At 41.7% G+C, this 288,358-nt stretch overlaps 1 protein-coding gene and 1 long non-coding RNA gene across 8 annotated transcripts; both read left to right on the top strand.

The window, feature by feature from the left end:
• The first annotated feature begins 83,814 nt into the window (after nucleotides 1-83,814).
• On the top strand, nucleotides 83,815-234,495 carry LOC138755356 (hepatocyte nuclear factor 4-gamma-like). 7 transcript variants are annotated; one of them, XM_069921173.1, is made up of 11 exons: nucleotides 84,042-84,296; nucleotides 132,766-132,885; nucleotides 195,781-195,952; nucleotides 205,587-205,681; nucleotides 213,101-213,207; nucleotides 216,077-216,235; nucleotides 222,938-223,025; nucleotides 223,166-223,318; nucleotides 227,574-227,810; nucleotides 230,849-230,971; nucleotides 233,240-234,495. In XM_069921173.1, the coding sequence occupies exons 3-11, from the start codon at nucleotides 195,807-195,809 to the stop codon at nucleotides 233,362-233,364; spliced, it is 1,233 nt and encodes a 410-aa protein (XP_069777274.1). In that variant the 5' UTR covers nucleotides 84,042-84,296; nucleotides 132,766-132,885; nucleotides 195,781-195,806; the 3' UTR covers nucleotides 233,365-234,495. The 7 variants fall into 7 exon arrangements, with proteins under 7 accessions (XP_069777279.1, XP_069777278.1, XP_069777275.1 ...); XM_069921178.1 differs by lacking the exons at nucleotides 84,042-84,296; nucleotides 132,766-132,885 and adding an exon at nucleotides 83,815-84,029 and having other exon boundaries at nucleotides 216,080-216,235; XM_069921177.1 differs by lacking the exons at nucleotides 84,042-84,296; nucleotides 132,766-132,885 and adding an exon at nucleotides 83,815-84,029.
• A 10,091-nt stretch (nucleotides 234,496-244,586) lies between these two features.
• LOC138752711 (uncharacterized) lies at nucleotides 244,587-264,623 on the top strand. Its single transcript, XR_011350864.1, has 4 exons — nucleotides 244,587-244,667; nucleotides 245,191-245,268; nucleotides 261,289-261,481; nucleotides 264,407-264,623. It is a non-coding gene; the product is annotated as an uncharacterized lncRNA (long non-coding RNA).
• The last annotated feature ends 23,735 nt before the right edge of the window (nucleotides 264,624-288,358 follow it).

The following is a 288,358-nucleotide window of genomic DNA, read 5'->3' as shown; positions in this document are numbered from 1 at the left end:
CCAAAGGGCATGTTTCTGTGCTGTTGTATACAAATTCTCCTCCATCTCCTAACCAACTATAGCTGCTGGTGAGCCTTCTTCATGATTGCTTTAATGTGGAGGCCCCAATATAGGTCTTCAGAGATGTTCACCCCCAGGAATTGGGGGTGAAAACTGCTGACCTATTGATGAGGACTGTTTTTCAGTAGTTCTCAACTGTGTTTTCCCACTCACATACCACCTTAAGTAATCACAGAGCATCTATAGAATAGCGATTATTTAAGATGATATGTGAGTAGAAAGAAAAAAATTGAAAACCACTGATTTAGAGAGATACAGTGGTGGAAAAAAATTATTGGATCAATTAGAAAGGACATATATTATGAAAGCCACAAATTAACCAGAATTAGGCAGCATATAATTATTTTCTACAAAAGATCAATTCTGAATAGGAGTAGTTGACAGGAGATGGTTGCTCGAGCTGGAAGGCACAATAGTGGGATGCCTGCTAGAAGGGCTGCTTCATAAATCTACTGATCCTGGCTCAATCCTTTCCTTTGGGTGAAACCAGTCCTCTGGTCTCCTTCTATCTCCCAAGGATGATGATGATAGTTGGTAGATTAATTGGCTGTGGTAACTTGTCCTAATGTATGGGTGAGTGGTAGACTCCGGGGAAGTAGATGGGAAGGTGGAGACAATTGAACACAGTTAGTGTAATGGGTGCTTGATGGTCAGGTTGGAAGCACCTGTCACCTACCTGCCTCTCACCTACACCCCTCCCTCTCCCTCCCTCAACTAGCTCCAACTGGTCATCGTCCTTTACCCCTCCTCAGACCACCTATCACCTGTTGGCTCTTGTTCAGCCCCGCATCCACTGCTCTTTATACTGGCTGCCTTTCATTTCTACTCTCAGTCCTGATGAGTTTAAACATCGATGATTCCTTTCCTATGACAGATGCTGCTCTACCCTATGAGATCCTCCCACAGTTTGTTATTTGTAGCTGTCTACATCCGTTCCCCCATTGACTTGAACCTTCAGTCAGTGCTGCTCCATGCTCCAATCCATCACCTGGTTCTGTTCTGCATGAAGGTCAATGGATGTTGTTGCGTAAAAAAGCACACCACACCAGCTATTCTGGCCTGAATGGTCCAGTAACTTTCCCCAACAACTGGAGATGAGGGACTTTATCGATGAACCAATTTAATTTTAGAGAGAGGGAATTGAATGCCGAGTGGATCAAGGTGGAGGTAGGGAGAGGTAGGTGTATGATGATGGAGTAGAGATAAAAATGTCAAAGAAATAATAAAACATTTATTCTAAGAAGATCTCAACAATAGTTACTACTGCATTGAAATTCCCAGTGCATTATCTCTGCCAGTGGTAGCAATGACATTCCTGTGAATCCTAAATTTGAGGAATGTGGTAGGCCACTTATGTAAGAGACACTGAGTGTAATCTCTGAGTATAATTTGGAATGGACTATTTCTCCTCTACAATGGACATTTTGAAGTCTTCTTCAACCAAAGCAAAAGGTTTAGTATACTTTTTTCAATACCAAAGGAAATTAGGATATGTTTTAATAATCAGTTCCTTCCCAGAGGAATTATTTCCATCTTTGGTACTTTTTGGACTTTTACTAGAGCTGTTTACTGAAATTTAGGTTAGGTTGAGAATCTAGGGAAGGTTGAGAACCACTGCTCTAGACCCAAATGTTACCAAAATATTTTGTTTGAGAAAAATTGCCATTGGCCTGTTTCCTCTTGAGTTATGAAACCGTGCACATACGAATCAATTAGGCATGATTAAAACAGTGGTCTTCAAACATACCACCTTAAGCAATCCCTTACTAATCACAGAGCATTTATGGCATAGGGATAGCTTAAGGTGGAATGTGCATTTAGGGGGGCAGTTTGAAAACCACTGATCTAGACAGAAGAACTTTTCTCCCTTTACAGTGGAAACTAACTGGAATAAATACTGTTTGAACTAAATTCTGACCCCTGGGTAAACAATCTACTGGCTGTACATTACCCATAGCAGGATAACAGAGCCTTGGGATTGTAATTTGAATTTCTGATTTATCTCAGGAACATCTGCACATTTTGATGTCTATATCCTGCACATACACAGGAAGGGATTCAAAGCAAATGAAGAGATCCAAGCCACACATCTTTCTCTGCCTCCGCAGCTTTTGAGCTGAATGCAACGCAGTGTTTAATTTTCTTGACAGGGAACATACGTGAACAGGAAGTGTCACTTGTTGAAGTAGGACTGGGATGGAAGGGATCATTATTTTCTGAATTCTCCTTTGCTAAGAGAGCAGAGATAAAACAATTTTCAGGCAGATTTTGGCTATATAATTTACATTTTATTTTCTCTTTGACATTTTTATTTTCATATTCTATATGAATAAATTGGGGTGCATTGGGTGTCTAGGGAGGGGTAGCACCTCTGATGGGGGGGGGGCTTATCATGCCTTTTTCAGGCAGCTTGTCCACCTTTGGTCCGCCCTAACATTCAGCTCTCAACTGTGGCTCCAAGTAGCTGTAGCACACGTAGCAGCCACACCTCGATAAACCATCTCGGGAGACAGGCTGAACCAGGTGAGGGTAGCCAACGGGTCTTTGAACTGCGGTGAGGTAAAGGATCTGTCTCCCCCAGTGTGTGGTCTGGCCCTGGCAGATTGAGCGGAAGAGACGGATTAATGGTTCAATGGTCAAGAAGGCAGGCTCAGGAGGCGTTGTGGAGCGGTAAGAGCATGACAAGACACTTAGACATCTTGGCCATCCACTGCAACAAGAGAGGTCTCCATCAGTAACGGTTGTTTGTACCACTGGATCAACGTCTCTTCTGCTGAGAGAGGCCCTGTGCAATGGCTATTCCACTTAAAACTCCAATAAAATTCAATTGTAAGCTTATCCATTTTATTTCTTTTTTATTTTATGGTTACAGGTCATGAAATTTTATACTAAAAAAGAGGCCATTCAGTCCATTTTACCAGTGTAAGCTCTTTGAATATCCTTCCCTTTTATATGAACTTTCAACCTTTCAAATATTTATTCAGATATCTTAAAACTTTTTATAGCTTATGCTTTTATCGATATCTCATAATTCATTTTATAACTGAACAATTATTGATGAAAATCAGCATGCAAATATAATTTATAAAGTGTATAAAAAAACCTGATGATGCTTCAAATAAAAAAATTGGAAATAAAAAAATGCTGGAAAAACTCATCAGAAGAGAAAGCAGCTGTAGAAAGAGGCACATTTTAAGTTTGAGGAAACTCAGCTTCATTCGGGACATTTAGCAGCCTGAAGGAGTCAATGTTGAATTCTCCATAGAACTGGTTCTTTCTGTTTGTGTGAGAACTGTCCATCTTTGCCTAACATGCTGTTTTGTTTTTGTTTCATCAAACTGAACCATCATACAACCTCTGCAGCACGAGCAACACATTGTGCTTAAGATGCTTAATCTTACCTTTAACTTTGAAGAAGTTCTCTCTTTGGTGGGAGCCCCTCCCTCATTGTTTTCCCACTGCTGTTTGACATTCCCAGCTTGACTTAGGTAGACATACACCCTTCTGTTTGTCTGCCTGCCACCAGATTCCATCCTCCCTGGTCTACTTTGCCTCCATATTCATCTTAACTCCTGTTTCTCAAACTGGATTCTGGACTTCACAGTCAATCTGTGGTTACTTTTGAATATTTTATTTAAAATTTTCTCCATACATGCAGTAATCAGAATTAATAATACAGTTTGCAAAAGAAACAAATCAAAAGTTACATACATGATGGTATTCACCCTCCCAAAAATCTCCTCCCTCCCAACCCCCCTCCCTCAAAATAATTAATATAAATGATATAGCTATATAAATGTATAAAGAAAGAAAAGAAAAAAGAAAATGTTCAGGATTGCACAGAGAGATGTGGCCTAACATGTATATAAAAATTCGACAACTCGGAGGAGAATCTCGCAGGTCAAGAGGAATAGAAATCATTATTACAAATTTAAGCCTAATATTTGGGTATACGGGTGCAAAATTTGCAAAAACATAGCATATTTATTTCTCAAGCTCTATGTATTTTTTTTCCAAAGGAATACAACTTTGAATTTCTGCATGCCATTTTGGCATTCCTAAAAATGTATCTGATGTTCAAGTAACTGCAATACATTTCCTTGCCACTGCTAACACTACTTTAACAAATTCCATTTGATGCATCAATCTGGGTTGGTAGCAAAATCTCAAGTCCCATTATGGTGAGCACTGGCGCACACTACTGCTGCATGACGGCACTGCCAGATGCAGTTCAAGAGAGTCATCATATTTGTGGATGATACAATAGTAGCTGGCTTCATTGCCATAAAAGGGCTGTACTGATGCAAGTTCTTTCATCTCAATATTGGACTTCAGGAGGACGAAGGTCGGCCATTCTCCATAATGTATCATAGTGAAAATGGAAAGCACCAATTTCCATGGCGTACACATAAAGGATGACCTAACTGGACCCCCAGCACCTCATCATTAGTCAAGAAGGTGCTGCAAAGCCTAAAGTTTCTAAAGAGATCGAGGAGGGCAAGGCTACCAGCACCCATATTGACATCTTTTTAAAGGAGCACAATTAAGAGTGTCCTGTCTGACTAGGTCATTACATGTAATGGTAGCTGCAAAGCATCAGATTGAAGTCAATACAGAGGATCATCAAACAGTCAAGATTACTTGTGTTCTCCCTTTCCTCAATTGAAATTTACTGGGAGCATTGCTTAAATAGTGTGCAGAGAATTATGTAAGACTCTTTCCATCCATCACAGGGTATCTTAAACGGGCTATCAAGAAGGTGGTACAGGTGGTTGGGTAATAGCTTCTTCTGCAGGCTATGAGACTGATGAACAGTGTCCAAAAACCGGGTGAATCATCCCAAAATAGGTTTATTTTAAATTATATATTTGTGATTATTATGCGTGTGTGTGTGTGTGTGTGTGTGTGTGTGTGTGTGTGTGTGTGTGTGTGTGTGTGTGTGTGTGTGTGTGTGTGTGTGTGTGTACTGTGATCTGAAGAAATTATGTTTCATCAGATGATAACCATATAACCATTTACAGCATAGAACAGGCCAGTTCGGCCTTACTAGTCCATGCCGTAACAAATCCCCACTCTCCTAGTCCCACTGACCAGCACCCGGTCCATACCCCTCCAGTCCTCTCCTATCCATGTATCTATCCAGTCTTTCCTTAAATGATAATAAATGAATTTTATTTCACACCATCAGAAGAATTCTGTTTGTTCTATTTGCCCTCCCTCACCTTCTCTGTCACCTGGGCTAATTTGTTTCTCTCTTTCTCATTTCTGATGAATGGTAGCAGATCTGAAACATTAACTGCTCCTCTGTCCACAGATTTTGCCTAATCTGCTGAGTTTTTCCATTCAAAAATTATTCTCCTCCTTTAATTTGATGTCTTTTCACTGATCAAAATATTTATTTGACTTATCAACAAATCAACTTCTGAACATAAATATTCTTACATTTTAGACCTCTCATTATTTGCAATTGTTTCAGCATTTGATTTTGGACTGGAATCTATAACCAATTCCTTCCTCCTACTTGGCATCTTAATCAATTTATTTTGTACTTTTTTCATCTATGTTATTTTTTTAAGTTGATGTATCTGGTGCTGTTTCTCTTTGAAAAGATTTCAGAAACTTGGGGCATATAAACAACAGGGGAGAATTTCAGTGGACAATTTCAGGGACTACATTGCAATTACATCTTTCATGTCTATCTGCAAAGAGCAAAATTTTAACACTTTATCTGAAAAATGGCATATCTGACTTTAGGGATAATTTCAAGGAGACTGTTAGCAGGATAAATGTTGGAGGATTAAATCTTCTGTGCAACTCTACATTGCAATTACATCTTTCGTGTCTACCTGCAAGAGCAATATTTTAACACTTTATCTGAAAAATGGCATTTCTGACTTTAGGGATAATTTCAGTGTCTGAAATTGGCCACTGACGATGTGCACCTGGACTTGGAAACCCCACCTTCATGTAAATATTCTGGCAAGGTGCCAGGTAAGGTGAGCTGTTGGGTTGTGGGGCTGGGTGCAATCTTGATCAATCGATGTTCCATGGCGCATCTCGCTGAAGGCAAATGTAAACAAGGAGTTATGCCTGGTGGTCACCAATTTCAAGGTCAAATTCTTATCAAGTGAAGCTGAAGAAAGCAGGCACATGCCATCCACTATTTCCTCACTCACTGACGTATTTGATAAATTATCTTGCCCAATTTCTGATAGAATATCTTCCTGCCACAATGGGATGCAGGACTGAATTTGGCCTTGATTCCAGCCATAGCTTCTTTTATGATTCCACGAGATATACATTCTCCTTATCACATTGTCTGACCAATAGTGTTGAGTAACTACTAATAATGCTGCCTGTAATTATTGAAAGAAACACATAAAGAATGCTGAGTTAATAGTGAGCTCTTCACATTATTGGACTATTTACCAAGAACATCAAATATTTATTGAGTACTTTAGAAAGCCCTGCTTTCTAGTCTTGATTATTTTGGTAAATTTATTTAATACCACAGGTTATGCAGTCAACCCTGCTCAGTGCCCAGCTCAGTTCCCTGCCTCCAGAGTTGTCAATATTGGGCAATTCCTAAGCATAAGAGATTCATCTGCGGCCCCGGCTTGTGCCAAAAAAAGCAGCTTGGTTAAAAGTGACAAGTTGTGACTGCACATATGTTATAAACTTTGAACTGTTCATAGTTTGCTGCCCTTTTACCAGTGAAGATGCCATAACAGTTCACTATTTTTGTACGCTTATTATTAGAGTGGCATGGTTATATTTCCAGTTGAGATGAAAGAACTTACATCTATACAGCCCTTTCGTGACCTTGGGAATTCCCAAAGCTTTTACAACTACTGAAGTATTTTTTTAAGTGTAGCCTCCATTGCCATGGTGGAAAACACAACAGCTAGGTCCCACAAACAGTAATACAATATCAGCCCATCTGTTTTCAAGGAGACTGTTGGCAGGATAAATGTTGGAGGATTAAATCTTCTATGCAACTCTACATTGCAATTACATCTTTTGTGTCTACCTGCAAAGAGCAATATTTTAACCCTTTATCTGAAAAATGGCATTTCTGACTTTAGCAGCTCTCGAAACATCAGATTGTTTTATCAGTTCTCTGGAGTAACTAGAATAGCCATTCCTTAAAGATAGAAGGAAGTGTTCACCCCAACTCCAAACTTCAGAAAAAAATTGTGAAATTCAATAACAATTCCTGAAAGATAACTCAAAAGGAACTCAGGGCTTAAAGTCGTACATTAAAGTGTGTTGCCAGTGGTCCCTGTCAGGGCCACTATGAAGATCTCACAGAGTTGCAACATTAACATTCTGGCAGTTGGGTAGCCACAATGTCGCTGCAGCCATGGCTGCAATGGAGTCAAGGGAAGCCACAACTGGGGGAGAACATGATGCTCTCCAGTGTGTCTTCATGCAATCAGGGGACTTGATTACCTCCTGTGGCATAAGTGGTCCCAAGTCACTGCTAGTGTGGACTGCTGATTGATCCAGAATGCAATTGGCCGCTGACTGGATTCAATCAGCTCCGGAGACGATATGTGCCGTTATACTGGAAATTGAAGAAAGATTTCACCAGAAAATCTGAGTTATTTCATTGCTCTCCAACCAAACCTAAGGGGAATTAATTTGTCCTTTGATCAAATGGCAACCTTAACAATTAATTCAGAATGGAAGAGACCAAAAAGCAAAATCTTGCAGATGGCTAGAAACCTGAAGTAAGGAAAGCAGTTTTGCTGGAATTGTGCAGCAGACCAGGCGGCATCAATATAGAGGGATGTAACACAGTTGAAAATAGTCAATATACTGTAATATGTTGTAACACAGGGCCTGTGCTCTGATGCTAACTGGCTTAGTGAGCATTTCTAAGATGAAGGTAAATTGCAACAAGAACAATCTCGAGAAAAGTGGGAGGTTAAGTTGTAAAAATTGATTAGACTAGATCGTAGTTTGATCAGTTTGTTGCCCTTTCACCATTTGATCTGAAATTCCAACTTGGTTTCTCCTTGGATGCATAACTTTCTTAGTATTTCCATGATGAAACTGAATTATTTTTCCTAAATCATCAATAGTTGGTAGAGTGAAGAGAAAAAAAAACTCCACATTCTCTACATATTAAAATGCTCAAGTGGAAGTCAAATTCCACTTGAGCATTTTAATCCAGTGTGATGTTATTGATAATTTTGAATTTTTCATTACAGAGAGCAAATTTTATCTTTAACAACGGGTAATGGTAAGACAACTGGAAAATCACATGCACCTGCTTCTATGTTCAATGGCTCCACCTTCCCAATGATGAGTTCAGGCTTTCTGTGGACTCTAGTTCACAGTCCATTAGAGTCCTCTGGATAAATACCCAGCCACAGGGTTATTTGCATGACAGGAACAGACCACACCTGCAACAAGTGCATCTATTGGCTTACACAGCTGTCAAAATCAAATTTAGATGTTATGTTCCAACATAATGTGTTGGGAAAGACTGGCAGACTCACACGTTAAAATTGCACTCACATGGCTCAGAGTAGCTTCAAATCTGTGCCTTGTAGGAACTCGTAGAAAATGCAGCAATTAAGTTACATTCTACAAAGTTCTACATTTCTAAATATTGCCTGACTCCTGGAAAAACAAGTTTCTCCAATGGATTTATTAATGACAAAGCTTCCAAATGTTGTCTTGCTTAATATGGAAGCACCTTTTTTGCATCAACCCTTTCAAAACCTTCTATTTTATGTATGTCATTTTCCACACATGCATTTTTGACATAGCATTCCCATCAGTCACATTCACCCCCTCCCATCCCTTCCCCCCCACCACACACATTTCTCTTCAACCAGTTCTCTTTCACATTCCCATCAGATGTGCCCTGATCCTTCTATATTGGGTCAATCTTCAGTAGGTAATTAATCCAGCTTTAATCATCTACAATAAACATATTTTACCTCATGTGAGGAAACTGAATCCATGTATTCACAGGGAGAGCACGAAAAATCCATACAGAGTACCAGTGGTTGGGACTCAACCAGGTTACTGCTACTTCTGCACCGTGGAGCAGTCATGTTTTTTCTTGGGTAAGAGTCCCCAACCTGTCCAGACATATGACAATTTACTGTTTGCTTCAAAATTTCAGAACAGCTTTTCCAGAATAGTGAGGAATCCTGTAAAATGTGGCTTTTGCATTCACACACAGGAGTGCTAAGGTGCAGAACAGGTTTCACAAACATTCATATATTTGTAGAGAGCACTTGTGCCCTTATAGACATCTCCCTGGCAACTCCCTGCCATAACTCCAACCTCTTTTGATTGATGTCTTTCTCCAGTTGTCCTGATGCAAAGTTTCTGTCAGGACATTGAGAACTGAGATGAGAAGAAATTCCTTTACTCCCAGGGCAATGAAGTTGTGGAATTCCTGACCATAGAAGACAGTGAGGCTGAGCTGTTGAACCTATTTATGAAGGATAGATGGATTCCTGGGCACAAGTGGGACCTTGTGGAAATGGGCAGAGTGGGAATAGGGCACTGAAGTTGATGTTCAACCATGATCATATCGAATGGGAAATCAGCTTTGAATGGCCTACTCATGCCTTTTTTTAAAATGTTCTGCTTTTAATTTTGTTTTGTGCAATGAAAAAGAGTGATTAGTTGAGAGGACCAAAATATAATGCATATAACAAACTGTTGGTTTTAAACAAAATGAATTCTGCTTAGGACATGGAAAAAGCATCATGATACACCATATTCATAATTTTTGTATTTTGACCAACTTAAGGGTGACTTTACAACAAAATGCCTGACTGTCATGCAGCTGAAATAGATTCCATCCAAATTGCGGCTCGTCTAGAAAATTATTTCCATATGTTTATAAAGGCCAGAAATCAATCTTGCACTCATCCAAGCAAAGGCAAAAATGAGATTGGGCAAAGAGTAAGTGGTATACTTCAGGGCTCAATTTAGTTTTTTTTAAATGGTTTAATTGGGGTGAAGCAATGAGCAAGCTAATCTGTTCAACTAAGATGAACTTTTCCTTGGAAGATGTGCAACAATGCACTTGTTAAAATGATTGAAGTTGCACAGCTGTGGAATGATGGAATGGCATGTTAGTTTCCATCACATTTGTATAGATGTAGAGCAGATTTCCTTATAACTTGTATGGGTATGAGTGTAGTCTATTAATAGTTTCAGTGCTTTAGATGTAAATAGAACACAGCACAGTACAGGCCCTTCACCCCACGATGCTGTTCTGAACTGTATAAACTACTCAACAATTAGAGCTGGTTCAACCTTTATGGCGATGTTGGCTCACAGATCAGTTCCATGCCCCAATAATTTTTGCTGTAACCTATTTCCCCTGCATTCCCATCAACTCCTCCAAATTCTCCCACTCTTAACTGTAGTCAGTTGAACTCCCATGCTGTATATCTCTAGGATGTGGGGCGAAACTAAGGCACCTGGGAGAAAACCCACACGCTGAGCATGCGTGGCTGAAGATGTGAGCCAGCAGCTCCACTTAATTATGGACACTGGCCCACTGTAGTCATTCTGGGCACATGAAGCCCCCCCAAGCAGCACCGTGCTTCGATGCTGCAATTTTATGTGGTAAGTACATGCAACAAGGTTCTACCTCAGTGACCTTACATGAAGAAGTAATTGTTAACATCCATTTATTCCTCTAGATACTATTCATACTTTAATTCCCGCAACATATTTATTATGATTTCAATATCAATATTGGTTTTGCAGTTAAAGAAACAAGGAGACCAGTGATGCTCAATATAATTTGGGTTAAAACAGTAGAATATCTTTGGGCAAGAAGCAGATAAACAGTTAACCTCAACTATCCAAAACTTGCTATCTGGATTGTGCATTCCATTATGAATTTTGAATAAACTGTGTTTTCTGTGTCATTCTTGTTGGAATGTGTTATATGGGGTTGGATGCTGTATTTCTGCACAATTGAAATGAAGCAAGGAGTCTGCTTTAAAGCTGGACAAACTCTAAATGTTTAATTAAACCTGTACTGAAACAAAGTAGCCTTTCAGCTCTGGAAGGTAATCAACTTGAAACTTTAATGTTCTTCTTTCCTCCATAGGTGTTGCCTGACCTGTTAAGTACATCCATTTTTTTGATGCAGATTTTCACTATCAGGAACGCTCTGTTAGTAAATTTACAATTCATAATGCGAATGCACAATCCAGATAGCAAATTTTGGATAGTTGAGGTTATCTGCCTCTTGCACAAAGATATTCTACTGCTTGAACACAAATTATGTTGAGCATCACTGGTCTCATTTTTACATTAACTGCAAAACCAATATTGATAAAAAAAAATATGAATAGTATAGAGGAATAAAAGGATGTGAACAATTACTTCATTCAGATTCTTGATGGTCTTCTGCAGAACTGTATCCTTTTCTGTTTCAGCTGCGATCAGCTTGGATTTCTTGTCAGACGTGGGAAGGGATTCAGTGATCAAGTTCACATGGAGATTCATATCTGTTTCTGTGGAACTCTCATTGTGTGCTTCACTCTGTGTAATTTCCCTGGATAATGCAGGTTTCCCAGGTGTGTAAACCCTCTTGACTAAGCTTAAGTTTTTACATGCTTTGTCATCAAGCAGTGATTCATGTCCATCTGGAGCTATTGCGAACCTGAGGTGGTGCTCTTTATATATAACTTTCACCTTGAGTTTTGTGTCAATGCTCTGTCCATTGTAGGCTTTGAGCTGTACATGATTTACATGGATGTATGGGTTTATCTTCATTGCCTTGATGTTGTGCTCACAGATCAAATTGACTTTTTACCCACGTTCAGCTTGAAAGGAATATTTGTTTCATTTGTATGCAATGACACAACCCACTTGTCCTGTTCGACTCTGTTAAAGCTTGGCTGTTCAGTGTCAGTTGGTTTAGAATCTTTCTGCACAATTATGCCCACGAGAAGTGTGTCACTAAGAGCAGTTTCTTCTATGGTGTGCACAGTGTCTTCTATAGTGTGGACACTTTTATTTCTGTTTTGTTTCCCTTTGGAAAATTGCTTTGTGTAATGATTCTGCCCTTTGCATTTTCCATAAATGGGGCATTGTGTTGGTGCCTGCTGAGTACCACATCATTTGCAATTGAATGTCTTTCCATCTTTTTGTTGTTTCCTATCTCTCATTTTTTGTTTATGTGTGTGGATACACACTATGGCTATAGCTATGCCTTCATTTCCACTAGCTTTTGCAATTTCACTAAACTTTTTCACATGCTGCAGAGCTAATTCACTGGCTTGGCATATCTTCATAGCTCTGTCATGCACAGCAACCACTCTCTCACTTTCTTATCAATAATCTTGAACACAATTTGATTACAGATCATTGAATCTTGCAGTAATCCAAAATTGCATACATTTGCTTTTAATTTAAAGTCCATTAAAAAAGTATCAAAGCTCTCTCCCTGCAGCCATGTGTGCAAGCAAAACACATACTTCTTGAATGTTTCATTTTGCTTTGGTGAACAGTGTTCATCAAACAGTTTGATAATCTTGTCGAACTTGTCATGTTCCTCTGCCTCACCAAAAACAAATGTGTTGAAAACCTCTAGTGCTTGTGTTCCCACCATGGTAAGTAATAGTGCAATCTTCCATGTATCAGGTTTGCTATGAAGTCCAATGGCTTGCAGGTACAGCATGAATCTTTGTTTGAACAACCTCCATGTATGATTAACATTTCCAATCCAACTTACAGCATTAGAACTCTTTACACTTCCCATTTCTCTGCTGCTATCGACGGATTCTCACTCTGCACACTCCTGGTACCATGTACACTTTTCATACCATGGACACTCCTGGTACCATGTGATGCTTCTTTGATTGAAATTAAGAAACATTTGCTTCTTATAAAACAGCTATACTTTATTAGCTAAAGAACTCATGACCGTGTTGTGGAACAGTGATACCGTGCAGGGGGCAATCTCTGTATCTGCAGGAAGACCACTGGAGGACAGACCACACCTGGCTAGCCATCAATCAGCCATCTAACTCCACCCAGCCAGGATATAATCCTGAGCTGGCCCCTCCCGAGCCTGTCACTCAGAAGTCACCAGTACAGCTACCACTGTAGCAGACTTTTAACTGAATAAAGCCTGTGGTACAGTCTTTCTCGAGTTTTGTGTCTGCTTACTGCTACAGCAGCGCATCACAATTTATTCAGTTAAAAATTTAGACCTGCTATGGAAAAGCTCCTAACCATTGGGAGCCTAGAGACCGACCCTTACCACCCGGAAGCCCAAGCACACTTCCTCGCAGTGATAGACGAATACTCCCATTTTCCCTTTGCCATCCCGTGCCCAGACACCTCCACAGCCACCGTCATCAGGGCACTGACACAGATCTTCACTCTGTTCGTCTACCCCGTTGTTCATCCACAGCGACCAGGGGTCCAGCTTCATTAGTGAGGAGCTGTGCCAGTAACTGACAGCAAGGGGCATCGCAACTGGTCGCACGATTAGTTACAACCCGAGGGGCAATGGGTAGGTGGAGTGTGAAAATGGGGTGATCTGGAAGGCAGTCCTCCGGACCCTTAAGTCAAAAGGCTGGTTCGTGGCCTACTGGCAGGATGCCCTCCCTGAGGTGCTCCAAACCATCAGGTCGCTCCTGTGAACGGCTACCAACGAGAACCCCCTCCCCCATGAATGCCTGTTTTCATTCCCCAGAAAATTGGCAACTGGAATCTCTCTCCCAGTGTGGCTCACATCTCCGGGACTGGTGCTCCTGAGTAAACACGCATGGGCCCACAAAGCCGATGCCGTGGTCGAGCAGGTGTTCCTCCTAAACGCCAATCACAACTACGCCCACGTCTGGTACACCAATGGTCTATGTGAATCCAAATGGTTAGTTCAAGTTTCAAAAATTTTACAAATAAATAAATGTAATCATTACTTTAAAAATGTTTATGGTAACTCCACCTTCTGAATCTCTTGTTCATATCTCACTTCACAGTTTACTCTCTGAAATGTTAAGAAGTTCTGCTTTCTTCCTTGATTTGATGAGTTTGAGAAGTTTTTGTGACTGGATACTTGGCTACTTTGATAGGATTGTTGTTTCAGAATGCTGGAGTTCCCTCTAATTAATGCTCAACAGCACAATTGTCTAGGTTGCTTGATCTCTGTGGACAGATTTCTTTGTGATCAGTAGCAAACACCATTGTTTGCCTGAAAACCAAAGGCTAACATTTTGAGGCAACTTCTTTCCTCCATGTAAGAAGAATGATTTCCATTTCACAACCATTTCATTAAAAGTTAAGCTCTGGACAGAGTGGTAATGGGACAATCTGTTTTATAGTTACTGACATGGTGCTGTGGAACTCTTCCACTGGAGAACTGGTTGGCCAAAGTCAGGGCACTCTGACAAAGGCTCACCAATAAATTCATTGCACATGTCAAAAGAATAATCTCATTCACATCAACTAAACGCAACAACAACGGATTCAGAAACACCATGATAGTATTCTGATGGTTGATGCCAGATGGCCTGGAAATTACTAGGTTCTAAATTCGTGGTACGTTGTGGACCAATAGGTGCTTTTCCTAAGGGACTTTGAAGTTCCACAGTGCACAAGGTATAAGATATACTTGCATAAATATGCTGAAAGACCTATTCCTATTAAGAATGCAAAAAGAAAATAGACTTGATTCAGTTTCAGGACTCATGGAATGCTGGGTTTGAGAAGAGGATGCCTGGTAGGAGGGGATGATGGAGCCTGATCTGAGGGTGGATTGGGCCAGGTCGAGGCATCAGGGAGATCAGGTGTATTCATGGTTGGATTGAAACTGGATTAGGAAGGCTGCTTGTGTTCAGGGTGGGAATGGGGGATAGTATTCAATGGTCTGATGGAGATCTTTTGTGACAACTAACTTTTTGATTAAGAGGATGGAAAGAAAATGTGCCCCAGTGGGTTCTCAGCCACTAACATGATCCATTGTAGTCCAAAATATTTGGGAGCTCTGTGTGGGGAGATTTCACTGAAAGAGATTCCCAAACTGCCTCGCTGGCTATCCATAATCATTCAAACAACCAAAGGTTCAGTTCCATCATACATACCTTAAAATAACAATAATTTAAAATCATTACTACCACTCTGGGAGGTTCCTCTGATCTGACAGCAAAGTTCTGCTTTTGTCAGTCAATCCAGACCTCAACTAAGCTGCAAAAGTTAGTTCCGGATTAAATGTCCTGTGTTGTCCACAGGCCAGTGATGATGATGGAAACATGTTTGTGTGCCCAGGCATTCACTAAATGCAGTGAACACCATACACAAACAAATGGTCCAGGAAGGTGCGTGCGTGCGTGCGTGCGTGCGTGCGTGCGTGCGTGCGTGCGTGCGTGCGTGCGTGCGTGCGTGCGTGCGTGCGTTTGCTTTTTATTGACCATTGTCTCCTTCTTACAAGTGCTCTCTAGATGTTTTCTTCCAATGGCTGATGCAAAGGAGCCAACAAGACTGTTCTGATTCACATAAGAGTCAGTGCTACACTAAATTCTTTGATAAAAGCAGAGTAGACTGGAGCTCATCACTCAGACAGTTTCTGTGAAGGAAGGAAACGTTGATATTTTAATGATAATGTATCCGTGATAGCTTTCTTGAACAGTATGTTACTGATCCTACAAGAGATCTGGTCTTGTGCAATGGGACAGGTAAAATTTGCATTCTTGTAGTAAGGGATCCTCTTGTAAAGAGTAATCACAGTATAATTGAGTTTCATATACAAATGGTCTAAAACCAGTATATTACGCATAAACAAGGGAAAACTACAAGGGGATGAGGGAGGAGTTGGACAGAATAGAATGTGAAAGTAGGCTATATGGAATTCACTGCCCATTGAAGCAGTGGAGGCAACCTCAGTGAATATATTTAAGACAAGGTTTTACTAAGTAAGGGAATTAAGGGATATGGAGATGAGCCCATGAGCAGATCAGCAATGATCTAACTGAATGGCAGAGAAAGCCTGGTCTTGCTCTTATTTCTTATATTTTTATGTTTTTATGACCAGAACTGAAGATTATATTTTCTTTAAAATGCTGGACCACTAAAGTCTGCATCTATAAATGTTGGCACTGCACCACATGAATGAGCAAACAAGAGCAGTTTCTCATGCTGTGTAAGTTCAACTTTTGCAGAAACGGAAGCTGAATCAATTTATGAATTGTTGAATGAAAGCTAATCTTGCACCACCCAATTTACTCCAAAACAATGGCAGCAGAACATTAAATGTTATGCTATTCGTCTCTTTCATTGAATGAGTAAGAAACAATTTTTAAAAAACATTAAAAGCTCCTTATGAGGAGTTTCTCATGGAAAATAGGATGTACAATCATCAAGTGAGGCAGTTAATCCTAGATAATTTAATCTTCTAGTAAGAAAATCAAAGCTCTATGAAAGGATCAGATACAGAAACAATACTGACTGGGAAGTGAATCCACCCAGCATAGATGATAATTAGTTTATTCAGTGTTAGACTCTGTTATCAGTGTGCATTTGTATGGCCATATCAAGATTTGGAACATAAAAACCGAAAATATAATTAATTTCACCAATCTGGATCCAGAGGACTGCAAAGCAGATTAATTTTGGGAGCCTTGAGTATTTAAACTGTATTTGACAGAAACAGAGAATCATTGTAAAGGGAAATGAGAGAACTCAGGAAGGAACATTAAAAAACAGTCTAATGTGTGGCCTTTTTTTTAAATTGAAATGAGAAAGGGTGTTCAAGAACATTGTGGAGTGCCACAATTTAATGGAAACAATTCAAACAAAATCCTTTTGCAGTGTATTTGTTCCAAGTTAAACCCAAAGCACATTTCTGGTGCCAAGATCAGAAAACTCTTCAAGTTTTTCTCTCATCCTCCAGGGGGGAGGGGGATGGTGGTGGGAGGAGATGGGGAAAGGGGTAGTGGGTAATTGGTTGTGCTATTGCAGCCCTTTTAGCTTATTGTTATTCTTGTCAAGTACCAGCGACAGATTCAAATAATTCAATGTTTTTAGCCTCAGAGTGCCAGGTTATTTAATTGGTTTCGTCTGAATATTGCACTATGTCCCTATACTCAGTTCTGGGAGGTATTTCTCTGCTTCTGCTCATGCTTTGTGGAATCCAGCAGTTCCATCTGCAGGATGTGGATCAGGCAGTTGTGCTCTGTTCAGATTACTTCTCTGGTATTTGCATTGAAGGTTGCTACTATTTTCCATGTGTATATAAATTATTTAAATCGATTGTGGGCCATTTTAATGTGCAATTTTCAGGTAACTCTGTTGATGGCTCTTTCCATAGCACTAAAATGAATAGGAAGAGATGAAGTGACAATTTACCAAAATGAATGGTCTTTTTTTTATGGGCAGGTCATTCTTGATATATTTTCCAAAGTCTTTGGCAGCTGCACATGAAAACTAAGAATCAGTAGACTTCTATAAATATCTCCCATTTTCTCTTATGATATGACTGGAATAGATTCCCCCCATAGTTTGATAAGACCCTAGGATAACAAAAAAGTTTATTCCCTGGTTATTAATATCAGAAATTTACACCTTCAGTAATTACAGATACAATGTAAGAGTTGCAATTCCTTATCACTGTAGATTGTCAGCCCTTGTTTCAATCAACCAAGCGCTTTCTCATTTAGAGCTCAATTGGTATAATGAGCATATTTAGGCCACTCAGCTCATCAAGTCAACTCTATCAAATGAATCCTGACTAAAGTGCTTTTCCTCTCCAGCTGGAGTGTCAACCGTTTTGCTGTCTATGGAGATATCAGGTCAACTTTTTTCTCCTTTTTCATTCACTGATTACAATAGAGGAATAAAACGATCTGATCTTACTTGAACATTAGATTTCTTGAGTTTTCGTGCATGACTTACCTCAGCTATATTGACCATCCTTTCTCTACCCATCACTCAGTAGCTCACCTGAAAAATATTCAACACCATTAATCCCCATAACCTTTGACACCTTTTCTAATCAAGAACCTATCAACCTTCCTTTAAATAGACCCAATATTTGTGGACTTAAAGGACGGACTCTGCACAGCCAATTTCTAGCACAATGCTTGTACTGTGTTTTTAGATGACTCTTTTAACTCAATTTGTAAGTCTCTGGGTTTATGTTTAAGGTTAAAACCATTTCTAAATGGAAAAATCATTTTCTTTTGTGGAAACAGACACAATATCTAATAGATTAATTAGCACGAAAGCTTATCTGTTGGCATGATGATGCAGCAATAGCTTCACGTTATTAAAGTGATATAATATTTCCTGGACCAATAGTCTTTGAAATGCCATTCTTTAAGAAATGGCAGACTAAACAAGAGAACCCATAGCCACCATCACAGACATCCTAGCCCACATGTTGTTGACAAAGCAACCACCTGAACCGTTCTGTCCACATATACAGTCCAAGTTTTTCCAACTTTTTTTGTTTTTATTGCAGATCACAGAGTCCTATTTTCTTCAACATGTGAAATAAAGTCCAAGAACTGTTGGGGGTGAACACCACCTATTGCACAAATGCCAGGGCACAGCTCCACAATCTTTCTTCATTTAATACCATGTTGATATCTGAGATCTTTTTAAAGCTGAAAAGTCTATCCTAGTCATGAACAAGGTATAGAAAAGAAGGACTGTTCTGTGCCCTATGCTACATGGCAGAATGCCACAACCATCCATGAATTTGTGAAGTAAACTAGATTTTAAATCCAGACATAAAATATTTATACTTGCACTCTTTAGAGAGCTTTATCTCTGCACAGAGTATATCAGAGAGAGATAGAACATGGTTCTTTTATGCCTTTCTCAAATGTTAGCAAATATAGCCACATAAATCTGTCATTGGAGATCTTTTAATTTCTATGGTAATGGCCATCAATTAACATGCTGTGTTTCCTGTACTGTTAACAATTACAAATCACATTTTAAACACTCCACATACTGAAGCTGACTGTCACCTGAAATATTCCAAACCTTGGTAGTGGTATTTCTTTTTTCTCCCCCTGATGACTATGTTGCAATGATCTTTACCAATAGGACTGCAGTTTTTTCTTTTGTCTACAAGATTTGATTAGCCTTTGGCCAAAATTCCCTGGTCTTATCAGAAAAATGGATTGCTACTACAAATCACGTCATTGTCCTTCATTAGATTCTTCAGAACCCAGTGTTATTCGTATAGAGAATATTTGATGCTCTTTGACAAAATGAAGGACCCCACTGACACCTGGAAATTTCTAACAACTAAAAATGAAGAAGGATCATTTGGACTGATGTTGAAAATCTGAGACTATCCAATGAGAGCACACAGAAAATCAATTTAAGAAATGGAAAGAGCAGATCACTTCATAAAACATTTGTAGAAGAGCTGGTTGTTCTCATATTAGTTTCATTAGAACCACAAAATAGGGATGGAAGCAAGTAATTTTCAATTTCAAAGGCTTACCTAGGAGGAGAAGAATAGTTTAAATTGGTGTATTTCAGTCATGATGTTATGGGCAATAATCACTAGGGATGTGAAGCAATGCTTGAAGCTGACATTATTTCAACTATGTTTTAATGATTTACTTTCACTGATACAGCAGAGAATTATGAAATATCAAGTGTAAGATAATGGGTGAGGAAAGGAATGTAGAAAAGCATAACCTTAACATTGCTTGAGGCCTTATTGGGACCAAGGAACATCCAATTGTATGCCTCAAGATAAGAAATGTGGTGAATATTTTGGCTTATTAGAAATTGTTCTGAGTTACCAAGACTTCATGACCTGCTATGGTTATCCAGTGCAAATTTGTTTGTTGATGACCTTCTTCATCTCTTCTTCTCCATCTATATGAAAGCACATATATAAAATACATTATTCTGGACTTTCTTGTCAGAAAGTTTACTACAGGGGGGAATACCTCTGGTGCTTTTCTAACACTCGGAGTACAGGAGCTTTGGAAATAATTGTCAGTTATTTGTAAGCTATTAGTAATCTACTAACAATTAAATATTTAGAATGGGGGATAAGATGCCTGGCAGTAACTGAGAAACACAAACGCCATAATATGGATTACAAGGAGGCAATGATGGTGCTGTACAGCTCTAAACTAAACTCCATGGGACAACATTAAATTCAGATCCCCAAGTGATCACGTTCCCCATGTTGCTGGTTCCTTTCAAGATACTGTAGGGAACACTGTCAGCTGGAGTGTCAACCATTTTGCTGTCTATATCAAGAGTTTGCTGTTTCTCGTTCACTGTTTACAATAGAGGAATAGGACTATCTGCTCTGGCACGAAAATTAGATTTTTCAAATTGTCATACGTGACTTAGCTCAACTACATTGATCGTCCTTTCTCTACCCATCACTCAGTCACATGACAAATATCTAACACCATTAATATGCAGATTTTGCTTCTCCTGCAGTGCTTTTGTCTGAAGCAATCATTTGTAAAAAGTAATTCTGAAAGTTTTAACCTAAGCCAGTGGCAACATTCTCAGATATTTTACAGAAGGTTTTCAGTTATTGGCTCCCTGGCAGTGCAGTGCTGCTGTTGTGAGCCTCATTGTGGGTGGTGTTGATTTTTGGCCAACGTACAGCAGTGAGGCTGTAATACCGAGCTCTTCTGCAATCCAGTAGAGTGGAGTCCTGCCACAAAATGAAGAAAAAGAGTTTTGACAACTTGAGGTGTTAAGTACGTAAAACACCCTTGCAAATTGGTTAGTACATCTTAGCATGTTGGGTGAACTGTTTACGGGGTGTGTGTTAAAAATTAGAAGCCAGATGATCAGATCTTAGTCTAGACTTCGCTGGGAGAGATGTCTGAGGTCGGCTGGATCACCTCTCTCTTCTTACGAGAGTTGAGAGGTTAGAATGCTCAAATATTACAGAAGATGGAAGAGATTCCTCCAACCATTCTCTCCCGTCTTATACTCAACCCTCAGTCCCACACATTATTTCCCATAATGGTTTCTTTCTTAATATTTTATTTAAAATTTGAAAACCATGATATATATATAATCAAAAAAGACAAACATTACAAAGAATAATAAAAATACATGGTATATATACATCCCTCCCTACCCACCCTAACCGCTTTCTCACAATGGTTGGTACCTTCTCCTTGCTGCCTGTATCTGAAAGCTATTATGGGGATAAACCAATAATATCAGCAAGGGTATCAGTTTTACCCTGTCCAATATTACTAACCTTTATTTTCAGATCAACTACATTAAAAGTACTTTCTTTGGTAATTATACAAGTTTTCTGAAGTTTTGATGGAGGAAATAAAATTGAGGCAAATGATTTCAACTCATTGCTTATTCAAGGACGCCAAGTCTGATCAACTTTTCTAGATCTGAAGACAAAGATTGTTAAAAATTCTCCCTCAAACAAATTTTTCAAGAAGCCTTGGGTTTGGGTGTTTGCTAAGTCCACTACTTTGGAAGGTGAATGCATGTCAGTGTCAAGGGAGGGGCCAAGGATAAACTTGAAGAGTTTTTGCTTCTATCTGCTCAAAAATTCTCATGCCTCATTCAAAGATAAATTATTGAAATCAGGTAAAGACTTTTATCCCTGGAAACACATTCATAAATATTTTAAGCTTCTTGTTTTTAGGCCAAGCACAGACAACAACCTAGCTATCTGTTCCTCAGCACATACTATTACCTTGCAAGAATTTCCTGTATTAAGCCTTAAAAAGATTATGGGAGAGCCATAGTTTTAACAAGGCCTAATTAACCATTCTTAGAAATATTCTAAACAGCAAGCACTCTTTACAATGTTTATATCCTCTGCAATTAAATCCACAGATATGTTCTACAAACCATAAGACATAGGAATGGAATTAGGCTATTCATATAACCACACAACAGTTTATGGCATGGAAACAGGCCATCTCAGCCCTACAAGTCCACGCCGGTTCACTCCAACAACTCCACAAGCTCTCCCCACCTATTCTCCACCCATAACCCTCCAACCCCCTTTTATCCATGTATATATCCAGCCTGCTCTTAAATGAAAGAATTGACCCTGCCTCAACTATTTCCTCCAGAAGATTATTCCATTCAGCCACCGCTCTCTGAGTGAAGAAGTCTTCTCTAATGTTTCTACTGAAATTTTGCTCCCTTACCCTCAACTTGTGTCCTCTTGTTTCAACCTCCCCTACTCTCAGGGGGAAGAGTCTACTTGCATCTAATCTATCTATTCCCTTCATAATTTTAAACACCTCTATCAAATCCCCTCTCAACCGTCTACATTCCAATGAATAAAGTCCTAGCCTCTTCAATCTTTCTCCGTACTCTAGGTATTTTAAGCCAGGCAACATCCCTTGTAAATCTTCTCTGCACCCTCTCCACTTATCTATATCCTTCCTATAATTTGGAGACTAGAACTGAACACAATACTCCAAACCTGGCCTCACCAACAGTTTAAACAGTCGCAGCATCACTTCCCAGCTCCTATACTCTATGCTATGATTTATGAAGGCTAACACACCATATGCCTTCTTAACCACCCTGTCAACATAGGAATCCACCTTCAAGGAATGCTGCACCATAACTCCATGATCTCTTTGTTCTTATGCATTCCCCAATGTCCTCCCCTTTACTACATATGTCCTATTTTGATTATTTTTACTGAAATGAAGCACCTCACACTTCTCAACGTTAAATTCCATCTGCCATCTTTCAGCCCAAATCTCCAGACAAACCAAATCCCTCTGTAATCCCTGGAAACCTTCCTCACTATCCACCTCTCCTCCTATTTTCATATTGTCTGTGTATTTACTTACCCAGTTAACCACCCCATCATCCAAATCATTAATATAAATTATGAACAACAGGGGACCTAATACCGATCCTTGAGGTACTCTGCTTCCATCACAGGCTTCCATCCTGACAGACAGTTGTTCACCATGACCCTCTGCAGTCTCTCCTCCAGCCACCACTGAACTCATCTTACTATTTCTCTATTAATCCCTAGTGACTGAAACTTCCTTTCTAACTTTCATGTGGAACCTTATCAAAAGCTTTGCTAAAATCCAGATAGACTACATCAACTGCCCTACCTTCGTCCACCTTTCTTGTCACTTCTTCAAAAAACTCAACAAGGTTCGTCAAAATGACTTCCCATTCACAAACCCATACTGGGTGCTCCTGATCAATCCCTGCTTATCTAGATATTTATACACACCATCTCTAAGAATACCCTCCATAACTTTCCCTACCACCGAAGTCAAGCTTACAGGCTTATAATTACTTGGGCGACACCTCGTGCCTTTTTTAAACAATGGAACGACATTAGCAACCCTCCAATCCCACGGCACCACACCCTCCTCCAATGGTCGTTGAAAAATCACTGACAGTGCCTCCGCTATTTGCTCCCTGATCTCCCTTAATATCCTGGGGAAAATCCCATCAGGACCTGGAGACTTATCCACTTTTACTGACCCTAGAAGCTCCAAAACCATCTCCTTACTAATCCCTATCTTTTCTTAAGGATTGCCTCACATAGTCCAATGTCCTTTTCCTTCGTGAACACAGATGAGAAAAAAATTGTTTAATATCTCTCCCATCTGATATGGTTCCTCGCACAGTTCACAGCTCTCATTGTCCAGTGGTCCTATTCTATCCTTAACCCTTCTTTTAGTATTCACATAACTGTAAAAACCCTTAGGATTCACTTTTGCCTGACCAGCTATTGACACCTCGTACTTTCTTTTTGCCTTTCTAATTTCCTTCTTCAGTTTTTTTCTGCAATCTATGTAATAATCATACATCTTATCCATTTTTTGCTTCTTAAATTTAGTAAATGCCCCCCCTCTTATCCCAAACCAACTTCCTTATTTTTCCAGAAAACCCCTGTTCCCTTAGGCTTTTGGCCTTGCCTTTTGATCTGACTGGCACATAAAGATCCTGTACTCTCAATATTTTTTCTCTAAATATCCTCCAAATCTCCTCTACATCCTTTCCAGAAAAAAAGATCAGCCCATATAATTTTTTGCAAATCCCTTCTCATTTCTTCAAATCTAGCCTTCCCCCACTCAGAGACCTTCAACCTCGGACTTGACCTATCCCTTTCCATATTTAAGATGAAGCTAATGGACCCAAGGTCACTGGATCCAAAATTCTCACCAATGCACACTTCCGTCACCTGCCCTATTCCATTCCCTAACAATAGATCTAACACTGCCTCCCCTCTAGTAGGCACTTCAACATACTGCTGTAAAAAGCAACCCTGAACACAATGTACAAAGAATAAGCCATCCTGTCCTCTCACTGATTGTGTTTCCCAAACAATGTTAGGAATATTGAAATCCCCAACTATTACAACCCTATTTCTACTACACATCTCAGCTATTTCCCTGCACATTTGCTCTTCCAGTTCCCTATTCTCTTCTGGTGGCCTATAATATACCCCTATATTTGTAGCCACAACTTTCTTATTTTTTAGTTCAACCCACAGAGCCTCGTGTGATGAGTCCTCCAGTCTATCTTGCCTCAGCACTGCTGTAATATCTTCCCTGACAAGCCACGCCACACCTCCCCCTCGTACCCCACCAATTCTGTCACGTCTAAAGCAGCAAAATCCTGGAATATTCAACTGCCAGTCACAACCTTTCTTCAACCATGTCTCACAAATTGCTATCACATCATAACGCCACGTGTCAATCCACACCATTAGTTCATCTACCTTGTTTTAAACCACACTCCTTGCATTGAAATAAATGCATCTCAGAGATCTTCCACATTTAACTTTCTGCCTCTCACCCTCTCTACAATTGTTACTATGGCCACTATTTATTACCTGCCACTGTTCCACCTCCAGATTATGTGAAAAAGCCTTTTTTCTTTGTCTAAAGACTCTGTTCTTGTTATCCTCCTTGACATGAACCCTTGTCCCCAACCTTACTAGTTTAAAGCCCTAGCAAAAGCCCCTGCCAGGAGACTGGTACCTCTGGAGTTTAGATGTAACCATCCTTACAGTATAGGTCCCATCTCCCCCAGAAACGGTCCCAGTGGTCCAAGAACTTAAAACCCTGTCTTTTACTCCACCCCTTCAGCCACACATTCAGTCTCCACCTGACTCAATTTTTGCCCTCACTATCGTGTGGCACAGGAAGTAATCCAGAGATTACACCCTTAGTGGCCCTTCTTCTGAGGTCCCTGCCTAACTCCCTATATTCATTTTGCAGGTCAACTTCTTCCGTCCTACCAATGTCATTGGTACCGATGTGAACCACGACTTCAGGCTCTTTCCCTACCCACTTCAGGATGTTCTGGACTCGTGTAGTTACATTCCAGACCCTGGCACCAGGGAGGCAAACCATCATCTAGTTTTCTTTATCTCGTCCACAAAATCCTCTGTTCGTCTGCCTCACCAGCGAGTCCCTTATAACTATCGCCCTATTCTTCCTATTAGTTCCTTTCTGGGCTAATTACTTCCTTTCGGCCCATCAAGTCTGCCCACCATTCTATCATGCTGGTTTATCATCCTTTACAACCCCACTCTCCTGCCTTCTTCCTGTAACCCTTGATTCCCTTCCTGATCAAGAATGTATCTATCTCTGCTTTAAATATCCACAAAGACGTAGTCTCCACAGCTATCTATGGCAAAGAATTACACAAATTCACCCCCTCTGGGTAAAGAAATTCCTCCTCGTATCTGTTCTAAAGGGATGTTTTTGTATTCTGAGGCATAATCTCCACATCCAGTCCATCCAGGTTTCAATAAGATCCTCCTTCATTCTCCTATACTCTAGTGTGTACAATCAAGAGGCATCAAATGCTATCATATGAAAATGCTTTTACTCCATGGATCATCCTTGCAAACCTTCTCTGGACCAACGTAAACACATCCTTCCTTTGACGTGGAGCCGAAAACTGCTCACAGTGTTCCAAGTGTGCTCTGACCAGTGCCTTATGAAGCTTCAACATCACTGCTTTTATATTCTATCCCTGTCAAAATGAATGCTAGCAATCCATTTGTTTTCCTTACCAATGATGCTATATGTAAGTTGACCTTGAAGGAGTCTAAACACATTAACTCCCACAATTACCTTGATACACATCCTGTCCCCACTAAGGATTCTGTTCCTTTCTCACAATTTCTCTGCCTCCATCACATCTGCTCCCAGGATGAGGTCATCCATTCCAGAATAATGGAAATGTCCTCTTTCTTCAAAAAAAAACTGGCTTCCCCTCTACTGCCATAAACTCAGCCCATATCCTCTATTTCCTCAGCATCCTCCCTGCCACCCCCCCGCCCTGACACTGAACAAGCACAAGATTCACCTTTACCTCACCTACCACCAGCCCCTGCATCCAATATATTATCCTCCACAATGTCTACCATTTACAATATGAAAATCCAGCCCCCTCAAGCAATGTTTATATCATGACAGATAAATTAAAGATATATTTTATAAAGTTCCAATATAAAGATTAAAATGGTATATTCTTTAGATGTTCTTTATGAAATGAGTATTTGATATCCCTAATGTATGTTTACTCTCCCTGTATTTTCAATGGTTTCAAAGCTAAAGAGACACTAAAGGAATTTTCATTCAGAATCAAACAGCAAAGGAAAAAGGAATGAACACAAACCATTGATTTGTCAAAGTTCATGAAGTTAAGGTGGTGAAGCTGCTCAGCTGTTGCACTGCAGTGGCCAAGGGTGAAGAATAGATGAGCCCAGTGCTGATGCCCTGCTTTTTGGAATGGAATGGATATATCACACCCACCCAGAGTAGGCCAGGATTGATAAGTGAAATGTTTACATGAAGAAAGGAGATATGGCATAAAAAGGGAGGGGTGAAAGGAAAGAGGCAAAGGTGCACACAGAAACTACTGAAGAAAGGTGGGTGGGGATGATCCTGGTTTTGGAGCATCGTTTCTGCCATGCATTCCATATTTTGAACTATCTTCAAGCAGAGCCAGTCACCAAAGTTTAGTTTAGTTTATTTATAAAGCACATTTAAAACAACTCACGTTGACCAAAGTGCTGCACAGATCATAAATTACATCTTAACTTAAGCAGCTACTTGAAGCACAGTATAAAACAGGTCCCCGAGGTTTAGAATTATACATACAACATGGTAACAATGAACAATCACTTCAAAATGCTTGTGAGTAACAATACAACTCAGTCTGGATTTAAAAGAGCTAAAAGAAGGGGCTGATTTGATGGATAGAGGAATATTATTCCACAGTTTGGGGGCTGCTATTGCGAAGGCACGATCTCCCCTGAGTTCGTGAAGAACCAAGCACCCTATATTGGCTGATCTGAAGGGTCATGAGGTGATAGTTTGGTGATGTAGGAGGGGGCTAATCCATTAATGGCTTTGTAAACAAACTGAGAACGTTACTATCTGTCCTGAGCTCTACTGGCAACCAGTGAAGGGAGGAAAGAATAGGGGTGATATGGTCCCTTTTCTTGGCTCCTGCCAGGAGCCTTGCTGCCGCATTCTGAGCCAGTTGCAGACGGGATTATGATGACTGACTAATTCCTATGTAAAGAGAGTTTGAGTAGTCAAAATGGGAGTAAATGAAGCTGTGGATAACTTTTTTTAGAGGTCTTTCAGTGACAGGAATGATTTGACTCCCCTCCAATGGGTATCAGTGTGGATGTATCCTATTGGGATGAGCAAATATTCCCATGTTCGTTCAGCTCTTCAAAGTTAAAAAGTTCAAAGTTCAGATTTATTGTCAAGAGTACATGACATCACATACAACCCTGAGATTCTTTTTCCTGCGGGCGAGGCAGAATGACTACTTTATTCAAGGTACGTATATATATAATATATATATATATATATATATATATATATACAAACTGACTTTGCAATACAGAGAGAAAAACAAAGTGCCAAAGTAAGAGTCCTTAAATGAGTCCGTGATTGAGTTTGATGTTGAGGAGTTTGATGGAGGACGGATAGTAGCTGTTCCTCAACCTGGTGATGCATGTCTTGAGGCACTTGTACCACTTTCCTGATGGCAGCAGCGAGAACAGAGCGTGTGCTGGATGGTGTGAATTCTTAATGATCACTACTGCTCTTTGATGGTAATGTTCCTGGAAGTTGTTCTCGATGGTGGGGACGGTTTCGCCTGTGATGTTCTGGGCTGTGTATAGGAGTCTGCAGGAGGCCAGTTTTCAGGGAGGGGAAACTTCTGAGAAGATGGAAATTGCTGACAAGTTTTTGGTGCTAATGGCAAGATGGCCCATTAGTTAGTGCAATATAATTTGGTAGCTGCAGTTCTGCTGACATATGGAGCATCTGAGAAGCATAAGGACTGCATGCTCCATCAACAGCATCAAGCGATAGGCACTGGGGACTGCCTCAGGCAATGCAAAATAGTGAAGCCTGTAGCAGATTGCTGAAGAGGGAAAAAAACACAAGATTTGCAGAAGCTAAGAGTCCTGTTTTGTAAACTGCCATATCTCCTTTTTGCCATAAAGTGGAGAAGTAATCGAGCTGAAATATGACCCTCACTATATTTGCCACTAGTTGCCCTTGTATTATATGGGATGTGCAAAGCAAAAATGGCCTAGGTGCCTTAATTATTCTTTGCATATCCTCTACTAGAGCCCCCAACCCACCCAAGCTTCTGATCCTTTTTGCATTCCCTTTTAGTCATTTCATTATGCTTCCTTTTAAAATTTCCCTCTTCATTTCTCTTTTACAGTAAACTAAATTTGATGCATATCTTGCACAAATTACTGAAAATTTTGAAAGTTTACTTTGTTTAAGATCAAGTTGTAAACAATATTATTAGATGTTTCTTCATGTAAGTTTGTCTTCATATTTCTCAACAGAATTTAACTTCGCACTAAATATGTATGTTGAATAAATGGAGAAACATTTTTTGTGTAATTCAAGGCTTTCGGTCAACATTTGAAATCATGAATTTTTTCAAATGATACACATTTAAGGGATCTATGTTTGTATCTTAACGACCTCTGCTGGGAGAACCAGTCAAGGGATACAAGCAAATCTTTACAAGTAGTGCTTTGTAAGTCTTACTTCTGTCAATAATCCACACACATTCCTTGTCTTCTGTTCCCAATGGCTTTGGATCTGCTCCATGCTCGAACATTCAGAAGTCATACTAAGTTATGCATGCCAATCCTTTGCTATTATATCTGCAATTTAACTTCCATCTCAGACCTGACCAAGAATATGAATGGTGTATTAGTTCCATGATATTTCTGATGAATAGGGGCTCCTGGTTCCACCTCTCCCACTTCAGTCCTGTAGGAGGTGAGCATGGATTTACCTGTCTACTGTGTATATAGTCATGCAAAGGAAAAACCTGTGAGGCTCTGGGTTAAGAGCATGGAAGAGTGATTAATTGGAAAGTATTTTGAAGGAGTTAAGAGGCAGAATTAACCAGATGATTTCCTTCAATTCTCTTGTGGATATGGAATGAGTTGAAACTCTTTTCATGTCAATTGTGCCTTTCATGTCATGTAATTTCACTTTCAGTATCCTTGGGAAGTTATTGATTCAGTAGAAATTTAATCCCGCCAGCCTCTCACCCGCTGCAGATTCCACAAATTAATGAACTCTGCACCTGCATTCACTTCCCAGAGTAACAGGCAGGAATGGAGTAGGTTTACTCACCTAATGAGTACAGACCTTCCTTCACAGTCCTTTGATGACATAGCACTGGTCCCTCTGGGATCTATGGCAGAAGTAGAGGGCAAGCACACCTTCACTTCCACAGCTGAGATTCCATTGTACCTAGATTTCAAGTATGTCATCTAGGGCAAAAGGCTACGACAGGTGGTAGCATCTGTGTGAACTATTGGAATTGCCCAACCAATAACATTTATATCTCCTTCAACCTCATTTTTTGCCTGCATTGTATTGGGTCAATTGGGTTCTTGTAGGTTACAATATGTTTCAATTGTTGGATCTTTTCTTGGATTCCTTCCCATTCTTCAATTCCAATAATAAAGCAAAACAGATTCTTGTAAATTAGTGTTAAATAGCCTTTTAGATTACATTACCAGTCATGCATTCTGGCCCAGCCACACGGAGATGATTTCTCCTGGTGTCAGATGCGAGCACCTGAAATCCGAAGTATTTCATAGAAACTACTCAGTTGAGGCCATATCTTTTTGTAAGCATGTGCCTGAGTCCAGAAGAAAAATGCCATGATCTTTTAGACTGATTAATTGATTTGCAGTCTGTTAATATGAAGTCTGATGGCAAATAACAGAACATTAAGCCTCAGATAGCCAAACTAACTAAACACTGAAGATTTTAACAGACAAATACATAGCGCAACAGTGACACATAGTGACAGAAAGCAGATCCTACAATTTCTTAATTAAAAAATTATTTAGAGATACAGCACGGTAACAGGTTCTTCTAGCCTAAGATCTTGTGCCACCAAATAACATCAATTATCCTACAAACCCCATAGATTTTTTTGGAGAGTGAGTGGAAACCAGAGCACTCAGAGAAAGCTCATGAAGGTCACAGGGAGAACATACAAATTCCTAACAGACAGTGACAGACTTGAACCACAGTCGCTGGCACTGTAACAGAGCAGTACTAAGTGCCATGCTAACCCATGCCATCTTATCCAACACTATTGAAGTTTATTTGTCACAAAATACCTAATACCAAGTGAGAAATGTTCTTCTGCAAATGGACCAGCAGGATATCTCTAGCATTACATAGAGCAATATAATGAACAAAATTTACAGAGAATCAAAGAGTCATACAGCATGGAAACAGGCCCTTCAGTCCAACTTGCTCATTCTGACCAAAATATCCCACCCACACTAGTCGCACATGCCTGTTTTTGGCCCATATCCCTCTAAAGCTATCTTATTCATGTATCCATCCAGTTTTTTTCTTAAATGTTGCCATAATATCTACCTCAAGAATCTCGTCCAGGAGTCTGATCAATACATTCACAAACCTTTGTATAAAAATGTTACATCTCAGGTTCTTTTTTTTATTTATAAATAAATTGACTCATTTCTTTTTCAGCAATTTGATCCAATTCAACTTTAGCCCAAACAGGTGGTTGCTGAACATCAAACAACCTATTAATAAATTTTAACTGTGCCACCTCATAATAATTTTTAAAATGTGGTAGTTGAAATCCTCCCCATTCATATCGCCATGTTAATTTATGCATAGAAACCTTAGATAATTTACCCTTCCATCAAAATAACTGAATTACCTTATTCAATTAAAAAAAAATTTCGGCATCACACATGGAATAGATTGAAAAAGATATTGTACACGAGGATAAATATTCATTTTTATACAGTTTACCCTCCCAATTAAAGTTAATAGCAAATCCTTCCATTTCAGTAAATCCATTTTAATCTTATTCAACAAAGATATATAATTCAAAATATATAAATCCTGATATTCTCTATTAACTATAACTCCCATATATTTAATCTTATTAGACCATTTAAATTTAGTAATCTGTCTACAATCTGAATAGTCCTCATCTGATATTGGTAATATTTCACTCTTCTCCTAATTAACTTTATAACCCGACAGTGTACCATACTGATTTAATAAATTTTGCAACACCCTCAAAGATTCTTTAGGATGTCTTAGATATATTAAAACATCATCAGCAAACAAATTAATCTTATATTCTTGTTCACCTACTTTAATACCCTTAATATCCAAATTCTGCCTAATAGCTTGAGCTAAAGGTTCTATTCCCAAGGCAAACAATGCTGGTTGATTGAGATCATGAAAAAGCTGATGAAATCAAACCATTCATCATTATTTGTGCCATAGGATCAGTATATAAAGCTTTAACCCAAGTAGTGAAAAATGGTCCAAATTGAAATTTTTCTCAAATCTTAAATAAAAATTTCCACTCAATTCTATCAAAAGACTTTTCCGCATACAACACCACTATCATAGGTTGGTTAACTTGTTGTCTAGCAGCATTAATTATAGAAATCAATTTAGAAATATTATCAACTGAGTAACGACCTTTTATAAATCAAGTCTGGTCAATACATACTAATTTTGGCAAATAATTAGCTAATCTATTCGCTAATACTTTGCAACAATCTTATAACCTACATTTAACAATGATATTGGTCAATAAGGAGTCACTTTTAATGGATCTCTATCTTTCTTTAGAATAACAGTAATCAATGCCCTCGGAAACGATTCTGGAAATGAACCCAACTCCGTTACCTGTTTCAATACTTCCATATAGACCGGAAACAACAAATCATTGAATTCTTTATAAAATTCTACTGTAAACCCATCTTCACCTGGGCATTTTCCTCCTGGCATTGATTGTAATGCTTCTTTTAGTTCTAATTCAGTAAAAGGACTATCTAAATCATGAATATCTTTCCCAGACAATAATTGCAAGTTCAGATTACCTAAAAACAAATCAATTTGCTCAGTATTTTGTATACTTTCAGATGTATAAAGTTCATTATAAAACCTACAAAATTCCCCATTAATTTCTTGAGGTTTATAAGTAATCCAAAAATCTTTCCTAATTGCATTAATCGTTCTTGACGCTTGTTCCGTTTTTAATTGTCAAGCCAAAACCTTATGTGCTCTTTCACCTAACTCATAATAATGCTGTTGTGATCTTTGAATTATTTTTTTCATATTATACGATTGCAAAACATTATACCATAATTTTAACCTGGATAAATATATCTCATTACCTTCAGTAGAATTCTTCTGAAATTCTTTTTCTAACCTTTCAATTTCTTTTTCTAAATTCTGACTTTCAGTCAAATATTGTTTTTTAATTCTTGCTGTGTAACTAATAATCTGACCTCTCAAATATGCTTTTAAAGCATCCCATAAAATAAATTTACTCTGAACTGTTTCTTGATTCATTTGTAAATAAAAAGTAATTTGTTCTCTAATATATTTAATAAACTCAGGTCTTTTCAAAAGCATCCAACGATAAGCATTTCCTACCTTCTCGGTACCTAAACAAGAGACCAACAACAATGAATGATCAGATAATGTTTTACTTTTATATTCAGCTTGTGTAAATCTACCTTGCAATTGAGCTGAAGCTAAAAATAAGTCAATTCTAGAAAATAAATTAAGCCATGAAGAATAAAAAGAATAATCTTTTTCAGTAGGATTCAATTTTCTCCATATTTCTACCAAATTTAATTCTTTCATTACCTCAATAATTCTCTTTGCCATTTTAGTTCTCTTTAAATTCTTTGGAGATTTATCCAACAAAGGATCTAAGCAACAATTAAAGTCCCCTCCTACTAAAATATTTCCATTCGATTGATTCAAATTTTTAAAAGTATCTGTAATAAATGCTTCATCATCCTCATTTGGTGCATAAACATTCATCAAAGTCCAAGCCTCCGAGAAAATTTTACAATTCACCACCAAAATCCTACCAGCATTTACAAAAAAAGAACCCAAAATAAACGGTACTTTCTTGTTTACCAAAATAGCTACTCCCCTAGCCTTAGAATTAAAAGATGAAGTGATCACATGTCCTACCCAATACGTCTCAGGTTCCTGTTAAATTTCCCCCTCCTCACACTAAACCCATCTCCTCTGGTTATCGATTCCCCTGTTGTGTGCTCACCTGATCTATTCCTCTCACGATTTTGTATATCTCTGTGAGACAACACCTGTGTTCCAAGGAATAAAGTCATCTCCTGCTCATCCTCTCTCAACAGGTCAGGCCCCAAGTTCTAACAGCTTACCTGTAAATCTTCCCTGCATTCCTTCCACTTCAACAACATCTTTCCTGTAGCATGGTGACCAAAACTGGACACAATACTCTAAATGGAGCCTCTCTAACATCCTTCAACATGACCTCCCAACATCTATACTCAGTATTCCGACAGAATGTGCTGTTTTTTTTTGACCATCCTATCAACCTGTGGTGCCACTTTCAAGGTACTATGTTTGTATACTCTGTGATCCCTCTGCTCTATAACACTCCCCTGATCCTATATATATCCTACTCATTTAAGAATTCCTAAAATTTAACAACCTCACATTTTAAGACCATAAGATAAAGGAGCAGAAATAGGCTATTCACCCCATCAAAAATAAAACCCGGAAGTATGCAGACACTGTAGATGAAGTAAAAACACAATGCTGGAGAAACTCAGCAGGTCAAACCATATATAGTAAAGATAAAGATAAATAAATGATGCTTCAGACTTGGGCCCTTTGTCAAGGTATGCAAAATGTCAGCAGGTGCCTGAACATAAGGAGGTGGTGGGGGGGGGGGGGGGGGGGAGGGGGCACACCATGAGTCAGAAGCCTCCAGTCTGAAAAAGAATCTTCCAGCAGTTCTGCTTTTTTCTATGAAGTCAACGTTCTATGAAATCTGTCACTGCTCCCTGGATCCCATGTGATCGAACCTTCCAGAGCAGCTTACTGTGCAAAACCTGATCTTGCTGAAATCCATAAATGCAACATCCACAGCCCTGACCTCGCTCACATCAACAAAAACTCAATCAGATTTGTGAGATGTAACCTCCCACTTACAAAATCCTGCTGACTGTCTCTAATATAGTTATACTTGTCCTGCATATTTATTGTTTGTCTGTAGGTGTGTTACATCTGGTTGGGCTTCTGCATGTTTTGCACTGAGAATGTTGTTTCGTTGGGTTGCACTTGTACAATCAGATGACAATAAACTTGACTAATCAGCCCTTGTCCATCCAAATGTATGACATCTTTTTCCTCAGAATACTCTCTAATAATTTACCAACCACAAATATTGGGCACACTGGCCTGTAGTTCTCTAGTTTTTCACTGCAGCCCTTCTTGAATAGAGGCTCAACATTTGCCAACCTCCAATTTTCTGGCACCTCGCCTGTATGTAATGATGACTCAAAAATTTCAGTCCTGGGTATGTGCAATTTCCTCTCTAGCTTCCCACAGTGTCTGTGGATATATCTGATCAGGCCTAGGAGATTTGCCTACCTTCATTCACAAGAGGACCTTCAGCACCTTATTAACCATCATACTTACTGTTCTCAAGACTCTATTGTTGACTTCTCTAAGTCCCCCATTCCTCATTTTGTTCTCCACAGTAACAACAGAGAAGTACTCATTGAGGACCTTGCCCATCTCCTATGGCTCCACATAGAAGTGATCGCATTGATTTCTGAGGAGTTCCATTTTTTTATCTGGTTACCCTTTTTCCCTTTGTATACTCATATAAAATCTCAGATTATCATCGATATAATTTGCTAGTGGTATCCTCTGTTCCCTTTTCTCCCTCCCCCAATTTCCTTTTGTAGCTTGTTCCTCAGTTCCTGAAACTCTTCCAGTAAACACTTGATCCCAGCTGCTTATACCTGCCCTATGTCTCCTTCTTCCTCTTGACTCGAGCCTGAATTTCACTTGTCATCCGACCTCCCTATGCTTGCAAATCTGACTTTTCTAACTGGAATGTGCATGTCCTGAACTCTTTTCAAAACACTTTTTTAAAAATTTCCATTTTTGGGGATCAAGTGATGCAATGAAGCTAAGTAAACGCTGGCCCAGAGGCTCTCCAAACAAATTCATTTTAAACCCTTTAAAAACAACGAAGCCCTCTTTTAATTTGGTCAGGCGGCTGCAATATGAACCAGAGGTGAAAGATCAAGTAATTAAATTCAGCTAGTGAGCAAATTCTGGCATCTGCAGAGGAAACTATTCCCAGGGCTCACATAATGGAGCCAGAACAGGAACATTTAGGCGGAGAAGACTCACTTACTCTTCAAGAGATAAGAAAAGGTAATCAAGCCCTTTCTTGTAAACTTGACTATAAAAATGCAGAAATTAATCAGTCTATCCCCGGGCCGAAAACTATGCTGGATATGTTGATCTCCTGCATAGCCAAGGCAGAGGAGCGTGTTGGTGCGGTGGAGGACCGGTTTGTATAGCTGGGCTCATGTGTTTTCGAGTTGAGGAAGAAAAATAACTTTTTAATGGACAAAGTCGACCAACTGGAAAACTACAGCTGATGCAACAACATACGTGTTGTTAATCTTCGGGATGTTTTTCACAGCATATCTGCCATTTTGGAAGCCAGTTCACTTGCTGGTAAGTGGGTCACCCCAATGTCCAATTTAATATTTAAAGCAATCATAGCAATTGGTCTTGTAAAAGGTTGGATAGTAGGTAATGCTTGATCAAAGTTTGAAAAGTGTGATTATAAATGGAATAGTTGCAAATAACTTAAATTACTTTAAGAATCTTTTGGAAAACTTTCTATTTCCTAAATATAGATGAAAGCCTTTAGCTTTTCCTTTCTGGGTTTAGTTTATAATTACAATGATACATTTACTTAATTGAAATGTTCTGGTACTTTCATGGGAATAAAATAGAAAATTGTCTGGGTACATCCTTCCTGCAAAAAGCAGGATGAATGCAGTAAGTCAATGATCTTTGTTCTCAGTCATCAACATTCTGAATGTAGTTGGACAAAAGAAAGAGAAACTCAACTGGGACTTTTAAGTCCCTTGAGCCAGCTCTATCATTTGACTGATACTGATATTGCAGAAGTTGCTGTGTCATTATTTTGCATTTCAGATTCTTTAAGGGATCCACCGTCTTGGAATCAGGTCTTCATCCAATTTTCAGTTTTCTCCACATAGTATCAAGAAATAGCTGAGAGCATAGTATACATCCTGGACAATGGTACAGAAAACACCATGGCTGTTACTAGAACCGTAGCTCACTACAGCACAGAATCAGGCCCTTCAGCCCTTCTAGTTTTTGACAAACTATAATTCTGCCTAGTCCTTCTGATCTGCACTCAGACCACATCTCTCCAGATGTAATGATGGTAATTGTGGTTGCAAGGCAACTGGCAATGCTTTACTGTTTGATTATACTTGGCTACCACCAGAGGCTAACACAGAGCAGGACACACACAGTATGCTGGATCTGTTTTGGAGACTTGAAGCCTCATAGTGCTGTTATATCAATTTTAAAGTAAAGAACCTTTTCCTTCATCTATGTGCTGTCTTAATAACTCTCACAAATAGAGATGAAATGCCATATACCTCCCATCCATATACCTGTCCAAATTTTTCTTTAGTGCCAAAACTGAGCCTACATTTTACAAATTCACCCTCCCACAACTCACCACATTGTTTTCTGGGCAAAATTTTTGAACACTACTTGAGTTAACAACTATTACATGTGAAGTAAATAACTTTTTAAAAGAAAGGAACGGTGAACAAATGGGCAATCGCTGAATGTCCCACTCAACCTTACTCTTCAGTGCATCTTATTATATACATATTCTTGTTTGCAAGCAACTAAGTGCCATGAGCAGCTATTGAATCTCATCAACAATCTTGGTAGTTAAGGATATTTATGTGCCATTACATCCTGTGGTCCATTGGGAGGTGGAGACAGAAGGGACGAGACTAACCTTAGTGAAAGGAGAGGCAAAAAAATGCTGAAAGAATGAGAGACCAACTCCAATTTGTTTGCTGTGTCTAACTTTAAAAGATGTGATCAGTTACCTGATAGTGTAGACCACAGAGGCCTTAACAACATTTGCTGCAATTTTCTTTCAGTACCACTCTGCTCACCCAGTAACAAAGGTGGATAACGTTGCCCAGCCGAACTCTAACAAGGCTATTTGTGCTGTGGTTAAAGACCTTGCATAGTAGAGCTTCATTTAAAACTTGAAACAATGGCATAACTAGCAGTTAAACAGCATTCTGAATGTAGTTGGACAAAAGGAAGGAAAACTCAAGTGGGACGAGTCCCTTGAGCCTCATTCACCCTCTTACTCACTCCCCATGTCCTCTAATTTCCTTGGTGTTCAATTAATTATCACTCAACCCTGATGTGGAGGATTCTAAATGTTTCCAATCTCAATCAAAAAAAATTGTACTAAATACCCTGAGACTGAATATTTATCCTGAGACCACCCACTCTGTTCCGGACTCTAATTAGAGAAAATATAGAAAAGCCTCTGAATCTTTGCAAATTGAAAGGCTATGTCTTCATTTGTACCTCCTCTCATTCTTCTAAACTCTTCTGCATTTAGAAAAATCTTCTTACCTTTCTCTATTTTACAACCAGTTAAGTTGTACTGAAGTAAATACATGTAAAGGATGGAGGGTGGCGCATGTGGTTCTGCTGTTTAAGAAAGGGTCCAAATGTAAACCTGGGAATTATAGGCCCGCGAGTCTGACGTCTGTTGTGGGTAAGTTGATGGAAAGTGTTCTGAGGGATGGTATTTACAAATATTTGGAGGTACAGGGATTGATAGGGAGTAATCAGCATGGTTTTGTCAGGGGTAGATCATGCTTGACAAACCTGATTGAGTTTTTTGAGGGGGTTACAAAAAAGGTTGATGAAGGGAAAGCTGTGGATGTTGTCTATTTAGACTTTAGTAAAGCTTTTGACAAAGTTCCCCACAGGAGGTTAGGAAAAAAGTGGAGGCATTAGGTATAAATAAAGAGGTAGTGCAATGGATTCAGCAATGGTTAGACGGGAGGTGTCAGAGAGTTGTGATGGAAAATTGTTTGTCCAATTGGAGGCCGGTGACTAGTGGAGTTCCTCAGGGATCGGTCCTGGGTCCACTATTGTTTGTTATGTATATATTAACAATCTGGAAGTAGGGGTGGAGAATTGGCTAAGCAAGTTTGCGGATGATACAAAGATTGGTGGTGTTGAGGACAGTGAGGAAGATTACTGTAGATTAAAAGGTGATTTAGGAAGGCTGGAGGTGTGGGCTGAGAAATGGCTGATGGAATTTAATACAGATAAGTGTGAGGTGTTACATTTTGGAAAGGCAAATCTAAATAGGTCATATGCATTAAATGGTAGGCTATTGAGATGTGCAGAACAGCAAAGGGATTTAGGAGTGATGGTAAATAGTACCCTCAAGGCTGATACTCAGGTAGATGGTGTGGTGAAGAAGGCATTTGGAATGTTGGCCTTCATAAATCGGAGTATTGAATTCAAGAGTAGTGAGGTTATGATGAAATTGTACAAGGCATTGGTGAGGCCAAATTTGGAGTACTGTGTACAGTTTTGGTCACCAAATTATAGGAAAGATATAAACAAAATAGAGAGAGTGCAGAGAAGGTTCACAAGAATGTTGACAGGATTTCAAAGTTTGAGTTACAGGGAAAGGTTGTGCAGACTAGGGCTTTTTTCTCTGGAGCGTAGAAGATTGAGGGGGGACTTGATAGAGGTGTTTAAGATTTTAAAAGGGACAGACAGAGTAAATGTGGATAGGCTTTTTCAATTAAGAGTGGAGGAGATTCAAACTAGAGGGCATGGTTTAAGATTGAAGGGGGAAAATTATAAGGGGAACATGAGGGGAAATTTCTTTTCACAAAGGGTGGTAGGGATGTGGAATGAGCTTCCAGCAGACGTGGTTGAGGCGGGATCATTGGTTACATTTAAGGAAAGACTGGAGAGGAGAGGACTGGAGGGGTATGGACCAGGTGCTGGTCAGTGGGACTAGGAGGGTGGGGATTTGTTACGGAATGGACTAGTAGGGCTGAACTGGCCTGTTCTGTGCTGTAAGTGGTTATATGGTTATATGGTAAGTGTTGGAGAAACTCAACAAGACCCACAACATCCATTGGAGACAATGATACAGTGTTTCAGGCCAGAGCCCTTTGACAAGATATGAGCAAAAAGTAGGCATCTTCCTAATTAATAAGCTGGTTGGAGGAGGGAAGAAAGAGCAGGGGGGAACCAATGCAGACCAAATGCCAAGAGGCCATAATTGGACTGATAGCAGGGCAGCTGAGAATTGATTGAGGAGGGAGAGGTCTGTGAAAGCAGAGAAAGAGGAAAGGAAACAGAGATAGGAAAAAAAGGAGAGAAAAAGTAATAGAGCTCTCACAAACTAGCTGCACCTTACCAAGTCGCCTCAGTTCAGTTACAGCTCTAGCACATAAATGATAAAATGGACAATGTTTACAAAAAAGAAGACAAATCTGTAGGAGCCAGAATTCACCTGATCACGTTGTTTGTTGTTGATGATGGTGGTCATGGGTGTCGGCAGTGTCCCGGGGTCTGGAGGCTGCACGCGTATTGTTTCTACTGATGCACATGCGCTATTCTCTTTGTTTGTTGGTGCATGCATAGGGTTTTCATGGGGTTGGATACTTAGCCCGCATTGACTGGTATGGTGGGATGGATGTGGGTGAGTAGGAGTCCAATATTTTCTGTTAACTGTTACCATGGTTTCATGCTTGTTAGACGTTAGTCACACTGGCAAGATCATTATCATTACCAAGTTCAAGGATGTTACCACATTATAATGATTGTTACCACATTGAGTCCTTTTGTGTTCACTAATAAAGTTTAAAACGCATGTGGACTTTGATATGTATTTGTTCTAATGCGTCACAATAAAGAACGTACTTCGCCTCCGAGTTGCTTTTTATGGATAACAGCTGCCATAAAATCCATAGAGCTAATTTGTCACTACTCTCTTCTCTACAAAGTGATGGTAGGTGTCAGTGACAATGTTATTCCGTGGCAGTTACTCCCAAATACCCTGCCACCTGTTGCTCAGCTTGGCTTTTGTCCAAACAATTTTGTTCCAGACATTCCAGTCTTCGTCCAATAGTGGAGCCAAGAGCTGAGTTCTAGAGGAGACGTAGAGTGAAAGAATTTGATTGAGCCCATCTTGTGAACCCTGGCAAAACATTTTGGGTTTAAACCCTTTTTTCAGACTAAGATTAAAAAAGGTGAAATTATAAATGTATAAAGGGGGAAAGAAGCTTGGGGAAGGGCCCCAGAGTTGATGGGGTATAGGATTGAGGTGTGTGAAAGATGGAGGGACAGGTAAACATTGACTGACCATTTCAACATATGGATGCTGACTGACCTGCAAGTCTTTGTCTGCTTAAGATTCCAGCATTTGCAGCTTTTATATTTCTCTGTTTGTCAGACCATTTTTGAAATATTGTGTGAAGTTCTGGTCACCTTGTTAGAGGATGTTATTAAACTGGAAATGCTGCAAAAAAAAAATTCTTGAGGCTATTACTTAGATTGCAGGGTTTGAGTTATAAGGAAAGTTTGGGTAGGCTGAGATTTTCTTCCCTGAAGAGTGGGAGGATGAGAGCTGCCTTATTGAGGTGTACAAAATCATGAATGCAAAGTGGAATAGTTACAATCTTTTCCCCAGAGAATGAGAGTCAAAAACTAGACATCATAGTTTTAAGATGGTGAGTGGGTTGTAGGAAATGGGAAAATTTAAAAAGCAACTGATGGGCAACTTTTTTTTACACAATGAGCTGCCAGAGGAAGTGGTGGGGGGTGGGGGGGGGACATTAATTGTAACATTTAAAGGATCCATTCTCAACTGGGGCCCCTAAGCCATCCTCCCCCTCCCCAGGGGGCCACAACATATTCAAATAAAAGTGTTTTCAGCTCACATAACATAACTATTTTAAATGTTTTAATGTAGTCGGAAGGGGAGAAATAGGGAATAAATCCAAACTTGACTGCTTCTCTGGAAAGTGAGCCCACAAATTTTGAACAGAGTCGCAAGGGGGCATAGCCTAAAGAGGTCGAGAATGGCTGATTTAAAGGACATTTCAATAGGAACATGGATGGGAAAGGGTCAGAGAATATGGCCCAAACACCAACAAATGGGACTAGCTCAGATGGGCATCTTGATCAACAGTGATGAGTTGGCCAAAGGGCTGGTTTCCATTCTGTATTAACTCTAACTCAAAAATAAGTGGCCGACATTCCTGTTGAACCACCAATACTGTCTTTTTAGAAGCAATATTTTAATTACAGAAACCATTCAGTAATCTTCAGTATGCGAATTAGCCTTGCCCTTGTTATGGTTGATCCTTAATAGAGTGTATTCACTAAGGATGTGTTGGCAAGGATGAAGGGTGTACAGGTTTTCTCCATGTTACAGCACCTGCCTTAAAGATAAGAGGTGAGTTGCAGATCTGATAAAATGACCTATTTAGAAAACCTGCCCAGAATATTGATGTTACCAGGATATTTTGAGATGGGCTCAAGGTTGCAAGTTGAAAATCATATTAGGCAAGTGAGTCATGTTCAGTAATGTGAAACAGGCAGGCCCCTGGTACGCTAGTGCATTGCACAGTTAGGCTAATACATTGTATCTAAAGGGACAGCTATCACTGGAGGTTAGCTTTCTGCTCACAGATGTACCTGCAGCCAGAAAGAGAATTCTGCTGATCAACTTTGTAACTTTAGTACTGTGAAACTTCTGGATATGCCTGGGGCCAATCAGATTTGAAACTAGCTGTTGTGGCCTAACATCTTTGGATTTTAGTCAACGGGGCCTGATCCTATTGGTAACTTTGAGGTCTTCAGTCATTTTAAATAACTTTTGCTCTATTTTGTGTAGAGGTAAATTTGATCTCAATTTCTCATTACACTTATTACATGATGTTTGATGAGAGAAAATGAAAATCAGTGGAATCTACAATGAGCAGCTAACCTCATATTGACCTGTTCACATTATAGTCCAAAAATTAAATTGATCTCTTCCTGTGTGGGTTTCTGAACTGAAAGCACAGTGAATGGATTTTGTTTGTATCAAGTATCAAGCTGCCCATGAAAGAATGTAGTGATTACCAAGCCAGAGTGCCTGTTCTTAGGTGCCTCTAGCTTCAAATGATTTCATAAATGTTTAGTGCTCAAACAACTCACAAAACCACTCCATTGTTCATTGTGCATGGTCCTTGGAGATCAACAATGATCATCTGTTCACATTTTGGTTTCAGCAGGCGTCAAGAGTTTGTGTGATTTTTACTACATGTGGAGGTGACAAGGGCAGAACAGTGTAGTGTTCATAGAAAATTTCACTGGGTAACAACTTCAATTTTTTTTCTTAATTATCTGCAGTGAAATGCAACTTTCCAGTTCAGAAAATGTGTACTGATGAGATGCTGTGGCAATGTGCTTTAATAAGTATTCAATAAAATCAATGTGCTGCAGGGGACATTGATTCTTTAAGCTGGTTGCTTTTAATGGCTGCAAGCTGAAAACCTCTTCTTCCTCTCACCCTGGCATTTACTCAACCAAATCCTTGCAAACAAGTAAGATCAGGCACTCTGTGTCTGCATGTTAATCTAATCAACAAAAGATACTCTTTCTTTGCAGTGCAAGGTAAAATCAAAGCCATTTGATGCCAAAGCCAATGTTTTACTAATTCTCAAGGTCATGACATATTTTCAGATGAATTCCATATTGTGTAAAGGAAAGATAAACTCAGCAGAATGTAAATTGTACAGCCTGGAGATCATTTTATATTTTAATATTCTTTGAAAAATAAACAGGAATGAGTTCATGACAGTTCAAAGTTTCTGTCAGAATTGCTTAAAATTTTGGCACAAAATTATTGAGATTGAGCTGTTATGCTTAACTGATATGAACAAAGTGGAAAGGTAATACATTTTGTTTAAAAACATTGGATTCAAATCTTGAGTATGTTTCTCTTCTACAACTAGGGGACCTAGCCTCAAGGTTCAGGGTAGTTGATTTAAAACATAGATGAGGAGGAACTGCTTTTTATTTCCAGAGAGGGTGAATCTGTGGTATTTGCTGCCCATTGAAGCACTGGAGGCTACCTCAGTAAATGTATTTAAGACAATGATTGGATAGATTTTTGCACAGTAGGAGAATTAGGGGATAAAGGGAAAAGGCAGGTTGGTGGAGATGAGCCTATCATCAGATCTTCCATGATCTCATTGAATCGTGGAGCAGGCTTGCTGGATTGGATGGTCTACTCCTCCTCCTATTTCTTTATGTTCAGATCTTCTGAATCTATGCAGGATGATCAGTTTAACCGGCAGGCTCAATGGAATCAGAAATGACTTTCTGAGAAATGAATTGCTTTGATCAACTAACCCAACAGCAAGAAAAACACTGAAAATAACTTTATCCGATCTGGTTGATATTATTTAAGCACGGAATTGTATTCACAATGAGCCCTTGAAATATCATTGTGGAAATATGAATGACTTCAGGGAGCTTTCAACCTTTGATAAGTGACCTCTCACCAGAACACATTCTGTTTTACTCTCATCCTGCACAAAGGCTATGATCACAAACTGATATGGTAAAGATAGGAAGAGACCAAGGAAAAGGGAATTAAAGAAAAACAACAAACCTAGGAGAATTACCAGGAATATCACTTATTTTTACATTGCATTATTAACAAATTTAGCAGAGTACGAGCCCCCTTGTTCAGTTTGTACACTGTTGGGGGCCAATGCAAGAGCTCAAGCTCCTATCCAAATTGAGCACAGGACGCAAATTGGGTAAATATCTGATGCCTCCTTTTCATGAAATCAGTGCAATCAAGTCAGAGCTTTTACTCTCAAACAAGAGCTATACCCTCACATTAATGGGATTGGGTTGTGCTGACCCACATATGAACCTCTGTTGTTTGCTTTCTCCCTTCCCTGGTCCTCAAATTGAGCTTCTATTGCAGTATCAATGTAGCCAAGCCATGACAAAATTAGAAAAATAGAAACACTACATAGGCAGGGTGAATGAGAAAACATGGCTAGATGCGGAGATCTGTGCATTTACTCAGAACTTGGGAGACTGCTTTCAGGTCAGGTGATAAGATGGCATCAAGAATAGGAAGGGCCAACCTCTCCCAGGCAATCAGGAAGGCAAAGCATGTGAATGCACAGAATATTCACAGACACTGATGATGTGAGGTGCATGTAACAAAGGTATTAAAACTATAGCGAACCACAGGTCAATCCTGCAGGTCAGTGATAATGATGCCTCCCTTCCTGATAGCTAAATAACACTTTTTTTTTCCCCACAATTCAATGTGGAAAAATAACACACACCTGAGGAACAGCCACCCCTGCATAGCTGCAGCTGAAGTGAGGAGGATACTATCCAAGGTGAATCCATACAAGCCAGCAGCACCAGATAACATACTTGGTCGGGTGCTGAGGGACCATTTGGACAACTTCAATACCTCACTCCAGCAGTCCATTGTCCCTGCAGCTTTCAAGGCAACCACCATCCTGCTGGTGCCCAAGAGAGTGATGGTAGATGGACTAAATGACTACCATCCAGTGACAGTGATCTCCACGATCATGAAGTGCTTTGAGTGTCTGGAGCAGATTAAAATGGATCCACTAGTGACAATAGACCCATTCTAGTTTGCCAGTAGGCCAAACTGATCCATGGTCCTGACCCTCCATCCCATCCTAACCCACCTAGAGAATGATGTCTCAAAGACCAGTGTTCAACAGAATCATACCTCAGAAGTTGGTGGATATACTGTCCTTGTTGGAACTCAATCCCCCTCTTCAATTGGATCCTGGGCTTCTTGACTGAAAGACCACTGTCTGTCCAGATTATCAGCAAAACCTCAAACCCTATCACACTGAGCACTGGTGCACCTTGGATGTATGCTCAGCCCGCTACTGTTCACGCTACTAAATCATGACTGTACTGCTCAGTTCAGCTCTAACACAATCATCAACTTTGTGGAGAACACAATGATAGATGGTCTCATCAGCAACAATGATGAGTCAGCTTACAGAGATGAGGTTGAAAGGCTTGTACACTCATGCAAGCACAACAACTGGAATCTCCATCATAGAGAGAGAGGGGAGCACAAATTTCCTTGGTGTCCATTTAATGAATGACCTAACCTGGATCCACAACACCTCCTCATTAGTCAGAAAGGCACAACAGCATCAGGAGGTGGAGGAGGGAAAGGCTACCGATCACCATCCTAACAATGTTCTACAGGAGCCAAATAAAGAGTGCCCTGTCTGGCTGCATCATAGTGTGGTATGGTAGCTGCAAAGTATCAGATCGGAGGTTAGTACAAAGGGTGATTAAAACTGCTAAGAGGATCATTGGGGATTCCCTTCCCTACATTGAGTAGTGATTAAAGAAGGCTCAAAGAATCATTTGAGAACCTTACCACCCAGCCCATAGTATCTTTAAGGCATTACCTTTAAGGAAAAGGTACTGGTCCATAAAAACCAGGATTGCCAGGATGAAACAGCTTATTCCCATGAGCAGCGAGGCAGTTGAACAATCCTAGAAATCAGCAAATTATTTTTTTGATTATATACACATGATCCAAAATAAATACAGGTACATGATCCTTTATCCGGAACCCTTGGGGGACAGTGTGTTCCGAAATTCAAATCTTTCCAGATTTCGGAAAGCTCACCCTAATTGTTCTGCTGTATCCACCCCCACCCCCTTCCAGTCACCCTGCTGTCACACCCTGCCGCCTATCCATGGCTGCCCGGCTGCCTCCCCCAACCGCAGTCCCTTGGCCGTCTCCCCCGGCCGCCTGGCCATCTCCCCCAACTGTTGGTCCCTCAGCCGCCCAGCAGTTTCCCTCGGCCGCCTCCCCCATCTGCCAGTCTCCACTTACAGGATTTTGGAGCTTTCCAGATTTTAGATGTTCGGATAAAGGATCGTGTGTGTGTGTGTGTGTGTGTGTGTGTGTGTGTGTGTGTGTGTGTGTGTGTGTGTGTGTGTGTGTGTGTGTGTGTGTGTGTGTGTGTGTGTGTGTGTGTGTATTTGGAATGACTGCATCACCAACATCGAAGTTCTCGAGCTGGCAGAGTCTGCAAGTGTCGAATCCATGCTGCTGAAGACCCGACTGTGCTGGGTGGGTCACATCTCCAGAATGGAGGACCATCGCCTTCCCAAAATCGTGTTATATGGCGAGCGCTCCACTGGCCAAAGAAGAGGTACAAGGACTGCTTAAAGAAATCTCTTGGTGCCTGCCACATTGACCACCGCCAGTGGATTGATATCGCCTCCAACCGTGCATCTTGGCGCCTCACAGTTAGGCGGGCTGCAACCTCCTTTGAAGAAGACCACAGAGCCCACCTCACTGACAAAAGACAGAGGAAAAACCCAACACCCAACCCCAACCAACCAATTTTCCCCTGCCTGTCCCGCATCGGACTTGTCAGTCACCAACGAGCCTGCAGCAGATGTGGACATACCCCTCCATAAATATTCGTCTGCGAAGCCAAGCCAAAGAAAAGAGAAAAAAAGTATATATATATATTTATAGATATCTATATATATATATATATATATATATATATATATAATATATATATGTATATATATATATATACATATATATATATATATATATATATATAAAATGTGTGTGTCTTTGTATGTAGGGTGTGGGCAATGCCACCCAGAGATATGCCGTTCATCAGGTTGTATGTGTTTATGTTCAATCAGAAGACAATAAACAAACTTGAAGCTTGCTTGACAGCAATGTTGACCATGCTGATAACTTTGTCCTAAAATTCAGACACTGTTGCAGTTATATGTTGTTAGAATAACATTCTGATCTTTCAGTCAAAAGGATATGGGGATCTGACTTTCTCGGAAATTCATCACCTTCTTTACCACAATTTGTGGCTCTTGAGCCCCTCCCATTATATTTACTTTACCAATGGTCACACTGCTAAGAAATAAATCACTGGAGGTGCCTCCATGATGAACCATTGCACATTTTCATCCCTCTTTCTGACTATCCATGGAGGCTCTGACACCCACCATCATAAAGCATTTTGAAAGGCTAGTCATAGCTTCCGGTCTGGTGAGTTGCATGGTGTAGAAGGCAGTAGTTAGGTGCTCTAACCAATTTTAAACATTTCCCACTTAATCATCTTTAATCTTTAACTAAAGTGGCTTAAACTTGGTCCCTTCAATCCTTTTGAAAATGATAGTAACCAGAGGAACTAAAACTGCTAAAAATGGTAATGAGAAGATAGCACCTCTGACTTCAGACTTTGTTTCAGACCTGTTGAAAAAGCAAGCACAGGAGATAACACAAGAAATAAATGCAACAGTGAAAGAAAGCCAATGAGAAATTGATTCTAAGCTTAGTCCTACAATAAGCTTCAGCAATTGATGATAATTTGGAAACTGCAGAGGTCTGTTAACGACAGTGTAGATAAGCTAGAAACTCGATTGCCTGCCAACAACTCCAAGTTAACCTCGAAGGTGGTTGATTTGGAGAGCAGGAGCTGATGATAAAATATTCAGATCTTGGGCTGAAAGGAAGATACTGAGAAAGGCAAGTTAACTGATTACTTTGCAAATTTACTCATGGAAGTGTTTGGAAGAGGGTTTTTTGCTACCAAGTCCGAGCTTGACAGAATACACCAGTCTCTGGTTCCCAAGCCAACCTCGGAAAATCATTCAAGTTTGATAATTCTTTGTTTTCATTGCTGTCAAGAGGATTGTGTTATTCATGAAGCTTGTCAGAATAGAAATTTGAACTATCAGGATCAGCAAATTAGAATTGTCGAAGATTACTGATTTGAAGTTACGGAGATGCAGAAAGAATATGGAGCTGTTATGACTGAGTTATATAAGAAAGAATTTAGACCTGCTTTGTTGTATCCAGCCAATCACCTTGGAAGATGGCCATAAGAAAGTTTTCAATTTGTTGAATGAAGGTCACCAAGTTTTGAGTGACTCCGTCTCAACTTCAAGTGAGATATGAACTAATAGTCTGTGTCTGTACTTGTTCTCATCTTGAAAGGGTTTATTTTTTGGTTGGGAGAAGTCTGATTGCTCTTTTCTGGAGTTAATTGAAGGGTTAATTCACTTAATTATGAGGTTTTTTATTATAATTTATTTTATTTTGTTTTTCTTTTATATTAAATGTTTATATATCATTATCAATGTTGACAGTATTTGCCTATTTTGATTTATTAATTACCACAAAAGATATATAATGTATGTAGTTAATTATTTGACTGTGAGAAAGTAGGTTTATGGGGTTAGTTTATTATATAACCATGGGAAAATCTGGTCAGCATTTAAAAAATGTATACATGCTTAATCTATTTTAGGTTTGGAAAATTTTATACCTGTAATAATCAAATACAAGTTTGTGTTCATGTTACTGAGCTTGGAAAGTTAAATGTGGATTTTCATAGTTTAAGGAACTTTTTTTAATTACCAATGATTTGGTATTATTCTAAAGGTTTAAGTTTTGATATTAACACATTTGCATATTTTTTATTTTCATTTTAGCTGATAATGAGGATGGGACATGTTTCTACTGCACATGTGCATATATTGTCTATCTTTCTTGCTAATTTTGTATTTTTCAATTTGGTTAAAGTTCTTTACTATAGAATTCTTGTTTGGGATTTGGATGGAAGATGGTATGCATACTAATCATTCTAAAATAAATTATTTTTTTAAGATATTAAGATTTACAGTAGAAGTGTAAGGGTTAAAAAGTATTTTTTGAGCTGGTTGTAAATTTGTCTTGCAACCTTCAGAGTTGGGAGGCTTAGGTGGGGGAAGTTTCTGTTTTTTTTTATTGGCTTTGCAAGGTTATATTTGCTTAATTGTTTACATATTTCACATTAGAGCATGGTTTCAAGATGACACCTCTTGGAATGGTGACAGACACAGTTGGATCATTTTCATAGCATTAATTACTATTAATTAAGCCTCATGATAAACTTAATTAGATTGTATCATGGAATATTAAGGGTATGAATGGTCTAATTAAACACTAAGATATTTGCTTATGTTAAGTATCTAAAGGCTGATATTCTTTTTCTTCAAGAAACCCATATCAGGAATTCTGATAAGGATAGGCTCTTTTCTAAATGTTTCCATTTTAATTAATCAAAACATTCTATTTGTACTTCATAACACTTTCAGACAATCAAGATCATTATATTATTCTTACAGGTAAATTATAATACAATGATTGTTTTTGCTAATGTATATGCCCATAACAATGGGGGGAGTGAACCTTAATTGTTGGTTAAATACTGTTCTAGATCATTCTTTTCTAAACCTACTGTTCTGTTAATCTGCAGCTGTAATTCACTCTTTTATTAACATATTTTGGTATTTCAGATATTTAGCATTTTTTGTATCCTAACAGCAGAGAATATCCTGTTTTTCAAATGTGTATCGTAAATATACTCAGATTGATTATTTTTTAATAATCAATTGATTTCACTGAACAAATCATGTGAATATAAGGAATAATGATATCTGATCATGCTTCTGTTATCTTGTCTTGAACTTTCCCGGCATTCCTTTTACAAAGAGGCATTGGCGTTTTAATTCTAACTTTCTCTCAGAGAAAGATTTTTTGAACTTTATGGAAGAGCAGATTCAGTTTTTCTTCGCTACAAATTCTAACCTGATTATTTAGGATATTATAAGAATGTATCTGAGAGGGCAAATTATTTCTTATACAGTTAATATAAAGAAGACTAGTAAGGAAAGATTAGATTTAATCAATCAGATTAAACACATTGTCTTGTAGTATATAGAAGTTAAAAATCCTGATTTATGTAAAAGGAAAGTTGAACTTAAAACTAATTTGATTTTCTTTCTACTTATCCCATTGAACAGCAACTTTTGAGAAGAGTCAGTTCATGGTGAAAAATCTGGTAAACCTTTGGCTAGCTAATTGAAAGGAATGGCTGCTAAGAGACAAATAATAAGATTCGGATGGAAGATGGTATGCATAATAATCATTCTAACATAAATTATATATTTAGAGAATTCTATTCCAGATTGTATATTTCTGAATCTAATATGATAGTACTTCAATGTTGGATTTTCTGGACCATCTTAATTTGCCTTTGCTTTCTCAGGATAAACATATGAGTCTGGAGGCACCTATTTCTCAATTTCTTCCTTACAATTTGGTCAACTTCCACGATCTGATGGGTACCCCTTGGAATTTTATAAATCTTTTTCCAAATTACTTGTGCCCCAAATAAATTCTGTACTCATTTAAACAAGGGAATCTTCCATCATCTTTCAATGAAGCTTGTATTTCTCTTATTTTGAAAAAAGTAAGGATGTATTTCAAATATGCATTTTATAGACCTATATCTTAATGTAGATACAAAGATTTTGTCTAAAATATTGGCCCATAGATTGGAGAATATTTTACCATTAATAATTTCTAAACATCAAACCAGTTTTATTAAAAACCATTATTCTTATTTTAATATACACTGTTTATTGAATGTTTTATATTTACCTCCCACTCCTGACCCTGAATGTGTTCTCTCTTTGGATGTAGAGAAGGATTTTGATCAGGTGGAATGGGGTCATCAATTTGGCATTTTGTAAAAAAAAATATGGAACATGTTTTATTAAATGGATTAAATTATTATATTTATGTCCTACTGCCTCAATTCTTACTAATTCACAGCAATCAAAACCTTTTAATCTTCAACAGGGTTGCCCTTTACTTCTTGACTTGATATTAGAATCTTAATATCAAGCAGTTTAAATCTTCATGAAAGTCGAGATTTTATAGGGATCCATAGAAACGGCATTGAACACAAAGTTTCCTTATACGCAGATGACCTTTTGCTATTTGTACCTAATCCAGATGTTTTTGTACCAAGCATATTAACTTTGCTTTCTTATATTAGTTAGTTGAATCTGCAAAAAAATAGAACTTTTACCTTTAAATGGTTCTGTATCAAGATATTTTAATTTTCCTTTTAAAAATGTGAAAGAATCAATTTACCCATCTCAGTATCACAATTACTAGCAGTTATAAACATCTTTTTAAGGAAAAATTTTCTTCTCCATTTAATCTGGTCAAATTATTGCTATTGAGATGGTCACCTTTATCTATTTCCATGATTGGTTGTATCAGTTCTATTAAAATGAACATTTTACCTAAATTTCTGTATCTTTTCCAATCTATACCAATTTTCATTCCCAAATCCTTTTTTGACTCATTGGATTCACTTGTATCTTCCTACATATGGCAAGGAAAATGGCACTGTTTAAATAAAGTTAATCTTCAAAAAGCTATAAGAAATGATGGATTGGCATTTCCTAATTTTAAATTTTTGGGCAGTCAATATATGTAATTTGCTTCTTTTGTTACATATCAATAATCTACTTGACTGGCCTCATGGGTAGAAACATAACTGAATTTTACTAAAAATATTTCTATGTTGTCAATTTTAGGGTTTTTTTAATCTTCTTCTTTATATAAATTAACTGATAATCCAATAATGAGACACAGCTTGAGAATAGAGGCACAATTTAGAACGTGTTTTGGATTTCAGAGTTTTTATCTTGCCAGCCTTATTGTATCTAATCATCTTTTTTCAACCTTCTTTGCAAGATACTGTCTTTAATGATTGGCACAAATTAGGTATTAAATGGTTTAAATATCTTTTTATTTGAAACAATTTTGCTTCCTTTGGACAATTAATGGTAAAATTTAACTTACCATATTCTCAAGTTAGACATTTTTTCAATCTCAAATTCCTGATTTCCACCGAATTCCTGAGGCAAACATTCTTAATACTCCTTTTGATTTATTTCTCATAAAGGTTTAATATCTATTTATAATAATTTACTTGATTTAAGGATAGCCTCATTAGTTAAAATCAAGTATGACTGGGAGCAGGATTTGAATCTTTCATTCTCTAATGAGGTGTGGGTCTCCATTTGTAATTTGATTAAGACGATCTCCCTTTGTGCACTGAACTGTTTGTTGCAATTTAAAGTGGTGATTAGGGTACACGTCTAAAGTTAAATTGTCTTGTTTTTATTCAGATATAAATCCTCTATGTGACAAATGTAAAATTGGTGATGCCTCTTTGGTTCACCTGTTCTGAATTTGCCTGAGTTTAGAAAGCTATCTTTCAAACATTATTGGTGATTCTTAAATTCAAATTAGAATCTTGTCCTTTAATTGCTTTATTTGGATCATTTCAAGATGCTTTACTCCAACTCAAAACTGAATTTTATCTTTTATTCCTTGTTAGCCAGACATGCAATTTTGATTAAATGGAAAGACAATACTCCACCTACACATACACAGACAATGATTAAGTTATGTTAGGTCTTGTTTAAGTTCAGAAAAAATAGATATACTATTACAGTCAAATGTTATCTTTCAAAAGACACAAGGCCCATTTATGGGCTATTATCATAACCTAAAGAATTAGGGTTGCTCTGAAGCTTTGGAGCTGTGCTGTTCATCTCCAAGTTGTTGTCACTTGATTCCTACGTGTTAGTGTTTAACCTTAGTGGCAGGGGTTCTAGATTATAAGGTTTTTAATTTTTTAAATTTTTCTTATCTTTTGAATTGTACATTTCAATATATAACTGTACTGTTCAATTTTGCATTATGTAAGCATCAATAAAACTATTTTTAAAAAAAGAAAGAAAAGAAGCTGGACATGACTCACTTCAACTCCAGCCTTCACAGTTGCTGCCTGACCGGTTGATCACTTCCAGGAGCTCAATTTATCCTTTTACAAGAAATTGTTTTTAGTTTAAAGTGAAAGAATTAAACACAGCAACAAAAAAAAAGACTTTGAACCTGCTGGGGGCTCTTTTTGGAGTTAAATGACCTGATAAGGATGTTGTAAGTCCAGGATTATGTACAGGCATGTGAAAGAAATCAAGCTCAACCTTTCCATTTCCCATGGTGAGAAATTGCTGACCAGTACCAAGCACATGCTCAGAGGAGCTGTGCATTGACCTTCCAGGCATTGCTTAATATGACATAAATATGTCAAGACTTCTTAAAAATATCAAACTATTAAAAAGTAAGAGCATGTATTAAAAATCTTAAAAGACAAGAACGTGAACAATCAGAGAAGCATAGAACATTACAGCACAGAAATGGGTCCTTCAGCACTTCTAGCCTGTACTAAAGTATTTTTCTACCTAGTTCCATTGACCTGCACCCTGTCCATAGCCCTCCATACCTCTCCAGTTATCTGTGATGAACTGCCTTAATGAAGGATCCCCATCACTCTGGTCATAATTTCTTCTTCACTGCTCCCAAAGGTACTGAAGCCTGAAGACCAACACTTTTAGGTTCAAGAATAGTTTTCATCTCAAAGTACCCCACACTACTCTAACCTTAACTATGAGCCTAAACCCAACCCTGACCATAAATTAGCCCAAGCCTACCAAAAGATCTGTTCCATAATTAAAAAATAACTTTGTTTTGCACTAACTGCCACTGTGAATATTTGTAATCTATTTATTATCTCTTTTTCTCTCTCCTGGCATACTGTGGCAAATTAATATATAATATTGTAGTTGGTGCATCTTACTTGCTTGTTTGGTTGTAGCCGTATGAATTTAGGTGGATCTGTACATTGTAATTAAAGTATATATTTGACAATAAACTGATCTTACTCATTACCCACTACTGCAGAGCACAGTTGAAGAGTTACCAACAAATCTGGGACTTCAATGTTCATATAAATTGCAAGAAAATTCCAAATTTGCTGGCATTTGCGTAAACGTGCTGCCGTTTGCCCAGAAAATCAGACATTAAAAGGGTTTGGTGAATGAGGGAGATATGGTAAACTGCTCCATCTGCTGGTGTAATGCAGAACGGACAAATTCTTCATTTGCAAAAAGAATAGTAAAGGTGATCTGCAACTTCCATCACAGATTAAGATTAATGCCAATTTATTCTGCCCTTCTGAAATGACATATCATAATATGCATTTCTGATGATTGAACAAAATGGTTTGGGATGATTTAATGCATTGTTCATATCTGAGAATTGGAAATTTGAAATAATCAGTTCAAATATGAAGTGAATGTGGTGGGAACTTCATACAAACCAAAATATCCATTGTGATCAAGGACTATTTGAATAGACACGATCTAGTGATCACCAATTCAAATTCTGCTACAAGATCCCAAGTAAGACATCAATAATTTTTGCTTCAACTTGAAAAATCACCAGTTTTAAGAAAAATCTACAACTACAGATTTTTTAAAAATTTACAGCAAGGTAGAAGCTGATTACAGCCACTTAAACCCATGCCACCCAATTACACCCAAATTAACCTACAACCCTGCACATTTTGGAAGGTGGGAGGAAACCGGAGCACCCAGGGAAAACCCACACAGACAGGGAGAATGTACAAACTCCTTACAGACTGCTCAATCCATTCAGTTACCAATTTAGCTGATCTTCTTCTGGCTATCTATCCATAGGATGTTGATGGTTCCTTTCAGTCAGTTTGTGGGGTTTGATATGAGGATGCCCCAGTCTCAGAAAGGAACAGCATGTGCATGAATGGACTTAGGTGAGCAGGGGTTGCACAGGCTCAAACCCACCCTCTCGACATCCCCTCCCAGATCCAATGGTGAGGTCCAAGATGGTTGGGGGGGGGGGGGGAGTTCTGTTGCAGTGAATGGCCAGACTAAGCTTTGATGCAAGGGATGCCTTTTCTGCGCTTCATAGGATGTTTGCTAGCTTCCTGTTGACCCTAGAAGAGGGTTCACCTGCCCTTTGGCAGGTCTTGTTTTTCAGCCTGAAGGGTATCTAGCCATCCTCTGCACCAGGCAAGCCTGGTGGGGGAGCCGATTTAGTCGCTGACCACCCAACCATGTGACAGGTAGTACTGGATTACATGGCACCAGTAGCACTCAGACAAGTGACCTGACACTAGCTGATAAACACTGCATAAAGCTGATTTTATGTGATTGTTTAAAGTGACCCCAGTAGAATTGGCCATATATTATAAACTCTCACAATTTTAAGCTCTCTTGAAGACATGAAAATAAATTGAGGAAAATTCTATATACCTTGCATTTGATTCAAAATTATCCAAATTTTCCAATATTTTTCAAAGTTAAAATTCCCCCTTTAGAATTTTCCCTCATAGCCATTTTTTTGCTTGAGTGAGACTTGATTGGACCAGAGACCCATGGTACAAAAACAAAGGAATGCAAGGTGTGTTTGTCTTTTCATTTTACACAACTTCACTGACATTGAATGGAATCATCCATATTAAAATGAGGCCTGAGCATGGGCTGTTAAGTGGAATGTGTATTATTTTCTTAATTTTAACTCCAGCAAAATGCAATTATCCTCCTTGCCATCAATGACATAATTTCAATTATAAGCTTCAATTCATTTGTGTAGGTACTTATTGTTCGTTTTTTTGAAATTCACTAATTGCTTCCCATAAACTGGATGGATTGGCACCAGTGTTTGCCTGTTAAAAGAAGTGGATGGCCAATAATGTTAGGAATCATTTAATCAAGACCTTGTCTTGGACCTTGTTTATATCCTTGGGTATGTAGTGTAGCAGAGAAGATCATATTTCAGAATGTCAACAGCAAAATATATTTCATAAGGCAAGGCAAGGTAGTGAAATTACATTACTAGAATGTTACAGTATCTGACTGTGTATGGGAGACTGAAACAACAAAAAGATAAGGGAAGTCATTAAAAGCTAAAGATATTGGGCAGAAGCTAAAGTTTGCCCTAATTCTCCCCATAACTTCTGCAAAGGATTTTCAGAACTTTTTCTAAACAGGAAAGAGTCATTATCGTCTAGCTGCATTGTTACTTTTAGGAACTTTGCAGTCTGATAGTAAAGTGATATGAAAAAGAAAGTGAGAAACAAGGTGCCACTGTGCGCTTGGGTCAAAGTACTTGTTGCTGGAAATATACAAAGTGTTTTGTTGCTTAACTCTTTGAATATTCAAGAATTGATTTGGTAACATGTAAAAAAAATTGACAAAAATTAAATTAATCAGACACCATAAACTCAATTGTTTTTTTTTCATTTAGTCTAGTGGTTTTCAAACTTTTACTTTCCACTCACATACCACCTTAAGTAATCCTTATGCGGTGCTCTGGGACTAGTAAGGGATTGTTTAAGCTGGTATGTGAGTAGAAAGAAAAAGTTTGAAAACCACCATTTTAATCGTACTTCATTGACACGTTATGCGCACAGCTTTAATAACTCCAAAGATGATGGGCCAATTACAATTTTTCTCAACCAAAATATTTTAGTAATAATTGGATCTAGAGCAGTGGTTCTCAACCTTTCCACCCATGTACCACCCTAAGCAAACCCTTACTAATCACAGAGTATGGCATAAGGATTATTTAAGGTGGTATGCGAGTAGAAAGAAAAAGTTTGAAAACCACTGATCTAGATTTTAAAAAATGATTGAGATTGTGGTGTCTGATTATTTTACCATGGTATATTTAAACAAATATTTAATTTTTGTCAATTTTCCAAATTCTGTCAGAATATTTGCAGAGTATCACCATTAGTTTCAGACATCTGAAAATATGTATGTTTAAAAAAGAAAATGCAAGGAATGTCAGGCTGGGTATTCCTCTGTGGAGGAAGCAATAGCACTAATGTTCCATTTCAATGTACCATCTTCATATGCATGGTCTTTCAAAGCAGAGAACTTTATTTGCTCTGTCTGTTTTGTGGTCAGGTGGTCTTCCCACTAGCCAGTGTTCCCTCTAAGCTGTGGACTGTGTGTGCACTCATTGAGTTCCTTGGTGTGCATGCACACGGACAGTTTATGCATGCACATAGCTTAGAGAGAACACTTCCAATGGCCCAAGTCATCATTGCCTAAGGTGTCATTAGTAAAATACCTCTAGGTCACCCAGGAGTTTTTGTTATCTTCGGGTGCTTTTATATGCCAATGTGCAGCCACAGACATTATTTATCCAGTTGCTTGCAAGATTCCTAAACAACTGCAAAAAACTCATCATCTTGCAGCAAACCTGCACCTAGATGTCCATTTACCTGCAAGTGATTCATTGTGTGGTTACTTTCAGACTGGGTGATGAGATCTCTGAAAAACCAAAAGTATCAAGAAGGGTGCAGTGAATGTCAGATGTTGTATAGCCACAATTTGGATTATGGAATGAATGGCTTTGTGGCCCAGTTTGGAGATGATATGAAGATAGGTGGAGGAACAGGTAGTATTGAGGAAAAAGGGAGGCTGCAGAAGGACTTGGACAGATAAGGAGAATAGGCAAATAAATGGCAAAGTAAATATAATATTGGACAGTGTTTTGTCATGCCCATGATAGAAGAAATAAGCTGGCAGACTATTTTCTAAATGTGAAGAAAATTGAAAATTCCCAGATGCAAAGGGACATGAAAGTCCTCATGAATGATACAGGCGTTACCTGTGTTGCTGTGATGGCCACGCTGCCATTGGTGCACACTCGGGAGAGCAGGGAGGCAAAGCACAGTGCTGGTTGGTGCCAAGAGAGGCATCAGCAGGCCTTGCCTCTCCAAGCAAGGTGCTGTGCCCCCATATGATCACAGCTATCACTCGCCATCAGACCTGCCCCTGCCCACATCACTAGTGTGCATCAGGCAACTCTTGACACCATGAAAACAGTGCTCTCAGCCCCTACATTAGAGGGGCATATGATGGTAACAGCACCCCCTCCCTCCACTGAACAAGTTTGAGCTTTGTACCATGCCCCCCCCCAACACACTAATGCCCTCCTTTAACATTCATTCTGGTGCCTTAGAGTTCTACTGCTTGGTCTTCATGCATATGGCTTGGTACAGATTTTAAATGGCCTGTTAAAGAAGTTTTTTTTTTAAAAACCCTGCAACCCTTGAGGTCTGTGCCCAAGTGGTGGTACCTGTGCTGGGCATTGTACAATGAGGAGATGAAGGTTCCAGGAGAGTAGAAGGACTGGCCCAGAAATGGGGAGAACATCCCCCATCCCCTCGCAATTGAGAAGCATAGGAAACGACCCGACAAGACGAGGACCATGTGGTGGACCAGTGAGGGGCTCAGCAGCTGAAGGATTCACAGAAGCTGCAAGCTTTTGGTGACTTGCTGTAAAAAGGGTCTCACATGGCTGCAGGCAATTTGCAGTCCAAGTATTCACACAGGCTGTGGGCTGTTGGAGACTGTCTCATGGGAACCAGGTATCAGAACTGGGATACAAGGGGGTGCTGAGGGCAAGAAGGGTTCCAGAAGAGCCTCGGGCACCAAAGGCTTCCAGGAAGGGTTGGATCCAGAGCTCAGGTTGCTGATGGTTTGGACTGGATTCTTTGCAGCTGCTTAAGTGCTGGAGGAGAATTCACAGACACTCAGTCACTCTGAAGGGAGTGTGTTTTGCTTCTCTATCTCCTATTGTTGAAGCGACGGGCAATGCTCAAGGAGGCACTTTAGTTTCCTTACAACAGACAAAAGTTGAAGTATATCATGTGTATTATATTTTTAATGTGTCATTACAAAACAAAACCTTTGAATTGTTAATGTCTAACCTTTGACACGCTGAGCTTCAGATACCAGAATCTGCAGTCTCCTCTGTCTGTGGTATTGGACCAATCTAATGTAAGTATTTATTATTAAATAAACCTTTAAATCATTCTTCAACTTGAATTGCTAGATATGCAACAGACTAAGGCTTGTGAACTTCTGTCTGCCTTGCTGACCAAATAAATCATCAAAAAGTGATAAGGGGAATTTGTCAGCATTATGTTCTCTTTTGTTTGTTTCTTGTAATCTCCACAGATTCCAACGGTACTATTTGTCTTCGCTGCAAGAAAGACCAATCAGAAAATCGGGAGTACTAAGTACAGCTGTGTCTCCTTACTTGAGGAAGGATGTACTGACTGTGGAAGTGATCCAGAGGGGGTTCACCAGGTTGATTCCTGAGAAGAGGGGGTTGGTCATTGAGGAGAGATCAAGTTGTCTGGGACTGTACTCGCCAGAATTTAGAAGAATGAGGGGGACTTATAGAAACATCTCAAATTATGAAAAGCATAGATAAAATAGAGGTAAGCAAGTTGTTTCCATTGGTGGGGCAGACTGGAACTTGGAGATGTAGACTCAGGATAGTAGATTTAGAATGGAGATGAGGAGGAACTGCTTTTCCCAGCAGAGGGTGGTGAATCAATGGAATTTGCTGCCCATTGAAGCAGTGGAGGCTATCTCAGTAACTATATTTAAGACAAGATTGGATAGATTTTTACATAGTAGATGAATTAAGGGATATGGAAAAAAGGCAGGTAAATGAAGATGAGCCTATCATCAGATCAGCCATAATCTCATTGAGTGGTGAAGTAGGCTTGACGGGCCAGATGGCCTACTCCTGCTCTACCTTTTTTTCCATCATTTTTTCTTTAATGTGACTCTTGCAAGAGAAATGAGCAAGAGGCAGTGGTGATGATGGACATCATTGGAAGATAGGCACTCTAAATCTGTCTAACCAGGTGCAGACTCTCCACCATTAACAATGAAGATTCTCCTGCAACCATTGTGCAAGGTGCTGGCTGGCATTCATATCTCATAGAGTGAATACAGGCTGCTATTCAACCAAGGCAAGAACTTCACCCAAATACATTCAATAACATTCATAGGTACCCTTTCAAACAGGTGATGGTGCCACGTAACTAAGCGGATGAAAACAAGGCATAGCTTCAGCTCCTCACCCCCATTAAGGAAATGATACATACCATCTTTGGAGTAGCAATTACAGAATATGTGTTTGGAGGCAAGACTGAAATCTATCTACAGGTTATCTGGAGGCAGGACCTGTATATGAGATTGTATCAGGTAGAAGTGGGCTGAAGCAAGGTTACTCCAGATACCAGCGTCAGATAAATCTGCTGCGGCATGTCTCAATGGAGAACCTGACAGAAGAAGGTCAATGAGGATGTACCATAACATTCAGGTAATGTCAAGGAGTTGGAGGAGCCCAGCTCAACTTGCACACACTTTGTGTAGAGAATATGCTCAACTGCCTTGGGATGTTGGTACTACAAGGTGAAAGCAATATCTCAGCTTTTATTAGCACAGTGGAAGAAATACAATGATTGGATTTTTGCAGTGGAAGTTTGGAATTTATCTAACAGCTCTTGCCACCATCTGAACTCAAGAGCTGCCTTTCATTCTATTTGAAAGAGCTTGAAAGGGATCATAGAAGTTAACAAGTTGCTCACTGGGATTTTTCTTGCACCATTTTAAGTTCAAGTTTATTATAATCAGGTTGAATCTTATGCTCTGTGTGTGTGTGTGTGTGTGTGTGTGTGTGTGTGTGTGTGTGTGTGTGTGTGTGTGTGTGTGTGTGTGTGTGTATAGCATTCTCAGTGCCTGGTGGTTCTGGCTCTGATACTCCTGTATCTCTTTCCTGACGGGAGTAGCTAGAAGATGCTGTGTGCAGGGTGATAGGGGTCATTATCAATTTTGTGAGCATTCATCAGACAACATCCCTGGTAGATCATGTTGATGGTGGGTGAGGGGGTGTGTGGGGAAGGAGGCTCCAGTGATCCTCTCTCATGACCTTTTATGGAATGACCCCTGATCCAATGCTTCACAGCAACTGTACCACACTGTGATGCAGCCAGCCAGGACACTCTTGATAAAGCTCCTCTGGAAAGGATAGTGACTGGCAGCCCTGCCTGCCTCAGTCTTCTCAAGAAATGAAGTTGGTGTTGTAACTTCCTGACAAATGAGATGCTGCATGACCAGGATAGGTCACTTTTTAACGTGGACTCCGACAAACCTGATGCTCTCTATTCTCTCCACTACTGAGTTATTAATGTGTAGTGGAGGGTCATCGTCTCTCATTCTCCTGCAGTTCACAATCACCTCCTTTGTCTTACTTGCATTGAGACTCAGGTTGTTATTCTCATGCCATCCCACTATATTTTCTACCTGTTCTGTAGTGTGACTTACTGTTGCTGTTGGTCAATTATTGTTGTGCCATCTGCAAACTTGATGACTATGTTGGAGCTGGATCTGCAGTCGTGGGCCAGTAGCAAGAACAGGAGGTGCCTAAACACAGAATCCTGAGATGCTTCAATGTTCAGTGAGATGATGCTCGACATTCTGCTGCAGTCCTGAACAAATTGGGCCTTTCCATTAGAAAGTCCACAATCCAGTTATAGAAAGGAGTGCGGCGTCCCAGAGAGGACAACTTCTCCTTCAGCCTCTGGGGATGATCGTATTAAATGCCAAGCTGAAGTCGATGAACAGCAGCCTGATGTACAAGGTGTTGTTCTCTAGAAGGGTCAGATTGGAGTGGAGGGACAAGGGTATAGCATCATTAGTGGAAAGGTTCCATCTGTAGGTGAATTGTAATGTGTCCAGTGTCTCTGGGAGGTGCACCTTGATGTGTTCCATTAACAAACACTTGAAGTATTTCCTATGGTTGGAGATCCATACCACTGGGTGGTACTGTTGCCCTCTTTGATTCTGGGATGATGGTGGCTATCTTGAAACCCACAGTATAATAGAGTGCTATAGTGATGTGTTGAAGATGTTCATGAGGACCTTCATCAGTTGGTCTGCACAGTCCTTCAGTACCCGACCAGGTATGTTGCCTGATCTGCTGCCTTGTGTGGATTCAACTTGGATTGGGTTCTCCTCACCTCAGCTGAGGCTATACACGGAGCCCATTCATTAGGGAGACAAAGCTTTCTCTACCATCAGCCTGTTCTTCTCATTGAACTGTTATATAAGATGTTCAGTCCATCAAGAAGGGAGGCCTCCCTCATTGTCTTGGGCTTGCAAGGTTGACTCATGGTCTGTTATAATTTTGATATCTTGCCACATGCACCTCCTGTTGCTGGTATCACACAGCTGCCTATGGACCTTCTGTGTGTACCCACGCTGTGCCTTCCAGATTGCATTAGGGAATTCTGCCCTGGGTGATCTTAATGCCATCTTGTCTCCTGTTCTGAAGGCAGCATCATGAGCTTTGAAATGTGCCTAGAACTCTGAATCCAAACATGGCTTTTGGTTAGTTCTGGTTGTGAAGCATTTAATCTCCATGACATCCTCAATGTACTTTCTGATGTAGGCAACGTTGTAGGTGGCCTGCTCCATGAAACAGCTCCAGTCTGTGGTCTCAAAGCAGTCCTGTGGCAGTTCTTTGATGGACCCCCTCCCTGGCCATGTCCTGTTTTCTCTGAGAACTAGCTTAGTTTGTTTTGCCAGCAGTCTTTATGCCAGGTTTAGCAGGATCTGAGTATCTAAGGTGGGGGCAAGGGGCAGACTGGTACTCACCAGAGATTTTAGTGTTCACCCAATCCAGGGTGTTCTCTCTTCTGGTGGTGAATTTGACATGCTGTTGAAACTGTGGTAGAACTGCTTTTAGGTTGGCATGGTTGAAGTCACCTGCTACAATCATAACATAGCCAGGATGGAATGTCTGGGTTTCTCAGATGTCACCTTCATTCGCTGAAAGTAGAAGATAAACGGTAGTAATCAGCATGTCCATGAGTTCCCTGGGCAGGTAGAAGGGTCTGCATTTCACCATCAGGTTTTTTATCTCTGTTGAGAAAAAGGTCTTGACAACAGAGACATTTGTGCACCCATTCTCATTACTGTAAATGCACAATCCCTCTCCTGAGTCTTACCAGAAACAGCAACATCTCTGGATCACTGAATTTGGAATGAAGTCCTGGAACCAAATTTCTGTAATCACCAGAGCTTAACAGCCCTGAAATTCTTCATGGTTCATATGCAGTCTCAGGTAATCCATTTTCTTCTCTAATATCTTACATATGCAAGTAAGATCATTGGGTCTGTGGGTCTGAATGAGTTAATTCTTAGTCTAACTCCTATGCCAATCCACTTGCCATACTTCTGCCTTCTGCAACAATGCTTCTGATAGCTTCCTTCACATCTCCAACTGCCCCCCAAGTGTCTCCAGTGATCCACTCTGCAGTCTACTGCAGACTGGCTCTTGCTTCTACAAGTTAAAACTGTTCAATATCTTATCAGTTCAATCCTCTACATGGAATTTCCATGTTGTGTTTCTAATTTCCTTAAGTTTTTGAAGATCATAAACAAAATGTGAAGGGCAGGGAATTTGGTCGCTGCAGCCTTATTTTTTAAAAATTCATTGGGATAGTTAGTAGCACACCCTCTGCAGTTCTCCTCTCACCTTCCAGCATCCTGTCAGGCAACCATCTCACACTACTGCCACTGGTAACTTGAAGCCAGAGCTGACAGTTGCAGAACTGTATTGTCCTCTGGCAGCATCTGCAGTCACTGCAGGTCAAAAGGCTTCCACCAGCCATGGTTTACCGACTAGAGAAAGCTCTGTTTCGGAGCACAGGATGATAGAAGTACAAGGGTGATTAGTTGACAGTTTTATAGTATTTGGCATGGATTGATTTGTTTTGTTGGGTTTTGATTTGATATTGTACTCAAGCAAAAGTCAAGGTGGCTGATTTTAAAAAGAAAAGGTAAGGTATGATGTAAATGGAAAACAGAATTTGTACTTAATGTTTTTGCATTTCAATATGTTCATCATTGGTTTGTAGATAACCAAAATGACCCTTTTCCTCCTCCTTTCTCTTCCCCCTTCTCCTGAGTTTTTTTATTGCTGGTGACATGAGAAGAGATGATTAGAAGGTTGTTCAAAAGAAGGTATATCAGTTCTGAGTTCATCCAGCGGGGTTCAATCAGCGCAGCGCATCTACTCTTTACACTTTGCCTGACATCATGGCATTTGCTCTGTCTGCGTGTCTGTTGTGTACCAGAAAAAGAGCCATGTGTTCAACAGAGAGCCCTAGCTCATAGATCCTTTGGTTTGTTATTGTTGCTGAAGAATAGATTACACAGTGTACTGTCCAGAATAAACATACCTGAACTGCTGCCAGACTTGAATCCTGCTGCATGTTGTGGCTACACACCTTCCAGACAGGGAGGGAGTGGAATGCTGTTCACATTTCTGGGTTGAAGTGATTGCACATCAAAAAGAGTGTTGTTGATGACACATTGCCCTATGGGTGACCTTCAAGCCTCATTAGGGCTCTGATAGTGATCCCTAGCTGAGGTGCTGAACTGTCCATTTTTTCCAGATGCCGATGAACCTTTGATGCATTTCCATGGTTTTCTGCATCTAGTTTTCATCCATTTCGTCAGTTGGCAACCAACATTATCTGTCAGAAGTATCTTCTTGGCGAGGCAGATAGGTAACCTCCACAATGTCCTCATTTGCATTTCATTCAAATAATGATATCAATAATGTTAATAGTGTAAGAACGTAACTTCTTCACATAACAATGTAGTGCATCATCTAAAATACAAATTATGTTGGAAATGGCCATTGCTATTATCATGAAACAGTATTTCCTATTGCAAATGTGGATCAACAAATCCATGATCACCTCATTTCTAGGTTCAGCAACAGTGTCATAAATAATCAATACCTAAAAAAAAGTTACATTTCAATAATAAAATCCCCATCCAGCACTTATGCATAAAGAAAGCTGTGTGACCTGCTGAATTTTTGCTCCAGGACAGCGCCTACAGCGGTGTTGGAAACTTCCGCTGTGAGGGCCGTTGGTTCATCCATACGTGGAGTACTAGCTCTGTTCCTCAGCAGTGCCTAATATTCCATCTGGGCACTCTCCAACCAGACAACATTAACACTGACTTCTCTGGTTCTGCTAGGTCTCACCCCTTTCACTCTCTCTTTCTCCATTGCCCTCTCCTTTCCTGCAGCTCCCCACCCACTTCCCTCTCCATTCAGAGAACTATCTGCTCCCCCATCCCATCACCTCAGCTTTTTTCTCTCCTGCCCTCCCACCTGTATCTACCTATGTCCTCTTGCCTATGTGCCTGTGCTCCTCCTTCTGTCCTTCCCCACTCTGCTTTATTTTTTGCTCATACCTTGATGAAGGGCTCAGGCCTGAAATGTTTTGTCATAAAGAATGATGCGTGACCTGTTGAGTATCACCAGCACTTTTGTGCACTAAACCCATCATTGAACTATTACGATTGCTCAAAAGGAAGCATTTTGGATAAAATTGCTTCAGTAGTATTTTATTTCTGCTGATAGTCAAAAATAGTTACGCCTGTAGCATGCTGAGTGAGTGCAGTACAGAGACTGAAGCAGCAGGCTGTGTGCTCAGGTATCAACTAACTAATTTAATTCGAATCTCATGCGCAGCCTTGAAGCATGACTCCGTTTTGCCCCTTGCACACCGGTGCTCGTGTTACAATTATGTGAGCGTGTATGCGCCCTTCCAGTCTACAGGAAGAGATGGTCCTGTTTGGAACAAGCAGGGCCAGTTTGCCATTGCAATTATGTGCATCGCCACACAAACCACCCCCCAGAACTGGCACTGATGTTCTTGCGATGTGTCACAGGTGAGGTGTGCTGCTTTGGTGGCCAGCCTGTGCACACTGGTGGTGGGACCTGTATCAGTTGGGACAAGTCCAAGTGGGCCAGGTTCAATCGGTCCATTGTGAACAGCTCCTCTTTGCCCCCAATGTCTAGAGCAAACATGGATGCATTCCAGTGCAGAAATTTGTGTGGTCCCTTATAATGCCGCTGAAGGGGAGTCCTGTGCAGGACTCTACGCATGAATATAGTCACAAGAGGCAAGTCTGCGGGTAGCTGCAGGTCGGCACCCAGGGTAGTTCATCCACCCAGTTGGGCCTTTCAAGGTGTGCCATTAATGCTTTCCTTGAGATGGTGATGGAACCTCTCGACTAGGCCATGGTACGATGAAGCTGGGTACCCAACAATTTTGAGAGCTCTTCCAGAGGGTGGAGGTGAATTGGGTGCCCCGGTATGTCATGATGTCAGCTGGTACACCAAAGTGGGAAATACAGGTGGAGAGGAAAGCCCCGGTGCACGTGTCTGGGATAGGTATGGCCAATGAGTGTACCTGTCCACCATCGTGAGCAGGTAGCGTGATCCTCGGGAGACTGGCAAGGACTCAGCAATGTTGATGTGTTTGTGCTGGAACCTGTGGGAAGGATTATCAAAGTCTTGTAGCTGGTGTCGGGTGTGTCGTTGGACCTTGGCTGCCTGGCAGACTGTGCAGGTCTTTGCCCATTTTGTGACCTGCTTACGCAGACCATGTCAAATGAATTTTGGTGACACCAGTTGCACTGTTGTGTGGATTGAGGGGTGCGACAACCCATGGATCATGTCAAAAACTGTCCTCCACTGGGTGAGGATGAGGGGGCGGAGCTGGCCAGTGGAAGCGTTGCAGAGGAGCATTGCACCATTGGCATCCAGAGGGAGGTCTTGGAGCTGCAAACCCGTGATTGCCATTCTGTAGCTGAGTGTCTCTGTGCGTGGGCCCGACCACAGTAGTCTATGCCCTGTGACAGAGCATTGACCGCATGTCTGGAGAGTGAGTCTGCAACCACGTTATGTCTTCCCAACAAGTGTCGGATAGCAGTGGTGAATTCAGAGAAGTAGGATCAATGTCTTTGTTGTCAAGCAGACTACGGGACAGGACTTTGAGAAGGCAAAAGTTAGTGGCTTGTGATCGGTGTAGATAGTGAATGAATGCCCTTCCATTAATTCCAGGAAGTAATGGAAGTGGCAGATGGCCGGATATAGGGTGAGCAGCTCCCTATTGAATGTGTTGTACTTCAACTCAGGTGGCTACAGGTGTCTACTGAAGAAAGTGAGAGGTTGCCATGAGTTATTCACCATCTGCTCCAGGACAGCGCCCACAGCGGTGTTGGAAACTTCCACTGTGAGGGCTGTCGGTACATTCATACGTGGAGTACCAGCATCGTCATGTAGGCTGGGGCCTCCTTAGTCTACTCGAACATGCTATGAGCCTCCTCTGTCTATTCAAGCTCCCTCGATGAGCCCGACATCAACGTGAAAAGCAGGCGCATGATTTTGGCAGCTGAAAGGATGAATCTGTTGTAGAAATTCACCATGCCCACGAATTCCTGAAGTCTCGTTAGTGTTGTCGGTCTGGCGAACTGTTGGATGGCCTCAACTTTGGCTGGCTAAGGGGTTGGTCCTGCTGGAGTAATTCTGTGGCCCAGAAAGTCTATCTCCATGAGGCCGAGTCGGCAGTTCTTCGGGTTGTCAGTGAGGCAGAACTGTGCAAGGAGAGTGAAAAGCTGGTGGAGATGCTTCATGCACTCGTCAGTCATGCTGCTGGCTACCACGATATACTCTAGGTATGTGAAGAGGAAAGCAAGTCTCTTCTGACCATGTCCATGAGGCGCTGAAAGGTCAGCGCTGCTTTTTTTTTTAACCCAAACAACATGCGTAGGAACTCAAAGACCAAAAGGGATGATGATCATGGTCTGCTGTACATCATCTGGGTACACGGGGATCTGATGGTATCCATGGATCAGGTCGAGCTTGGAGGAAGGTTTTGTGCCGTGGAGATTTGTTGCAAAATCTTGGATATGTGGAATTGAGAAGCGGTCAGGTGTTGTTGCTTCGTTGAGATGCTTGTAATCACCACAGGGACTCCAGCTGGCACTGGACTTGGGCACTAATTGGGGGGTGAGGTCCATGGGCTATCAGAATGATGGACGATGCTCAGTTAGTGAGGATAAGTTTGTCTGGTGCCAGGCATCGGGCATGTGAATGCAATGGTGGGCCAGTGACACCATGTTTGGACATGGCTGCCGTGAACTGCAGCACAGAATGGAGGGATAGTCCACCAGGAGATGGCTGTACTAGCTATGTTTCATCTCCATGGAAGCGAGCTGGGGAGATGATTCTTTGGACTTTCAGAGGGGCAAAGTGTGGAAAGTCTCTGCGTGGACTAGACACCTGCCTTGGAGGTCAACGAGCAGAGAGTGCTCCCATAGGAAATTTGTGCCAAGCAGGGGTTTGTCCACCAAAGCTAGTGTGAAGGACCATTTGAAAGTGTTGTTGCAGAAACGTACAGGAATCTGCCTTTTGCCGAAGGTTCGAATGGCGGTGTTGGCGGCTCAAAGTGCAGGTCCCTGGGGTTTTGTGCATGTTTCGAGTGCCGTAGGGGAAATGATGCTAATCTCTGGCCCTGTGTCCACTAGGAATCTGCGGCCTGAAATGCTGTACAAAACATGGAGAAGGCTGTTTTTCTGACCAGCTGCCGCAGCCACTAAATGTGGCTGGCCACGTTGTTTTCTGGGAATGAACATGGCTGGCAGCACTTATAGGCAGACATCCCCAATGTTGGTGATAGAAACACCATTTGGGATCGGACCTCTCTGCTTTCTGGCAGGGTGAAGCCTGCTCACGTGGTGGACGAGACTTGGGCATTGTCCTCGGTGGTGGCCATGAGTCACGGTTGATGGAGTCTACTGCCTCATGTTTCGAACAGTTGAAGCCATCTGCATGCACCACAACCTTGTGCGGGTCGCTGAAGTCCCCATTGGCCAACAGGAGCCTGATGTCCTCTGGCATCTGCTCGAGAAACGCTTGCTTGAACATGAGGCAGGGCTTGTGCCTGTCTGCCAGCATGAGCATTTTTTCCATGAGGGCTGAGGGTGTCCTGTTGCTCAGGCCATCCAAGTGCTTGAGCCTGGCTGCTTGCTTGTGCCATGAGAAGCCGTATGTGTTAACGAGGAAGTTTTTCAAAGCCATATATTTACATATCTGGTGGTGCTTGAATAAGGTAATTGTGAGGTGGTTTCCTGGTCAAGCAAGCTGACGACGTAGAATTATCTCATCGAATCAGAGGTTATCATTTTGATCTGGAACTTGATCTCTGGTTGGCTGAACCAAATGTGGGGTCTGTTCATTCAGAAAGTAAGCAGCTTCAGTGCAATGGGCACCTACAGCTGCTTGTTCCCATTATGTCGTGCCTTCAGGATGTGGAGACTTGTCGGGATCACCAAATATAGCATGTTGTGAGTGACTGCAGCGAAGAGGCTGAAGCAGCAGGCTGTGTGCTCAGGTATCACAACTAACTAATTTGAATCTCATGCACAGCCTTTAAACACGACTCAGTTCCATCCCTTATGCACCGGTGCTCGCATCCTGTCTGGGAAAAGACAGATCCACAACACCATCCTTGCCGCGGCTGCTCCACCACCCAAGCGGGTTCGCTGCTGTAATTATGTGTGTTGTCACAAACCTGTAATTATACAATCTTCCATCGTAGGGTGCTTCTTGCATGGTTTTTGATCTCTCTACTCACAGCTCTTTATGTTAAAATTCAACTAATAAATACAAAAATAAGTAAATAGGACAGAGATTAAAAGCATAACAGTGTCAGGAATGATGACATCTTATGCATGCTTGAATTGTGTGCTTCTGTTGGACCACGGTCTAATGGAAGTTACTTTTCTGCAAGTTAACATTCTAAATTATTTGGAGTATTCTTTGATTAAATGTAAAGATTAATGGAATGTAGAGAGTGGGAGGCGGCGGCCCCAGTCCAGGCACAGGGTGAGCTGCGGCGGCCTCGGCCCCGGTCCGGGCAGTATGGACCGACCTAGGAGGGGAGGCAGGCCCCTCCAGCCCGGGTAAGAAACCTGCATAGGAGAAGGCCACTCCGATATAAAACCTACGACCCAAGGACCTCGCTGCCACGTCCCAGCTTGCTCGGCCACGGCACATGAACCATGGGTGTAAAGGGTGGGGCCAGTACTGCGCGCACTGCACTCCACCTAAAAGCTCCTTTGCGCAGGCCCGAGGACAAGTCCACGTCCTCCCCCTCCACGTCCTCCCCCTCAAAAGATGCTCACAAACTCAAGCTAGCATGCTGGAACATCAGAACCATGCTAGACAAGGCTGACAGCCATCGACCTGAACGTCGGTCTGCCCTCATTGCACATGAACTCCTCAGACTTGACATCGACATAGCCGCTCTCAGTGAAGTCCGCCTGGCAGATGTAGGCAGCCTCCAAGAACGCGGCGCGGGCTACACACTCTACTGGTCTGGCAAGCCTTCGGATGAACGACGCCTATCTGGTGTAGGCTTCATGGTCAAGAGCTTCATTGCCTCCAAACTCGAAAACCTTCCGACAGGCCTCTCGGACCGAATCATGTCCATGCGACTCCCCCTTCAAAACAAGCGTCACATCACCCTCATCAGTGTCTATGCTCCAACCCTCCAGGCGGAACCAGCAGAAAAGGACAAGTTCTACACCGACCTGCGCAACCTCATCCAACGCACCCCTACAGCCGACAAGGTTGTCATCCTGGGCGACTTCAACGCTCGTGTCGGCAAAGACTCAGAAACCTGGCCAGGAATCCTGGGCAAGCATGGCGTCGGCAAGTGCACGACAATGGGCGCCTCCTGTTGGAGCTCTGCGCAGAACAGCGGCTCGTCATTACAAACACCCTTTTTCAGCAGAGGGACAGCCTTAAGACCACCTGGACGCATCCCCGATCCAAACACTGGCACCTCCTGGACTACATCCTGGTGCAAGAAAGTGACAACGAGATGTGCTCCACACCAGGGTCATGCCTAGCGCGGAATGCCACACTGACCACCGGCTGGTTCGCTGCAAGCCAAAGCCCAGGAACAATAAAGCCCCCAGAAAGAGGTTCAATGTTGGAAACCTGCAGTCAGACGAAGCGATAGGAAACTTCCAGGCAAACCTCAAAGCAAAGCTCGACGATGCAACCCGCCTCACGGACCCGTCCCCTGAAACCCTCTGGGATCAGTTGAAGACTACCATACTGCAATCCACTGAAGAGGTACTGGGCTTCTCCTCCAGGAAAAACAAGGACTGGTTTGACGAAAACAGCCAGGAAATCCAGGAGCTGCTGGCAAAGAAGCGAGCTGCCCACCAGGCTCACCTTACAAAGCCGTTCTGTCCAGAGAAGAAACAAGCCTTCCGTCGCGCATGCAGCCATCTTCAGCGCAAACTCCGGGAGATCCAAAATGAGTGGTGGACTAGCCTCGCCAAACGAACCCAGCTCAGCGCGGACATTGGCGACATCAGGGGTTTTTACGAGGCTCTAAAGGCTGTGTACGACCCCTCACCCCAAGTCCAAAGCCCGCTGTGCAGATCAGACGCCAAAGTCCTCCACAGCAACAAGATCTCCATCCTCAACCGATGGTCAGAACATTTCCAATATCTTTTCAGTGCCAACCGCTCAGTCCAAGAATCCGCCCTGCTCCAGCTCCCTCAACAGCCCTTAAGGCTAGAGATGGATGAGGTCCTCACCCAGGAAGAGACATATAAGGCAATCGAACAACTGAAAAGTGGCAAAGCAGCAGGTATGGATGGAATCCCCCCAGAGGTCTGGAAGGCTGGCGGCAAAACTCTGCATGCCAAACTGCATGAGTTTTTCAAGCTTTGTTGGGACCAAGGAAAACTGCCTCAGGATCTTCGTGATGCCACCATCATCACCCTGTACAAAAACAAAGGCGAGAAATCAGACTGCTCAAACTACAGGGGAATCACATTGCTTTCCACTGCAGGCAAAATCTTCGCTAGGATTCTACTAAATAGAATAATACCTAGTGTCGCCGAGAATATTCTCCCAGAATCACAGTGCGGCTTTCGCGTAAACAGAGGAACTACTGACATGGTCTTTGCCCTCAGACAGCTCCAAGAAAAGTGCAGAGAACAAAACAAAGGACTCTACATCACCTTTGTTGACCTCACCAAAGCCTTCGACACCGTGAGCAGGAAAGGGCTTTGGCAAATACTAGAGCGCATCGGATGTCCCCCAAAGTTCCTCAACATGATTATCCAACTGCACGAAAACCAACAAGGTCGGGTCAGATACAGCAATGAGCTCCCTGAACCCTTCTCCATTAACAATGGCGTGAAGCAAGGCTGTGTTCTCGCACCAACCCTCTTTTCAATCTTCTTCAGCATGATGCTGAACCAAGCCATGAAAGACCCCAACAATGAAGACGCTGTTTACATCCGGTACCGCACGGATGGTAGTCTCTTCAATCTGAGGCGCCTGCAAGCTCACACCAAGACACAAGAGAAACTTGTCCGTGAACTACTCTTTGCAGACGATGCCGCTTTAGTTGCCCATTCAGAGCCAGCTCTTCAGCGCTTGACGTCCTGCTTTGCGGAAACTGCCAAAATGTTTGGCCTGGAAGTCAGCCTGAAGAAAACTGAGGTCCTCCATCAGTCAGCTCCCCACCATGACTACAAGCCCCCCCACATCTCCATCGGGCACACAAAACTCAAAACGGTCAACCAGTTTACCTATCTCGGCTGCACCATTTCATCAGATGCAAGGATCGACAATGAGATAGACAACAGACTCGCCAAGGCAAATAGCGCCTTTGGAAGACTACACAAAAGAGTCTGGAAAAACAACCAACTGAAAAACCTCACAAAGATAAGCGTATACAGAGCCGTTGTCGTACCCACACTCCTGTTCGGCTCCGAATCATGGGTCCTCTACCGGCACCACCTATGGCTCCTAGAACGCTTCCACCAGCGTTGTCTCCGCTCCATCCTCAACATCCATTGGAGCACTTTCATCCCTAACGTCGAAGTACTCGAGATGGCAGAGGTCGACAGCATCGAGTCCACGCTGCTGAAGATCCAGCTACGCTGGATAGGTCACGTCTCCAGAATGGAGGACCATCGCCTTCCCAAGATCGTGTTATATGGCGAGCTCTCCACTGGCCACCGTGACAGAGGTGCACCAAAGAAAAGGTACAAGGACTGCCTAAAGAAATCTCTTGGTGCCTGCCACATTGACCAGCGCCAGTGGGCTGATAACGCCTCAAACCGTGCATCTTGGCGCCTCACAGTTTGACGGGCAGCAACCTCCTTTGAAGAAGACCGCAGAGCCCACCTCACTGACAAAAGGCAAAGGAGGAAAAACCCAACACCCAACCCCAACCAACCAATTTTCCCCTGCAACCGCTGCAACCGTGTCTGCCTGTCCCGCATCGGACTTGTCAGCCACAAACGAGCCTGCAGCTGACGTGGACTTTTTACCCCCTCCATAAATCTTCGTCCGCGAAGCCAAGCCAAAGAATGGAATGTAATGAATATTCTCATTGAAATAGTGTGATTTACTTCTCTTTCAATTTGAAAGAGGCTTTCTGAAGGAACAATAATTTTAATAAATGGAAATTACATCAACTAGATTCCAAAGTTAAAGGATAACAACACCGATTTTAATCAACAAGGATGACTTTGATTTCTGTCTCCATCCTTCTCCCATTGATAATAATGATGATGAGTTTATTTGCATACACCTAAATACAACGTATACATGCACTAAAATTCTTAGTTGTTGCAGCCAAACAGGTACATAAAGATACACCGACTACTATAGTATACATTACCCAGTATGGAAAGAGGTAATAGATATAAAGAATAGGTAGATAAATATTCAGTTATGGTTAGAGCAAGAAAATAAGAGAGCTTTTCCACAGTCCAGACAGGTCTTTGTGGTCACAGAAAGAGAATCAAGATCAAGATTGGGCAGGAAAATGGCAGTGAGTGCTAGGTCAGCTGGACATTGTGGGAAAGCAGAGCAGAATCAAGGGGCTGAATGGCCAACTTCTCATCCTGTTTGCAATGCTCTTAAGTCATGTTAATAAACAATCTCTTCACCTGAAAACAATGGAGATTTTAATAGCAGCTTTAATAAAATTTGCTTGCCTTTGTCCACTTCTCTCCAACTTGTTCACTTGCCTACAAAGGTTACAATGCAGAAGCAGATATGATATTTCACCACAAGGTGTTCCTGTCATGGAGGACATCACTTGATGCAGCGAGAAAAATGGGGAATACAGACCACCAGATATTACCTCAATGTGCAAGAGCAATTAAATTATCCGATTGATAATTCTTATCTCTGGATCAGCATTCAAGGGACCTGAATTGTAATTTAAATTCAGTCAATCATCTGGTCCTTTCTTAAAATATAACAAAGATAACTTCTAAACCCATCAAGCTCATTCATGTGCCTTGGTAAAATTGGAATGGAAAAAGTGGGTGAGTGCAAATCTATATTGTTTACAGAATGGCTGACTTAAACAAAAAAAATCTGAAATAGATGGTCAAGCAACTTTGTTGAAGTATAATTGGGCAGAACAAAGAAAACTGGTCTGTTTAGTGATCTCATCAAATTATTTGTGGCAGATTTACGTTCTCCTTGACAATTAATTTTGAATATCATCTCCTACATCTGTACTTCGAGCATTATGCTCCCCATAAATGCTTTTCTACCTCTCAGTGAAGTGTCCCATTGGTGCATTGTGGGGGTATTCAGCTCTACATTGCTGGGCTGAAGGATCACATGCCTGAATAAAACTTTGCTGTAGTTCAGTTTGCTCGAGGATGGTTGGTTCCTGCTTTCCCATCTCTCACGACAGGTTGGGGCTCTGTCTTCTGCAATCTCTCAGCTGGGTACAGTATTATTATATTTGATTCTGGATCTGTGACGCTAGTGATAATAGCACAGCAGTTTAATGACAGCTATCAGAACTCAAAAACATTGCAACACAATCTTCCCCATGGCCTGGCTGACAGCACTTCTTGCATTCCATTCTGTCTCATCCTGTTTCTGGAGTTGTAATCTGACCCTACCATTGAAGCAAAGGCAAAGATTGGAATCTACTACCTCATGGCTGGGCAAGCAGTTCTGCAGTAGTTATGGTACTAGACAAGCAGCTCAGATGCTTTGTCCATTAGTTTAGATAAAATCAAATGAAAACCAAACCCTGTTTTTTTTTTCTTTTAAAATGTGGATACTTTTGAAAGTCACAATAGAGTTATCAGAAATGCAACTGGTGTCCACACACCAAAATCTGCTCCAGCTTGGAAAATATATCCTATGAGGACCAAGCAGTAATGTTATTTGAATAAACTCTTTTATTCATCGCCTGTTTGTCCTAGTTTTCCCCAGGAAGTGGTGTATTTTTAGAAGGCTCAATAATGTCGACAGGCATCTCGGCTCCCATTTTATGCCAATATCTATGCTGAAGGGCATTAAAATGAGCAGATACAGGTCTCCACAAAAGTCAGATTGTATTTGTAAATGTGTAGCAGAACTGTACTAAGAAATTTACACTCCTTAAGTTTGTTTCAGATTAGTCAAACTGGGAATATCAAACCCTTGCACAATGATCCAAGAAAAGGTTTGGTTGAACATGGTAACTTGTTTGTTAGCTTGATAATCTTAATTGGAAGGAATCCAAACTGAACAAATATATTTCATTTGAACTAGATCTGAACTTCATAAAAAGTAAACAAAGCTCCTACTTTGAGTTTGCTATTGACTTTTGATTTAGTTCTATGCTTAAGAATTAGACACATGTTTTCCTTTCATTGGAGAGAATATTAAGGTGACTAAAACTCCAAATTGTAAAAATCAGACCTTGGCAGAACTTGAGCAGCTGGGAACTTTCTCACAACACACACATCCATCCCAAGTGTATTCTGGTGTCAGTGAATTAACCTGTCAATGGCGAGAATTGAAGATCTGCCAAACACTGGCTGGGAGAAGGGTTTAAAATCCTAAAATGGGAAAGAAACAGTTCAGGATTCAATGCACATTGCTAAGTTGACATTGCTGTCTTCTTCAATTTCAATTTATCAGTTTCACTAGCGGTAAACTATTTATAAATAAATATATTGGAAATTATAGAATTTACTTAATAAATAGATTTAAAATAATATTGAAACAATAAATTTTAAACATTAAGGATAGTCTATATTTTACTGCATCCAACTGTTCCAACTTCTGACGGTGTTAGTTCATATTCTCTTGCAGTCTCAATGACCTCCATGTGGTCAATTGGGCTAGACCTAAAATGGTCTATGAGAATTCCCATTAGTCCCATTCCCTCACTTATCTTGCAACTTGCTCCCTCTCGTGCTGATTCTCCTATTACCTGTGAACACCAGGGTCAATTTATTGACAATTTACCAACTTTCTACCACGTCGTTGGGAAGTGAGAGGAAACCAGAAGCTCCAGGGAGATCTCACACAGTCAGAGGGTGAATGTGCCAACTCTGCAAAGAGACCATATCAGGTTAATTTGCTGCTCCTAATTGTTCATCTTATTGAAAGAAGATATTGTAAAAAAATATATATTTTATTTATTTTGCTGAACTATATTTCTAGTATGTTGAAAGTGGGTAGGGTCTTTGATGCCAACAAATTTACCTGTTGTTTGGTGGTGTTATTTTGTAGATAAGATGTTGTAAATTTTCATGTTTGATCCATAAAGTAAGTAGTGGGTTAAGAGAATCCATATGGAAACAACAAATATCCATGTGGTTATTTTAATAAACATAGGGTCAGAAATTCCTTGGCATTTGAAGAAGAAATCCAGGATAATGATTGTGGTATTTTTCAGCCAATCAATAACTGGATCATTGCACAAACCTACGTTCTGCCTCACGGTAGAGAAAAGTTTTAAAATGTTACATTTTAAATGTAGTATTACGTGATAATAATGGAACCTTTACCTATACCAATATTAATCTCAGATCAACTCAAACAATTCATGATGAGAATTAGATCAGTAATTAAGTATTTTAAAGGTTACCAGGCTCTATTTCAAGGACAGAGAAGAGAAACTGGTAAGATGCAATCAGTTGTTTTCTATTGTAGTAAAGAAAAAAAAAGAATCCCATTTAAATGAGAGGCCTGTATTTGAGGGTGTGGGGGTGGGGTTGTCTCCTCATCATCTATTTAATCTCTGCATAAAGCAGTTCAAGGAACGATCAGATTAGGTTTGAGATTGCTTATATTTTTGCTTTAATGGTTCCCCACCACATGAAGTGAGCTTGTAGTAAACCCCTGAAATAACAGGAAGCAGCAAACAGTTACATGTTACTGTAACAGAAGGGAGAGAAAGAGGTTATCAGGAATTGGAGACCCATATCATTGCTAAACTTTGACTACAAAATCTTGTCCAAAACCATTGCTAATTGAATCAAGTCTGCCCTGGCGAGGGTGATCCACTCTGACCAAATCTGCACATTTCCGGGCAGAAAAATCTCTGACAGCCTTGCACTGTTCAGACACCTTTGTCTACGTGCAGGATGGAAATAGACTACTATGTGACCATCTTAGACTGGGAGAAGAATTTCAAACAGATATCACACATACATGATGAATGTGCTCTCTAAAATGGGCTTTATGGAGGGAATTTGGAGGTGGATTAAACAGCTCTACATGCATATCTGTAACACAGTCCATTTTTCAAAAATGGTTCTGTGGGCATAGCCCTCCCTCTCAATTACAGGGAAGAAGGTGTGGTCTATACCCTGCACATCTGCCCTCGCAAGCACCAGAGCTGTTTTCTGGTTCATAGGGTGAACCAAAATAAAAAGGTTCAGGTCACCATGTTCAAGTCACTCAACAATGGGGGCAAAGGCATACCCAATGTGGCCCTCATCCTAATGACCACCTTTGTATGTGGCTACATCAGGCTGTGTGTGGAACCAAAGAATGAGGGCACCAAGTGCTGCCATGTACTGATGTTCTACCTGTCCCAGGTATTGTGAAGGATGGACCTGGCCCTGATGTTGTGCAATGTCCCAGTTAGCTAGAATTTGCCACACCTACTCTTCAGGGAAAAGATTTTTGAGACAAACACCTTTGATTACAAGGCCATCAGGCAGTGGGCAGCATGGTATGTACTACAGATGCTGAGACATAAGGACTTGATGGTTCCCTGAGCACTGGTCATCTGGCAGAATGCCTCATTGCCAGTGTTTACAGACAAGCATCATTACTTGGCCTGGCTGGAGGTGAGAGGAGCGCTCTCAGTCAGATCCTTCCTGAACAAACGGATCATCACTCACAAGGCATGTTCTCCCCGAGATGACTGTGCTGGAGAACTGGTACACAAATGTCTTTGTTGTGAAGTCCTCCTGCTCATCAGAGATAGAGTACCTGCTGGTGAAATGTAGACCCTTTATCCTGCCCAGGGAATTCTCAGCCACACTGATTGCCACAGTCTATGTTCCACCTTTGGCTAATAAAGGTGAAGCAATGAAGGAACTTTATGGTACCATCCGCAAAGCCCAGATGTCCCACTGTGACGGTGTCGTGATTGTTGCTGGCAACTTCAACCACACCAACCTGAAAAATGTCTTACTATGGTTTCAACAGCATGTGAACTTCACCACCAGAGGAGAGTACACCTTGGATCAGGTGTACACCAACAACCCTGGTGCATTGACAGCTGGTAAAGTAAACCAGGTCAGTTCACTGGGAGATCAGGACATGGCCGGGGGTGGGGAGAAGAGGGTACACAGCAGTGCTACAAGACTGCTTTGAGACCACAGACAGGAGCTGTTTCAGGGAGGCGGCTACTTACAACAGGAATGTAAACATAAAGGAGTCCAAGAGCTCAGTGACTGGCTACAATTTGATGTCTCTGAGATCAAATGCCTCACAACCAGGACTAACGAGAAACCATGGTTGGAAGCAGAGGTCTGGGTCCCTTCTCAAAGATCATGATGCTGCCTTCAGGACAGGGGATATGATGACACTAAGAACAGCCAGAGCTGAACTCTCCCAGGCAATCTGGAAGGCAAAGCAAGGGTATGCACAAAATATCCACAGGCAGCTGTGTGACACCAGTGATACGAGGTGCACAAGGCAAGGGATCAAGAGTCTAATGAATCACATGCCAAATTTGTGAGTTAAGGAAAATGTTGCCTCCCTTCTGGACAGACTGTACATCTCTGTGCAGGGTTTGATGAGAAGAACAGAATAAAGCTGAAGAAATCTCAGTATCCCTCTGATGAACCCTAACCCCTGCATCACTGATGTCAGGAGAACCCTATCCAAGGTGAATCCCCACAAAGCAGCAGGACCAGACAACCTATCTGGCCATGTACTGAAGGACTGTGCAGATCAATTGACGGAAATCTTCATGGACATCTTTAACACCTTACTGCAGCAGACCATCGTTTCAGTAGGGTTTAAGACAGCCACCATCATCCTGCTACCCAAGAGAATGACAATAACAGGCCTTAATGACTACCATCCTGTGGCACTGACCTCCACCATTATGAAATGCTTTGAGCATCTGGTGATGAAAAACATCAGAGCACACCTACCAGAGACACTGCACCCCTTTCAATTTGCCTATAGAAGAAACCATTCCAAGGACAATGCTATAGCCTTGTCCCTTCACTCTGTCCTTACCTACCTGGAGAACGATACCTCATATGCCAGGTGGCTGTTCATTGACTTCAGATCGGCATTTAATATGATCATTCCCCAGAGGCTTGTGGAGAAGCTGTCCTCACTATGACTCAACACCCCTCTCTGTAACTGGATATTGGACTTGCTAACGGAAAGACTACAGTCTGTCAGGTCAATAGCAGGATGTTGAGCACCATTACACTGAGCACTAGTGCACTTCAGGGTTGTGTGTTCAGCCCGCTCCTGTTCACATGATTGGCCCATGACTGCATCGCCAGATCCAGCTCCAACAGTGTCATCAATTTGCAGATGACACAACTTTAGTTGGCCTCATCGGAAACAACGATGAGTCGCACTGCAGAGAAAAAGGTTGAAAATCTCATGCAATGGTGCAGGAGTAACAACCTGAATCTCAATTTGTATGAATTGAAAGAGATGATTGTGGACTTAAGGAGGACCAGAATCGACCACCCTCCACTACATATCAACAACTCTGTGGTTGAGAGAGTGGAGAGCACCAAGTTCCTAGGAGTTCATTTAACTTGTAACCTATCATCAACAAACAACATCTCGGAGCCAGCACCACCAGGTTAAGTAAGAACTTCTTCCCTACATATAAATACATACACATACACACTTGCATTTCTATTGTTTTTATGCATGTTATGTCTGGTTGTGTGTCTGCATGTTTTTCGTCAGGGACTGGATAACTTTCTTTCATTGGATTGCACTTGTTCAATCACATGACAATAAACCTGACTTAACTTAAGTTAGTTTCCCTCCTCTTTGCAGAATGCAGAAATGCTAAGAGTGTGTGAAGATGGATGCAAGGGTTCTTGTCACAGTTCATCCCCAGTAACAGCATGGCAGAGAACTCTGATTTACGGGGGCTGTTCCCAGGGACGCACTTGTAGTCAGACACCCAGAACTGCTGGTAGATCATCAACTCAGTGAAAGATGTATTTTGGCCTTCCTGAAACCTGATAGTCTTTCAGCACACAGAGATGTTGGTGTGGGAATGCTGTGGACTAGCGGAGTGCAAGAGTAGGTGCTAAGGGATGCACTGAGGCTTGGTCCAGTGAATGCGAGGGCACTATGGGGAAGGAGCACAGTCTAGAGTCTTTCCTTTCCCAAGCATTGAGGAGCTAAGACTGAGGGGAAGCCCCTCAAAAATCTCAGGGTGGTGTATTGACAAGATGTCACAGTGGTGGTAATGATGCAAATAGAAATAATTATAGCAATATAAAGTGATGGAAATGCATGGATATCAAATTAATGGAAGAGACTTTGAATGGTTTTTCTTTCATAAATAATTTATTGTGAATTGTGTATTTTTGGGAAAAAAGATGTACAAATAATATTCTAATTAAACACAACTAGACCTTATTACATTTGGGGAGATAATTGTAAAATGATGAATGAACTATGTCAGGTTAAACAGAAAATGAAGAAATTAAACCAATCTCTAGATTCTACAAACATTCCTGAAAGATAAATGTAAGATTACATTGTGAAACAAGGGTCTGAAAACAGTAGATATTACTGATTCCTTCTTGAATCAATGATTCGCAAAAACAACTCTGGTCTGTGATATTTGAATATATCAAACTTGAGTATAAGTTAGGACAGATATTTGTTACAGTTAGTAACGTGACTCCACAGTCTTCATGATGAATCTCTGTAATGGTAACGCTGAAAATAAATCATTGCTTTTACTTGTCAGAAATCTAATCTTTTGTAAGATTCCAGCTTCAGCACGATTAAATTTAGGAATAAAACAAGCATGAACCAATTATCAATAAGTAATAATCACTTTGTATAACTCCCTGATCATTCGTTCATTCTTGGGAACTTCTTGTGGAGATTTTCATATTAGCAGCATTCTACCATGGTTAGCGTAGTGGTTCATGCAATTCCTTTACAGCACCAGAAATCAGTACCGGGGTTTGAATCCCATGCTGTCTGGAAGGAGTTTGTATGTTCTCCCTGTGTCTGCATGGGTTGTCCCCAGGGACTCTGGTTTCCTCCCACCTTTCAAAATATACTGACAGTGTCGTTTAATTGAGTGCAAATTGTTTGGCCCAGACTCATGGGTCATAATGTTACTGTGCTGTATATTTAAATTTAACTCACTTAAGTCTCTTGTTTGGCAATTAAAGGATATTTGGACAACATTATACAGGTAGTCCTCAACTTACAACCATAATTGGGTCCGAAGGATTGTCATAACTTGGATTGGTTGTAAGTCAGATTTGCAAGTCTTAATGAGATATTAAAGCAATTTTTCAAAATAAATTTCAACATAGAAAGGATATAGATAAGGTGGAGAGGGTGCAGAGAAAGTTTACAAGGACGTTGCCTGGCTGACAGCATCTGGATTACAGGGAGAGATTAAGGAAACTGGGACTTTATTCATTGGAACGTAGATGACTGAGAGGGGATTTGATAGAGGTATTTAAAATTATGAAAGGAATAGATAGACTAGACATAAACAGACTCTTTTCCTGAGGGCAGGGGAGGTTGGAACAAGAGGCCATGAGTTAAGGGTAAGGGGGCAACACTTTAGGAGAAATATTAGAGGTGGCTTTTTCACTCAGCGAGTGGTGGCAGAATGGAATGATTTTCTGAATGAGATAGTTGCATCAGGGTCCCTTCTGTCATTTAAGAGAAGGATGGATGTGTACATGGAGGTGAGGGGGTTGGAGGGTTATTGGCGGAAAGCGGGAGGTTTGAGCAAATGGAGTTGTTCTCGTGAACCAGTGCGGACTCGAAAGGCCGACATGGCCTGTTTCTGCTCCGTAAATGGTTACATGGTTATATATGGTTAAATGATCCTGTAATGAAGAATCTCATGCCTATGCGGGTGGACATAACTCGCGTAGGTCGTAAGTTGAGGACTACCTGTATCTTGAAGTGTTTGTGAAATGATACATGGTGGAAGTTAATTTTTTTTCAATTCCTTTTGAAAATCTAGAATAATTGAAGGTCTTGATTGAGAAACATTGCAACATATTGTACATTTAACCCACATTCAACAACCCCAGATAAATACATGTTATCATTTTGTATCCTTCATTAAATTACAAAATTAAATTAGTGTTGTAAACTCCAGCTTATAGCCAGAGGAAGGAGGTAAAAAGGAGTGATTTTCAAAGACAATGATGGTTCGTTTTTCTGTAATTCTCTAAATAAAGGCCAACATTCCATTTAGTGACTTGACTACCTATTGCACCTTTCCTGATTCATGCCCAATCACTCTCAAACATTTCTGCACAGCAGCATGTTTCAATCTTTCACCATTTAAATAATAATTTGTTTTATTTTCTTCCGAAGTGGATGACTTCACATTGGACTCCTGCTATCTATATAATCTTGATTTAACTTGATTTAATCTTGATCTAAGTTTACATAGCTATTGTCTTTTTTTGGCCTCTTCTCCCCCCCCCCCTCAGGACTTCTTACGGTTTATGGGCCCCCTTCCCTGTGAAGCGGTTTTGTTTTTCGTGCTTCTTCCTGACAAACTATATTAAAACATATATAAATAAAACATGTTACCTGAGGTGTAAAGAAAATAAGACGTTGACTTAAACGTGCTCCGGCCCTCAAGGGGTTTGTAGGGTCCCCATGGAGAATGGCTGTGTAATTCTGCTTTTCCCATTCAGTAAAGTAACCTCGTTGGGTGACTTGCTGGATTTTCCGAACTGCCTCCAACTCCATCATTGAGATAACAGAACTTCCAGACCACAGGAATGTCCAGATACAGTGACAAGCCTGGAGTATTTTGTTGCCTGCCTGTAAAACTGAAGAAAAGCAAATGTTCCACTGTGAAGGATTTGTGTTTCACTGTTTAAAGTTGGGGAGCTATTTTAACTGCAGATGAATGGAAACATGCAATCAGAGCGCTTGTTCGCCTGATGGGTGGCAAATCCAAACCATCCAAGGGTGTAAAGGACGCCTGGTGGGGGTGGGGGGTCTCAGAATGCAGACTCTCACAATTGTTTTGGGGTCATGCAGTGAAACCGTGTCCTCGACTGAAATGAGAACGCGGACAGTCCCCGCTGGGATCAGTTCCCCGAGAGTTTCTCTTGCACACCACAGGTGATATCAGGAATAGGTGGAGCCTCGAGGTGGGGGGAGGAGGTGAGAACGGTTTTTGTTCTGTTCAGGCAAACCAAAGTGAGGAGACGGGTTATCTAAAGTGGGAAAATGTAGTCACAGGGACAAGGGAACGTCAGGCCGCCCTGTGCCGGTGACTTGGGTGCTGCGGGAGAGATCGTCCACGGCATTGCCTTTACCTGCTCAAAGTCCGAGCAGTATCCAGCCCCTCCCTCCCCAGAGCACGATCCACGAAGAAGCGAACCCAGTGCGGGGAAGGACCAGCGCTGCACAAAGTAACGAGAGTGGCGGTGGACGTGAGTTACTGTTTAACATCTCCACCCCCTTGGAGGTGATTCAAAGATCGAAGCGGTGACAGCTTGGCAAGGCCTGGGAGCCAGCGGCGCTCGGCAGCAGATGGCAAGGGCACACCTTACAGCAGCGTCCTCCCCCTGCCTCGGCTGAGCCCTCGCCCACTGGCCGTCCGCCGCCCCCCACCCCTCCCCCTCCACCCACCCCCGACGGCCGCCCACTGCAATGACAACAAGCAGCGCGGCCGCGAACGCCTCGTAACCAGACGGAAGGTAGGAATCGGCAGCCTTTCGTTAAAAAAAAAATTACTACTTCTTTCCCCCTCCACGAAAGGATCCATGTGGCCTGTTCTCAAGACCTTCGCTTTTCCCTCGTCGCCCGCACTCTGTCGAATAAAATAAAACTTCCTGTTTCTCTCCCCCCCCCCCTCCCCTCCCACCAATGTGTGAGGCTTTTCGAAAGTGTGGGAGGAGGAACATCAAGTTTTATTTTACGTTAAAATAATATAAATTACCCTGAAGGTCCTTATCATCTCTTGGGAACTTACGGATAACGTCTTAACCTTCAGTCCGATGTGTGCGTGGTATGTCTGGTGTATTTATGTGTGTGTATCTTTGTAGGTGTGTGTATGTCTGTGTCTGGTGTATGTCTGTATGTATACGTCTGTGCCTGGTGTATGTATATGTCTGTGTATATACATGTGTCTGGTGTATGTCTGTAGTGTATGTTTCTGTGTAAGTATATGTCTGGTGTATGTCTACGTGTGTGTATGTATGTGCGTCTCTGTCTGGTGTATATATATGTGTGTGTGTGTGTGTCTGGTGTCTGTATGTATACATGTGTCTGGTGTATGTATATGATGTCTGGTGTATGTCTACGTGTGTGTATGTATGTGTGTCTCTGTCTGGTGTATATATATATATATGTGTCTGGTGTCTGTATGTATATGATGTCTGGTGTATGTCTACGTGTGTGTATGTATGTGTCTGTCTGGTGTATATATATATAGACATGTGTCTGGTGTCTGTGTATGTATACATGTGTCTGGTGTATGTCTGTAGTGTATGTTTCTGTGTAAGTATATGTCTGGTGTATGTCTACGTGTGTGTATGTATGTGCGTCTCTGTCTGGTGTATATATATATGTGTGTGTCTGGTGTCTGTATGTATACATGTGTCTGGTGTATGTATATGATGTCTGGTGTATGTCTACGTGTGTGTATGTATGTGTCTGTCTGGTGTATATATATATAGACATGTGTCATGTGTCTGGTGTATGTCTATACGTTTGTAGTGTATGTTTCTGTGTATGTATATGTCTGGTGTATGTCTACGTGTGTGTGTGTATGTGTATGTATGTGTCGTGTCGTGTGTGTGAGTGAGTTGAGCACTGGGGAACCCATCCCGCTGGCGGTGATTGGACAGGTTGTCAGCGAACATGAGCCCTAAACTGAATGAAATGCCACTAATCCGAAGCACTGAGCTGCGAGGTCGTTACCAGTCTTTCTGGCCCGATTTCAGTAATACATTTGAAAATTATTTTCCTTATATTTGCAGTATCTCGATTTAATAACATTGCAAACTAGAAAACCAAACTGCTGCATTTAAGCTTGTTAAATGTGGGCGGAAAACGAGGACTACGGGAATAGATTGCGATGTCCAAATACTTTTAAATATGATTTTCTTAAAAGCGAATGATGTGGGAGAGAGGCTAATCGGATTGTTCTTAAAAATGGGGACAGCCCAGCCAGAAATCAAACTGCTCCCAGCCTTTAATTTTGATTCAAGTGTGGTTAAAGAGAATCTACAGGTCATATAGAACTGAAAGTTTTATTAAATGTGGTTTTTTTTAATCATACCTAACAGACAACCCCATATTTGCTCGCCTAGTCGCCTAGTTCAAACACTCATGTAAATAAAGAAGGACATTTCCGTGGTCTCAGTTTCTGGCTGTCGTGTCAGGAGACCTTGGTCATTAACTCCCACCTGACTCTGAACTGAACCAGAGCATAAATTTACTCAAAGAGGTGTCCGCGTTTTAAATCTGATGAACTGCGATCATTTAAGTCAATAGACTGAACCAACTGGGTTTGCAAAGTGCGCCTTGGACACGAGTTAAATTGCGACGTGTGAAATACCAGGTGAAAAGCGAGAAACGGGTCTGGGATTGTTGAAAAACCCCAATTTCTATTTGATTCTGTTCTCAGAACTGGATTCTATGCAACTCCGACAAATCGGAGAATGAACCTGATCGCTTAATGTACGGATGCCACACTCCCCTCTGGGGTTGTGGTCGGGGATGTGGAAGGGTCGCGGAGGGGAGGGGCGCCGTGCTGAGAGGTGGGGAATACGCAGGGCCGTCACTGGGGTCGGTGTCACCCGGTGCTGTCACTCATGGTTTTAACCACCACCGCCCCCCTACCCCAGAACCTCATCTCCAACCGGACCAGAGAGAATCCAGTCATGTTTTTGTTACACATAAATCGTAATTCCCGTGTATCACTGAATGTAGTGGTAAGAGTAGCTTGCAACTAACACAATTAAAATTACATCTTTAAATTATAATATCACAAGCACAGCCTAAATGTACTTACATAGTTTCATGTGGTTAAAGTTGAAATTCGGTAAGAAAACAAATGCCAATGACCACAATATTGTAGCTAAGACACCAGAAAAATTGACAAAAGCAGCGATTATATATAAAAAAACACCAGCAGCAATGAAAACAACAGTGCATGCTTGTAGGGCGTGCAGGCAAAACCTGCAAAATTGAGTAATAATGATAGCTCTGACCAGAGCTCATTAGGAGGTTCAAAAAGTAAATTAGCATCGAGTTTTAGCCTTGTAGTTGTATCGGTGTGTGTCAGCCGGGCTTATGAAAAGTGTGGTTTTTGTTATAACTGGCTATTTTATTTAAAAAATTAATTTCTGCTGAAACACCACAAAAAATTTTATTGATAGTCATTTTTGTTTCACCTCCTCTGATAGTGTCATCACCACCCCCTCCCCCAGTGACACCAGCAGAAATGTAGATTTCAACAATATAACTGAGGCAATGGTAATAACAGCTGGAATGGATGAAGTGATTTTCAAAAGGGCGCTGTAAATTGTAACGATAACTGATGATTGTATAGCGGACTTTATTCATATTTGCAACAATATTGGTGAATGTTAATTGGTTAAAAATCTAGTTCAGTTTTCATCCTTTTCACACTTCAAAAGAATAAAGATAGGTTTTGGGAATTCACCTGTCAGCCATATGCAAAGCTTAATGTTGCCATAGGTGGATCTTGCACTGGATCGATTTTATGGTGAATGTGCCTTTTCAGATGCATTTTCCTTTGCTAACAAAAGTTCTGCTTCTTTGTTTGGATTGTGTCTGCATTGTCTTAGTTGAGAGTCTATCAGGTATTCTAAATTCACTATTTTGCCTACTTTGAATTCTGTTTGGACAGATTGCCTTCAAAGCAGTGTTAACATTGGATGATAAAGCTCTAAAAATACCTTGAGCTTTCCTTTTTGGGCAAAGCGTGAAACATTTTTTACTTTGTATGGTAAAGTGTCACCATATGCTTCTTGGACAGCTAAACAGAAAACACATAAAGCAGACAAAAACAAACAAGACCTTTAGCACAGAAAGGATTAAGCCACAAATTGTGAATTCCACACTCAGCAGAAATGGTGCAGCTGAAGTTATATGATACAACTCTGGCATTGATTCAGCAATTCCACCTATATCAAAAATAAAACCTTCTCATTTTATGTCAGTATTTTAGCAGGAGCATCAGTTAAAAACTTTAAATATTGCAAGAGATAAAATAATCTGTACAACCTTTGTTGATGAAAGCACACAACACATAAAATGTTGTTTACATGAATGATATTGTGACTACCAATTTGTTTCAAATTGACATAATTCACCCAGAAGAAATTACTTCACCACAAGCATCATTAATACCCAACAGTGTCATGATCACCACATAAAATGTAAAACATTCACATCATGTGGTACTGAGCTGGTGACAAAACTACATTGACAAATATGATGTCCACAATGCTACAAAAATTTCATAAACTAACAATGGATTCTTTAATACTCCTAAAGCAGTAGATATGTCAACTTGAGAGATTTTGCTCTTTTTGTTCCTGTACTGCTGGTAAGAACAGCATGCGAGAACTTGCGAGTTAAACAGAGGACACTTAAGGTAGATGATTTGCAGTCTATTTTGGGAAAGGACAGGAAAGGTTCTCCCCTGAAAGTTATTCTGGATCCAAATGAGATTTTGACAATCATCCAAAAATTCCATTATTGCTATTATTGACATTCCTGATGATTTAATTGGCTGCATTTTACACAACTCATTTGGTTGGCTTTGAACTTGTGAGCATTTCGGTTGCTGGTCCTGTTCTTTAACCATATGTCTGCTTCACTGTTTGCCAGTTAAATCCAGCTAAAGTAAAAAAGCCAAACCATTTCCCTATGGGAATGCCTTCTCACAGGCTTGTAAAGGACTCTTAAATGATTGTCAGAGGAAACATTTCCAAAGAGTCCTGTTTTTGCTTTTCTAGTTATGTTGCATGGCTCAGATAATAAATGACTACTTTTACTTTATATTACACATTAGCCATCCAGAGCACTTTGTTTCATAACCAATCTCTCTGACATATACTTCTACATCTTAGGAGAGGAAGTACGAAGAATGCATGGAGAATCTGGTCAACAGCAGGGAACTAGCCTCTAAATAAAACTGACAAAAACTTGAATCAACATGATCTCTGTGAGGAAGAAATAATGCATTGAGACAATATAGACTAAAAGGAATGGTCATAAATGATGTACAGCAATGGAAGAACCTTGGTACATATGCATAAAGACATGCTGAAGGAATGTTTGTAAAGCAGATAACATACTAGGATTTTATAGATTCAGATTACAAAACCAGGAAGTCGTGTTGAAAATCTAGACATTAGGTTGAAATTGGAGTATTCTGTCTAACTGGTTTCTCTAAGAATATTTGTAAAACACCAGTAAGGCTATAAGTAGAGAATAGTGTCTAATATAGGTCACTTTAGGAAGGTGTTGGAAATGACGTAGAAAATATTTACAGATCAGTTCAAGGAATGTGGGAGGAAAGTGGTGCCTGCAGATGTCACTTTCCAAGATAGGATCCAGATACTCCAAGGGTTTATTTAGTGCATCGGGTCTGTGTAGATCAAGGGTGGCCAACCTTTTTATTTTAAATTTAAAATTTAGATATACAGCATGGTAACAGGCCATTTCGGCCCATGAGTCTGTGCCACCCAATTAACTTTCACCCCTGGCATGGACTCATGGGCTGAAATGGCCTGTTAGCATGATGTATGTCTAAGTTTAAAAAATAATTAAAAGGTTGGCCACCCCTGGTGTAAATTGACGAGGATACACGTAGAGTTCATGAGATGCTGACAGTTGATACATCCAAGCATTCTTCACAATAAACATGCTGCTAGATGACTCAGCAGGTCAAGTAGCATCAGTGGGAGAAAATAAGTGTTGATGATTCATAAGTTCATAAGATGTGGGAGCAGAATTAGCTCTACCATGCAAATCATAACTCAGGTATTTTTCTTTACAACCCCGTTTTCCTAACTTCTCCCCATAACATTTGACATCCTTACTAATCAAGAACCAATCAGCTTCCCTTTAATTATACCCAATGATTTGGCCTCCACAACATTCTGGTAGGTTTCAATGAGATCCCCGGCTCATCCTTCTAAACTCCAGTGTGTACTTGCCCAGTGACATGAAGTACTCCTCATAGAGTAACCCTCTCATCCACAGAATCATTCTTGTAAACCTCCTCCTGACCCTCTGCACAAGCTTTCTTAGATATGGGGCCAAAAACTGTTCACAAAGCCCCAAATGTGGTCTGACCAATGCTTTATAAAGCATCAGTTTTAAATTCTTGCTGTTATATCTCAGTTCTCTCAAAATTAAAACTAACATTTTGGGTCTGGACCCTTCATCAAGATGTCTTAAATCTGTATACTTCTCCCTCACTGAAGGATGTGCATTTAAGGTAAGGGGAGGAAGTTTAATGAAGATGTATGGGACCAATGTTTTATAGAGAGTGGTAGGTGTCTGAAACAGGCTGCCTGGGGTAGAGGTGGATTCAGGTACAATAAAAGCTTTTATGAGGCTTTTAAACTGACACAGGAATTATGAAGAGGATGGAGGGATATCTATCAAGTGAAAGCAGCAGAGTTTTAGTTTGATTTGTTCGGCACTGACACATGGGCCAAAAGGCCAGTTCCTCTGCAGTACGGTTCTATGATCGATAAAGTTGTCATCCAGCTGTTTGATCTGGCAATGATATCCCAGGATTACAATCTTTCTCTGATGACTGGCATGGCTTTATTTAATAGGATTATCAAATTTACCACAGCCAGAATATTATGAGCCAGAATATTACATTGTGAGTACCCTTGAGTAAGCAAAGGGTTTTGGAGAAGGGGCAAAGAAAATAATTAAATTTCTCTAAAAATTAAGTTTTAGATAATAATGTAGGGATGACTGAAAAAAACCCATCCTTTTAAGGTCTTCACTGATTCAATTAGCAGGATACATTAAGTCCTTACCTCAGTTCTAAAATCTTAACAGAACTGGCTGGATATTGTGCTGGTACAGCTCTTAGTCAGAGCTGTAGCCAGTTTTGCCACACCTTCAGATGTTCGAAATATTGTTTAGTAATCATGTGATTTTTTTGGTACAGTGCGTCATCTTGGCCATCTATTGCAGTATTGTTAATACAATTCATGGAATTTTAAGACAAATAGTAATGCAGAAAGAAATCACCAGGAAGTATTGATGGGGCCATTCTATCTCTGAGTTTGCATGACGATTTGACCTAGATTTGATCTACAATGCTTGGCAGTGTTAATTTGCTACAAAATTACACAGGATTAAACAGTACACCTCTATATTTTCAAAGCTGCACATTTTCACAAATAAATTTACTTCATGGAGAGAAACAAGAAAGTCGGCAGATGGTGTGACTGTATTTAATACTCAAACGTGCTGGAGCAACTCAACAGGTCTTGCAGTGTCTATAGGAGGCAAAGATGTATCACCAATGTTTTGGACCTGAGCCCTTCATAAAGGCATGTCCAAAGAGCAGAGAAGCGTTTGAATAAAAAGGCAGTTGGCATCCTGGCATTTGGCCTGTACTCCTCCCCCTACCCTTTCTTCTATCCTCCCTCCCCCTGCCTTTTTATTCAGGCGCCTGCCTGCTTTTTGGTCATAAAGGGCTCAGACTCGAAACTTTGGTGATATATCTTTGCTTCCTGTAGATGCTGCAGTGACTGGCGAGTTTTTCCATCACTTTTGTTTATTAACTACTGTATATATTTGTGTAATTGTCAACACTTCTAATAGTTAGTATCACTGTGCAGTAACTCATGGTGTCACACCCCCCTCCCCTCCACCCCCATGGACCTTCTCCCATACTAGATCATACAGAATCCTTAGAAATGTTTTTTCATAAATTGTAATTCCCGTATATCACTAATGTAATGGCAATAGTAATGAGATACCAACTAGTAAAATTAAAATTACACCTTTAAATTACAAAATCATACACACAGCTTAAATATATTCACAAATACTAATTACCACAATATTGTAGCTAAAACACCAAAAGAATTGACAAAAGCAGTGACTATAAAAAAACACCAGGCAGCAATGAAAACAACAGCACGTAGTTGTAGCTCATGCAAACAAAACCATGTGATTCAAAGTGTCACTGTAATTGGGTAATAATGATAGCTCTGATTGGAGCTCATTAGAGTGTTCAAAAAGTAAATTAGCATGGAGATTTTGCCTAGTAGGTATATTGATACATGACAGCTGGGCTTATGAAAAATGTTTTTGTTATAACTAACTTCAGGGGTATTTTATAAAAAATAATGCATTTCTGCTGATAAACTGCACAAAAAATGTGATAGTCATTTTGGTGTCACCCCCTCTGATGATGTCATCCAGTGCGGTCTGCACTCCCTTAGTGACACCAGTGACCAGGCCTTCCCCTTACCTTTTAATTCGGGTGCCTGATGACATTTTCCATAACTTGATTTCGGACTCAAGCCAGAAATGTTAGTGATGTATTTTTTTAAAAATCTTTGTCACATAATGTACACTATTTGACCTGCTGAGTTTCTCCAGTGTTGTTTTTTTTTAAACTAAGAAACTGAATTATTTGGTTACATAAAATATAATATGATTGGGTGGGAACAAAAAATTAATATGGAAGTAATGCTTGTTTTGATTTACAACAAAGAATTGGAGCTGTGACTTCATTATTAGCAAATGGTACATTGAACCATGCTAGAGGCATTCGCAGAAACGTTGAAGATTGCCATTAAAAACAGCTTTCACATTTTAAGCTCGGGGTATTGTCACAGCAAAATAACTGCCATTCTTTAAAAGAGAAAAATAGATTATTTGTACACATCACTATATCTGTCTAAGTATTGCAATGAACTTTGCACTACATGATTACTTTGGAGTTTGGTTACTGTTTTGAGGTCATATGTGGCATGCAATTTCTACAGCTGAAGGTCTCATGCTTTGCAAATGCATCAGACTGTTTGTTTCTTGTGGTGTTCTGGAAGGAGGAATATTGACCAAAATTTATTTCAACATTGGTTATTCTTCATTTCAGTTTAATACCTTATCTGGAAAATATTATTTGAGCACTCCAATCAGCTTTGATGAAAATATCTTAAACATGTCAGGACACTAGTTTGCTTAACTGCACTCCCAGCAACTGTACCAATCTAGTAAGAGTTTTAAAATAATTCACCTGACTTAAACTTACAAATAGAATGGAGCTGATTATTCATCAGCTGTTTACTTCAGTCAAAATATTACCAGACATTTAATTGAGTCTGCATCAGCACATGGTAGAACTTGGTCTTGCACTTTGGCCAGCAGTTAATGTACCATTACTTACAGGTTATATTTCTCTGAATGCTGAACTAATTGGCAATGACATTGTGTGATTATTAAAATGTTTAGGTGCTTTTATCAACTATTTTAAGAAAGAAGTTCTATGGTGGATAAGTTTGGGGAATGCTGAAATGTTCAAAATCATAATTTATTGTCATGAACAAGTCATGATGTTCATTGTTTTGTAGCAGCGTCATGGAGTAAACATTCAGATTATAACCATCTTATGTCAATAACATATATTAAAAAGAAATGAAAATAGTAGTGCGTGAAAAGTATGGCAGTGTTTTTGGTTCATTGATCTTTCAGGAATCTAATGGCAGTGGGGAAGAAGCATCCCTCTGTCGCTGAATGCTCACCTTTAGGTTCCTCTACCTCCTTCCCGATGGTAGCAGAGTGATGAGGGCATGGCTGGCAGGACAGCACATCTGCCACTATGTTGGCCCTTCCGGAGATGTGTTTGATGGCTGTCGTGAACTCAGAAATATGATAAATGTCTCTGTTGACAAGCCAACCATGGATCTGATACCTCAGTGAAGGCAAATGTAAGTGGTTTGTGGTCCATAAAAGCTGTAAAATGCCTGCCTTCTAGAAAGTACCTGAAATGTCTGATAGCTAGGTACAGTGCCAACAATTCTCGATCTAAAGCACTGTACTTGAGTTCTGGTAGTCTTGGGTGCTTGCTGAAGAAAACCAATGGTTTCCATTGACCATTGATGTACTGTCCAAACAGCCCTCCTACTGCTGTACTGGATGGTCATCAGGTCATCTGTTCTTGGGTGGACCAGCAATGCAGCATTAGCCAGTGCTTCCTTGGTGTTCTCAAATGCTACTGATGGTTCTTCATTGCAAGTGATATCACTTACCTTGCCTGACGCCAAGGCGAAGAGGGGAAGCATGATGCGAGCCGCTGATGGTAGAAACTGGTGACAAATGTTCACCATTCCACCTTTAACTGTGCTGGGCTTAGCGAATGCCTGAATCCCCTCAACCTTTGCCAGTGGTGGCTTTTCTCCGTGTTTGTTGATTCTAATGACCTAAAAACTCTTGTTGTTAATCTGAATTGACACTTGGCCTAGTTGATGGCCAGCCCAAACTCATTCAAACGAGTGAAAAGCTTGTGCAGGTGGGACAGATATTCCTGATGTCTGTGGCTAGTGACAAGTATGCCACCTAGGTGAATGAAGGCAAAGTTGAGATTGCACCCCACTGTCCATTAAACATTGAAAAGTCTGCACAGCATTCTTGAGCCCAAAAGACAGTCTTCTGAATTTAAAAATGCCAAAGGGTGTAATAATAGGTGTTTTTGGAATGTCATCTGGGTGGACTGGGGTACCCTTGGACCAGGTCCACCTTGGAGAAGATGCAGGCTCCCTGCAGGTTGGATGAAAAGTCCTGTAAATGTGGTACTGGGTAGTGATACAGTGCGGTAACCTCATTCAACCTGCGGTAATCACCACAGGGTCTCCATCCGCCTCTGGCATTGGGTACCATGTGGAGCAGGGAGGGCCAGGAGCTATCGGACTGTTGTACAACACCCATGTCCTCCATCCTTTCAAACTCCTCTTTGGCCAGACAAAGTTTATCTGGAGGGACCCTGTGAGCTTGGGCATGCAGCTGTGGCCCTTTGGTTGGTATGTGATGCTGCACCCCATGTTTTGGCATCGCTGAGATGATTTGCGGTGTAATTATTGCAGGGAATTCTGCCAACAACCTGGCAAATTCATTCTCTGAATGAGTAACAGTTTCTGAATGCGGGGCTGGCAGCTTGGCCTCACCTAGGGTGAAGGTATGACTGTGCCTTCATTCCTCTAGATCAACCAGAAGGTCATGAGCTCTGAGAAAATCAGCTCCCAGTAGCAGATGTGCAACTGCAGCCAATGTGAACGTCCTTGTGAACTTAGTATTGCCGAACCGAAGTGGAATTTTATGCCAAATGTCTGGATAGTACTACAGTTTTCAGCTTTCATCGATGGCTTGGGTTTTCTGTAATGTGTGTCATGCCCCAAAGGGGGAAGCATGCTGATCTCAGCCCCTGTATCCACCAAGAAACACTGGCCAGAATGTCTATCCCAGACATATAAAAGGCTGTCTCTATGGCCAGCGCCATAGCCATTAGCGATGGCTGACACGGCATTTTTCCTGAAATGCACAGGGAGGTTGGCAGCAGTGAATTTCTGTGCCCCATCATTGATGGTTGAAACACTAATGGGTGCTATTTTCATCCTGTTGTCTCCTGGCCAATTGGCAATCTGACAATGGATTTGATGGACCCTGCTACCGGTCTAATGTTGGTGTTGCACGGTTCTGCTGTTATGAGAGGGATCTGGTGACCTATCCTATGGATGTCGTGCTTTCTTGCTTAGCCCACCATAGAATGTCAACACAGGCAACGACTCTCCGTGGGTCACTGAAATCCTCATTGGCCAGCAGTGAACATCCTCTGGCAACTGTTCCAAGAAAGCCTGCTCAAACATGAGGCAGGGTCCATGCCCTACCACTAGTGTCAGCATTTCATTCATTGAATGCATAAGAAGTCCTGTCTCTCAAGCCAAATAAACAAGCCACTCTCTCATGTCTCTAGAGGCCAAAGGTGTGGATGAGCAGACTCTTGAGCACCATATACTTGGCCTCTTCCAGAGTAGGCTGCAGAAAAATCAAAAACTCAGCATGCCATCTCTTGATCCATGGCACTTACTATATAGTGGAATCACATGGAATCAGATGTTATCTCCCTCAACAGGAATCGGGCTTCTGCTTGGTTAATACACAAGGTCGTGAAGTCCAAAACATTGGCAGTTTCAGAACCACAGCATGCATCAAAAAAAAATGTCCACATTGGGGTCTAAATATCATTTGGACCATCAGGTCACCGAAGTATTCTATACTGAGCTATGATAAACATTGGTAAAGACAGTGTCAAGATGATGTATTCACAAGGAAGCTAATAGCCACACTATTAGGAAGTTAGGTCTCTGTTCACAAGAGTTTAGATGAATGAGTGGTGATGTCAGTAAAACAAACAACATTGTTCGAATCTGGACAGGGTGGATATAGGGAGGACGTTTCTCCTAGATGAAGAGTTGAGAACAATGGGGTACTGTCTCAAAGTAAGAATAATGGTGTTGAGATAGTTCAGCTCTGATCTTATTGAACAATGAAGCAGAATCAAAGGGCAGATAGCCTATTGCATCTATTCTTTACTAATTAGACAATGTGAAAATAATGTTTTAAGAAAAAATGGCTCATTCTGCTGTTGCTGAACACATTATTGGCTTTGAGATTAACTCCACTTGGTAGATGATACTTGGGTTGGTTAAAAGTTAAGAATTTCCAAAGTTGACTCGTTATTCATGCTACCATTTTTACGGTGTTTGTGGATAATGTATCTGTTTACTGCTCATGAGTGATCAGATGCTTGTTAATAACATTTATATCAGTCTCTCTGTATGGATTTGGGAACTGGACTGCAAATTCTACTGAGGCAGGTTCCCTTGGTCTTGGGAAATTTAGCAGTACATCATGAATGGCTGGGCCTTGCAATTTATTTTAAGCACTAGTTGTGAATCTCTGTCCCTTTGAAGAAACCAATTTATTGAAATATCTCCATGTAACCATCACTTTGATCTGTCCACCTCAACTACAGCCAATTTACAGGTTTCCAACACTAGCACCAATTACCCAGCTGCCTCTCCCTCAGCCATCCGCTAGACCACAGCCACTTTCCTCATTCCATTCCCATTGATACTCAGATTTTAGTATCTGCATTCAATCACATAGTGCAAATTTGTTCCAGAAATTGTACCCATGCCAGCATGATCTGTGGCTAATGAGTGTGATAGTCACTAGAAATAATCTGCACAGGTGTTTAATTTCAGGAATCACTACAAACATTCTGGACTTTTGAAAGGCAGTTTTTTCGAAGGCTAGTGTTATGCATATAACGACAGTATAATCAGTATTCGTCTTGAGTTTTTGGAATCAGAAGATATGCCTCTAACTCAAATGCATCCGCATGAACGGAGGTCTCCATATTGCTTCTTAGATCAATTCCTAATAATGTTCAGTACATTCCAATTTTGGAAATTAGCAAGTGTTGGTGTGTAACTTGTGCAAACACTATTGAGATTCCAAAGCCTATGAAGTAAACTACTATGTTTGCCTAAATAATTGTCTCTCAATCTCATTGCTGCCAGATTACAGCACAATTTTATTTCCACTCTAAGAATGTGGCAGAATTATAATACAGTACATGCACAACTGCCATTGAGTCTAAGGGGAGAGCCAGGAAAACAAGCTTTCAGTTGATTCGGTTGAAAGATGTGGTAATAAAGAAAAAGTACTGGTTTATCTAGGTCACTACAAAATGTATTGGAACAATGTATCTCACTCCTTCTTGCACATCACTCCTTATTGCTTTGGTGCAAATTCTTGGACATAAGATAATAGTTAAATAATGTACTGTGGCGGCTCACCACAAGGCAGGTGAACTGGCCCTGCTTGTAAGCCATGCAGCGGGGCAGCCGGCCAAAATGGCGCTGTCGGTGGGGGGGGTTTCACTTCCTTCCAGTTCGGGGGTCAGAATCCAGCGCTTGGGGACCACGTGACATCTGAGTGATGTCAGTGCCCTCCAGCGCGGTTCTCAGCCAGGTCCGGGCTGGGAGTATAAGTGCAGCCCAGCAGCCTGCAATAAACTAGTCTCCTCACTGAGCTCAACCTGTCTGGTTGCATGTGTTATTACAGGAGCAATGTAGCCACCGATACAATTGGTGACCCCGACTGGTTCAAACACTGAGCGAGCCTGGGATCAGTGCTATAGCCGTAAAACTGCCTGAATTCTGGGATCAGGAGCTAGAAACCTGGTTCGGCCATGTGGAGGCCCAGTTTCACCTCTGCCAGATATTGTCCGACACGACCAAATTCTACTATGTGGTCGCTGCCCTGGACCAGGCCACCGCCAGATGCATGCTGTACCTTGTTCAGCACCCACCCGCCAAGGACAAGTATGAGACCATCAAGCGAGTGCTTAGCAGGTCCCTCAGACTATCCAAACACCAGTGTGCCGCTCGGGTGCTGCACCTCGACGCCCTGGGGGACAGGTCCCCAATGGAACTGATGGACGAGATGCTCGCGCTCACGGGTGAGCACACCAACTGGCCACTTTTCAAGCGTATCTTTCTCAAACATATGCCCGGGGACATCCGCCCGCTGCTGGTTCAGGAGAGCTTCACTGACCCGAGGAAGGTCGCTCAGAAGGCCCAAGAGTTATTCCTCACATAATTCTCAGAAGGCTCAGTGGTCCAGCAGGTCACGAGACACGGGCACGACCATGCCAATCCTGACCCTAGCGCTGCGGTAGAGCACCCAGCCCCTGCAAGGGTCCCCAAGAGCATAACCAAGGCCGCAGCTTCCGCTTCAGGCTTCTGCTTGTACCACCAGCACTGAGGAGCCAAGGCCCGGAAGTGTCGTCAGCCCTGCTCATTCCAGGGAAATGACCAGGCTGGCCGCTGTTAATGGCTGCGGCGGCTGGCCAAGGACACAGCCTTCTCCATCTGCGGGTCTCAGTCAGTGGCTGGCAGTTCCTCGTTGACACTGGAGCCCAGATCAGCGTCATCCCAACCATGGTCATTGAATCCAGGAACTGACCTCGTGGACCTCCCCTCCATGTGGCCAACGCAATGGCAATCCGGAAATATGGAGACAAGACGGTCCACTTCCAGATCGGCATGGAGATTCACCGTCTCGTCCCTCCCAACTGCCATCCTGGGTGCAGATATCCTTCTCGCACACAGGCTTCTGGTGGACATTCGAGGAAGGTGCCTGCTGGACGCCTGTACCTTCCAGACCATTCGCCTTGATGCCACCCACTCGGAGCAACCGCAAATCAGCATGCCCAGAGACGAGTTCCAGCAGATCCTGGACAAGTTCCTGACACTCCTCCAGCCACAGTTCTCCACTGCCTTGCCGCGCCACGGGGTGTTCCACCACATCACCACTCAGGGCCCGCCAGTTCACTCCAAGGCACACTGGCTCCCGTCTGACAAACTCCAGGTAGTGAAGGAGGTGTTTTCGCAACTGTTGGAGCTGGGGATCATTCGGCGGTCTGACAGCCAATGGGGCTCGCCGCTTCACCTGGTCCCGAAAACCTCCAGTGGCTGGCGTCCCTGCGGAGACTATCGATGGCTCAATGAGGCAACCGTTCCTGAGTGTTACGCCATCCCTTACATCCAGGACTTTACAACCAACCTGCACGCCACTAGGGTCTTCTCCAAGGTTGACTTTGTGCACGGATATCACCAGATCCCAGTGAGGCCATGCCGAAGACGGTCATCATCACCCCCTTTGGTTTGTTTGAATTCTTGCACATGCTGTTTGGGCTCAAGAACGCTGCTCAGACCTTCCAGTGTCCCATGGACAGGGACTTGGATTTTGTCTTTATTTAGTTGGATGACATCCTCATCGGCAGCAAAGACCGGGCGCAACACAAGGCCCATCTGCGTGCCCTTTTCTCCCAGCTGGCCAACTTCGGCCTTACCATCAACCCGGCCAAGTGCCAGTTCGGGAAAGAGTCCATGCAGTTCCTGGGCCATATCATCACGGCCGAAAGAGCCATGCCCGCCACTGTGAAGGTCGCTGTTATCAGGAAGTTCCCATGCCAAGACAACCTTAAGGGGCTGCAGGAGTTCGAGGGTATGGTCAACCTTTACAACTGCTTCATCCCGGGAGCTGCACGCATCACGCAGCCGCTATTTGCCCTCATCGCAGCCAAGCACAAGACGCTTGCTTGGAACCCAAAAGCCTGCACTGCATTTGAGGCCACCAAGGACATCCTGGGAAAGGCCGCCATGCTCGCCCACCTGCATATGGCACTCTCTGTCGATGCCTCTGCCACAGCTGTTGGTGCCATCCTGGTGCAGCAGGTGAATGGACATTGGAAACTGCTGGCATTCTTCAGCCACCTGCTTTTCTCACTAGAACGCAAGAATGGTGCCTTCAACCGCGAGTTATTGGGCATGTACCTGGCAGTGTGGCATTTCTGCTATTTTTTGGAGGGAAGAACTTTTACCATTTTCACAGACCACAAACCCCTCACCCAGGCACTTGCGATGGCAAAGGATCCCTGGTCGGCCTGCCAGTAACATCACCTCTCCTTCGTGTCGGAGTTTACCACTGACATTCGGCACAAAGCAGGGAAGGACAACGTGGTTGCTGATGCACTCTCGCGACCGGCCATCTGCGCGCTGACATCCGGCCTCTACTTCGACCAGCTCACCCAGGACCAGGAATCTGATGAGGAGACGAGGGCCTTCAAGACTGCCATTACCGGCCTGCAGTTCCGAGTCCTCCTGACTCTGAGTGGCGAAGGCACCAAGATCCTTGGGCACCCCGCGGCCATTGTTTCCCCAGTAGTGGCAAAGGCAGGTCTTCCGTCACATCCATGACCTTTCACATCCGTCTATGAGGTCCACGGTCCGTATGGTGGCAGAATGGTTTGTAAGGCATGGGCTGCGGAAGCAGATCGCGGCCTGGGCCAGAACATGCACCCATTGCCAGACATCTAAGATGCACAGGCACACCAGGGTGTCCATACAGGATTTCAAGCACGTCCGGAGACAGTTCAGCCACATTCACGTGGACATTGTTGAGCCCTTATCTGTTTCCCGGGGCAACTGTTACCTGTTTACGGTGGTGGTCCGCACTACTCGCTGGCCCGAGGCAATCCTGATGCCAGACGCCTCCAGTGTCTCCTGCTTCCGAGCACTGTTGCATGGTTGGGTCGCCCCGTTCGGCGTTCTGGCTCACCTCAACAGCGATTGAGGTGCCAAGTTCACTTCTGTGCTCTGGGCACAGCTTGCCAACTGGTTGGGGATTCAGCTACACCGCACCATGGCCTACCACTCTCAGGCCAATGGACTGGTCAAACGTCTGCTTGGGCACCTTAAGTCAGCGCTCATGGCCCAGCTCACCAGTCCTGACTGGATGGATGAACTGCCTTAGGTGCTCCTGGGCATCCGTTCTACTCCCAAGGAAGATCTGCAGGCATCATCTGCTGAGCTGGTCTACGGTGCGCTGCTGGCACTACCTGGTGAGTTCGTTAACGCACCTCACAATCCCTAGCGATCGCTGCAAGAACTACTTCCTCACCTCAGGACACGCTTGGACTTCTTCGAACCCCTACCGCTGCCCAGGCATGGAACCTGCCCGTCTTATGTTCCTGGCGAGCTGCTTTCCGCGGAGTTCATTTTTGTTCGGTGGGGCCTGACTGCGGCACCTTTGCAGCGACTGCATGAGGGACCTTACAAGGTTATACAGCGTTCCGGCTCGACGTTCATGCTGGACTTGGGTGGCAGGCATTAACTGTTTACCATGGACAGGCTGAAGTCAGCGCACTCGATTCCACCAAGCCCATGGTCATTGCCCAGCCTAAGAAGCGAGGCTGCCCAGCAAAAAAAGGACATTGGCACTGATTCATTGGGGGGGGGAGGCTGTGTAGTGGCTCACCACAAGGCAGGTGAACCAGCCCCACTTGTAAGCCATGCGGCAGGGCAGCTGGCCAAAATTGCGCCATCGGGCGTTTCCTTTCCAGCTCGGGGCTCAGAAACCCGCGCTTGTGGACCACGTGACGCCCGGGTGACGTCAGCGCCCTCCAGCGCGGTTCTCAGCCATGAAGGCTGGGAGTATAAGTGCAGCCCAGCAGCCTGCAATAAACTAGTCTGCTCACTGAGCTCAACCCATCTGGTTGTGTGTGTTATTGCAGGAGCAGTGTAGCCGCCGCTACAGTACTATGTAAAATGTGAGCTACTTCCATGTATAAATACATAATTAAGTTCTTTAAAAAAACTCTTTAAATTGATTGTGAATACCTTGTACAAGATGAGAACTCTGCTGGATTACATGGCAATTAAATATGGCTAAACATCTCACCATCCCCATCAAAATTCAAAAGATAATTGAATGGTATTTTTTTTTTTACAACTTAGGGCAGCCCGTTTAGCGTTGAAGTTAGCAAAACTTGGAGAATGCGAATGGGGAATTGATATTGGGTAATGAGGAAATGGCTGAGGCTTTGAATAACTATATTGTGTCAGTATTCGCAGTGGAGGACACGTCTACTATGCCAAAGACAGATGTTATGAATGTGATGGGACGTGAGGGCCTAGATGAAATAGCTATCACTAAAGAGTTTGTACTTGGCAAACCTGTGGATCTAAAGATTCTTAAGTCCTCTGGTCCTGATGGAATACATCCCAGGGTACTGAAAAAAATGACTGAATTTATACCAAATTTTTCTTGACTCTGGGCAGGTTTAGGCAGATTGGAAGATAGTGTATGTCTCGCCACTATTTAAAGAAGGATGTAGGGAAAAGGAAGGCTAGTTTAACATCTGTAGTTGGGAAAATGCTTGAAGCTATCATTAAAGAAGTGGCATCTGGAGTAAAATGGATCCATCAGGCAGACCCATCATGGATTCAGCAAAAGTAGGCCCTGTTGATGAACTTACTGGAGTTCTTGAAGATATAAGGAGCTTGTTAGATAGAGGGGAGTAGATAGATGTTGTTTCATTGGATTTCCATAAGGTGTAAGATAAGCTGCCATATAAAGGACTTTCATAGAGTTTGAGGTGATGTCTTTGCATGGATAGAGGATAGTTAATAGAAAGTAGAGTTGGGATATAGGGGTGTTCTTCCGGTTGCCAATTAGTGGTGAGTGGGGTGCCTCAGGGATAGGTGGTGGACCTGCAACTGTTCCCGATATACATTAATGATCTGGAACAGAGGACAGAGCATAGTGTATCTACGTTTGCTGATTATATTAAATTGAGTGGAAAAGCAACTTGTGCAGCGAATACAGATTGGTTAAATGAATGGGCAAGGGTCTGGCAAGATTGAGTTCAATGTTGGTAAATGTGAGATGATCCACATTGGAAAGCCACACATATGGCTACTTAAAAAGATAAGAGCCCATGATGTAACAAGAAACATATTAGCATAGGTAGAGCATTACCTAATTGACAGAAATGCACTGGGTCCTAATTTGGTTATCATTCTGGTTGGTTGCTAGTGGTGTTCCATAGGGGTGGTGTTGGGGACCACTTCTTTTTAAGTTGCAAATTGTGATTTGGATTATGGAATGAATGGATTTGTGGCCAGGTTTGCAGATGATATGAAGGTAGGTGGAGGAGCAGGTAGTATAGAGGAAACAAGAGGCTACAGAAGGACTTAGACTGATGAGGAGAATGGGCAGAGATGTGGCAAAAGTGGGACGGTGTAAGGTCATGCACTTAGAAAAAAATAAATGGGCAGACTATGTTTTAAATAGAGAGAAAATTGAAATGTCCAGATTCAAAGGAAACTTGGGATCCTCATGTATGATAACCTGAAGGTAAACTTTTATGTTGAGTCAGTAGTGAAGAAGGCAAATGAAATGCTGGCATTCATTTCAAGAGGGATAGAATGTAAGAGCAAAGATGTGATGTGAGACCTCCCTTGGAGTATTGTGAGCAGTTTTTTGCTCCTCATTTAAGAAATAAATTGCTGATGTTGGAGAGAGGATTCAGGAGACATTCATAAGGATGATTCTGGGAGTTAGTGTTATCAGTATTTGACAGCTCTTGCCCTGTACTCGTTGGAATTTAAGAGAATGAGGGGGATCTCATTGAACCTCTCAAATATTGAAAGGCATGGGCCTTAGATGTAGAAAGATTATTTCTCAAGGAGGGAGAATCTTAGACAAGAGTGGACAACTTCAGGATTGAAAGGCGTCAGCTTTAAACAGAGATGTGGATGAATTTCGCTCAAAGATGGAACATCTTTCATTTATCAAAGAGTGTGTATTGTTGCTCTTTTCTTGTGTTTTGCCCTGCCATATTTGCCATGTATCTGTTATGTTTTCCTGGGACTTGATTCATCTCTTTGCTTCTCTGATGGTCTTGTGGGTATCTTATTTTGACATCCTGTGAAGGACTGTGTCTCCTAACTTGAATGCCTCTATCCTAGTCTTCAGCAGTGTGTCAACTGTCCAGTTCATCCATGGATTCCGATTGGCAACTACCTCGATCGTCTTCCTGGTCTTTCCATCTTCTGCACATTTACTGTCCTATGCTTGCACATTTACTGAGGCATGGCGGCTGTTTATTCATCAAGGCTGTTTGCTGAATCCTTGCGTCTAGCCCAGCCTACCAACTCAAAGCAGTAACGTTGGGTGTCATGGGTGGAGGCAGGCCTGTGCAAAACTGGTAGTAGGCCCAGGCCAGATGAGAAATGTAGGCCCTATTTCAAACTGCTATTTAAGTATTTTTATAATCAGTGCTAATTGCATCTAATTTATTTATGGGTATATGCATGTAACAGAACAGGATAAAAGAACTAGAATGATTTATAAAAAAGTAATGGCAAGTTATTTTATTCAAAATATATAGCACTGTAATAAAGAGGAGTAATAAACTCCACTGTAATAAACACAATAGTACATTCATGTTTATTCTGTATTTGAAATTACAGATCAGAAATAGTCATCACTTCTTCACATTCAGAAATGCTTTAGGTGCTTTGAGCAAATTCATCAATTACATCAGAAAAATCAAGCAGCTTTGCTTTGTCACTGTTAATGCTCAAAATTGCTCATTCATTTTCAAATGTTCTTGCACCATTATGGACCGAAAAATGACTTGATTCATTTCAGGTCACTGAAGCTCCTCTTATTAAAGGCCACTGTTGCTGGTAATGACAGAAAACTGTGCAATGTGATTGGGCAATATTTTCCACAATGCCCCCATCTCAAGTTCAATATTTGACCATAAATTTTCTTCAGTAACATAGCATCGAGTTTGAAATTCACAAAAAAACGTTTTCAGAAGAAACATTTCACTCTGAATGTCACATGAAATATCACCTGAGTATCGCAGATGAAACTGATTAGCTTTTTGTAACAACTCATTCTCATCTAACTGCTTAAAATGGCACAAAAAAAATCAAAAAGTCCACAAATGTCCCTGACTGTAGAAAAGCAACGTGAAATGCCATTGATTACAAAGTCAATTATGTTGAAAAAGTAATTTTCTTTTGAGTTGGGTACCTCCTGCGAGTAGCAAAACTATCAGGCACACTAATTTTGATTGACACATGCTGCGCTTCTTCAAGTATATCATTCCAATTCTCTCTGTTTCAAGATATCTGCCCATAGTTGATCAATGTTGTCCCTTTCCACATCTAATGTGACATCACGAGATTCTGTTTCCAAGTTGACCTCATGGATCATTATCACAAATTTAATCCAAATGGCTGACATCAACAGACATTCAAAGGTATCCAAGTATTTATTGATACCCTGAAGATCAGATTTGCCCTCTGCTGTCAAATTAGTAACTTCACTCAGCTCTGCCACTGCATTTTTAACACTATCCAAATGCCATTTAATTTGTCTTACACAGTCAATTCTTGTCTTTGACATTTTATGCAGCGAGACAGGAAGGTGTTCTTTCAGTATCTCCCACTGGTGGGGACTTCAACTGAAGACATTGGACATTTTCTGTATGATTCCAAAGAATGTTATAGCTTCTCTGCAGGCTTCAACACAATCCGTACCCATGAGGTTCAGAGTATGATTGGCACAACTGGAGAAAATGCAGTTCTCATCCTTTTCCTTTCAGATAGCCCGTGCACCACTGTACTTTTCTGTCATTTTGGAACCATTGTCATATGCTTGACCCACAGACTTCAAAGTTCAGACTGACACTTACTAAGAAGTCTAAGATTTTCTCTGCAATTTCTTCAACCGTCTTTTTGGAAAATTCATGAAATGCAAGAAAGGGTTCTTCAATTGAAAAACTATTATCTTCCCTCTTCATGTATCTGATGATGAATGATGGCTGTTCTTTGTGAGAACAATCAGGTGTTTCATCAACAGCAATTGCAAAATAGTTTGAAGCTTTTATTTCTTTTATCATACTCTTTGCACAGGATATTGAAGGTTCTGATCCAATAAAAAATTTTAAGCACTTGATTCCTGAAGTATTGGGCAAAGAGTTTTTTCCTGAAGGTTTGTAATTGGATCGAGCTCATAGAGCATTGAGGAAGAAACCACTTCGAGAACAAACTCCGAGAGCGGTTCTGGTTCATTGTTTGAAATATCAAGATAGAGAGATGTTCTTACGAATGGCAGTACAGAAAGCACAGCAAAGTCAATCTCCATTGATGGTTCAAAATAACAGTGTTTTTCTATGCCGATTTGAGTCAGGAGGTTATTAGAAGACGACGGGAATTTAATTCGGCTAAAGATGTACTGTGGCGAAAGGGTTATAAGTTTGCCTTTCGTTATCCTGTGATTTTGAAAGTTTTTTATGGAAATTTTCAATCCCTATTTTTTGAGAATGATCAAGATGCTTTGGTTTTTGCTAAATAATTGCCAGAATTGTGAAGGAATGGTTGGTCTTCACCATCGTCTCCTAAGAGGAGGGTAAACGGAAATGGGAATGGGAATGGGTATGGGAAGAATGGTAAAAATGGAAAGAAGGAAGAGCTGACACAAAGTCTTCTTGACATTGAAGACCCGGAACAATCACTGGGTTTGGAATCATTGGGCTGAATGTATCTATTATATTTGATTGTGCTTACTTTAATAATGGGTATGCATCTGGTTGGGGGGGGGAAATGGATGACACCGACAGCTTTGATAGTCACCTGCCACTAGTGGGTTTACCACACCCAGATTTTTAGGGTGTTACTACCTTTGGTTGTTTTTTTTTTAATTTTTGGGTTTCCTTTACTTTTTGAGTGGGGAAAAAGGGGGAAAATATTTTTTTTTCCTTTCTCTCTCCTTTTTTTTCTTTCTGTTTATTAAGGTTTTTTTTGATTTTGAATATTTATAAAGGAGAGTGTTATTTTATAATCTGTAAATACATTAGTAGTTAGTAAAAATGTCTACTTTGAATTTTGCAACTTTTAATGTTCAGGGATTAAATAATCCAATTAGGCGAAAGCGGGTATTGGCTTATATAAAAAAAATGAAAATTGATATTGCCTTTTTACAGGAGACACATTTGACTGAAAAATAACATTTGAAATTGAAAAGAGATTGGGTTGGACATGTGTTTTCTTCTTCTTTTAATTCCAAGACAAGAGGGGTAGCGATTTTGATTCATAAAAAATTACCATTTGAACTGGAATCGTCAGAGGGAAATGTTGGGAGAGTTTTACAAATGAATTGTAAACTTTTTGCTGAATCGTGGACTTTGTTTAATTTTTATGCACCTTATCTAGATGAGTGGTTTATTTCAGAAGACACTTTTAAGTTATTGAGGATCAGACATTACCAGAATCTTGTTCAAGTGCTTTCATAACTGTTATCCCAAAAAAAGACAGAGATCCACTAAAAATGTCTTCATATAGGCCTATTTCCCTATTAAATGTAGATTATAAAATTATAGTGAAAGTATTAGCTAACAGACTTGCTAAGTATTTACCTAAGTTGATACATACTGATCAAACAGGTTTTATTAAAAATAGAAGTGCATCAGATAATATTCTTCAATTAATCACTTTGGTCATTGCAGACTGTAGATGCTAACTATCAGTCATTGTATCAGTTAAATTATGTGCCTATATTAAAATGGATTAAAGCGGATTTGATTAAATGGAAAGATGTTCCATTAACTTTGATTGGCTGGGTCAATTGTATTAAAATGAATATTTTTCCCTGAATTCAATATTTATTTCAGTTAATACCTTGTTTACTTTTAAAGGGCTTTTTTCAAGATCTGAATAAGGCAATGCGGGAGTTCTTATGGAAGGGTAAATTAGCTTGAGTGGCATTGCATAAACTTACTTGGAAATACACGTTAGGTGGATTTCAGTTACCACATTTTCAAAATTATTATGAAGCGGCCCAGTTGAAATTTATTAGTAATTGATGGATTTAGATCAAACCCCTAGGTGGGCCAGGCTGAAAATGGTGTGTATTTCTGAGGCTGAGGTACATGAATTTTTATTTTGTTGGAACTTGAATTTGTTACAGGAACATAATATGCCAGTATTGAAACATTTGTTAAAGATTTGGATTAAAAGAAATAGGATTTTGGGATCAAAAGGTAAATTATCAATTTTAACTCCATTGTATAATAACCAGCTTATTCCTTTTTCAATGTTTAATAATTATTTAGAGAGTTGGGATTCTAAGGGTATAAAGATAATACAGGATTGTTTTGAAGAGGGACAATTTCTTTTAATCAATTGAGGGAAAGATTTGGTATATCTGTAAATTCTCTGTTTGTGTATTATCAACTCAGAGCCTTGGTAAAAGATAATTATGGTAGAGAGATGAATTTACCTACTTTGACAAGATTTGAATCTTTAATTTCCTCTGTACCAAAGAAGGGTTGTATTTCGATTATGTACTATTTGTTACAGGATAATATGGATAAACTGGATTGGGAAAAAGCTAAACTTAAATGGGAAAGTGACTTAGCGTTTATGTGTCAGGATAATGTAATTAAATTGACTAATGTAAGATATGGAATGGTTAATTATAATTTTCTACATCAATTATATTTGACCCTGGAGAAATTGAAAAAGTATGGGTTTAGTAATTTGGATTCTTGTTTTAGATGTGGTTTATGTACTGGAACAGGGGGGTGGGGAACAGAGTGTGAGAGCAGTGTCCAGGGAGTATGGCCATCTAGCTAGGAATAAAAAAGATAACAAAGGTAGGATGGAGATTAGGGTAGAAGGTAAAAAAGAGAATATATGTGAGGGTCATTCTCTGAGATGCATATATTTTAATGCAAGAAGCATAGTGAACAAGGTAGATGAGCTGAGAGTATGGATAGATACTTGGGGTCACGATATTGTGGCAATTAGTGAGACCTGGCTACAGGAGGGGCAGGACTGGCAACTTAATATTCCAGGATACATTTGTTTTAGATGTGATAGATCAGGGGGTAAAAAAGGAGGAGGAGTTGCTCTGCTTGTTAAGGAGGACATTACTGCCGTGAGGTGGCAGGATGGTATGGAGGGATCGACCAGTGAGGCTGTTTGGGTGGAATTGAGGGGTGGAGGAGGAAAGAGGGTGCTAATAGGGGTGTATTACAGACCACCAAATGGGCCAAGAAAATTAGAGGAACAAATTTGTAGGGAGATAACGTATATGTGTAAAAATCATAAGGTAGTGATCATGAGAGATTTTAACTTCCCACACATTGATTGGGATACCCATACGGTTAGAGGGCTGGATGGGCTGGAGTTTGTTAAATGTGTTCAGGATTGTTTTCTAAATCAGTTAGTAGAAGAACTGACTCGGGGTGGTGTAATACTGGATCTCCTGTTAGGGAACGAGCTAGGTCAGGTAGCGGACATTAATGTTGGAGAACCAATTGGGTCTAGTGATCATAATTCTGTTAGTTTTAGGGTAGTTTTAGAGAAGGGCAAGGAGAGGCCTAAAGTTGAGGTTCTGGATTGGAAAAGTGCAAATTTCGAAGGAATAAGAAGGGATTTGGGGAGTATTGAGTGGGACAGGATATTTTCAGTTAAGGATGTTAATGAAAAATGGAGGATATTCAAAAAAGAAATTTTGAGGGTACAGAGTAGTTATGTCCCAGTCTGGATCAAAGGAAAGGCTGGAAGTCATAGGGAGGCTTGGTTTTCGAGGAATATTGGAAATTTGGTTAGGAGAAAAAGGGAGGTGTACAAGAGGTATAAAGAGCAGGGAGCTGAGAAGTTGAAGGAGGACTACAAGGAGTGTAGAAGGAATCTTAAGAAAGAAATTAGAAAGGCCAAAAAAAGGCATGAAGAGGCTTTGGCTGACAGAGTAAAAATAAATCCAAAGGGTTTCTATAAGTACATTAAAAGTAAAAGATTAGTAAGAGATAAAATTGGACCCCTTGTAGATAGCAAGGGTAGGTTGAGTGAGAAGTCTGAGGAAATGGGGGAAATTTTGAATGATTTCTTTGCCTTGGTATTCACTAGGGATAAAAATGTTGAACCAGTTGAAGTAAAGAAAAATAGTGGGGAGGTCATGAAGCATATAAGGAGGAGGTAGTGATGGCTGTGTTAAAAAAGATAAAGGTGGATAAATCTCCCGGACTGGACAAAATATTCCCTAGGACACTCAGGGAGGCTAGTGGACAGTTAGTGGGGCCATTAACAGAGATATTTAGGATGTCACTGGCCACGGGGGTGGTACCAAAGGATTGGAGGGTGGCGCATGTGGTTCCTCTGTTTAAGAAAGGGTCCAAATGCAAACCTGGGAATTATAGGCCTGTAAGTCTGACGTCTGTGGTGGGCAAGTTGATGGAAAGTGTTCTGAGGGATGCTATTTACAAATTTTTGGAGGTACAGGGATTGATAGGGAGTAATCAGCTTTGATTTGTCAGGGGTAGATCATGCTTGACAAACCTGATTGAGTTCTTCGAGGGGGTTACAAAACAGGTTGATGAAGGGAAAGCTGTGGATGTTGTCTATTTGGACTTTAGTAAAACTTTTGACAAAGTTCCCCACAGGAGGTTAGGAAAAAAGGTGGAGGCATTAGGTGTAAATAAGGAGGTAGTGAAATGGATTCAGCAGTGGTTGGGTGGGAGGTGTCAGAGAGTAGTGGTAGAAAATTGTTTGTCCAATTGGAGGCCGGTGACTAGTGGAGTTCCTCAGGGTTCGGTCCTGGGTCCACTATTACTTGTTATATATATTAACGATCTGGATGTAGGGGTGGAGAATTGGATAAGCAAGTTTGCGGATGACACAAAGATTGGTGGTGTTGTGGACAGTGAGGTAGATTACTGTAGATTAAAAGGTGATTTAGGAAGGCTGGAGGTGTGGGCTGAGAAATCGCTGATGGAATTTAATACAGATAAATGTGAGGTGCTACATTTTGGAAAGGCAAATTTAAATAGGTCATATACATTGAATGGTAGACAATTGAGGAGTGCAGAGCAACAAAGGGATTTAGGAGTTATGGTAAATAGTACCCTCAAGGCTGATACTCAGGTAGATGGTGTGGTGAAGAAGGCATTTGGAATGTTGGCCTTCATAAATCGGAGTATTGAATTCAAGAGTAGGGAGGTTATGATGAAATTGTACAAGGCATTGGTGAAGCCAAATTTGGAGAACTGTGTACAGTTTTGGTCACCAAATTATAGGAAAGATATAAACAAAATAGAGAGAGTGCAGAGAAGGTTCACGAGAATGTTTACAGGATTTCAGGGTCTGAGTTACAGGTAAAGGTTGTGCAGACTGGGGCTTTTTTCTCTGGAGCGTAGAAGATTGAGAGGGGACTTGATAGAGGTGTTTAAGATTTTAAAAGGGACAGACAGAGTAAATGTGGATAGGCTTTTTCAATTAAGAAAGGGGAGATTTAAACTAGAGGATATGGTTTAAGATTGAAGGGGGAAAATTATAAGGGGAACATGAGGGGAAATTTCTTTACGCAGAGGGTGGTGGGGATGTGGAATGAGCTTCCGCCAGACGTGGTCGAGGCGGGATCATTGGTTACATTTAAGGAAAGACTGGATCGTTACATGGTTAGGAGGGGACTAGAGGGGTATGGACCGGGTGCTGGTCAGTGGGACTAGGAGGCTGGGGATTTGCTACGGCATGGACTAGTAGGGCCGAACTGGCCTGTTCTGTGCTGTAAGTGGTTATATGGTTACTTTTTTTTACGTTTTTTGGCCTTGTATTAAAGTTCAACCATTTTGGCAAGGAATTGCTAGTTTTGGAAAAATTATATAACTTTAAATTACCATTAGATCCAATGATTATTTTGTTGGGTAATAGGGTTTCTCTGACAGGAATGGGGCTGGATAACATTCAAATTGCTTTTGTTCATTTAGTGCTATCCGTAGCGCGTAAATGTGTAGCTAGTACCTGGAAAGATACTACAGAGATTAATACAGCACAGTGGCATAATGAATTGAAAGCTTGTATTATTAAGAAAAAAATTACTTATAATTTACATGATAACTATTCTTTCTTTGTTGATAAATAGTTTCCATATTTGGAGTATATGCATTTAGATATACTTTGAATTGCTATTAATGGATCATTTTTTAAAATAATTTTCATAGTTTTGGCTCCCCTTAAGGGAGCTGGCTGATGGAGTGGGTGGGTGGGATGATGTTTTTTTGTTGGTTTTTTTTATATATGTTTCTGTAAAATTAATTTTTGATTGTTATTAGATTGTATGTTATGTTTTTATTATCTTTTAAATAAAGTTTAAAAAAAAAGAAATGGGGTTTAGATCTGACAATGGAATTTATAAGTATAAACTGCAGTTTTACCATATGCATTCAGTTGTATAATTTTTAATAATTTCAACAAAAAGCTTTGCTTTCTTGATGCGACTATTGCTGTTTTACTAGATTAAGGTCTTCTTGTGTGTCACATCTAAAAGTAGGTCTGGGAGGAAGAAAAGGGGTTTGAGGCGCAAGAGTGGGAGTAGACAGGCATCTCACTGCAGAATAAAAAGCACATTTATGAAGCACCCATGCCCCAAAGTGAGATAAATGAATAAAAGATGATGGTCCAGGAACCAATAGAGTTCTACAACATAGAAAAATGCCCTTTTGCCAATGAAACATCAGCCAAATGGAGGGAACTGTCCTGATTTTATTTAAAATTATACAATGTACATTTTTAAGTACTAGTTCACCCAGCCACCTCCTCAAAACATCCTCCCTGGCTTGGCCTGAACTCATTTTATCCTCTCCTATCTTTCCATTTAGTTGATAAATCAACCATTACTTCATAGGAATCTAGGATCTGTTAGCTTGCTTTAATTATAAATGATGCAATGGCAATCAAAGCAATCAAAATGAATAACTCACTACCTGAATGACAACAGATTCACTGTTTTCTGAATAGGACTTGAGACTCATGGATGCAAAGAAGTCAAATTTGCGATTATCTATTAAAGAGTCAGAATAACCTCTCTTGTCAGTATGAGTTGCAAATTTAATGTTTATGTGAGGGGAAATAGTAATACTTTGGAAATAATTTTGTTAACACCCTTTCCAGGTCATAAACATGGCATTAAAGTAGAATTAAAATTGCCCAGCTCTTGAAAGATTTGTTTCAAAAGCTCAGTGCTCACAGCTGGTTATTAGGGTTGACCTTGGGAGAAAGGTCTGGTGATTGTACTTGTTGTGGGAAATGTATTAAGTCGGTCACTCGTGAGGAGTCACGTGATGGAGTAGTGGCCGGTAGGAGAATACCAGCCCTCTCTAGAAAAGAAGGAAAAAGGTGAAGAAAAAGCAAAGCCCCAGACACACAAATCACAACAAATAAGAAATAAAGGTGTGGATAAAATGGCACCTAAGAAAGAAAAGCCAAAAACAATGGTAAGAAAAGAAGAAAGAAGGACGCCGGAAGAGAAAGGTGAAGGCCTTACCTGCACTAGAAAGCAGGGACCCGCCGTAGAAAGAGGAGCCCACTCCTCAAGGTTAGTGGAGACCCCACAGGGTCACGACCCACCGACTGCAGGACTACAAAAATGGCTCACGGAGGCAAACAGGGGTGCACAACTGCACACCACAAGGAGAACACCGACGGGGGGGGGGGGGGGGGGGGGGAGGGGACCTGCTGTGGAGTGAAACTCCAAAGCACGAACAGCTGAGAGAAGCCCGACAGCAGGGTCCCCAGCTGGAAGATTAAGAAAACAATGGGAATGGGAGGGGTGAGAAAGAAAAAAGGAAGCAAGAGACACAACAGATGATCAGCCCAGAAGAAGAGGAACATCAAGAAATCATGGAAAAAAAAATACCCAACAAACTGAGACTAGCAGCTCAACAAGAAAGTCAGAAGAAACACAGATACAAGGAAGAGAAATAGAAGACACAAACCCAAGAGCAGACATAGAAGAAGAAGAAGAAGAAGAACACCAAGCTCTGCACAGAGGAATAGGAGGTAAAATGAATGGACAAGTAAATAGATTTTAAAAAATTGAAGAACAAATGAAAGCATTAAAGGAATGGCTGATACTAGAATTTAGTGAAATAAAAAGAAAAATGAAAAGTACAGAAGAAAAAGTGAGTAGAATAGAGCTGGTTATAACAGATGTAGGGAAAAGATTAGAAAATGTGGAAGAACGTGTCATGGGGGTAGAAATGGAAGTGAATGAGTTAAAAAGAAAATTGGAAGAAAGTGAGAAAAAAGTTGTTAGCTCAACATAGGAGTTGTTAGCTCAGAAGATGGATATAATGGAAAACTATAGTAGGCGAAACAATATAACATAACATAACAATTACAGCACGGAAACAGGCCATTAGGCCCTTCTAGTCCGCACCGAACCAAACACCCCTTTCTAGTCCCACCTCCCTGCACAATGCCCATAACCCTCCATCTTCTTCTCATCCATATACCTGTCCAACCTTTTCTTAAATAATACAATTGACTCCGCCGCCACTATTTCTCCCGGAAGATCATTCCACACGGCTACCACTCTCTGAGTAAAGAAGTTCCCCCTCATGTTACCTCTAAACCTCTGCCCCTTAATTCTTAACTCATGTCCTCTTGTTTTAATCTTTCCTCCTCTTAACGGAAATAGTCTATCCACATCCATTCTGTCTATCCCTTTCATAATCTTAAATACTTCTATCAAATCCCCTCTCAACCTTCTACACTCCAAAGAATAAAGACCCAATCTGTCCAATCTCTCCCCATACTCCAGATGCTTAAACCCAGGCAACATTCTGGTAAACCTTCTCTGCACTCTCTCCACTCTGTTTATATCCTTCCTATAATTAGGCAACCAGAACTGCATACAGAACTCCAAATTAGGCCGCACCAACATCTTATACAATCTCAACATCACCTCCCATCTCCTATATTCCATGCAATGATTGATAAAGTCCAGCATACTAAAAGCCTTCTTCACCACCCTATTCACGTGAGTTTCTACCTTCAGGGAACGATGTACCGTTACTCCTAAATCTTTCTGCTCTTCTGTATTCCTCAATGCTCTCCCATTTACCACGTATGTCCTATTCTGATTCTTCTTACCAAATTGAAGCACCTCACACTTATCAGCATTAAATTCCATCTGCCATTTTTCAGCCCACTTTTCTAAGCAGCCCAAATCCCTCTGCAATCCTTGAAAACCTTCTTCATTATCCACTATTCCACCTATCTTAGTATCGTCTGCATATTTACTAATCCAATTCACCACCCCATCATCTAGATCATTAATGTATATAACAAACAACAATGGGCCCAGTACAGATCCTTGAGGCACACCACTAGTCACCGGCCTCCAACCTGACAGACAATTATCCACTACCACTCTCTGGCCTCTCCCTTTCAGCCAATGTTCAATCCATTTGACTATCTTAAAATTTATACCTAAAGACTGCACCTTCCTAACTAACCTTCCATGTGGTACTTTATCGAAGGCCTTACTGAAGTCCATATAGACAACATCCACTGCGCTACCCTCATCCACATTCCTAGTCACCTCTTCAAAAAATTCAATCAGATTGGTCAAACATGACCTTCCTCCCACAAATCCATGTTGAGTGCTCCTGATCAGACCCTGTCTATCCAGATGTTTATAAGTACTATCTCTAAGAATTTTCTCCATTAATTTACCTACCACAGACGTCAAACTTACAGGCCGATAGTTGCCAGGCTTCCTCCTTGAACCCTTTTTAAATAACGGAACCACATGCGCAATGCGCCAATCCTCCGGCACTATCCCCATATCTAATGACATTTGGAAAATTACCGCCAGAGCCTCTGCTATTTCCTCCTTCACTTCTCTCAATGTCCTGGGGAAGATCCCGTCTGGTCCCGGAGACTTATCCACCTTTATATTCTTCAAAAGCCTTAAAACTACACCTTTTGTAATCTCTATATTCCCCATATTTACCCAATTTGCTTTTTTTTTATCTCACATCTCCCAATATCCTTCTCCTTAGTGAATACCGAAGAAAAGAAACTGTTCAATATCTCCCCCATTTCTCTAGGCTCCACACACAGTTTTCCGCTCTGATTTTCTAAGGGACCAATTTTGTCTCTAGCTTTCCTCTTACCATTAACATATTTGTAGAACTCTTTTGAATTAGTTTTCACCCTGCTTGCCATAGTTTTCTCGTACCTTCTTTTAGCTTTCCTAATTCCTCTCTTAAGATTCCTCTTACATTCAATGTATCTTTCAAACATCTCCTTAACTCCATGCTTCTTATATCTAATGTACGCCTCCCTTTTTCTTCGAACCAAGTTTCCAATATTCCTTGAAAACCACGGCTCTCTCAAACCTTTTGCCCCTCCTTTTAACCTAACAGGAACATAAAGCTTTTGCACTCTCAAAATCTGATCTTTAAAAGACTTCGATCTCTCTACTACATCCTGCCCATAAAACAAATTGTCCCAATGCACACCCTGCAAGATTGTGGGCCTTAAGGAAGATGAAGAAGGCAAAGACATGAAAGAATTTATAAAAGAATGGATCCCAAAAGTCCTGGGAATGCCAGAAATGCAGGAAGGAATGGAAATAGAAAGGGCACACAGAACATTAGCCCCGAAACCACAATCACAACAAAAACCAAAATCCATTTTAGTAAAATTTCTGAGATACACGACAAGAGAAAATATATTGGAGAAGGCAATGAATAAAATGAGAGAAGACAAAAAACCAAAATCAAAACAATTTTTTCTACCCAGGCATAAGTTTTAAGCTCCTAAAGAAAAGGAAGGAGTTTAACGCAGCAAAGTCGGTCCTATGGAAGAAAGGCTATAAATTTATGTTAAGATATCCAGCGGTGCTTAAAATAGTTATCCCGGGGCAGCAAAACAAACTGTTCTCAGATCTGAAGAAAGCACGAGAATTTGCAGAACGCCTCCAAGACAGAAAGAGAAATGAAGACATGTAACAAGAACAAAGAACGACAGCAAACTACATATAAAGAAGTAAAAATAATGTATAAGTAAGAACTAAAGGAGGGAAGAAAAGGGAAGTAAAGGAGAAGGGGGGATAAAAAGAGGAGGGGGGGTTAAATAAATAAACAAATAAGTAGAAAGGAGGAGGAGCTTTGTTGTAATGTGAAGATAAAAGTCTTTTCTGGAGGGGGTTGGGTGGGAGAGAATAACAGTCATTGCGAAATCAGTTGACACTTGCGAATGGGTGTTGCAGTCTGAATGGAGAGGGGTTGTGGTTGCCCGGCAAGGGACAAGGGGTGACTCAGGGTCGGTGGGGGGCAGTTGGGGTTAAGAGAATTATAGATGTGGGAATGGTTGAAATATTTTATGTTTTAGAAGTGTTGTCATACAGTGTGTTCAAAAAAAGGAAACTGAGAAATGGAAATGGGGAAAAGGGGAAAGGTGGTGGTGAGAAAGCGGAAATGGGATGTAAACAAAGTATGAAATGGCCACGTTGAACTATATGATTATAAATATTAACGGAATACATAACCATATCAAAAGTAAGAGGCGATTAAATTTACTGAAAAAAGAAAAAAATAGATTAGCATTCGTGCAGGAAATGCATCTAACTGAAGTGGAACACAAGGAATTAAGGAGAGACTGGGTAGGGCACCTAATGGCAGCATCATATAACTCAAAAGCCAGAGGTGTAGATATATTAATCAATAAAAATGTACCAATCAAAATAGAGGAGGAAATAATAGATCCAGCAGGAAGATACGTAAAGTTAAAATGTCAGATATATTCAGAACTCTGGAATTTGGTCAATATATATGCACCTAATAAAGAGGATCAAAAGTTTATGCAAGATTTTTTTTGAATATTGTAGATATGCAGGAGAATATATTGATAGGAGGGGACTTTAACCTTAATTTAGATTCAAAGATGGATAAAACTGGACAAAAGAGTAGCAGAAAGAACAAAGTAGCCAAATTTATGGTTAAATCAATGCAGGAAATGCAACTTTTGGATATATGGAGGAGACAACACCCAAAGGAGAAGGAATACTCATATTATTTGAAACATACTCAAGAATTGACCTGTTCCTGTTGTCAGCCCATATCCAAGGGAGAGTTAGGAAAACGGAATATAAAGCTAGATTGTTATCTGGTCACTCACCCCTGTTATTAGCAATAGAACTGGAGGACATCCCATCAAGAATGTATAGATGGAGATTAAACTCCATGCTACTTAAAAAGAGAGGATTTTAGAGAATTTATTGAGTGCCAAATTAAAATGTACTTGGAAATAAATACAGAATCAGTGAAAGACAAATTTATATTATGGGATGCAATGAAAGCCTTCATCAGAGGGCAGATTAGTTATGTAACTAAGATGAAGAAGGTCTACAATTGGGAAATAGAACAGTTGGAAAGGGAAATAGTAAATACAGAAAAAGAACTATCATAAAGGGAAGATACAACAAAAAGAAGAGAATTGGCGGACAAAAAAATAAAATACGAAACGCTACAAACGTACAAGGTGGAGAAGAACATAATGAAAATAAAGCTGAAGTATTACGAGCTAGGAGAAAAAACACACAAAATACTGGCTTGGCAACTTAAAACAGAACAAGCTAAAAGAACGATATTGGCATCAAGGAAAAAAGACAAACAAATTACATATAACCTAATAGAGTTCAATGAAAACTTTAAGGAATTCTACGAGCAATTATACCAAACTGAGAACGAATGGAAAGAAGACAAAATAGATGAGTTTCTAGCTAAAATTGAATTACCGAAATTGCAAGAGGAGTACAAAACAAATTGATAAAACATTTGAAATAGAGGAAATACAAGATATATTAAAAAAGCTAAGGAACAATAAAACACCTGGGGAGGACGGACTCCCAATAGAATTCTATAAAACATTTAAAGAGTTACTAATTCCTCCTCTCCTGGAAGTAATGAACCAGAATGAAGAAACACAAAACTTGCCAGATTCATGTAAAACAGCAATAATTACAGTAATACCAAAGATGGGGAAAGGTCCTCTAACACCAGCATCGTATAGACCAATATCTCTACTTAACTCAGATTATAAAATAATAGCAAAACTATTAGCAAATAGATTGGCCGACTTTATACCAAAAATAGTAAAACTAGATCAAACTGGATTTATTAAAAAAGATGAACAACGGACAATATCTGTAAGTTCATTAACTTAATCCATGCAGTACAAGGAAATAAGACACCAACAGTGGTGTTTGCTTTGGACATAGAGAAAGCCTTTGACAGGGTAGAATGGAATTATTTATTCAAAGTACTACAGAGGTTCAACCTACAAGAGAAATATATTAATTGGATTAAAGCATTATATAAGGGACCATTGGCGAAGGTGACAGTAAATGGATATTTATCGAACCAATTTAAATTAAGCAGGTCAACTAGGCAGGGATGTCCACTATCTCCCTCACTGTTCGCTTTAGCTATAGAACCCTTGGCAGAACTGATAAGAACAGAAAATAAAATAAAAGGGATAAAAATAAAAGAGAAGGAATATAAAATCAGTCTATTTGCAGATGACATCATAGTATACTTAACAGAACCAGAATTATCAATAAAAGAATTACATAAGAAATTGAAGGAATATGGAGAAATATCAGGGTACAAGATCAACGCAAATAAAAGTGAAGCGATGCCAATGAATAATGTGGATTTCACAAAGTTTAAGAAGAATCACCATTTAAATGGCAAACACAATCAATCTGATACCTAGGTATTAGACTAGATGATAAACGAGGCCATCTATACAAATTAAATTATCAGCCATTAATGAATAAATTACAAGATGACTTACAACATTGGAAAGATTTACCACTAACACTGATAGGAAGGGTAAATTGCATTAAAATGAATATCTTCCCAAGGATACAACCCCTATTTCAATCGTTACCAATTCCCTTAACAGAGTAATTCTTCAATGAGCTAAAGAAAACAATAAGGAAATTCTTATGCAAACCGAAGATAGTGCTAGATAAATTAACAGAATGGTACAAACAAGGGGGCTTACAGCTACCAAACTTTAAGAATTATTATAGAGCAGCTCAATTAAGATATATATCAGATTTTTATCAAACAAGGGGAAAACCGGATTGGAGCAGGTTAGAGCTAGATAAAATAGGGGAGAAGGTACCAGTACATATACTTTATAAGTGGGATGAAAAACTGGTGCAATATAGAAGTTCACCAGTACTGCACCATCTGCTCAACATTTGCAAGATTCTGTGGCCAGACAGATTTTCTACCTATCATTACTATTCCAGCAGCAATACATTTTCACCTTGACAAATGGTTACTCAAACAAAAGTTGATTTTAATTTACACATGAAAATAGAATCAAACTTTAACTTACCAGTATTGACTTACTTAACCTAACTTGATCCCCTTCTACTTCTAAGCGCACGTGTATGTAATGTGTGTGTATGTTCAGAAAAGTTCTTTGGTTCACAGTTCAATCTCACTTCTCATTCCTCCAAGTTCAGGCAATTCTTATTCTGTGCACAGAACTTAACATTTATTAAGTTCACCAGGCTTTGGTGCTTGAAAGGTAAATGGTTCCCACTCAGGAAGTTTCTTGTTGGTTTTCAGAGAGAGAGATTTTTTGTTCCAGAACATCCACAACTGATTCCTTTTAATCACTCTAGTGCTGATGAAACTTGCTGGCTTCAGGGTTCTTCAGATGATGACTTCTTTCTTTCAGGTCACCAGAGTTCCTTTTTGTTTCCTTTATTCCAAGTGAAACATTAGACAGCCAGTCCTCTCCTCTTGCATGAACCACAAGGGCTTTGACAAGGCCATCTTCCAATGGGGCTTTCCACAAGCTTGCCAGCTTGTCCTGTTCCAGTCCCAGCTACTGTTACTGGCTGTAACACTTTAGAAGTCTGTCTCTCTGTCAAAACCTGTTTGACGCTCTCTGCTTGCAATATCACATGACCCTCTTAGAACAGCAAGTTATCTTCCAGACCATCTGTGGCTCCAACCAGATCTTGCATCTGTTGCCTTTTGTAAACAACAATCCATTAGTGAAGTCTCTTGAGCACTCTTCAAAGCTCTTGCAAAAGACATGGAGCCAATATGTCTAGCATTAACAGAGCTCCAGTATTTTAAATAATATCTGTTTTAAAGTGTTTGTATGTAACCTACTTTAACAAACCTTTCCCAATTTATCTCTCAAAAACATATCTATATACTCTGTCACACTATCAGTAGTGCAAAAATCGGTACTCAAGAAAATATACAAATACAAGAGAGAAATATAAACTAACTCTGCAATTCAGAAACAAATAAATATTCAGTTGTAGCAACTGTGTCGCAGTGCGAAATGAAGATCAAGAAAATGATCAGATGTAGTCGAGTTGAAGTTCAGTAAAAGTAATTTCCTCAGTCACTTGCAGCTTTTTAAAACCCCGTGTGTTCCAGATGACGCCATCACATTGTGATATTGTGACGTCACTTGGAACCGCATCTGCATCTCCTCTTTTAACACCTGATGTTAGTTCTGGTCCACTGAAATCTATTTTTAATTTAATTCTACCAAAATTTGGAATCTAATACAAGTATATCAAAATTAAAAGTGTGTTTGTATATTACTTTGTAATAGTTTGGAGCCCACCTCACTAACAAAAGACAGAGGAAAAACCCAACACCCAACCCCAACCAACAAATTTTCCCCTGCAACCGCTGCAACCGTGTCTGCCTGTCCCGCATCGGACTTGTCAGCCACAAACGATGTTGCAGCTGACGTGGACATTTACCCCTCCATAAATCTTCGTCCGCGAAGCCAAGCCAAAGAAGAAAGAAGAAGTTTGGAATCTGCTAGATTAACCTCACAAAACTCCCATGGTGCTAAATTATGAGAGTTTTACTTTGTTAGAATTAATGACCAAAGAACATGGTCACAGATCATGAGTACAAGAAACTAATCAATGTGGAGTTCAAGGAAATGAAGTCTGCTTTGTCACCAGTGTTACAATAGGAGTGTTAAATCAATGCTATCTATGGGATGACAGTAATAACCCTAACCCTGCTGTGCAAAGGATAAGGCTTTATGTGTGGTGGATATATTTTGCACACAATGACACGCAAATAGCCTTTGCTCCTCAATGGTGGAACTAGCTCACGGATACAGAGGTAGTGAGGGGTGAAGGGACTTATTCTTGGCCAGGGCAGGATCTGAAGTCAGAGTAAAGGTCAGAGATTGCAAACTGTAGCTTCGAAAGTTGGAACATCAGAGTTTGAAGACAGGATTATTTTGTGTGGTGAATGGTGATTAGAGATTCAACAGGTTAATTTTCCTTCATAACTGCCTGTTGCACGTATGTGGTAGTATTTGGCAATGTATACAAGGACACTAACATGAACTTCTCCCAGTCTTGCCATTTAAAAAATACTCAACATTTCTATTTTTCTACTGAAGTAGTTATCAAGTCCTATATCAAGATGTGTGCAGGACATATCTATCTCGTGCAAAGTTTTAGCCCTTCTTGTGCAGCGGATTATTACTGATGGCATTATGGCATAATTTTCTGTGGTTATATGCATAGGTGGCACTCATCTTAATAAACGGTCCTGACCCAAAGCATTGACTGATCATTTCTAATCATGGATACTGCCCGACCTGCGGAGTCTCTCTGGCTTCTTTGTTCAAATGATCCAGCTCTAATCATTGTGATGCTCCACTAATCACACCCTGCCAACTGAAAAGGGTCTATTATTCCTTTTCTTTATTTTCTACCTGTTAATTCTGAATCCACACTCATCTTTTATTCCTATTTCCATGTGTTCGTCACCGTCCTCTTATCTGAACCCATATTACAGATTTCAGTTTTCTAATATCTACTAATGTCACACTAACAAGTTAGTAGTTCCTGGGTAGAGGGTCGCATTTACCACTCCAGTCAGCAGGACCCTTCCAAATGTAAGTAATTTTAAAGATAATAACCAGAGTATCCATTATCTTTATAGCCACTTTCTTGAATGCTTGGGGATGTAGATATAGTTTATCAGATTTATGTGTTCAGGTTCTTTATTCTTCTTTTATAAATTCTTCCATTTCATTATATCAGGATTCAATGTGCTCTTGCTCATTTTGTTTCACCACACATACCTATAGTTTACCCTCATTTTTAATTTCCCACTTTATCAATTTTTTGGATATCCTATTAATTCTAAAAAAAAATCCTTCTCCATTAATACACTATGTGACAATTTATTTTGCAAACAACTTTATATCTTACAAAAACAGTAAAAAATAAATAAAGGAAAACTGAGATGTAGAGGTTATTGGCACAAAATTTTGTTGATAATGCTGCAACATAGAAATTAATAGAGGCATTATGTAGAAATCAGTTTGTTTGTGGTTTGACTTGCAGCCATGCTCTTGTTTAATGCCTTTAGGCATTTTTGTGGCTTTAATGATGCTGTGTCAGTAGGAATTGCTTTTATAAGTGCTTCCTTACAATTGAGGTTGTGGAGCTGGATAACAAAACACTAAAGCATGGCAGTAGCACCAACCTCTGAGAGGAGAGTATAATTGCAGCATGACAGGTGTCAGTGAGCAGTTTGCTTCATAGATTATTTTATTTATATTTTCAAATCAACATGAAATTGATAAATTACATAAAAGATACATAATCTTATCATTCGATGTTGATTTTGAGTAAGAAAAGAAAAAAACAAGAGCAAACCTTAACCCGTCCCACCCCCCCCCCCATTGAAGAGAGAAAAGAAAAAGATGAAAAGAAAAAAAAAGTTTCATTGAATTCATCAATCTCTTGCTAAGGGACAAATATCCTGACTTACCTGAAATCCTAGGTGGTTCCTGGTTGCAGGTGGGTGGGATGGTGCATTATTAAGAATGTTGAAGTGTTGAAGATATGGACTTCAAATTTTTAGATTTTTTTTTCCTAAGGGTAATTTTCTCCAGGGGTATACAAGTGTATATTTCTGCTTTCTAACGAGTCATACCTAGATGGAAATCAGATTTCCAGGTAACCGCTATACACTTCCTGGCTACCACCAATGTGATCTTTACAAATTCTAATTGGCATTTCGACCACCTCATTTTGGGTCTTGCACCTGCTATATCTCCCATTATAAACAATTCTGGTATCTTTATAAATTTTTATTTCTAGAAGATTTCCCAAACCTTCCTAGAAAGGCCTCACCTTGAACATGATTAAGTTGAATGCAAAAAGGTTACTGTTTCTTCACTGCATCTAAAACATTGATCTGATATTTCTGATTTTAATTTGTGTAATTTTTGGAGTGTAAGATGTAGTTGGTGCAAAAAAATTGTATTGCGCCAATCTATACCTTACATACTGTCCCGACATAAGTTGTACCAGCTTTTTTTTATCAATCAGTATACCCAAATCTGTCTCCCATCTTTGCCTAGATTTGTGCCACCTTGTTTCGGGGTACCATTTGAATTCAGAAATACACTTTTGAAATAAATTTCTTTGTAGTCCCCTTTCGAGCCAGAGTCTCTACTTCACTGCACTGCAGTAAGGTCATTATTGGGCCCAATTTGTCCCTTAAATAAGTTACGCCATATTTGTTTTTTAATTAATCAAATTACATTAATTTTCCCTGCTCATAACAACGGTCGATACACCTGATCCCTTTTTGGGACCAGATGTCCTGGATTTTATTGTCCATTGTTAAAGGAATAAACCTATTTTGAGCTAGAGGAATTTTAGGATATAGGCCACCTTTAGTTCTGACTTAATAATTTATTTTATTCAAAATATTAATTATGTTTTAATAAGGGATTTTTTACACACAAAATTAAATTTGAATTTCATTTATATATGAAATCTTCTGCTATCCTTTCTCTCACCTTATGCAGCTCTATTTTTGCCCAAGAAGGCATCTCTTCCATAAAAGTCTGGGAGCTTCAAACCTCCCACCTTGTAATCCCATGATAATTTATCAATAGAGATTCTGAGTGGCTTACCCTTCCAGAGGAATTTCCTAATGTTTTTGTTTAAGTCTTGAAAAATCTCTGAGGTATTGGAATCAGTAATGTCTGGAAGAGAAATTGGGCTCTTGGAAACACATTCATTTTTATATAATTGACCCTCCCAACAGAGTTATTGGGAGAGTTATCCATTTACCAAGGTCTTCCCCAATTCTCTTAAGCAAGGGAAGATAGTTCAACCGATATAAATTCTGTGTTATAATCTCCCTTTATCCCTCAATACTTTATACCATTTAGCGTCCACTTAAATTTCTCTGAATTTGATTATAATTTCCTCCCATAAGTGGCGTAATTTTGCTTTTATCCCAAATTACTTTATAACCTGAAACTATCCCATGATTATTCCGGTTTAGATTGCAGTTTTTGTAATGAGTTTGGTGGTTCTGTCGGATACATCATCAGCAAATAAATTAATTTTATATTCTTTCTGATTGACCTTGAATCCTTTTATGTCTGTATCTCATTGGGTAGATTTCACTCGCGGTTCTATAACAAGGATAAAGAGAGCTGGAAATAATGGACGACTCTGTCTACTGGGTCTGCATAATGGGAATGCTATGAAATTTGACCATTAGTAAACACTTTGGCTTTAGGCTCAGAATATAGAGCTTTAATGCAATTTATAAATGTTTGCTCTAACCCAAATTTTTCCAGCACCTTAAATAGAAAGTCCCATTCCAGTACGGTGAGTTATCCACAAAATTTTTTGGTGGTGTCATAATGTCATAAGTTGAAAAAAAGTTGAATTTTTTTTATTACCTGCTGTACTCAAGTGGGACTCTGACACACTGTTTTGAATCCATTTTGAATGTTGCTGCAGTTTTCTTATTTTTATAAGCAGAGGTCACATTTTTTGCTAAGAATTAAACTTTATTTCATGTTTGAAAAATGTTCCCTTGTTCTTTGTTGTAGTTTTAGCCACTGATACAAGTATTATGCTGATGCTACTGGGCTGGGATCCAAGTGGGGACCTTGGGCTCCTGGGCAGGTTCATTTATGGTGGTGGGGAGGTGTTGGGATCGGCAAAAGTTGATACAAGTTTTATGCTGCTTAAACTGGGCTGCTTAAAGCCATTCTCAGATATCCAGAAATGCGGTCAACTGGTACATGGCCGGTCCTGAGCATTTCAGATAATCGGAAATGTACCGTGTGTGTGTGGAGAGAGAGAGAAAATAGATATATAGGCTTCTTTAGATGAGTTATGGAGGTGAATGGATAAATTCTATATATTAGCAGATAATTTGTACTGAACCTCAACTGCATGTTACCAGATATATCCATGGGGTTGGATTTGGTGTAAACTAACATATATATATATATATTGTAATAAATATTAAAGATCTAGTCAAGAACAAGAACTGTTCCTTTAACACGTGCAATCAGTGTAGGAGTATTGAGTTATTTCCAGTCTGGAAATTGGGCCCAATCTCCTGGTGATTTGCCCTTTCTGCTTTGTGTCTTGAGAGGATGGCTGTTAAAACCGATAATGGAAAATTATTGGTGCCTAATTGTAGTTTTATTGCCTTGTTTACCATCATCTTTCAAATCTTTGTGATGCAAGTGTCAATTTTAAATAAACTTTATCCCAAATTCTATTTTTCAGTTTTGGATATTTTGATTAATACTACCATTAGTGTTCCAGACATGAAGATTATACACATTTGATTACAAAGTGTTCTATTATTTTATTTCAGTTGTCTTTGAGCTCGGTGGAACATGATCCTACATGGGATAAGTAATCACATTGTGCTGATATAATTTGGATATTGTACAGAGCTCCAGGAATATGAAATGCTGGATTAATGGCGCATTACTCTCTTATCCTGATTGACATAAGTGTAGATCAATCAGGAACATTGGATGTTATTCGCTGGATGAAGTCCAAAGTGAAGCAAAATCAAAACAATAGATGGCATATTACTGTATTTTAAGAAAAATCGAGGGACAGCAGAATTTTAATTGCCTATAACCTATCATTTACTAACTTATTCATAGCCCATTGAACCAATGCACTAAATGACTTGCCATTAAATTATATGGATCAGAAAACTGCTGGGTCTGCATATTCTCATTTGTCTTGGTGTATCTGACATTCCTCCTTGCAATTATATTCAATTTTGGAATAATACACTTGTTTAGACAGAAGGTGAGATGCACTTGCTTATGTTGTTCTTTCCTAAGCTCAATAGAATAAACCTTTTGTTGAGTGGTCTCAGACATGGAAAAAATTACTTGACAATGGTCAAGCCAATCATATTTGTTATATTTTGGGATGGAGATGTCCTGAGACCCTACGTAGATCAACTGGTGAACATTTAACGGGCATTTTTAATTTCTTCCTGCAACAGTTCATCATTGTAAAAGTTCAAAACTAAAGCACAGGCCTAACTGACTACCAACCAGTACCTCTGACATGAAGTGCTTTGAGAGGCCAGTCATAACTCACATTAGTAACTGCATCCCAGACGGCCTTGACTTACTTCAATTTGCCTATTGTCCAAAACGTTCCATGGTAGACATCATCTTGTTGTCCCTCCATACACCCTCTTCATAGACCATAGCTCTGCATTACCATAGTCCTGTGCAAACTCACACCCAGACTTTGGGATCCAGGCCTCAGCAACCTCCTCTGATACTGGATCCTTGACTTCCTGTCTAACAGACCGCAATCAGTGATGATGAGTAGCAACATCTCCTCCACAATCATAATCAACACTGGCGCTCCTCAAGAGTATGTATACTCCCACGACACTCAAGATTGTACAGTTAAATACCATTCCATCTCCATCTTCAAATTTGTTGATGGCATCACAGTTGTAGCCCGGGTTCAAATAGTGGAGTCCAAGAGGAGATTGAAAGACTAGTAGCATGGTGCCAAGATAACCTCTTTCTTATCGTCAGTGACATGAGGGAGATGATCATTGACTTTCTGAGAGGGGCAGAGACCATCCCCTGTTCATATGAATGGCACTGAAATGGACAGATTAGAAAGCTTGAATTTCTTAGTAATAAACATCACCAATGTCCTGACCTGGACCAACCATGTTGATGTGTTTGTCAATAAAATGCGCCCATACATCTGTTTTCTTAGAAGACTCAAGGTTAGTAAACAAAAATTTTAGTTACTGCCACTTAAATTGGCCTCTTGTCACACTAGTTCAAGATTGGATGTCATCTTGCTAGCCCTCTACTGAGCCTGAGGTCACCTGGACCACAAGAACAGCTACATGATGACTACAGCTTTGCGTTTAACACCGTCATATGAGCAAAACTAATAATCGTCCCCAGGGATCTGGAACTCTGTCCCTTTGTAATTGGATCTTCAATTTTGTTATCAGCAGACACCACTCAATGCAGATTGGCAACATGGTCTCATTCTAGCTGACCATCAAGACTGATTGCTCAGTCCCCTGCTCTATTCTCTCCACACTCACCATTCCAAAACTAAGCTCAGCTTCTACACAATTCTCTGATGACACCATCTACGTTGGCCAAATTACAGGAAACGATGTCAAAATGTAAGCTGAAGTTTGAGAATCTGATTATGTGGGGCCAGAGCGACAATAAAGCTCTCTACAAGCTTACTGTGGACTTTAGGAAGGGACCATGCACCTGCCTTCATTGATGGGATGGCAGTGAGGAGTTTCAAGACTCTGGGAGTCAATATGCCAAAAGACTTCTGGAGCCAACCTATCAAATGGTGCAGTATGCATACCAACACCTCTTTTTTAAAAGGTCTGAGGAGATTTATCATTTTGTTGAATACCCTATCAAACTTGTACAAGTTTACTGAAGAAAGTATATTTACTGGTTACATCATGACCTAGTTTAGAAACTAGGACACAGAAGGCTGCAGAAAATAACAGGCATCTATGTGAGGCCCTGTCTCAAGAAGGCAGCCAATATTACAAAGGATCCTAAATCACTCCCATCACAAACTTTTCTTGCTGCTACTTTCAGACAGAAGGTACAGAAGCCTGAAGTCCAGCATCTCCAGGTTCAAGAGCTTCCCTTTCGATGAGGCACTTAACTCTCCCCACACAAGCCTAACCATAATTCCAACTATATACAAATGCAGGATCATCAAAAAAATCAGTCTGTATTATTGAAACATCTTTTTTTCTCCTTGGACTAACTATAGTTGTGAATATTTATATTTTCCTTTCTATTAATTATTTTCTTAGCATTTTCTGGTCATTTAATTTATAGTATTTTAGCTGGTGTATCTTCTGTACCTATGCGGCTGCATCAAGTAGAAATTTCAATGCTTCTCTATATTGTACTTGTGTATATCTCATCACCTCTCTAGCTCTGAAAACCTAATTTTATGCATAAAATTAATCAAGCACAGTTGAGCAGAGTCCTTAGTTGAAAAATGAAACCATATTTTTCCAGAAATTCTTATGTAGAAAGTGTTGGAATAGCTATGACAGAAATGGGGAACCTGGGACAATGGACTGGAGTTATTTTAGGAACATGCTGGAAATAATTTTGGTCATGTTGTAAACAGCATGCAAGAACAGAAGGGTTTATGGTTCAGAGGGATATGGACCACATGCAAATAAATAGGATTAGTCCAGAGTGCTATTTTAGTTTGTACAGATTAGTTGAGCTAAAGGGCCCATTCTCTGAGGTGTAAACAATTCTCAGACTAGAGGAATTAATCCCTTTTAGTGCATCTCCAGTCACAGCAGCAAAGATGCAATAGTGCTATTTTCAAAACAGCAAAGATCACACAATTAGGATAACTTGGGCAGTCAGGCCAATGAATTGTCACTCATTCGCACCTGTCATTACAATAAAATGAGCTCTGTTTCAACAATCAACTTACTACTACAGGTACACAATCTTTTATCTGGAACCCTGGGGGGACAGTGTGTTTTGAATTTCAGATTTTTCCAGATTTCAGAAAAGCTGCCCCAGATTTAAGCCCACCCGAATTGTGCTGCCATATCCACCCCCTTCCAGTCACATTGCTTTCGCTCTCCCCCCTGCCCACCTGAATCACGTTGCCATCTCTCTCCCCCCACCCACCCGAGTCGTGCTGTCTCTCTCCCCTCGCCCACCCGAGTCGCGCTGCCGTCTCTCTCCCCTCGCCCACCAGAGTTGCGCTGCTGTCTCTCTCACTCTCTCTCTCTCTCTCTCTCCCTCCGCTACACCAGCACCAGGAAAAAATACCGGTTTTTGTAGCTTTCTGGATTTTCGATGTCCGGAAAAAGGATTGTGTACCTGTACTTCAGTTCCTCATATCATAGAACAAAATGTTTCAACCATCCACATGAGGCAAGTCAAAAAATTCCTTCTGAGCATCCACATACAAAACACTGATTTCTTTTTCTCTAGCAAATTCCTTACTTCAAATTTCCATTAAAAATTTCATAATTGAAGATGTTAGCATTTAAAGAAACTTGTTAAACAATTGAAAAGAATAAATATGAAAGGATATTCGCTTGTTTTATGCCAAATATTTCACAATTTAAACTGTTTGATATGAAGGCCTAAGATTTATGAATATGATGAACTCAATTCGCCAGCTCACCTCTCTGCTGTCCCTGCCCCCTCCCCATATTTCTTCCCCCAGGCCTATACTGCTCACTGCAATGATGTAAGTCTATTGAAAATGAACGTTGTAACAAAGTCAATGGAATGAATTTTACCTGAATCTTATTATCTCTTCCACTTTGGAGAATTTGAAATGAGAAGTTGAATTCTTCCATATGACTGAACTTAATTTTAGGAATGATTCAGTGACCACAGTGATAATATTATGTAATTATATATTCATTCATTTCAAATAAAAGGCAATATTTCAGTCCTTTCCACAATAGAACCAAATTTACTGCTTGTGTGAAGCAAGTGACAGAAATTTATAGCATTGCTTGAACAAAACACAAACACATGAGCTTGAGACTTCCCAGCACCAAAAAGATAAGTTATCAGCGTTTGCTAAAATTGAATTGCTTTCAGGGCAATAACAATAACATTTAGATATTTTTAGATATATATCCCCGAATCAGCATTCATACAAACCTCCTCAAGGTTATTGCTCTTAGCTGCAAAGGTAGGTGCTACAGTTTGATTGCTCATCCTCCAATTCTTATGACTAAAAGATGGAAATATTTTCTGGATGCAGATCATGTTTCCAAAAGCTGCTGTTTGTTTTTCTGAGATGGAATATTAGTATTTAAATGTAATATATTTCACCAGGATGTGGTGCCTGCCACATTGACCACCGCCAGTGGGCTGATATCGCCTCAAACCGTGCATCTTGGCGCCTCACAGTTCGGTGGGCAGCAACCTCCTTTGAAGAAGACCGCAGAGCCCACCTCACTGACAAAAGGCAAAGGAGGAAAAACCCAACACCCAACCCCAACCAACCAATTTTCCTCTGCAACCGTGTCTGCCTGTCCTGACTCAGACTTGTCAGCCACAAACGAGCCTGCAGCTGACGTGGACATTTTACCCCCTCCATAAATCTTCGTCCGCGAAGCCAAGGCAAAGATTTCACCAGGATGCTCATTACTGCGAATACTCAAAGATGGCTGTATCCCTCATTGTTATACGGTTCTGTTTAAGATAAAATCATTGTGGGATACAGTCTGATTGCCACTGGAACACTTCCGCCACACAGCCCCACCCAGAACCGGCGCCAATGTCTGATTTACCCATGAATTAAATATTCAGAAGCTTCAAGACATTGCAAGCAACATAATCAGCTAGAAAATAATAGGGTGAATCTGAAATGTTAGTGATATATTTTTTAGTTTATTAAAAGATGGTTTTTCATTAAAAGTTGAAGACATTCAGAATTTTATGGTTCACATCTGAGATGAGGATGAATTTGTGAGCAGTTCTGCGGGAGATTCTCAAAAATAAACAGCAACTCTTCAGAATGCTTTTTGGTCATCATCAAGTTGTTTCCTGAGGGAAAATATTGTAACTGAATATACGGTGGATTAAATTTTATGAGAGCAGTATGTTTGATGGAATAAAATCTAAGCGAAAAGAATTATATTGTTTTAATCTCTGGTTCGACATAATTTAGTTTCACCTCTCACTAAATGTGAAATGATAAAAGCTTTGCCTAGTTTTGCTTACTAAAATGTGTGTAGATATTTCTGTTCCTTGCAATCAGTTTGTGAATTTGGTTGGTGAAGGCTAGTAAACTTTTACATCACACCACACCTTTCTGAGTTTGTTTAAACAGAATGCTCACTCCTTGTCGGCAATGACATTGGAATTTCAAAATGCATAAGCTTATTGGCAGATGCTGAATGCTCCAGGTATCACCAGGTACGAAGGTCTTAGCAATAAAGGAACTTACTAAATAAACATGACTGAATACGATCATTTTTATTGCGCTAAATTTATTGCAATTTCAACATTGCATTTGTCTATTACAACTGCATGGGGATTAATGTTCAAATGGTTGTACGTATCAAACTGAGTTCAATTAGGAACTTACCCAGATATCACAATTTAAAAAGTCTAATATTACTTAAATGTAAGTAATATTAATGTTGAAGATATTGCAGGCAAACGGAGAGTTTGTTGCTGCCAAAAGTCCCTCATTTAAAGTGGGTGAGGGTGTGTCTGGGTAGGGAACACAATGGGAACTACCTGTAACCTATTTTATCCTGCTCTCATTACAATTGTTTAAAAAATATGTCTGGATATTTTGCCAAAACCTCTCAATAACCAGGGATAGATAACATTAAAAATCAGTATCTATTTTATCCTGAATTGTGTAAAATTATCGTTTAAAACACATGATTTATCCAGCCCATTGGTTCATGCTGAGTGCTTCATTGCTTTTTTTAAGAGCCGATAAAATTTCTGCAGATAGTCATTTTAGTTCTTTTTCTGTTACATCTAGCTTCCTTTTATAAAGACTGATGCAAAATATCCATTGAGCCTTCATCCTCTTTAATTACATGCCTCAAGTTATCAAGCACATCAAGGAACTGAATCCCAAGTCGTTGGAGAATTGGGAATGGTAATTAAAAAGTTTTAAAGATATTGCCCTAAAAAAGCTAAGACAAAGGCTTGTGGAGTAAGTATGGGGATACGATCAAATGGTGTACAAGAAGTGGAGATGTAGAGTCATTCTGAGATATGATATTAAAAGAGATGGTTTGGTAGAAGTGATATGAAAATGAAGATGCACAGGCATTATGGAGATGTGCAGATATTGGGGGTGATGAAGAGGACTGAATGAGAGGAAGTTGACAGCAGAATCATAGAGAGAATTTGTGTAATCAGTAATGTGGAATGTGTGATCAGATGTAACATTTTAATGTAGAATTGAGAAAAGCACATGGTATGGTTTCTGAGATAAAAGAGGATGCTGTAGCGGCGGCTACTCTGATCCTGCAATAACACACGTAACCAGACGGGTTGAGCTCAGTGAGCAGACTAGTTTATTGCAGGGTGCTGGGCTGCACTTATACTCTCAGCCTGGACCTGGCTGAAAACCACGCTGGAGGGCGCAGACATCACCCGGGCGTCACGTGGTCCACAAGCGTGGGTTTCTGAGCCCCGAGCTGGAAGGAAGAGAAACCCCCAATGGTGTCATTTTGGCCGGCTGCCCCACTGCGTGGCTTAGAAGTGGGGCTGGTTCACTTGCCTTGTGGTGAGCCGCCACACAGCCCCACCCAGAACCGGCGCCAATGTCCTTTTTTGCTGGGCAGCCTCGCTTCTTGGGCTGGGCAATGACCACAGGCTTGGTGGGATTGATGTGCGCTGGCTTCAACCTGTCCATGGTAAACAGCTTATGCCTGCCACCCAAGTCCAGCGTGATCGTTGAACTGGAATGCTGTATAACCATGTATGGCCCCTCGTACGGTTACTGCAGAGGGGCCACAGTCAGTCCCCGCCAAACAAAAATGAACTCTGTGGAAAGCAGCTCGCCAGGAACATGAGTCGGGCGGGTGACATGCCTGGGTGGCGGTGCAGGTACAAAGGAGTCCAAGCGTGCCTTGAAGTGAGGAAGTAGTTCATGCGGTGACCGCTGGGGATTGTGAGATGAGTTGACGAACTCACCAGGTAGAGCCAGTGGTGCACAGTAGACCAGCTCAGGTGATGACGCCTGCAGATCTTCCTTGGGAGTGGAGCGGATGCCCAGGAGCACCCAAGGCAGTTCATCCATCCATTCGGGACCGGTGAAGCGGGCCATGATGCCAACTTAAGGTGGCAGTGCAGACGTTTGACCAGTCCATTGTCCTGACAGTGGTAGACAGTAGTGCGGTGTAGCTGTATCTCCAACTGGTTGGCGTACTGTGCCCAGAGCGCAGATGTAAACTGGGCACCCCGATCGCTGGTGAGGTGAGCCGGGACGCCGAATGGGGCGACCCAACCATGCAACAGGGCTCAGGAGTAGGAGTCGCTGGAGGAGTCTGGCATCGGGATGTGAAAGGTCATGGATGTGACGGAAGACTTGCCTGCGCCACTGCTGTGGAACCACTGGCCGTGGAGTGCCCAAGGAGATATCGCACAGGATGGTGCCTTTTCCGCTCGGAGTCGGGAGGTCTCGGAACAGCAGGCTGGTGATGGCGGGCTTGAAGGCCTTCATCTCCTCATCAGCTTCCAGGTTCTGGGCGAGCTGGTTGAAGTCGAGGCTGGGCGTCAGCACCCAGATGTCCGGTCGTGAGAGTGCATCGGCAACCACATTATCCTTTCCCGCCTTGTTCCGAATGTTGGTGGTAAACTCCAACATGAAGGAGAGGTGACGCTGCTGGTGGGCCGACCAGGAATCCTTTGCCATCGCGAGCGCCTGGGTGAGGGGTTTGTGGTCGGTGAAGATGGTAAAAGACCTCCCCTCCAAAAAATAGCAGAAATGCCGCACTGCCATGTACATGCCCAGTAACTTGCAGTCCAAAGCACTATACTTGCGTTCTGGTGGGCAGAGCAGGTGGCTGAAGAATGCCAGTGGCTTCCAATGCCCATTCATCTGCTGCTCCAGGGTGGCACTGATGGCTGTGGCAGATGCATCAACAGCGAGAGCCATATGCAGGTCGGTGTGCGGGTGGGCAAGCATAGTGGCCTTTGCGAGGGCATCCTTGGTGGCCTCGAATGAGGTGCAGGCTTCTAGGTTCCAAGCGAGCGTCTTGTGCTTGGCTGCGATGAGGTCAAAACAATCTGCTGGGGGAAGTCAGTGAGTTGAACAGCATCAGTGGGAGAAAAAGGAATGATGCTCCCGCTGATGCTTCTTGCCCAGCTGAGTTCATCCGGTAGACTTTTTTTGTTCCAGCCATCCCACATCTACAGTCTCTTGCATATCTCTTCTTTTCAACAGCTTATCCCTCTTTCCACCTGTCATCGTGAACCAGGCCCTCCAGCATTTCTCACTCCCCCTGCAGAATGTTCCTTACCAGATTGAAAATATTGCTGACCCTTTGGCCGCTACATCTGATCCTCTTACTAACCAGTACCCAACCAGTATTGCTTGCCTAGATTTTTCTTGCCTTGCTGTATCCTCAAATTTTTGTCAAAGGTGAAGAAAAAGTCTGGTGATGTCTTAGTCTCATGATGGTTTACATTCTGCTTGATTTTGTTTTGACGTTCAGCAATATTTTCCACAAGTGGAATCCCAAGATGGCAGTAAAAAGTATAACATTTTGGATCTTGTTAAAGTAATTGAACATTGATTTTATGATGGAATTTAGTTAGAGAAAAAAATAAAGGATCAGAGCCTTTCAGTCATGTTCATTTTTGTGTGTACATGCTAAAATCATGGCAATTGTTTCCTTGATTGCATCAGTGTATAGCCATGAGACGAGGAGTAAAGTGCATCACCTATTGTTTCACTTCATGTGTAAATATTTTTGAGATTTTTCAGTATGATTTAGTTGAATTTAAAATGTAATAACCAATTACAAATGTATCTTGGTGACCATTTTATCTAAGTAATGTTGCTAATTTAAAAAAAATTGTCTTCCTAAAAAATTGTATATCTCTTTTGAATAAATCTGTCATAATTTAGGATTTTACTGGAAAAAAAAATCAGGTAATTTGTTATTGGGATGAGAGGTTGTCAATGCTAACCAATTAGTTTGTTGACTGCTGGCCAGAAGATTGGTACAAGGATTGAAACAGGCTTTAGACTGCCCTGTTATATATATACACATTGTAAAGATGAAAAATGCTTTTAGATGATTTGGACGTTGAAATTTCAAGGATAAATTTAAATTTGAATCACAATAGAAACTATGGGAGCGCATTAATTTCCTCCCTGTCAAAGGAAGGAGAAAGCTACCATCTTGTCTTGCCCCAACCCATGCAGGTAAAGGCCATGCAAATGGCTGATAGTTGGAGGAAAATCAAATGGCCCTTGGAAACTTATCAGCTACCAGGCAGGTAAAATAAAACTCCAATAAACCTGTGATTTAGCATTTGGCTGAGCAGGTGATATTAGCTGGAATCCCTTTCCACTCATCATGTCCCCTTTCAACTTACCAGGTCCCTGGTTCCTGTGGTCTCTTTCAACATGCTGGGTTCAGTGGATAAGTTATTATAATCATGTGTGACATCAAAAGAGAAGATTGAAAGTGTATTGACAACGTCCAAGCAATCTGCCATTGCAAGATCATCAAAATTCTGAAGTGTGCCAGGTTATTGGATTGCTATGGCAGATAGTTGATTTTTAAAGGGTTGCACTGGACATGTAGAGGAAGGAGAATCTGGACTACACAGGTTAACTTGTGGATCTGAGATGTTCCCCTGCTTCCTCTCTGTCCACTTCAAACTTACGTGGAAATTCTCCACCACAGCTTCACAACCCTGCAGAGGTCTCTATTTTTTTTTAGGATCCCATTGAATTTCATTTAAAAATGAGTTTCTGAACCTGCTTTAGATTGTTGTGTTTTCTTCCTTCATAACCTACATGGCAAATTCAAAGGAAGAGGTTGAAATTTAAGTGAATAAATAACTTGCTTATTTTTAATTGTCTATCCAACTGGTTTTATTTGGCTGGTGTTGTGCAAGTCAACCACATATGTGATCATTAACATTTGTCTTTAAAATCAGGTTATAAATAATCAAATTCACTTTTTCCTCAAAAGAAAATTTAGAATCATGAAGCTTATTGGTTTCAGAATGATGAAGCACAGAATGAACCCATTTGATCCATTACATCTTTGAAACTCTGTTGAGAGCCAAATTAGTTTCATCCTCCTCTTCCTTCCTGCAGCACTTTTTTTCCCCCCCTCTCTGATATTTTATCCAGTTCCCTTCTGAATGTTGCTAGTGAATCTCCCTCCACCAAGTTGATAGTTAGGTTAGTCAGGTCAAGTTTATTTTCATCTGATTGCACAAGTACAACCCAATGAAGCCGTGTTCTCTGGTACTTGGTGCAAAACATGCAGACACAAAACCAGACATAACATGCATACAGAGAAATAATACATATGTAGGACAGATAATATATCTATAAAAAGAAATAAATGTTTCGTGAAGATGAGAGTGTCAGATGGTTATTGTGAACAGTTGCTTTGGTTGTTCAGCATTCTCACTGTCCATGAGAAGGTGTTCCTCAGCCTTGTGGCGCTGGCTCTGACACTCCTGCATCTGTTCCCCAACAGGAGTAGCTGAAAGATGCTGTGTGCAGGGTGGATGGGGTTCTCAATGATTTTGCGTGCCCTCTTCAGACAATAATCCCAGTAGGTCATGTCGATGGGGGAAGGGAGACTCCAATGATTATCTCTGCTACTCATGGTCCTGTGGATTGTCCTCCAATCTATTTCTCTGCAGCAATCATACTACACCGTGATGCAACCGGCTGAATGCTCTCGATAGAGATCCTATAGAAGGTTGACATAATGGTGGCTGGGAGGGGAGATGTTGAGTGTCTATGATAGGTCACTAGATAAGTGAACTCCAAGGAACTTGCTGCTCTCCCCTCCCCCTCTCTACTACAGAGTTGTTGATGTGTAGTGGAGGATGGTCATTCCTGGTACTCCTGAAGCCCACTGTGATGGATTGTTATATTATATTGTATATAAATATGTTTTTGAAGGCTATTGATTGGGGGGGTTAGAGTGTAGGCCATAAACAACCACAAACACTTCACAAAACAGATATCATTTAAAATGCCAGACAGGTCAAGTCAAATAGTCCAGGCTCTGAGTGCCTTTGCAAAATCTTTGTAGAATGCCTATAGAGACTTCACAAGTAAGTGTTAATTGGACATGCTGTGGAGTAATGGATTATTGTTTTAAAAGCAACAGATGAATGGACTCAGAAGATGGGGTCTGCTGCCGCAATCTGTCTGGTTGCAGTTTGCTGTTCAAAGAAGGTTATGTGGTTTGGCAAGCAGAGAGAGAGAATACCAAACAGGCTTTCTCTAAGAGAGAGAGAGAGAACTGGTTTCTGCACCATGGCAAGCTGGAAGCTTGTTTAAAACCCTATTTTGAAGATGAGTTGTGAGTTCTGAGTTCAGCCTATTGAAAAGCCTTGTGGTCAATACAAATGGAAATGGCTGGCTAGAGTGTTTCACTTGAAATAAGGGAAACAAAAGGAACTCTGTGGTGACCTACAGAAGAAAAGGTTATCATGTGGAAAATCGTGATGGGGAAAGTTTCTTCAGCAAGACATTGAAGTGTCTGATCGGAGGGAATCAGTTTGTGTGTGTCCAACAAGCAACAAATCTCTTTCTAAAACCAACAAGAACTTTCCTGAATGGGAACCAATTACCTCTAAGCACCCGAGCTTGGTGAAAATTCATAAATGTTAAATTCTGTGCACAGTGTAAGAATTGCCTGATACCGGTGAACTTGGAGGAGTGAGAAATGAGATTGGACTATGAATTAAAGAACTTTTCTGAACCTGTAAACATTACATACAAATGTGTTTAGAATTAGAAGGGGTTATGTTAGGTTAAGTTAATAATAATAAGTTGTGGCGGCTCAACACAAGGCAGGCGAATCGGCCCCGCTTGTAAGCCACTTGGCGGGTCATCTGGCCAAAATGGTGTCATTTGGGGTTTCCCTTCCTTCCAGCTCGGGGCTCAGAAATCTGCGCTTGGGGACCACGTGATGCCTGGGTGACATCAGCGCCGTCCAGCGCAGTTCTCAGCCAGGTATGGCCTGGGAGTGTAAGTGCAGCCCAGCAGCCTGCAATAAACTAGTATGCTCACTGAGCTCAACCCGTCTGGTTGTGTGTGTTATTGCAGGAGCAGTGTAGCCGCCGCTACAATTGGTGACCCAGAATGGTTCAAATGTCTTTGAACCCATCATGAGCGAACCTGGGATCAGCGCTATAGCCATGAAACTGCCTGAATTCTGGGTGCAGGAGGAGGAGACCTGGTTCAGCCACACAGAGACCCAGTTTCACCACCACCAGATTTCATCCGACTCGACCAAATTCTACTGTGTGGTCGCTGCCCTGGACCAGGCCACTGCCAGACGTGTGCTGCGCCTTGTTCAGCACCCACCCACCGAGGAGAATACGAAACCATCAAGCGAGTGCTTATTGGGTCCCTCGGACTATCCAGACAGCAGCGTGCTGCTCGGGTGCTCCACGTTGACACCCTGGGGGTCAGGTCTTTGATGGAACTGATGGACAAGATGCTCATGCTCATGGCTGAGCACGCCAACTGGCCAATTTTCCAGTGCATCTTCTTTGAACATATGCCTGGGGACATCCGCCCGCTACTGGTTCAGGAGAGCTTCACTGACCCGAGGAAGGTCACCCAGAAGGCCCAAGAGCTATGGCTCGCATGATTCTTGGAAGGCTCAGTGGTCCAGCAGGTCATGAGGCACGGGTACGACCATGCCAAGGCCACCACTAGCGCTGCGGTATAGCACCGAGCCCCTGGAGGGGCCCCCAAGAGCATAACCAAGGCCACAGCATCCGCTTCAGGCCTCTGCTTCTACCACCAGCGCTGGGGAGCCAAGGCTCGGAAGTATCGTCAGCCCTGCTCGCTCCAGGGAAACAAACAGGCTGGCCACTGTTAATGGCTGTAGTGGCTGGCCAAGGACACAGCCTTTTCTACCTTTGGGACTCAGTCAGCGGCCGGCGGTTCCTCATTGACACTGGAGCACATATCAGCGTCATACCAGCTACAGCCATCGAATCCAGGAACCGACCTCGTGGACCTCCCCTCTATGTGGCCAACGAATGGCAATCCGGACGTATGGGGACAAGACAGTCCATTTCCTGATTGGCCAACACAATTTCGTGTGGAGGTTCACCATCTTGTCACTCCCAACTGCCATCCTGGGTGCAGATTTCATCCTCGCATACGGGCCTCTGGTGGACATTCGAGGTAGGTGTCTGGTGGATGCCCGTACCTTCCAGGCCGTTCGCCTCGATGCCACCTGTTCAGAGCAACCGCAGATGGCCATGATCAGGACAACCAGAGACGAGTTCCAGCAGATCCTGGATGAGTTCCCAACACTCCTCAAGCCACAGTTCTCCACTGCCTCACTGCGCCACAGGGTGTTTCACCACATCTCCACCCAGGGCCTGCCGGTTTATGCCAAGGCACTCTGGCTGCTGCCTGACAAGCTCCAGGTAGCGAAGGAGGGGTTTTCGCACCCATGGGCCTCGTCATTCCACCTGGCCCCAAAAGCCTTCAGTGGCTGGCATCCCTGCGGAGACTATCAATGGCTCAACGAGGCAACCGTTCCTCACCGTTACCCCATCCCTCACATCCAGGACTTTACAGCCAACCTGCATGGCACGAGGGTCTTCTCCAAGGTTGACCTGGTGCGTGGATATCACCAAATCCAGTGTACGCTGAGGACCTACCCAAGATGGCCATCATCACCCCCTTTGGCCTGTTCGAATTCCTGCGCATGCCGTTCGGGCTCAAGAATGCCATTCAGACTTTCCAGCGCCTCATGGACTCTTTGGGTAGGGATTTCATCTTTATTTATTTGGACAACATCCTTGTCACCAGCAAGGACCGGGCGCAACACAAGGGCCACCTACGTGCCCTTTTCTCCCGACTGACTGACTTTAGCCTTACCATCAACCCAGCCAAGTTTCAATTTGGGAAAAAGTCCATGCTGTTCCTGGGCCATACCATCACGGTCAAAGGAACCATGCCTGCTGCTGTGAAGGTTGCCACCATCAGGGAGTTCTCACACCCGAACAGCCTCAAGAGGCTGCATGAGTTCGCGGGTATGGTCAACTTGTAGAACCGCTTCACCCCAGGAGCTGTGCGCACCATGCATCTGCTGTTCACCCTCATCGCAGCCAAGCACAAGACACTCGCTTGGAACCCAGAAACCTGCACCGCATTCGAGGCCACCAAGGATACCCTCACGAAGGCCGCCATGATCGCCCACCCGCACACCAACTTGCGGCACTCTCGGTCGATGCCTCTGCCACAGCCGTCGGTGCTGACCTGGAGCAGCTGGTGAATGGACATTGGAAGCCGCTGGCATCCTTCAGCCATCTGCTCCGCCCGGCGGAACACAAGTATAGTGCCTTCGACCATGAGTTACTGGGCATGTACCTGGCAGTGTGGCATTTCCGCTATTTTTTGGAGGGGAGGACTTTTACCATCTTCACCGACCACAAACCCCTCACCCAGGCGCTTGTGATGGCAAAGGATCCCTGATCGGCCCACCAGCAGCATCACCTCTCCTTTGTGTTGGAGTTTACCACCGACATTCAGTACAAGGTGAGGAAGGACAATGTGGTTGCCAATGCGCACTCGCGACTGGCCATCTGCACGTTGACGCCCGGCCTCGACTTCGTCCAGCTCACCTGGGACCAGGAAGCTGATGAGGAGACGAGGGCCTTCAAGACCGCCATCACTGACCTGCGGTTCCAAGACCTCCCGATTCCGAGAGGTGAAGGCACCATCCTGTGCAATATTTCCTTGGGGACTCCACGGCCAGTGGGTCCACAGCAGTGGCGCAGGCAGGTCTTCCATCACATCCATGACCTTTCACATCCTTCCATCAGGTCCATGTTCCGGATGGTGGCGGAACGGTTCATATGGCATAGGCTATGGAAGCAGATCACGGCCTGGGCCAGAACATACGCCCATTGCCAGACGTCCAAGGCGCACAGGCACACCCGTACAGGAATTTGAGCACGTCCGGGAACAGTTCAGTCGCATTCACGTTGACATCGTCGGGCCCTTAGCCGTTTCCCGGGGCAACCATTACCTGTTTGCGGTGGTGGACCGCACCACTCGCTGGCCCGAGGCAATCTCGATGCCAGATGCCTCCAGCGACTCCTGCTTCCAAGCCCTGTTGCATGGTTGGGTCGCCCCGTTCGGCGTCCAGGCTCTTCTCACCTGTGATTGGGGTGCCCAGTTCACATCTGCGCTCTGGGCACAGCTCGCCAACAGGTTGGGGATACAGCTACACTGCACCACGGCCTACCACCTGCAGGCCAATGGACTGGTCGAACGGCTGCACTGCCACCTTAAGTCGGCACTCATGGCTCGCCTCACCAGTCCCGACTGGACGGATGAATTGCTTTGGGTGCTCCTGGGCATCTGCTCCACTCCCAAGGAAGATCTGCAGGCGTTATCAGCTGAGCTGGTCTACGATGCGCTGCTGGCACTACCTGTATTGTGAGTTTGTCAATACACCTCACAATCCCCAGCGGTCACCGCGTGAACTTCTTCCTCACCTCAGGGCATGCTTGAACTCCTTCGAACCCGCACCGCCGCCTAGGCATGGCACCCGCCCATCTCACGTTCCTGGCAAGCTGCTCTCTGCGGAGTTAATTTTCGTTTGGCGGGGCCCGACCGCGGAACCTCTGCAGCGACCGTACAGGGTTATACAGCATTCTGGCTCGATGTTCACACTGGACTTGGGTGGCAGGCATGAGCTGTTTACCATTGACAGGCTGAAACCAGCGCACCTTGATCCCGCCGTGCCTGTGGACGCTGTCCAGCCCAAGAAGTGAGGCTGCCTGCAAAAAAGGACATTGGCGCCGGTTCTGTGGGGGACTGCGTGGCGGCTCACCACAAGGCAGGCGAACTGGCCTAGCTTGTAAGCCATGCGGCGGGACAGCTGGCCAAATTGGCGCCATCTGGGGTTTCCCTTCCTTCCAGCTCGGGGCTCAGAAACCTGAGCTTGGGGACCACGTGACGCCTGGGTGATGTCAGTGCCCTCCAGCGCGGTTCTCAGCCAGGTCCGGGCTGGGAATATAAGTACAGCCCAGCAGCCTGCAATAAACTAGTCTGCTCACTGAGCTCAACCCGTCTGGTTGTGTGTGTTATTGCAGGAGCAGAGTAGCTGCCGCTACAAAGTTTAAGTTTGATCCCATTTTTATGTTTAAAAGAAAATTAAAGATAACTTTTGTTTAAGTAACCATTTGTCTTGGTGAATTTCTGTTGTTTCTGGGTTTTGGGGTCCTCTGGGCCTGTATCATCAGAATCAATTCCTTCATTTTGTCCATGTTGAGACTCAGGTTGTTACTCTCGAACCAGTTCACTAGATGGCATTTAACTCTTTGGCTTGGCTTCGCGGACGAAGATTTATGAAGGGGGTAAAAGTCCACGTCAGCTGCAGGCTCGTTTGTGGCTGACAAGTCCGATGCGGGACAGGCAGACACGGTTGCAGCGGCTGCAGGGGAAAATTGGTTGGTTGGGGTTGGGTGTTGGGTTTTAACTACTGTTGTGTCATCTGCAAACTTGTTGACACTGTTGCAGCTGGATCTGACGATGCAGTCATGGATCAGTAGTGTGAACAAGAGTGGGGTGAGTGCACAGCCCTGAGGTGCAGCAGTGCTCAGTATGACGATGCTCAGTTTTCTGCTACTAATCCAGACAAACTATGGTCTTTCTATTACAAATTCCAGGATGCATTACAGAGAGGAGTGTTGAGTCTTACTGAGGTCAGCTTCTCCTCCAGCATCAGGGGAATGATGGTGTTAAACCTTGAACTGAAGTCAATAAACAGCAGCTTGGCATCTGAGGTTTAATTCTCCAGATTATCCAGAATGGAGTGAAGCGACAAGGCTATAGCATTGTCTATGGAACGGTTTCTTCTGCAGGCCAAATTGAAATTAATCCAGCACCTCTAGGAGGTGTGATATGACGTCTTCTATCATATAATGGTGGAGGTCAATGCTACAGGGCGGTAGTCATTGAGACCTGTTATTGTCACCCTCTTGGGTACCGGGATGATGGTGGCTGTCTTGAATCTTGCGGGGATAATGGACTGCTGCAGTGAAGTGTTGATGTCCTTGAAGGCATCCACCAATTGATCTGCACAGTCCTTCAGTATCTGACCAGGTACATTGTCTGGTTCCACCACTTTGTGTGAGTTCACCTTGGATAGGATCCTCCTTACCTTGGCTGCAGCTATGCAGGGGGCCAGTTCGTAAGGGGGCACGGCTTTCTTTGGCATCATCCTATTTTCATCAAACTGTACATAGGTGTTTAGTCTGTCTGGAAGGCAGACATCATTGTCCTTAATTTGCACAATTGTCTGTGGATCTTCTGTGAGTACCCACACTTTACCTTCTGAATTGTACTGGAGAGTTCGGAGAGTAAAGTGCATGAGACAAAACTTTTACTCGATTTGAATGAAACCTGTGCTGTTCCAGCCAGGACAAAACTCTGCTCTCTTCATATTGCAGTGAGGTAAAATGGCCAAATGCAGAAAATGATAAATATTAACTCTTCTGTCTCTCAGCAGAAAATTCTAAGGAGACACAGTCTTATGGAATTTAAGGGGAATTGTAAGGGGCCTATTTACTGAAGCTCAAACAGAATTGGCTCTGGTTTGGAGTAATGGGATTTGAGAGGTACATGTTTTGGGGATTAGCCAGAATGTTTGCAGTCTCTTCTGTCTTGCACTCAATTTCAAGTTTAATATAGACTGGCCTGAATGAAGTAAATGATCTCCAATCCACTGCAAATGTTTTCTCACCTTTACTGAAGGCAATAATGGAAGAGCTAATAATGTGCCTTTTGAAACTTTTTCTATGGTCTTCGAGGCAGAGCAGAAACAACAGCCTGTATCATAAGAAAAAATAATTATTTCAATCTAATCTTAACTCCTAAGTATGATTCAATTGATATACCAGTCCGTGATGTAGATTTTCATGGATAATGACAACTATAGAGGTGGAATCTTGCCAAGGAAAGCCAATTTCATTTCAGATTTGACTAGTGTTACAGATGCTGGACCTTCTGCTGGACTTTGCCAAATGATGACAGGATCAGGCTTCATTGTAAAATGACCTCCTTTCACCAACCTAGGGATAGTTGAAAGATTGACTAATAGAGTATGAATTCAAACACCAAACTGTTGCCAACAAGTATCCCCAGCATCCCGACCTACTCCTGGCCAGTGTACAATCCTTGAAAAACAAATTTGATAAACTCAGAGCCAGATTATAACACCAGAGGGACATCGGGGAATGATAGGTGATGTACTTTACAGGAATGTGGCTAAACAAGGGCATTCTGGACATGGCACTATAGCCTGTGGGTTACACCCTCCATTGTGCTGACTGAACCTTGGCGTTAGGAAACTCCAGGGAAGGTGGCATTTGTGTTCATCATCAATTCATCGTGGTGCACAAATAAGATGCTTATTTCCCAGTCCTCTCCCCTGATCTAGAAGATTTGGTGAGCAATTGCCACCTATTCTATTTTCTGGGGAAGTTCACTGCCATCATCCTGGATGCATTGTACATTCTGCCTCAGGCTAACATCAGACGAGCACTGGAGGGACTGAGCACTGATCTGCAGCCTTGATGCCTTCTAGATCGATCATTGTAGGGGACTTCAATCAGGCCAACCTGAAGAAGTCTCGAACAAACTACTATCAGCACGTCATCTGTGAGACCAGAGGAGCAAACTACACAACCATGAAGAATGTCTGCTGACCCATCCCACAACTACACTTTGACAAGTCTGAGGATCTGGCCGTACTTATATTCTCGGTATGCAAGCAGAGACTGCGGACCACAGCACTAGTGGCAAAGACAGTGAATGTATGGTCAAGGGAGGCGGAGGAACACCTCCAGGATTGCTTTGAATCTGTGGACTAGACCACATTCAAGGATACATACTTAGTCCTGAATGAATATGCAACCTGTCACCGAGTTCATAAAGATCTGTGTGGACAAGTGTGTGTCCATGCGCACATACTGGGAGTTCCCCAACCAGTGGCTTTGATGAATCAGATGATTGGCTACCTGCTGATGGCAAAATCAAGGGTTTTAAGGTCAGTGATCCACATCTCTACAGGAAGTCTAGGTATGACCAGCGGAAGTCTAAATTAGCAACCAAGAAGCAATTCCCAAGGAAGCTAAAGAGAGAGGCAGACTCTTGCCAGCTATGGCAGGGTTTGCAAGCCATTACATCCTAAAAAGAGAGGTGGATTTTGGATACCATAAGTGGCTGTGATGTTTCACTACCCGATGAGCTGAGCACCTTCTATGCCCACTTTGAGAAGGAGAATTCAACAGTGTCTGCAAGAATCCCTTCACAGGCTGAAGATTCTGTGACATGCGGCCCTGATGGCATACCTGGCAAGGTAATGAAATTCTGTGCCAACCAACTAGCTCACACATGTCAAACTCAGGCCCATGGGCCAAATTTGGCCCGTGATATAATTATATTTGACCTGTAAGATCATATCAAATATGTATTAGAGCTGGCCCGCTGGCTGCCGTGCCAGTATAGTGCATGCACAGCTAATACTACTAATGCTTTGCAAATGCATTGGCGCCGGCCCATCAGCCTGCTAATCGCCCCCACACTTTCATTAGGATCTGCGACCTGTCGCCCAACTCACACGTAATAAACCCCTTACGAAAAATGGCCAAACGAAAGACAGAAAACAAGACCTTTCAAGACAGGTGGGAGGCACACTATATGTTCATCATTTTAAAAGACAAACCTGTTTGTCGTTGAAGCAAGTTGTTATTTTTTTGACTTGGCTTGTGAAAAAAAAAACATTTAAAAGGAGCTTAAAGGCTATAGAGAAATATTATTTATTGAGTATTTTATTTCTCATTTGTTAATGCTTCTTCTGGAAAGAGTTTAACCAAAACTATTATTAAACATTTATTTTAATAAGAAAAAGTTTAACATTACATATGTTGAAAGAAGAGAAAACATGCAGATGTTGTTGAAAATTTTCAATAAATATTTAGTTTGGCCCACGACTTAGTCCAAGTTTTTAATTTTGGCCCTCTGTGAATTTGAGTTTGACACCCCTGAACTAGCTGGAATGTTCATGGATATTTTCAACCTCTCATTGCTGCAGTCAGAGGTTCCCACCTGCTTCAAAATGGCATCAATCATCCCAGTGTCCAAGAAGAGCAGAGTGAGCAGCCTCAATTACTAACACCCAGGAGCACTCACAGCTACTGAGATAAAATGCTTTGAGAGGTTAGTCATGGCCAGAATTAACATGTAGCAAAGTAAAGGACTGGATCCACTGAAAATTGTCGACTGTCACAATCACTTAACAGCAGAACCAATATCACTAGCTTTCCACTCAGCTCTAGATCACCTACCCTACAGCAATTCATAGATACAGTTCCTCTTCATTGACTACAGCTCAGCCTTCAACACCCACAACTTCCAAACCCTGGGCCTCTGCACCTCCTAATTCTGAAACTGGATTCTTGACTTCCTTTTTGGAAGATCACAGTCAGTACAAATTGGAAACAACATCTCCTCACTGATGATCGACACAGGTGCTTCGCAAAGACGCGTGCTTAGCCCACTCCTCCACACACTCTACACCCGTGACTGTGTGGCTAGGCACACTTCAAATGCTATCAACATACTTCCCCATGACACCATGGTTGTTGGCAGAATCGCAGATGGCAATGAGGAAGCATATGGGAGGGAGATGGATCAACTAGTTGGGTGGTGGCACAACAACAACCTTACTCTACATTAGCAAAACCAAGGAGATTATTGTGGACTTCAGGAGGAAATCATGAGGACACGAGCGAATCCTCATTAAGAGGGTCAAGAACATCAAATTCCTGGGTATCAACATCTCTGAGGGTTTGTCCTGGAGCCCCCATGTTGATGCAATCATGAAGAAGGCTTGCCAGCGGCTATATTTTGTGAGGAGTTTGAGGAGATTTGGTATGTTACTGAAGGCTCTCAAAAACCTCTATACGTATATGATGAAGAGCATTCCCACCTATCAGGATAATTGTCTGAAGAGGGTGTGCAAAATAATTATGGAGCCCTTCCACCCGGCACACAGCTGCTCCCATTAGGAAAGTGATACGGGAGTATCAGAGCCAGAACCACCAGTCCGAGGAACAGCTTTTTCCCACAGGCAGCGAGAATGCTGAACGACCAAAGGAACTGCTCACACTAACCATCCAAGATGCTCATATGTACAAAACAATATTTATTAATTCATTTGCATGGATGAAACACTTGTTATGCATATGTATTGTTTGGCTATATGTGTTATGTCTGATTGTGTGTCTGCATGTTTTGCACAGAGGACCAGAGAACGCTGTTTCACTGGGTTGTACTTGTTCAATCAGATGACAATAAACTTGACTTGATTCTAGCTGGTTGCATCACTGCCTGATATAGAGGTGCCCACACTGAGGACAAGGAAAAAACGAATCATTTGTTAATGGCTAGTGACATCACGGGCACCAGTTTTCACTCCATCAAGGACATCTACAAGAGGTGGTATTTTTAGAAAGCAGCCTCTATCCTCAAGGACCACCACCACCCAGGCCATGCCCTCTTCCTTCTGCTACCATCAAGAATAAGGTACAGGAGCGTGAAGATGAGTGCTCCGTGATACAAGGACTGCTTCTACCACTTTGCCATCAGATTTATGAATGAAAAATGAACTATAGACACAACCTTACTTTGTCTTTTCCTTGCATTATTTTTATTTATTTTGTAATGTGATTATATAAAGGTTTGAACTGTGATGTTGCTGCAAAACAATTTTTTTTTAGCATGTTCAAGACAATAAATTCTGAATCTGATTCTGACCAATCTAAATAACAGCTTGAGGGCATTTCATGGTTAAGCACATTTGGAAATGGGCAGCATGGTTAGTGTAGCGGTTAGCACAACACTATTAAAGCACCAGCGACCCAGATTTAGATCCAGCATTGTCTTTAAGGAGTTTGTACCTTCTCCCCATGACCTGCATGGGTTTTCCGTAGTGGGTCTAGTTTCCTTCCACCCTCAAAAAACATATGGTTGGTAGGTTTATTGGGTATAATTGGGCAGCATGAATTTCAATGGTTGGAATCGACTTCTAAAGTCTTTAAATAATTTAAATTAAAATATTGCTTCAATGAAAGAAGAATGATTCTACTGAATGGATTACATTTATTGAAAAATATTTCTTAATGTTAAATCTGCAATAGTGAGCTATTGATTGTGGATTCTGCCAGGTTTGTCTTTCTACTTCTCTAACATGTTTTAAGAAATAAAGTTCGTTTATTATTATCAAACTGTAGGTATATAACCCTGTGAAGCAGTGTTTCTCCAGATCATGGTACAGACGCACACAATACACAGTACATAATAATCACTGTGTATACATAAAAATATAGTGTTAAATAAATGATATATAACTGTTTTGGGATGATTTACTCAGTTACAAGATACCGTTCATCGATCTCACAGCTTGTGGGAAGAAACTATTTCCCTCCTGGCAGTCCTGTTTTTGATTCTCCTGTACCTCCTTCTTGATGGTAGTGGTTCACAGATACTGTATACTGGATGAAAAAGGTCCTCAAATAATTCTTTGAGCCCTATTTAAGCAACACCCCCATAAATGTTGTCAATAGAGGAAGGGGAGACCCCAAATGATGATCTTGGCTGTTCTGATGATCCTCAATATTTACTTCTGGTCTGATGCTTTGCAGCTACCAGACCACACAATGATGCAGCCAGACAGGACACTCTCATTTGTGCTCCTGTGGAATGTTGTCAAGATGGGGGCCAGTAGCCTTCTCCTCCTCAACCTCCTTAGGAATAGTGAGCACTACTGTGGATGTGTTGTGGATCCAGGATAGGCCATCCACTATATGCACATCAAGGAAGTTTGCTCTCCACTCTCTCCCTGATGTAATAAAGAATGTCAACTTTTGTCCTCCTTAAGTCCACAATTATCTCCTTTGTCTTGTCCACACTGAGACTCAGGTTGTTCTTGCACCATTTTACGGGAGCCACTGCATTATTGACTGTTTCCTGATGTTAATTTTGAGCCTTAGAAAATAAATGACAATGAGTTTATTGTCATGTACATTATGCAATGAACATGTGCACAAACATTCCTACTTGCTGCAGCTGATCAGGTATTTGTAAAGAAAAAAAAATCAACTACAATAGTATACATTATTGGCCCATACATGGTTAGCATAGTGGTTAGCAGAATGCTGTAACAGCTCCAGTGAAAAGGGTTCGAATCCCACACTGTGGGAGTTTTTACGCTCTCCCTGTGTCTGCATGGGTTTCCTCTGGTGCTCCAGTTTGCTCCCACCCTTCAAAACGTACTGAGGTTGGTTGTATATCAATTGGGTGTAAATGGGTGGTATGGGCTCATGGGTCGAAAGGGCCAGTTTCTGAGCTGTATTTCTAAATGTAAAAATTTTAATATAAACAAATTTAAAATTCAAAAATAAATTGAACAGATAATAAGTACAAAAGATGCAGTAAAATCCCCATTACCCAGCATCTACAGGGATTGTGATTGTCAGGTATATGAATTTTGTGGTTGACTGAGACTCACTCTTCCAATGCCTAACTAAGACACTTTTGTTAAGAATATACCATTTAAAAGACAAAAGACAGTGCAAATGTAAAGTAATTTGAAAATAAAAACGTATTGTAGTCTTTGATTAAAGTGAACATTATGTAATTAGCTAATTCCCGTAACTTACAAAATTTAAATTCGAACACCAGTCGCTGATGTTGAAACAGCGTGTTGCTAGCTGCTATGCAAAGCATGCCTCCATTATAATTAACCCCCTCCCTCATGTTGACAACCTGACTCACCTCCATGCAAGTGTCCTGGTCATGCCCTCAGCGCACCTTCCTTTAACTTCCTGGTCACTGGCACTATAACAGCGGTGCTCTAGCCACTATGCCAACTGTGCCATCATCATAATTAACCTCCTCCACTTCCAATAAGTTTACAGATAAAGCCTTACCAATATCCTAATAAAAATAAATACTCTTACTAGGCAGGGATGGAGAGACACATTGGAAGAGTCGCCCCAGAAGCAAGCAGCATCAGCCGACTCTTCATCCTGGGTGCCACCATTTTATACAAACACAACTTTATTGAAGGTTAAATAATGTACTTTATATAGCAAAGATAAACTTATATAGCCAACGTTTTGGTCTGGAGCCCTTCATCAATGTAACTTGATGAAGAGCTGAAGCCTGAAATGTTGGTTTTGTATCTTTATCTTTACTATAAGTGGCAGTACAATTGTGCAACAGTCTTTTGTGTGGTGGGGGAGTAGTTCACGACGAGTGTTACAAGGGAAGGTTCAAGTGTAAGAAAGTCTTTAAACTTTGGAACCTATATCCTAAAGGTAGCAGTGAGAAGAGGTTGTGACCTGGGTAATGACCTGACTTCTTCAGGTAGCATTTCCCATAGATGTCTTCAATGGATGGGAGATTGGAACCTGTGATGGACTTCAGTATGTTTGTTACTTTTTGTATCCTTTTACATTTCTGGGCACTTGAATTACAAGCCAGATTGTTATGCAACCAGCCAGCATACTTTCCACAGTACAAGTTTGATGGTTTACAATAGTAACATCCTTCCACTTAAAATAATTCGCAACTTAATCATCAACATTGTCTTCATCCTGTCGTAAATTTATTCAGATAAATGTTACAAGGTTTATTTTACATTCCTGTACATAAGGGATTAATTTTTTGCTCTTGGTGGGAACCCTCACCTGCTGCAGTTTTGTATATGTGCTCCTGTTGGGTGAAGCTCCTTGCTGGAAGATTGAAGTCAGTGAATGATCCTGCCAGAGACATTTCATTGCTGATAATCTTGCATTCATTTGCAGAGTTTTTACTCCTGTGGTTTAGATCCAGAATTTTCTTGTTTGCTTGCCAGAGTCTCCATAACAACAGAGACAAAACCAAATGGACATCCATTGTTAAATTACTGCTTGAGAGAATGTTTTATTGGGTGTGGAGCAGATTGCCTGGTGGTGTCCTCAATGCTCTCCTTCTCCCTATCCATACAGCAGAATGGAAGGGATTTGCTTGTTAAATTATTTTTCCTCAGAGCATGGACACCAAAGTAATTGTGTAACCTGTAGAACTTGAGATGGGGATGATGTCGCTGTGGAATTAAAGCAACTGACTGATCTCATTTGTCATGTGAAAGCAACTAAGTATCACCTTAGTTTGGCAATGTAATCATTCTACAATGCCTTGGGTGAGGACAACCGATTTCTTTCATTCAAAGTTTTAACAGCCGGTGCTGGCATTTGAATTCCAGATTTAAAATAAAACATAACATATAACATAACAATTACAGCACGGAAACAGGCCATTAGGCCCTTCTAGTCCGCACCGAACCAAACACCCCTTTCTAGTCCCACCTCCCTGCACAATGCCCATAACCCTCCATCTTCTTCTCATCCATATACCTGTCCAACCTTTTCTTAAATAATACAATTGACTCCGCCGCCACTATTTCTCCCGGAAGATCATTCCACACGGCTACCACTCTCTGAGTAAAGAAGTTCCCCCTCATGTTACCTCTAAACCTCTGCCCCTTAATTCTTAACTCATGTCCTCTTGTTTTAATCTTTCCTCCTCTTAACGGAAATAGTCTATCCACATCCACTCTGTCTATCCCTTTCATAATCTTAAATACTTCTATCAAATCCCCTCTCAACCTTCTACGCTCCAAAGAATAAAGACCTAATCTGTCCAATCTCTCCCTATACTCTAGATGCTTAAACCCAGGTAACATTCTGGTAAACCTTCTCTGCACTCTCTCCACTCTGTTTATATCCTTCCTATAATTAGGCGACCAGAACTGCACACAGAACTCCAAATTAGGCCGCACCAACGTCTTATACAATCTCAACATCACCTCCCAACTCCTATATTCCATGCAATGATTGATAAAGGCCAGCATACTAAAAGCCTTCTTCACCACCCTATTCACGTGAGTTTCTACCTTCAGGGAACGATGTACCGTCACTCCTAAATCTTTCTGCTCTTCTGTATTCCTCAATGCTCTCCCATTTACCACGTATGTCCTATTCTGATTCTTCTCACCAAAATGAAGCACCTCACACTTATCAGCATTAAATTCCATCTGCCATTTTTCAGCCCACTTTTCTAAGCAGCCCAAATTCCTTCTGCAATCCTTGAAAACCTTCTTCATTATCCACTATTCCACCTATCTTAGTATCGTCTGCATATTTACTAATCCAATTCACCACCCCATCATCTAGATCATTAATGTATATAACGAACAACAATGGGCCCAATACAGATCCTTGAGGCACACCACTGGTCACCGGCCTCCAACCTGACAGACAATTATCCACTACCACTCTCTGGCCTCTCCCTTTCAGCCAATGTTCAATCCATTTGACTATCTTAAAATTTATACCTAAAGACTGCACCTTCCTAACTAACCTTCCATGTGGTACCTTATCGAAGGCCTTACTGAAGTCCATATAGACAACATCCACAGCGCTACCCTCATCCACATTCCTAGTCACCTCTTCAAAAAATTCAATCAGATTGGTCAAACATGACCTTCCTCTCACAAATCCATGTTGAGTGCTCCTGATCAGACCCTGTCTATCCGGATGTTTATAAGTACTATCTCTAAGAATTTTCTCCATTAATTTACCTACCACAGACGTCAAACTTACAGGCCGATAGTTGCCAGGCTTCCTCCTTGAACCCTTTTTAAATAAAGGAACCACATGCGCAATGCGCCAATCCTCCGGCACTATCCCCATATCTAATGACATTTGGAAAATTACCGCCAGAGCCTCTGCTATTTCCTCCCTCACTTCTCTCAATGTCCTGGGGAAGATCCCGTCTGGTCCCGGAGACTTATCCACCTTTATATTCTTCAAAAGCCTTAAAACTACACCTTTTGTAATCTCTATATTCCCCATATTTACCCAATTTGCTTTTTTTATCTCACATCTCCCAATATCCTTCTCCTTAGTGAATACCGAAGAAAAGAAACTGTTCAATATCTCCCCCATTTCTCTAGGCTCCACACACAGTTTTCCGCTCTGATTTTCTAAGGGACCAATTTTGTCTCTAGCTTTCCTCTTACCATTAACATATTTGTAGAACTCTTTTGGATTAGTTTTCACCCTGCTTGCCATAGTTTTCTCGTACCTTCTTTTAGCTTTCCTAATTCCTCTCTTAAGATTCCTCTTACATCCAATGTATCTTTCAAACATCTCCTTAACTCCATGCTTCTTATATCTAATGTACGCCTCCCTTTTTCTTCGAACCAAGTTTCCAATATTCCTTGAAAACCACGGCTCTCTCAAACCTTTTGCCCCTCCTTTTAACCTAACAGGAACATAAAGCTTTTGCACTCTCAAAATCTGATCTTTAAAAGACTTCCATCTCTCTACTACATCCTGCCCATAAAACAAATTGTCCCAATGCACACCCTGCAAGTCCTTTCGCATCTCCTCAAATCTAGCTTTCCCCCAATCAAAAACCTCAATCCTTGGCCCTGATTTCTCTCTTTCCATAATGACATTGAAGCTGATGGCATTATGATCACTGGACCCGAATTGCTCGCCAACACTAACCTCCGTCCCTTGACCCATCCCATTTGCCAACAGTAGATCTAACACTGCTCCTTCTCTGGTTGGCACCTCTACATATTGTTGTAAAAAACTATCTTGCACACATTTCACAAACTCGGTTAGAGTTTGGACTCCAGTCCTTTCACAGAATGTGTTTCCCAATCTATATGTGGAAAATTAAAATCTCCCATAATTACAACCCTGTGCTTATCACAAATATCTACTATCTCCCTACAGATTTGCTCCTCTAGGTCTCGGTCCCCTCCGGGTGGTCTATAATACACCCCTACAAGTGTAACCTCTCCTTTCCTACTCCTCAGTTCCACCCAAATAGCCTCCGTGGATGTGCCTTCTAATCTATCCTTCCTAGGCACCGCTGTAATATTCTCCCTGACAAGCAATGCAACCCCACCTCCTCTTGCCCCCTCCGACTCTATCACACCTAAAACAACGAAACCCAGGGATATTCAGTTGCCAATCACATCCCTCCTGCAACCATGTCTCACTAATCGCTACCACATCATACTTCCAAGTATCAATCCACACCTTCAGCTCATCCACCTTTTTTACAATACTCCTGGCATTAAAATATATGAATTTCAGAGATTTCCCAATTTTTAATCCCTGTTTTCCCTCATCTTTAATAACAACATTATTTACTTTTCCTGCCAATTGCCCTTCATCTTCTTCCAGAGCATTTCCCTTCTCTATCACCTGCCCATCCATATTCAAATACTTACTACAAACTTTCTTTGTTTGCATTCTAACCTTCTCCTTACTGCTCTGTACTATTTTGTTCCCTCCCCCCAACCATTCTAGTTTAAAGGATCCTGAGTAGCCCTAGCAAATACCTCTGCCAGGATTCTGGTCCCCCTGGGATTTAAGTGTAACCCGTCCTTACTGTACAGGTCACATCTCCCCCAAAAAAGGTCCCAGTTATCCAGAAACTTAAAACCCTGCCCCTTACTCCATCCCTTCAGCCACGTGTTAATCCTCCACCTCATCCTATTTCTATTCACACTGTCACGTGGCACAGGGAGTAATCCAGAGATTACCCCCTTTGCGGTCCTTCTTTTTAACTCCCTACCTAACTGCCTGTACTCACTTTTTAGGACCTCTTCTCTAATTGTCCCTATGTCATTGGTACCTACATGTACCACGACCTCTGGCTCCTGTCCTTCCCACTTTAGGATATCTGGGACACGAGCAGCAACATCTCGGACCCTGGCACCAGGGAGGCAAACCACCATTCGGTTCTCCTTGCTGCGTCCGCAGAATCCCCTATCCGTCCTCTTAACTATGGAGTCTCCTACCACAATTGCCCTCCTCTTCCTTTCCCTCCCTTTCTGAGCTACAGAGGCCGACCTCGTGCCGGAGGCACAGCCACTGTCACTCCCCCCAACCTTGATGTCCCCCTCAACAGTGCTCAAAGAGGCGTACTTATTGCTGAGGGTTACATTCACAGGGCTCGTCTCTGGCACCTTACGCTCTTTTGTCCCTCTCCTAACAGTTACCCACCTTTCATCCTCCCGTGGCCCTGGCGTGACCACCTGGCTGTAACTCCTGTCTATGACTACCTCTGTTTCCCTAACCAGCCTGAGGTCATCGAGCTGCAGCTCTAGTTCCCTAACACGGTCCCTGACAATCTGCAGCTCGACACACCTAGTGCAGATATGGACATCCGGGAGTCTGGAAGACTCCAGGACCTCCCACATCCGGCACTCCCGACAACACACAGCCTTAACACTCATCCCTTACCCCAATGAAGTAGTAATGAAGACTATCTTAGCTTTCTCTCCGCCTGCTTTCGCCGAAGCCTGATGAGCCAAAGCCTGGAAGTCCCACTCCTTCACTGGGCCACTCACTCGCTGGGCCGCTCGCTGTCCCTCTTATTTATTGGCCTTTTACCAATTAACCCCTACACACTCTCCTGTACGCTCGCTCGACCAATGGCCGCCTCCGACGCCGACTCCTCCCCGCAGACCCTGGTAAGAGACTTTTTAAAAAGTTTTCTTACCTGCCCCGGACTCTTTTCTTTTCTGTCCTTCTCCTCTCTCCTTTTCTCTCCTTTTCTCTCCTCTCCTCTCCTCTCCTCTCCTTTCCCTACTGCTCGACCAATAAGATTTCCAATTCTCAAATGACTCTAATTTGATTTAAATTCTCATTCATTGATTACTCATCCAGAAACATAACCTTAAGACCCCCATCGAGATATCTGACCTGGCTGGCAATCTTGCCTCTACGTTATGTATTTCTGAAGTGATCCCTCCATAGAATCGTGAGCAGGGAAAGTCCAAGGTATGCCTCCAGTATCCACTCTGCTGAAGCGCTTGAATGAGGTGTTAACCTGAGGCCATGTCTGTTACCTCAGGTGAATATAAATGATACAATAGCACTCTTGTTAAGCTCCCACACACCCATTGCAAAACCCCTCTAACACCCTCTGCTGCTCAAAATATCAAAATATTGCTGTCTATGCCAATATTTACCAATATTTACCTATCTATCAGCATCACCAAAATAAATCAGACAATTTGGACATTATTGGCAACTATTTGAGGATGATGATTTGTGCAAATTATCTCTGACATTTTGTGTATTACACAATACAAAGTTATACAGTCCTTTGTGTTTCTACATGGTTATGAAAGGTGGATACATCTCTGTTTAGCTTGCAGCATCTTCTTCACCCAAAGGTGCCGCTTGCAGGCCCAGGAAATATTCCTTTTACATAGTTATAGTCTTTCCCTGCGGATTCATCCCTTCCTCTCATATAATTCTGACGTGTATATTTTATCTAATTGATATAAAATATTTAAACTGTGTTATTGGAAATTTGGTGTGCTGGCTTCAGCTTCGGCCAACAAAGCACACCATCAGCAAGGTGGTTGATTTACACAGGTGAATCAGGTTTCACCTCACCTGTGTAAACATAGAAGTATTGGAGGAACACTTTCATTGATAGCTCCCTTTTCTACTTTAGTTTCGATAATGAATCTTGACCTGAAATGTTGACTGGTTATTTTTACCCATGGATGCAGCTTGACGTATAGAGTTTGTTATGTAGTCAGGATAATATGAATTATTTTGTAATGGCATAAGAATACATCCTTCTCACTGTAGTAACTGTAGTGCTCCATTGTGAGGGGTGTGTGTGTGTGAGTGAGAACAGTTTCCTGAGATGGGGGAATGCATCAGTAAGTAAAGTCTCTTTTGTTATTTGAATCTTGCATCTCCCAGTTATTTAAGAGGCCTCCCAAGTAACGCAGAGACGTAGTAGAGTTCCTCCAGCAGCTCATTAATTGTTAAAGATTCCGGCATCTACAGTCTTTTTTGCATCTCACCTGCCTTTTATCGGGAAGGTAGGGGAATTGTGGTTCCCTTCACATGCATGTTCATATTCAGTGGCACATAACTGAATATGGATGTACATATGAAGGGAAATTACCATTTTAGGATCATTTGTGATACTCTGGGGAAATTTTGCTGAGCTCTATCTTCCAGGTGAAAACCAAAACCAAATTTTCATATGCTGGGAATGTGAAGTAAAAGAGGATGCTGGAAACACTCAGCAGGCCAGGCAGCATCTAGTAAGGTTTCTGGTCAAAAATCTTGCATGACACCATTCTGCCTCATGATCCACATTAAGGTCTTGGTCTTGTTCTTCACTTCTAATTCTCTAATCCATTGAGACACTGATACTGTCAATAGTCCCTAAGTTTGCCAAGGCTCACTTCCTGAATCCTCAATTTAATTGTTTTTACTTTCTAACTTTTTGTTCTTTGAACTCCCCTAATCCTGAGACCCATCCCAATGCTTTGATGGTCCCAAATGAGGTGCGGTGGGTGGTGGATATTGAGGACTCTGAAGGATCCCTGGAGGGCTGACTCCACCTGGCTGGCTGTCAATCAGCCAACCTGAATATAGGCCTGAGCCGGCCCCTCCTGAGCCAGTCACTCGGGAGCCACCACAGCTGAAACTGGTGTGTACAGACTTTTAGTAGAATAAAGCCTGCAGTACAATGTTTTGTGTCTGTTTGCTGCTACCATAGTGTGTCACAGTTGATAGAGAGAATGATCAAGAAATCAGAGATGGTGGTCCAGGTTGGCTCTTGCTTTATCCAAGAGTTGTTGGTGCAGTGTTAGATTCAAAACCTTGCAGCCTGAAAGAAAATAGTGTGGATTTATTCAAATGCAAATGAGATCTAGTCCAGAAAATAGCATTTTGAGGTAGAGCTACCAATCAATTTGAGAGATAGCATGTAGACTATATGGTATGCTAGAGAGGAAAAAGTGATTTTGGATGCTCTCCATTGATGAGGCTTGCCCTGAGTCACAGCTGAGTCTGATGCAGTCTGTTTAAGAGCGAGTGATTCTAATAATAAGTGAAAAGAGAGAGTAGTGAAAGAGCAGCTCCCTCCTCTCCTCCACCCACCTTTTTAGTTCAGGTCCCTGCCTGCATTTTGCTTACAGTTGATGAAGGACACAGGCATGAAATGTTGGTTATGCTTTGCTTCCTCTTGATGCAGTGTGACCTGCTGAGTTTCTCCAGCACTTGTGCATTGTACTACTATCACAGCGTATGTCAACTTTCCTGTTCAGCTGGATCTTTAAATTAAATTTTTTAATACTGCATGGTAACAGGGCTTTTTGGCTCACGAACACATGCTACCCAATGAACCGACGGGACGCTTGGAAGGTGGGAGGTAACCGGAGCTCACGGGGAAATCAACACACAGGCAGGAAGTACAAACTTTTTAACAGACAGCATGGGATTCAAACCCTGGTCCCATTCGCTGGCGCTGTAAAAGTGCTGTACTAACTACACTAACTGTGCTGCCTCTTGTCCTTGCTGGAGCTCTCAGTTTTAGTGCTTCTTTTAACCTACTGTTATTTCATCGTTGGTCTATCTGAGAACCTTAGGACTAATTGTCAACATATTGGATTGGACCTTCACTCAAGAACGATCACTGGAACAAAGTAATGCAATGCAGCATAGATTGAGTGTAAGATCTGTAATGATAGTGATCATGGTTGCAATGCAACTAGCAATGCCTTACTGTTTGATTCGACTTGGCTGCCAGCAGGGAGCTGACACACAGTATGCAGATCTGTAATGGAGGCTTGCATCCTCATGGCGTGTCTCATGGTGCTGTTTACAACACCTTTAAAGTAAAGAACCTTTTCCTTCATCCACCTGTTGTCTAAGAATTCATACATATGAATACAAGATGAAACATCATGTCAGAAGTGGGCTGAAGGAAATTAAAAGGAAATACTTTAAAAGGTAAAATCTAAAGTCAGCAACTGATCAGTGAAGGGAAGCTAACACAAAGAAAATGGAAGGATTACATCCACCAGTGAAATTTCAGGTGACAGGTAATGTGGCTGAAAATTGGAATAGTTTTAAACAGCATTTTGGATTGTATTTAGTGGCAGTTGGAGCTGACGAGAAAAGTGATAAAGTGAAGGTGTCAGTTTTCTTGTATGTGGTGGGTTATGAAGTCCTGGAGGTGTATAATAACTTCAAATTTGCGGCTGAAGGAGACAAAATAAAACTGGGAAAAATAATGGAACAGTTTGAGGCAAACTGCATCCCTAAATGTAACGTGACATTTCAGAGGCACAGATTTTTCACATGTGCAGAATACTGAAGAAAGTATTGATCAGTATGTGACTGAATTGAGAAACAGAAGCAAAATGCATGAATTTGGTGGACTGACTGATTTGCTGACAAAAGACAGACTTGTGTGGTATTCCAGATAATAGTCTAGGGGAAAGATGCTAAGAGAACAAAATCTAGACCTGGAAAAAGCCAGAGTACTCTGTAGCGTTACAGAAACTGTAAAAAAGTGCTGTTCAGTGAAACTAGCTGGAACATGGATGCAGGGAGCAAGAACAGATAGAAACCTTTGAATAAAAAGTGCGCCAAAGTGGAAAGAGAGGTGTGGCCAGCAAACAAAAATGAAAGGGACAATCGAAAGCATGTTGCCATGCTACCAAAAAGTATCTGGCATATGGTTAAAAAATGCTAGATATGCAACAAAAGTAACCATTATGCCCGTTGATGTCGGAACCTAGTTCAACAAAGCAAGGTTCATGCAGTAGATGAAAGAGAGATAGGGGAATTCTATGTTGATGTGGTGACTGCAGACAAGAAAGGAAACAGGGACTGGATGTTGAGATTAAAAGTGAATGGCATATACATTTCAGTTAAATTGGATACTGGAGCACAAAAAAGATATTAAGAAGATTAGACCCAGACCAAGGATGTATGGAACAAAAGTGAATGTGACAGGATATTCAGATACTGATATACCAATGCAAAGAAAATGCACAGTCAAAGTGAAACACAAGGACAAAGAGAACATCGTGGTACCAAAGGATGTCCAGGCCATACTAGATTTAACAGCCTGTGAGAAACTGAATCTAGGAGAAAAAAAGTCCTCGTTGTAGAAAGTGAAGGAGAGACCGTCTATGATGAACTAATGAAAGAGTACAATGACCTATTTAAGGGTCTAGACTGCCTTCCAGGAGAATACATGATCAGAGTGGATAAACATGTGCCACCAATAATACATCCATGCAGAAAAGTTCCATTTGCACTTCAAAAGCAACTAAAAGCAGAGTTGGACAGGATGGAAAGCCTGAATATGATTCAGAAGATAGATGAGCCAATGGAGCGGGTGAGTTCACTCGTCATTGTGGACAAAAAGAATGGAAGGCTTAGAATTTGTTTGGATCCAAGTGGTCTAAACAAAGCTTCCGATGCGTGAAGAAATCATGCCACAGTTTGCAAATTCAAAGTTTTTCAACAAGTTAGATGCATGCTCAGGATTTTGGCAGCTAACATTGGATGAAGCAAGTTCAAGACTGTGTACATTCAAAGTCCATTTGGCAGATACAGATTCCTAAGGTTACCATTCAGAATTACCTCAGCTCCTGAAGTGTAACACATAACTATCCATATGGTCTATGAGCACTTGGATGGAGTTGATACCTCAATGGATGACATCATAGTATGGGGAACCATGAGAATGGAGTATGATGAGAGACTAAGGAAAGTGCTGGAAGCAACAAGGAAAGCCTACCTGAAGCTGAATAGAGAGAAATGCTAACTTGGGATGATAGAACTAACATTTGTAGTAGATATTATTGGCAGTGAGGGCATCAGACCAGATCCCAGGAAGGTTTCCATCATTGGGAGCATGCCTCTCATGGCATAGCAAGTGAGGTCTTCACAGACAATGGATCCCAGTTTTGCAATTTAAAGTTCCGACAGTTTGCCAAAGAGTGGAACTTTGTGCACACCATGCCAAGGACTTGGAATGATTTAATAGAATGGTCAACTGTATGGGTAAATTTATATCCAACCTCTCAGAAAAGATGGCTCCATTGAGAAGACTAACAGAAAAGAACATTGAATGGGAAGGAATCATGAGAATGAAAAGTCATGGAGTGAACTAAAGAAACTGCTCACAGAGGAACCAGTTCTGAGGTTTTACAACCCAGTGAGACCCATCAAGATATCAACAGATGCATCACATCGTGAGCTCGGTGCAGTTCTTCTGCAAAAATATGATGACTAGCAACCCATTGTGAAAGCATCATGCTCAGTGACAGATGCAGAGATGCGATACGCTCACATTGAAAAGGAGCTGCTCAGCATCACATATGCCTGTGAAAAATTTCATCAGTTTGTGTCAGGACAAGCAATCAGTATAGAGATTGACCATAAGACCTTGATTGCCTTGTTCTAAAAGCCATTAAATTAACATCCACTTAGAATACAAAGAATGATGATTAGGCTTCAACGCTATACGCTGAATGTGGTGTACACTCCGGATAAGCTAATGTACACAGCAAACTTGTTGCTTAGAGCTGTTGACACGAGAGACCCTGCAAACATCAAATTGGATGAAGACGTGAATGCCTTCGTGGTCAAGATCACAAGTGCACTGCCCATATCAGATGCAAAAATTAAGCTCATAAAGTCAGAGACAAACAAAGATGAAACACAGACAACTGAGAAAAAATATCTTGGATGGATGGCCCAACATGAAGCAGGACTGATCGCCTGATGTTGCAGAGTACTGTAACTACAAGGCAGAACTATCAGTGGTTGAATACACCATCTATAAAGCAATTAAACTCCAAATCCCAGAGAGTCTGAGAAAAGAGATGCTAAAAAGAATCCAAGGAGGACATGTTGGAATCAAAAAGTGTAAGAAAAGACCACGAGAGGTGATGTACTGGCTAAGAATCAACAATGATATAACAAGTGAAGTGTCAAACTGTACAATATGCCAGAAATATGAAGCAAGCAGTCCTGCAGAACCATTAAAGCCACATCCAGCACCATACAGAACTTACCAGAAGGTAGGCGCTGACCTCTTTGAATGTCAAGGGAAGGACTATCTTGAAGTCACAGACAATTACTCCCTGTATGCAGAGGTGTGTAAACTAAACATCACCATTGCAGATGCTGTAATAACAGGTATGAAAGCCATATTTTCCAGACATGGCATAGCAAGTGAGGTCTTCACAGACAATGGATCCCAGTTTTGCAATTTAAAGTTCCGACAGTTTGCCAAAGAGTGGGACTTTGTGCACACCATGTCAAGTCCTCATTTTCCACATGGTCTAGTGGAAAATTCAGAACTGATAGTGAAAAGATTGATGAACAAGGTAAAAGACAGTGGAATGGACTTCTACCAGGGCTTGCTAGTATACTGCACCATGCCTCTCTAGTGTGGTATGCCACTAGCACAACTCCTTATGGGTCTTAGGTTAAGATCAAACCTACCCCTTCAGGAGAACCTCCTAAAAACAAAAGAGGGGGAGAAAATGAGGAATTTCAAAGAACAACAGAAAGAAAAGCAAAAGTATTACTTTGATAGAGGAACCAAAAACCTACCGGAACTCTACACTGGTGACCAAGTAAGGACAAAAGACAAAACAAACTTATGGACTCAGAAAGGAACTGTCCTTAGTGAAGTCCAGCCAAGATCATACACCATTCAGGTGCTGATCGGCGAAGAAATCATCAAGATCTACAAATGGGACCAGCCACAGTAGATGGAAAAATTGATACTGTTGAATAACCTGAATGCACATCAGAGAAGACATCGTCTGAAGCTACTTTTGTTTTAAGAAAGGGAGATGTAATGATAGATATCATGTTTGCAATTCAACTAGCAATACCTTACTGACTTGGATGCCAGCAGGGGCTGACACACAGTATGCAGATTGGTAATGGAGACTTGCAGCCTCATGGCATGCCTCATGGTGCTGTTTACAACAACTTAAAAGTAAAGAACCTTCTCCTTCATCCATGTGTTGTCTAAGAACTCACAAGATGAAACAAGATCTAAACTAGTGATTCCCAAAGTGGACGCTGCCACCCACCCCCCCCCTCCCCGCCACCAGTCCTGTGGTTAGTGGAAAGATCCTAGGGGGTGGTGAGGAAAAGGGGGGGGGGGGGGGTGTTCCAAACCTTCAGTCTTGCTATTATTCACTCTGCTGCAAAGTTCAATGAAGAAGCCAGTGCAGTAATTTTTTCTGGCCAGACTCAGGGCGGCAGTAGGGAGCAAATTAAATGGCAACAAGGCATTCTTGCGAGAGCTGGTCACCATGTTGTACCAACGTAACTAATCCCTGCTCAGCACTGCCACCACCACTACCCCCCCCCCCTCAGCCTGCCCCACCCCCTCTCAGTGCTGTCTGTACTCCCTCTCAGCACCGCCACTAACCCCTCCCACCCTGCTGAGCACCACCAAAAGCTCCCCACTATTCAGCGCCACCCTCCCCAATCTACTGCCGTAGCATGTTGGTGGGGTCGTCGAGATGTGGCCCGGAGGCCAAGGGGGCAGCAACCCGATAAAGTTTGGGAACCACTGATCTAAACAGATCAATATTTGTCAGATATATATAACTTTACCTTTCACATCTTTGCTATTTGAATGCTTTGTCTGGTAAAGAATGCAAATAAAATATTAATATTGTGCCATGACCCCTCCAAGGCAGGGCATCTCACAGCTTCTGCTGAATGAAATGGCCAGTTGGGCAATTCTCACAGTTTCCCAGTCTACAGCCAAAATGATTGACAGCCAGACTGGCATTTCCATGGGAGAACTGAGAAAAGGTAAATCAGATGCAGTCATTGGGATTTGGTTAGAAACAGGGCAAGATTACAAATAGTTAAATAACATGGAGGGGAAGGTGTCAGTTCATCACGGGGAGGGAGAGTCAGTGGATCACATGAGAATGGAGGAAGGGTGTTGGAATGAGCTCGTGCAGTTACAGAAGAGAATGGAGCTGTTTATGGGTCACTCACTATCCACTGGTAAATTCTATGGGTGCCATTTAAACTAAAAGTTGAGTCCAATTAGAGGTATATCTAAATATTTTAACCAATTTATCACCCAATCTCCCACCTGGTGATGGGTTGTCTATCCATCTGAGCCCAGACATGCTTCCTTTCATGGTGTAGGTGTGATGAAAATTGGGTGGCACCATTATTTTATTTTGTTGACTCTGGCATTCATCCAGTTGGATTAACATTATTCCCAATGGGACTGCAATGATCTATTCCTCAGACACTTGTACACTGAAAGTGTATTTCAGAATTTTATTTTCTCAACTGAATTTATTTTACTTATATTGAATGCTATCCATGATCTGTTCTATAAATTCTGCTATAATTCGGGGTGGGGGAAAGAGTTATTTTAACCACTCATTTTTCTCTTCAACACGTCAGGAGACTGTTTTGCCCATCGAGTCTCAGGGAGCAATTGCATTCCCCAGCACATTTTTGTTGTAGCTGTTTCTACCCACAATCTCACTCACTGACTAGGAAAAGATCAAAAAGGGATAATGCATTTTTTTTGTCAGTGAGCCACAATCCTCAGTATCTGCACACCTCCTGTTTTATCTATGATGGGTTTGGAGTGTTTGAATAATGCTGGATATTTGGTCCAGTGAGTACATTCACCCTAGCCCTTCAGCCAATCCTTCTGTCTTCACCTGTATAAACATGCAGTGATTATCGGTGGTTCGTTGCTCCTGCCAGGAAGCCAAGAAATTTGTACTAGTCACCTGTCATTTTCAGTAGGAAATTAAGCAAGGGGAATGCTATTCATTTACTAGCATCCCTGTGCTCCTGGCATTTCTCGCTTTTCCCAGCTCTGCAAATGTGTGTCCCTCACCCATTCCCTTGATTGTGGAATTAAACAAAACCACCTCAGCCACTCTTCTCTATTTCTGCAGAAGGAGATGTATTGTTATTGTTTACATGATCATATTCATTTAGAATTGTAAATACAGCATTCATATCACTATTCAGTCTTGTTTTTATAGTTAGTTTGCCCAAATTACATAATCACTGGGCATAACCCGATCAACTCAAATCATTTGACATTTTCTTGTGTTCTTTAGTTGCTCCAATATTTTTTGGGTACTCTGCCACTGGAAGTCTGCAGTTGCAGACAATCCTTGCTCTTTAGCATAATTATGACCTTCTAATCAATAAGGATGGTGCCCTGCCTACTCATGATCAAGGGTTGCATGACATCATGTCTTGTTTGAATATGGCAAAGATTCGTTATTCAGTTAATCATTCAGATACAAGATTTCAGAAGCTTCGAGGGTCATTTATGACTCATTTTCTTATTTTATAATTTCACTTCAATATAATTGAATTGCCTGACTTGTGTCTTTTCCATGTTCTTTTTCACTTTTTTTTCTCTCCCTTCATTTTTCCTTTAATGTTAATCATATAGAGAACCTGGAAACACTGTTAGAGAGACACACTGAGTTTTTTCTTTTTGTTTTGTCTTTCCTTTTTTGTTATTTTCCTTGCTTTTCTTTTCTCTTTTTCTTTCTCTCTTTTTTATTTCTTTTTTACTAGTTTTCTTTTATAAAAGATATTATTTGGACTATGACTTGTAGATACGTTTTACAATTTATGTTTGTTTTTGATATACTGATTGTTTTATTAATTATGTGTCACTGTCCGTTTCATTTTATTGTATTGGTATTTTAAGCTCTTTATTAAAATTAATAAAAATATTTTATAAAGAAAGAAAAAGAACATATGATTGGCTTAATTTGTTTGTCATTGAATATTTCTGCATTAACTTTAACTTGTTGCCAATTTATATGATCAAATCTAGCAGCTTCTTAACTTTTCAGTTAATAGACTTCTCTTGGAATTTTATTCCAATGTAGATCACTTTCCATTTTATTCTACATTACATTGCACCTGCCAGGTTCTTCTTTGGCTTGGCTTCGCGGACGAAGATTTATGGAGGGGGTAAAAAGTCCACGTCAGCTGCAGGCTCGTTTGTGGCTGACCAGTCCGATGCGGGACAGGCAGACACGATTGCAGCGGTTGCAAGGGAAAATTGGTTGGTTGGGGTTGGGTGTTGGGTTTTTCCTCCTTTGCCTTTTGTCAGTGAGGTAGGCTCTGCGGTCTTCTTCAAAGGAGGCTGCTGCCCGCCAAACTGTGAGGCGCCAAGATGCACGGTTTGAGGCATTGCACCTGCCAGGTTACCCAATTGTCAAATCCTCCTAAATGTTATTCAGCAGAGAAATGTATCCTTTTCTTTCAGCTCTGTATGCTCAATTGGCTTATATCTCAATCCAAAGCAATCTCTTACATCCCACAGGACAGAGGTTTGCATGTACACACAGTCTTGTTTCCTCACTACCATCTCTTAATTATATTCGTATTTGTTGAGAGTTTGTACCTGCTTGGCAATTGCAGCCTTTTAATGTAAAAGTGCTGATGTGTCTCGACATTAGTGCCACCAAGTTTTGGATTTCTGTACTAGTATTCTCAAACTTACTGGGTGCTCTGCACTGGGATTTTTCTGACTATGTCTCTACATTGAACTCATTGTGGAATCTAGCAGTGGAGAGAAAATGCTAGTTTTCCAAAAATACACAGGACAATTTGCCCACTAATCTTATTGCGAGATTAGACCTATTGCAGTATCATCAAGTACACTCATTGTAATGGATCAGAATGGCTGCAATCAACTAACATTATTAAGTACTTTATTTTGCATAAATTTAGTTGACTTAAATATTTTCAATGATCAATACCATTTTAAATGTTTCAAATATTATTTTTAAAATTCAATAATTATTTAATTGTCTCTTTAATAACCTTTGAATGTGTTTGAATGTCAGGGACATGCAGATGGTTGCAAATTCCATGGAAACCAGGGACATGACATACTGGCAGTCATAACATTTTTATTTCCCTCATTTTAGAGCTTGTTGTGGTTCTTCAACACCATTGTATTTTGTAGCATGTGGCTCCGCAATTATGCAGAGCCTCACTATTTAGGATTGATGTGGTACATCTGAACAAATTGATACCGGTGGCTTATCAAAAGGTAAGTACTCATGGTGTTAGAAATCAGCTGGCTTCCATGACAGGTCTAACAGGGTGATGCCCATGCCATTGCAATGGGTTGACCGTTTTCTGAAATGAGTACATGAAGAATTTATTTTATGCCTGAAGGCCTGTACCATAATTTTTAAACAAGCACTTTGTCATTAAACAGCTTAGTCATTGGGAATATAAACCAAAATATCTTTACCTTACTCAGCTTATTTATGAGCATTTGCCTGTCAACATGAAAATAAAATGATCATATCCTCATGACTCATTGGTTACGAAACCTTAATCTTTTTTATCTGTTTAGTTTAATCATATTATCTATTGCTAATACATGAAACCAAGTGCCAAATTTTTGTAACTAAAGTTAATTAACTTAGCTGAAACTTTACTCGGGTTATCACACAGAGAAAGAATGATTAAATTGCCACGTAGTTGAATATTTACTTTGACTTTGCAGTGTTGTAATTGATTTTGTCTTTGGTCTTTTACCCACATTTGTAAACCAGTGATCAAGAAAGAATGGCGCCATTAAACAAACATCCACCATTGAAAAGAGTCTATTATTTAATAGCATTAGTCAATCAAAATTCTATTTTAAACTCCATTTAAAATGATCATTTGAGCCGTGGTTAACAAAGAAAACAATGAATAAAACATTTGATGCATTAAATTACTTCATAACACCAACAGTCTAAACATGAGCAAAATGTAACTTATATCCATTATAATGCTGATGTCATTAAACCCTTTGATAAGTGTTACCCATTCATTTAAATATTTTAAGTGCTCTGCATTTGGAAGGTAACTGGTGCCTATGTACAGGGAGAACCATAATAAAAACTGGTAAGTTAAATGGCTGTATATAGGAAAGAGTAACACAAGGTGTGACCTTGGCCCTTAATTTCCCTAGAGGCTTCCTAAAAACTCACTGAAATTCTGGCAGAATATCAGTGGAATTATTTCTTGGGACTTGTGTGTGTATTTGGCAATTTTTCTGGGAGGTTCACTCAAAAATTGCTGAAAAACATTTATATATTGATGATTTTAAAACTGTAAGGCTCCAAAGCAATGCAGCCAAACAAGTTCGATCTACATGCATCATATGGCTGTACATGATGGATAATTGACCTTTTATGAGAAATGGTGAACTTTAATGCTTCTGCTTTTGATATTCAGTATTTTTTCACTCTATTGGATGTATGAAAAAAATAGCAGGAAAACCTTGGTGGAAAATATGAAGCCTGTTGAAGTGAGAATATGAACAATTGCATATTTTGGTAGTTGATCAGATTTGGAAATATATGCTTCAAAGACAGAAATCGTATCAAAGCATATTTGATAACTTAGATTTTCTAATTTCCTCACACTTTTCAGAATTTAAAAAAAATTTGGTTAAATAGATTTTCTGAAGACACTCGTATATAAGCTTCGAGGAAAATAGACTGTAATTTTTGCTTTCATATCAACAATAATTTATAGATGATGTGCTTTAGTCAATCTAGGGATGATACAATTTGAGACTCTTGTTACTTCACAATTTTAATTAGACTGACATACCATGGCAGTTGAGAAATCTCAACTTGTATCTTTCACCACATAGTTTGTCACTTTCAGTTCACAAGTGTTTTTTTGTGATATATTGTTGAGGACTGGCATTATAAAAAATCTATTGCTCTCTTCAAATAATTCTCAAAATTAGCTCTTAGTGTCATGAAGTGACACAAGGTAAGGTAACATACTGGGTAAAAAAAATATGATTATTTAGCCATTTTGAATCTTGACAATATTTGCTATTAAATTGTTTGGTTTGAGGATAGCCAATTTTCCCCCATTTTCCTCAACAACTAGCTTTCTTTCAGGTGTGAAGTTGGAATATCTTGTTTAATAGAACAAGATGAACCCAACCCATCTTCTCACTCAATTTCTTTTGAATTATATGAATTTAGCATTGTCTTCATTAACATAATTTATTTTGCAAGCAGTCATAATAGCACTGTCTAGCTGTGGTATTTTCTGTTATGAAGCCCCCAAACACTATTGAGTGCTGCAAATACTTTTCACAAAGTTTTCTTAAAACAAAGTAAATACTTCAGTATCAAAAATGCATAGAAAAATCATTTCACTCCTATTTCTGTTTTAAATAACAGATAAAAAGATTCCATCAAATTGCAGCACTTGTCAAAATGCCAATGCTTATCTCCAGCAGATTTGTGGCTAGTTATACATTGACTTTGTATAAGTAGGATCCTTTGCATGACCTTCAAAAGTAGGACCAAAAAGGACATTACAAATATGTTAGGTTTCAATAATTAGAAATCTTGTATGCTTCTGTCCATTTGACACCATCAATTCAGAAATGAATGCTTTGTGAAGATAAAGTAATACAATCTGGGAAGTGCACAGATTGTTCTTGTTTTATAGCTTGAAAGTTGCCGCTATTAATCATTACCTGAATGGCAATCAACCCAAGACTGATCTCTATTCAAAAAAAAAATTGCACTATTTTTCTCCACAGTACTTTGATGATATTCACAGATTTACTGTGGTTGGAAACTACAGATGTACACTACACTTCATTTGTGTTGTCTCCTTATTATAATCAAAGAATCTTTTACATGTTGCTGACATTATAACTTGAACAAAGTTTTCATCTTCCAGTCACGTTGCAGAAAATGGAATGGAATATGAGCATTCTAAGGTACATGCTTCCAAACATTTTAAAAATCAACCGTGTTCTTTGCTTTTTTAATTTACATGGAATATTTCCCCCCCACCCCCACCCCCCAGCAATTTCTATTTTGAAAATGAGGCACATGTATTTCACCTTTAATAGTCAGGTTGCTCCCCTCATTTGATAACTAACTGTAAAAGAAATCTTTAAGTGAGAAGTTTTTAATCTGTATGTTATTTGACATGGTGTTAAAGCAAACCTCACAAAGATAAGCGTATACAGAGCCGTTGTCATACCCACACTCCTGTTCGGCTCCGAATCATGGGTCCTCTACCGGCACCACCTACGGCTCCTAGAACGCTTCCACCAGCGTTGTCTCCGCTCCATCCTCAACATCCATTGGAGCGCTCACACCCCTAACGTCGAGGTACTCGAGATGGCAGAGGTCGACAGCATCGAGTCCACGCTGCTGAAGATCCAGCTGCGCTGGATGGGTCACGTCTCCAGAATGGAGGACCATCGCCTTCCCAAGATCGTATTATATGGCGAGCTCTCCACTGGCCACCGTGACAGAGGTGCACCAAAGAAAAGGTACAAGGACTGCCTAAAGAAATCTCTTGGTGCCTGCCACATTGACCACCGCCAGTGGGCTGATAACGCCTCAAACCGTGCATCTTGGCGCCTCACAGTTTGGCGGGCAGCAGCCTCCTTTGAAGAAGACCGCAGAGCCCACCTCACTGACAAAAGGCAAAGGAGGAAAAACCCAACACCCAACCCCAACCAACCAATTTTCCCTTGCAACCGCTGCAATCGTGTCTGCCTGTCCCGCATCGGACTGGTCAGCCACAAACGAGCCTGCAGCTGACGTGGACTTTTTACCCCCTCCATAAATCTTCGTCCGCGAAGCCAAGCCAAAGAAGAAAGCAAATAAATAGACCACTGAACTGTGAATGATTGCTGATGCCTTGTACACATTTGTCCAAACAGAATGTCAGAATATAGAAACTGACATTTTCAGATGCAGCCAACTGTTAAATCATCAAGAAAGAAGAAAATGATGATCTAGTTAATTGAAATTGAATCTCTTGATGACATCATGAGGATATTGCAAACTACTTGAAGGTTACGTTAAAATAAAGTTAGATTAAGGTTAAAGTCCTTCAAACTAGTCAACATCATGGTAAAATGCTTCTGTATTTTTCCAATGCAGTCACATCTTTGCAATCACACAGCATGGAAATTTGGCTCTTTAACCCACCATGTCTAAGTTGGTCATCAAGCACCCATCTAAAATAATCCCATTTTCCAGCATTTGACCTTGGCCTTCAATCTCTTGGAATTTAAACTGCTCAGCCATCTCTTTCAGTTTAAACTGCTCAGCAGCACGGTTGGTTTAGTGAAACACCTTTTCAACACCAGCAATCAGGACTGGGGTTTGAATTCTTCACGGAGTTTATATGTTCTCCTCATGTCTGCATGGGTTTTCCACAGGGGCTCCTGTTTCCTCATTCAAAACATACTGGGGGTGTAAGTTAATTGGGTATAAATTGGGCGGCACAGACTCATGGGCCGAAATGGCCTATTACCATGCTGCAGGTCTAAAATTTAAATACTTCTTAAATGTTGTGACGTGGCCAGCCTCCATCACTCCTTCAAGCAGTAACTTTCACATTTCAATTATTCTCTCAGCAGATAAGAAAATTTCTTAACATCCTACTAATTATCATGTACCTCTAGTTGTGGACATCTTAGATTAGAGAAAGTTAATTAAACCATTCTCATTTCATAATAGAAAATACATTTTTTTGCACTACCTAAATGATTACTATTTTTTCTGTGCAAAAATTCAACTGTATTATTATCCTCACTTAATTATCTAATATCAGTTATAGCACTCGTAAAAGTTAAGTCCCAACCTGGTCGTTTTGCCACCAAGTCTGTGAAAAGTGTGTTAGATTATAGCTATTTATTTCCAATTACGTCATTCATTTATTTAGCCTTTCATGTTGACTTTAAACAAATTTCTCTGCTCAGTCTCTAACTATAGATGTACCCTTGTGCTTATTTTTTTTTTGCCTTGGGTCCTCCTGGAAGACATTGGTTATCTTTAGAAAATAAAAACATACTGTAAATAATCAACAAGTCATCCAGGACATGTGAAAGGAGACCAGAATTAATCTTCAGGTCAAACATCTTATTGCCTGCTTTCTACACTACACTGTTGTTTTGTCCTCTCGTTAATCTTTTGTATTCTCCTTCATCAAAACTCTCCTCACTGTTTATTCTAAAGCCATTTTTGCAGCCTTAATTATTTGATTTAATTGGGGAACTGGCCCCAGCCTAATTCAAACTTGTCTTTAATAATACTGTTCCCATTTTCCTGAAATTTGTTCCAATGGCTCATTCTCTCAAACCAATCTCTGAGCATGCAATCAGTTCTCTGATTTAATTTTCCCTGTGCTGGTTTGCACATGTCTCTTGTGATTTAATATGAATTCCTTAGCAGAACCTCCTTCTTTGTCCTGTCAATGTAACTGGATCATGACACCTGGATCTTCCTCCTCCAATCAAAATTCTACTCCAGCCCCTGGTACATAATGCTAACTTTGACACCACGCAGGCAAAATCACCTTCAGGATACAGATTCTCAGATGCAAAGTGCAGCATCTATTTCGCGAGCTGTATTGCCCCCATTACCTTTTAATTTGAAATGGATTGTTGATCTTACCTGTAGTCTCTGTTGTCATCCACACTAGCCGTAAGAACCTCATACCTATTGGACAAGGGTAAAGACTGAGATTTCTACTATGCTACTGCCTGAATCCACATTTGTGTCTTCTTTCTCTCTACTAACCAATTCTACAATATTCAATCTAAGGGTCACTGGCTTCTTCAATAAAACCTCTAGAATACAGCTCATAGGTTCCTCAAACTGCAGATATTTACTGCAGAAGTGATTGCCACGGATTCTAATAAATTGCAACAACTTCAGATACTGCAGAATAATGCATCATCGACCCTGCCAAGTCTTAAAGTATTTATCTAATTTAATCAATTCATTACATTTTGTCATCATTACCCTTAACCCTCTAAAGCCCTTACTTTCCAAAGTCCCCATACCTGTATATGGTTTCCCAGATTTCAATACTCTCTGACACCTGATTTACTTAACTAGTTCTAAGTGATTATCATTAGAACATAAAACATAAGAAATAGGAGCAGGAGTCGACCATCCGGCCCGTCGAGCCTGCTCTGCCATTTGATAAGATAATGGCTGATCTGATCATCGACTCAACTTCACCTTCCTGCCTTTTCCCCACATCCCTTAATTCATTTTTTTATGTAAAAGTCTATCTAACTGAACCTTAAGTATGTTTAATGAAGTAGCCTCAACTGCTTCCTTGGGCAGAGAATTCCACAGATTCACTACTCTCTGGGAAAAACTGTTTTTACTCATCTCTGTCTTAAATATACTCATCTGAATCTTGAGGCTTTTTCCCCTAGTTTTGGTCTCACCTTCCAGTGAAAACAATTTTCCTGCCTCTATATTATCTATCCCTTTCATAATTTTATGTTTCTATAAGATCTCCTCTCATTCTTCTGAATTCGAGTGAGTATAATCCCAGACGATTTACTGTCTCTTCATAGGGCAACCTGCTCATCTTGGTGATCAACCTGGTGAACCTCCTCTGGACTGCTTCCAAGGCCAGTATATCCTTCCTCTAGTACGGAGACCAGAACTGCACTCAGTACTCCAGGTGCGGCCTCACCTGTACAGTTGCAGCATGACCTCCCTGCTCTTGAATTCAATTCCTCTAGCGATGAAGGCCAACATTCCATTTGCCTTCTTAAGAACCTGTTGTACCTGCAACCCAACTTTTTGTGATTCATTCACAAGCACTCCCAAGCACTTCTGTATTACAGCGTGCTGCAGCTTTTCACCATTTAAATAATAATCTGCTCTTCTATTTTTCCTACCAAAGTGGATGACCTCGCATTTACTGACATTGTACCCCTTCTGCCAGACCTTTGCCCACTCACCTAACTTAACTATATCCTCTGCAGCCTCTCCACGTCCTCTGTTGCTTTTCCATTCAATTTAGTATCATCCACAAACTTGTCTACACTACCCTCTGTCCCCTCTTCCACATCATCAATGTAAATGGTGAACAGCTGCGGGCCCAACACCGACCCCTGCAGCCCCCCACTTGCCACTGTCTCCCAATCAGAAAATAACACCTATTTATCCCAACTCTCTGCTTTCTGTCAGTTAACCAATCCTCAATCCATACCAATATACTTCCCCTGACTCCATTCATCTGTACCTTGTGCGGCACCATAATCAAGCACCTTCTGGAAATCTAAATACTCAACATCAACCTGTTCCCTTTGATCTACTGCACCCATTATATCCTCAAAGAATTCCACCAAGTTTGTCAAGCAAGATCTGCCCTTTCTGAATCCATGGTGGATCTGCCTGATGGAACCTCTTTGTTCTAAATGTCTTGCTATTTCATCCTTAATGACAGCTTCAAGCATTTTCCCAATTACAGAAGTAAAGCTAACTGGCTGATAGTTACCTGTCCACTTTCAGTCCCATTAGTTTGCTCATCACTATCTCTTCTATAACCATTATTTTATCAAGGCCCTCACCTCCCTTTGCAACCCTATCACCACTCTTTGGCATGCTGGACATGTCTTCCACATGAAGACTGACACAAAATATTTGTTCAATGCCTCAGCCATTTCCTCATTACTCAATATCAATCTCCCTTTCTCATCTTCCAAGGGACCTATGGTGACTCAAGTCACCCTCTTCCATTTTATATATTTATAAAAAAAATTTGCTCTTTATATTTTGTGCTAATTTACCTTCATAATCCTTCTTCCCTTTCCTTGCTTCTCATTTAGTTGTCCTTTGTTCCCTTTTAAAGTTTTTCCAATCCTTCAGTTTCCCACTACTCTTGGCTACTTTGTACACATGAGCTTTTAATTTTATACTTTCCTTTATTTCCTTAGTTAACCAAGGCTGACTCTTCCCTCTCTTATAGCCCTTATTTTTAATGGGAATGTATTTTTATTGAGCACTGTGAAAAATCTCTTTGAAAGTCTTACAGTGTTCCTCAACTGTTTTGCCAAGTTGCCTGTGCTCCCAGTCCACACTGACCAATTCCTCCCTCATCCTGTTGTAGTTTTCCCTGTTCAGGCATAATACATAGTTTTAGATCTAACTAGTGCACCCTCCATCCATATGAGAAATTCAATCATACTATGATCGCTTTTTTCAAGAGGGTCCCTAACTACTAGATTGTTAATTTTACCTTTCTATTTGCACAATACTAGATCTGAAATAACTTTCCCTTGTTTGTTCCTTAACGTGTCTCAGGAAAGGTATCAGAACGCATTCTATGAAGTCATCCTCCAAACTTCTCGACCAATCTATGTGGAAGTTAAAGACCCCCACAACAACTGCCATTCTGTTCTTACCCACCCCAGCTCTCTCTCAGTTAATTGCCTGTGCCTCTGTGCTATTGTTATTTGGTGGGTGATAGACAACTCCCACCAATGATTTTTTTTCCCTTTACAATTCTTGAAAATTTTTTTATTTTTTACACTATGAAGCATATTAACCAAAATACACACAAACATTTCCCTCTTGAATATACAGTGTCATTTTCTCCCCATTTTCCCCCCTCCCTTCCCTCCCTCCTTCCCACCCCCCTCCCTACCCACTAAACATTCAACATATACATTACAATAAACCCATTAAACAATGTCATCACACAATGAAAATAAATAAGAAAATTGTATCATCTACTTTTACACACTGGGTCAGTTCATTTCATCTTCTTCTCATTCTATCATTTTAGGAGGTGGAGGTCCGCGGTAGGCCCTCACTGTTGTGTTCCATGTACAGTTCCCAAATTTGTTTGAGTAATGTGACTTTATTTTTTTAATTATATGTTATTTTTTCCAATGGAATATATTTATTCATTTCTATGTACCATTGCTGTACTCTCAGGCTCTCTTCCGATTTCCAGGTTGACATTATACATTTTTTTTGCTGCAGCTAAGGCTATCATAATAAATCTTTTTTGTGCTTCATCCAGTTTGAGGCCTAATTCTTTAGTTCTTATATAACTTAGAAGAAAGATCTCTGGATTTTTTTTGTATGTTTCTTTTTGTGATTTTATTTAATACCTGATTAGATCTTCCCAAAACTTTTCCACTTTCTGACATGCCCAAATTTGCATGTACTGTTGTTCCCGTTTCCTTCTTACAGCGAAACATCTATCTGATACTGTTGGGTCCCATTTATTTAACTTTTGGGGCGTGATATATAGCCTGTGTAACCAATTATATTGTATCATGTGTAACCTCATGTTTATTGTATTTTTCATAGTTGCGGAGCATAGCTTTTCCCATTTTTCATTTTTTATCTTTATGTTCAGATCTTGTTCCCACTTTTGTTTGGGTTTACAGATTATTTCATCATTCTCTTTCTCTTGCAGCTTGATGTACATGTTTGTTATGAATCTTTTAATTATCATTGTGTCTGTAATCACATATTCAAAGCTGGTTCCTTCTGGTAACCTCAGCCTGCTTCCCAATTTGTCCTTTAATTAGGTTTTCAGTTGGTGGTATGCAAACATTGTACCGTGAGTTATTCCATATTTGTACTTCATTTGTTCAAAAGATAATAAATTATTTCCCAAAAAACAATTTTCTATTCTTTTGATCCCTTTTCTCTCCCATTCTCTAAAGGAAAGGTTATCTATTGTGATAATTTTGGTAGTTGGTAATTTGGTTTTTCCTTTCTACATGAATCCTCTTCCAAATGTTGAGGAGATGGTGCACTACTGGTGAACTATATTGCACCAGGTTTTCATCCCACATAAAGTATATGTTCTGGCACCTTCTCCCCTATTTTATCTAGTTCTAACCTGGTCCAATCTGGTTTTTCCCTTGTTTGATAATTGTGCTGCTCTATAATAAATCTTAAAGTTTGGTAGCTATAAGCCCCCTTTTTTGTACCATTCTGTTAATTTATCTAGTGCTATCCTCGGTCTCCCCCCTTTCCATAAGAATTTCCTTATTATTTTCTTTAGCTCATTGAAGAATTTCTCTGTTAAGGGAATTGGTAACGATTGAAATAGGTATTGTATACTTGGGAAGATATTCATTTTAATGTAATTATCCCTTCCTATCAGTGTTAGTGGTAAATCTTTCCAATGTTCTAAATCATCTTGTAATTTCTTCATTAATGACTGATAATTTAATTTGTATAGATGGCCTAGATTATCATCTAGTCTAATACCTAGGTATTGGATTGCTTGTGTTTGCCATTTAAATGGTAATTCTTTCTTAAACTTTGTGAAATCCGCATTATTCATTGGCATCGCTTCACTTTTATTTGTGTTGATCTTGTATGCCTATATTTCTCCATATTCCTTCAATTTCTTATGTAATTCTTTTATTGATGTTTCTGGTTCTGTTAAGTATACTATGATGTCATCTGCAAATAGACTGATTTTATATTCCTTCTCTTTTATTTTTATCCCTTTTATTTTATCTTCTGTTCTTATCAGTTCTGCCAAGGGTTCTATAGCTAAAGCGAATAGTGAGGGAGATAGTGGACATCCCTGCCTAGTTGACCTGCTTAATTTAAATTGATTCGATATATATCCATTTACTGTCACCTTCGCCAATGGTCCCTTTTATAATGCTTTAATCCAATTAATATATTTCTCTGGCAGGTTGAACCTCTGTAGTACTTTGAATAAATAATTCCATTCTACCCTGTCAAAGGCTTTCTCTGTGTCTAAAGCAACCACCACTGTTGGTGTCTTATTTCCTTGTACTGCATGGATTAAGTTAATGAACTTACAGATATTGTCTGTTGTTCATCTTTTCTTAATAAATCCAGTTTGATCTAGTTTTACTATTTTTGGTTCACAGTCAGCCAATCTGTTTGCTAATAGTTTTGCTATTATCTTATAATGTGAGTTAAGTAGAGATATTGGTCTATACGATGCTGGTGTTAGTGGATCTTTCCCTATCTTTGGTATTACTGTAATTATTGCTGTATCTGGCATGTTTTGTGTTTCTTCAATCTGGCTCATTACTTCCAGGAGAGGGGGAATTAATAACTCTTTAAATATTTTATAGAATTCTATTGGGAGTCCATCCTCTCCAGGCGTTTTATTGTTTGGTAGCTTTTTTAATATATCTTGTATTTCTTCTATTTCAAATGGTTTTATCAATTTGTTTTGCTCCTCTTCTTGCAATTTCAGTAGTTCAATTTTAGCTAGAAACTCATCTATTTTGCATTCTTTCTATTCATTCTCAGTTCGGTATAATTGCTCGTAGAATTCCTTGAAACTTTCATTGATCTCTGTTGGGTTATATGTAATTTGTTTGTCCTGTTTCCTTGATGCCAATACCGTTCTTTTAGCTTGTTCTGTTTTAAGCTGCCAAGCTAGTATTTTGTGCATTTTTTCTCCTAGCTCATAATACTTCTGCTTTATGTTCATTATGTTCTTCTCCACCTTATATGTTTGTAGTGTTTCATATTATATTTTTTTGTCCGCAAATTCTCTTCTTTTTGTTGTATCTTCCCTTGTTACTAGTTCTTTTTCTGTACTTACTATTTCCCTTTCCAGCTGTTCTACTTCCCGATTGTAGTCCTTCTTCATCTTAGTTACATAACTTATTATCTGACCTCTAATGAAGGCTTTCATTGCATCCCATAATATAAATTTATCTTTCACTGATTCCGTATTTATTTCAAAATACATTTTAATTTGGCGCTCAATAAATTCTCTAAAATCCTGTCTTTTTAAGTAGCATGGAGTTTAATCTCCATCTATATGTTCTTGGTGTCATGTCCTCCAGCTCTATTGCTAATAATAGGGGTGAGTGATCAGATAACAATCTAGCTTTATATTCTGTTTTCCTAACTCTCCCTTGGATATGGGCTGACAACAGGAACAGGTCAATCCTTGAGTATGTTTTATGTCTACTCAAATAATATGAGTATTCCTTCTCCTTTGGGTGGTGTATCCTCCATATATCCCAAAGTTTCATTTCCTGCATTGATTTTAATTATAAATTTGGCTGCTTTGTTATTTTTGCTAGTCTTTTGTCCAGTTTTATCCATCTTTGAATCCAAATTAAGGTTAAAGTCCCCTCCTATCAATATATTCCCCTGCATATCTACAATCTTCAAAAAAATATCTTGCATAAACTTTTGATCCTCTTCATTAGGTGCATATATATTGACCAAATTCCAGAGTTCTGAATATATCTGACATTTTAACTTTACGTATCTCCCTGCTGGATCTATTATTTCCTCCTCTATTTTGATTGGTACATTTTTATTGGTTAATATAGCTACACCTCTGGCTTTTCAGTTATATGATGCTTCCGTTACGTCCCCTTCCCAGTCTCTCCTTAGTTTCTTGTGCTCCACTTCAGTTAGATGTGTTTCCTGCACGAATGCTATATCTATTTTTTTCTTTTTTCAGTGAATTTAATAGCATCTTCCTTTTGATTTGGTTATGTATTCTGTTAATATTTATAGTCATATAGTTGAACATGGCCATTTCATACTTTGTTTACATCTCATTTCCGCTTCCTCACCACCACCTTTCCCCTTTTCCGCATTTCCATTTCTCAGTTTTCTTTTTTTGAACGCATTGTATGACAACACTTCTAAAACATAAAATATTTAAACCATTTCCACATCTAAAATTCCCTTAACCCCAAGTATCCCGTCCCCTCCTGAGTCGCCCCTTGTCCCTTGCTGGGCAACCACAACTCCCCTCTCCATTTGGACTGTGAACCCGTTCACAAGTGTCAACTGATTTCGCAGTGACTGTTATTCTCTCCCACCCAACCCCCTCCAGAAAAGATTTTCATCTTCACATTACAACAAAGCTGCCCCTTAGGAAGTCTACATCAGTGACTATCTGGCTGACCTCCCCAGGACTGGTCCAGGCAATCTAAGACTGACCCACTTTAAAAACAGAATCACAAAAACTATAGATGCTGGAATCTTAAGCAGATGAAGAATTACCAGAGGAACTCAACAGGTCAGACAGTATTTGTTGGTAGAAAGAGTGAGTCCACATTTTGTATCTGGACCCCTTCTCAAGGCTAGAGATAAAGAGGTAATATCCCTAAAAGAAGAAGAAATACGGGGTAAGATCCCAGAAGATCATTTTTTAAAATTATTTAAACATAGAGCACAGTTACAGGCCATTTCGGCCCAAGAGTCTGTACCACCCAATTAACCTACAACCCCGGTACATTTTGATTGATGGGGAAAAACGGAGCCCCCGTGGAAAACCCACGTAGAATGCACAAACAGACAGTGCAGGATTCGAACCCTGGTGCTATAAAGGCATTTAGCTAAACATGACACCAGTGTTGTTCCACAAATTTTTGAGTAGCCTTGATTTGGCAGTGCCTAAGGCCATGGACAGATGTATCAGCGTGATCATTGTAATGACAGTGATCATGATTACATGGGCACTAGCAAGATCTTGGTTATAGTTCCTGTTTGATTAGACGTGGCTGCCAGCAGGGGGATGACACACAGTATGCAAGATCTGTAATGGAGGCGTGCAGCCTCATGGCATGACTCATGTGCTGTTTACAACAACTTTAATATAAAGAACATTTTCCATCATCCATATGTTGTCTAAAAACTCATACATACGAATACAAGATGAAACATGATTTCAGAAGTGGGATGGAAATTAAAAGGAAATACTTTAAAAGGTAAAATCTAAAGTCAGGAACTGATCAGTCAAGGGAAGCTAACAAAGTGAAAAATGGAAGGATTATATCCACCAGTGAAACTTCAGATGACAGATAATGTGGCTGAAAATTGGAACAGATTTAAACAACGTCTTGGATTGTATTTAGTAATAGTTGGAGCTGATGAGAAAAATGATAAAGTGAAAGCGTCAGTTTTCAATTTCATGGGTGATGAAGCCCTGGAGGTGTATAATAACTTCACATTTGCTGCTAAAGGAGACAAAATTTAACTGGAAAAAAATAATGGAACAGTTTGAGGCATACTGCATAGCTAAACGTAATGTGACATTTGAGAGGCATAGATTTTTCACATGTGCAGAATACAGAAGAAAGTATTGATCAGTATGTGACTGAATTGAGAAACAGAAGCAAAACATGTGAATTTGGTGCACTGACTGACTCACTGATAAAAGACAGACTTGTGTGTGATATTCCAAATAATAGTCCAAGAGAAAGACTGCTAAGAGAGCAAAATCTAGACCTGGAAAAAGCCAGGGCACTCTGTAGAGCTGCAGAAACTGTAAAAACTAGGTCAAAAGAGCTGTTCATTGAAACTAGCTGCAATGTGGATGCAGTGAGCAAGAACAGACATAAATCATTTAATAAAATGTGCACTGAAGTGGAAAGAGGCATGGCCAGCAAACAAAAATAAAACAGACAATCGAAAGCCATGTCATCAATGGGGTACATGACGCCTACCAAAAAGTATCCGGCATATGGTAAAAAATGCTATCTGTGCAACAAAAGCAACCATTATGCACATTGCTGTAGGAATCAAGTGCAACAAAGCAAGGTTCGTGCAGTAAATGAAAGAGAGATAGAGGAATTCTATGCAGATGTTGTGACTGAAAACAAGAAAGAAAACAGAGACTGGAGGTTGAGATTAAAAGTGAATGACATGTACATTTCAGTTAAATTAGATACTGGAGCACAAATTAATGTAATATCAGAGATTGATTTAAAGAAGATTCGACCCAGACCAAAGATGTATGGAACAAAAGTGAAGGTGATAGGATATTCAGGTACCGATATGCAAGGAGAATGCACCATCAAAGTGAAACACAAGGACAAAGAGCACATGTTAGCATTGATCGTGGTACCAAAGGATGTACAGGCCATACTAGGTTTAACAGTCTGTGAGAAACTGAATCTGGTAAAAAGAGTCCTTGTTGTGGAAAGCAAAGGAGAGACAGTCTATGATGAACTCCTGAAAGAGTACAATGACCTATTTCAGAGTCTAGGCTGCCTTCCAGGAGAACACACGATCAGAGTGGATAAACGTGTGCCACCAATAATAGATCCATTCAGAAAAGTTCCATTTGTGCTTCAAAAGCAACTAAAAGCAAAGCTGGACAGGATGGAAAGCCTGAACATGAATCAGAAGATAGATGAGCCAATGGAGTGGGTGAGTTCACTCATCGTTGTGGACAAAAAGAATGGAAAGCTTAGAATTTGCCTGGATCCAAGAGATCTAAACAGAGCAATAAAGAGAGAACACTTTAAGCTTCCAACGCATAAAGAAATCATGTCACAGTTTGCGCGTGCAAAATTAATCAATAAGTTAGATGCATGTTCAGTATTTGGCAGTTGAAGTTGGAACAAGCAAGTTCAAGACTGTGCACATTCAATAGTCAATTTGGCAGATACAGATTCCTAAGCTTACCATTTGGAATTACCTCAGTTCCTGAAATGTATCAATAAACTATCCATATGGTCTTATGATCACCTGGACAGAATTGATACCTCAATGGATGATTTCATAGTATGGGGAACCACGAGAATGGAGCATGATGAGAGACTAAGGAAAGTGCTGGAAAAGCAAATCTAAAGCTGAATAGAATGAAATGTTCAGGGTGACAGAACTAACATTTGTAGGAGATATTATTGGCAGTGAGGGCATCAGACCAGATCCCAGAAAGGTGTCTGCCATTGGGAACCTGTCAAGGCCACATGCAAAAAGGACATAGAGAGGTTTAATGGAATGGTCAACTATGTGGGTAAATTCATATCCAACCTCTCAGAAAAGAACATTGAATGGGAGTGGAATCATGAGCATGAACAGTCATGGAGGGAACTAAAGAAACTGCTCATAGAGGAACAATTTCTGAGGTTTTATGACCCAGCAAGGCCCATCAAGATATCATCAGATACATCATATGGTGGGCTCGGTGCATTTCTTCTGCAAAAATATGATGACTGGCAACCCATTGCGTATGCATCACGCTCAATGACAGACGCTGAGATGTGATACCCTCAAATTGAAAAGGAGCTGCTCAGCATCACATACGCCTGTGAAAGATTTCATCAGTTTGTTTCCGGACAAACAATCAGTGTAGAGACTGACCATAAGCCTTTGATCACATTGTTCTTAAAGCCATTAAATGAATGTCCACTTAGAATACAAAGAATGATGATTAGGCTGCAATGCTATACACTGAAAGTAGCGTACACTCCAGGTAAGCTAATATACATGATCTAGAGCTATTGACATGAGAAAGCCCGCAAACGCCAAAATGGATGAAGATGCGAATGCGTTTGTGGAAATGATCACAAGTGCACTGCTCATATCAGATGCAAAAATGAAGCTCATAAAGTCAGAGACAAACAAAAATGAAATACTGAGACAATTGAGAAAAAGCATCTTGGATGGATGGCCCAATATGAAGCAGGACTGCTCATCTGATATTTCAGAGTACTGGAACTGCAGGGTGAAACTATCAGTGGTTGAAGACACCATCTACAAAGGAAGCAAAATCCTTATCCCAAAGAGTCTGAGAAAAGAGATGCAATAAAGGATCCATGTTGGACAATGATATAACAAATGAAATGTCAAACTGTACAATATGCCAGAAATATCAAGCAAACAATCCTGCAGAACCACTGAAGCCACACTCAGCACCATACAGACTTTGCCAGAAGGTAGGTGCTGACCTATTCGAATGTCAAAGGAAGGGCTATCTTATAGTCACAGACTATAACTCCCTGTATCTAGAGGTGTGTAGACTGAACACCACCACTGCAGATGCTGTAATAACAGGTATGAAAGTCATATTCTTCAGACATGGTGTGGCAAGCGAGGTCTTCACAGAAAATGGACCCCAGTTTGGTAATTTAAAGTTCTGACAGTTTGCCATAGAGTGGAACTTTATACACACCACGTCAAGTCCTCATTTTCCATAGTCCAATGGTCTAGTGGAAAAATCAGTACAGTGAAAAGACTGATGTATAAGACCAAATACACTGGAACGAACTTTTACCAGAGCATGCTAATATACTGCACAATGCCGTTCGAGTGTGGTATGTCACAAGCACAACTCCGATGTAGGCTAAGATCAATCCTATCCATTCAGGAGAACCTTCTAAAAACAAGAGGGGGGAGAAAGTGAGGAAGTTCAAAGAACAACAAAAAGAAAAGCAAAAGTATTACTTTAACAGAGGAACAAAAAACTTACCAGAACTCTACACTGGTGACCAAGTAAGACTAAAAGACAAAACAAATTTATGAACTCAGAAGGGGACTGTCCTTAGTGAAGTCCAACCAAGATCATACACCATTCAGCTAGATGAAGGTGCTGTTCTGTGAAGAAATCGTCGAGACCTTCAAATGGAAGCAGCCACAGTAGATGGAAAGACAGATACTATTGAATAACCTGAATGCACAGCTGAGAAATCATCATCTGAGGCAACAACTCCGATTTAAAAAAAATTCTCACACTGTGAACCATATCAACCAAAATAGGTACAAATGTTTCTCATTAAATATACACAGTGACATTTTCCCCCTTTTTTCCCCCTTCCCACCTTCCTCCAAAACCAATAAATATTCAACATATACAATACAATAAAACCATAAAACAACGTCTTCACACAAGGGAAAAACAAACAAGAATAATGTGTCATCGACTTTTCCACACTAAATCTAATCATTTTGTCTTCTTTTCATTTTAGGGGATGGAGGTCCAAGGCAAGCTCTCTCTGTTATGTTCCATGTACGGTTCCCACATTTGTTCAAACAGTGTAACTTTATTTTTAAAATTAGATTATTTTTTCCAATGGAATACATTTATTCATTTCCATGTACCATTGCTGTATTCTCAGACTCTCCTCCATTTTCCAAGTTGACATTACACATTTTTTTGCTACAGCTAAGGCTATCATAATAAATCTTTTTTTGCATTTCATCCAATTTAAGGCCTAATTCTTTACTACTTAAAAGAAAGATCTCTGGATTTTTTGTTATGTTGTTGTTTTATGATTTTATTTCATATCTGATTTAGTTCTTCCCAAAACGTATTCACTTTTGTACATCCCCAAATTGCATGTATTGTTGTTCCCATTACATTTTTACAGTGAAAACACCTATCTGATATTGTTGGATCCCATTCTTTTAATTGTTGAGGAGTGATATATAACCTGTGGAACCAATTATATTGTATCATGTGTAACCTTGTGTTTATTGTGTTCTTCATAGTTCCAGAACATAACTTTTCCCATGTTTCATTCTTTATCTTTATATTTAAGTCCTTTTCCCACTTTTGTTTGGGTTTATAGCTTATTTCATCATTTTCCTTACCTTGCAGCTTAATGTACATATTTGTTATAAATCTTTTAATTATCATTGTATCTGTAATCACATATTCAAAGCTGCTTCCTTCTGGTAACCTCAGTCTGCTTCCCAATTTATCCTTAAATAAGCTTTCAGTTGATGATATGCAAACATTGTACCATGAGTTATTCCATATTTATCCTTCAACTGCTCAAAGGTTAATAAATTATTTCCCAAAAGACAATTTTCTATTCTCTTTATTCCTTTTCTCTTCCATTCTCTAAAGGAAAGGTTATTTTATTGTAAAAGGGATTAGTGGATTTTGTGTCAATAACATTTTTGGTATTTGGTAATTCATTTTTTTCCTTTCCACATGTATCTTCTTGCATATATTAAGTAAATGATGCAATACTGGTGAGCTGTTATATTGCACCAGCTTTTCATCCTATTAATAAAATATATATTCTGGTACCTTATCTCCTATTTTATCTAGTTTTATCTTAGTCCAGTCTGGTTTTTCTCTCTTCTGGTAAAAATCTGATAAATACCTTAATTGTGTGGCTCTATAATAATTTCTGAAGTTTATTAACTGCAAACCACCTTGGTTATACCTTTCTGTTAATTTATCTAGCACTACCCTCGGTTTCTGCCCTTTCCACATAAATTTCCTTATTATTCTTTTTAGTTCAACAAAGAATTTCTCTGTTAAGGGAATTGGTAACATTTGAAATAAGTATTGTATCCTTGGGAACACCTTCATTTTAATGCAGTTCACCCTCCCTATCAATGTTAGCGGTAATTCTTTCCAATGTTCTAAGTATTCCTGTAATTTCTTTATTAATGGCTGATAATTTAGTTTGTACAAGTGGCTTTAAGTTATTGTCTAACCTGATACCTAGGTTTCTGATTGCTTGTGTTTGCCACTTAAATGGTGATTCTTTTTTAAGTTCTGTATAATCCGCATTACTCATTGGCATCACTTCACTTTTACTTGCATTGACCTTATACCCCGATATTCCTCCATATTCCTTCAATTTCTTATGTAGTTCTTTTATTGATATCTCTGGTTCTGTTTGGTATACTATGATGTCATCTGCAAATAAACTGATTTTATACTCCTCCTTTATTTTTATCCCTTTTATTTTATTTTCTATTCTTATCAGCTCTGCCAATGGTTCTATTGCTAAGGCGAACAATGAGGAGGATAATGGACATCCCTGCTTAGTTGATTTACTTAATTTGAATTGGTTTGATACATATCTATTTACTACTACCTTTGCCAATAGTCCATTATATAATGCATATATTTTTCTGGCAGATTGAACTTCTGTAATACTTTAAATAAGTAGTTTCACTCTACCCTGTCAAAGACTTTTTTCTGCATCTAAGGCAACTGCCACCGTTGATTTTTTACTTCCTTGATCTGCATGAATTAAATTAATACGTTTACAGAACATTGTCCGCTGTTCATCTTTTCTTGACAAATCCAGTTTGATCTTGTTTTACTATTTTTGGTACACAATTGGTACACAATCTGTTTGCTAATAATTTTGCTGTTATCTTATAATCTGAGTAAAGTAGAGATATTGGTCTATATGATGCTGGTGTTAATAGATCCTTCCCTGTCTTTGGTATTACTGTAATTATTGCTGCCTTACATGAGTCTCGTAAGTTTTGTGTTTCTTCTACCTGATTCATTACTTCCAGGAGAGGAGGAATCAATAACTCTTTAAATGTTTTATAAAATTCTATTGGAAATCCATCCTCTCCTGGTGTCTTATTGTTCGGCAGCTTTTTTAATATATCCTGTACTTCCTCTATTTCAAATGGTTTTATCAGTTTGTTTTGTTCCTCTTGCAATTTCGGTAGTTCAATTTTAACTAAAAACTCTTCTATTTTATCATCTTTCCCCTCATTCTCAGTTTGGTATAATTGTTCATAAAATTCCTTAAAGTTTTCATTAAACTCTGTTGGGTTATATGTGATTTGTTTGTCCTTTTTCCTTGATGTCAATATAGTTGTTTTAGCTTGTTCTGTTTTAAGTTACCAGGCCAATATTTTGTGTTTTTTCTCCCAATTCGGAATACTTTTGCTTTGTTTTCATTATGTTCTTCTTGACCTTGTATGTTTGTAATGTTTTGTATTTTTTTTGTCCGCCAATTCTCTCTTCTTTATATCGCCCTTTATGCTAGTTCCTTTTCTGTACTCGCTATCTCCCTTTTCAGCTGCTCTATTTCTCGATTGTATACCTTTTTCATTTTAGTTACATAACTTCTTATCTGTCCTCTAATGAAGGCTTTCATTGCATCCCATAGTATAAATTTATTTTTCACCGATTCTGTGTTTATTTCAAAATATGTTTTAATTTGGTGTTCAGTAAACTCTCTAAATTCCTGCCTTTTAAGAGGCATGGGGTTTAACCTCCATCTATATGTTCTTTGTGGGATGTCCTCCAGTTCTATTGCTAATAGCAGGGGTGAATGATCTGAAAGTAGTCTAGCTTTATACTCAGTTTTCCTGACTCTCCCTTGAATATGAGCCGACAACAAAAACATATCAATCCTTGAGTATGTCTTGTGCCTACTCGAATAATATGAATATTCCTTCTCTTTTGGGTGCTGCCTCCTCCATATATCCATAAGTTTCATTTCCTACGTTGATTTAACCATATATTTGGCTACTTTATTCTTTTTGCTTGTCTTTTGTCCAGTTTTATCCAGCATTGGATCCAAATTATGGTTAAAATTCCCTCCTATCAAATATATTTCCTTGTGTGTCTGCAATCTTCAAAAAAAATATCCTGCATAAACTTTTGATCCTCATCGTTAGGTGCATATATATTGACCAAATTCCAAAATTCTGAGTATATCTGACACTTTATCATTACATACCTCCCTGCTGGATCTATTATTTCCTCCTCTGTCTTGATTTGTACATTTTTGTTAATTAATATGGCTACACCTCCAGCTTTTGAATTATATGATGCTGCCACTACATGTCCTACCCAGTCTCTCTTCAATTTGTTATGTTCCACTTCAGTTAATGCTTTTCCTGCACAAATGCTATATCTATTTTTTCTTTTTTCAGTAAATTTAGTTGCCTCTAACTTTTAATTTGGTTATGTATTCCATTAATGTTTATAGTCATATAGTTCATCTTATATCTTGTTTCGCCTCCTTGCCACCTCCATCCCCTTTTTTCCCATTTTTGCCTTTTAAATTTTCCTTTTTAAACTCAATGTATGACAACACATTTAAAACATGAAATACTCCGACAATCCCCACACCCAATGACACCCAAATGAACCCCCCTCCCTGAGTTGCCCCTTATCCCTTGCTGGGCAACCACAACTCTCCTTTCCATTTGGTTTGTGATCTTGGTTGCAAACGTCAACTGATTTCACAGTGACAGTTATTCTCTCCCCCCCTTGCCCCCCAAAAATACTGTTTTTATACATATAACAAAGCTCTCTTTTCCCCCTTTTTCCTTCCTTCCCTTCTCTTTTCCATCTTTAGTTCTTTACATATACATTATTTTTACTTTATATTATTATATCTTTATATATACTTTATTGCTGGTCTTCCTTCTTGTTACATCTCTTTTTCTATCCTGCAAACGCTCTGCGAATTCTTGTGGTTTCTCCAGATCAGAGAACAGCCTGTTTTGTTCCCTAAGTATAAATACTTTAAGTACAGCTGGATGTCTTAACATGAATTTATAACCTTTTTTCCTTAAAATCATTTTTGCCGTATTGAATTCCTTCGTCTTCTTTAAGAGTTCAAAACTTATGTCGGGGTAAAAAAAATATTTTTTGTCCCTTATATTCCAATGGCTTATTATCTTCTCTAACTTTATTCCTTGCCCGCTCCGGTATATTTTCTCTTGTCATATATCTTAAAAATTTTACTAAGATGGATCTCAGTTTTTGATGTGACTGCAGTTTCGGTGCTAGTTTTCTGTGCCCTTTCTATTTCCATTTCTTCACACAATTCTGTCATTCCCAAAACCTTCAGGATCCATCCTTTTATAAATTCCTTCATGTTTGAGCCTTCATTCTCCTTCAGGCCCACTATTTTTTGCTGTTTTGCCTACTATAGTTTTCCAACACGTCAATTTTCTGAGATAACAACTCATGTGTCTCTTTAATTTTTTGTCACTTTCTTCTAATTTTTCTCTTAAATCATTTACTTCCAATTGTACAGCAGTTTCCCGTTCCTCCACATTTTCTACTCTTTTCCCTATTTCTGTCATGACCAGTTCTAAACTTTGCTCTTTTCATTTTTCTTTTAATTGCACTAAATTCTAATGATAACCATTCTTTTAATGATCTCATTCGTTCTTCAAAAAAAGGCTTTATCTATATTTTGTCCATTTGTTTTACCTTCTTTTTCCCTGTGAAGATCTTGGTCATCTTCATCCTCTTCTTCTATATCTGTACTTGTGTTTGTGTCTTCTTCTCCTCTTTGTATCTGTGTCTCTTCTGCTTTTTCTGATAAGTTACTTTTATGTCTTTGTCGGGCTTCCTTTTGCTGGGCCTCTTGCTGTTGGGCCTCCAGTCACAGTCTGTCTATCAGGCCTCCTGCTGTCGTTCTCCCTCTTCCAGCTCCTCGATCCTTTCTTTGCCTTTATTTTGTTCCTCCAGCTGAGCACCCCGATGCTGGGCGTCCCTCAGCTAGTCACGTTGTAGCTCCCCGCTCCTCAGCTGAGCCCTCCTCCTGCCGGTGTTCACTTTATCCTTTGCACACTGTGCATGCGGGAGGAGTTGCCGCATGCGCAGTTGCACACTTTTGTTTTGCTCCGAAAGCCATTTTTGCAGTCCACCAGTCGGGAGGTCGCGACTTCATGGGGCACTCACCAACTTCGGAGATTGGCTGCTCTTCACCTGCTCCTGCATGCACGTAAGGCCGCCTTCTTTCTTCTCTGGTGATTTTTCCTTTTTTCCCATTGTTCTTACTTTCTCTTGATATGGTGCCATCTTCTGGTTCTTCTCTGTAACCTTATCTTCTATTCCTTGAGTTTTATATTTGTTGAGCTCTGTCTTTTTCAAACATTTTTCTCTTTTTTCTGGAGAGGGTTGGTTCAACTGGTGCACTTTCAGATTCACAAGTAAAGGGTTTGCTTCTCTTATGTGATGTGTTGTTCCTCGACTTTACATTTGTCCTGGCGCTGACAATGGATGACTCTGAGGACGGACATCTCACTCTAGAAATGGTTGGGGGAGTTGAAATAGTTAGCTTTTGGAAGCTCAAGTTTGAACCTAACATATGTTTCCTGCATATGTCTTTGATTCATCGAAACACCCTGTGAGTGAGAACATGACAAGTGAGCAATAAAATCTCTAGTATAAGATTTTCCTCAAACTGAACAGAGGGGACCTGGCTGGGAGGTGATAGTGCCAGCAAGTTTGGAAATCAGAATTTGAAACATTGGAAAGACCTTAGAGGCAGGCATCACATGACATATTTTTGGAAAGTGAATCATGGACGTACAGTATGCACATGCTGTGACTGCAGGAAAAACGCAGAAATACTGGAGGAACTCAGCAGTTGTCACAACGTCCTTAGGAAGTAAAGATGTAGAACCAAAGTTTCAGGCCTTGCCCTTTCCTTAAAGAATGAGTAAAAAGCAGGAAGGTGCCTGAATTAAACAGCTTGGGAGAGGGAAAGAAATAGGAGGGGGAGGAGCACAGACCAACAAAGGTGTTAATTGGGCATGGACAGGACAGGTGAGAATCAATCAGGGGAGGGACTGGCTCTGTGAATACAGAGCAGAACGAAAGGAGACAGAGAGAAAGAGAAAGTGAGAGAATGAGATCCAGAGCTTGAGAAAAGGAGATGAATGGAAGGTGAGAGTGGCTAAAGGAAATTGAGGTCAATGTTAATGCCACCTGGTTGCAGGGTTCCCAGACAGAATTTGAGGTGACCATAATAGGAGCACCGGATGCAGTGGATGACTCTGGCAGGTTCACAAGTGAAGTGTTACTTCACTTGAAAGGAATGTTTGGGGCCTCGAATGGTGGGCTTCAACTGCTTCCAGGATGAGGTCTACCATATCAGATTATCTTTCTTCAAAAAAACATGGCTTCCCCTCTATTATTATCAACTCGGCCCTCACCCTCATATTCTCCATTACCCATGCATCAGCCTTGGCCTCTTCCACCTCCTCATACATCAAGGACAGGATTCCCCTTGACCTGACGTACCATCTCACAAGCCTCTGCATGCAACATATCATCCTCTGCCATTTCCGCCACCTACTACGTGATCCCTCACCTTCCCTCTCCACCTTTCGCAGGAACCACTCCCTCTGTGACTCTCTTGTCGACCCCTTCCTTCCTAGCCATCACCAACATATATCTCCATAAGTGATCAAACTAAAATAAAACTAAGTGAATGTCCAGTTTTCAAAATTAGAATATTTAATTCAATATCATATCATGTAGAAAGCAATGTAGTGAGAGGCAAAGAAAGATGAAATTAAAATGGAAAGATAAGTGATACAAATGAAAAATAAAAATAAATTCGAATGATTCTTAAAACTGGAATGATATGCCAATATGCCATAGATTTAAAATTAAATTTTCAATGTCAGGGAAGTTGTTTGCTAGCAATTAAGAATCATTCATGAAACAATTAAAATTGTTACCCTGACTTTTAATGGGACAACTTTCTGCAACTTCACACCTGTTATGTGTCTAAATGCCAAGTCTCTCAACAAAGCTTCTGCAGAACTTGGATAGTAATTTTCTGATTTTTGCATTCAATCATATGTGCAGTTGCCAGGACATGAAGAAATATTAAGGTAAATTAACACACATATAAAAAAGAGGCTTTATAATAATTTTGTACAAAATTATGAAGTACTCGTTGCTGAAAGGCCAACCAAAACATCTGATTCTGGAAATGCCTTATAATTGGTTGGTTTAAATTTGAAGGACTGTTGATGACATAGACTAGACAGGTGGAAACCTTTTTATGAAGTCCCTCATGGATCGGTAGAACATTTCAGCCAGCTCCCTTTCTAGTCTCACAATTCCCCAGGCACAGTCATTCATTCTTTGGTGACCTGCTTTACTGTCTGTATTGTTTATTCTGTGCATTTTGTGTCTTTCCTGGCCAGTAAACTTTTGGGCTATCTTCTCCTCTTGTAATTGTTACTCCACAGATGACCTTTGAACTCATGCCAGAAACTCCTTTAACCTAGTTAAATATCAGTGTGACCAGCAATTCAACACTCATTTTCACTTCAGAATGAAATTCATCATCTTCAAATTCCGAGGTTTTTTTGCCGACTTGAATAAGACTGTTTAATTCAAGTTATGAAGATATCAGGGCATGATTAAGTGGGACACTTTCTTGGAATTTATTTTGTATTGGAGTAACCTTGTAGATAAGACTACATTTTTAAAAAAATCAGAATTACAGTTGCTTCTAAAATTATTGCAGGAGGCAGAACATAGAATGTTGAACAAGTGTAGGTTTAATAGTTGAAGAGATAAGATACGTGAAACTTGGTTCCATTTCAAGGTTTCATAAAGATCTGATAAGCCATGTTAGATTGGGTCTTTTATCAATGCCTTTTGAAGAAATCATTTTTCACTATCTTTCCTATTGGCTGTGCAAATTATTTTATAGTTCTTCAGTTGGAATTATGTTTACCTTTCAAGTTCAGCAACCTAAGCAACATTGTGATATACGACATGCAATAAAAGAGCAGGCTTGTAGTTCCTGGCATTTTTGTCATTTTACTTTTTAAATGATTTTAAGAATTCACTATAAATCTGCAAGTTGGTGGGAGTGTAGTTTATGAGGGAACCCCATCCAGCATTGAACTGATGGTCACAACTATTTTGTACCTGATCATGGCCTTGTTTCAGAAAGCAGAATTAGCATAACTGTACGGAATGGGTACGTGTATTCCAGGACTCCTCCCATTCCATCGCATACAAGCTGATCACGTAGTTTACTGTCGGCAGCATTTCAAAATTCTGAATATGCATAAGACTATACTAGTGGATGGTGCTGTTGGTTAGTGGGACTAGAAAGACAGCTCAATATATAATCATAATGAGGCTGTCTGAATCGTTTTTGGAAATGGACATGGCAAATTATAGTGAAGCTTTAGATCCATCTTACACTGCTTTGGGGTTTGAAAATATGCAGTTGCTGTACAATGTCCAAGGTAAGCTTTTTGTAGTTCATTGATATTACATGTGTATTTATAAAGATCAGGCAACTGATGTAATGTTTAAAAAAACTGAAAGTAAATTAGGTAGGGATCTGATAAATTAAAGAAGTTGTATATGAGCAATTAACAATAACTACTCTCTTTAGATTTTTTTATTTTACTCTTACTGAATAACAGTGTATTTGGCAATGCCGTGAATCCAGGTGTGCTTTAAGTAATGTGCCGCCCATTTTCGGGCTGTCAACCAGTGTGTCAGAAGCGGAGAGCCTGTTCCAATTATGTTGGTCCTATATTTTATTTATTTATTGAACAGTAGCAGAAAGAAAGTGGTTAATGCATATCTTTAAGCAAACCACATCATTCTCAATTTTTCAACCGTTGTTAAAACAGATCTATTTTACCTTCCTTGTAAAATGAAACTGAATATTTGTTTCCACATCTTAAACCTTTGTGCACCTTACTTTTGGACAGTAAAACGTGAAATATAATATAGTCTGGTGGCCATATTCAATAATTAATGCTAATGGCTATCTCTTCTCTTTTGTGATTATTTAACTAGTATAAGATAGTAATCATTGGTTATTCTTGTACAGATTAGTCACCAGAACTTCTTTGTTTGTGTATGGTTTCATTTGTGATCAGTAAATTGAGTGATGAGATGATCACTGGCCATGGTAGCGAATGCTATGAATACTCTTTTTTCTTGATATTCTTCAGTTTATATCTTCTATAAGATATGATAACTTAGAAGTTCTGAATTTTGAATGGATTAAATTGAAGTTGAGAATTATAAATTCTGCATATCTTTCTCAGTTTCAAAGAGTTTGTAATTTAGATTCTGGTTCAGATAATATGGTGGTCCTATAACATTGGATTTTTGTTTTACTCTTGATATCTTGTTTATGAGGCCATTTTCCTTGGCAAATGTACAGAACTTGTCATTTAGGAAATCACTCATGGCTACTTGTTAGAAGACAGAGGATAATTTTGTAACTGTGCCAATGTCAGTCTTAATCATTTCCATTTGAAAGCATGCTTAGAGTTTTATTGCTGCCTCTTCTGAGGATTAGAACTGAAAAGGAAAACACATGCCTCCTGTTTGGCTTTGTATTAAATCACAAATTATATTTTAATATATTTTGAATTTTCCATCCTTAAATCCCTCTGCAAATAGCCAAAATTTAATTGGTACATTTCTGCAAAATGATCGAAACACTTCAATTTCTGCAGAAAGATTGCACATACATTCTGAAGTGTGTTTTATTACATATAGTCTTTGTGATGAAAGAATAACAGAGTGAAATTAAGGTCCATGGGAATCCTTGAATCCTTTTGCTTCTGACAGTACCGAGATGCTCATCAGAATAATAAATGCATCTGATAACTCACTTTGTAGAGCAAAATAACAGCACACACTAATTGAAATGGCAAAAGAGGATGACTGGTGTCTGTTAGTAAGCTTTTTCACAGCTTTGTCACCCTGCTGCCTGCTAAGTATAGCTGGACTGATTATTTGTTCCTTCTCCACTCAGATTCCTCTCCAGCAGAGACCAACACCATGAATACACCAGACAATGGAATAAGCACTTTGTGTGCAATCTGCGGGGATCGTGCCACAGGCAAGCACTACGGTGCCTCCAGTTGTGACGGATGCAAAGGTTTCTTCAGGCGAAGTATAAGGAAAAGCCATGTATACTCATGCAGGTATGGTGTTTAGTCTCCTGTTCGTGCTGTATTGACCAGCCAAGTGACCTAGTGTAATATACTGGTTGTAGTTTGGTCCTTTAGCACATGCAGTGTGACTGTTGGAATTATTGAGCATTCAGAATGATTATAATGCATTGACAATATTTTATTTTGATAAATTTTCACAGTATAAGGATATTTGGGCAGAAATTTATATCTGGACAGTGGAGCTGAACAGCTTCAAGTCTATCAGTTGCTTGCTGTGCTCCATTTTATATTTGTTCCCTCTGATATTTATACATTTATTTGAAATTATATTTTATGTATATATGTGATTATTAGGTATTTTGTGTGAATGTATGTGCAGCGTTGTCTATCAAAACACTGTTTGATTGGATTGTATATGTACAATCAGATGATAATAACTTGAACTTGAAGCCAATATTTCTAAAGATTCTCCTCTGAAGGTAGGTGCCCAATCCAGGGTCTCATCTCCTTTGATGATGAAGCAGCCTATCTGCTACAAAGACAGGCCAACATATTCATAGGGGCTAAGAAATGGCAAGTAAAATTCACACCAAACAAGTCCCAGGCAATGGCCATTTGAAATAAAATAAAGAGTTCAACCATCTTGTTCTGAGGTTCAGCAGCCTTACCTTCATTGAATATCCTGCCAACAAAATCCTTCCCCTCTCCTTTGTTCAAGATTTTTAAGTTCATGGCCATGTAAAAGTTGTGCCATAGGGGAAAGGTTGTGTATCTGGCACCAAGGTGCTCACTTACTAACTCCCAACATTTTTTCTACTCTCGATAAATCAGATGATGATGACAAATTGTCAGAAGAGGGTAGGAAATATTTTCCATTTGGTGAGATGACTGCAGTTGCAAGGATAGAATGACAACTGACCAACCCATAATCATTATTTTTTCTCCTGGCATTTCTGTCCATTGGCTACAGTGTGGATCTTCTATGAGATCAAACTGTAGTGACTCACCAATACATCTTCCACACTACTTCCCAAACAAGAGATCTTTAGAAAACCAAGAGCAGTGGGTGTTTGGGAACACACCATGTCCCAGTCACATATTGTCCTCACCTGGATGAATTATATCAATCCTTCATTGTTTCTGGTAGAAAACTGCAGTGGGAAGCTCTGCAGATGAAGAATAAGATTACTATCAGCTTCTCAAGGGCAGTTATCTGTGGATAATAAACACTGTTCTTGCCAGCAATACCAACTGTCTGTGAATATTTTCCATCAACAGGCAGTCCCTTGATTAAATACTAGTTCCATTACCTAGGTCTGTCTTTAACCTGGATTTGTACTTCAGTCGGAACCAGTGCATATGGTCCTTGTAAGTTAGACAAATGTTTATCTTAGAATATAGAATATATTTTACCTTTATATGCGTATGAAACATTGCCCAGTGAACTAAAACATCTTAAACATAATAACATCTTAAACATAATAATATTTTTAATCATACTTTAAGGCTGAGCAGTGGCCATTTTTTGGGTGTCATGATGGTGCATGCTGCTTCCTCTTCCCCCCCTCCCCCAACCCGGTGGTGCAATTGCACTTCAAGGCCAACCAGCAGCCATTTTGCAGGGATGGGTGGTGGCCATTTCGCGGGATGTCGTGATAACGCATGCTGCTTCTTCTCCCACCCCTTTCCTCAGCATGCAATTGCACTTCAAGGCCAAAAGGTGGCCATTTTGCGAGGCTGAGTGGCAGCCATTTTGTAAGGTGTCGTGATGACACATGCTGCTTCTTCTCCCCCCCTCACTCCCTCCCTCCCTCCCTCCCTCCCTCCCCTCGCCCGCCTGCTGCTTTGCCCAGAGTGCGTGTGGCATAGCCTGACAATCAATGGGGCAGCGAGCCAATGGAAAGCGAGCTCTGCTTGAACCAGAAGTAGATGTCATTCTCCTTTGGGCCAGCTTGTTTGTTCGTAACTAGGATTGTTCGTAAATTGGATTCAAATCTGCTCTGCCACTCAAATCATGGCTAATGTATTTTTCCTTTCAACCACATTTTCCTGATCTCTCCTCATAACCTTTGACATGATTACTAATCAAGAACTTATCTACTTTAAATATACCCAGTGAAGTCATCCACTGCTGTCTGTTGCAATGAATTTCACAGAAACCCAACCTTCTGACTGATGAAGCTTTTCCTCGTCTCCTTTCTAAACAAATGTCCTTTTATTCTGAGGATGTGCTCTTTGATCCTCGACCAAGCATTCTCAATGCAGGCCCTACAGCACTCCCTGGCAGTCACAGCACATTTAAGTAAAAGCTTTGTTTTCACCTACTCTTCTACTCTTTGTTTTCATGTTTTTTTTAAATGTTGTCATAAGATAAAAGTATGGAAGAAACCAAAACTTGTCTGTTCACAGGGAGGGGGCCCATAAGCTTGGAGCAGGTGGGGGTGGGGGGGGGGGGGGTGGGTCATTATGATAGTACAGATTCTATCACCAATGTGTATATGTACAGATTATAATGTAGGATGACTGTGATTGGCTGAGAGCGTAGCCACGTCTTCTGGCAGGTCTTAAAGGATTGCTCCTAGCCAGACCAGGTAATTCTGGACTGGTCGACCTACATGTGATATGCTCCAGTCTCTTAGTTAACAAAAGCCTTGGTTTGGATCAACAAGTCATTGGTTCTTTCGACGCGATCTACAATCATAGCCAAAAAAAGGTTGAGAATGGCTGTTCTAGACTCTCACACTACAGGAAACATCCTCTCCGCATCCATTCTATCTAGCCCTTTCAATATTATGTTTTGACGTGATTTCCTCACCCCCCACAACCATCATTGTTCCAACTCCAACTCATATAGGTCCAGAGCCATCAAACGGTCCTCATAACTGAACCCTTTCATTCTTAGGATCAATCTCCTCCAGACCATCTCCAACGCCATCACATTCTTCCCGTGATATGGTACTCAAAACTGCTCACATTATTCCACATGAAGTCTGACCAACACATTGTAAAGCCTCAGCATTACATTTTTGCCTTTTATATTCTAGTCTTCTTGAAATGAATTGCATTCATCTTCCATACTACTGACTCAACTTGCAAGTTAAACTTTAGGGAATCCTGCAGTACTAAGTCTATTTAGACCTCTGCTTTCTGGATTCACTCCCTATTTAGAAAATTGTTAACTACTTTATTCCTTCTGCCAAAGTGCATAACCATACACTTCCCTATTCTGTAACTCATTTGCCACTCCTTTAGCTATTATCCCAGCCTATACAAATCCTTCTGCAGACTCCGTACTTCATCAAAGCTACTTGCCCCTCCATCTATCTTCAGAAACGTGGCTACAAAGCTGTCAATTCCAATTCACATGCAGCATGAAGAATTACCTACCCAACAGTGACCCTTGTGGAACACCACTAGTCACCGGCAGCCACCTAGAAAAGACACCTTTTATTCTCACTCTTTGCCTTCTGCCAGTCAGCCATTCTTCTATCGATGCTGGTACCTCTTCTGACTTCTGAAAACAAAAAAAAAAATCCACTGACTCGCTTTTGTCTAATCTCAAAGAACTACAGCAGATTTTTCAGGCAAGATCTCTTCTAAAGGAAACCATTCAAACTTCAGTCTATTTTATTTTGTGCTTTCAAGTACCCCAGAAACTCATCCTTAATAGTGGACTCCAGGATCTTCCCAAAAACTGAAGTCAGGCTAAGTAGCCTATAATTTCCTGTCTTTTTGCCTCTCTCTCTTCTTAAAGAGTGGAGTGACATTTGTGATTTTCCTCTGGAACCATTCCTGATTCCAACAATTTGTGAAAGATCACACTGGTGTTGGATGAATGTGAGGATCAGCACCAGTAATGTTTGAAGAGTGGGGAATCCGAATCAAATTGTTTGAAAGGTGGAGGGATCAGGACTGGTTTTGTTTCAAGGGAGGGGATTGAAAGAGTCATGGTTTAAAAGGTACGAGTTTGGAGCAGGCCACATATGAATTGGTTTGTTTGATAGTGGGCTTTATTCTCTGCTTTCAAACCACTATAATTTGACCAGTGAGGCATCTTACCTGGTATTTATTGAAAAGGCATATATTAGAAACAACATTGTTTAACGGAGAAGAATCAGAAAGAGTATTATATGGAGGGAAATGGGAATAGCCACTGTTCAAAGGATCTTATAACTGTTAATGATTTGAAAAGTGTAGTTCAAAACGGTTATTACTTACATGATATGCAGTTTGCCTCCTTCATTGTTTGGATGTAATGCCTCAGAGTTTAAAGGGTGGGTGGTTGGGACCAGTATTGTTTAAACAATATGAGGATCAAAAGTGGATTTTTTTTTTGGACTACGTGTATTGGAAACGTTATTGTTTGAAGTGGTTGGAACTGGCCCTATGACACTGCACTGTGGTTGGGTGCACATTTCAGCACTGGCATTTTTTGAGAGGAGAATTTGGAAGTGGTATTCTTGTAAGCATACATCTATTGAAATCAAAATGTTTTCAGTGGTGAGAGATAAGAAAATAGGGACTTGTATTCTTTGTTTGGGGATCAAAATGATTAATTTTTGAAAGGGTGGCCTGTGTGACCAACCTTGTTTGGTGCCTGGTGAATTCAAACTGATATTTCTTGAGGGGCAGAAGATTCAAACCAGTAGTTTTTGAAGAGTGGCAAATAGGAAGAGTCCCTTTTTGTGTATCAAACAACCTACTTAAGGAACTCAGCAGGTTGAGCAGTGGAGGGAAAGGAGTTGGTGACATTTTTGGTCAAGTGCCTGCATGAGATTGGCCATAATAAAGAAGAGAGGGGGAGGAGAGGGGGGGATTCAGGGCTGGTGAGTCAAACCATAAAGGGGAAGAACTGAGAATGAAGAGAGAAGGAAAGCCTCTTCAAAGTTGGCATTGCCTTGAAGAGATTTTGCTCTGGAGCAGCCATTCTCAATGGGGGCTATACACCCACCCCCCCACCCTCAGAGGCACAGTACCTTTAAGGGGGACCATGGACCGATACCATATTTAAATTTTTTTTTAATGTTGTTGATAGGAGAGAAGTACGGAAGAAACCAAATAAACTTCACAGGAAAGGTGACCTATAAGCTCTGGGCAGAGTCCTAGGGGGCCAGAACCAATAACAATGTTTGAGAATGGCTGCTGTAGAGTAGTAAAATGGTGACACATAGACTGTGGATGCTGGGATCTGGAGCAACAAACATTCTGCTGAAGGAACAGTATCCATAGGAGGAAAGGAGCTATTGATGGTTCGGCTCGAAACTCTGCATCAGGACTGAGAGTTTGAGTGATGGATGACCATAAATAACAATGGCTTGAAATGAAATTATTTGAAGAAGGTGGGATCAGAAGTGAGAAGCTTCGGAACAAGATTCAGATCAGTATGCTTTGAAGGGCTTCACTCAGAACTAATATTGCGTGAAGTGGCACCCATGAGAACATAGTGAGCATTCAGTGAGCAGATGTTGCACATCATACAAAGATTTTTCTATGACCGTTCACCTGCAGTGTGGCTAGAGGGTGGAGTTTGGCACCAACATTGTTTGATGGTAATGGAATCTTAACCAGCATTCCTTCAAACCATGCTATTTCCAAACATGACTGTTTGAAAACAAATATGTTCTGAAGAGTGGAAAATTGAATTGGTACACATTGAAGGTCTGACATTGGAGCTGGTGTTGGTTTAAGGGTTGAGTGTCAGACTAGATACTCTTGTAAAGGTGGTGTGTTAGACCATGATTGTTTGATGGCTGCGTGAACAAAGGGAATTTGGAGAGACTCTGTGAATCAGGCAACATTCATGGAGAGAAGTGGTCAGTTAGTGTCTCAGGATGAGAGCATTTAAGTCTTGATAAAGGGTCCAAACCCAAAATGTTGACTGATGGTTTCTCCCCATGGATACTGCCTCCCCTGGTGAGTCCCTCCATCTTCTCATTCACTCAAGATTGCAGCATCTGCATCTTTTATTTTTATTTATTGTTTAATGGTTGGTGGATTGAAGCTCGCATTGATTAAAAAGCAGATTGGAAAGTGAATCATATCTGATAATGGTAGGGATATGAGTTGTCATGACCAGCATTGTTTGAAGTGTGGTGCTTTGGAACTAGTAATTTTTAATGGCATCGAATTTGACCTAGCTTTGGATGAAAGGTCAGGAGTTTGTAGTGTGGTGGCCCACAATTGCGGAGATCAGGCTGGCACATTGTGCAGTAGCAGACGCGGACAGAGATTGCTGAAGCGACTCACAGGACAATGAACTGGTGGGGATAGAAGCTGGGGCAGCAACAGATGAACAGCCCTAAAATGGCATTGGTCAAGGTGCCCAGCTAACTCAGCAGAAACAGACTGGGGAAGAAGGGCATTCATATGCATGGACGTTCCCGCCCTCTATTGTTATTCATATGGATGATCAGTCAATCAGCAAAAATGGTGGGAACTTGAACAGTAAAAAAGCAGCCTTTCCAGCCCTAATAAAGGAGTGAGCTTAACCTGCCACACTGTGTGTGTGTGTGTGTGTGTGTGTGTGTGTGTGTGTGTGTGTGTGTGTGTGTGTGTGTGTGTGTGTGTGTGTGTGTGTGTGTGTCATATTTTATCAGGGATAGGGTAAGAGGAAGTGGTTGTTTGATGGTCAAAATGTTAATTCTCTTGAAGGGTGAGGTAAATCAGAACCAATATTTTGGTATCATGTCGAATTGGTATTATATGAATACCGGTGGATGGATATGACAAGCTTTGAAAACCAGGGCATTGGAACTGATATTGTTTTTTAAGTGGGCAGCATATAGAGTTGGCATTGGTATTGTTTGAACAGTCAGTGATGGGATGGAATTGATGTGAATACTGGATAATCAGAATCAATATTGTTTGAAGGATTGCAAGATGGGACAAAAACGACCTGCAAGAGGAACTCAGCAGGTCAGGCAGCATCTACTGAGGGAAAAACATTTCACGTTGAGATCCTTTATCTGTGAGTTGTGATCTTCTTTGTCTAAAAGGTTTGGGATTGAAATTGGATATTTGAAATGTGGGGTAAGAAGTGCCACTCTATGAGAGTGCTGTTTAGAAGAGTGGGGAATCGGAATTAGTATTCACGGAAGAGTGAAGCATATGGACAGGAACGGGTATTGTTTTAGAAGAAGGTTACTTTCTTCAGTAGGAATGGTTAGTGTTAAAATGGTGGTGATTTGAAATGGCAATGATTTGAAGGCTTTGGTTCAGAACTGCCTTGTCTGAGGTTTCTGCATTCAATATCCTCACTGTATGAACAGTTGGGTGTCAAAACCAGTGTTTGAAGAGTGGAGAATCTGAATTGACACGTTGAAAAATGAATGAATGGGACTGCTATTGTTTCAGGGATTGGGTTAGGGGATTTGAATTGGTGTTGATTGAAGGCTATGGAATTGGATTGGCATTCTTTGAATGGTGGGATTTTTGAGCCAGCATTGTTTGAAGGTGGAAAAAAAAAACAAATGCTGAAAATTGGACGTAAAAACAGAAGATTCTGTTAACACTCAACACTCAGCATCTGTGGAGAAAGAAACGGTGAATGTTTCAGAATAGAAGTGCTTCAACATTATTGGGAATTAATTAGCAGTTTTTTTAAAAAGTAATTCTCAATTGTAGAGAAGGTGACAGGAGGAATTGTAGGGCAAATAGAATGTCTGCAATAGTCAAATAGGATAATAAAGCAGTTAAAGAGTGAGTATTCTTTTAGTCTTTGTCATGTCTTATTCTTTCTTTGGCTTGGCTTCGCGGACGAAGATTTATGGAGGGGGTAAAAAGTCCACATCAGCTGCAGGCTCGTTTGTGGCTGACCAGTCCGATGCGGGACAGGCAGACACGATTGCAGCGGTTGCAAGGGAAAATTGGTTGGTTGGGGTTGGGTGTTGGGTTTTTCCTCCTTTGCCTTTTGTCAGTGAGGTGGGCTCTGCGGTCTTCTTCAAAGGAGGCTGCTGCCCGCCAAACTGTGAGGCGCCAAGATGCACGGTTTGAGGCGTTATCAGCCCACTGGCGGTGGTCAATGTGGCAGGCACCAAGAGATTTCTTTAGGCAGTCCTTGTACCTTTTCTTTGGTGCACCTCTGTCACGGTGGCCAGTGGAGAGCTCGCCATATAATACGATCTTGGGAAGGCGATGGTCCTCCATTCTGGAGACGTGACCCATCCAGCGCAGCTGGATCTTCAGCAGCGTGGACTCGATGCTGTCGACCTCTGCCATCTCGAGTACCTCGACGTTAGGGGTGTGAGCGCTCCAATGGATGTTGAGGATGGAGCGGAGACAACGCTGGTGGAAGCGTTCTAGGAGCCGTAGGTGGTGCCGGTAGAGGACCCATGATTCGGAGCCGAACAGGAGTGTGGGTATGACAACGGCTCTGTATACGCTTATCTTTGTGAGGTTTTTCAGTTGGTTGTTTTTCCAGACTCTTTTGTGTAGTCTTCCAAAGGCGCTATTTGCCTTGGCGAGTCTGTTGTCTATCTCATTGTCGATCCTTGCATCCGATGAAATGGTGCAGCCGAGATAGGTAAACTGGTTGACCGTTTTGAGTTTTGTGTGCCCGATGGAGATGTGGGGGGGCTGGTAGTCATGGTGGGGAGCTGGCTGATGGAGGACCTCAGTTTTCTTCAGGCTGACTTCCAGGCCAAACATTTTGGCAGTTTCCGCAAAGCAGGACGTCAAGCGCTGAAGAGCTGGCTCTGAATGGGCAACTAAAGCGGCATCATCTGCAAAGAGTAGTTCACGGACAAGTTTCTCTTGTGTCTTGGTGTGAGCTTGCAGGCGCCTCAGATTGAAGAGACTGCCATCCGTGCGGTACCGGATGTAAACAGCGTCTTCGTTGTTGGGGTCTTTCATGGCTTGGTTCAGTCTTATTAATAACAGGGTAATGATACAAGCCAAGCTGGTCAGAGTATATTAATGGAGAAAGAAATCCAGGACACAATCACACAGGCAATACTGGTCAGTACTGAATCAGACAAGGAGTGTGGGTTACCTCAACTTAGAGAGTTCATTGTTTGAAGGTGGCTGGATTGAAACCAATAATGCTCTAAGGGTAAAGTTTGAGACTGGCATTGTTCGATTGTGAAGGATCAGAACCACCAAATGGCCAGATGGATCAGAGACATCAGTTTTAGAGATCAAAAGCAATGTGTCAGATTGGACAGTGGTTGAGACTGGCATTTTTAGTGAGGGTGAGGGAATCTAGAGTTGTGTGCACTGTAAATCAGTGGTGGACGTGTTTGTGCGGTGCAAGATTTGCTAAGAATAATTTACCTACCTACTAAGCATTCCAGTCTTGCATTGCTCCTGCAAGACCCTACCATCTGCTGAGTGTGCAATGACTGGCATGACAACATGGCAGAACAATGTGGTCCAAACTTCCCAAGAGTGTTTCAAAATGAATGACACTCTCCTTTGCATCCAAAACACAGAATTTTTATCAGATGTGTAAGAGTGATTCCGCCAAGAAAATCTCCAGTAGAACTTCCAGAGTGACGTAATGTGTCACAAAAATGGTCACCATCATATTTAATTTTGGGGGAATGGAATGATTTTCAGTTGCAAAATGCTAAAATATGCAACATGATGTAATTGAATTTCTTACCATCTATCTTTTTCATTTTGAGAACTTGTGGTTTTAAAATCTATATGCTATATGAACCTTCAGGTTTAATCGGCAGTGTGTTGTAGACAAAGACAAGAGGAACCAATGCAGATACTGTAGATTGAAGAAATGTTTTCGAGCTGGGATGAAGAAAGAAGGTAAGAACTATAGAGTTATACAGCATAGAAATAGCTCTTTCAGTCAAGTGGCCTACTTGAGCTAGTTCCATTTGTCTGTGATTGACCCATATCCCTCTAAACCTCACCTATCCACACAACTGTTTAAATATCTTTTGAATGTTGTAATGGTGCCCACATCTACTACTTCCTCTGCCAATTTTTTTCATATGCCTACAGTCTTCTCTGTGAAAAGTTTCCCCTGAGACCCATTTTAAATCTTTCAACCCTCATCTTCAACCTATGCCCTAAATTCCCCTATCCTGGGAAAAAGACAGTCGCCATTTGTCCTATCTATGCCCATTTTAATTATAAGATCATCCCTCAGCTTCTAATTTACCAGGGAAAATCCCAATTTAATCTGGCTCTCCTTATAATTCAAGTCTTCCAGTCCTGGTTACATCCTAATGTATGTTGCCTGTATGTTTTCCTGCTTAATGGCATCTTTCCTATAGCTGTACGACTAGACTGCTCACAATACTTCAAGTATAGTCTCAGCAATGTCTTTATAACTGTACTCCTGCACTCAGTGCCCTGCCCAATGAAGGCAAGAGGTCTTGATGCCTTCTTCACTATTTTGGCTTCCTGTGTCAGTAATATCAGGGATTTTTTTATATCTCTACCCTCAGTCTCTCTACAGTACTCTCCAGGGTGTACCCATTCATTATGTAGTCATGTCCTGGATTAAATTACCAAAAACCTTCCCCTTGTCCAAGTTAAATTGAGTCTGCCATTCCTTAGCTCACTTTCCCAGTTGCCTGAAATCCAGGTGTCAATTTAAATATCATGAATCACTTTACCAATAATTTTGGTGTCATCGCAAATTTACCAACCTTCTTAACTATATTGTCTTTCAAATCATTAATATAGATGACAGTGAACTGAGGAACCAGCATCAATGTCTGCAGCATATCATTGGTCATTGGCCTAAAACAATCCTCCACTACTCCTAACTCCTTGGACCAAGCAGATTTTAAATTCACATGTGCAATGCAGGGTGAACTTGCCGTGAGCTGTCTGCACCAGGTTCTCATGCAGGACCTTGCAAAGGCCTTGGTAAAGACCATGTTATCAATGTCTACCACTGTGGTGGTACACCACCGGCCTACTGCAGGGGGCAATCTCTGTACCTGCAGGAGTGTAAGGGGACAGGACAACACCTGGCCGGCTGTCAATCAGTCAGCCTGAATGGATCAAGCCCCACCCGGTCGGGTGTCAATCACCCTCTGGGATATAAGCCTGCGCCGGCCTCCCAAGGCCTCACTCAGAGTTGCTGCAGCAACAGCCAGCCTGGCTCTGTGGAAGTCTTTGTGGATTAAAGCCTGTTGTACAGTCTTTATCTTTATGTGTGTCTGATTCTGGCTAACAGTGCCCCACAACCACTCTGTCTTTGTCAAACTTCATCATCTTTTTAAAACTCTCAATCAAATTTGTGAGATATAATTTCCCATGAAAGAAGTAATGCTGACTACTAATTAGTCCTGAATGCTAGGAGATCCTATCCCTCAGAATCCCCTCCAATAACTTTCCCACCAATAAACTCACTGGCCAGCAGTTCTCTGGGTTGTTCTTTCAGACTTTCAAATAAAGGAACAACATTGGCCTCTAGTCTTCTCACCATGTCAAAATATGACACAAATACCCTGATAGGGCTCCTACAATTTCTTTCCCAGCTTCCTACAATTTCCAAGGATACACTTGATCAGGCACTAAATATTTATTCTCCTTGATATGCTTTAAGACCTTCAGCTTCTCTTTTGCAATGTTTGACATATTTCCAAGTTATCACTATTCATTTAGCTTTCATGACCTTCTCCACAGCAAACACCAATGAGAAATATTAATTTAACAGCCTCTCCATCTCCTGTCATTGATCAGAACAGGAAATATTTTCTCTTCCTAGAGAAAATTTTGCATTTTGCACTTCATATACAGTAATTGTAGAAGCGCTTAACATTCTCTTTACCAGAGTTGTATCATGTCCTCTTTTTGCCATCCTGATTTCCTTCGTAAGTGTACTCCTACATCTTTTTTATCATCATCAATGGATTTGCATGATTCCATTTGACAAACAATGACTTATTTTTCTTGACCAAAATCTCAATTTCTTTTCAACTAGGTTCCCTAATTTTGCCAACTTTACCCTTCATTCCAACAGGAATATGCTTTCCCTGAATGCATGCTATTCTGCTTGTAAAACAAATAGAATGAATGAATGAAACTTATTGTTATATATATGTACAATGTACAGATGCTGTAGCTTCTCGGGTACATAAAGCACACTCCAAAGAAGAGAGAGGAAAAAATATAAAAGGAAGAGAAAGAAATACTTAACCAATGTCCCCATTCAAGCACTTGAATACGACTGCCCCAGTCAATAGAGGGCAAGTTGAAATCCTATGTTATTTTTAAGCTATCTGGAATGTCCCTCTCTAGTTGACCTACTAACTCCCACTGACTATTGGGGGGTGGGGGGGGGGGGGGGCTATAATGCAATCTATTGATCATCTATTTCCAACTTACACTGATAAAGCCTCACTAGGCAATTCCCCCAAGGGTCACCTCTTTAATGTTGCCTGATTAAAAAATGCAGTTTCCATGTCTATTTACCGTCACTTCCATCTTGCCTGTAGTTTTTGTATACTGGAACATTTGAGTTGCCATTCCTGCTCCTGCCTCAATTGCTAGGCTAAGTCACCTGCCCAAAATTCCCTGGAAACTTGCATCTTCATTGTGCCTGCAAGAAAATAAATGTTCTATTCATGTGTGGCCTCCAGAGAGTGATTCTTATTAATTTCCTGATCTCCATAATTTATATTCCCATTGGATCGGGTGCTAGAATAAAAGTTTGCCAGGAACTAAATTTGGAAATTTTTCAGTACATTTTTTATAACCTAATTCAATCTGAAAATTTCAGAGATTAATAATAGAGAAGAATATGCTTGGTTCTTGCACTTCACTTGCCAGAAATTTACTGAATGACATTGATCCTTTTGTTGCGCTTGTGTACTACCAATTTGGAAGTACTTCAGTGCATGTCACCAAGCTAAAGACCAAAGAATGGGGAACCTGGCTCATTCAGGACATCAGGAGGTCAGGTGGCAGGCTGGTGGGAAGGGGCACTATTTCTCCAAGAGGGCAGTGGGACTAAGAATGGCTGTCAATTCTGTTGCATCCCAGAGCTGTGGAACTCCCCACATCCTCAGCAGAACAGGCAAACTGACACACCAGACACTTGCCTGCTTTTCCCTTGTGTTGGAAGGCTTGATCAGGCCTATGACTTTTTCAAAACAGCAATGGCATAGTACATCCTCTGAAGTGCTCTGTGGTTTGCGAGAGATTCAACTCATCATCTTCCACTGTTAGCCATTTTCCCTTGCAGCAAGTGATATGAGTGAACTGGAGTCCACTTTCCCTTCAACAACAGACTAATGCCATGTTTTTACTGAGATCCCCTCATGTCACTTCATCTGTCAAGCTCACCGTAGTTTCCAAAGGTAAGCTCCCAGAGCAGCATTTGCGCTGACTCCTATGGCTGGCTTGGCATCTTGTGGAGTACCATGGTCACACATACCTTTCTTTCCTGAATCACAGGAGGCAATGCTCTGTTCTTCCTGCCTTCTTTCCTCCATTTCTGCAGGACCAGCCCCCCCCCCCCCCCCCCCCCCCCAGCCCCCACATTGATGGATGGCCCAGGAAGAGAATGAATGGGATGATCATTAGGGCAAATGATCTATAGTAAGAATTTCATGCTGCCAGCATGCCCTGAACATCAGCAAATGTCAGACCTCCAATGCCACCCTCAACAGTTGAGGAGCACCATGAACCCTTCACTACATAGGAACTGAAACCTTGGGTAGGGCTGAGAAAATAGCATGAGGCTCCGTAACCATGGGGAGCCACATGTTTTATCCTGAATACCTCCCTCGGAAAGGGAGGAGTGAAGAAGACAATTATGTTTGCTGCTGCTCCGATCCTGTGAAGAGCAGTCCATCTTCTCACTTTAGAGAATCCTCACTTCCATCTGAAATGGATGACCCTAACAGTTGCTGCATCTCACTGCAACAATCGAATCTCAGAACCTCAATGGTGCTTCATTACCACTCCCACAATTTGACATGAAGTTGGTGATGGCTTGGTGTGTGGATAGTTTTCCTGAGATCAGCTGCAGTGAACCATTATATTCTTTGGCCTTAAATTTCAATTGGGTGGCGCACAATGTCATAATATTACTCTTACAAAGAACATTCCTGGTCCTCCTTGCATATGACTTGTGCAGGGTATGGACAGTGATATCAGTGAGTGTTTTGACATTAGTTGCTCAAGGTTGCTCTGTGAAGCTGAGACCCCAAATGGTTTGGACCTTAAACAGAACTTTGCTGAAAGTGAGGTGTACTTCACACTAGATAAGTGGGGGCTTGGTCTTCCTTGGTAGTGAATCGTTTGCGTAGTTCTACACTGGCTACATTCCACCATCTCTTCCCCACCTCCCCCCCCCCACCCTCACCACCATTCCTGACTAGCTATCCAAATAATCTTGAATTTCCTGCCCAGTGACACAACCCTGTCAGACCTGATCCCTTACTCAACCTTGCCCTGATATCTTTTTCACCTCCCCATCCAACCCCAATCCCATTACCTCAGCAACCCAGCCTTCCCTTCAGCATAATTTTCTCCCTTGACCTAATCCTCTCCAGCAGCTGTGGGTTGCAAATTCCAACCCCTTAGTTATTGGCTGAGAATTCCTGCCTGGAGGCCAGTAAGTTAGGCTGGCCCCTTCCTAATATGTACGCTCATGAACTGCCACACTCTCTTCTGAGGCTCTGGGATCCTGAACTCACTCACATAACCTTTTACCCATATTGATTCTCAATCCTGACACAGAGACTCAACCTGAAACAGCAATCATCTCCTTGACTCTCCAGCAGTTGATTTATTGTTCCTACACTCTGTGGTTTGTTTTTTTGCTCCAGATTCCAGAATCTGCAGTCTCCTTTGTCTTCAGAAAGAGAATAGGATCTGAACATAAGTGGCACTGAGAAATTAGCACAAGGTTATTCTGTAGAGTCGGTGTTCAGGGGAACAGTCCGTTGGGGAGCTATGGGAGCATGGTGGTGGATATTGGAAGGTTGGAGATGAAACTAAGATGTCATCAAAGCATCAATATTGGGATGTTGGTGTATGGAGTGTGCTGTTGCCATTGGAGGAATGGGCTTGAGATCCAAATTTTAGAGAGATTTGGGTCCTGGGGCTCAGGTTATTCATGGATCATAGTATTCAGGACAACAGAGTTTAAAGAAAGTGAACATCTCCATCTGAGCTAAATTGGAGTAGGAGTGGGGTGGGAGGGGGGGGTCCTACTTTGGAGTTAACCAGATATTGTGGGTATGGAGGGTCTCAGAATGGCAATGTGCAAAAAAACAAACAATTGACCTGGGAATGATCTATACTGGAAGCATTTTATGAGGCAACTATCGCATGGTAAATGATGCGACAAGCTTGAGACACAATGGGCAATATCCATTTCAGTGATCTGCAAAGGTTATTCCATGACCCACTCTGTTCAAACTGCACTTTTAATCTCATACCAGTGAAATTATTTGTGTGAAACAATCCAATGTCTTTTCTAGTATCAATTCACTCTAATTACTTACAGTAAATGCACCAATTATTATGTTGCTCTGCAGATGTATTTCAGAGAAATCAATTTAAAAATAACAATTTTGATTTTGTTTTATTTGGTTTAAAGCTTTTCTTGTTAAGTAATAAAATTCTATTTCAAAGCACAAGGTTAATTGAAGCTGTGTTGTAATGTATTGGTTGTCCAATGCTTCAAGTGAACAACCGAAGGGATTAAAAAATTACACACACAAATTATTACTTATTAATCTATTTATCAACTAACGAAGAAGTATCTGGAAAATAGATTGGGGTTCCATAATCTTAAAAATTGAAATAAATGAAATCTATTTTCAAATTTGGTCTTCCAGTCAAAGCAATGAAAAGTAGAAAAAATGGTGATTTTCATTAGCGTGGCAAGTACCTGATAATATTGTCAAAGATTTTGTCCTTTATTAACTGACAAATATTCTGGATTGTTTTTGCTATTCATGAATAAATGTCACATTAAACATTTTTAACTTTAAAATTCCATAAAGGTGCACTGACATGCATGTTTCATCTATCACAACACTTAAGCAAAATAAGAAAAAAGCTTCCACTAAAGAATATCAGGAAGTCTGCAATTTCTCTTCTTTTTCCTTTCTTCATTCATGCACCTGGGCAAATACATCTAGTTTCAGTGGTGAGCAGACCATGCTTTACTGCTGTGTCTGATTTATCTTTGTGGCCTAACCTGTTTGTGCAGAAATATGCCTTCTTCGTGACTCAAGAGAACCTTGTTGGTATTAGTTATAGGGAACCTGGTTGAGCAGGTCACAATTTTTGGAAGCAGTTATGAATCATCCTCAGGTATGTGGCCTTTAATTTACATTCTTACAATGGCTCTTCCTCATGTCCCATATCTCTATATCTCTTCAAGCCCTTCAACCTTGATCGTGACTTTGGCCTCCACCTCCAATTAATGTATCATCCCATCTGATTGCAATCCTGACCCTTGCCACAAATAGCTCTTGAGGTTGATCCTTGCTACGTCTCAGGCACAATGCCCAAGGTTTGTCCATAGGGGATGATATCTTGTGTGTCATGCTGTTTGGCAGAATCTAAAATCACTTATTTGACGACTGCCAATACTGAATTAAAAAGAATGCTTCATTTTGACCCAGAAGTTAACTCCGGTTGTTTGAGACTAATAGACAACTGAGGGGAGTGGGAGATGTGGGAAAACAATTCACCTTTTCCTGTTTTTAATAAGGCATGTTCTAACAACCCAACAAGACTTATAATTATTCAATGAATGAGGTCTGTGTCATCAAAACTTCATCATCTACTATGCCCACAAATTCAGAATGCCCTGTTCTGAAAGGGATAATTCAATAATTCTGTTACAGCTGTTGTTGGATGGACAACATAACACTGCTGTTTCTGTACCTATCCCCTCACAATGCCAGATGCAACAGAAAACCGTTGAAGAGGACCACGTAATGTTTACCTAGATTAGGTTTAAATTCTAATGTAAGGCTGTTAAATTTCTTAAACAAATGTTAATAGGGGCAATATTAATAGATGAAATGCTGGAAAACAAACACCATGCTGGTGGATAAATAATCCCTGTGGGAAGAGAGTGCCAATTATCAAGGACTGTTGAACCACTTGAAAGATAAAAGCTTCATCAGAATCATTTATGGAGCAGGTTTTTGATATACAAATAGATATTAAAAATATCCTTGATTTCAGAGGGATTCTTTGATGTATAACAAAATTTTTTCTTCTGTTCCTTAGCTGTCCAAAATGAACGGGATCGTATAAGCAACAGAAGGAATAGCTACGAGAGTGGAAGCTCACCTTCCATCAATGTGCTGGCTCAGGCAGAAATCCTTTCTCATCAGGTAGATTAGATACAGAACCAAGGATTTAGATTTCTTCCTCCTTTCATATCTGCTGCTGTACCCTGTTGTCACACTTCATCCTTCTAGATGTCATTTCTCAGCCCATGTGCCAGGAATTGCAATGATGGCTTTTTCTATTAGCAGTATATCTGTGCCAGAAAGTTGGTTAGACCCAGGATGCATGATTAAACAGTTGCCATCAGTCTGCTGATCAGGAGAAACTTTGAGAAATTACTGCAGATTAAACAAGATTTATAGTAAAAACCTTCTCAGATATTTTGATTCTATTTCAAATATGATCTTAAAGTAAAATAGATATCCTGAGAATCTTGGTTGTTTTGACAAAATTGAATTGTTTCTTAATTCCCTGTATTGCTGCACCACCTCCTCTCCCACATGGCCATCAACTCCCTTTGGGTCATTTACCATTTACCTGCATTAAACCTACATTATGCACCAGTTAGCTTTGCTCCCTCACAGCCACATAGATCCTGTTGTGCTCCTGACCTGAGGAACGTCCGTGCAACTTTCCATTGAATAATCCATTTTTCTCCCACATCCCAAAGATTTACTGATAGATTAAATGGCTACTGTAAAATACTCCTTGGAGCACCTATGACAGAGGAATCTGAGGGAGATAATTGATGGGCATATGAGATTGTATAAGATGCAACACTGCAGGAAGATGAGGAGAAGGTAATAGGTTTAATGGCATTGCTGCGTTGGAATTTAACCTGTTCAGCTGAATGGCCTTCTGTGTTATGATAAGAAATGTATATATATATATTAAAACAAAGCAAATCATTGTGCTATTTATATTGCAGGTTATTTAGTGCCATCTGTAATTGTAATCAGAAATGGTCAGGTTTCACAGGAGCAAGAATAGTTTAACACATCGAAAAGCTGGAGGAACTCAGCTGGTCTTTTCATCATCTATAGGAGACAAAGATATGTGGCCGATGTTTCGGGCCTGAGCACGTCTTCAAGGAAAAATCAGAAAAGACAGAAGGAGGATATATCAGAAAGTCTCAGAATTCAAACAATGGGGGAGGAATCCAGATCAACAAAAGGAGTTATTTGGATATGATAAAGGACTAGATAGAATGTATCATGTCTGTTCAAAAGGAAACAGGGAATGGAGAGATGACAGGGGAAAAGTGGGTGGGAGTTTTTTTCTATTGAAAGCCAGAGAAGTTGATATTAATGCCATCCGGTTGGAGGGTGCCCAGCCGGATGATGAGGTGTTGTTCCTCCAATTTACAGGTGGTTTCAGTCTGGCAGTATGTGAGACCATGGACGGATATGGTAGCAAGGGAATGGGATGGAGAATTGAAATGGGTGGCCACTGGGAAATCCACGCTATTGTGGGAGACAGATCCAAGGTGCTCAACAAAGCGATCTTCCGGTCTGCATCCAGTCTCTCCAATGTAGGGTGTAGTAGATGATCCTGGCAGATTCACAAGTGAAATGTCGCTTCACTTGGAAGGACTTTTTGGGGCCCCGAATGATGCTGAGGCAGTAGGTGTGGGTCCAAGTGGAGGGCTCAGGCCTGAAAAGTCAGCAATATATCTTTATCTCCTATAGATGCTGAAAAGACCAGCTGGGTTCCTCCAGTATTTTGGTGGGTTTACTACAATCACAGCTTCTGCAGCCTAACATTATTCATGCAAAGAATAGTGCACACAGCCACAAGCACAATTCTTTTAATATGTGGTTTTCCTTAAGTCTAGCAAAGGTATGAAAAGGTTCAGGAGCATAGTAGTGCTTGGATGGCTTCCATGACGATGAGCCCCTCTATCACTGACAATCACAACTTCTACAGACAGCAGAAACACCCCATTTCTCTTTGGTGCCCCCAATGGGTTCAAGCCAACAGGAAATCAACAGACTGAATGTGTTGAAAGAAATGCTGTGTGAAGCTCTTTTGTCCCTGGAATAAAAGCACTGTTATACTCACCTTTCTTAATGTGCACACATCTAGTTCACAGAGCTCATAATATATCAGATTACCATTTGACTTGTACAGAGTTGCACTTGGAGGGCAGGATGCCAGTGCAGATGAATCATGGTGATTTGGTCATTAGAACGAGCAGTGTAAGGCCACCAGTAGCTTAAAAAAATGCCTGAGTAATACAATTGGGGGGGGGGGGGGTGGAAGCATGTACTACCTTTCAGAATCTCAAGACTATCCCCAAGTGTTTTATTGATAATGAATTCCTTACTACTTACTGTGTAAATTATTAATTTAACAAACAATATTTAGGCATGGTATAGTAACTGCCCCAAGATCCTACATCATTTTATTTCGTTTGATGTTGAGCAAATAATTTTCCTTCAGATCTGAATTAAATCAGATGGGTTTTTTTAATGTGTGCATGCAACTAATATTTTGAATGATGGTTCTTCCTCAAATGCCCATACAGGCATATAACAATCCATGAATCTTCTCAATGGAGAGTTGGTGGTCAGAGATAAATATTTACATTTCAGTGTCAATTAATTTTAAAGGGCTTCACATGATATGGTTTCATAGCATTCAATAAAACTAAATGCTTTTATTGGATGATTAATTTTTTTCTGGCTCAAAGGTTTTATTTTTAAATAGTATCATACTACAAAAGCATGAATCTTTTTGAAAGTCAAAAGCCTGTTTACAGGCTCTTTTAAACTTTCATTGATGTTAACGAAACAACAGGCTGTGTATTTCCATTCACATTAGTTACTAGTGGAGCAAAAATAATCTCATTTGGTTTTTTAATTATCTGCATGAATGCTTCTTTGGATTGTGTTCTGGGAACAGCAACTGCTTGTGAAAACAATTAACGCTTCCTGAGCTGTAATTGAATTGGTGCCGGTTTTTGTTTCCCAGCAGATCACCCTCTCGGTTTCTGCAGAAAACACAGACATCACCACAAAGAAAGTAGCAACTATTAGTGATGTCTGTGAGTCAATGAAGGAACAGTTGTTGGTTTTGGTGGAATGGGCAAAGTACATTCCAGCTTTCTGTGAACTGCCACTAGATGATCAGGTAGTGTGAACACTTCTAAAATTGCCATTTCGCTTTATACCGGAGAATTTTATTGCAGCTTCTTGCTGCTGCCTCAGGTGTGTGATTCTTGGTTCTATGTGCATTGATGCTTTTATATAACATTACATCCAGGAACATAATGGTTAATTTGTTAACTAGCAACCAGCAGTCTCAATTATTGGTTTGTAGGCTTGAGGTTTTGACAGCTAGAGCATTCCGATTCAATAAAGGAATGCTACTATCAGTCTTTGGCTTGGCTTCGCGGACGAAGATTTAAGGAGGGGGTAAAAGTCCACGTCAGCTGCAGGCTCGTTTGTGGCTGACAAGTCCGATGCGGGACAGGCAGACACGGTTGCAGCGGCTGCAGGGGAAAATTGGTTGGTTGGGGTTGGGTGTTGGGTTTTTCCTCCTTTGCCTTTTGTCAGTGAGGTGGGCTCTGCGGTCTTCTTCAAAGGAGGTTGCTGCCCGCCAAACTGTGAGGCGCCAAGATGCACGGTTTGAGGCGATATCAGCCCTCTGGCGGTGGTCAATGTGGCAGGCACCAAGAGATTTCTTTAGGCAGTCCTTGTACCTTTTCTTTGGTGCACCTCTGTCACGGTGGCCAGTGGAGAGCTCGCCATATAACACGATCTTGGGAAGGCGATGGTCCTCCATTCTGGAGACGTGACCCATCCAGCGCAGCTGGATCTTCAGCAGCGTGGACTCGATGCTGTCGACCTTTGCCATCTCGAGTACTTCGACGTTAGGGATGAAAGCGCTCCAATGGATGTTGAGGATGGAGCGGAGACAACGCTGGTGAAAACGTTCTAGGAGCCGTAGGTGATGCCGGTAGAGGACCCATGATTCGGAGCCGAACAGGAGTGTGGGTATGACAACGGCTCTGTATACGCTTATCTTTGTGAGGTTTTTCAGTTGGTTGTTTTTCCAGACTCTTTTGTGTAGTCTTCCAAAGGCGCTATTTGCCTTGGCGAGTCTGTTGTCTATCTCATTGTCGATCCTTGCATCTGATGAAATGGTGCAGCCGAGATAGGTAAACTGGTTGACTGTTTTGAGTTTTGTGTGCCCGATGGAGATGTGGGGGGGCTGGTAGTCAAGGTGGGGAGCTGGCTGATGGAGGACCTCAGTTTTCTTCAGGCTGACTTCCAGGCCAAACATTTTGGCAGTTTCCGCAAAGCAGGACGTCAAGCGCTGAAGAGCTGGCTCTGAATGGGCAACTAAAGCGGCATCGTCTGCAAAGAGTAGTTTTTAATAAATGTGCATTGTTGTAAAAACCCATTTGTTTTACCAGTGAGTTTTATGGAAGCAGATCTGTATATTCTGTCTGTGAACCTAGCCCCACTGATGGTTAACCCCTTAACTGTCTTCTGAAACAACAGGAAAAACCAAGGGCATTTAACCATCATCTTAAAATGATGATCCATTGAATAACTTTGACGTTCTACTATAAATGAACAGAACTGTGGATTCACTGTTGTCCAATCTTCATTGAACGACCTGAATAATTAACAATTAAGTACTGTATATCTTGACTTCTCAACTGGTATGAGAAATACATTGAGACTAAGCAATTCTATAGGATTTTTAACCAATCAACTGTAATTTCAATAACAGATTATAGGTGCTCCTCTACTTATGATGGGGTTGTGTTCTGAAAAACCCATCAAAAGTGGAAAAACTGTAAGTCAAAAAAGAATACCACATCTACTGAACATCATAGCCTAGCCTACCTTAAATGTGATCAGATCACTTACCGTAGCCTACAGCTGGGCAAATTTATCTAAATCAAAGCCTATATTATAGTTAAATATTGAATACCTTTTATTCCACAGTGAAAAAAAAATTAAAATCATAAAATACAGTGCCAGTGTACTTTCATAACTTCAAAAAGTCATAAGTTGAGCCATTGTAAGTAGAGAATGCTCCTCTACTTATGATGGCTTGAAAAATTAGGAAAAATAATTAAGAGATTGGTCCTGTTTTAATTCAACTCTAGGTGACACTCCACTAAGTTCTATATTGAACGTTAGGAGCATGAATACAAAGTTTATCGATGGTGAACCAACTGGAACGTGTCGTATTGAATGTTATATGTGATGTATTTTTAATCTTTGAAAGCAGTGTTCTTCTGCTAGGATGATCATTTTTAATAAAAACAAATTTCTGCGAGTTTTCCATGAATATAAATTGGTAATAGGCATATTTCACTATTGAACATGTTCGTGTAATAGAATCACTAATGATTTATTGTAGGGCTCTTGTCAATTCATCTTCATTAGTTATTTAGTTGAAAATATTTGGGATCTTCCTGTGTCTCAAATTTTTAACTTTTATTACAGTAATGATTATGGTCCAGGAACAGGACCAGCCACCAAGTAATGAGTCTGAATTCATTCAATCTCGTAATTTATAGGCCTCTACCAGAATGAAGGGTTCACAGATGCTGGGATGGGATTTATTGACTTACATCACATCAATTTACCAAATATAATTTCAAGACAGATAGCACTTTTTATCAATTCCTCCTCAGTGCTGGTCCCTAGTACTTCTAGAATGTTGTGTGTATTCTAGAATGCAGAACCAAAGAACCTGTTCATTTGGTCTGCCATTTCCTTGTTTCTGTTATGAATTCACCAGAGTCTAACTGCACATGACCTACAGTTGGTTTAACTGGTCTCTTTCTCATTGCATATCTATAGAATCTTTCCAGTCATTTTTTATGTGACCTGTAAGTTTCCTCTCTTAGCCTATTTTTTTTTTCTTCCTCTCCTGAGTTCCAAATTCAGCCCAATTCTGAAGTTTTTTTTGCTTTTTTTCGGAAATTTACCCCTTCTTTACTTTTTTGGCATGGTTGAGCCTCATTTCCTATTTTATTTTTATTCCAAACAATGATGTACAGTATTTTGGTTCCTCTAGATGATCTTTAAATACCTGCTATTGTCCATCTACCATCAAAGCATTAAATGCACCAGCCAGTCTATTCCAGTCAATTCATATCAGTTACTTTTTAAGTTGTGGACCCAGATCTCTGAATTGAGGGTGTCACTTTCCATCCAAATGAAAACTTCCAGCATAATGTGCTAACTCTTCTGCAAGGGCACAACAAGGCTACTAACTAATCCTGCCTCATTGAAAACACCCAATTTAGGATTGCCTGTTATCTAATTGATTCTCTGACATATTGGTTGAGGAAACCATCCATCTCTTACAGACTCCAGGAAATCTTCCTCCTCCCAATCTGCATGCATAAATAAAGTCACCCATAATAACTGCTTCCTTTATTTCCTGCTTGATGCCATCCCTGTTTAATGGACTGTATACCACTCTTACTAATGCTCTCTGACCTTTGGTGCTCAACAACTTGGTCCATACAGATTCCACCTCATCAAAGCTGATGTCCTGCCATAAAATTGTATTAACTTTCTCTTTAATCAGCAATACTAACCCATCTTCTTTACCTTTCATTCTATCCTTCTTAACTGTTGAGTACTCTTGAATATTAAGTTCTCGGTTCTGGTTACCCTAAAGCCATGTCTCAGTAATTCCAATCAGGTCATAACTGTAAACAGCTATCTCTGCTGTGAATCCATTCACTTTATTGGTAATGCTCCTTTCATTGAGAAGAATCTTCAGGCTCCTATTTTCAATGCCCATTGTCTTTTTAGAATTAGTTTTGCAAAGTTACCTTTTTTGTCCCTTGTTTTAGATATTTTCGCCCTTTTACTTATTTTTCTTACTTTTGCCATCCTTCCTTACTGCCCATCTACTCTTGATCCCACCCTCGTTCCACTGTAGTTTACGTCCTCCCAAGTAGTCTTTGCACATCTGTGAAGATGTTTGTTCCCCTTCAGATCAGGTTTAATATGTCCTTCATATACAGGTAGCTCCTACCCTGAAAGAGAGCCCAATGGTCTAAATATCTGAATCACTTCATCCTACACCAGACCCTTTGTCAGACTTTAAACTATCTTCCTGATTCTTGCCACACTAGCATATGACATAGGTAGTAATCCTTACATTACAACCGTGGATGCCCTGCATTTAAATTTGCAACCTGGCTCCCTGAACTCATTTTTCCGGACCATGTTTCCCTTTCTACCTATGGCATTGGAACTAATATGGACCACAATGTCTGGCTATCTCCCTTCCCTTTCGGAAAGCCCTTAACAAACCCCAGTGTTCAACATTCTGAGGGCATTAGCTTTCACTGGAAACTGTATTGGGCATATAAATTACATACAGGTCAGAGGGTGTTATCTTGCACTGACATCTCCTGACACCTCAAAGCCTTTTCATCACCTTCAAGACACAAGCAGGGGAAATAATGGAATATTCTCCACTTCGTTGGGTGAGTAGTTCCAATGATGCTCGAGACCATTCATGACAAAGCAACCTGCTTGATTGACACCCTTTCAACCACGCTAAACATTCATATTATTCATTATCATCACAAAGTCTCTCACTCACCTACCATAAAGAATGAAAGCAGCAGGGAACATTTGGGAAGCACAGTTAGCTTAGTGGTTAACGCAATACTATTATGGTGTCAGAAACCTGGGTTCAAATCCCGTGTTGTCTGTAAGGAGTGTGTACGTTCTCTTTGAGGCTGCTTAGGTTTTCCCAGGAGATCCAGTTTCCTCTCACCCTCCAAAGCATATGGGGTTGTCAGTTAATTTGGGTGTATTTGGGCAGCATGGGTTTAAATGACTGGAATCAGCTTCTACTGTGCTGTACACAAGATTTAAAATGTAATTTGTCACCTGCAAGTTCTCCTCCAACTTGGAAACTATTCTGGTTTGGAAATATATTGCCAATCTTTCATTGGGTCTTTGAATTATACACATTGAAGAACTTGATTTATATATGTTGGGTCTAAATCCTGGAATTTCCTGGTGAACAGCAGTGTGTCTTAGATGGACTATGGCAGCTCAAGAAAGTGGCTCACCACAGCCTTCACAAGCCCAACTAGAGATGGGCAATAAATGCTGGTCTTGCCTGTTGTCTGCAGGATCTAAAAAGTGAATAAAAAATGGAAAAGTGACTGCTTTGTTGCTTCAAATATGCCAATGAGACCTGCTCCAAACTATACACAATAGTCTTCAAAAGGAAGTACACACAATTTCTCTTTATAGTACATACAATAACCACCGCCAGTGGGCTGATAACGCCTCAAACCGTGCATCTTGGCGCCTCACAGTTTGGCGGGCAGCAGCCTCCTTTGAAGAAGACCGCAGAGCCCACCTCACTGACAAAAGGCAAAGGAGGAAAAACCCAACACCCAACCCCAACCAACCAATTTTCCCTTGCAACCGCTGCAATCGTGTCTGCCTGTCCCGCATCGGACTGGTCAGCCACAAACGAGCCTGCAGCTGACGTGGACTTTTTACCCCCTCCATAAATCTTCGTCCGCGAAGCCAAGCCAAAGAAAGAAAAGAAGACATACAATAACATAACAATCATAACTTAACAGAACATTTGCAGCTTTCAATGCTGATTAACATCTTTTACCTTTTCTTCTGAAAGCAATTCCCCCAGATGGGAATAGTAAGTTTCCAATTTGGGGAATTGTTGAGTAGAGGCCAGCCATTTCCCCTTCATGATTCTCCCTCAGGTTAGTTCTTGCAATATTTCACTTTAAAATGGTGGGTGGAAAGTAAGGGACTAGAGATGTATGGGAGGGTGGGGAAGGAGGTGATGCTGCAACAAGGAAAGTGCATTTGAACTGTGTATGACTTCACCTTCACAACATCATTTTGGATTGATGGAGATTATAAATCAATGAATGCTTTTTACAGGGGGTTTCCACTTCCAGCTCCCCCTCTGCAAATGCAGTGAATATCTTATTTTAAGAGATGGCTAATGAGGTGACCAAATTTTGTCCAGGGGACACATGACTTGCCAGTGATCACGTGACTTAAATATCCTGTTACATGCTGTATATTGTCTGGCACCATCATAAAATTAGAGTAATTTATAGGTGCTAAACCTTTTCATGTCAGCATATCAATCAATAAGGGCAGTCACTTTAAACTTATTAAGAGATTAAATGTGAATCAACATTTAAAGCTCAAGTTAAAGTGAAAACTTAAAATGTTGGAAAAACTCAACAAGTCAGATAGGACCTGTAGAATGAGAAATTGCCCACGTTCCAGGCCTGTGCCCCTTGAATTTTTCTTGCATTTTGGAATTCCTGCATCTGCAGTTTATTTATTTTTTTAAAAACCTAAAAAACAATTGTTTTGTGCCATGCACCACATCATTTTATGATGTAATTTGTTTCCTATCTAAAACACTGGGATTTGCAGAGGTTAGTTCATTAGAAGTGCTTAAAGTGGAGGCATAAAGTTTTTGAAAGACTGAAGGATGTACGGATCTGTCCCTGATGAAGAGTTGAAGACTGGGATAAATCAGCCAGAATTATAGAGAATGACGAGTCATGTCTGAGGGACCAAGAGGCCAACTCTTACACAAAATATTTTTGTGCCCTTGTGTTCACTATGTGGCAGAACCTCTATAAAATTGGTTTGTTGGAATGAAGTACAGCAGCGGGGGAGGGGGTGAAGTAGTATGGGTCTTTGAAGCAATATGACAGTTTAATGTTTGGCACCCAGATTTAATAAGATTAAGTAAAATGTTTTCATCTACAATTTATCCTTAGATAGTTGTCTTCAGTTAATAGCAATGTACCTTTTAATTTTATTCTAGGTTGCTTTGTTGAGAGCACATGCTGGGGAACACTTGTTGCTCGGAGTAACTAAACGCTCTATGTCATACAAGGATATCCTGTTGCTGGGTAAAAATGTCTTCAAATTCATCTTTATTGGAGATAGCATTTAAAATTGGATATACTTCTGAGAATTGATGCACTACAGTTATTGTGAGGAATTCTTATTTTTAAAAAAAACTACTGATCACTTCTGCCATTTTCAACAGGAAATGACTATGCCATACATCGCAATAGTCCAGAACTGGAAATTAGTCGTGTGGCAAATAGAATTTTAGATGAGTTGGTGCGGCCTTTTCAAGAAATTCAGATAGATGACAATGAATATGCTTGCTTGAAAGCAATTGTTTTTTTCGATCCAGGTGGGTATATAAGCTCATATCAGAAAGAAAGTTAGACATTTTTCTATTGATGCCTGTCATAATCAGAAGAAAATAGATTAAACATTGGTTGGACGAGACCTCTAGGTTTTAAGAGCCTGAGTTGGGGTTTGAATCATTTCACTAACTGGAGGTGTAGTGGACAACAAGGAAGGCTTTCAAAGTTTGTAGAGGGATCTGGACCAGCAAGAAAAATGGGCTGCAAAATGTCAGATGGAATTTAATGCAGATAAGTGTGAGGTGTAGCATTCTGGAAGGGCACTAAGTAGTGCAGTAGAACAGAGGGATCTGGAAGTACCGATACCTAGCTCCCTGGAAATGGCATCACAGGTAGGTAGGGTATTGTGATAGTACAGACCTATCACCAATGTATATAGTTACAGTATCTAGAGTGTAATGACAGCGATTGGCTGAGAGCTTAGCCACACCTACTGTCAGGGCCTTAAAGGGTTGTGTCCCTAGCCAGGTCGGATCATTCCGGACTGGTCGGCCACCTGTGAAGAGCTCCTGTCTTTTGCTAATAAAAGCCTTGGTTTGGATCAACAAGTCTTTGGTTCTTTCGACGAGCTCTACAGGTATTAAAAGAGATTTTGGCACACTGGCCTTCATAAATCAAAGTACTGAATATAAGAATTGGGATGTTATGGTAAAGATGTATAACGCATTGATGAGGCCAAATTTGGAGTATTCTATGCAAGTTTGGTCACCTAACTGCAGGAAATAAATCATAAGATTGAAAGAGTGCAAAGAAGATTTACTATGATGTTGAGGCACTGAGTTACAAGGAAAGGTTAAATAGGTTAGGACTTTATTCATTGGAGTGTAGAAAAATAAGGGGAGATTTGATAAAGATATTTAAAATTATGATGGGTATAGATAGAATAAATACAAGTTGGCTTTTCTACTGAGGTTAGGTGAGATGCATACCAGATGGCATGGTCTTAGGGTGGAAAGGGAAAAGTTTGGGAGGAGAATTAGGGGGAATTTCTTCATACAAAGTGGTGGGAGTGCAGAACAAGTTGTTAGCTGATTGTGGGCTTAATTTTTACGTTTAAGGAAAATTTGGACAGGTACATAGATGGGAGACATATGGACTGGGTGCAGGCCAATGGGGCTAGGCAGAATAGGCACAGATTAGAAGGACTGAAGGACCCAGCAATGGTTCCAATGAAACATTGTTTCTTTCAGCAATTAAAAATCATTTAACGAAATTGGCATTCCTAAAACTCAGCAGGTCAAACAGTGTACTTTATATAGCAAAGGGAAAGATGTTTAGCCAATGTTTCGGGCTTGAGACCTTCATCAGGGTATGAACAAAATGTAGGCAGTTGCCTGTACAAAATAATGAGGAGGTGGAGGGGCAGAGGGAGGAGCACAATCCCACAGTTGGAGGCATTAGGTGGATAAGAGAGGGAGGGCATACCAGCAAACAAGGGGAGGGGGAAAGCTCTGTGAATGGAGAGGGAAGGGAGAGGAGACTTGGAGGAAAGAAGGCAGAAGGAAGGGGGGAAGATGGGGAGAACCGGGAGAAGGTTAGCAGAAACTGGAAAATCCATGTTAATGCCATCCAGTTGGAGGAGTGTCCAGATGGAAAATTCAATTATGAAGTAGGTGTGAGGCCTCAGGCTCCTTCAATTTACAGGTGGTCTTGGTTTGACAGTACGAGGCCATGGACAGACATGTCAGCGCTGGAGTGGGATGCAGAATTGAAATGGTTGATTGGCCACTGGAAGATCCCTGACACTGATGCGGACAAAGTGAAGGTGTTCAGTGAAGTGGTCTCACTGTCTGCGTCCAGTCTCTCTGATGTAGAGAAGGCTACAACAGAAGAACCAGATGCAATAGGTGACTTTCGTGGATACAAAAGTGATGTGTTATTAATCTTTAGTAATTATATATATCTTAGTAAAGGAATTGTGGGCTGGACAGGGAGTGCACTCACAAACACCACAGAAACCATTCTGAAAGTCAAAATATCTGTTAAACCATTGTTGGCTGAAGCTGTATAAACAGCCATAAAACCTGAAGTGTTTCTTTTTTTGAAATAATGAAGACAATAGTGTCTGTCTGTGGCCTGGTATTGTCAGACCAAGACCACCTGTGAATTGAGGAGCAACACCTGATTTTCAGCCTGGAAACTTTCCAACCAAATGGCATTAACATCAGATTCTCCAGTGTCTTCTAACCCATGTCCTGTTCTCCCTTTCTTCTCATCACACTCTCCTTTCCTCCCGCTGTCCTACCCCATCCCTCCATTCATAAAGCCATCCACCTCCCATTTTTATTGGTGTTCCCTCCCTCCCTCATCCACCTATTACCTCCTGCCTGTGTTACTGTGTTCCTCCCCTGCCACCATTTTGTCTTGTCACCTGCCAACATTTTGCTCCTACCTTGATGAAGGGGTTAAGACCAAAACTTTGGTTATGTATACGTAAAGCACAGTGCTCGATCTTCTGAGTTTCTCCAGCATTGTGTTTTTACTTCAATCATGGAGTCTGCAGACTTTTGTGTTTTACTCCTGCCATTGCTGAAAGGTGTCTTGTCCACTGGAAACCGCTGATGGAAATTTAGGTGGGTGCTGGCCAGCCTAAATGTTCAATGTGCACTTGCAAATGGCAAAATTGTGTACTATGTGAGTGTTTTATTACATAATTTATAATACTATACCATACTAATAAAATATGTTAAATATGGATATCTAAACAAATTTAACTCTAAAGTGAACTGTTTACTCCAATCCAGCAAAAAAGTGAAATAATTCTACAATCACGTCTAAGAAGATCATAAAGAGTTTACCATTGTATCACTGCCCAATTATAGTTAGCAGATCTGGCTGGTTAAAACAAGTTAACACAAATAAGACTTGGGTTCAAATATCACAAAATTTGACCATGGAAACAATCACCACGGCAACATTATATGATTATCTTGTATCCAGAGGCTAATTCTTAATTTGAGTAAGACACTGCTGTCAATGTATATTATAATTAGAAGAGGTATAATCACTGCCTGAATCAACAACATTGATTTTCATTAACCCCCAAAGTCTAAGTTGCCCTCTTTATGTCAGCAAAAGAAAGCAAAGAGTTAGGATGTAACTTTAGATATTATCATTGAGTTAAAAGTCCTTTGTAAAAAACATGTCGACATTGTAGCAGGAATTGGGTACCACTGTGATTATGAACTAAGTTGGAACTATATTTGACTCTCATTGCAGTGCGAGGAGGTGACAGCACCTAAGTTACTACTTACATCTTTGTTTCTTTTAGTCGGTACCCCTACTAGTATATTGGAGGCAATTTTTGACTGAGAGTTAGTACAAACCATATTATTGATTTAGTTAGCCTTTGTATACAACTGATATAAGAAATTGCTTCGATTCAAACTCAGTGCATTGAACTGAACAATGTATGTCATGGTGCAAGTATACATGACACATTCCAAGAATATCAGTGTATGCAAAGAATAGAGTGTGAATGTGGTGAGATCTCGAGACAGCAACTTCATTGAGATAATCAAAACATGTATCATTTCATGGAATACTTGCCACATTGGTTACCATGACGTTAGATATCATGCCTTCTGCGTGATTATTGAAATTGATAAATAATTGTCTCATTTTGATTCCATGCCTGTTAAGGAGAGGATTCACTTTTTAGAACCATTTGAAAATTTGTCAACATCTGTTTAAAACAAGGCAAGAGTGTGAACTCAGCTCTAGAAATCTGTGCTGATTTCAGGGGATAGATCTGCTCTGAAATACGGCACAATCACTGTAGCGAATGCAGTTGATTCTGAGCTGTATAAGAAGACACTTTTTGAATTCAGTAGGTGTGGATAGATCTGAGCTGGGCCTTCCTCCTCCTTGACTACAGGTTAGGAATATAGATGAATGTTCCATCATGAAGCCTGAACTGTACCTGAAAGCTTGTGTTTGGAAATCTTCATGTTGGTCCAAAAGGTTGACAATGTGGAAGGTTGTACATTTCTGGCAAATAATAAGCATGCAGCCCCTGTTAATTGTTTTTGCTGAAAGTCACCGCTTCAGTCTACAAACATCAGCAGGTAAAACAAAGTGTTAGATTTGCTTACTGCATTTTACTAAACAAATCTACAAAGCATAAACTTAGTTGTATTGAGTAACATGCAAGTCCTTCCTGGACTTGAAATGCTGTTGTTTGTCTTTCAGTTACAATATGCATGCACATTTTATTTCACCTTCATTATTTTCCTTCAGATGCAAAAGCTCTAAATGATCCATCAAAAATCAAGAACATGCGTTACCAAGTGCAAGTTTGTTTGGAGGATTATATTAACGATCGACAGTATGATTCCCGAGGACGATTTGGAGAACTACTATTACTGTTGCCGACTCTTCAGAGTATAACCTGGCAAATGATTGAACAAATTCAATTTGTCAAGCTTTTTGGACTAGCTAAAATTGACAACTTGCTCCAAGAGATGTTGCTGGGAGGTGCGTGCAATTTCTTTTTGGTAGAAGATAATTATACAAGCCTGTTAATTAACTAATTCTTTCTTTTTCGATCTTTTTATTAACATTTCATAATATACATAAGGAGAATAGAAATAACACAATTAAAAACAATTAAAATGGTATTGCCAAGTCTACATTGTATAAGAATCATATATAAAGTCCAAAGAGTGAAAATGTGACAGAAATAATTCTCCTAACAAAGAAAACAGATAAAAAATATAATATATATATACAAAAGAAACAAACTAATCAACTAAAAAAAGTTTAAAAACCAAAAAAAAAACAACTGAGCGGCCTATTCTGAGCATCTGTCCAATAGTTTAAAACAGAGCTCTGATCCACACCTACAGTTAACAAAAATGGCAAGAATTATATTACATCTGGGAAGGAAGAAGTAATTCATAGAATAATACCAGTTATATCCCATGAATCTAATCAATAAATGGTTTCTATGTTTCTTCAAATTTAGTAGTTGTATCTAAAGTGTGACTTCTGATTTTTTTTCTAGATTTAAAACAGGCATAACATGAGAAAGTCATTGAAATAATGTAGGAGATTCAGAGCCTTTCCATTTAAGTAAAACAGCTCTTCTAGCTAATAGTGTAGAAAAACCTATAACTTGATATGCAGAAGCAGGTAAACAACCTACATCTGTAATTCCAAAAAGATCAATCAAGGGATTAGGTTGTAATTGAATAGCCAGTATCATTGATAAAGTTTCAAAATATCTTTAATTCATTAATTAATTTGACGAACCTCAAAGAGTCCAGTGCTTTCTGACTTTGATTCTTTAACTTAGTTATTTTTCTGGGTATTTTCTCCTGGAACTTCTTAATTGGCACTCATGATTGATACCCATATAGGAATCATTTTTATACAGTAGAGAGAAAAATCATAGTTTTCATTTCTGAGGATGAGCAAAGTCCAATAATTGAGAAGGCATCAAGAAATCAAAAAGAGAATTTAGAAGATTAACATTAAGCTAGAGATGTACATGAGGGGGTGGGAAAGGATTTCATGTTTGTGTTGGTTGAGGAAGGCAGAGGGGCTGCAGTAGAGCAATTGGACTGAATGATCTTTTTCTGTGAATTACATTCTATGTCATTCCACATAAGTCAGTAGTACCAACTGCACAGATTAGAGTTGACATTTTCCCAGGAAAATGAGTGTTCACTATTCAAAGGTATTTGTGATTATTCGCCTATTTTACAAACTAGGTTTCTATATTTTTCCCTCCCAGTGATGAGTGGTTTAGAGAATGATGAACCATTTCATGCCTTACGAATGTTCTTTCTATTTCTTCTCCAATTAAAGCTAAGGTTGACTATTCTGCTGACATTTTCCTTTCATATAATGAACTACGAAACTCATGAAATTGGAACTCTGTGTAAGAAATTTCTGTGTTTGATCTCTCCGATGCATTGGGTTCATGAGTCACATTCTGTAGCATGAACAAAACTGGTGCATATTCTTTTAAAAGAGTAGTGTGAGCTGCCTCAATGACTACCACCCAGTAGCACTAACTTCTACTGTGATGAAATGCTTCGAGAGGTTAGCCATGGCCAGAATTAACGCATAACTAAGTAAAGATCTGGACTCACTGCCATTCACCTGTCATCACAATCACTCCATGGCACATGCAATATCGCTGACTCTCTACTCAGCTCTGGATCACCTCGAAAACAGCAATTCATGTGTACGGCTGCTCTTCGTAGACTACATCTTGGCCTTCAATACCATTATTCCCTCAGTGCTGGTCAAGAAGCTACAAACCCAGTTCTCTGTAACCCGCTCTGCAACTGGATCCTTGGAAGATCACAGTCAGGATGAATTGGAAACATCATCTCCTCCTCACTGATCATTAACACAGACACCCCACCAAGAATGTGTGCTTGCATCGCTCTACTCATTATACACCCATGATGTGTGGTCAGGCACAATTCCAATGGCATCTACAAATTTGTCGATGACACTGCAGGTTTTGGCAGAATTCCAAATGGCAATGAGTAAGAATACAGGTGGGAGGTAGATTAGCTTGTTGAATGGTGCAACGACAACAACCTTGTGCTCAACATCAGGAAAACTAAGGAGATGATTATAGACTTCAGGAGGAAGTCAGGGGATCATGACCCAGTTCACATCGAGGACTCAGTAGTAGTGGAGAGGGTCAAGAATTTCAAATTCCTGGGTGTAAACATCTCTGAGGATCTGTCCTGGAGCCTTCAAGTTGATGCAATCACAAAGAAGGCTCAGCAGTGGTTATACATTGTGAAGTGACTAAGGAGGTTCAGTATGTCACCAAATACTCTCAAAAACTTCTACAGGTATACCGTGGAGAGCATCCTGACTGGTTGCATCACTGCCTGGTATGGAGGTGCCAAATCTCAGGACAAGAATAAACTCGAGAGGGTTGTTAACTTGGCCTGCGACATCACAGGCAATAGACTCCACTCCATCAAGGACATCTACATGAGGCGGTGTCTTAAAAAAGCAGCCTCTATCCTCAAAGACCCCCACCACCCAGACCACTCCTCCTTCACTCTGCTACCATCGGGGAAAACGTACAGAAGTCTAAAGATGTGCACTCAGTGGCACAAGGACAGCTTCTTCCTCACTGCCATCAGATTCCCGAATAATCAATAAACCAAACACTCTGCCTTACTTTTTGTGCACAATTATTATCTTTATTTTATTTTTTATAGTAATGTTGTAAGATGGTTATAATATGTTTGTTTGCTCTATAATGCTGCCACAAAACCAAATTTCATGACTTGATCATGAAAATAAATCCTGATTCTAAGAACATTGGCTTCTACAATAACGCATTAACCTGACCAACCCCAGCAATAGAAAAATGCTTGAAAATTGTGTGGAATAAATATAATTTATTTAACAATTTTAAAATGTCAAATATATTTTTGCAGAATGGATTTGTTTGTGTCTCTAGTTTCAATTCATGAAGTGGTACAGTGTCTACTACATCTTATAGGATGTTCTTTTATTTTCCTCATTTACAGGCACAACTAATGATGTAGGTCACCTCCATCATCCTTTAAATCCTCATGTAACCCAGGATCCAGTAACAGGCCAAACCATTTTGATCAATACAATGCCTACAGCATCACACAGTGAACAGATGTGTATGTATTTTATATCATTTTTGTGTTAATAATTTACTGTGGACTTTTGAATAATTTGAGACTTTTATGAAAGTATTAGCATCCACAATAATAACAGAACAGAAATAATAATGAGGAAGTAACTTTGTAAAATATATTTGTAACAGTAAGTAAGATTGTTATTGTTTTACAATGTAACAATACAATAGTAATGTACTTGAGGGAAGAGCCTGCTAAGAGGGAAATGGCCTTTAAAATGCAAAAAAAACCTGCATATGTTGAAAATCTGAGGCAAAAAATATAATGCTGGAAGTATTCAGTAGGTCAGCAAAAAAGAGAAACAAGGTTAATAGACCTCACGTCTATTGAAGGCATCAACGTGAGGTATTACCTCAAGAAAACACACATTTCATAAAGGATACTCATCACCGAATCAGGCTCTCGGCTTACTACCTTTAGACAGAAAGTACAGACACCTAAATCTGGCTTCATTAATTTTCCAACATTTGTCAGGTGCTTGAACCTCCCTACTATACTCTTAACATTGCTCCAAGATCTGCCTGGGCTAATGTCATCGCACATATTTTGCTCTGCTGGTCAGCAGTGAATATTATTTGAGCAAACACGAAAGCCTGCAGACATTGTGATTGAAGTAAAAACAGAATGCTGGAGAAACTCAGTAGGTCAGACAGTATACTTTACATACCTTGATGAAGGGCTCAAGCCTGAAGCATTGGTTGTGTATTACATACACTATTTGACCTGCTGAGTTTCTCCAACTTTGTGTTTTTACTGGGTATATTATTTATTCCTTTTTTCTTCATTTTATATTTGTTTTCATTTTTCTTCATGGTATCTTGAGTGTTATTGATACTTAAATCATAGTTATGTATGTTTTACATACCTAGAAACTGCAGCATCTATTACATATATATATATATATATATATATATATATATAGATACAGTGTGTTTCCTATTTCAAAAATGCTTGAGACCGGACCTATCTCAGTTAAGTGGATTTTTCAGATATTCAGGAATTTTCTCTAAAGCAGCCCAGTAGTATTAGGTTAATACTTGTATTGGCTGTCATCGATCCCCGACACTTCCCCACACAGTTGCCAATCCCAGACACCTCCTTACTGCCATTGCCAAACCTGCCAGGAAGCCCGAGTTTCCCACTCCTGCTCTGGAGCCTGATGTCCCTCCTCACCTGAAAGAGGTAGGAGATTGTACAGGGATTGTCCTCCACCAGAATTTCAGCGTCCCTGCTGAAAGGGTATTTGACAGAGGGAGCGGCTCGGGCAAGTGGGGAGAGAGGATGGCTTGGGTGGGCGAGCAGGAAGAGAGCATGGCTTGGGTGGGCGAATGGGGAGAGAGCACAGCTTGGGTGGGCGAACGGGGAGAGAGCACGGCTCGGGTGGGCGAGCGGAGAGAGAGGACGGCTTGGGTGGGCATGTGAGGAGAGAGGACAGCTTGGGTGGGCGAGCGGGGAGAGAGCATAGCTTGGGTGGTTGAGTGGGGAGAGAGTGCAGCTTGAGTGAACGAGCGAGCAGAGAGCATGGCTTGGGTGGGCGAGCAAAGAGAGCATGGCTTGGGTGGGTGAATGGGGAGAGAGCACGGCTTGGGTGGGCAAATGGGGAGAGAGCATGGCTTGGGTGGGCAAATGGGGAGAGAGCACGGCTTGGGTGGGCGAGCAGGGAGAGGGGACAGCTTGGGTGGGCGAGTGGGGAGAGAGGACGGCTTGGATAGCGAGCGGGGAGAGAGGACGGCTTGGGACGGTGAGCGGGGAGAGAGGACGGCTTGGGTGGGCAAGCGGGGAGAGAGCACGGCTTGGGTGGGCGAGCGGGGTGAGAGCACAGCTTGGGTGGGTGAACGGGGAGAGAGCATGGCTCGGGTGGGCCAGCAATGAGAGAGTGAGGCTCAGGTGGGCAAGCAGGATGAGAGTGCGGCTTAGGCGGGCAAGCAGGGAGAGAGCGGAGTATTCGGTTCACATTCTGAGAATGCCACAATGTAATTTAGCACAAAGTTGCAGAAACTCACAGCAAAAAAAGCAACAATTGATAAATAGATAATCAGTGCTATCCTTTCTTTCAATGTGTAACCTGTGGACAAATGTCTCATTTGTAAAACTGATTCCCTGTAGCCCCACTTGAGCACGGTGGGTAAAAAAAAATTCAACTTTTTTCAAATTGTGACCTCATGTCTCACCTGAAAAAAGTACTTCTGGGTATTTGAAATTTTGGTTGATTGGTTTTTAATGTTTTATTTTATGTACACTTCTTTGCAGCTACACCAGAAACACCACTACCATCTCCTCCACAAGGTTCAGGACAAGAGCATTACAAGCTTGCTTCAAACCAGCTTTCTGTTATTTCCCATCAAGGACCATTGCCAAAACTGAAGGGCTTGTGATGCCAAACTTAAAGAATGACAGATAGTTGTTTTCTGTCCTTTTTGAATGCTAGGAAGCTAAGTTACACTAGTGAATCTGAATCAAGCCATAGGTAGGAAGCAACACTGTGATTCTGTACTGTAGTCCACTCATTTTGTGTCTTTGTCAATACTGAAAGTGCAAGAAGTCTTAAACATGTGTTACAATCTCAGGTTAATATTATAAAGAGATTTGTTTAAAGCCATTTGTTTTAAGACAAAATAAATTTATCGCAGCCTGTTGTAATTTTTATAAATTGTAGATTAAATTCACCAATTTGAATATGGTTGGTTGGTTCACAGTTTTCTACATTAATACAGCCATAATTAATTTGTTAAGTGAATATACAAATTATGTTAGACTTGAGAATGTTATAAACCATAAATTCTACCTTTTGAGGCTGAATGAGTCATAAAGTTATAACCCAACCAAAGTTCAGTAATTGCAAAATTTTGATCTACAATATATTTTTACATCCAGTATCACAATACTGAAATATTCCTTTTTTAAAATAGTAAATATTTGTTTTAAAATTGCTCCTGCTTTGAGTCACAGCACACTGTACTAACTCAGATGTATTTCATACCAGCAGAGGACAAACCCCATCTTATAATGGGGTCTTTGATTGCATGTCCAGAAGAGGGAGCTACACAAAAAAGTAACACACTCGCACCCTTACTATTCTGTACCTTTTAAAGAAATCACTGGCAGCTTAAATGAAATAGGATCCAACGTGATGTCAACCTTAACACTGAGTGCATTAGAATTGATCTTTTGATATGGTTGGTGAATAGTTTTTGACTATTAACTGCCTTAAATTGCTGAATGCGTCCTTTATTCTACCTTGTTTAAATTGGACGGACATATTTTAATACTTTTTCTTTATTTGTAAATAATGAGTAATTTGATAATCACTGTAATTTATTATGATGGAAGAATCTATTTTATAAATGAAATTATTTTTGTATGAATTATTGTAAATGATTCAAAAGTGATCAAATCCTGAAGTAAATCAATACTGGAATTTAAAGTGTACACAGTTTTAAATGTAATTCTGCATTGTATAAGTTGAATATTCAGTACATTGCATGTACTTACAAACAATTTGAGTTCTCCACATACTAAAATACAAATAAATGTTAATATCTTTCAATAATTTACATTACATAGCCCTGGTTTTGGGAATTTTGTACTGCTCGTAAAGACCTTCATCATATGGCCTATATATATTTGCATATTACTTTCATTAAATTTGAAAGTTAGCTTAGGAAAGACCTTTGAATTTTTGAACACCTTTGATACATCTTCCCAATGAATGATCAACACTACCATGTCCAGCTGTTGAAGGTAAGATTGTTTTAAGAGTCTATTTTGAGCTGGACTGAGAGGGGATGGTATGGTTTCTCTGTTGATCTGCTATCCATGTGCTGATAATGTTCAGGGATTGCACCATTTTGACTAACTGATATGAAGTAACAGTGTGATGTGCCTGGCACAAAATTATGTGTTGCTTGGAAAGCAACTTCCAGAGAACATTTTCCTGTGCCTCTCAGCCTATGCATAGAACCATAGAAGACTACAGCACAGAAATAGGCCTTTCAGCCTGACTAGTCTTGGCCAAACTATTTATTTTGCTTAGTCTCATTGGCCTGCACCAAGATCATAGCCCTTAATACCGCTCCCATCCATGTTCATATCCAATCTTCTCTTAAATGTTAAAATGAAACCTGCATTGACCACTTCCGATGGCAGCTCATGCCATACTCCCACCTCACTGAGTCAGAATCAGAATTTATTGTCATGAACAAGTCACGAAATTCATTGTTTTGCAGCAGCGACACAGGTGCAAATATTGCTATAAAATACCAAATCACTAGTACAAAAATAGAGAAACTGTGGAAGTGTCTGTGGTTCATTGTCCATTCAGAAATCTAATGATGGAGGGGATGAAGCTGTTTTTTTTGCTGCTGGGTGTTCATCTTCTGTCTCCTGCACCTCCTTCAAGATAGTAGCAGTGTGAAGAGTTCATTACCTGGATGGTGAGGGTCCTTGAGGATAGAGGCTGCTTAAGACACCACCTCTTGTAGATGTCCTCAGTGGAGAGAAGACTAATGCCCATGATGGGGCTGGCTGAGTTCCCAACTCTCTTAGTCTTTTCCTGCCCTCCATTCCAGACAGTGATGCAACCAGCCAGAATGCCCTCTATGGTACACCTTAGAAATTTTAAAGTCTTTGGTGACATAACAATCCAACTCAAACCCCTCACGAAGTCTAGCCACTGGCAAGCCTTCTTCATGATTGAATTTATATGGAGGCCTCAGGATAGATCTTCAGTGATGTTGACACCCAGGAATTTGAGGTTCATAACCCTTTCCACTGCTGAGTCCTCTATAAGGAGTGGTTCATATTCTCCCTGAATTCCCCTCCTGAAGTCCACAATCAGTTCCTTTATTTGACTAACATTGAGTGCAATGTAGTTGTGATACCACTTGACTCCAGTACACTTCCACGCTGCTGTCTGTGATTCTGCGATGACCGTGATGTCATCGGCAAATTCGTAGATGACATTTGAACTGTTCCTATCCACAGTATCACGGAGGTAGAATGAGTAGAACAGTGGGCTAAGCACACATCCTTGCGGCTCTGTTGATTGTCAGTGAGGAGGAGACATTGTTTCTGATTTGTACTAGGGTCTTGCAATGAGGATGCCAAGGATCCAGGTGCAGAGGGCAGCAGAGAGGCCCAGGTTTAAGAGCTTGTTGACCAGTACTAAAAGCATGATGATGCTGAGCAGTAGTTGATGAAGAGTAGCCTGGTGTGCGTGTGGCTGTTGTCCAGGTAATCCTGAGTGGAGCGGGCTGAGTGGAGAGCCATTGAAATTGCATCTTCTGTGGAACGATTGTAGTAGTTGGCAAATTGCAGTGGGTCCAGATCCTAGGTACAGGTTCATTCTAACCGTGACCAACCTCTCAAAGCATTTTAGCATAGTAGATGTGAGTGCGACAGGGCATTTGTTATTGAGGCTGCTCACTCTGTTCTTCGTGGGCAGCACTACGATCGAAAGAAAGCATTAACATTTCACCTTTCATCCCCAACCCACGTCATCTACTTCTGACTCACCAAACCTCAGTGGAAAAAGCCTGTTTGCACTTACCCTATCTACACTCCTCATAATTTTGAATATCTCCATCTCATTCTCTGATGCTCCAGGAAATACAATCCAAAACGATTGAATCTTTCCATATTACTCAGTTTCAAGTTCTGGCTGCATCCTTATAAATTTTCTATACATTCTTTCAATTTTAATAATATCTATTCTGCAGAGAAGTAACACAAATGGCCCACTGTAGTGACTACTCCAGCAGAGCTACTAAATGAATACACCAGACATAGTGGTTAGTCAGTAAAGACAGTTTATTTGAATTTTCCTCCTCTTTTAAATCCCTCCTGGCCTGGACACCCAGAACTGTAAGTGACATCACCCTGTGCCTGCAACTCACCTGCAGAGTGCGTGTCTTAAAGTAAAGATGATGACAGCCCTGCACTATCTTGAAGGTGAGGACCCAACTCTCCAGTGTGCTGTGACCCAGCCTGCAGTGTCGTGCTTGGCCCCCTGGCCAGATGAATGAGCGGCGACCAGATCCATGTGCTGCACAGCTGCTCGGTGAGCTCCACGGGTGATGGTTTAGCCCACTGCACTATGTGCCCAGTTGGCCCGCTACACCACTCCCAACCCCCGAATTATCAACAAAAAGAGATGAACTGGCTGCGCACTCCTTGGGTGGATGCCCTTGTCCCCTGGTCTGGGGCAGCGAATAGAGGAGGTAGGGCCCACATATGCTGGTTTCAGTCTGTCTATACTAAACAGTTGAGAATGTCCCCTAATGTCTAAAAGGTACACAACCCTATCCCTTTTGATCATTGCATTCCCGGGGCCTGTCTACGCACGAATACAATGTCAGTGTCAGGGAGGGCTGGAGGCACATGCTGTTTGGAGGTTCCATGCCAGTTGGTTGGAATCGGCTTTCTTATTGCGACACGGTGTTTAAGCTGCTGAAGCACGTTCAGATCAGAAGGGCAGGAGTCGGACGAGAAGTGAAAGTCACCTAGAACCGAGAGAACTGAACCATATACCATTTCTGCAGACGATGCTGGCAAGTCTTCCTTCGGGGTGGTGCGCACTCCCAGCAGAACCCATGGCAATTTGTCTACCCAATTGGGCCCAATGAGTCGGGCTTTGAGTGTGGTCTTGAGTTGTCGGTGGAAACGTTCCACAAGACCATTGGACTGTGGGCGGTACGCTGTAGTGTGATGCAGTTATGTGTCACAAAAGCATGTCAGGGCAGTCCATACCGCGGAGGTGAATTGCGCTTCACAGTCTGAGATGACGTTTGGGAACTCCATTTGGCAATGAATGCTCTGGCACGTTTCAGCATTGCTGGATGGCAATGGGCCATCGTGTGAATTGGTCTATGACCGTGAGGATGTATCTCATGTTCGAGATGATGGCAATGGTTTGACCAGGTCTATACATACATGTTCAAAATGTCAGAGCACTACTGGGAAAGTCTGGAGAGGTGCTTTGGTGTGCTGCTTGTATTTTGAAAGTTTGGCAGTGGGTACATGTCTAGATCCACTGTGCAGTGCTTTTCTTAAGTCCATGCCATACATATTTAGTTGCCATGAGCTTGATCATTGCTCTGATGGAGAGATGGGATAGGTAGTGAACTTCGTTAAAAAGGTGCCGTCTCCGAGACATGGGGACTACCGACCTGAGGTAGCCCATAGACATGTTGCAAAGCAGACTCGGCCTGCTTAGTTGTGGTGCCACATGTTGTATGTCTAGTTAATGGCAATTCTGTACGCCTGAACATCTGGGTCCACGGCCTGTACACTTGCCAAGTCAGAAATATTGACGCCACCTGGACTGCACATTGGTAACCAGATTGTTTTTTTCCCTGAAACATGACTCACATCTGTAGTAAACTGTAAAATGTACAACAAGTGGCCAACCACTGGTCTGATATCTTGCTAAAGGCAAAAGTGAGTGGCTTATGGTCCATGAAAGTGGTAAAATGCTGGCTCTCCAAAATGTATTGGAAGTACAATGCCAACAGTTATCGATCAAATCCGCTGTACTTTATTTCTGATGGCCGTATAGGCTAAAGAAAGCCAGGGGTTTCCAATGGCCGTTGATGAACTGTTCGAGAACCGTGCCCACTGCTGTATCAGAGGCATTTGTGGTGAGTGCCAGGGTGGTGGTGGGATTAGGATGCGCGAGCATTGCTGCGTTGGTCAGAGCCACTTTGGCGGCTGTGAACACAAACTCCGTCTCCACGGTCCAAGTAACTTCTTAGTGCTTTGTGGTGAGGAATTGAAATAGTGGGCCAAGAATGTCGGCAGCTGCTGGAATGAAACGGTGATGCCATGCCCTAAAATTTCTGCACTCCCTTAACCATGGTAGGTTTCAGGAAAGCACATACAGCGTCCACTTCGGTGGGTAAGGGAAACACACCTACTGCTGTGATCTTGTGCCCCAGGAAATCGATGGTTGCTCTGCCAAAATGACGTTTGTTAGGGTTGATGGTGAGTCCAAATTCATCTAGTCTTTGGAACAGGCAGTGTAAGTGCCATTGGTGATCTTGCTCATCTTGACTGGTGATGAGGATGCCGTCTAAGTATATGTATGTGAATTCTAAATCCCTGCTGACAGTATCCATAAGCAGCTGGAAAGTTTGAGCAGCATTTTTTAAACCAAATGGCATTCTGAGGAATTCAAAAAGTCCAAAAGGAGTAATAATTGCTGTTTTGGGAATGTCATCTGGATGGACTGGGATTTGATGATATCCTTTGATGTGGTCAACCTTGGAAAAGACACTGCGATTGTGCAGGCGGGCAGCAAAATAGGGTATCTGTCAGCTGTAGTTATATTGTTGAGCCTGCGGTAGTCGCCACAGGGCCTCAACCCACCAGTGTTCTTGGGCACCATGTGTAACGGTCATGCCCAAGGGCTGTTGGAACATCGAATGATACCCAATTCCTCAATGGCAGTAAATTCTGCCTTGGCCTGCTGTAGTTTATCTGGAAGGAGACAATAAGCCCTGGCATAAATTGGCAGCCCAAGGTGTCAATGTAATGGGCCACCCCATGGGCCGTTGTCGAGAAATTGAATTTATGAAAGAGCACGCCAGGAAATTTGTTGAGCAGGGCAGCAAAGGTGTCAGTGCGTAAAGCATGCACCTGAGTAGGGAAACTCATCGTTTGCTGCTTGTTAGAGGGTACATTTGGAAAGTAATGATGTTGACTAGCTTCTTTCGCTTAATGTCAACCAGCAGGTCATGGACCCAGAGGAAATCTGCCCCCAAGATAGGCTGTGGGACGGAACAATGGAATACCACCTCTCCAATCTTAATTGTGACCTGTTGCGTGCCAAAGCTGGAGATGGAAGTTCTGTTCGCAGCTTGAAGGATGAATCTCTGCTACTTATGTGTTTTTTGAAGTATGTCAGTGGGAGTAAACTGAGCTCAGTGCCTGTGTTCATTGAGATATTTGCACTCCTGAGTGTCAACATAGAGATAGAAGAGGCCAGTACTTGTGCCAGCCGCCGAGGACACTACTGGCATTTGGCTTTGTCATTTCCCAACAACTTTTCAGGTTTGCCACTGCCGCCGTGATAGCCAAACGGGAGCATGCATCTATGGGCATTTTTCCCCCACCAGCAGTGGTTAAAAACACCATTCCCAGTGCCTGTCAGTACGTTCATCCCTTTCTGTTTGAACAGCAGCTATGAGTGGTGCATAGGGCATTGGAGATGTCTCTGCCAAGAACACGGGCTGTATATGGGCAGTTTCTTGCCTTGGCGTGTTGTAGGGTCTGACTCCTGCGCCATGTCATTGGGACGATTGAAATCCATGTTTGCTATTGGTATGGAGATGTAACCCGGGAACTTCTCCAGGAATAATGTCTCAAAAAGAAAGCAATTGGAATGGCCGTCTGCTAGTGTGAGCATTTCATTCATTAAATCGGACAGATTCCTGTCTTCTAGCCCTTCCATATTCAAAAGCCGCATGCCACATTCGTGTCTAGTTAATTCCAGGGTGTCCAGGAGGAACTGCTGGAACCTGGTGTATTGGTTTACTGCCAGGGAGTGGCCAATAAATTCACTTTAGCTGCTGTAGTGGCGTCCAGTGCCCTGACGACATGCCAAAGGTTTGTCTTCAGCTGTTATTCCATGAAGGTGGAACTGGGCCTCAGCCAGGTTCAGCCACACTCGAGGCTGGTGGGCCTAGAAAGGGGACAGGTGAATGCCTACTGTGTTAACTGCAGTTGTAGCTGCAGCATGTTGCATCCATGTTGACTATGGATTCAAGCTTCGGCTGAATCTTGCAATCAGGTTCACCAATTGTAGCGAGTACTCCAGTAAAGCTACGAAATTAATACACTAGACATAGTGGTTAGTCAGCAAAGACACATTATTTGAATTTCCCTCCTCTTTTAGATCCCTCCTGGCCCAGATACCCGGAACCGGAAGTGACATCACCCCGTGCCTGCCACTCACCTGCTGGGTGCCTGTCTTAACTAAAGACGATGGGAGCCCCGAGCCATCTTAAAGGTGAGTACCCAACTCTCCAGTATGCTGCGACCCAGCCCACAGCGCCACGCACGGCCCCCTGGCCAGGTGAGTGAGTGGTGACCAGGCCAGCAATGCTGCATGGCCGCTCGGCGAGCCGCATGGGCGATGGTTCAGCTTACTGCGCTATGCAGCCGCTCAGCCCACTACACCACAATTCTCCACAGTAATCCATCTTGTCTCATCCAGTTTCAGATCTGAAACAATGTATTCATTATATCCATTCAGATTAACCATCAATATAGTGTATCTTCATTCACAATTAATTGTAGTGAGGAATTCCATGTTGCGATAATTTTGTCAGAAAAATATTTCTTCCAACTTCCCCATTTGGACTTCAAGTCATATAGGCAGGTTTTGCCTGTTAATGCAAATAATCTTTCACTGTTTATTTTATCAAAGCTATAAGACAGCAGTTAAATTATTTGCATGTGCTGCAGTTAAATTACTCCCTAACTTTTTTCTATTTCAAATGAAAAAAACCCTAGCTTTACACGTTTTTTTCATAAAATATAATTCTCATGGCAAGTGTAAATTGCCCATATATAAACATATCTGTAATATCTTTTCTTTAACAAGAATCACATGGTTGTAGCCGACCGCTAAAAGAAACACTCAGTGTGGCAGGTTACGCTCACTCCTTTATTAGGGCTGGAAAGGCTGCTTTTATACTGTTCAAGTTCCTCCCATTTTTTTGCTGATTGACTGATCCATATGAATAACTATAGCGGGCGGGAACATCCATGCATATGAATGCCCTTCTTCCCCAGCCTGTTTCTGCTGAGTTAGCTGAGCACCTTGACCAATGCCATTTTAGGGCTGTTCATCTGATGCTGCCTCAGCTTCTACCCCCACCTGTTCATTGTCCTGGGAGTCGCTTTAGCGATCTCTGTCCACATCTGCTTCTGCGCAATGTACCGACTCGATCTCCACAATTGCAGGCTGCCACATGGTCCTTAAAACTAATATCCTCAGTCTTTTTCCAAGATCTTGTATATAGAAGCAAGGAATGATTCCTTCTGTACGATAGAACCATCTAAAAAGATGGAATCTCACTTTAGCATAACACCTTTACAATACCAGTGATCAGGATCAGACCTGGGTTCAAATCCCACACTATGTGTAAGGAGTTTGTGCATTCTCCCCTTGTCTGCATGGGTTTTCCCTGGGGACTCTGTTTTCCTCAAAACATACCCGGGCGTAAATTGGGCAGTACGGACTCATAGGGCTGAATTTGCCTGTTACAGTGCTGTTTGTCTAAATATTTTAAAAATAATTTTTCAATCCTTGTCTATCCAAACTTGTATCTTTTAAGGGTACATAGTGATGCTCTTCTGGATCTCACTGTAATAAGAAACAACATTTAAAACTTTCAAACTGAATGGTTTGGATAATCCTGTAAGTAATTATAGTCTAAAATTCCTATATTTTCAAAACTGTTTGGGACCTTGCATCATATTTCCAGAATTAGCTCTGGGCTTTTGATCAACAGAAACCCCTAATGAAGAATTAGAGGCAGCAATTCAACTTCAAGGATGGGGCAAATGCAAGTGCCTTGCTCAACTTATCCTTGCCACCTGCCTGCCTGTGGTTGGGTGATGGGGAAGAGAGAGTAATTATTCAATGTTATACTTGCAATGATGTTGGGTGAATTGGTGTTTAAATTTATTAATATACAATCTGCAATGATAAGTTATTAATGCATAAACTTGATTCCCATTAGCCAAAAGGTTCACAAAGCCAAGCAAGGTGAAATAGGTTCTGAATACTTTCCTTCTTCTTGTTTAAAATCTCCTTGCTAGTATCCAGTGTCAAACTACTAGGAGTATGGGCATCCAGTGGATAAAGGCTCCCTTAACATTCAGTAAAACTAATTCATTCTGCATCCCATCATCATGACCCTTTTCTGTCAGCTTGACAATGTTCCTCTGTGGTTTCCACAAGAGGGGCTGGAGGGCTTCTTTCATGATTTATGAGGAAAACTTTGACATGGAAAGCTTAAAGAACTCCCCTGTGATTTTTTTTAGGTTAATAGATAAAGCTACAGCATTTGCTTTCTGATTGCCAAATCTACAGTTGTTTTGAGGAGTGGGGGTGGAGGTAATTCAGGGGGAATTACATGGTATTATTGAGAGTGTTATATGGGGTGAGGGGGGAGGGGGAAATTCAGGTAGCAGGAGCTAACTGGTAGAGTGGGGGAATGCTTTGGTGTAATGGGAACCAGAGCTCACAGGTACTTGATTGCTCCAGGAACAGTGTACACGTGCAGGCTTGGAACTTTAGCCTTGTTCATGGGCTAAGGTTGCAGCTTCAGTGGCATTTGTCATGGATCTCCAGCTGGGCAACAGTTGAAACCACTGCCAACAGCCAGTTGTCCTGGTGGTGGAAGGCAACTCATCAAGGGAAACACCTTCCTAACTGTGATCATTGTCTCAAGTGTAACGTTCAGAAGCAGCCACATCTTTCAGGACAGGATTGTTCCTAGGACTGACCAGGGACATGCTTCAGAGATTATGGCAGCAAAATCTTCATCTTGGCACTAAGAGCCAACCATCAAACTGCCAGGTGATATGAGGTGACAGAAATTCAGCAATCAGTGCAGTGTCTTTAACAAGCAGGTCATTGCTTCTAAACCTGATGTAGCAATTATGGGACGAATAGATGTATTTAACATTCTAACTTATTTTTGCAGTTATCCATTTTTGCATAAATTTGATCAGGATTGCAGGCAAGTTAGCAGCAAGTGATAGTTGGTTACTGGTGGAAGCAGATTTGAAGGGGTTTACCCAGGGTCAGAGTTCTACAGTGTAAACAGGCCCTTTGGCCCATCTTTTCCATCCATATTGACCAAGTTAGCCCCAGATCTGCAAGCAGACATGACGTTTCCATGGGAATGGTGCTGAGTGAACAGATAAAAATGAGACTTAACAACACCATGAAAGAATGGAGTTGTGAGACGTGTGGACTTAATACCCACAATCAAGTGCTGCCCTGTTATCTACTTGCTGCCGACCCAACATTGACTAACCAGGATGAAATTTAGAAAAGAGTGAATACAAAATAGTGCAAATAGTGTGATTGTAGTAAAAGCACAGAAATGCTGGAGGGACTCAGCAGGTCTCGCGGTGTCCTAGCGAAGCTGAGAGACCTGCTGAATTCCTCCAGCATTTCTGAGTTTTACTGAAATTCAGAGAAGCACAGAAGTTAGAATTGGAGGAGCATTGAAATTATAGAGTCAAAGTCACTTTGGTCACAATATTATTCTGAAAGTAGCCGAAAAATTGGCTCCCTGTCACTTTCTAGGGCAACTAGGATGGGTAATAAATGCAGCCTTTTCAGTATTGTTTAAGTCCTGAAACATCAGTTCTTCAAATCAGTGCACCTCTATATTTCACCTGTCCTTGCACTGCCACGATGAATCATTGAGTTTTTAATCCTTGGAACACATTTCCTCATTGACAGCAATCTCCTGTGATATTTGTAGGCATGAGGCCAGTATCGATACACACATGCTAACAAGCTTTGGCACTCCCTTCTTTGGTTCCATGGCAACCTTTGTGCTTTCAGATGGCACTAAATCAACAGAGAGACAGAGATTTCCCCCATGAAAAGTTGCCACAGCATTTTGCTCTACTTACAAACTCTGAACCCCAGGTACTGAACCTATTGTCCTATCCAGCTGTTTGCTTGTCTGATCTGGTTGTGGAGAGATTTATCTTAAATTTTGCATTTGTAACCAAAACATTGGTTGGTTATACCATCATAATCAGAGGAGAAGAAGAAAAAAGAAACTGCAAATGCTGCATATCATAAATAAAAGCAGAAAATATGGGAGCTATTCAGATCAGGCTGCATGTCCGATGTTACCAATCTGCCCATCTTTATTACAGTGCTTTTAAATCAAGCTACTTAGGTTTTTTTTTGCATTTGCTCTGAACTCCTGTTGACTACAAGATTCTCTGAAGGGAATACTAAAACTTGTTGGAAATCATCACAAGTATTTAATTTAGGAAAGTCCTCAGAAAAGCTCTGGTCCTCTGGCAGTTGACTGACCCGGATCAACCTGTGACTTTCTGAATGCAGCTTTATATTGTCTCAGAATTATTTTCAATAATTGCCATTGCTGCTGGTAAACTGTTGATATGCCCATTTTAACCTTTCCTCCACTTCCAAACAGCAATGAACATTAAAATTGTCTCCCACTGTTCTTGCGGCCAGGATCCCTTTCTGAGATTTTCATACTAAGAAAATACAGGTTAGTATTGTGAAGTTTGAAATTCCCTATTACTGTAGCATGTTGCTCTTATATTTTTCTGTGATTTGTCTACATCTCTGCTCCTCTATTTCCTGTTGATTTTTGGTACTCCTGCATTAAGATCCCAGCAAAGCGATCAACACTTTTTTATTTCAAAATTCAAACTATTTCAACTTTTTTGAAGATTCTTTAAGAATGTCCTTCATGGAGATAATCCCCTGTTGTGTATGAAGGAGACATGACCTCCCTGCCTGTCTGGAATGTGTGTATTGTGGATGGTCACATGCCCTCCCTGCCTGAAACTTGTTCAGAATTCACTTCACCTGTCAATCACCCATTAGTGTGCACCTTGCCATTGGCTAATTTAAATCACCTAGGGACATTATTGGCTAGAAGCACAGATTAGTGCTGTATATAACACCAACGCACAACACATTCCTTCTATCTTCCTTGTGGTGCAAGCCCCAGACCAGGTTTCTACTGTGGACATCACTGGAAGTGTCATGGGTAAGGTGTGCACTATTGGTCATGTTTGACCAATCTGATTGAAATTTTTGAATGTGGATGAGGGTAGCGCAGTGGATGTTGTCTATATGGACTTCAGTAAGGCCTTCGATAAGGTACCACATGGAAGGTTAGTTAGGAAAGTGCAGTCTTTAGGTATAAATTTTGAGATAGTCAAATGGATTGAACATTGGCTGAAAGGGAGAGGCCAGAGAGTGGTAGTGGATAATTGTCTGTCAGGTTGGAGGCCGGTGACCAGTGGTGTGCCTCAAGGATCTTTATTGGGCCCATTGTTGTTCGTTATATACATTAATGATCTAGATGATGGGGTGGTAAATTGGATTAGTAAATATGCAGACGATACTAAGATAGGTGGAATAGTGGATAATGAAGAAGGTTTTCAAGGATTGCAGAGGGATTTGGGCTGCTTAGAAAAGTGGGCTGAAAAATGGCAGATGGAATTTAATGCTGATAAGTGTGAGGTGCTTCATTTTGGTAAGAAGAATCAGAATAGGACATACGTGGTAAATAGGAGAGCATTGAGGAATACAGAAGAGCAGAAAGATTTAGGAGTGACGGTACATCATTCCCTGAAGGTAGAAACTCACGTGAATAGGGTGGTGAAGAAGGCTTTTAGTATGCTGGCCTTTATCAATCATTGCATGGAATATAGGAGTTGGGAGGTGATGTTGAGATTGTATAAGACGTTGGTGCGGCCTAATTTGGAGTTCTGTGTGCAGTTCTGGTCGCCTAATTATAGGAAGGATATAAACAGAGTGGAGAGAGTGCAGAGAAGGTTTACCAGAATGTTACCTGGGTTTAAGCATCTAGAGTATAGGGAGAGATTGGACAGATTAGGTCTTTATTCTTTGGAGCGTAGAAGGTTGAGAGGGGATTTGATAGAAGTATTTAAGATTATGAAAGGGATAGACAGTGTGGATTGACTATTTCCGTTAAGAGGAGGAAAGATTAAAACAAGAGCACATGTTAAGGGGCAGAGGTTTAGAGGTAACATGAGGGGGAACTTCTTTACTCAGAGAGTGGTAGCCGTGTGGAATGATCTTCCGGGAGAAATAGTGGTGGCGGAGTCAATTGTATTATTTAAGAAAAGGTTGGACAGGTATATGGATGAGAAGAAGATGGAGGGTTATGGGCATTGTGCAGGGAGGTGGGACTAGAAAGGGGTGTTTGGTTCGGTGTGGACTAGAAGGGCCTAATGGCCTGTTTCCGTGCTGTAATTGTTATGTTATGTTACACTGAAGTTGAGCCATAGTTAAAGGGCAACTCAGGAGGGGAAGGGGAGATTGGGGATAAAGAAGATAGAAATAGGAGAATAAGGAAAATGTTGGATGTTGTAGGAATGTTGTCTGGTAAAGAGTTGAAAATAAGAAAACAGAAATGGAAAAGGAGGAAAGGTAATGATGGAAAAACGGAAAGAGAAGATAAACAAAATATAAAATGGCTACGCTGAACTATATGACTCTAAATATTAATGGAATACATAACCAAATTAAAAGGAAGAAACTACTAAATTTACTGAAAAAGGAAAAAATAGATATAGCATTTGTCCAAGAAACACACTTAACTGAATTGGAGCACAAGAAATTAAAGAGAGATTGGGTAGGACATGTAACAGCAGCATCGTATAATTCAAAAGCAAGAGGAGTGGCTATATTAATTAGCAAAAATGTGCCATTTAAAATAGAAGAGGAAATAATAGATCCAGCAGGGAGATATGTTATGATAAAATGTCAGATATATTCAGAGCTTTGGAATCTACTTAATATATATTCACCTAACGAAGAAGATCAAAAGTTTATGCAAGATATCTTTTTGAAGGTAGCTAATACGCAAGGGAACATACTAATAGGAGGGGATTTCAATCTGAATTTGGATCCAAATATGGATAAAACGGGGAAAAAAATTAACAGGAAGAACAAAGTAACCAAATTTATAATTAAATCAATGCAAGAAATGAAACTTGTGGACATATGGAGGAAACAAAACCCAAAAGAAAAGGAATACTCATACTACTCGACTAGACATAAAACATACTCAAGGATAGACCTATTCCTGTTATCAGCCCACATTCAAGGGAGAGTTAGGAAAACGGAATATAAAGCTAGACTATTATCGGACCACTCACCCCTGTTATTGGCAATAGAGCTAGAGGACATCCCTCCAAGAATGTATAGATGGAGATTAAACCCCATGCTACTTAAAGACAGGATTTTAGAGAATTTATTGAAAAACAACTAAAAATGTACTTTGAAGTAAATACGGAATCAGTGGAAGATAAGTTTATACTATGGGACGCAATGAAAGCATTCATTAGAGGGCAAATAATAAGTTATGCAACCAAGATGAAGAAGGACTATAATCAGGAAACAGAGCAGTTGGAAAGGGAAATAATAAACATAGAAAAAAAATTAGCAATAAAGGAAGAAACAACCAAAAGAAGAGAATTGGCGGATAAAAAAATAAAATATGAAACATTACAAACATATAAGGTGGAGAAGAATATAATGAAGACAAAACAGAAATATTATGAACTAGGTGAAAAAACACACAAAATCTTAGCATGGCAGCTTAAGACAGAGCAAACTAAGAAAATGGTATTGGCAACAAGGAAAAAAGACAAACAAATTACATATAATCCAAAAGAAATTAAGGAAAACTTCAGAGAATTCTATGAACAATTATACCGAACCGAAAACGAAGGGAAAGAAGGGAAAATAGATGAATTTTTGACTAAAATTGAACTACCAAAACTACAAATAGAGGAACAAAATAAATTAACAGAACCATTTGGAACAGTAGAAATACAAGAGATAATAAAAAATTTACCAAATAATAAGACACCAGGAGAGGATGGACTCCCAATAGAATTCTACAAAACATTTAAAGACCTAATAATACCGCCCCTCCTGGATGTAATCAACCAGATTGATGAGACACAAAACTTACCAAATTCATGTAAAACAGCAATAATTACAGTGATACTAAAACAAGGGAAAGATCCACTCTCACCAGCGTCATATAGACCAATATCTCTGCTAAACACAGATTATAAGATAATAGCTAAACTATTAGCGAACAGATTAGCAGAACAGGTACCGAAAATGGTAAATTTAGACCAAACTGGATTTATCAAAAAAAGACGCACAACAGACAATATTTGTAAATTTATTAACTTAATTCATGCAGTAGAAGGAAATAAAGCACCGGCAGTAGCAGTTGCTTTAGACGCAGAGAAGGCCTTCGACAGAGTAGAATGGAATTACTTGTTCAAAGTATTGCAAAAATTCAGTTTACCGGAGAAGTTTATTAATTGGATTAAAGCATTATATGAGGGACCGTTAGCGAAAGTGACAGTAAATGGACATGTATCAAAGCAATTTAACTTAAGCAGGTCAACGCGGCAGGGATGCCCACTATCACCATTATTGTTTGCGCTAGCTATAGAACCACTAGCAGAATCGATAAGAAGAGATAATAATATAAAAGGAATAAAAATAAAAGACAGGGAATATAAAATCAGTCTGTTTGCGGATGATGTGATAGTGTACTTAACAGAACCAGAACTATCAATAAAAGAACTATATAAGAAATTGAAGGAATATGGAGAAGTGTCGGGATACAAGATAAACGTAAATAAAAGTGAAGCAATGCCTATGAATAACGCGGATTTCTCAAAATTTAAGGAGGAATCCCCATTCAGATGGCAAACGCAGGCAATAAGATACCTAGGTGTGCAAATAAACAAAAATCTAGGCCAATTATATAAACTCAATTACAATCCACTAATGAAAAAATTACAGGACGATTTAGAGCATTGGAAAGAGTTACCACTAACACTGATAGGAAGGATAAACTGTATTAAAATGAACATTTTTCCAAGGATACTATACTTATTTCAGGCATTGCCAATACAACTGACAGAAAAATTCTTCAAAGAGTTAAAGAAAATAATAAGGAGATTTTTATGGAGAGGGGGGAAACCGAGGATAGCACTAGATAAATTAACAGAATGGTATAAACAAGGAGGCTTACAATTGCCAAACTTCAAAAATTATTATAGAGCCGCACAATTAAGGTACCTATCAGATTTTTATCAAACAAGGGAAAAACCAGACTGGACGAGACTAGAATTAGATAAAATAGGGGAAAAGATACCTGAACACATATTATATAAATGGGACGAAAAATTGGTACAACATAGAACTTCTCCAGTATTACACCATCTCCTCAATATATGGAAGAAGATTCATGTAGAAAGAAATAAAATAAATTACCAAATACCAAAACTAATATTGACACAAAATAAGCTACTCCCTTTTACAATAGACAACCTTGCCTTTAGAAAATGGGAAAAAAAAGGGATTAAAAGAATAGAAAATTGTTTTTCAGGAAGTAGATTCTTATCCTTTGAACAAATGAGAGATAAGTACAATATAACTGGAGATACAGCGCTGGCATATTACCAACTGAGATCCTACTTGAAAGATAAATTAGGAAGCAACTTGAGTTTACCAGAGGGAAGTAACCTTGAATATGTGATTACAGATACAATGTTAATCAAAAGATTTATAAAAAATATGTATATTAAACTGCAAGAAAAGGAGAATGAGGAAACAAATGGTAAAACTAAACAAAAATGGGAACAAGATTTAAATATAAAGATAAAAAAGGAAACATGGGAGAAGTTATGCTCTGGAACGATGAGAAATACAATAAATACGAGGCTGCATATGATACAATATAATTGGTTACACAGACTATACATTACACCGCAAAAGTTAAATAAATGGGACCCAACAGTATCTGATAGATGTTTTCGATGTAAAAAAGAAAGGGGAACAACAATTCATGCAATCTGGACATGTGAGAGAGTAGAAAAATTTTGGGATGATCTCAATCAGATATTAAATAAAATAACAGAAAACAATATACCAAAGAATCCAGAGATCTTTCTCCTAAGTAACATAAAAAATAAAGAATTTGGAATTGACTTGGAAGATGCACAAAAAAGATTTGTCAAGATAGCCCTAGCCGTAGCAAAAAAATGTATTATGTCAACCTGGAAATTGGAAGATAATTTGAAAATACAACAATGGTATATAGAAATGAATAAATGTATTCCATTAGAAAAAATAACATATAGTTTAAGAAATAATATTGAAATATTCGAACAAGTATGGGAGCCTTACATTAAATACAATAGCGAAAACCTACCGGGAACAAACATTACCTAAGTTGATGGAAGGAGAAGAAAAGAAAAGAATGGACTCAGTAGAATTTCTGGTGTATTTTTGTTGAATGACAACATTGTCTAACTGAATTAATGCAACCTAGATTGTATACCTAAAATGGATGAGAGGGGGGGGGTGGGGGGGTGGCTTGGGAGGAGGGAGGGGGGAGGGAGAAAAAGTCACTGTAAATGTGTGGAAAAGAAAAAGTGTATATCATGGCTATTGTGATTTATGGTGTGAAAAATAAAAAATTAAAAAAAAAAAAAAAAAGTTGAGCCATAGTACTGCGATAGATCAGTATTTGTAGAGAGCTGCACTCATGTTGGTACAGGAAAATGGATGTGTGTAAGAGTCCCTGTTTGTAGTGTGTGTACTCAAGTGTGTGATTGTATCAAGAATAAGTTCACTATTATTGGAGTCCAACCTAGGTCCGAGGTGAATGTCTACATCATTGTTTGTGAAACAGTAATCGGGTACCACTTAACATTCTCCCCTGTTTGTCTCCCATGTGCTAATTAAAGTTATGTGTGATTGTAACACTTGTGTCCAGACTCATCTCTCTGTGAACCCACCGAACCTGATACTCCTCCCAACATGACAATTGGCAACTGCGAGCAGGGTTCAGAGTTTTGGCTGGACACATGTGGAGTCTTAACCATGTGAAAGTGGAACATCTGTTAATAAGTGAGTGTGTGTGTGTGGGGGGGGGGGCTTCCTGTTGGGTATATGTGTGATTGTGTACTTGCTCACCAGCAAGGACTGCAGGAAGTGACCCACAGATCGGGAAAGGACCCCAGGGTCAGATTATAAAATCCCCAGGTGGACTGATAACCATCAGGGGTTCAACCATTTGGCAACATGTCTGGCAAGCCATGCCATGCCGGTTGATTGGGTCGACAGGTTGGACCCCCATAGAGAGAAGATAGGACACCATGCGGTCTCCCACCTGGAGTTACTGGGTTTCCTGAGGCTGGGGTGGGGAGTTGTGGGGGAGCCTTACGGTTACTGATATTCCTACTTGGGTGCCAGTGGGGTATCATGTCCAAGTTAAATAATCAGGGTGCACAGAAAGATGGGGAGATAAAAGGCAAGCTGATTGAAAAACAGCAGCTACAAGCAGCTCACAGGTCTGGCTCACAGCTTGACCCAGGGAATGTCCAAACCATTGTCCAGTGGGGGGAGAAGATCGACATGTGGTTGGAAGATGGGTATGTGTGGATGGATTGTGGTGATTATGAGGAAATTGAGTCCTATGACACGTCCTCCCCACTGTGTGCCTGAGCCTTTGCAAGCCCGACCAGTGGCCATGTGGTCCCAGGTGTGACATGAGGGCACCTTGCCAACACCACAAAGTGGGGAGGTAGCCAAAAATAGGGGAACCTAAGTGGACATGTATGTAGTCTCTTGTGAAATTATAGAGTCCTGGGACTTCTCCACCAAGGACATAACTGGGCTAGGGGACCAATACCACCAGCGGTCAGGCAAAAAAACTAGCCATGTCACTGCTATGCCTATGGGATGAGGGGGCCCCCAATTTCCTTCTCTCTCATAGAGAAGTGAGCACTCTGTGTGGTCTCTCTGGTCAACAAATGATTATCAATGCCTTATGGGTGCTGTCTGAAGGGGTTGATGATGGCACCACCCTATGGCAACAGGTAATGTCTGTGGTCTTGGCCAGGTTCCCTGCCCTCCTAGAATGGGGCTGAATGGCTGGCATTGGGACACAGGTTGTTAGGGAGCAGGTATTGATCATGGTTATCTATGGGGGTGCCTGTGAACACCTCCTTTCAGGGAACATGAAGGTGACTGGTGCCTTAATGGGTTATTTAGTCACCATTGCATGCCCAGACCTTAGAGGGTGGTCTTGTCCCTCATGGGACTGGAAACTGGGAAAACAGTCCAGGAAGCCTTTACCCTCCTGGAAGGATCGGAGTGCATGGAGCAGGAAGCACCTGCTCAAGTATGCAGTGATGAGGCAAAGTTTGGTGATGTTACCCTGTCAGTGATTCACAGTGACTCTGGAGGGAGCATTGTGGGGGCAAGCTCTGTGGGGGTGGAGCTTCATGTCCACTGCCCACTCTGACCTGGTCCAACCTCCCCTCTGGTCCTTCCCCAACAGAGGCGATCTCTGACTAAGCTATCTTTTAAGCTCTCCCAATCCCCCACGGGAGAAGACTACTCCTCAAGCTGTTCCTCTTCTCAATGTGAGAATCTACGAAACCTACTGCTGTGATCTCATCACTGATTTCAGCCAGAAAACAACAAGAAACACTTGTCCTTTATTATGTAGAGAACTCTCATCAAGACAGGCAAGAACTGTTGCCATGGAAACTGATTGTATGCATGGTTGTTTTATTAACTTTTGTCGTCTTAATGGAATTCAGTGCAGCTGCTTTCTCTCTGCTCCTTTTACAAGTTTATATCGGTTTTATCCTTCCATCCTTTGGCATCATATAAGGATCTCTAAAGAGTTCCCTTCCAAATTCAATTCCTGATCTTTTCTCATTCCTCAATTACATTCCATCCCTATTGGCTAATCATTAGATTTCAAGAAGCCTGCAGCCGAGAACAACTTTTAGATCATGGCTTTTAAATTGGTTCCACTTCTCCATCTGTTTTCCTGCTATAGATGGAACTCTTTTCTTGTAAGTGGATTTTTCAATCTGTTGACATCATATGGGCAGTCAAGGGTTCTAAGCCATATATTGACCAAGGCTTTGTACCAAGGACTTGGTCACTTCTCATGCCTGATTCTTGAGATGATCAACTGTTTTTCAGAGATTTCCACCACTTAGTTCTGATTTTTAGTCATACTTTTTAGAAATATCAACATAATAATCTGTATATTTTCATGTGTAAAACAGGTTCACCGATTATTAATATTTATCAGAACAATCCTTTTCTATTTTCCCATACCTTATCAGTGTTTGCATGCACCGATTCCTTCTTCAAATGTCAAGCTTTCTGTCCCAGTTTTTCAATTCTCATCTCCAGTGACCAGAAGTTGATCATGATTTGATATGTGGCTATATATAAACCATCAGTCAGCTTGTCATAAAAATCTTGTTTCTCATGCTCAGACCTATTACCTGGTGGAGCATAACATTCAGCTAATGCAAGTTTTCCAGTGGCTGGTGATGAATTTTACTGTGGCAATTTGAGCATTCAGTGAATTCCACTCCTTTAATGCTTTTGTAGTTAATTGATTGAGAAGAATAGCTATGCACTGTACACCTCTATTATCTATTCTTTCACAGAGTAATGCAATCCTAGGGTAACAGTTCTAGTTCATTGATTTCTTATACTTTGGATGTCTGATTGGTAAATATCCATATCCCCAGGAGTGTGAGAGAAGTAAGGATAAATGTTGTAAAGAAATTCAAAGCATTTAAATGATAGCAACTGAACTTTTTATATACTTTTTAACCAGAACAGACTTTACAGTTATTTTCTTTCTTTCTCAGTCAGTTTATATTTCATGAGAGATTAGAAATAAGAAATAGAAGCAGGAGATGACCATCTGGCCCATGGACTCAGCTCCACCTCCCTGTCTTTTCCCCATAACCAATAGGCTTTTATTCACTAAAGAACAAAGTCACATCCATACTGCTCGACTGTACTGCACTGAGGAGGTCACTTTTATACAGGAGCCTGTGGGAGGGGCCACAGGTACAGCCAACCAGTGGGTGTGCCTGACTAGATAAATATATCCAACAGTGGTTTACTATATTCACCACATATTTTTTTTAAAAAGAGTCCAGCAGGGTGAAGTTTTGCTTACAAACTCACAAATTAAGTCGCTCAGGTGGTGTAGCTCATTCGTTGGGACCATCGCAGTACTGCTTGTGGCTGCAGTGCACTGGCGAGGTCATGGACAGTCTCAGGTGTCAGTATGTGCTTTTTGGTGCTGTGCTAGTGGGTAAGCAACAACGAGTTTGGTGTATCCTCTGTAGAGGAAGAGGCAGGATACCATATGGTTCAGGAGCATCGTTTGTGTGGTCAGGAGAGAGGGGGATGTGCGGTGATCAGTGGAGGTCTCCAGATCCCTAATGGAGACAGTGTTGTCGTGTCTATCAGGATACACTACGTAGGCATTTTGGGGGTTGGCATGGAGGAAATGGACCCTTTAAAGCAGACGATAGGGCTTATGGCACCTCATATGCTTCCAGAGTAGGCTGGCCTTGGGGATGTCAGCTGCTCCAGCATTATCGCCCCCATCACAGATTTCCTGGGAAAGGAAAACATCCAGTGTGGCATTTGTGGCAGTACATAGAAGGGACCTAATGTAGTGAAGTGCCTCCGGGAGCACCTCTTGCCAGCAGGAGATTGGAAGGCCCATAGATCACAAGGCCAGGAGGACGACCTTCAAGAGCATAGCATTCTCCCTTTCCACTTGCCTGTTCCCCTGGAGGTTGTAGCTAATGGTCCTGCTCGTGGCAATGCCTCTAACCAACAGGTACTTGTGCAGCTCATCATTTATAAAGGAGGACCCCCGGTCACTGTGGATGTAGCTGGGGAAGCCAAATAGAGTGAAGAGACTGCACAGGGCCTTGATGACTGTGGCAGCTGTCACATCAGAGCAGGGGATGGCAAACTGAAAATAGGAGTATTCATCAATAAAATAAACAATAACAGCGCACAAAAAGTAAGGCAGTCTTTGGCTCATTGATTACTCAGGATCTGATGGCAGCAGAGAAGAAGTTGTTCTTGTCATTGAGAGCTCGTTTTTAGGCTCCTGTACCTTTTTCCCGACGGTAGCAGAGTGAAGAGGGCATGGCCTGGGTGGTGGGGTCTTTGAGGAGAGAGGCTGCTTTTTTAAGACACCGCCTCATGCAGATGTCCTCAATGGAGTGAAGTCTGGTGTCTGTGATGTTGCAGACCTAGTTAACAATCCTCTCGAGTTTATTCTTGTCCTGACAGTTGGCATGCATCACACTTCAAAAACTTAGAGGGTTGTAGTTTAACTGGGTGTAATTGGGCGACACAGGTTTCAATGCCCAGAATGGGCTTCTACGATGTAATAAAAATTTTAAAAAAGACTGCAAACGTACATAGTTTATTGAGCAGTCATGTCCTTTTCCCTCCTGTATGCTTCTGAGATATGCATTAAGCTATTTAGCATGGTGGTAAACATGCTAATTTTAAGCCCTGTGGAGGCACTGTGTCCAAAAAATGTTCTAAGTCCATTGACAAAATGAGTAAAGCAAAATCAGCATCCTCTCCCAAGACAAATTCCCGAACACTGAGGGTATGACAAGACAGGCAGTGCTGCTGTTTGGGCTTTATTGTCATACCAGACATCAGAAACAAGAACTCTGCTCCCAAACTCTGCTGAAGCAAAGAGATTGAGGCAATGCTTCAAGGATGTGTTAATGGAGCCACAGAATAGTTAGAACATCAATGGAGATTATTAGGCCCATCAAGCCTATTGTACCTCCATGAAAGTACAAGCCAGCTAATCCCTCTCTCAATAGCCTTGGAAATGTTATACTTTCTGATACTTATCCAGCTTTCTTAGACTGCTTTTACTTCCTCTTACATTTCCTCTCTCTCAAAGAGACCAAACTGAGCATCTGTCGTTCATACATGTAAATGAAGTTCCTTATTCTTGGAATCATTCTCATAAATCACTTCTACATCTGTTGTGTTTGGAAGAGTATTAAGTTCGGTGAGTTCACAGAGAGATGAATCAGGATACAAGTGTTACAATCACAGGTAACTTTAATGAACACGTCGGAGACAAAGAGGGGAGAATGTCAAATGATATTTAATTACTCCACTCATGAGATAGTTGTGGCAGGGTCCCTTCTGTCATTTAAGAGAAGGTTGGATGTGTACATGGCGGTGAGGGGGTTGGAGGATAATTGGTGGTGAGCGGGAAGTTTGAGCTAGTGGAGTTGTTCTAGTGAACCGGTACGGACTCGAAAGTCCGACATGGCCTGTTTCCGCGCCGTAAATGGTTATATGGTTATATGGTTATATGGCTTGGCTTTGCGAATGAAGATCCAGGAAGGATCATAGACATGGGCATGTCCTTCAAGCCTACACAATGGATTTTTTAGGTGGAGAACGGTATGTGCAGTACTGGCCCCACCCTTTACACCCAGGGTTTATCTGCCACGGCCTAGCAAGCTGGGATGGTAACAGCCACGTCTTCAGGTTGTAGGTGTTACGTCAGAGTGTCCTTCTCCTAGATGAATGGTCTGACGAGGCTAACAAGCCCCATCTGCCTGGGTTTGAAATCAGAGTTGTCCTTCTCTTAGGCTGGCTGCCAACCAAGGCTAACGAGCCCAGTCTACCCATCCAGTTATATCGCTGGGCACTTGGTCGCGCCATGATGTAGCAAACTCAGTGAAAATGGGGGACACCACAAGAAGGTGTTGCTTTGGATGCAGTAATGTAGAAGAGGCCATTTTCAGTGACCTCTTTCTTGGGAAGCCAGACAGTGTCCACGTGGCAATCACTACATTGAGAAAGGAGAAGCGATGTATTACGCGTGCACATTCCCTAGATGAGTGCACATCAGGCCCAGACCTCACCTGCCATCCCCTACTCTACTACTAAGCAACTATATAAGACATTCGCATTGGACCCAGGTTGGATTCCGATACGAGTAGCTGCCTATACTCTACGTGCTATCACAGTACAATGGCTCAGCTTAAGTGTAGTGCACACCTTACCTGTGATACCTGGCTTGGAGTGATGTCTGGGGCTTGGATCATGAGGCAGAGGGCAAGAATGTGCTGTGCGTTGATGTTATATACAGTTCTGATCTGGGCACCCAGTCAATAATAACCTTTGGTAATTTAAATAAGCCAATGGCAAGGTGGCTGGAGTCCCACCTTGATTGACAGGTAATGTGACTTCTGAATAAGTTTCAGACCGGGAAGACACATGATCACCGCAATCCACAATATTGCAGATAGGCAGGGAGGCCATGTGCTTCTCCACAATCCACATAACAGCACCTGCACAGAGACCTTATAATTTTCCTAAAATAGTATGCCTTGAAATGTACATGACACACCAGCTGTGGCCTCTTTTAAATTTGATTAATTGTTTACAATTGTAGTTATTTTTGTTTCTTCATGAAGTGCCTGTGTGTGTTTTTGCAGGTGGGAGTTTCATTGCATATGTGTGATACTCATTCTCTTATCTTTTATTCATGTTGCAAGCCCATAGATTAGATCACACATGTCAAACTCTGGCCCGCGGGCCAAATTTGGCCCGCGATATAATTATATTTGGCCCGCAAGATCATATCAACAATGCATTAGAGGTGGCCCGCTGGCCGCAGCGCCAGTATAGCGCATGCACAGTTACCGCTGTGTCCCAGGGTGAGAGAGAGAGAGAGAAAAATCCTGGTCCTTGAAAAGTAGTGGTGGGTGGTTTTATAAACACGCTGTCATGTCCCCCCGCCCACCCCCCCACCGCAGCGCGGCCCGGCCAGTGTCAGGGGAAGCCAAGGCTGCTTCCCAGCGCCCGGAACCCCAGAGGCACAGCATTTCATGGAGCTGCAGATGGAGTCGGGACGCCGGAGGGAAGATTGGGGCTCCCCGCCGGGTGATGGGGGCGCTGGCCGCCGGCCGCCCTGCGCCTTCCCACCGGACCAGCGGCGGGTGCCCGGAGTACACGTGAAGAGCGAGGCTAGTCGGGCAGGTAGTGTGGAATCCCCCACCAATCTCGGGAGTGGCGTGGGCTGGATCGGGATTAGCTGCGCTCACCTGCTCCTCCACCGCTGACCGGGATCCCAGCGCGGTCCTGAGTGCGGAGACTGCCCTGGAAAGGTCCTGGGACACCGGCACGGAAAGAAAAGGGGGATCCGGGAGAAACACAGCAGGTTAAAGGGTGGTACGAGAGAAACTTATCAGGTCAAGGGGGAGGGGTCCGGGAGAAACTCAGAAGGTCAAGGGGAGGGGGATCTGGGAGAAACTCAGCAGGTCAAGGGGGGTCTGGGAGAAACTCAGCAGGTCAAGGGAGGTCCGGGAGAAACTCAGCAGGTCAAGGGGGGTCCGGGAGAAACTCAGCAGGTCAAAGGGGGATCCGGGAGAAACTCAGCAGGTCAAGGGGGGTCCGGGAGAAACTCAGCAGGTCAAGGGGGGGTCCAGGAGAAACTCAGCAGGTCAAAGGGGAATCCGGGAGAAACTCAGCAGGTCAAGGGAGGTCCGGGAGAAACTCAGCAGGTCAAGGGGGGTCCGGGAGAAACTCAGCAGGTCAAGGGGGGTCCGGGAGAAACTCAGCAGGTCAAGGGGGGTCCGGCAGAAACTCAGCAGGTCAAGGGGGGTCTGGGAGAAACTCAGCAGGTCAAGAGGGGTCCGGCAGAAACTCAGGGGGGGCCTGACCTCGCCAGGACCGTTGCCCACTCCCGCTCCCTGCCGTAGTCCGACCCGCGACTCACGGTGACGGGGCCGCTGATCCGCCGAGATGCCGCCCTGCAGCGAGAGCCGATGCCCCCGCACTGTCGTTGTCCAACCCGATCGCCCGCAAACCCCGCCCTCCCGCACACAGGCCTGAGTAAGTATTATGAACTTTAATCTCAGGATAAAACGATCTTCCAATAGTTTCATGTCACAGTGATAATTATATTCCTGGTTAAAAATGGTCCTGCACCTGGATACAAGCTCATTAGGCATAAAACTTGAAAAGTGTGTCAATCAAAGGATATCTGTACCAATGGAAAAAGGGCATGGCAAATAACCCTGCAAGAGTTCATGCCCACAATCAGTCACCCATTTGATTGTTTCAGGAATCATGTTATTCTCCCAAATTCTCAATAGCCCTCAGATTATACTATTCAACAGCACACTAGCAACATTTGACAAATCCTCTATAGAGAAATATTATTTATTGAATATTTTATTTCTCATTTGTTAATGCATCTGGAAAGAGTTTATCCAAAACTATTATTAAACATTTATTTTAATAAGAAAAAGTTTAACATTACATATGTTGAAAGAAGAGAAAACAGGCAGATGTTATTGAAAATTATCAATAAATATTTAGTTCGGCCCTCGACTTAGTCCAAGTTTTTAATTTTGGCCCTCTGTGAATTTGAATTTGACACCCCTGGATTAGATAGAGTGGTAAACAAGGCATTTGGCATTCTTGCTTTCAGCTGTGTCAATGAGTATAAAAGTTGGAAAGTTGGTTAAAGAAGGCAAATACTATGTTATCATTAATTTTATGAGGACCAGAATATAAAATCAAGGCTGCATTGCTGAGCCTTTATTAGGCGTTGATCATTTGAAAGTTCTGTCAAGTTAGTTTGATCCAATTTACCTGCTTTCTCCAATCAAACTACTTTCCAAATTGTTGCTCATTTTGTCCCTGATTATTGCTTCTGCAACTTTCCCCATGACTGAGGGTAACTCTGGAAGCAATGGACACCCTCACTGACTCGTGAATCGCAAGCTGGTGACCAATCAATAAGGAGAAGGAACATCTGAGACAGGAAACAGAACGTTTTGAGCCCCTTTCTTCTAAGCATCTGAAGGCAGGAAACAGAAGGGATCTATCAAATCCTAAGCTACCCACCCAACTGTCCAATCAAGTGCCTTCTGCCTTACCAGCATATCCCATGTTGACCTCATGTCACTTTAGAAATAACAGCTCTGGAGTGGAAATGAGCCAACCTCAATTCTAAGCCCCTACTTAAAAAACAGAGATCCTTTCTAGGATTTAAGCAGTTTTGGAAGATTGTAACCAGTGCATTCATCACCTTCTCAGCCACTTGCTTTAGAACATCATACTGTCTGAAATCTTGCATTTAAATTCCATTAATTTTGTCAAGACATTTTCTTTGCTAATATTACTTATTTTAATTTCGATTTAAACTTTGGTACTTTTCTATTCTACTGTGAAGACTGATGCAAAATATTTGTTTCGCACCTCTGTTATTTTCTAGCTCCCCCATTGTAATTTCCCCTGCTTTGATTTGTAAGGAAAACAAGCTTATTTCTTTTTATTAGTTTTGTTCTCTTCATTCTTGTTGAAAATCCTACAAGTTAAGTTTTCTTCTTTCTTCTCTCTTTTTCCAGATTTTACCACTCCTCCAATCATGTGGATACAAACTTTTTGGTGATATGATAAACTCTCAGTCTCTTGCATCTTTAGCTCTTTAGTTTTCTGATTTTATTTATCAATGTGGTAATTTATTTAATTATAAAATGTTTAGAAGTTTTGTAAATAAGAAAAAATTGAATCGCAAAGTTAAAAAAATATATTCTCACACTGAATACAAATCAAAGCCACCTTTTGTTTGCAGATTTTCCCTAGCTGAACTTTACTCTTGAATGTGCCTTCACTGACAGAAGAACTCTAAGAGGGCTTTATAGAGTGAACTGGTGGTCAGAGAAACATTGACAGAGACTTCAGAGCTTGTCTCCTGGGATTCCCTCAAACAAGGACAGTGTGTGGATGCAGGAAGACCATAGGAAGAAACATAGAAATATTAAAATGTATGGTCATGATGCACAGTAACTCTGAGGTTACAGCCTTATTATTCACCATGAATTGAAGGACAAATCGATCCGCTCAGTGTCAGGAAGGTCCTCAAATTGCCCAGGATACCTTTGTTCCCTGAACAGTACATAGGTTATGGCGAATGCTTAGTGAATGAACAACCAAAACTTACTCTGTGACACATAGATTGAACTTTTCATTTCCTCCTTGGCCTATGGGGAGATCTTGCAAGCTTGCTCTAGTGAATAATGATACATCGCAGATCTGAGGAAACATTCCACTTTTGCTCGAGGGACCAGTACTTGGCTCAGTTTGGTCTATAATTAAAGGAAGAAGTACACCGAGAGCTGGATTTTGCCTGCAGGCCTTCTGCCACTCATAGAAGTGTGAATGCAGGGTTTAAACTTTATCAAATTTTACCTTTACAACTTTGAAGCCTCTTAAAACTTAAATATAATTATTCTGCACTGTTTAGTTTTCCATCACTGAGAATGACAGAAATATTATTCACCACTCTCATGTGGAAAGGGTTTTATTCACCATGTTTTGACCCAGGCTTTTTCAACCCTGACACGCATACACAAGACAATGGTGATGTATGAATGAAGATGAACATGTTTGTCTCCTAATTTGCACGAATGAGAAGTGTTTAAAATTGTGTCAGTGACAGGGCCGACTAACTTTGTGTACACCTCAAGAGCTAGACAGCTCTGCCATGTTCCCTTCACTCTCTGTCATTGCAGAACATGTAGCAGCTTCTCCAAAAGTGGTGTACTGCTCGAGCTGAGCTGCTGATTTAAAGGTGTGCCTGAGAAAATAATGACCGAGTGTGAATGGCTCTCAAACCTTTTTCAATGATTGCATGTTAACGTTAATGTTGTAGAAAGCAGCAACTCTGGAAAGCTTGGGGAGTGTTTCTGACATACATCTGTGACTAAATTTATGGAAACAAGGATTAGTAAAAAACTGTGTTGACTGATAAATTGCACATTTTTAGGTCTCTTTTAGACCAAGGTTGGTCTTTGAGTTGGTCAATAAATTGAAGGAAAGCAGGGTCACTGATGGAGCATGTAGTTTTCCAATATTTCCAAAGGAATTAATAAGCTAAACAGTGTGCAGAGCATAGCTGAATTCATGTCACCAGATGTGCAGGTCTTAAAGTAGTCTTCGTTCCCAACGAATAAATTGGAAGTTAACAAGGTTATCAAGTGAGAGTGAAAACAAGACAAACTTTGAAAGTAGAAGTGCTCCTTCACAATGGCCAGATATTTCTGCAAAAGGGTTACAAAACTATATTTATTCCTATAGCTGACAGGAAGTTTTGGACTCCTACAAAAGTGATATTAATGGTGACATGGCCATCACTGAACCACTCCTGAGGGAAAAAGTCCCTGCAGTTTCCCAAAGGTTGCCTTGGAAATCTCCACTGAAACCTTGCTCAAAAGAGGGACAATGATTCATTTCATTTCATCTGAGAGGAATGGCTATGAAGAAAATAGGTAAATTTTAGATCATTTAAAATATCTATTTTAATTCCACAGGAAATTTGGGATAAAAACATAACCTTGTTCATTTTAAGTATTTTTAAAATAATTTTATATTTTCCAATAGTTAGTGTAACTTGTAACAATTCTTGAGTGTCAGAAATACTCATTCCTAAACATCCAATCAGGTTTCCAGCAGCTACTTCAGACTGAGTGTGTGGCTTAATTTTTGCAGTCATGCCATTTTTGTGGGACTTAACATTGGAAGTTCTGCCTTGTGCTTGCATCTCATCATCAGGTTGGAGAGGGTTTTGTTCAGGAAATTCTTGCCAATTGTGTTTCGTGTCCTTCGCCAAGCACTGAGTGTAGTAGCTGAAAGGTAATTGTGGTTAGATGAGTGGTGAACGCTCAGGGGAAATTCCAGGTCATTGAGTCTAACCAAAAGCTAAAAATAATGATGTTTGTTGCGAAAAGCCCAAGGTTTTAAAGCAAAATATACAATCATAAATCAAACCAATTGTTTTCAATAGACACTTAAAGGCTCTTTTTGAATAACTCCATTTTTTTTACTTTATAGACTTGCATATCTCAGTTTTTATGCCCCAGCTAGTCTCGAACTTTGATAGTTAATAGGGGATTTTATTAAGTTCAAATATTATTACTTTGCCTCATCTGCGACCCAGTATTGACACAGAAGTTGTGCCTGGGTCACCATTCCCCACCCCATCTGTCCACATTCAGGGGTCAATTGGAGCCATGATCAGTGTTGAGTTTTGACCACTTCTACCGACCATAAGCAGGAGGATGTGGCAGGTGGTCAGTTTGTTGGCAATTCTGTCCACTTGTTGTTTTCCATCCAAAATAGGATCCATCTGCTTTAGGAGCATTGGGAATATTCTGACCACAAATGAAGTGATCTGCTTCAGGAACATGTGGGCTGAAAGCAGGAAAGGGGTGGACAAAGATCCAGAGTGGAAACTTGTTCATGGTGACCTACAAAAATATTTTATCATCTTTACCTTAGAATCTTATGTGCACTCACATCAAGTGATTGCTTGTACACAAATTACAAGAGGAATAGATTGAAAAATAATCCTGATATAGGAAAAAAAGGCAATCTTCATTTTACACTGCCAGGATTTATGCTTGTATATGACTGGTATGCTACCTGACTCAGCTAATGTCCCCACCAAATCTATCACTTCACGTTGCAACTAGTGTTAGTCTTTCTCTAGGCACGATCGTCTGTTGGTATCGCGCCTCTGGTAGTTACTGGTTTGTTTAGCAATGTCGACTGTGGCTATGGAGGCTGACCTTGGAAAGGCAGGCCACAGTTGCTGCAAATGTAGGGTTACATTGAATTGTTGTCCGCTGTGCTCTTCGCTTAGCTCTCCACTCCCCCAACTGACTCAAGATCTCTCTTTCACCTTGCTTTAGATGTTGATGAAGAGTACCTCGCCATTTGTTGCAGTCATCTGCTGTATCCTCCCAGCACTATATGTTGATTTTTAAGGCTTTCATATCGCGCAGTGTTAGTATATCAACTACCACAGTGATGAAATGGGACAGAAGGTTTACTGGCATCTAGAAGAAAAGTTCGATCAGACTAGTGAAGGAGTGATCTACACCGAAACTATTAACAGGCCATGTTCTCTTCCTGATACTAACAGATTTATTAAGCTGTAATGTTTGTGCTACATGAGTGTGGAGAAGAATAACACACACTCCAAAGGTTTGGAAAACAAGACTGGTTTATTGCTCTGGCCGTCACGCTTATATGGGTGCTGACGTCAGGGCCCCGCATCATCAGAGTGCCGGCCTGGGATTGGTCGGCGTTCCCAGCAGAGTTCCCCATCTTCCTGCCATGCGTAGGTCACCTGGGATGACCAGTGTCACCTCCAGGCAGTCTGCATCTCCGTGTATGGGCCGCTACACAAACCCCCTCCCAGAACTGCGATTGGGTCATAGTCCGTAGCCTTGAGTGGTCTGCCCCTGCATCTTGGGGGATGATTGGAGAACAGCTCATTACAGTCCAGATATGCCAGTTTCAGACAGTCAATGGTAAAAGTCTCCTCCTTACCACCAATGTTGAGGACGAAGGTGGAGCTATTATCCTTGACGACCCTGTAGGGCCCCCCCTTAGGTTCATTGCAGGGGCGTCCAGTGTGCGCCCCTTCTCACAAATACGTAATGACAAGTCTAAGTCCCTGGGGACATTATGTTTGGGCTGGCCATGTGGTGGGGGCTGCCACAGGACAAGGGACCCCATTTTTCACTGCAAGTTCTCGCGTGTCGCTGTGGGGTCTTCTGGTTGTTTATTGGGGGTGGGGTGGGGGGTGTGGAACTCCCTGGGAATAATCATGGGTGTGCCACCAAGGCTTTGAAGTCCTCCTTTGGCACAGTATGAATCCCCAACAGGACCGAAGGCTGTTCGTCCACTCAGTTGGGACCCTTGAGCCAGGCCATCAAGGTTGCCTTGATGTGCCTATAAAAGTGCTCCACCAACCCATTGGTCTGCAGGTGGTACTCCTTGGTGTGGGGTGTGGTGGAGCTGTGTCCCCAAAAGGTTAGCCAGTACTGCCTAGAGCCCAGAGATGAATTGTGCCCACCTGTCTGAGGTTAGGTGCTCTGGGACCCCGAATCTGGATATTCATGTGTCGATGAGTGCCTTGGTGCAGGTTTCTGTGGTAGTATCAGCCAATAGCACTGCCTCAGGCCATTTCATGGAGTGGTCTACCATGGTCAAGAAGTATCTCGCCTCGCAGGAAACTGGTTCAAAGATCTGTGTGGGCGCTCTCGTGTGAGGTCTGACAGATTGAGCAGGTTTTGGCCCACTGGCTGACCTGTTTAAAGACATTGTGCCAGACAAACCTGCTAGCCACTATTTTGACCGTGGCTCAGATTGCGGGATGCACCAAGTTGTAGATGGCATAGAAAACCTGGTGCCTCCATTCAGACGGAATGATGGCTGCCAGAAAAGACTTCGCACAGCAGTGTCAGGTTACCTGGGCCAACAGGAACGTCCTCCACCCTGAGACCAGAGACAGCTGTCCTATATGTGGGGATCTCAGGGTCCTACTGCTGTGCTAGGCACCATTGACCTCCTGTGACATGGCTAGTATCGATTTGATCGTAGGGTGTGACAGAGCGTCGGCTACCACATTGTTTTTCACCACAATGTGCTAAATGTCTGTAGTAAACTAGGACATGTAGGACAAATTTCTCTGTTGTTGGGCTGACCACAAGTCCAGTACATTATGGCTTGTGATTAGTGAAGATCTTGAATTGCCGGCCTTCTGAAAAGTAATGGAAATATCTTACTGCCAGGTACAGCGCCAATAGCTCTCAGTCAAAAGTGATGTATAATCACTCTGGGAGGGCTGAAAAAGGCCAGAGGTTGCCATTGGCCCTCGATGAGCTGTTCTAGTATACCTCCTACCGCTGTTTTAGAGACATCATCTGTCAGGGTGGTAGGTGCCTCTGGTCTGGGGTGTACCAGGAGGGTGGTGTTGGCCAGCGCGTCTTTGGCATTCTGGAGTGCGCTCAAAGACTCATTGTTCCAAGTAATGTCTTTTGACTTGCCTGTCATCAGCATGAAGAGGGGGTGCATGATGCAGGCCACTGCCTGTATTAACCTGTGGTAAAAGTTTATCATTCTGATGAATTCCTGTAGCCCTTTTACAGTGCATGGCTTAGCGAAGTGCCGGACCACCTTTACCTTTTTGCGGAGGGGGGTAGCCACATGTCTGTTAACTCTGTGCCCTAGGAAGTCAATGGTGTCTTGACCGAACTTGTGGGGTTGATCATCAGCCCGAACTCACTCAACCAGGTGAACAGTGTCTCAGGTGGGTAACGTGGACTTGGCCGCTGTGGCTGACGATGAGGAAATCATCCAAATAGATAAACACAAATGGGAGGTCCAAGCCCACTGTGTCCATCAGCCGCTAAAAAGTTGGTGCCGTGTTCTTTAGACCAAAGGGTATGCGGAGAAGTTCAAACCAGCCAAAGGGAGTTATGATTGCAGTCTTGGGGACATTCTGGTGATGAACTGGGAATTGGTGGTACCCCCAGATTAGGTCCACCTTGGAGAACTCCCATGCTCCATGCAGGTTGACAGCAAAGTCTTGGATGTGGGGCACAGGATATGACGGATGTGATGGCCTCATTGAGGCAGCGGTAGTTGCTGCATGGTCTCAACCACACACCCCACCCCCGCTGATTTGGGCACCATGTGGAGGGGGGAGGCCCAGGGACTGTCAGAGTGCCTCACAATCCCCAGCTCCTCCATTTTCTTGAACTCCTCCTTCGCTAGGCTGAGCTTTTCTGGAGGGAGTCACCGTGTCCTAGTGTAGAGCAGGGGCCCTCAGCCAAAATATGGTGCCTTGCTTTGGCTCAGCCGCGGAGATCTGTGGCAACACAATTGAAGGGAACCCAGGATGCGGGCGAATTCATTGTCTGAGAGTGTTAAAGAGTCCAGGTGGGGGGCGGGTAGCTAGGCTTCTTCCACAGGCAGAGTCTGAAAGGTTCTGGTGTGCACCAAGCACCATCCCTTGTGGTCGACCAACAAGAAGTTGGCCTGAAAGATGTCAACCCCCAGGAGCGGTTGCGCCACTGCCGCGAGAGTGAAGGACCATGTAAAGCGGCTGTTGCCGAAACAAAGGGGGATGGTGTGGGTCATGAAAATCTGAATGGAAGAGCTGTTGCCTGCCCTCAGTGCTGGGCCCTGCTTGCCGCTGCAAGTGTTGAGGCCTGAGGAGGGGGGTAGGATGTATATCTCAGTGTCAGTGCCAACCAGGAAATGCCTGCCTGACAGCGAGTCCCAGATGAAGAGGAGGCTATCACAAGAGCCAACCATCGCAGCCATCAATGACAGTTGGCCAAGGCGTTTCCCAAAAGCCTGCAGGGTGTGTGGCATCGACAGGCCTCTGCACCCCATCGCTGATGGTAGTAGCGTAACTGTCCCGGGATGTTCACTTGCCTCTCCGCTGGTCTTGATCTCGCAGGCGGTTGTTCGTGGGGCTTCCTGATGTGGTCTATGACGGCGCTAGTGCCCTTCTTCACTCTCTAGAGCATGTCTACCTGGGCCGCTGTCCTCTGAGGGTCACTGATGTCCTTGTCCATGTGCAAGAGTCAGATATCCTTGGGCAGCTGCTCCAGAAAGATCTGGTAGAAGGACAGGCAAGGCTTGTGGCCTTCAGTCGAAGTGAGCAACTCACTCATTAGGGTGAACGGGGCTCTCTCCCCCAATCCATTCATATGTAGCAATCGGGCAGCACGTTCATGCCAGGAAAGTCCAAAAGTGTGGGTTAGTAGCTCTTTGAGGACTGTGTATTTACCTTGCTGCTGTAGGAAATCTACGACCCTTGCTGCTGTGTCCTGATCCAGTGCACTCACAACATAGAAGTAGTGGGTGTCATTGACTGCGATGTGGCAAAGCTGAAATTGAGCCTCGGCCTGCTTGAACCACACGTGTGGCTACGACACCCAAAATGTTAGGAGTCTGAGTGAGACCACGTGGATGGTCACTGGCTCCACTTGATCCATCAACTGCTGGTTGGACCTGTCAGGGTCACCGATGTAATGTTTGCACTACGTGAGTGTGGAGAAGAACGACACGCACTCCGAAACCTTGGAAAACGAGACTGGTTTATTGCTTAGGCCGTTGCATTTATGTGAGTCCCAGGCATTGATGGTCAGGGCCCTGCATCAGCGGAGTGCCACCAGACTTCCCCATCTTCCCACCATTGCAGAGGTCACCTGGGATAACGGCCAGTGTCACTCCCATGACCACAAGGTTGCCATGTTCATCAGCCATTTTTTGGGCCAGTCTACATCTCCATGTGCGGGCCATTACAGTACATTTTTTTTTGTCTATTTCATATACCTAGCAAATAAAGCACCTCTCCTATTTAAAAATAAAATAACCTTCAGTCCCACATGTTGCTTTTCATTGTGCTGATTTCCTTTGCCATTCCTAATCCTGGTTATAATTTACAAGATAGGGTCATTATTAGGAATTAGACTACCTTTCTTTCCCACTTTCTCAATTCTGAATGTCAGCTGGTTCTCTTTTCACAGATGCTGTATAACCAGCAATTTTTGTTTTGTAGAATTTAGACCCACAGCCAGAGTGGATGTGTTTGCTGAAGCATCACCCAATCTGCATTTGGTCTGTCTGATGAGAAGGAAACCACACCAAGTATCCTGAATGCACTAGATGAGATGCGCATGTAAAGTTCTACTCACGAACTGAGTTTGAACCTCCATTTCAAATCCTTGCAACATTCCTGAATAGCCATTGCTAGGGTGAGACCAAAGTAAACTTGGAGTCACGCATCATATTCCTCCTGGACAGCCTGAAACCTAATAGGATGAACCAGTGGTGTCTTCCTCTACCCGTATTTCCCACCTTCTCTCCAGCTTCTTTGCCCCTCCATGTATGTAATATCACCCCTTCTTATTTTAATCCTGATGAAGGGTCCTTTTACTGACCACTTCTAACATTGCTTCAGCCTGACCAGCTGATTTCCTCCGGTATCTTGTTGCTTGCTCCAGATTCCAGCATCTGCAGTTTTTTTTCTTAATTTCAAAGGAGATCCCTGTCTGTGAGCTTTCATTCTCTGCTCCAAAGGTCTGATGCCATATTTCAGGAGCTGCTTTAAAATGATTCTTTTTGCAAAGTAATTTGCTGGATCATTTAGCCTTGATTTCCCTCAATGACCTTGGAAAACTTTTGTTGTGGAAAGTTTGCTGACTGGATGCATCACAGCCTGGTATGAGGGCACCAATGCTTCTGATTGGAAATCCCTGCACAAGGACCTGTACATCACAGGCAAAACTCTACCCACCCTCGAGAAAATCTACGTGGAATGCACCAATCATTAAGGGTCCACACCATGAAGGACATTCTTTGTTCTCACTGCTGCCATCAGGAAAGCGGTAATATGTCCCACAACCAGGTTCAGGAACAGCTCCACCATCAGACTTCTCAATGACAAACTCAAGTCGGAAACTCATTTATGGGCTCTTAGTTTGCATATTTATTACTGAACATTTTTATCCTGTATTGCACAGTTTGTTTACATTTCTTTGCTTGCATTTGTTTGTTTGCGTATCTCTTCTTGACTTCAGTGTTTTGCACCGCAGGAAAAAAAATGAATCTCAGGGGTATATGTGATGTCATGTATGTACTCTGGCAAAACATCTGAACATTGAACCTGTCATACAAACTTTCTTCAGTCTGGGTTTTTTGCCATTCATACAAGGCGCAACACTTTTCTCCACACCATAAAGCAAAAAATTGGATGCAATAAGAATGCTTAATTTGGGTTGGTATACTATAAAAGTAGGTAGATGTCAACAAAATAAAGAGAGGACATATCTTGATCCATTAAAAATTTACTTGAAGGTAGACTGAGGTGCCACAATATTTCCTGCCAAGATTTGAGATTTCTGAAAAGAATTCAAGCCAGTCACAATTAGATGAATTACTTTTCACCATTTTTATCAGTTATTCATGGTAAATTCCTCAGGCTATAATGGCAACCTAAATCAGACCTACAAAGGCATCCACAAAGCCAAAGACAAACATTTTATGGCTGTAAATCATTGACTAACTTTAGGTTTAGAAACATTGCCTCATCATGTTATAAAGATGATTTGAAAAGCTGCCTGCTATTTTATTTCCTCAAATCAAAAGACAAATCTGTAGCGTAGTATTCTAGACTGAGTTACTATAGGCATTGATGTATACTCTGTGGCCTCTAGTGCAAGACTGGCACTTCCAGGCTTGCATTCTTGGCTTATATACAGCATTGCTTCTGTCACATGGATAGGAAGTGATGTCATCAGCCCAGATAAAATCTTGTGTTGGATGCAGGTCAATTTCCTGCATTTTCCACAGCATGACTCCATTTTGGGAGCTGGTTCGCTTACTGGTAAGTGGGTTGCCACATGACCACCCCTTCCCCAGAACTAGCAATCCCGCTGCGGACCCCCAAAGTCTGTATTTATATTTTGTTTGGATGGCCTTCCTCTATACCGAGAAACCTGAACCATGTCTGGTCTGTCCAGATCCAGGTGGGCAGGTTTGAGGTGGTCAATTGCAAAACTTTCCCCTTTACCTCCGATATCCAAAATGTACTTCAAACCGTTGCATCTTAGTACCTTGAATGGACCCTCATACGAATGCTGAAATGGTGCTCAATGTGCTCCTTTCTGTACAAAAACATACTTGCAGTCCTATAAGTTTTGGGGTATATAGGACCTGGCCTGACCAGTGTTGAGATGTTGGCATGGGTGCTAAAGAACCAAGTTTCTCGTGGAGCTTGCTTCGAACCACTGGTGGCATCTCCTCCCGTACTCGGGAGTCTGATACAAATTCTCCTAAAACCATCAGGAGCGTGCCGTAGACCAGCTCTGCCGATGAACCACCTATATAGTTCTACGGTCCTGTTCATATGCCCAAGAGTACCCACAGCAAATCGTAAACCCAGTTAGGTCCCTGCAGATGGACCATAAGAGCCAATTTCAAATGCCTGTGGAACCTTTCTACAAGTATGTTGGATTGTGGGTGGTTGTGGTGGTACACCACTGGCCTACTGTAGGGGGCAACCTCTGTACCTGCAGAAGAGCACAGGGATAAGACAACACCTGGCTAGCTGTCAATCAGCTGACCTGAATGATCGAAGCCCCATCCGGTCGGCTGTCAATCACCCTCCAGGATATAAGCCAGATCTGGCCCTTCGAAGACAGTCTCAGAGCTTGCAACAGCATTCCTCACGGCAAGCTCTGTGGAAATTTATGTCAAATAAAGGCTGTTGAACAGATTTTACGTTTTGTGTGCTTGCTTCTGTTCGGTCACGCACCACAATTTATTCAACATAAAATTTAAAGCTGCTATGGAAAAGCTCCTGAGCGCCAGGAGCCTTGAAATCAACCCAGGCCACCTGGAAGCACAAACACGCTGCGAGATCTGGAAGTACACGGTTGAATCAATCAATGAGGCACATGCCGATGAAATCCTGGACTCCGACCGAAAAAGGCTCATTTTACTCCAATCGAAGCTGGGTCTCCGAGCCTTCCAGGGTACTCGGAAGCAACGAACACCTTGTATAAACCTCCCACGAATGGTAGCCCTGCATGTGTTGGCCTGACCTTGTCTGGCTGAACCCAGGGTAAATGAAAGGGAAGTCGAGAGGCTGATCAGAAATGCCTACATCTGAGGGCTATGCATGAGAGCTGTCAGGCAGAAGCTACTTGAGGACAATATCTACTCCCTGTCCAAAACAGTGGAGGTAGTCCAAACCCTTGAGGCAGCCAGAACCATGGAGGCAGCAGCCCTGCACACTGAAGGCTTTGATTCCAGGCTTTCCCAGGCCTCCTTGTGGTCAGCACAGTCAGCTACTGTGGCCCTAGACCAGACTGGGGATGAAAACATCGCTGCTGCGGGTGCTCAGCGCCCTTGTAAGAACTGTGGGTCCCGGTGTGGGTCTGATCATCGATCATGCCAAAACTGCCTGGCCAGAAAGCAATATCGTTCGATATGTGGCAAGAAAGGCCACTTCACCAAAGTATGCCTCTCAAAACCCGCCGGTAGCTCAGCAGCCCTCTATGCCCTGCCTCCCACCCCACCCTCACGATCCCTGCCATGTGCAATTGCCGGCCGACACCATTGCCCACACAGCCCCTTCCAGCCTCCCCAATCCCGGCAGCCCAACTTAATGACCTCACCGGCAATGATTGTTGTGTGCACACCATGTGCCTGGACCAGCCCTCGCCAGTGCCACCTCCCGAAGACTACAAGGATGTCACTTCCGCAACCCATGATGACATTGCCCTCACTGATGGCTGATGGCATAATGTCACTTCCCCCGGCGCAACTAGCTCAGCCGGGGAAGAAGACCAGCCATGTCTCGCAATCCCACGCGGTGCCGCCATCTTGGGCTGGTCAAGTCCAGGCGCCACCGCCAACCAGGCCCTCCCAGGCCTACAACGAAGATGCGACCGATGACGATAATGACGTGATCAACACGGGCCACCCTACTGACGCACCCCACACCTCCAGATGCCGCTAACCACCACACACCACACTAAACGCCTACAGAGAGCACCACCAGTCGACACTCACCTCTTCTGATGCCAGCAGAGAATGCCACCGGCCACAACTCACCTCCACCATTGGGGAACAATGACTCAGACCCTGAGATGGTCCTAGCGGCCACCACCCTGACCAGCGACATCCCCCATGACCTCAGGGCCTCAATGATGGATGTCAAAATCAACGGGCAGGTAATGAAGTGCCTAATTGACAGTGGCAGCACCAAGAGCTTCATTCATCCTAGTGTGGCCCACTCACTAAAACTCAAAATTCACCCCACCACCTTCTCTATCTCTTTTGCCTCCAGGACCAGACTATCAATACCCTTGGGCGCTGCTTGGCTGATCTGACTGAGGGGGGGGGGGGGGGGGGAAGACATACATCAGGTTCAGGCTCCTGGTCATGCCCAAACTCTGCAGAGCATCACCCTCACCTTCGGGGGGGGGGGGGCCCACTCACGCTCCACAGTGCGCCATCCAACCAGCTCCGGCCAAACTGCGGCCTCGCCACACTGCACATTGTCTCTCCCACCCTGTTCTCACACCTCACGCCAGATTGCAAACTGATATGCCACCTGAAGTAGGTGCTATTGCATTGCAGACAGAGACTTCATCAGGGCAGAGGTGTGGTGGCTTCTGGTGGAAGGTGTCATAGAGCCCAGCAGCATCCCATGGAGAGCCCAAGTCCTAGTGATCAAAGGGGGAAGCAAGCCGAGAATGGTCATGGACTACAGCAACCGGTACACCTGGAACCCTATCCCTTAACAAGGATAGCTGACATGAACAATGAGATAGCCCGCTACCGGGTCTTCTCCATGATTGACCTGAAGTTGGCCTATCACCAACTCACCATCTATCTGTGGGATAAGCCTAATACCACCTTTGATGTAGATCGGCATCTGTACCAGTTCCGCTGAGTTCCATTTGGGATCACAAATGGGGTCTCTGTCTTCCAGCAGGAGATGGATCGTATGGTAGACTGGCACAAGCTAAAGGCGACTTTCCCGTACCTGGATAATGTCACCATCTGCGGCCACGACTAGCAAGACCATGATGCCAACCTGAAGAAATTTCTCTGGACAGCCGAGGAGCTAAACCTCACTTACAAACAAGAGAAGTGTGTGTTCAGCACCACCCACCTTGCCATCCTGGGGCACATCGTGGCACATGGTGTAATCGGCCCAGATCCAGAATGGATGCACCATTAATGGAGCTGCCCCTCTCCCCACACTCAAAGCCCTCCACAGGTGCCTTGGGTTCGCCCACTGGCCCAGGCCACAACTTTTCCTCTCCCACATGAGGTGCAGGCAGCCTTGACGCGCATCAGGCAGGATGTTGCAGACACCACGATGCGTGCTGTGGATAAGGACTCCCATTTTCAGGTGGAGCATGATGACTCCGATATAGCCCTCCTCGCTACCCTCAACCAACGGAGGTGCCCGGTGGCTGCCTTCTCCAGGACCCTGCACAGTTCCGAGCTAGGGCACTCCACCATTGAAAAGGAGGCGCAGGCAATTGTGGAAGCAGTCCACCACTGGCACCTCTACCTACCCGGCAAGAGGTTCACCCTCCTCACTGACCAGTGGGCCGTGGCATTCATGTTCAACACAACACATAGGGGCAAGATCAAGAACGATAAGATCTTGTGCTGGAGAGTCAAGCTGGCAACGTATAACTACAACATCCAGTATCATCCGGGAAAGTTTAACAACTCCCCCGACGCCCTCTCCTGGACCTCTGCTTTGCTCCACGATGACCAGCTACATGCACTGCACGAGTACCTCTGCCACCCGGGTGTCAACCGCTTATACCATTTCATCAAGTCCCGGACCTCCCGTACACAGTCATGGACGTCAGGACCTTGACCGAGGCGTGCAGGGTATGCGCGGAATGCAAACATCACTTCTTCCGCCCACCCCAAGCTCATGTCGTAAAGGTCACTCAGCCCTTCGAGGTCCTCAGCATGGACTTCCAGGGGCCCCTGCCTTCCACAAATCGGAACGCCTATTTCCTCATGATTATAGACGAATACTCCCACTTCCCTTTCGTCATTCCTTGCCCAGATACCTCCACAGCCACCGTCATCAGGCACTGTCTCAGATCTTCACCATGTTCACTACCCCACATTTATCCACAGTGACCGGGGGTCTAGCTTCATGAGTGAGGAACTATGCCAGTACCTGACAGCAAGGGGCATGGCAACTAGTTACAACCCAAGAGGTCATGGACAAGTGGAACGTGAGAACAGAGTGATCTGGAAGGCAGTTCTCCTGGCCCTTAAGTCAAATGGGTGGTCCATAGAATACTGGCAGAATGCCCTCCCCAAGGCGTTTCATTGCATTAAGTCACTCCTGTACACGGCTACCAACGAGACCCCTCATGAATGCCTAGGAAATCGGCATCGGGAACATCTCTCCCAGCATGGCTCATGTCCCCGGGACCGGTGCTCCTGCGTAGACACATGCGGGCACACAAGGCCGAACACCTGGTCAAGCAGGCGTTCCTCTTATATGCAAACCATAACTACGGCTACATTAGGTTCATCAGAGGCAGGGAGGACACCGTCTCAACCAGGGACCTGGCACCAGCAGGAGCAACCACCACACCACAGCATCCTCCAGCCCAGCACCACACCGGCCTGACACACCCCCCTTACCCCAGACAGCTATGGGCCATTCAAGACCTCCTTGGGCACTGAGGACTTACTGCAACCGTGGGGGACGAACCTGCCCCCCCAACCCATCCAAAGTGTCACACACACCTTAACACCGGCCCCCCGACCACCCCTCCATGCTGCACCACACCAGCTACTCCGGCCCCCGCCACCAGCCCCTGAATACCCTCACCGACCAGTGACCAGGAGCCAGCTCTGCGACGTTTGCAGAGACTCCGATGGCCACTGGACCGTCTAAACCTGTAATGGACAAGTGGAGCGTGAGAACAGGTGATCTGGAATGCAGTTCTCCTGGCCCTTAAGTCAAAGGGGTGGTCCATAGAATACTGGCAGAACGCCCTCCCCAAGGGTGTTTTTGGGGCTCTGGGGAGATCATGGATTGCAAACTCCTCGACCCCTGGACAATTTTTTAAAAAGCGGTGAATGTGGTGGTACACCATTGGCCTACTGCAGGGGGCAACCTCTGTACCTGCAGAAGAGCATGGGGACAAGACAACACCTGTCTGGCTGTCAATCAGCCGACCTGAATGGACAAAGCCCCACTCAGTGGGCTGTCAATAACCCTCGGGATATAAGCCAGATTCGACCCTTTGAAGACAGTCTCAGAGTTTGCAACAGCATTCCTCACAGCCAGCTCTGTGGAAGTTTATGTCAAATAAAGCCTGTAGAACAGACTATGTTTTGTGTGTTTGCTTCTGTTCAATAGCGCACCACAGTGGTATGCAGTTGTGTGGTGCAACTTAGTTCCAAGTAGGGTGGCCATTGCTGACCACAGGCTTGACATGAATTGAGTACTCCTGTCAGACCTGATGTGTGCTGGCAGATGGAAGCCTGCTATCCAGGTGGAAATGAGAGCCCTAGCACAGGTGTCAGTAGTCATGTCTGCAAGTGGAACTACCTCTGGCCACCGCGTGGGCTGATCCACAATAGTGAGAAGCAAATGAGAACCACATGACACCAATGGGGTCTACAATGTCCACATGTACATGGTCAAACCTCCGTTACGTTGGCTCAAATGATTGTAGTGGGGCTTTTGTGTGTTGGTGGACTTTGGATGTCTGGCAACGAGTGCATGTCTTCACCCAACTGCTGACCTGTTTTTAAAATCCATGCTACACAAATCTGTTGACTACCATCCGGACAATCGTTCTGATCAATGGAAGTGCCAACCTGGGTTCTGCGTCAAGTACCTGCCACCTCCAGGCCACCGGAACGATTGGGGAAGGACAACCTATAGATGCTTCACACAGGAGTTTGAATTCCCCTGGGCCTATCGGAATTTCTTCCATCTGCTGGCTTTTTCAAGTGCAACATAGTCCACCCCTTAGGCTAAGGTCTGCAAGGATTGTATGGCCAGGGAAGACAGCGCATCTACCACGATGTTGGCCTTTGGTTAGATGTGTTTGATGGCCGTCATGAACTCAGAAATATGATAAATGTCTCTGTTGATGAGCCGGCCATGGATCTGATACCTTAGTGAAGGCAAGTATGAGTTGCATGTGGTCCTTCGCCTGTCTTCTAAAAAGTACTTGAAATGTCTGATAGCAAGGTACAGTGTCAACAATTCTTGATCAAAAGCACTGTATTTGAGTTCTGGTAGTCTTAGGTGCTTTCCAATGGTTTCCAGTGCCCATCGATGTATTGTTCAAGCATCCCTCCTACTGCCAGACTGGACATATCCACTGTCAGGGCTGTTAGAACATCCAATTTTGGGTGGACCAGCAATGCAGCATTAGCTAGTGCTTCCTTGGTGTTCTCAAATGCTGACGATGATTCTTCACCCCAAGTGATATCCCTTGCCTGACATCAGGGTGAAGAGGGGGCACATGATGCAAGCCGCTGATGTTAGAAACTGCCGATAGAAGTTCACCATTCTAATGTACTCCTGAAGGCCATTAACTGTGCTGGGCTGAGCAAATGCTGGATTGCCTCGTCCTTTGCCGGTAGTAGCTTTGCTCAGTGTTTGTTGACTCTATGGCCCAGAAAGTCAATAGTCGCTAACTTGAATTGACACTTGGCCTGGTTGATGGTCATCCCAAACTCATTCAATTGAGTAAAAAGCTTGCGTAACCGGGACAGATGTTCCTGATGACTGTGGCTAGCGACAAGTATGTCACCTAGGTATATGAAGGTAAAACCCCACTCTGTCCATTAAAAGTTGGAAAGACTGCAAGGCATTCTTGAGCCCAAAAGACATCCTTCAGAATTCAGAAAGGCCAAAGGGTGTAATAAAAGCTGTTTTTGGAAGATCATCCAAGTGGACCAGGATCTGATGATACTCCGGACCAAGTCCACCTTAGAAAAGATGCAGGCTCCCTGCAGGTTGGATGCAAAGCCCTGTAAATGTGGTTCCAGATAGTGATCCAGTGCAGTAACCTCGTTCAACCTGCAGTAATCACCACAGGGTCTCCATTCGCCTGCCGCCTTGGGTACCATATGGAGCGGGGAGGCCCAGGAGCCATCAGACTGTTGTACAATACCCATGTCATCCATCCTTTCAAACTCCTCTTTGGCCAAACGAAGTTTATCTGGAGGGAGCCTGCGAGCTCTGACACAGAGCGGTGGCCCTTCGGTTGCTATTGGCGTTGCTGTGGAGAATTGCGGCGTAATTATTGAGGGGAATTCTGCCAACAACCTGGCAAATTCATTCTCCAAAAGAGTCTGTCAGCTTGGCCTCAACTAGGGCAAAGGTCTGGAAGGTGTTGGTATGAATGAGCCTTTGTTCCTCTAGATCAACCAGCAGGCCATCAGCTCCCAGTGACAGTTGTACGACTGTAGCCAATGTAAATGTCAACGTGAACTTAGTATCGCCAAACTAAAGTGGGATTCTACACGAGCCAAATGACTGGATAATACTGCAGTTTGCAGCTTTCAATGATGGCCCAGGTTTTCTGTGACATGTTTCACGTCCTAAAGGAGGAAGCACACTGATCTCAGCCCCTGTATCCACCAAGAGACACTGGCCAGAATCCCAGACATGTAAAGGACTGTCTCGATGGCTAGCCCCTCCATTTCCCTGAAACACACAGGGAAATCAGGTGCAGTGAGCTTCTATGCCCCATCATTGATGGTAGAAACACCAATGGATGCTATCTTCATCCCATTGTCTCTTGATCGACTGGCAGTCAGACAACATATTTGATCAGTCCTGCTGCCGGTCTAATGTTGGAGCTGCACAGTCTTGCTGCTGTGAGTGGCATCTGGTGACCTGTCCTACAGATGTCATGCTTTCTTGCTTAGCCTGCCGTGGAGCATCAGCACTGGCCACAACTCTCCGTGGGTCACTGTAATCCTCATCGGCCAGCAGCACGTGGATATCTTCTGGCAACTGCTCCAAAAAAGCCTGATCAAACATGAGGCAGGGCCTATGCAAGTGCTAGAATTTCATTCATAAGTTCAGAAGGGGTCCTGTCTCCTAAGAAGTAAATGGATGCTCACTTACATCATGAGAAGCCAAAGGTGTGGATGATCAGACTCTTGCCTTTTTCCAGAGGCTGCTGCGGAAAAATCAGAAACTCAGCACGCCACCTCTTGGTCCAGGATACTTACTACATCGTCGAACTGCATGGAATCAGATGTTATCTGCCTCAACTGGAATTAGGCTTCTGCTTAGTCAAACAATACACATGGTTATGAAAACCAAAATGTTAGCAGTTTCAGAGCCACAGCATGCATCAAAGAACAATTTTTCACATTGGGGTCCAAATATAATTTGGACTACCAGAGTCACTAATGCAGCAAAGTATTCTATACTGAGCTACAGACATCCATGTACACTCCATGGGGTCTATTGACATACTAACACCTCCAGGCTTGCATCTGGTCTTATATACTTCACTGCTGCTGTCACATGTACAGGAAATGGCATCATCAGTGATGTCATCAGCCCAGATGAAAACCTGTGTTGGATTCTGGTCAATTTCCCACATTTTCCAAGGCACATTTGCTATTTTGGGAGCCAGTTCACTTGCTGGTAAGTGGGTTGTTACATGTTCACATTTTTAGTAAGTGAGGAGGAGGTGATCTTGTGACAGCTCATAGGATTTTAAAATATGTTTTTAACTCCAGATTATATTCAGTTCATCAATAGAATGGCCTGCATTTATCTGATACCTTTCACCACTTCTGATATGCCAGAAGCAAAATAAAAAGGATGCAGGATAATGAAAGTTTAAAATAAAACTTTTTGTATTCAGGCAGTTTGAGAGAAAAAAAAGTTGACATTTTAGGTTTCTATATCTGGAAAAAAAAATGATGAGGAATGCCACAAGACAGGGTGGTGGCATAGCAGAACAAAATGGTTAAAGTTGAGTCCCATGCTCTAATGGAAGCCAGGAGAGGTGCTATTGTAAGGCAAAATAGCGTGACAAAGGATCAAGTGCAAAGACAAAGGAGGGATCTGGAGATTTTGTAATAAGAAAGGTAGAATAATGACCTGAAGCAGTTGAAATCAGTATGACGTCTGCAAGTTTGTTATATGCTGACTAAGAGAAAAATGTGGATCCCCAAACAAAAGCCTAAACCACTTCATCAATATGGTATCGCCTGGTGAATGTTTCCATAAGGATTTTTTTTCCTTGAGGACATGGGAAAGGAGTATGAAGACAAGAGAATATTCTTGATGGAAAGACTGTTGTATTATGGGAAAGCAACATTCAACTTGTTCACAGTCATCTCCCTAAAAACAACAAAGCTGCCCAATGTAGTGGTGTTAATTGAAGAAAGATTAACCAAACAAATTTTTGACATATGTGGTCTGCTTAATACTTTATTTCCTCCTTAAATTCACAAATATTGACTGTGCTTTTGAATCACTTGAGTTCGGAGTAGGTGTGGGATGAAGACACTATGGTAATATTCGACACCGTGAGCAGGAAAGGACTTTGGCAAATACTAGAGCGCCTCGGATGCCCCCCAAAGTTCCTCAACATGGTTATCCAACTGCACGAAAACCAACAAGGTTGGGTCAGATACAGCAATGAGCTCTCTGAACCCTTCTCCATTAACAATGGCGTAAAGCAAGGCTGCATTCTCGCACCAACCCTCTTTTCAATCTTCTTCAGCATGATGCTGAAACAAGCCATGAAAGACCTCAAAAATGAAGACGCTGTTTACATCCGGTACCGCACGGATGGCAGTCTCTTCAATCTGAGGCGCCTGCAAGCTCACACCAAGACACAAGAGCAACTTGTCCGTGAACTACTCTTTGCAGACGATGCCGCTTTAGTTGCCCATTCAGAGCCAGCTCTTCAGCACTTGTCGTCCTGTTTTGCGGAAACTGCCAAAATGTTTGGCCTGGAAGTCAGCCTGAAGAAAACTGAGGTCCTCCATCAGCCAGCTCCCCACCATGACTACCAGCCCACCCCACATCTCCATCGGGCACACTGAACTCAAAACGGTCAACCAATTTACCTATCTCGGCTGCACCATTTCATCGGATGCAAGGATCTACAACGAGATAGACAACAGACTCGCCAAGGCAAATAGCACCTTTGGAAGACTGCACAAAAGAGTCTGGAAAAACAACCAACTGAAAAACCTCACAAAGATTAGCGTATACAGAGCCGTTGTCATACCCACACGCCTGTTCGGCTCAGAATCATGGGTCCTTTACCGGCATCACCTACGGCTCCTAGAATGCTTCCACCAGCGTTGTCTCCGCTTCATCCTCAACATTCATTGGAGCGACTTCATCTCCAACATCGAAGTACTCGAGATGGCAGAGACCGGCAGCATCGAATCCACACTGCTGAAGATCCAACTCTGCTGGGTAGGTCACGTCTCCAGAATGGAGGACCATTGCCTTCCCAAGATCGTGTTATATGGCGAGCTCTCCGCTGGCCACCGAGACAGAGGTGCACCAAAGAAGAGGTACAAGGACTGCCTAAAGAAATCTCTTGGTGCCTGCCACATTGACCACCGCCAGTGGGCTGATATCGCCTCAAATCGTGCATCTTGGCGCCTCACAGCTCGGCGGGCAGCAACCTCCTTTGAAGAAGACCGCAGAGCCCACCTCACTGACAAAAGGCAAAGGAGGAAAAACCCAACACCCAACCCCAACCAACCAATTTTCCCTTGCAACCACTGCAACCGTGTCTGCCTGTCCCGCATCGGACTTGTCAGCCACAAATGAGCCTGCAGCTGACGTGGACATTACCCCTCCATAAATCTTCGTCCGCGAAGTCAAGCCAAAGAAAAGAATATTAACAATTAAGGTTGACAGTGTATGATTTCTGTAAAAGATTCTCACGCTTTCAGCAGCCATAAGAGTGAGAGTCTTCAGCATGATCCACGACCTCGCTCACCCGGTGGTGAAGACGACTGTCAGTTCTCTGTAAATGGGATGTCTTTTCCAGGTAAAAGTACTTGGAGCTAGTGAATACCTCTTGTATTGATCAGCATGAATACATCACCTGTCATATTTGAAGATGGCCATAAAAGGTTAAATGTCACACTGTCAGAACACAGTAAACCATAACATCCTGATTAACAGTTCATTTGTGAAAAAGGTTGAAAAGGTTTTACTTTCTGAATAGAAAACAATGTATTCGGTGAAATAAATCTTGGCACAGGTACCACAGTTTGGTGATTAATTTACTTTTTAATTTCTTGAAATATTTTACATGCCTTTCCATGTGGCAATGGGCACTCCGTATTTCATTACAGTGGGGAACATTTTATGCTACAACTACGTTAATGAAATTCTATTCACTTTCACCCACAGACCCACTATAAGTATTTTTTCACTTACTGTGGAGCACTTGTAACAAACCCATGGACCTCTAGTAGAAGGAACAGGAGGCTAGGCAAGTCCAAACCCCTTCCCACCACACGAACAGTATTTTTATTTTGTTTTGGTTGGAAAATAAATTTTGAGATTGTGGCGGTGTGAGCAATGTAAGAAACACAGCCACCACGTTGAGGGTCATTGACGACTGTTTTATTTGAATCTGGTGCGTGCCCCTATAAGGGCAGTGTTGATTCGGTCATCACATTGCCTGGGGCGCGCGCCGCGAGGGAGCTTTGACTGAGGAAGAAACCCCCGATGGCACCATCTTCCCAGGGCTGCCCCGCCACGTGGCGTTACAAGCGGGGCTGGTTTGCCCTGATCAAGTGTGCCGCCACACAACCACCCCCCCCCCCACAGAACCGGCTACGTGTCCTGCCACTTGGGCGGGGAGCCCTTTCAGTTGGGCCTGGCCATCTGCACCGTCTTCTGTGATGTCCAGATGGGCCACCTTCAGGCGGTCCACTGTAAACAGTTCCTCCTTCGCCGCAACGTCCAAGGTGAAGGTTCTGCCGGACCAGTGCAAGTCCTTTTACGGCCCTTTGTATGGGCTCTACAGCGATGCCCCCTGCGGTCCCCTTTGCACGAAAATGAATTGGGCAGAGTCGAGCTCCTTGTCTGGCCAGGTGCTGTGGTAGGCCAGAGGTGGGGGAGCCAGGGAGGCTCGTCTCCTGCGGAGGTCCGCCAGCAAGTTTGCGTCCGTGGTCGCGGTGTCGGGTTCAGGCCCAAAGAACTCACCAGGCAGGGAGAGCAGTGTGCCATATACCATCTCCTCCGATGAGGCTTGCAGGTCCTCCTTGGATGCCGTCCTGATCCTGAGGAGGACCCAGGGTAGTTCATCCGCCCAGTCCGGGCCGATGAGTCTGACTATGAGAGATGCCTTCAGGTGCCAGTGAAACCTCTCCACCAGCCCGTTGGACTGTGGGTGACATGCCGTGGTATGGTGGAGCTTAACCCCCAGGGGTTTCGCCATCTGCGTCCACAGGGAGGAGGTGAACTGTGCGCCCCTGTCACTGGTGATATGTGCCGGGGCTCCGAATTGGGCGATCCACTGGCTGACCAGAGCCCTGGTGCAAGTCTCTGCAGAGGCCTCCTTGATCGTGATAGCCTCGGGTCATCTCGTGGCGCGGTCCACTACCGTGAGAAGGTAACGCACCTCCCTGGATACTGGCAAGGGTCCAACGACATCGACGTGGATTTGCTGGAACTTGCGAGCTGCCGAGATGAAGTGTTCGATGGGGGACTGCGTGTGTCGGTGGACTTTGGAGGTCTGACACCTAGTGGAGTTCCTGGCCAGCTCCGCCACCTCTTTCTTTAACCCGTGCCACACAAACTGCTCCGCGACCATCCGCACAGTCGTCTTCACCACTGGGTGAGCGAGGTCGTGGTTCATGCTGAAGACTCTCACTCTCCATGTGGTGGGATTACCGAACATGTCGTACCTGTCGAAACGTCGCAGAGCAGCATGTCCGGGCTGTTGGGCACTTGGACGTCTTTGAGTTCGAGACCTGAGATGGCAATGCGTAGGGCTTGTGTCTCCGCATCATTTCTCTGGGCTTGAGCCAGTTGTGCGTAGTCCAGGTCGGAGGCAAGAGTGTTGATGGCTGGGTGTGAGAGTGCGTCTGCCACCGCATTGACCTTACTGACCCTGTGCCGGATGTTGGTAGTGAATTCCGACACATACGAGAGGTGGCGCTGTTGTCTGGAAGACCACGGGTCCTTGGCCATCGCCAGTGCCTGGGTGAGGGATGTGATCTGTGAAAACCGTGAATGGCCTGCCCTCCAGAAAGTCATGAAAGTGGCGAATGGCCAGGTACAGCGCCAAGAGCTCCCAGTCAAAAGCACTGTATTTGAGCACTGGTGGGCACAGCTGTTTGCTGAAAAAGTCTGTCGAGCCACTGTTTCAGGACCCTCCTCCCCCCCCCCACTGCTGTAGCTGAGGCGTCCACGGAGAGTGCCATGTGCGCCTCTGGTCGTGGATGTACCAGCAGCGTTGCACTGGCCAGAGCCTCCTTTGTTGCCATGAATGCCTTATCCGCCACTTCCGGCCAGGGATTTTTTTTTGGTGGCCATGAATTGCGAACAATGGGAGCATGGTATGAGCAGCCCCAGGATGAACCGATGGTAAAAGTTCACCATTCCCATGAACTCCTGCAGGCGTTTTGAGGATGGAGGGTTTGGGGAAGTGTTAGACAGTTGCCACCCTCTTCAGTGCCAGGGTAGCCCCAGCTGCTGAAATCATGTGCCCCAAGAACTGGAGGGACTCTCTGCTGAACTGGTATTTGGCCGCATTGACCGTGAGGCTGAAATACGCCAGCCGGGCAAAGAGGGTGCGGAGGTGGGCTTTGTGCTTTTCGCGGTTGCAACTGGCAATCACGATATCATCCAAGTAGATGAACACAAAGTCCAAATCTTTTCCCACCATATCCATGAGGCACTGGAATGTTTGGCCGCGTTCTTTAGACTGAAGGGCATGCGGAGGAACTCGAAGAGGCCGAAGGGAGTGATGATGGCCGTCTTTCCTACATCGTCTGGATGAACCAGGATCTGATGGTATCCTCGCATGAGGTCCACTTTGGAGAAAACCCATGCACCGTGCAGGTTGGTGGACAAGTCCTGTATGTGGGGCACTGGGTACCTGTCAAGAGTGGTTGCATCGTTCAACCGATGGTAGTTCCCACAGGATCTCCAGCCCTCTGACGACTTCGGAACCATGTGGAGCGGCGATGCCCAGGTGCAGTCCGAGTGCCAGACTATTCCCAGCTCCTGAAGTCTGGAGAACTCCTCTTTTGCCTGCTGGAGTTTTTCGGGCGGCTGCTGTCTGGGCCTAGCATGCAGCGGGGGGCCTTGCATGGCAATACAGTGGAAAATCCCATGCTGGGGCAGGTCGGCAATGAAGCACGGCTCCAAGATGGCGGGGAACTCATGGAGTATGCAAGAGAACTTGTCCTTAGCGGTGGCTACGGCAGCAATTTTAGGCCTGCAGGTTTCTGCTGTGTCCAACCGTATGGAGTGGAACGTGCAGACATTGACCAGCCTCTTGCCCTTCATGTCGACCAGGAGACTGCAAGCCCTCAGGAAGTCTGCGCCCAACAGCGCAGTGCCCACCGAGGCCAGGACGAATCTCCAGTGGAATTTCTCCCTCCTGATCTGTATCTGTGCTCTGCGGGTGCCATAGGTCCTGATGGTGGAGCCATTGGCCGCCTGCAGGGTTGGACTGCGAGATCGGGTGCGAGTCTCTAAGGTATGGGGGGGGGGAGGAGGATGCTCAACTCAGCCCCTGTGTCCACCAGGAAGCAGCGGCCAGTGGAACTGTCTGTGACTTGAAGGAAGCTGTGTGATAGTACGGATTCTATCACCAATATATTTATGTATATATTGTAGTATAGGATGGTTGTGATTGGCTGAGAGTGTAGCCACGCCTACTGGCAGGTCTTAAAGGGTTGCTCCTAGCCAGACCTAGATCATTCTGGACTAGTTGACCTACATATGATACGCTCCCGTGTTCTAGTTAATAAAAGCCTTGGTTTGGATCAACAAGCCTTTGATTTTTTTCAACGTGCACTACAATTTTTTAAACTAGATAGTTTTCAAGGGATGAAGCGTATGTTGCGACCGGAATGCCTCAACATCGACCCGCAGTTGGCTATAGCGCCGAATGACTTTAAGCCCTGGGTGAGGTGTTTCGAAGCTTACCTACAACTCTTTGACCCTACTGTGGTGGAGGACGGCCGTCGACTACTAGTATTGATGTCTATGGTGTCCCCGAGAGTCTATGAGAGCATCCAGGACGCATCCACTTCCGATGCAGCCATGAAGGTGCTGAAAGGACTCTATGAGTGACCGGTAAACAGGGTCTATGCCCGGTACAAACTAGCGACCAGGAACCAACTGCCCGGTGAGTTCTGTGGTGCTTATCTCCAAACACTTAGGGCACTGGGCAGAGCTTGTGCCTGCACAGACAACTGCTGCTGAGATCACCGATGATCTCATTCGGGATGCTTATATGTCTGGGGTCTGAATGAATGAGGTGAGCGCTTGCTAGAACACGGGGAAGAAAACCTAGAGGACGCGACCCAGATCGCAGAGACGATGGAGGCTGCAGTCTTAAGTATGGACGCTTACTCTCAGGGTTAGACCCCATGCTATGAAGTGAGTAGGATGCCCTCCTTCAACCCTACTACCCCACTGCCCACCGATGGCCTGTCAGCCGCTGCTACACTGCCTGATGCGACCCCAAAGTGCTACTTCTGCGGGAGGGACAAGCGCAGCAGGTCCCAGTGTCTGGCGAGGAGAGCCAGGTGCCAGAAGTGCCTTAAAAATGGCCACTTTGCTGTAGTCTGTCGCTCCAAAATGGCCACCGTCAAACACAGTGCCTTGTGTGAGGCCCAACCATCACCCTCCCATTCAAACATCTCTTCTCCAGAGCTCTCATCCAATGAGAGCGAGGGCTCCATCGCACAGCAGTGCCTGACATCATGGGGCAAGCGCCAAGCGCGGAAGGTACACTTCACCCTCGCTGCGATGATGTTGGCCTGCTTAGACCTCCCACACGGAGAAGCAACTACCCAGGCCCCAGCCCCAACTTCAGCAACCGCTGCCACCAACCTGAGAACTGCCGCCACTACCATTGCCGTCGCTGTCAACCAGGGACCTGGCGCCGCTATTGCTGCCACTGCCACTGCCAACCTGGTACCCGCTGCTGCTACCGACTCGGTACCCACCGCCACTACCGCCAACGACTGTCTGACTGACCGCCCCACTGCCGACTGCAAGCAACGACCCCCAGCACTTACTGCTGGCAGGCCGATGCCCCCAGCAGGCTGCAGGCAGCAAGTCCAGCTACTTGATGCTGACAGCTCCAGCCCGACTGCTTCTGTGACATCACCACATACACGTAGTGCACTTCAGGCCCAACGCTGCGCGACGTCATCACGCAAGACTTCACTGTTCCCAGCACAGGTCGCTGCATCAGTGACCCTGGATTAGGACTGCCCCCATCCCCTCACAAAAGCAATGGAACTGATTAAAGTGCATGGACACCATACTAATTGCTTATTTGACTCTGGGTCAACCGAAAGTTTTATCCGTCCAGACCTGGCCCACCTTTGTGAACTGTTCATTCTCCCTACTAACCATAAGATTTCATTGGTGACCAGATCACACTCGAGCGGGGAAAAGGGGTATTGCATGGTGACCCTGAATGTCCAGGGCATCACATTTACCGATTTTAAACTGTTAGTCCTCCCTCAATTGTGCGCTCCCATATTGCTGGGACTGGATTTTCAGTATCAGTTCCGAACTGTTTCCCTGCACTATGGTGGGTGGGGGGGGGACCCATGCCCCACTCTCTGTCTGTAACCACTCCACCCCGGTGGCCTCCTATCAGCGACAACCCAAGCCACCCGCCCCCGTGCCCCACTTGTAGTCTTTCCACCCTCCGGGTCGCTCCTTCAGCACTTTTGGCAAACCTCACCCCTGGCTGGAAATCAGTGGCCATCAAAAGCTGGCAGTATAGTTACAGGCTTGTGCTCCCCAATGCTTGTGGTAGAAACACCAGGCCGACTGGCTCTCTTCCCGCTTGGTCTTGGGGGCGGCCTGCGGGCGGCTGGGTCCCAGTCATGTTACCTGCTTGGGGGCGGTCTGCAGGCAGCTGGATCCCAGTCATGTTACCTGGTTGAGGATGCCTCGTTCTCCCTCTTCGTTCGCCAGAGGGCATCCGCACGGGCAGCTGTTTTTCGCGGGTCTGAGAAGTTCTCATCTGTAAGGTGCAGTTGGATGTCCTCCGGTATCTGCTCCAGGAATATCTGGGGAAAGAGAAAACATGGCT

This window comes from Narcine bancroftii, chromosome 2 (assembly GCF_036971445.1).
Source record: "Narcine bancroftii isolate sNarBan1 chromosome 2, sNarBan1.hap1, whole genome shotgun sequence".
Lineage (NCBI taxonomy): Eukaryota > Metazoa > Chordata > Chondrichthyes > Torpediniformes > Narcinidae > Narcine > Narcine bancroftii.
This window is presented reverse-complemented; position numbering and strand designations above follow the sequence as displayed.

What these genes read in the sequence shown, in the direction of transcription:
- LOC138755356 (XM_069921177.1), top strand. Translation starts at nt 195,807, where the DNA reads ATGAATACACCAGACAATGGAATAAGCACTTTGTGTGCAATCTGCGGG. An exon ending in AACTGCCACTAGATGATCAG is followed by an intron (nt 216,236 to 222,937) that starts GTAGTGTGAACA and finishes ATTTTATTCTAG; the next exon opens with GTTGCTTTGTTGAGAGCACA. An exon ending in CAAGGATATCCTGTTGCTGG is followed by an intron (nt 223,026 to 223,165) that starts GTAAAAATGTCT and finishes CATTTTCAACAG; the next exon opens with GAAATGACTATGCCATACAT.